Here is a 287384-nt window from a genome sequence, read left to right on the forward strand (position 1 = left end):
TTAATTGTTCTGGTATCACACAGAAGGCCTTGACCCTGTTACACAGACAACTGTTTCAACTGGGCACTGCCTCCCTGCACCTGTAAGATAATCAGGAGCATCCAGCACTGTAGGATCCAACTGCATTCCCTGCAGAAGGCCAGAGCTGCAGAGAATTCTCATGAATGCTGTCCTGAGCAAAGTGGCTCTAGCCCTGCTCTGCCAGTGATGTCAAACCAACCATCCCAGCACCACCACCCTGCTCCCAAGCTCATGTCCACTCCTGTTCCAAGAGAATAAGAAATGTGTCTGCCTCGTGCTGCAGCAACACAAAGCACCTGCCACAGCAGTTTAGTCAGCAAGAACTGCACTTCAAATACGCAGGGTATCCATCATGGTTAGTGCATCCTAAATTGGGCACCAAAAATGGGCAAGTGAATTACAGCTTGGATTCTGCCTCTGAGCCCTCATCTACAGCCTGAGGCTCTTTAGTCACCCTTCAGGTTAACACTGACATTGACTAGAAATCCAATACAGCAAAAGCCAGAGAATATCCCAGAGGGAAATGAAACACATACATGTACCACTGGATTTGTGTGATATGGACCAAATCCCACTGTCTGTGCAACTGCACATACAGCCCTTCTTTTTGAGTAAACACCAGCTGTGTGCATCAAATGAAACAAGACTCCCATGGGAAAAATCCAGCACTTGGACAGGCAATGATACACAGGGGAGAAAGGAAGAAGATAATTTTACATTAGCCACTTCCTAATTGTTGAGAATCTACCTTTGCAATCTTGGTGTTTCATTATTAAAAATGGTGGTTTAGTATTACCTGGTAAAATGACTGCAGAACACCTTTTTTTCCCTCTTTCTTTTCTCCTTTTCTTTCTTCCATGTACAATAAGATTAAGCTGCTTTAGTATTTGTTGGTTTCTTGTTTTTTGCAAGAGGGAGGATTTCCGAGCCAGGTAACCAATGTTGGAAAAGATGGAATATGGGCTGCACACAAAGAAATTACTAAGAGGTTACACTGTGTGAGAAAGCTGTAAAAAACAGTGTTAAGGAAAAAGACTGATTTTAACTGTACTGACCTTTTTTTTTGTATTATATCAATATGTACTGCCAGCACAGAAACTGGGTGTTATATAGTTTATTGCAATGACTGCATTTCCTGCTTTTCTTAGCTGTACTCTCCAATTTAATGCACTGGAAGTTCCTCTCCACCTGAAGAACTCTGCTTGCTGCAAGCATCCATACACATCAACCAACAAAGGTTTTCATTCAAGTCTTTTATTATAGCTTGAATTTTTTCACTGCATTTAAAAATCTAAAAAAAATAAATATTTGTTTCACAGCTGCAAGTCACATATGCATTAACACCACAAAATCTGGAATTTAACCAGAGAAGGAAAAGTCAAATCCGAAAGTGTCCAGCTAAGCACAATCGTCTCAGGGCAATTATACTAAAAATAAAATCTTAAGAAAAAAGGGAGAGGGGTGTTAAAGGTTATTTCAAATGCATTTATCTGGAAAAAAGTGAAAATTCTATTAGAAACCATAAACTACGCTCTCAGCATTTAAAAATAAACGTTTAACCTCTTGACAGCAACAATTGGCTGGTGCACCTTTTTCTTTTCAGCTGTATTCTCGACACATGACTGCAGAGGTTTCAAATCATAAATTAACCTCTTGTATAACTGTGTCCACTTAATTACAGAATCAGTCCTTCAAAAGAAAACAGTGTCTTAAGTCAGCTTGTCCATCCAGATATTAAAAATGCCATTGGATGTGGTTTTGTACCGGCACTAAGTGACTGCTTCATGGATTGTACGTTGTGAAGATGAATGTCTCTTGAACAATCACTTTCATTATTTAGGTTCTTAAAACAAACCAGAAAAATAGATATCTTCAGAAATCAGAGGAATCACTTTTTTTTTTTTTTTTTGTTAAAAGCCATAAAATAAGCTCATATTCAATTACAAGCAATAGAAACCATACTGGTATTGGAACAGAACTATTTTATCACAAAAAATTTTTATTTACAAAATGAAAAGTTACCAAGTGAATTTATCAGGGAAGAAGTTAAATGTTCTTACTAAGTGATTTGAAAAACTGAAGCAAGTCTCTCATGCACTCACACGCCAAATTGTCTGCATAAGGTGAAATGTTAATTCTTGTTAGTGAAACTTGACTCCCATTCACAATACTCTCATTTTTATTGTAAGATGGCAAAATCCACATGGCTCTGTACAGGAAGGTATGTATTAAGACAGCTCCTCAGTTTTGGAAATGATTTTTTTGGCTCTCATGAATATCCATACCACTGAACATTTTTTGCAAATAATCAGTTATATTATTAACTGCATCACTTAATCCACTGAATTTACCACCACAAGAAAGACACGAAAACTCAATGATCCCACGGGACACGGAACTTTCATTTCTCAAGTTATACTAAACTGAAACCTTCATAGTGGTCTATGGCCTGGATCAACTTAGATTTCAGGGTTTCTTTATCAGTGTATTTTGGAAGATCAAGAAGATTAAAGCAAGTGTGAGCTACGGGCAGGTAATCTTCTCCCCCTCCTGTTGGCTGGATGACCAGTTTCAGACACTTCATCCCAAGGATTGGAATCCGATCACTGCCTGTCAAAAACACTGCCAAGAAAAAACAAAGGCTTGTAACTGTAACTAGCTGAAGATTAACACTGTCTGTGTCACATTGCTGCTCTAATCACTGCTCTAACCATGCCAGCAATGGCCAGCTTTTCACACCAAAGTTCTGTGAACTCTGGAAAACGGGGAATAGTGACTTCACCCAGTCTCTACCTGCTACATCTGAGCTCATATGTAATACAACAAGTGATCCATAAAGGAAAGTATTTCATTTTAGCACATGAAACCAAACAGCCCTTAAAATACTCTGAAGTTTTTCATGCAACAGAACCTTTTAACTTATAAGCCACTGGCTGTATCTTTACTGAGCATTTCCAAGAATCTTGTAAGCACAGAATTAGTTTATTCAGTAAGTAATTTATCTGAATTGGAAACTAATCAGTGCTTTATTCCAAGCAAATCCTCACTCACAGCAAGCTTTGATTACTTTACCATCTGAACATTACCAGTTACATCAGTACCTTGACAGATTTAAAATCAGCTACTACTCCAAATTTCCATCTCTGTGCAGTGAAAAACCTGGAGGATGTGGACTATATGTCAAAGCACACGAAAAGATATCCTAGTCACCAAATAAATGTCACCAGCAGATGAGATTGTTGGTGTTTTGGGGGGTTGGCTTTTCTTTTTTTAATGCTGCTCTGAGCTACTGTGATCTGTAACTACCCATCACCCAGAATGACTCAGGACCACCCCAAGAAAATCAGAGACCAGCTCACAGCTTTTTCTATCAGGCCTTTTTTTTCCCAAATAGTTAATCACATCATTACAGACAAACACTTACACCTGCCCTCTTCTAGCAAGACCCTGAAATCCCAGTGAAACTGTTCAGTTAGAAACTTCTGTGCAGCAATTTCAAATACTTACACAAAAACTGTTTCTTCTTCTCCAAAGACAACTCGTGAAAAACCTCCCAGAATATTTTAATTGTAGGATGGTCTGCCCAGTATTCTCCTTTGTATTCTGTATTCTAAAATGAGCAAGAAAGGGGGTTATTGCTTGCTCACAGAACAGCTGGATAAGCTGACACTGCAGCAGAATGAGTGCAGTTTGTGCACAGGCACACAGCAAGTGACACACTACTACCACTTTCCTCATTCCATTTATTTCAGGTGTTCAGTCTGAATTCAGTACAGGGACAGATGCCTGTACTGCAAAGCATTTTCAATCCCAACACAGACCAAGTCTCACTGAGCTCTGACAACTGAGAATATTTACTTTTAATAACTGTGTGTAATCACTTTGCTTTCTCATGTTTAATATGAAAGATTGTATAGCTGCCTCAGGGTTCTGTGGATTTTTCTGCCTCTCCTCTAAGTCTGATTTCCTTCAGAAATTAGATGGAAAAAGTTTAAGCAGGAAGGTGAATAATATTTTAGGATCTCTACTGACTGATGTTTGAAGGTGTCAATAAATAACAGGAATCACATGCATTAAAACAGAGCTCAAGAGGACTAGCTACTAGCTGCTTTTGCACCCTGAAATTAGAATTACACAAAAGAAAAACCTAACTAAGGTTCTTACCTTCTCCAGCTCCTTCCAGTCATAATTTGTGTTCCCAATCACCATTGCCTGCAGCTCGCTGGGCTGGAAGAGCTGAAGAACTTTACCTCCACAGACTTTGTGGAAGCCTTCATGGAATGCACTGTATAAGGAAGCCACAGATCTATTGAAGATGTAATCCACATATGCATCTACAAAATCTTGCCTGTGGAAAGAGAAAGAATGAATTATATTAAGGAAATAAAGAGGAGGTAATACAGGCCATCCTCCTACCAATGAACCAGTGGCCATTTCTGTAGAGACAGTGAAGCAACAAGGAGCCTGATGCACTGTACTGTCTGCTCTATCTTACAAGCACAGTGAAGATAAAATGGCACATGAATGTATTTCCTCAGCACACCCCTGAGGGCAGTCTGCAGCAGAAAAGCAGGAACATTTAATGTTACATACTTCAGGCACTACAAACATCTCCCTTATCTGTGTGCATTGCAGTGAACTGGACTCACTGGCAACAGGCTGAAAGGCCTGAACTGCAGGGAGTGTGCTGAAAGCTACTAATCAAACCCACTGCTCTATTTTTTAAATTTAAAAGATTACCATATTTGCACTAAAAATGCAAATCAACTTCAAAAGGACATTTGAGTCTTGCACAGTAAAAGAACCAGTGCTAAGGAGCTGGATACTGAGAAACAGATGGCCTGTTATCTGTGCTTGGTACAAGGAGTTCTCAGATCCTGCTGGAAACATCTCCAGCAGCACTTAAGGAAGATCTAAAACTTCTTGAAGTGATACAGCATTTATGATAATTTTTGAAATCAATGCCAGTGCTCACTGTTGAGTTTCTGCACTGGCAGTGACCCCAGCTGTTCATTACAGCTATCCCACCAACACATGTTCACCGTGCAAAGAGGGAAAGCATTTCAACACCACCCCCAGCCCTGGAGTAACATCACCAGCAGTTTACAGAATCACAGAAACACATTTAGATGATTTGTTTATTGAAGCTGCTGCACTGAAAATGCTGGGGATGACCAAAGTGGTAATCCTCCTCTTTTCATCCTGTATTCTATGTAATTTTCCTTGTAATTTTAAGTTAATAAAGTTTTTTTTTCTCTCAATCTTAAATTAAAACCTACTCTGCTCTGTCTCTGATCACATCTCACAGTAAATACCAAAAAAAAAAGTATTCTCATGAAAACAATAGCATTACACCAAACTCAAACAATAACAAGCACTCCATGAGATCTCTTTCTTATCTGTGAAGGGCAGGTACCTCGTGTAACACTAACAGTGCTGCTAAGGCTGCTCCAGGGAAAGTCACAGTGATAAAGTAATTTATATTATAAAACTAATTGGAGCATCATGAAATATTTAGAGCTTGGGAAAGAGGAATTTCTTCATTACTGCAAGACAATGTGTGGTAACAATGCAGCAGGCATTCCACAGGCACCTGTGGAACTTTTCCCATAATCCAACTCCAATTTTACAGTCACTTAGTGACAGAACATCAAACCTACACCAGAGAACTGCAAAGCTCCAGTGTTTTCCATGTGCATTCAGGTCTCATGGAGCGTGCTCTTTCCATTCAATTCTCCCTTTACCCTGGGAGAAGTACAAGCACAGAGAATTCATAAAGATTAAAGAACAGACTGGAAAATTCTGCAAAAAGGGGACAAAAGCACCACCAGGTATGTTCTGCCTATCCTCCAGGAGCAGAAAGGGAACAAAGGGCAGAAAAGGCTGTTTCTATAAATAAAAGTTACAGAATCCTTGACTGAGGAAAAAACCCCTTCTGTCACTCCTCTTCTGACAACAGCACTGGATTAACTTATTTAATGTTATCTACTCTACAAAGGGAAGACTTCACTGAAATCATATTTCAGCATGAATGAGGAGTTGTAATAATGGCCCTTAAGTCAGAGTTCTCATCATTACTCACTGAATTTCAGTGATATGCAGCTTCCTGCAGTGATGCCTTAGGACTTCAGCTTTTATTTTTTCACATCCTTCACTGCATTAGTGCACAACTCTAAACTCCACACAAAGTGTTAGTGAAATCCCTTCACATTTATTTAGACAAAACAATCCCTCTGGGCCTGTAACCCAGAGACAGCCTCAGGCCCCAAAAAGTATCAACAACAGTGAACTGGGGGAACTTGACTTCATTACCTGAGGCTGTAATTGGAGGATTGACCCCTGATGTGCAGACCAAATTCATATCTGTCTGAAAAACTGGTGGCCAATGTCCAGCTTGGGTGTAGCCTCTGGAAGGCTCCTGGCTGCCCATGCCTTTAATCAATAGCCACAGAATTCTCCTAGCTTTGTCTAGCCTCTGTCCTAGGCAGGCACTCCAAGGCATCAGCAGCACCTCAAACATCTTTAATCTCATTAAATGCTTTTTGGGGTTGAAGGGGATCTCTGAAGATCTAGCCCAACCTCCTGCCATGGGCAGGGACATCTTCAAGCAGACCAGGTTGGTCCCATCCCTGTCCAGCCCAGCCCTGAGCCCTCCCAGGGATGGGGCAGCCACAGCTTGTCTGTGTCAGTAGAGGACAGCAGCTCTTTCAGCAGCACAGGAGAGAAGGGCTTGGGAAAACAGCCAAAGCAGTTTTGCCTCCCACAGCAGGGGCAGAGCTCAGCCCAGGGAATTTAGAGCAGCCCAACCCTCCCAAGGCAGCCAGCAACACTGCAACCCACAGAACTCACCTATTTTGTTTGACTACAGGAATGTCAGCACCTTTAGGAACAAGCTCTTTAATTTCTGTCGTACCAAAATTTTCCACAGTGATCTATTTGAAACAAACAAAAATAGTGCAAATCTCATTTACTGCATAGATACTTCTGCCCACCACTTAGTTAACAGCAACATGAATGGCAGACACAGGAGCTAAACCTCATGGAATCAGCTGCTGATGCTTTTGTTCAAACTCTCCACCAGAGACAATTAAAATAGATGGTGTGAGCTTGGCAAGACATACTTCAAACACTACATAAAACTTACAGTAAAATTAAGACAAAATGCTTCTTCTATGTCATCCTCTGGATAGTCCAGTAGCTGTTGCATTCCCCTGCAAAATAAGTTACAAAATACTTGCACCAGGGGAAAGAAAAATGAATTTATTTTGCTGAAGTGTTCTTTATGCTTTGAACATTCACATTTAAGAAGTATCTTTCTACTGTTATTTCATTCATTATCTTATTGACTTGCACCTCGGGTAGCGCTGGGAAATTCCAAGCAATCATTTCCTTTTGGTCATCCCATGGGGTGAAGAGAGAACATTCCTGTCTTAAGACTTCAGCTAAGGGGTTCCCAAAGCAGAGGCAGTTGGTACTTAAAAAGCACTGACTGGCTCTTCCATTAACACCTTTGAATTCTCCTTGAATCTATGAAATGCTAAAAAGCATCCTTTCCTGTTCATTTGAGCCTCCTGCTAGTCAGTGCTATTCAAATCCCCAGTCAAAAGGAAATATTTAGCATGTATTTGTGCCTGAAATAAGCAAAAAAATTTTCTTGATGGATTTAATTTAGAACTGAAACTACGCTCACACTCAGGCTTATAAAATTAGTGGCTAAAGCTCAAGGGGTTTGAATTTCAAGGTTATTTTTTCCCCCCTAATATTCCGTAGGATCATAAAACAGAAGAGACAATCACTAACACCAAGCACTGAGACACAGAAGTGTCACATGCACCAAATGACACAGTGGCTGCAATTTCCTGTGAGCTGTTTACCCAGTGACCATGGAAAGGAAATGTAATGTTCTCAGAGGAAAATGTTGATTTCAAAATTAATTTCAACCAACACCCATTTTTCTTTCTTGCTTACCTGCCAACATCTGGCATCAATTCTTTTAAGTCATCCAGGGATGGTTTCTTATTCAATAGCTTTTTGTACAAAGCCAGAGGAAAATGAAGGTCTACAATAGTAAAATTATATATTGCTAGCCCACAGACAACACCAATCAAATGAAACAAGTCACTGTCTTCAAAGGTCTAAGAACAGAAAACAGACAAAATGGTTTAAAATAAAGAAGTTATTTTAACCTTGCAGAGTGCAGGAAGAAGTGTACAGTACAGTATAATCTGAGTGAGTTTAATTCAAATTTTCTTTAAATATGTATGTATCTGTAAGTACCAAGGAAAACAGAATAAAGTTTAACCAGCTGAGACTGAAACCCAAGGGAACAGAATCCTTTCTGCCTAAAATTAGAAAGGCTGAGCTGCAACATATCCTGTGCTCCAGGGGACCCACACTGCACTAAGGTTCTGGTTTTGCCAGTGACCTCCTACTGCATTACTCAGTGATTTAAGATGTCAATTTTTAAAAAAATTATTCTGGGGAGCAAGAGGGAAGAGTTCGCTATTGAAGCCCTCAGAATTAATTCCCAAGGCTTTAAACACACCTGTGGGAATGTAAAAATTCAGGTATTTGGGATCCAACCACCTCAGCCAGTGTACTTTGAAAGATGACTCAAAGGTCAGGGATCAAACCTTCCAATAAAGCACAACTCCATGAGCACCTATCAGCCATAAATACAGCTGCACACAGGAAGCCCTGTTCAACCCTCCAGAATTTGTCTCTGGCCACCTCCAGAATTTGTCTCTGCACCTTGACTTCCTGATTCTGCCCTTGGACACAGTTTGTTCTGGCTACTTCTTTCTAAAAACCTGGCAGGCTTGGGGACAACCAGTATGGAGTAAACAAGGAATGGGAGAAGTTTTGCTCTAACAATGGCCAAAAAAATAGAACTTTTTTTGAGAATACTTTCTTCAGCTCCCACTCTTGAAATAAAACCACCACAAACTGCAATGTTCATGTATTATTACCATAAATCCTGTAAGTTAAAATGACTGAATATAGACCACAGCCTACCTTATCAGAGAACCAGATCAGCCTGGACTCCTCGTAGTACCTGAACATTCCATATTTGGGATCCAGCAACTCCCTCATGATCAGCAAAAAAAATTCCTTGCGAACGCCTCCAGCGTCGACAGCTTCCTCCCCTACAAAAATCACCTGAAACACAAACTCAGTGAGCACTGAACTGCAAAGAGGCTGAGAGGCAAGGTTTGTGCAAAAGCACCTCCAGCACTCTGAGCAGTGTCCTGTGATACCTTGAGGGGCTTCTTGTAGTCCACGTTCTTTGTTTTCCTGAGCACCTCCACAGCATCCCCCACAATGTTGTCCCTCCTCACCATCACTATCAGGCAGGGATTGACAGACTCAAACACTGGCAGGAAGAGAGAAGACAGATTCTGCCTGTGGGCCTGATCAACAGCCATCTGCAGAAAAACAAAGGGAAAACTCCTGTCAGTATCACCTGTCCACAGGCTTGCCTGCAGAAGTGCAGATGGAATAACCAGTACAAGAGCTACTGGATTTGCCCCGGATTTCTTTGCATTCCTTTCATCTCAGGACGTATTTGATTTCAGGAAATATTTTTCCTTCACCCATTGCTCTCAGGGAAGTATAAGAACTCAGGTTTTAACATTCCAGTCAAAATACCTTGGACAACAAAAGGAAGCAAAAAGATCCTGCATTTCATCTAATGAAGAGGAAGCTGTTTAATATAAATCTGGCATGAAACCAAACATACATTAAAAACTAATTCCCAGCACGAAAAGCAATTTAACTTGCATGGTAATTTCTGCATTAAAATTGTTTGAAAAAGAAAATGCTGTTGCAAATGTTCTAAATATGACAGAGAACTCTTGAGAGTTTGTGAGTTTTAATACTATTTAATATTGTTAATAGAAACATTTAATGTGAACATTTCCCTGAACCCATCCAATGTTGGTTACTGACTGTGTATATCCATTTTTAAGGCACATAAAGGCCATTTTTTATTAATTAAGAGCAAGGTAGTATTTTTCCACATGAGCCCCTTACTTGAACATGACTTACATCATCTGGTTATTTTCAGACTCAGATCAATGACCCAGGTAATATTCCAAGTCTGCTCATATGGGAGGTGAGGGTGTTCTTTGGTTGTGGGAGGTGCTTGGGGTTTTATGTTTGTTTGTTTGGGTTGTGGGTTTGGGGTTTTTCATTGCTGTTTGGGGGTTTTGTACCTATGGGTTGATAACACATTAAAAAACCATCTCACTAGTGAAAGGAAAAGAAGTCCTGTGAAAATGTATGGCAAGTACAAAACAGTCTAATTTCCATGTGATCCCAAACCCACCACCCTCTACTGTGTGCATACCCTGAGATTAAAACTAGACCCTTGATTTTTATGAGGGAGAAATTACATAGAGTTAAAAAAACAAAAAACCCACCACAAAAAGCCAACAACCAAAAACACAAACAAAAACCAACAAAACCCCACAAACAAACAAAAACCCAACCAAACAATAAACAACAACAAAAAAAAAAAAAAGCCCCAAAACAACACCACCAACCAGGCAAACAAAAAAAAAACCAACAGGAACCCCCAAGGTCCCCAACTCAGGGAAAAAATAATGAATCCCTACCATTAAAAATGGAGCCTCCTACCTGCATCTGTATGATTGCATCTGTTTGCAAGAGAGTTGTCTTTGCCTGGGCATCAAATACAAATGGGTATGTGCAAATTATAACAGGAATTTCTGTTAACTGCAATGAGAAGAACCATGTCATAGCTCAGCTTGTTCAAAAGCCACAATTGTGGTTAAAAAAACCTTTACAGCAGCACTCATTTAACAGATCTATTTTACTGCAAAGAGAACTCAACCTTGACTTATTATCAATGCAGAGCCAAAGCATCATTCAGTAGATTTTTAATTGTTTACTACTTCAGCCAAAAACAAACCAAAAAAAACCCCAACAAAACTCAATCAAGCCAAACCAAATCAAGCCAGGCACAAACTCTCACTTAGCACATTTTAATTTCAGAACTGTTATTGCAGCTAGTGGGTAGAGAAGTAGCCCTTTTGTCCAACTGCTGCTCCAATTTTCAATACAGATAATTACATATTTTTGCACCACAAACATTTTTTTCAGATTACAGCCATGGCTAATTTGAAGCTTTACTCCCAACAGAACACAGCAGAAAATCCTTAACATTTCTGATTTCCTTACATTCTTCAAAAGAAATCAGATTGCATCCAATCTTACCTCAGTTAATCCATGGTTGACATCCTATGACAGCATTTGCACAAAGGTAGCAACAATTAAGATGAAAAAGCAGCATTAGTGTCTGCATTAATTACTCATCTCTGATGTAGAATTTAAAAAATATTTATTTACTGCTTCCCCCCAAGAGAAGGTTTACTGAGAAATAAACATTAACCACAAACATTCTAATTCGTTTATTAAACACAAGCTTGTCTTTCAACACCCTGTTTATCAGTCTTTAAAAACAGGGCTGTTAAAGTATCATGCTTGCGTGGATGCACAAAATTACACTTAAAATGTTTACTTCCACACATTAATTAATACCATCTGCTGGTACTGCTGCAAAATAATAAAATATGGGTGGCTAGAGAAAACTTTCTTAATTACTTACAATATTCTTTCAAAGCTAAAGTCAAGGAACTGTGGCAAAAACCTATCCAACTCACTAATTCTCTGCACAGTCATTAATTTGTTCCCACTTATCACTCTTCTGTTTAGAGATGCAGGACTTAATTATCTCAGTTGTAGCTGCTAAACTCAAAGGAGAAAATTCCATCAGTTATCTGCCCCTGTAGCTGCTGCTGCACTCATTATCCAAGACAGCTGCAGCTTGCTCACTGACTGGACCTGGCTAATATGGCAATCCAGATTATTCTGGATGTTTTCCTCCTGTGGATTATTATATTCCTAACGTTTTTGACACAGGAAATCTTCAGTGACAGCATTCTGAATCACTTTTTAACTGACAGCTTCAAATGCTGAGCAGTGTCAGTCCTAAGAATGACACCCTGGAAAAAAACACCTTCTTAACAATTCCTCTTTAGCCAGTACCTGACATGAGTCTGCTCAGCACTGCTCATCTCTGAAGGTATTTTGATGAAAAAAGTTATCAGGCTCAGACAATCTATGGATTTCTTTAAAGGGATAAAACAAACACAAAACATGGGAGGAAAACACCCACAAAAACCCAAATAAAAATCAACACAACTTACCATTCCCAATACCTGCTGCTGGAACCAGTTGGCATAGTCATTTCTGATATCTATCAAATCTTGGATCTCATGAATGTAAAATCTGTCATACTGTATAACTTGTCCTCTTTCATTTACCTAAGGAAGTGCAATTTTTTTTTTATTAGCTTTCAAAGGGATATTTTTCCATGTTTTTCAAGCATTTCATACGTCAGCCACAGATACCCAGCCACCAAAAAAATTCTAGAATAACAACAGTGCCTACAAGAAAGCAAAAAACAATGTTAAAAACATGGATACATGGACTATTCAAAATCCCATCAAAGAGTGAAGGAAAACACAATTAACTGCACTACAGTATTGCAGAACAGGGCTGCCACTTGGAAACATCATGTGGCCTCAGAGGAACAGTAATAACTCACACATTCATGTGCACAAGGGAATAAATACCTGTTCCTGTATTCACACAGGTTTAAGAGCTATAATTCAATAACTCTAGGCTTAGTTATAGTATGAACACTATTAGCTGTGAGGAAAAGAACAATTTCCATTTAAAATCAATAGGCTTTAAAAAAAGATAGAGGTGGGAAAAGTAACTTGATACAGAGGCTTGTCTCTAGAGTACAGTTTTAATCCAGAAGCATCCACACTTTCCTAATACACAATTCTTTTCCCAGGGACTGCTAACTGGCAAAGCAGCAAGACAGTAATAAAGATCCTGCCTTTATAACCAGATAATCTAAGCCTACTTTTCACAAATACCTCCCACATGCCCCTCCAAACCACCAGATACTCAATCTGCAGAACATCCCAGAGCTGCCACCCCTTTTTCCCCCCCTCTCCCTTGAATCCAGACCCTCACAGAAGCAAATGACTGGGTAACTCTGTGTTCCCAAAAACCAGTTAATTCCATCATCATGTCAGACTGGAACCCAGAATCCCAATGATTCATAGGTCCAGATGGAACAACTACAGATATTTCTGTAGATGCAATTCTGATCTTTCACACTGATCAGTAACTCAGCTTCTACCAACTGCCCAGCACAGAGGTGCTGACAAAGCCAAGCAGCCAAGGAACTGCTCAGAAAAGCCCCAAACGTACTCTGTGCAGGATTTCCAGAACTCTGAAGGCTGTGTGGAGGAAATTGGTGAGCACTCTTCTGTCAGAAGGTGGAAGGCCCATCTTGCACAGCTTCAGAAGGTGCACTACGACATCCTTGTAGAGTTCCACGATCTTCAGGAACAAGGGAGGTTCAAGCACAGACCACCAATTTTCTGTCAACATATGGTAAATTCAGTGCTTGCCACTGCCACACTGTGGTATGTTATCCTCTTAACTAAGAAATATGTTTGGCTAGAAAGCATAAGCATCAGTTACTATAGACTCTGAAAAAAAAAAGTTGCAGCACAACAAATGTGCTGCTGTTACACATCAAATCTAAGTCCCCTGAAGTCTGCTCATCCAGACAGTGTCACAATGTAACATCTGATAAGAAAAGATGGCTCAAAACCTGAAATCATAAGCAAACAGTAGTGAGAGCAATAGAAAATGATGGAAAAGGATCTAGAGCTCAAAAACCTGTCAGTTTGCTTTTCTTTACTCTCACCAAAAACTACTGCAAAAACCAAAGTGAGATTACAAGGCAAAGCATAATTGAGGAAAATGAAAGAACCCTCTCAAAAAGAAATCAATTAACAGTAAAATATTCCAAAAACAATTCTTTAGGCTGAATTTCTTTAAGCTGAGTCACAACAAGAAAATGTAAAGAAGCAGAGTTAAAAAACCAGAGCTATTCTCAGCTGTGTATTTGAAGACCACATCTTGGCACCAGCAAGAAAAGATCAACTGCCTCAGAAGCTCAGAACAGGTGCTGCAGTCACAACCAAGACAATTTAACATCTGCTCTGCAACACTTCTGTAAATTGCTTAGAGCTTGTTAGCTGTCTGACCACATAATTTTCACTTTAAAGAGCAAAGACACATATCAATTACACTGAACTACACAGTTTAATTCTTCCCAAATGGCATCAGTCCAAAAGCTACAATAGCAGATGAATTCACAGGGATGGCCTGTTAACTCACCCTGAAGCAACAGCATAAGTGTTTTCTTACACCAAGCAATGTTAACCTGAACTTTCTCACTGGGGAATTGTAGGGAACTGTAAATACACAGCAGGTGCTGCCAAGGCCAGGTCTTCACTGATGGAATTTCTGCACATTTTCATCTGCAGATCCCTAGTGTTAAGAGTAAAAATTCAGTTTCTTACCAAGAACTTTCAGAGGAGCTTTTTCTAGGTTCAGAATAGCTGCTCCAAAAGGAATAGCTAACGTTGTGAAATTGTTTTCATCACTCATCAGTGGGCACTCTGGTAGAGTGAGATACAGCCTCAAAGCTTCAACATCTGGTAAGGAGCTGGTCAATTTGGGAATAAGGTTCTTTTCCAAACTAGCTGCCACCTACAGCACATCAGAAAATTCTGTTACTTTAATACAATTGAGATTTTAAACAAATGCCCATGTATATGAAAACTAATCTAGAAAACAATAATTAAGAGCTTCAGGGAAAACTATTACACATTTAGATAATGACAGTAAATATTAAAATAGAATATTCTGATGTGTCTCCTAATTGTCACAACAAAGCATGGTTTCACACATTTGCAGTCAATATATTATTGACTAATAAATCTATTTACAGGGTTGGACCAAGCATAACAGTAGTATTTCTGGAGAGCTGTAACCCAGAAAGGTAATCCCAAATGTAAAGAAAATACACAGCACAAACCTGTTGTGATATTTGAGCGTGCTCAGGCTGTATGAGTTTGTGAAAGAGTAGTCTAGCAGCATTCATGTCAACCCCTGAGAATCTAGAGCTGGTTTTGTAATGATCATCATTGCTGCAACAAGGGAAAAAACCAGAAAGACTCAATCCTGTGTTCTCAGCAACTCAAGACTTTAACCCCTTGACTTTTAGACCTACTGACTAAGGATTTAAAATACATCAGACTTCCATGTTTTATATGACCTTAGAAACAATTGGAAAAAATCTCCTCTAATCACAAGAAAATCACACAAAAAGAGCTGGCTGTGAACCAGCCCACGCAAGGAACTGCCCTGGAATTACCAACAACCCAGGCTGACAAATGGGATGAGCTCTGCTGGCTTACATGGCAGCAGCCAAGACAGGCTGGAGCCATTCTCACTGGGGCAGCTGACAAAACACAGGGCAGGAAAGAAGCAGGATTTTCCACAGAGGGTATCAGAGCACCAATGAGACAGGAAAGCCTGGGAAGGTGTCCCAGGGACACAAGGGACAGCAGGAAGGCAGCCACCACTAATGCTGTCCACAGGAACACCTGTTAAAAACCCACCCACTTACCTCAATGCCAAAAAGCTCCCATTCAGGCACCCAGCAGAGGAGAACGTTCCATCAATTTCACTGAAATTGGTCACATGAAATGTTACTTTTGGTTTTCCTTTTAAAAATTAGCATTTGCTTTAAAAAAAACCCTGTATTTAATCCCTAATGAATTAGATTGTGCAAAGGATGGGATCTGACTCAAATGTGACTAAACAATACTAGATTAAACTTCCATTCAAGATTCAACACTTAAGACAGCTCAAATCACAGCCAGTCTTGCAATTCAATTGCTTTGCATACTCTTTTATTAAAATAGAAGCAATAATCTTTCAGTTGTTTTCATATTCCTTTACATGTATTGCTATTTTTCAATGTGCAACTAGATACTTAATTTCATCTTGTATAATCTGAAGTGGAGCAGAGATGACACAGTCTCAAGGACCTGAATGAAAACACTGCAAGGGATCTGCACATCCTAAAATCAGTAATTACAAACAGCTCTGCTCTGTATGCCCAAAGGCCCAATGATCAATTCAGAAGCAGAAACACCCAAGACTACTTCTTTCCCTCACATCACTTACTTGGCTATCTCCAAAGGAAGTCTTCCAGACGGGAAACTCAGCAATTTTTGAATAAACGTTTCGTTCACAGTCCAGATCTGCTTCAAAAGGTCAGGATTCCTAAAATCATCTGGTGGCACCATGTTCTAAATAAATTTTAAAGAAAGCATAAAGAATCAGGCACACAAAACTGATTTCCAGAAAAATCAGCCACGGCTGAGCTGTCTTGGCTGACAATTCACCTACCCAGACTATTGCAGTGAAATACTCTAACAGTTCTGCACTCCCTGTGAAAGCAGAGCACGCACTAAAACCATCTTGATTAGGTGTTAATTCACACACCTTGCTAAATGGCAACTCCCTACAACACTGCTTGTCTCAATGAGGAACACTAATTGAGCTTTAGATGTGAGCAGCAAGCATCTCCCCTCCAGCCACCAGGAGCCACTTAGCTCCCTGCCAAGCTGTGAGCACACAGGAAAGGAGCCATTCCATTTTTCAGACAGATGTTCTTCCACCCCACTTCCATCAGGCTCCTCTGAGAATGATCATGCTTCTGTGAACATGCCCTGCCTCATCAGAGGAGCTGCATTTGCCAGTGCTGCTCATATAAAATGAATTCCACTAAGAGCTGTAATGGTAAAGAGGAGGAGAAGCAAGACCATTGTTTTCAGCAGGAGCACTGGTGCAAAAAGAGATGGCAAATAGCAGCAAACACAAGATAAAACTATCAAGAGAAAACATTCCTCCTGAGGATGCCATCTGACAGCACTGAGCTGACTCAGTGTGACAATGACTATCTGCTGCCAAAAATCAGCACTTCTGATCCCATCCCACAGCATCAGGTTCAGGAACACTTTTGCCATTTCCCTTCTGTCCAGCCAAAGAAAACAACTCAGGGAACTGAGCAGCCCAAAAATTGACTTGAGAAAATGGATTTTGGCTGGGCCCCCTTAACTGGCAGGGACACACAACCCCCAGGGGTACAGTACACACAGAACTTTGGAAGAATTCACCCAAATTACCAAACCAAAGACTACTAAAAGGGATACTTCTGCAGCATCAAAGTTCATCTATTGCTAATATCTTCTGTACAGAACAAGCCACAATAACTGCATTCATACAGTCTCCAGTTCACCTCAATTAGTCAGCCAGAAACTACTCCAGTAATTATGAAAATTACACATAAAGTTATTAAGGAAGCTTTAATAGAACAAGTTTTGTGTCTCTATTGTAGGCAATTTTCCACTTTACACCAGCTAAGTTTCTCTCAAATACAGCAATGCTTAAAATCTATCAGAATTCAGACAAAGAATCCAGCAAGTCAATCCTAGAAAAACTGCTGATTCTGTGCAACCAGAACAGGCTGTGAGCACAAAACACTGCTGCAAGTCTGACCTGTACTCAGTTTTTCTTCATAAACATGCTTCCCCACTAAAATCCATTCTCCCTTATGTCCAAATTAGTTTTCACCCTACATCCTCAACTCTTGATGCTTCATTACTGGAAACAGTCCCATGAATCTGCACCTTGTTTTTATTTTATCTCCCAACTCACTCTCCAATAGCATTTTCCTTCCATCACACTTCCACATTGCCACTTTTACTGTAAAGTCCTTCTAGACTCTTTTACATACTAGAATTTAAACAGATCAATTCTTGTTACTTTAAAATGTAAGCTTTAAGACTATGATAAAACTGACATAACAAACTATGTCACCAGCAGTATTTTTTAGCAAAAAGCTCCATTTGTTTCCTTCCCACTGTGGTACTTTAAAATGGCTACAGAGCAGAGGACACCAAAGCTGCTGCTGTGGAGGAGGTGTGAGGAGGACTGGGCAAGGAGCAAAGAGCTCAAATATTCAATCAATTCTCCCCTTATGACATGAAAAGAAGTGCATTCATCCACCAAGAAAAAAGCTTATGCCAAAAAAGTCAAGAGCTTCCTGACAGCTAACACACACTAACAGGATCCAAGTCCTCCAGCTGCTACCATGACTTAGTGCCTTGTGCTTCCACACTGCTCCAACAAACTTTACAATACAGTCACATGCACCTTCAACACTGAAATAGTTTAAAATGCATCCAAAAAACTAAAATCCAACTTTCACAAGCTTTGGAACCAAATTACACTTAATTTGTTACCTGTGGATAAAAGTAGTGTGCAAAACTTTGGTCCCCACCAGAGAAAATTCTCTTTACACAGTAGCACTCCTCACTGTCTGCAACAGGAATAAAAAACAGGCCACGGTGAAAATGTGAAATTGAAAATGATTAAGATACTGCAATCAACACTGGGTTACAGAAAGGTTCCCTTGTGGTAGAACCTTGATACAATACACTGAAACACTAGTTAATGATACAATGGTAAAGACCATCTATCTTTCCCTGAGGTTAGTTCTAGGTTTAGTCCTACCAGAGGCCCTCACCCACCAGCCACAGGCATGTAATTCCTACAGCAGGAACACAGAGCACAGTGCAATCAAACTGTTTGGGAAAAATGATTCCAGCCCACAATCAGTTTAAATCTCAAGAATTTTAAGGCACTACAAAGGAACAGGCAATCAAGCAGTAAATGCATCAGCTGGTGCTTACCTGTGCTCATTGGGCACTGAGTACTGAAGGGAATCCAGCTTCCTTTCACTGTGAAGGGACTTTTCCTGTTACTGGTGGTCCCTGTACCCAGCTGCCCATTGCCTCCCAGTCCAAAAGAGTAAATTCTTCCAGAAGAAGGGACAAATGCAGTGGTGTGCTGCCTAGGGCAAAGAGAATTCAGTAACACAAACCTAAGCACTGGAACAAGCTGTGTGCAGGCCTGGCCAGGACTTGTGCTAAGCAGTGTGTGAAAGGTCCTGTCCTACCCAACACACCACACTGCTCTCCTGCAATGCCCTGCCACTGGCAATATTCCACTCACACTCCAACAGGCAATCCTCCTTTTTTATGGAAAGGTTCCCAGAATGGAGCTGCCAGTGCTTAGCCCCTGTCTGACCTTTAGGGCATATCAGAAATGAATGTCTGGAGAGTGCCTACACCTCCTATTCCTTCCCATCCTGCTCAACTCTAGATTCCCCTCTCCTCTCACATGCCTGTAAAGAACCAGCTGGGAATTTGTGTGAACTATTTTGTACTTCCCCAAACACACTTGTTCTTCTGCAGGAAATGAAGTGATAGCAACAAACTCTCACACCTCACACTATTGTTCACACTGCCAGTTTAGAAAATCACAGCCTCTCAAATACACAACTTCCTTTAGCTCTTCTATGAATGCTTCTAGAATCCCCAAACATCACTAAATATCTTTTGTTAGGGGTCATTTTGTCTTCCCTGACCACAAAGGATAAGAAAACCCCCAGTTCATATTGCAATAGATATAAAGTTTTATACAAAACAAGTTATGTGTAAGAGTCACAAGGTTAGCAGAGAATAGACCTTACCTGCCACAGGTGATTTGTGTGACAACACTTCCCATAAGCTCAAAAACTTTCCTTGGATTTATCTCATGGCTGGTAGAGTTATGACCCAACTGACCATAGCCTCCAGCTCCAAATGTAAAAACCCCACCTTCCTAAAGAAATAAATTTTTTACATTAAGATGATCATATATCCCAGAACAAGAAACTTCACAGAAACAGAGGTTTAATAAGTCTTTTCTGGTGATTTTGGCATTGCAGGGAAAGGACAGATAATATACGGGGCACAACAGGGTCCTGAGACACAGAAGAATTGCAACTGCAATGGCACAGCTATGAAATATTACTTCACTTGTGTTAAACCAGACTCATCTAATTTCCTTATTATCATACAACAGTTCTGCCATTAACTTGTGGCATTTATAGATCCTAATCCTCATTTTCCCTCTTTTCCAGCCTTCTTGATGAACTTCACCCGTGTACAAACTCCCACTGTTAAAAAGTACACTCCAGCTTGGAAACTCAGAGTACAAATGTTGAAGTGATTAGCAAAGAGGAAGCTGCCCTGCTCAGCAGATGATACACAGCATGGCTGGAACAGCCTCATTCTTTGAAAGCATAAGAAACCAGACATTTCAACATTGTTGTAAGGCAAGTAATTTTTTAAGAGTTTTTGATTAAGCAAGATATTAACCAACACTTTCAATGTTTAAACCAAAACCATTTTCAGAAGCTATACACCTTACCCCACAACAACTTTGAAACTTGCCATTTTCTTTGAAATTGTGACTCAGTTTCTTTCAACTCTACTCTGCATCAGGCAGGCCCTCAGCTGGAAACCATCAGCAGAATTGCAGCATCCACTGAGAAAACCCAACAGCCTCAGCCACTGAGTCAGGACAGCAAACAGTGCCAGGTTCTTCTGCACTTCAGAAGGACTTGGAGAAAGCTCATACACACACACACACTACTGCTACAAAGGGTGTGTCAGCCCCTGGCTCTGCAGGGGACAGTGGAGCCACACACAGGGGTGGCAATCTCTACAAACATTCACAGTGTATTCAGTATCTCAACCCAGCCCATCAGCTTTAAAGTAAGTTTGGAGTTAACTTCTATGCATGAAAAAGGAGAGCAAGCATTTAGAAGGCAAGATTTCTTGTATTTGATAATTTTTTTTCAAATATTTAACCATTCTTCCAATCTTTCCTCAACTTGATCCGATAAATTTAGAAGAAATTTTATTTAGAATTTAGTTTATTTTTCCCTGTTCAGGTAGCATCTTCTCCTGGAAATATTAAACAAACTGGAGCATAAACATATCTTTAAGTTCTGTACCTTTGTAAGGGCAGCAGTGTGATCTTCTCCACAACATATATGAACAACCTTCTGACTTCTCAGGGACTTCAGCAGTGTAGGAACATACCTGTCTGAAAGGTTTAACAGAGAAAGGTCACTTATTTTGACAATAAAAATAAAAAACCAAACAGTTTTGCTCTGATTTGGTTCTAGTCAAGCAAGCAGTTTAAATTTGTTAGCATAACACAATCACCACGACTGAGTTTTGGAGATGGAAGTGTCACTACAGAATAAAAGAAGGACTAAGACACTGAAAAAGCTTGTAGCCCATGCTCTCATTTTCATTAGCACAGGATCACATGTCAATACACAGACAACTAAATATGGAACATTACATTAGACCTGGCACTGGCCATGAGAAAAGAAAATAAATGATCATTGTTTCTGCGTTTTAAATGAACTGTTTATGCGTTTCATGTTTTTAAAATGGTCCTGCAAGTTGGCATTGATACCTTTTCCTTGATCCTAAAACCTGAGAGCCAGACACAGCTAAGGGGTAAGGGGTTTTTACCTCAGTGTTTCATGAGGATCCCTACTGGTGCTCCACTTGGCCAAGGTGGAATGTGCTGCAATGCACACACACAACAGACCCCCTATGCCATTTGCAGCCCTTACAAATTAGCATGTCTAACAAGGATGCCCCAGTGGGAGGCCTGGATGAACGGTGTGATATTCCCCCATCTGTGGAATCCTACCCTGGATGGGCCAAATCTCTGTTTCACAGGGTGTGTTCCAGAGGGGACCTTGGTTTCCCAAGGTAGCAGGAGGCCAGAAAACCCTACACTACAAGGCCATCTTTAGGACATTTGGTCCCCTGGCCTGACACAATACCAGCACTCTGCCAAGTTATCAGGCTTAAGGAATGCTAAGAACACTGAGGATACAAAAAAAGGTATATAAAAGAAAAGGCAAAAAAAATCATCTTGGCATCAGTGTCAGTTGGGCTTCTCTGGAAAGCAGATTTATCCACAGTTTAATGTGACTGACTGCATGACAGAATGGAGCTCTGAACAAACAGGAAGCAAACATAACCTCCCTCCATCACTAGGACAAGTCAACTTTGCACAATGGTAATTCGTTAAAATATCAGTGCTCATGTCTTAAAACCTGTCAGGCATGCCAACATGTCTGCAAGAAAACCTGTGAAGACATTTTAAAGGGATTTTACTGAGAAGTGATGCTACACAAAAACCTAGGGTTATACATGTTCCAAAGAACAGGTAGGAGCAACTGAAGTCTCCCATGATTTCTGAAAAATGATTGTAATTTTCTTATTACATGAATGTGACAATTTTTAAGGCATTCAGATGAGTATTTTATTTACAACCCATTTTCCCCATTTTAAATGGTATGGGCAACAATGAACCAGTAAGAAAATGTGAACTCATGAAACCATCTACAGATTATCCACTACAAAACTGTGTATTACAGGACCCTGACAGCAAACACTGCCATCCTGGAGCCCTGTGAGCACATACTGTGCATGTAACACAATACAACCAAAAAAGAAAGAATTTTTTGTCTAATCTAAAAATCATTGAGGGTCATCCACCTAGCAGAGGAAATTTTGGAAATGGTTAGCCAAAAACTGTGAATTATTATCAAAAGTAGCCTGAGAAAGGAATTGAAAAGTAATGAATGTGATTACTAAGGACAACCAATTAGTTTTGACAGATTACTGCTTTTGCCAAGCAATTTCATCCACATAAAATCCAGTTCAAAATGTAACTGCTGCACAGTTTCAGCTCAATCCCACTACATCACAGGAAGATGTCAAACAGGGAAAGAATACAAGTGAAGCAGGCAAGAGCTTCAACATAACACTGTCAGCATTCCCACCAGACAGCAGCAGAGGAAAACACCTCTGTGCCCTCTCCGTGGCATTGGCACCCTCCAGCAGCACTGCACAAGGTTTGTTGTGTCTGCTCCTTTCCCAGGAACACTGCTCTCCTCAGATGCACACCCCAAACCCTCTGAAGCAAGGCTTACTCACCATTATCATCATTAACACCCAGCTGCCCAAATTTGTTGCGTCCCCATCCGAAGATGGCTCCAGAAAGAGTCAGTACAAAACTATGAGCTCCTCCTGCTGCAATCTGTGCAAAAGGGATTCCCAGCAGAGATTTAATCATTTGTGGGGAGGTTTGTTTTTTATACTCGTAACCTAAGCCCAGCTGGCCATATTTGTTTTGTCCCCAGGAAAACACTTCACTTCCTGTTTGAAGGAAAAAATAAACAACCAAGAAATACAATTAATATAGTTTAATAATACAATGTTTATCCACTGTAAGAAAAGCTAAAAGTTAGACTGTCACTCTTCAAAAACTTTTGAGTTTGAAAATGCATACAAACTACTGACTTCTGAAGCTAAGCATTCTTGAGTAATTTGAAGGCATTCAACTCAAGCACTTAATCAGACTGGAAGTATTTAAATCGCATTCAAATCCCTCCAAACTGCTCTCAACATTCCTGGTTCAACAGTGCTAGATCTACTGAGCTTGGTTATTACAAAACAAGGGACTGCTCCATGGGAAGTTCCACTACTGCACAGATGTTTCTGCAAGCATCTGCTGAAGCTGCACCCTGGACATGGAAAATTTTCTTACTTCCAATCAAAAGCCTCATTTAAGGTTTTCTAAGGTAAGATGCTTAAATTTTGACAGACAGTTGAAGAGATGTATATTTTTAAATACTGTCTCCATTACATGATCACTGAAGCACAAGGTTTATAATGTCATTTGGTAATTTACAAAGAAAAAAAACATTTTAAAGAATGACAATCAAAGACCTATTGATGTTAAGACTGCTTCTAAAATAGAATATTCTCTTGAACAACCATTGTTTTGCCAAGGTATTTACTATTCTAAAGATCAACACTCAAACACAAAATAATTTCGTTTTGCTGATGTGACATGTTTTCAAGAGCAATGTTACCTTCAAAATGTTTCCTACATCTCTCCCATCTCCACCTTTCCCGTAACACTTTTATCAAGATGGGGAAACAATGAAACCCATCCCCTGGAGTACAGGTCTCAGATTTTATTTATTGATATTTACAACTAAACCCAAAATGTCCTAGAGCGCACATCAAGAACAGAAACAGAGCTGCAAATCCATGACCTGGCAATAAAACAGTGATGCTGTACTCGAAGCCTGTAACTATTTAAAACACTGAGTGAATTTCAAATCACAAATTCCTGTGACATTCTTGCACCTCTGACCAACAGAACACTTGACAACACAACTCTGCTGCAGATCTTAACTCAGGCAAAGGGTTACTTCTAAAGCTCTGCCTGCCCTGAAACAAAGGCATTCCCTTGGGTTATTATGATAGTTACACCTCAGAATACATAATGGCACAGGAAATGCTCAACAGGAGCCCATGGAAAGTCACACACAGAACCCAGGCACATTTAATCAATATAAACTACGGGATTTACAGAAAAAAAAAATAAAATCATTCAGTGTACAATGAACACCTGCCTCCCCACGGTTACTTGGTTCACATGTTAAACACACATTGTTAAGAAACACTGACAAACTACAAACTTTCTGGAATTTTGTCCTGAGTTGGGAAGTTCCCATTAACCCTTTTCAGCAGCCACTTCTTCAAAGTGGAAGTTTTGGCCACAACTCTCCTCTCTCGTGATGAGACAAGCAACAAGCAAATTGAAATTCATTTTTGTTTCTGGAGAGCTGCACTAACCAGACAGACAGTACAAGTGAGGCCAACTAAGCACGTGCTCACAGCCCCAGCAGGAATTTGAAGACAGGTATTTAAACTTCCAGAAGGTGGCTTCTATGGGACATGGCATTTTAACTATGGAAGCACCAAAAACCAGAGGCTTTGCCATGATGAAGCACACAAGGAAGTGACTCCTGCCAGCCTCAGCAACTTGAGGTTACAGGTTAAAACCGACCAGTGTGAAAGATTTGGGACCAAGAAAAAGAAACAAAATAAAAAGGATGTCACATGAAAGCCAGATGATGAGAAAAAACCAACACACACATACCCTGAAGAAATAAAAGCACAACTCAACATCCATTTGTACATTTGTTTTTCAAATTCAAGCTTCCATTATTAAATTACACAGCCCCTACCAACCTGAAATCCCATCTGTGCTAAGTGGTAGCATGTTTAACAAAAAAAAAGATAAAATATATCTTGAAAACTTTCGAACTCCCTGGTACAAAACTACAAAAAACTTCAGGAGGATTTGGCTTACCTTTTGAGAGTGCTAGTGAGTGATAATAACCACAAGCAACTTGGACAATCTGGATCTCTGATAAGCTTTTAATATTTCTATTGGAGTCAGAAAACAGAGAAAGAGTTAAGCTATCAGATCATGGTATAAAATAAAAGGTAATATACAAAACGTGAATCCTTTTTACTGAAGTGTACTAAACATCCCAACTTTTTTTAGATGCTATTTAGCAAAATCTGAAGACAAAACTGCATTTTTCTAAACCTTCTAAGGTCAGGTTCTGCCTTATGTTCAAACAGATCAAGTCTGTAAAAGTCCATAATGAAGAATTAGGGAGGTTCATCTGCTGGGAAGGTGATCTCACACAGCTGAATAGAGGAATGAATACAGAATACAAGAAAAAACTCATTCTTACTTTCCAGTTTCCAAAACTTCAGTTTATAGACCTAATACATATTGCACAACATTATAAAGAAGTTGCAAATACATGCACATGTGCACTAAAAGTAATAATGCTTTCAACTTGGGATGAGAAAAAAGTTTCTGAAGGGCCTGTGGGCTTTTAAATTGGATGCAGATAGAACATTTTTAATATTATGGTCATGAATTACTAAGGTTCCAAGGAATTGTTACTTTTGTGTGTGGACTTCAGGTACCTGGAATGCTTATGGCATTCTGAAAACAATGCTGGCCAACATGAATTTTTTTAAGTAGAAGGTGTATTATCCAATCACAGCTGAAAGGCTTTGGGGTGAAAACTGAGCTACAAAGATAGGACAGCAAATGTACCTTCTTCAAATTGAAAGTTTAACACTCTATCTCTCTTTAACTTCTCTTAAATGGCATTCATACTCTTAAAATACCCATCCTACTTTTCCACTGTAAGTCTCATCGTTAGGGGAGGACTATTAAAAAAAACAACAAACACAACACCCCAAAAAGCACCAAACCAAACCAAGCACCCCTGTAACACATTTCTCACAGGACTTTCTGAGAAAGGAAACTGTCTACATACAGCATTCAAGTGTCACAACTAATATACAATTTCTATATTTATATGACTTTACCTGTAACAACAGAATAGCTTAACCATTGTGATTTCAGCACATTATTTTTAAAAAAGGCAACTTATTATGGACTATTTTTAACCTGGGCACTCTGACGCACTCCTCTGTTCCTGGCAAGCCAAGCTGTCCATCAGTAGCCAGACCCCAAGCATATACCTGACCTTTGTCATTTAATGCAAGAGTGTGGGCTTCTCCACATGACACAGCTACAATATTTTGGGCATCCAGTGCACCAACATGCTCTAAAAAAAGGAATAAATAAAATTAGTTGTTTTTAAAAAAAAGCTACTAACAAGTTAGGCTTGTTTCAAACAGTTTACACAGTACTAAGACATCAACTAAGCCCATAAGTTCTGCTGAAACACCCTTTATTTAAAATGATAAACATGCAGTTCTAGGAGAAATGAGTAGAATTTGACACCCTGAAGTAACCAAGGGATGACTGTTTCTGGAGCAGTACACAGCAGGGCACAACACCTGCACCTCGATCCTAACGGATCCTTCTAATCTTGCCATCTGAAAATGAGTGCAGAAACTCAATTAACAGTAAGGTCAAATAGATTATTGTCAAATGACTACACGTGTAGACATTATGTAACAGTAAAACATTCCACCACAGCAAATTAAATTCACCTACTCATTATTAAGAAAGAGCCTGCAAAACAAGGCAGGGCAAATTACAGACTAAAGCTACTGATTTTGCAATGAGCTACACAATGTCTTCTTTATAATGCAAAACACTGTAGAAACAGATCCTAAAGAGTAATTTTTCTAGACATACAGTGACACCTCCGAAAAGCACACACTAAAATCTCTCTGATTTGTTTCCAGTAGCCTGCACCAATGCATTTGGAAACACTCAAAGCTTGGTTTTGGGCTTATGATTTGTGATCAGAGTAACATTTCAATTCCAGCAATAAGTAAAGCAGAGAAATATCATCAGGGCCTGTCATTAAGGCTGGAATTTTCAATAGTTCCCTTAAATTAGGGACTGCTTGGACATTTTACTCCCAGTTTTCAAGCACAAATTCTATTCCAGCCTAAGAATGGCACAGCACTGAAAAAGCCTGTGTATTGTCAATGTTATGGGCACTCTAAACACAGCCCAGCCCAAGTCAGCTTCACAATAGTAGCTCACATTATCAGCAGCATGACAGGCACTCAGCTTCCAAAATAAACTAACACAGGCAGCAGATATAAGTTCTTTTTATTACATCCAGCTGGTCTGACTAAAGAGGCTGCCACCCCAATTCACCCATTAGAGCCTCCCACAGCTCTGCCAGTGGGAGAGGTCATGGAAGCACTCTCCAGCTCTGGCACCAGCACACAGATTAGCTCAGGCAATCTCCCCCAGCTGCTGAACCAGCCAGCCTGACTGCCTAAAATGGATTAAGGAACAGCCATGCAGTGCTCATGGCAAGCAGAGCTCTAGAAGGAGGAAAGAAGAAAGGCAGTGGGAAACAAGGAGGTAGCAAAGACACACAGTCAGCAACAAAATTATCTTCAGTTAGCAGAAACACATTTAAAAGAGAGCATCCACCCATCTATAAAGATACCAAGCCTCTCTGGGCTGTGCAACTGAAGTTATCCCAATGCTCTGACTTCATACAACACTCAGCAGTAATATCAGTAACCTCTGGGTGAAAGGAAGATTAGGGAGGACATCCTCATGTGTCTGAGCATGTTAAAAAAAATAAATTAGAGTAGGTCCACTACATATGAAAGGCTATGCAAATTAAATGTCAGATATTTTCATTGTAACCTTCAGACTAAAAGACAATTCACCAAAATTTGCAAAGTGGGCAACAAGCAGAGTAAGTTTGACATGCTGAGTTTCTCTTCATGTTCGTGAAGGAGATGTTTAAACAGGACTAAAGTTTATCAGTTTTAATATCCACATACTGTTTCCCAACAAAAGTCCACATTAGTTAAAAAAAAAAAAAAAATCAAGAAAATCTTTAACTGGCACCAAAACTGAAACTTTGTGTAAAGGAGAACTACTAAAATACCCCATGACACCTCATTTCCATTTGAAAAATTTGTGGCAAGTATTGAGCCAAGCCAGTTGTGAAAGTGCTCTAGGAGTGATTAGAACCAAGTCTCAGTGAGCCTTCCCAGTTTGCTGTGCTGTGAGCAGTGAGCAGCACTGTTCCCTGGCTCCCAGCACCAGCTATGACTCACATCCAAGCTCTGAAGGGAGCCCATGTGCACACTCCTCTGCAGTCCCTGCAAGATGTTTACCCAGTTCTGCTCCAGAACTGCACTAGGAGGGAGCAGAAACACACACCAAACACAGGTGGGAAGAAAAAAAGCCCAAAGAAGTGTTACACAGCATCCTTTAGGCTTTTCCAAACCCTCTCCCCGTAGCGCTGCTTATCCTGATAAGTCTTTTGATAAAAGTTTTATTTTTAGTTCTTACAAAAAGAGAACATTGCTTCAAATCAGACCTGCTGCACATCACGTATCAGACAACTAAAACCTGCATGTTTCCCTGCAGTGATATGCCAAATACTCACTTCCACCATATTCCAACAGCCAAACCCACACATGAAGTACAATACCAACCCATGGATTGCAGCAGGTCAGCTCCCCTTGAGAGCAGAAACAGGCACTGAGTCTCCCACAGCCATGCTTGAAATAAAAACTACTGGCACTGTCCACCTGTACAGCATGCAAAAATATGGGGCGACTGCCACGTTTCATGGCTGTTTGTTCCCAGCAGAGCAATGCTTTTCCAGTCAAAAAGATGTCCATTCTTGGAAGAACAGCTGAGCATGAATTTGCCCCATGCAGACACTGGCGATCTTGGCTTTGATGAAGCACAGTAAAACGAAAGCCACACCCACCACCCCACAGAATCCCCACAATTCATCACTTCTAAACTTACCGGGTCTTTTCCTGGCTTTTTCATGCCCCAGTTGTCCCAGATCATTGCATCCACATGTATAAACTGTCCCATCATCCAGGACAAAAACAGTGTGTCTCAGTCCACATCCTACATCTCTGACCCTTTTATTTAGGAAAAAGTCACTTTTTCTGGGTTCTAAAACAATCTCTTCATCAATTCCACCCAATCCAAGCTGTCCAAAAGATGCATTGCCCCAGCACAACATGTTTACACTTCTTTTTATCAGAGATCTTACAAATTCACTTTTCTAGAATACTCCTTCTGCGTAGCTGTTGAGAAAAAAGGAAAATGTACATTTTTCAGTATTGTCCCCAACATTTACATTACTTTCTATACAGCATGTAATTCATGAGCTCACTTTCTCTACACCAATGTATTCAAACCCTGAACAATTTTTAAGAGTGTGATTTGCTTTCTTGGCCAGGATTTGCATTAACTCTGCAGTGAAATGCTTTCTTTCCCATTTCAGATACAACTTTTAAGATGTGCAGGTCACTGGTTTTGCATAACTTTGTTTCAAAAATTTAAAATGTCATTCTTCATAAAACGTCTTTAATCCCTAATCCAAATTTATACAAATTTGCAGTTGCAGCCAATTCCAGCCAGTGGAAATTACTTCAAACATCTTCCAAGGGGACAGTACAGGCTACTTTCTTTACTTGAGGAGTTGCATGACTGTGTATGGCCTCAAGATCATCACCAAAAACAACACTTGACTCATAGCTTGGAAAAAAATGGTCAGCTCTGATCAATCCAGTTATGCAATACAAAGTACAATATGCTGTGTCAGTCATTGCATTTAAACAACTAGGAGTCAACAGAACTCACAATTCAAAAGAAAATAAATAGCTGAAACTCAAGTCCCCAGTCTTGCACTGCAGTCAACACCAGCTACAGCTTCAGTTACTCTGCAGTAGCAGGAGGCCACATACACCAACTCCCCCAAGCAAGTCCACACCCCTAATCTCTAAATTACAATTATCAGAATTTGTGCTGACAGACTCTGTACCTTTTTGGAAAGGATTCAGAGCCGCCCTTCTCTTTCATTTGCAGTAGTGCATACAACAAAAAATCAGTGACAACATTTTCACTACTACTTATACCACATTTCCATGACAGCAAGTTTCCCTGCATTTTCAGAGCAATTTAAAAGTCAATGTAATCTAATGAGAAATTACTATAAATTTTCATCTGTGACCATTATTTAGAAGACATTCTGCAGGGTCATAACATGTATAAACTACCTAAATCCCAAACTGCTCAGAGAAGCAAGCCAACACTTAACATCTAAGTGTTACGTACAGCAAATGGCAGAATTCTTGCCAGCACAACAGGATAAACTATTTTACTCCACAAAAGACAAATTGCAATAAACAGGACACTTATTTTTGTGACCACATAAAAATCCCCAAAAGCAACACCGAACCAAAACAGCCAAACAGCTTAAAATATATTGCATTCTGTTTACCTATCTCAGGAGGTGAGGCATGATCAAATATTTCCCTAGCTATATCCTACCACATTCAGAAGGGGACATCGAAACGAAGACGTCTTCAGTTAGGACATGGCTACGCAAGAGCACACGTCACACATCTGTAGCAGCGACTTGCTTCAACCTGCAACACAAGAAATCAGAAAAGATGTATCACTACAGTTCTCCGAGGTTTCTATAGTCAAGATTTATCTCCATCTCCAGCAGGGAAAAAAAAAGGAAAAGTTCTCCTTTCTCTTGAACTATATATGTATTTCCACGGAAGGCGGGGTTGTTTTGTTTTGCATCATTTAAGAGCCAGCAGCCAAAGTTCTGTACTTTGATCTCAAATCACGGCACTCTTTCACCCCCGTGCGTGCCCATCAGAGCCACCTCGCGCCGTCAGCCGCCGGGAACCCCCGCTTGTGCCGGCGGCCGGCCCGGCCCGGGGCAGCCCCGCACTCGCCCCGAGCCGCGGGCGGGCGGCCCGGCCGGGAAGCGCCCGGAGGCTTCGCGCGGGCTGAGGCCGTGCCCCGTGAGGGGGCCCCGCCCGCCCCGGCGCTCGCCGCGGCCCCGCGTTCCCTCGGCGGGGCTCGGCTCCCCGGGCCCGCCGCGCTGAGCGGCGGAGGGAGCGGCGGGCGCGGCCCGGCGGCGGAGAGGGGCGGCGGCCGGACCCCTCCGTGCCCCGCGGCCGCTCGGCGGCGCCGCCCGGCCTGGTCCCAACCGCCCCGGGCCGCACCTGCCCCGCGGCACCCCCGCCCCGCTCCCGCGGCCGCGTCCCGCCGTGGGGCCCCGCGGCCCCGGCCACTTTCCCGTCCGCCCCGCGGGGCCCGAGGGCGGCAGCGCCCGGCTCCGCTAAGGTCCTCTGCGGGACTCACCGGTGGAAGCGAAGCGCTCCGCTGCCCTCCGCAGCCCGCCCACCGCAGCCGCTCGCCGGCCACGGCCGGGGCGTGAGCAGCGTGAGCAGCCCCGGGCGCGGTGACAGGGCCCGGCCACCGCTGCCGCGCAGGCGCCAGCTCGGCGGGCGGGACCGCAGCGCCCGCTCCACCGCCCGCCTCCCGCCGGCCCGGCCTCGTGGTCGGGGGCGGGGACGCGGCGCGGAGCCGTCACCCGGGGCTCGGCGGAGCTGCAGGGGACGTTGCGCTCGGAGGCACCGCGTGGTTCGGTTCCCGCCGTTGGGCTGTGAGGAGGCGGGGCGAGGAGCTGCCAGCAGAAATTAGGCGAGGGAGCGGCCCGGGAGGCGCGGAGCCCCGGAGGGAGGCTCTCCTTCTGCCCGTGAGCTCGGGGAGCGCAGGGCCGGGCGCCGACCTCGGCCGTTCCCTCCGGCGGTGACCGAAGCTGTGCCCGTTCTCGGCATGGGAACACATGTGAGCGCGAAAATACAGAGCCGTCGTTGTGTTACATCGCAGGTTTTAAACTGAGAATTTAAAAACTGGAGTGGGTTCTAGGGCAGATAGCTCTCTGAGGAGAGGTCTTCGTGTGGCGTTTCGTCTGCCTTGCAGAGTTCTCCAGACACCTGGGCGCGTGTTGCTGTTCCTTATTCCCGATCCGCGGAGATCTGCGGAAGCCTCTGCTTGATCTCTGAGGGCACGAAAAGAATGAGATCAGTCAGTGGGAAGGAACTGGATCCGCTGGGGGGGATGCAGGAACAAACTGTTCTCCATACTCCAATTACGCGTCGTTAACTTGTGGCAGCACGTAGCGGTTCCCGCGGGTGAGCGGTGCCCTGAGCAGCGCCGTGAGCGCCGGCCCTGCTCGGCCTTCCTGCTCCGGGGAACGGCCTTTGGGGTCTGCCCTGCCCCTCCCGGCCTTCCTGCTCCAGGGAACGGCCTGCCTTTGGGGCTCTGCCCTGCCCCTCCCGGCCTTCCTGCTCCAGGGAACGGCCTGCCTTTGGGGCTCTGCCCTGCCCCTCCCGGCCTTCCTGCTCCAGGGAACGGCCTGCCTTTGGGGCTCTGCCCTGCCCCTCCCGCGGAAAGAAACGCAGCTTTCGGAATTTGCCAGTGTGGTTACAGGCTTCTCTCAGTGTCTATGCCCAAGATGGGCACAGTAAAACGGTTTTTCTCGGTGAACACGTATCTCTAGTGGAGCCACTAAAGGAGAATTTACACGCCAGACACACGTCTTAACTTTTTTTTTTCTCCCCCGGTGTTATGCTTGGTACTCGGAGGAAAATCCATCGCAATTTTTGTAATTGGACCGGGTTGGTAATCCAAATGAGATTTCCTTATTTAGCAGTCTCTTTACGGAAGGATCCACCTTTATGTAGGTCGGGAATTGAAAAAAGGCCAGGACCAGGTATACGTCACAGCAAGTGATTTTGCAAACTGTGCGTGAGGAAAGTTCTGTGTTTGGTGTCCTTCTGCCCTTTTGTAGAACAGAAATCATTTCACAAAATCCCAATCAAAGGGATGTCTTGGTCCAGCTGTTAAACACTCTTGTATATGTAAATAGGTAAGATTCTACAGGACTTCTCAGGATTTGTGGTTGTAGATTTATCAGGAAAGATCCAAAGCAGAAATATGAAATTCATACCTAGGGAAAATGAGATTGCTGCACAGCTGACACAAGCAAAATGATGCAGCACTTTTCAGGGCAACAAATGCACGGTTTTGCTATTTAAAGGAGAAATGTGAGTGATTTGCCTTTTGCCATTCTGCATCTGAAACTGAAAGGTTAGCAGGAGCTGTGACACAGAGCAAACGGAGGAAAACATTTCGTTTGTTATCTTCTAAACTTCTTTTTTCCTTTATTTGTGAGCCCAACGGAGTAGTAACTGAATAGCTACACTGTGAAATGGATTTTAAATATTGGCATTCATTGTGCAATGTGTCCTCTGACCAGCATGTGGGGATATGCCCAAGTATTTGAAGAGAACATTATATGCCCACTACAATTTTATACAAGGAAAAGTCACTTGGTATAACTGGCTTAAAAAATATAGAAAGCATGAAACAACATACAGTGTTGCACAAATCTCAACTTCCTTCTGCAATAGGCATAGCTATTTCATTTTAAAGAATTATATTAATCCTAACATCAGATTACTGTAAATAGAGTAATTCAGGTGTGTCTTCAAATAAAGTACAAGCCATATTTTTATTCCACTTATCATTTATCTTAGGAAATTTGCTTTTTAGTGCCAGAGAAGCCATATCTTCCCTACCATGCCCTAGTACCTTAGGGGATCCCCTTCCTGGGGCTGAAGGCACACAGCAGTGGGGGGAAGAGAATGTGTGCTGTGCTGCCAGAGCCCTGCCTGGGCTCCCTGGCACTGGTACAACCCATCCTGCACCCAGCAGCACTGAACCTGCCACAATGGGCAGGGTCTGCACTTGCAGTGCTCAGGGAGCTGTGGGGTGCTTGCACCTCAGAATTCCCATTGTCCCTTCTAGTACTGCAAAAAAAACTCCGAGATGCAAAGTCCAGTGGAAACAAGAAATGTAAATCTGCTTAACTTCAGGGAAGGAATTTATTTCCTTGTAAGTGCCTTAGCCCTGAGGGTTTCCTGTTACCATTGCACAGTCTTCTTATTGATGGTCAAAACAAACAGGAAACTATTTTCAGTTCCCCTGCCATTATTAAAATAGCAATGCTTGGCTACTGCCTGGTGATAGCTGTCAGCACAATTGTGGTTTTTAAATTGTACCCCAGTTAATCCCCTGCTGAGATAACACAAAAATGGGAAAATAATCGTGTCTAGGGTTAACTAATATGTCCTTTATGCTCAATTACTAGAAAACATCTTTCACTTAATATACATGTTTTTGAAGGCTGCAGTATTATGGCATAAAACTTTTTGTATAGTTAGTAACAGAGACACTGCTCTCTGCCTCCATTTTCTCTTGGCAACAGCCAGGACATACTTTTATAAACTTCAATTCCACATTTCAAACCCCTTTGCTTTATACTTTGATGTGTCATAGACTACAGAAAATAGAAATGGGTGTTCAGAACAGCTGATCACATGAAATTCGAGATGTCAGCATTTTGCTGTGAGAAATTACCCACCTTTGTGTGAAGCCTTTGTGTAGAATATTCTTGATTAAGACAAAGAAAAGGCTTTAAAATGCAAATAGGCTTACAAACAAGGGATGGTCAGACCCTTTTATGCCATTTCAGTTTTACATTTCATCCTTAGATGCGTCACAGTATCCACGTAGGGAGCTCACATACACTGAGTATGAGTTTTATATGCTCTGCCACTTCAGAGCTCAGAGTGTTTTGTAGTTCTCTCTCTGCCCACCCTGCTCACAAACAGTTCTGGTTAGCTCAAATGCAAATGTGCTTACCAGTAAGACCAGTCATTTATTAATTGATGTCAACATGCTGAAAAAAACTGAACAGTTTTATACCTGTTTGTGAACATATGTTACAATAAAAATACTAAACTGATGACATTGTAAGTTCTGTGGTTAACTCAAGGCATCTGATAAAGGGAGCTGCTTAAGGGAAAACTGAGGAGACACCTTCAAATTAAGATAAGCAAAACGAAAAACCTGCAACCCTCCCACTTCCCTCATCCTCTCAGGCCACAAACTATAGCTGAAATAGCCAAAGGAAAGCTGTTCATGGGATGATGAATGCAAAGAAAATGAAAAAGCAGCGAAGGGTGAGGATGAGCCCTGGACATGAAGTCTGTAATGAAGGAAACAAGCTGACCTTTGTGTTAGGGATGAAGCTCTTGCATTCACAAACCCTTGTGTGGATCCAGTGTCCCCAGGCCCACACCAGCTGGCACTGACTCCCCTGTGCCCTGGCAGTATGGCAGCAGCCACACAAGTGCTGAAGCACCTGCAGGTTGGGGCTGAAGATGCTGAACATTTTTGAGCATCCTACACAGAGTGTTGGGAGTGCAGCCCCTTCCCACATGTGGCATATTTTCTGCCTATTGAAGTGATGTTCCACACTATTACATGTATTTTTCTGTTATAAATAGATCAGCAGGCCAGGTGCTAACCGAGCATGAAAATTCCCACGTAATCTTTTGGGTTTTTTTGGTTTAAGAGATGGAGAGACACCAGTTGACAGAGACATCAGAGACAATGAGACAGCAGTTCCCATGTCATTAAACTGGGCTTTTGGTCAGGCCAAAAGTGACCTTTGATTTTTAAGATGCAATCCTTCAGGAACACAATATCAATAATTGAGCGGGCGGTGCCCTGCAGGGACCGATTTGGTAACACGCTGAACCTCAGCTTATAAAATAGCTGCAAGTGGTGCCACATGCTGCTGGTTCTGACATGACACTGTGTCTTTGCAAGGCAGCATGATGAAGCACCCTAAAATTAGCCTTCTTACTATTTCGTAAAGAGCAGGCAGAAAGGTAGCAGCCTGCACTGAGGAGAACAAAGAGCACAGGGGAGGACCAGAACTGAGGCTCGCATACAGCCTGGTCACAACACTTCGTGGTGAGCACTCTTGGCTTCTTTGCAAATTTCCATGTGGGATTGTTCAGGGTAATGCCTTATCCCAAGCACAGGCTGACCTGATTACGAAGAAAGGTGCTCGTGTAAACAGAGGTGGGGAGGAGGGACCTGTTTTGTCAGGGGGATTGGGATTCGGCAGAAGGGAAAACTATCTGTGAAAATTACGTGGATGGTCTCTTTGAGGAGTGTGGTTGGACCTGGCACTAAATCCACAAAACTAAGTTTGTTGTTACTGGAATATAACTGGGAGTGGAAGAAAAAAATGGGCTGCTATGAAAATCAGAAACAGCCTGATAAAGACCCTTTCTATTGAGCCGGACTGATTTTGTCCTGATATTTCATTTTATCTCTACCCCACTTACTGCATGTTAAAGTCCTTCGCTTTACAGGGAGTAAGATTTGAGAGCAAAACAAAAAATCCACCTTCCAGGCAGTGGGAAGATAGGGGTGTGGATGTGTCAGTGTTTGGGACCAGAAACAGTGGAGGAAAAGATCCCAGGCCAGAGTAACGCTTCCGACGGGGAGAGAAAAGAAAGGGTGAGGAAACATTTGAATATCAGAGGGCACAAGCAGCATGCCATGACAGGGATGTGAGTGCTGGCTGCTGGGAGGGAAGGGGGCACAGCACAGTCTCTGGGAAGCAGAGGACCCCCCCAGCAGCTGGGTGGGCCAGCCTGTGGCCCCGTGCCTCAACAATTGTCAGTACATGCTGTTTTCTCTATTCCTGTGGTAGCACTCTGCAAAGAATAGCTGGGAAGGAAATAACACTGGGGTATAAACTGTGCCTGGTACATTCAAACTACATACAGCTGTTTCTGCTATTAGTTATCACTCAGAAATGTGGGACTGTTTTTGCAACACAGGTATTTTTGTTCAGTAAAGATGGTTGGACAGCACTCTGCAGCTTTTAGAATTTAACTTGGGACAGTATTTATGATTTCACATGTATTACAAAAACCCAGAGAGGCATGATTCTATAAGATCTCTTTTGTGCTGTTAGCAACCAACAGATATTTGTTGAAGCAAGGACTGAAATGTGTCAAATTGGGAGTGAATCTATGACATTTGTATCAACTGCAGTACAGGACTTCTCTGTTCATAAAGGGCATTAAATATTCACAGTTGTCAAAGAGTCTTGGACAGATTGAAAACTAAGTTTCTCTTGCAGATGTTCTTAAGGAGTTCCACAGATATTGTATGTGAGCAATCAGAGCTTGGAGTCCTTGAAGGACTGTAACTCTTAATTTCCTATAATGTAAGTCTCAACCTTGGCATTAGAATAAAAAAAAATTGGAGATAGAAGGTGAGCTGTATGAGCTGAGCAATCAAATCCTCATAACTGTCTGAAAAATGGAATCCCTGCTGCTCCCTACACACAATTCCAATGTAGATAAACCCAGTGACTCCCCATGTTCCCAGAGGTCTCCTAAGTCAATATTTACTTTATTTAGGAAAGAAAAATTGCCACAAATTAGTAATCTTTTGTTTCTGCTTACTGACACTGGAGTGGTGCAGGGTCATGCCAATTTTATTGTTGATTTTTTAGTATAAGTAATTTGGATGCTCTTATTTCACTGCAGAAGACTTTGGGTCAATGTTTTTGGGATAATGTTTCTTTGTTTATTTGGTCTACCAGCACAGAACAAACTGCCTCCATTTAGAACTTAAGGCTTGAAAGGGGAAGCCAAAGCAGCTGAATATCTTTTAGAAGCAGAAACAGTAGAGCAGCCACTTGTGCCAAGCCTCCATTGCATTTAGCTGTGCCTTTTCCTTGGACAGGGAAGGAGTAGCAGTGATTCATCACCTGTGCCTGCCTGATGAAGGCTTTCTTGTCATTTGTGTCAGCAAGTCACCAGCACACCACTAATTATGATCACTGGTCCCAGTCAGAAATTATCCTTTCAGGGACGCTGGATACTCCCCACTTTACACATACATACTTACTTTCATAGAAAATAGTACAGAGATCTTTTCAGCTCCTGGTCAAGGTTCTAGAGCAGCAAAATTACTCCCAGAATAGAAGGAATTTGAGAGGAGTCCTAGAGCTCAGGACCCTGGAGATTTAAGTGAGATTGTTCCTGAGACTGTCTCAGGAAAAGACAGAGCATTTCAAGAGTATCCAACTGGCACAGCAGCTTCTGTTCACCCCATGGCCCAGTGGAGACATCCAAAACCAGACAAATTCAGGGGAGCCAGCTTGAAACACCAATCTCCTCAGAAAACAGCTACACATCATATTTTAGCCAACAGACTTGTCCAAAACTATTGTGTCCAGATGTGATATAACTTCTGCAAATACAAACAATTCTGTACAAACACTATCAGGTGCTTCTAGCTTGTAGCAAACTCAGCCAGGCAAACTGGCTTTTTAACAGACAGTATCAATATCACAAATTAAATTCTTTTGATTATAGCTTCTTTTCTTTTTTTTTTTTTTTTTAATAAAATGAAGGAAAGGAATGCTTATTTGTCTCATGAACAAGTGGTTGCTTTATAGCAAGCAGCAATAGGATTAAAAATCACTTTTCTGAGAGGCAAATGTTGTGGTCTTTATCATTGTCCCTGACCTCTTGTTCAAGTTTGAGTTTCTAAATAGTTCATCACCATTATAAACCTGTTTGTGTTGTCTTCTGTGTTTACAATAACCACAAGCATTAAAATAGTCTGTTCATAACTATAATAATCCTGCAGAATTATAATAGGCAAGAACCTAGAAATGTTCCATTTATAGCCATTACAAACACTTGTAATTTCCAGTGTGGGGTATCAGCAATGACCCCTCCAGAATCCAGTGTTTGGGATTAAAGTGTCTGGACATTTTCAAATCAAATTTATGAACACTGTTATCTTTTGGCAAAAGATAATAATCTAGGATAGTTAATAACAACACATACAGTTTTAAAATCTTCATTTTTGAAACTTCCCACACCAGTAGTTTCACACTAATTTTAACTGGATACACAACAATTTGCCAAAGTAACAACAAAACAGATACTGTTATTATAATGCTTTCTGATGTTTTCCTAAAAACCCACAGGGAGTTAAAAGAAATACCATTTGACAAGTGGAATTAAATGGATGTTTAAATATAATTTAAGCGTACATATTTTGAAGTGAAATTTAAAAGCTCAAGGATTATCAAATAAATTTATGTTTATAGCTATATTTCAAGACACTTAATTTTTTTAAAATTAATTTTTGATAAATTAAAGATTCAAATAGCATGCTTGACTCTGCTATACCTCCTCTGGACATATATTGATCAACATAAAGAGAATAAAACTAGAGACTAGTAATATATTCCTCATCAAATATTTTCTGCTGTAAACCTTTGGCTTCCTCAAATCCTGCATCTTAGGATCTAGACCAGAGAGATCTTCAGGTCTCTGTGAAAGATCCAAAGGTTTTCTCTTGTGCCTCAGAAATAGACCCCAAGTATTTCAGGATCAGGAAGCACTCAGTATGTGTGGAGTTTCTTTCCTGACTTTTCCAAGCCTAGGAAACAATCCTGTTTGGAGCCCTGTTATCCCTCCTTGGTACTTCCAGTGACAGAACTGCAAGGAGCCTGTGGGAGCACACAGAAAGTCACTCCAGCTGCAAGAGACTGCTCTCAGAGTGCTCTTTTTGGGAGTCAGATTGTCCACTGGCTCTTGGACTTTCAACTTTATTATCTTGATTGCAGCTGGGAAAACTCTGAAAGTTCTCCCTGCTGAGTCCTTTCTCTTCCCCTGCCCCAGCCACTCAAAGCCATCATTTTATTTTCCCTGCTTCCCTTTCCTCTAAGTCAAACCCTGACACAGGTTTGTTATTTCTCTGTGGAAGTCAATGGTTAAACCAGGTGAGTCTGGGTGCTTTGATATCCCAGCTGGGTGTGGCAGTAGGAAACCCCACGTTCATCCTCCTTGCATTGCACAGGAGCTCTGTGCAGCACTGCAGGAGAGCAGCAGTTCTGCTCCCTTCCAGCCCCACCTACACTTCCCTATTCCCTCCAACACTTTAAATCTTATTCAGCAGCAAAATGCACAACAAATCCACTCCACACAGGAGGAATAGCTTTCATACCCACAGGTTATAAACATTGTGATTGAGATTTCTGTACTCCGTGCCTTCAAAATGTGTACTGTCATTTTGAAAAAATGGTGAGTAAAGATGTAGGTGACTGTCTCCAGTCATTTTAACATAAACTCTTGGCCAATATGAAGGTGAACACCTCAAATGGGAATTTACAAGTAGATCCACACAGGCAAGTCCTTAGATTTTCAACAAAAATGTAATAAAAATTAAAGCTTATCTTTTTAACTCGTTAATGAAAATACAGTCTTGGTCTTCATATCCTTTGACTTTCCAAACTAGTCAATATTTCTTCATAAAATAGATGTTTTCTTGACGTCCCATGTTGTCCTGATTCAACATTAAGAGCATTACATCTAAAATTTAGTTCAAATGTTGAATTTCCACAGCTCCACATCACCAATTAAGCATGGCAGAAAGGTTTTGTTGTGCTTTAAAAGGCATTTGCTAATCAGATTAAATGAAAAGCACTTACCATATTTGCATTTTCTTTCTAAGTATCCCACTTTGAAGTCTTCCAATATTCTTCCTTTTCTAAAGCAAAAGAAATAAGTGAGACATTTAAAAAAGGATTTCCAAAGGCACCCTAGCCAGAAAGAAAATTCCTTTCTATAACTGGTGGCATAGCACAAGGCATTAATATATATCACAGATGTACCAGTTGATCTAAACTTGGCTTGTTATATGCATGGTTTATCAGATCACAATGTATTTTAGATCCTGTGATAGATCTTTTGACTCCTGTTGAGTAAATAATGTTTTGACTGGTACGAAATTAGATGGTTCTGGAAACTGCCAACTGAATAAGCAGAACCACTGGCCTGGGAAAGTATTCAGTGATATTTCTGATTGCAAAGTGACTTATTTGAAATAAATTAGAGGTCTTATTTAAGGTCCTGAAAGAAATGGCATAGCCTCCTTTCTTTTACTTATCCCCACTCTTTCTCTGTGTTAGACACTTGTGAAAAAGTCACCTTTGGCACAGCCAGCCATCTGCTTGGCTAGCTGGAATGGCCAGTACCTCACACTGATGTTGCTCTGAGGGAATTTTCTGGGTCCTGATCATGTAAGAGAGCTTACCTTACCTGAATGCCATTTGTTCTTCAGCTAAACGGAATGATTCTGATCCTGATGGTGTTTCATAAGCTGGTACTAAGAATTTCCTTTAATTCTCCTCTCTGTCACCTCTGAAAGCTTGCTGGTGTTTTGACATGAGAGATCTTTTTTTTTAAATTAAATCGATCAAACCTGTCAGTAGAGTTGTATCCCCAAACCCCCCTGGTGTTCTGAAGCTTCCTCAGTGTCTCTAGATAACATTTCGCAGCACACCGTCATACACATTTTTACAGTTGACGTTCCGATGCGAGTCAGTTTAGGGTTACCGTGCGACATTTAAAGCGGGAAGGTGACTCAGTGGCCCGAGAGAAGCGTTCCAGACAGATGAGGCAGCGCAAGGGACAGAGCCAGAGTCACCAGAGTCCCAGGGAGGGGCCGGCAGCCGATCTCAGGGAGCGCGGAAAGGTGACACGGGCTGCGAACCCCACAACTGCAGGCACCCGATGGGAACACTTTGGGATCACAGCAAGGTGACACGGGCTGCGAACCCCGCAACTGCAGGCACCCGATGGGAACACTTTGGGATCACAGCCCGGCTGCGTCTGCAAATCGAAACGAGCCCGTTTTCATTCGAAACAGGAACACTCCGAAAGCCCCAGGAGTGGCGCCGAGGGCTTTTCTGATGCATTGTTCACAGGGGTCTTAGGATGAGGGAAGAGATGAGAAATCTGACTCCATGTTCAGGAGGCTGATTTATTATTTTATGATATATATTATATTAAAACTATACTAAAAGAATAGAAGAAAGGATTTCATCAGAAGGCTAAGCTAAGAACAGAAAAGGAATGAATAACAAAGGCTTGTGTCTGACCAAGACACTCTGTACAGCTGGACTGGGATTGGCCATTAATTAGAAACAGCCAGATGAGACCAATCCCAGACCCATCTGCGGCATCCCACAGCAGCAGATAAGAATTGTTTACAGTTTGTTCCTGAGGCCTCTCAGCTTCTCAGGAGGGAAAAATCCTAAGGAAAGGATTTTTCATAGAACATGTGGGTGCCGCTTTCCCCGTGCCAGCGCGGCGAGAGCCGGCAGTGGCTGCGCTCTGGCTCCAGCCCCGGTTCCCCAGCACCGCGGGCCATTCCTGGCTCCCAGGCTGGCAGAGTGACTGCCACGCTTTCCTGCTGCCCCCGTGTGTCCAGGAGAGCTCCCCCGGAGCTGTGCCCACAGCCCGGCTTGCCCAGCTCTGTCCCCTTAGCTCAGCTCATCCTGCAGCACCGCACACAGGCTCTCCTGTGTCACATTTTAGCAAACTGGGGTCGCACCATGCTCTGGTGAAAAACGCCAATCACTTGGTTCTAAAATATCAAAGGTTTATTAGTAATAAAATAGTTCTAAAAATAGTGATACATTAGAGTAATAATAATTTAGACAATTTGAATTAAGACAATATGAGACAATAAAAACAAAGAGTTATGGACGTCAGGGTACCTCTTTCTGGGCAGCACAAGCCCGAAAAAGGACACCTGTTAACAAAGGATTAACCCTTAAAAACAACAGCCTGTTGCATATTCATACACTTCATACATGATGCATCAATTCCATTCAAACACAGGATTGGTCCTGGTCATCGTCAGCTTCTTCCTCCTAATCCTAACAGCGCCTTCCAGGCAGGAAGAAGTTCGTTTCTCCTGATAATGGAGCAATAAATTCTCCTCTCTGAAAGATTCAGGTGTCCTATGGCTGCTATCTCGCTGCAAGTCCTTTCTTCAGAAAAAGTATTCTACACAGCATAGTTTCTATTTTAACATTTTTTATAACCTAAAACTATTTTTAATACACTACTAAAGAGAATTAATACAGCATCACTTTCTAACACAACACATATAATATTCATGTAAATATTTGCGAAAAGCCAATCACAAAATATGCATTTTTCACACTCTCCTGCCACCTAAGCCACACATTTCTATGCAATCTATCTAACCAAGCTCTTATCTCCAGCCAGCTCTCCTGGCCACCTCACTGAACAATCACGATGCTGCTCTCCACACTGTTTATCTGGGGTCTGCCTAGCTGAGGTGATCCCATGAGTGCAGGTTCAGAGAGGAGCCACTACTGATAAACACTGAAACTCTCATCTGAATGTGCCTGGAAAGAAAGAGGTCTCAAAAAATTATTTCTAAAATGTAGACTGCCCGTGAATGCTCTCTCCTTGTTTTCAGCTACCATCAATCTTTAAGACATTCTAAATAGGGGTGTATCTTGTGAAGTACAGTTTTGACAACTGAGATATTGAAGGTTTTGTCCTATTAAACATCTGATGGAGCTGGTATTTTGTACAGTTTTGCTTGTCCAGAATAGGTTCAAAACACCAGCCATTCTCATTCTGGGTTTGGGTTCTCCAAATTCCTAAGGGTCCTGATCTACAGTGCCACACTCTGAGCAGCCTCAGCCTCCTGCCACCTGCCTGGCCCTCTGGGGTTGATTTGCTGTGGGCCTCAGGGCCTCTAACACAGACCAAACAGCATGGAAAGACACTACCCCTAGCAGAAAAAAGATACTGAAGATACCTGTATTTTATATATAGGGTTCTTAGTTCAGACAGAAGTCAAGATTCTTTGAGCTTATTTTCCTCATTACCAAGCAACTCACGCTAATCAGGTTTCCACAAATAATTGTCACACTTTGTTTTGTTCTTTTATGTTAAAACCACTTGCAAATAGACTCTCAGTAGTCTCTCTGTTCTTTCAGGGTTTGGGAATTTCTTTGCAAGGAGCCTGAGTTGAATTCTGCTCTCTTTTCTAGATGTATGAAGCCATTTAAGTGATAAGAATAGAGAGTGAACTGTAAATCTCTGTTTGAAAAATGTGTAATTGGAAATAGAGACTGTGGTTACAAAATATGCCTCCCTGGACTGACTCTTAATCCACTTTTAAAAATACAATTCACAACATGCTGTTGTGTTAATCTCAAGCCCAAGTCAAAAGCATTCATGCTTCTGTCTCTGCACAACAGTAAGTGGTTAACAAAGGCAGACACTGCAGATATCATAGCTACTTAATATCAACTTAATATCAACTACAGAAATAGCTACCAGGAGAAAAAAAAAATCAAAGTTTTCTACAAGTAACAGAAGAAGAAGTCCAAATAATCAAAGTACAAATCTATAATATGGCTTTCACTGTAGCACTATTGCTGTATTTCCTTTTCCTTTAGTACAGCAGGTACTGCCACTCTTTGTACCAGCCACTCTGCCAACGTGTTCAGTTGGTATTCATTATGGATAGGAATTTATTATTATTACGTGTTTTGGAGATGTATGTTCTAAAGAAGGGGAAAACAAATAGAAATGGATGGACCTGTGTTTGGCTTAGTGCCCTCTCTTACACTGAATCCCAGGGAAATCCCAAGTCCATTGGAGTGTCAGCTCAGTGAGGTGCTCACACCTCAGGCTGAGGCAGGGCCAGCCAGGGCTGGCTCAGTTGGAGACCTGAAACCACAGAGAAAATGAGCCTTGTCTGCTACACCAGGGTCCATCAAAAACAAGGGAAGGACAGACATGCAAGACAAGAAATAAAGGGATGAAGTAAAAGAAGATATGGAAGGAGAGGGGTCGTAGAAGGAAGGTGAATCTCACATATCACAAAGTGTCCCAAATTAGGTGAAGACACCAGAACTGGTACTCTCAGATCCCTTCCCTGGTCTCATTGGTCTAATCATGCCCTGTGATAGGGACAGTGAAATCCCGTAGTGTCAAAGTGGATCCACAGTCTCTGGTGATGCTGGGAGCAGTAGCCCTGACTGTAAATCTCACACTTCAGTCAGGCTGGTTGTTTGGCACCAGTGTCAAACCAAGCTTCCTCCTGCTTCACTTGCCCAAAGAAAGTCATGAATGGAAAAGCACATACCCAGTAACCAAACCCAGCTTCTGAGTTATTAGTTTGAATCATTGCTCTCTGATCTTGTGTTTCTCTCAATTACCAGACACACAGTCTCCAAGACATTGAATGGTATAGACAGGAGTCCTCATTAGTTTTATCTCAATTTCTAAATTCTTTTTAAAACCAATCTGATATAAGAGGTTGCATCCAACTTTTGCTTTTTGGGCAACTGCCAGTCTCTGTGTGTTGGTATTTGCTGTGTGCTCTATGAATCCTTGAGGAGGAAGGCTGGTGTGAGTCCAGCTCTGCAGCCAGGCATGGGGCAGTGCCACTGCCAGGAGACCCTGAGCCCCTCCAGGGACAGAGCATGCATGTTCTATTTGAACCATAAGGGGAAACTATCCACTTTAATATCGGAATGCTAGCAGCTTGTAAAATGTTGGGTACATTACCAACATTAAAACAAAAGTAACTTTCCTTAGAAAAGGAAGAATGTAGGAGGAGCTAAAGAAATATTAACTGTACAGGAACAGGGAAATGCCTGTGAGCATTTTTTGCTAACTCTTTAGTACCACAGGCATTTTTGAAAGGCTGATATTTATAAGATAACATTTTACAATGGCTAATAACAGACAAGAAAACATATCACAATTTAAAATAAGGACATGGCATTCTCCAAGTTTTTAGACAGAGAATCTGCCTTAAGAACCTGATGCTCTTACAGTTGAGTAGAAGTTTTTTACAAGAAAAGGGATTTTACAAATCACCTTTTACAATTGCCACCCCTAACATCAATTACTTCATGTTCTGGAGATTATCTATCTTTATAACATTTTCCAGCTGTACCTTATCTACTGCAACAAAGCAAGCTACTGGTATATTTTAACCTACTGAATAATTTTGAAAAGCAAATAGATGGAAGATTGGGGTACAAGAGATTGTGGTTCTGTGTGGATGACTGGAAGATTGCTTTCATTCCTGTAGTTATAACTTTCAGGAAAAGTCTGACTCCTCTCCTATTGATGACAGAACAAACTCTGATTTCATTGGAAACAGCATCAGGCCCCATAAATCACAAGTACATTTCATCTAAATAATGAATGAGACTGGAAAATTCTCTGGTAACACTTGGGCAATCCTCAGATGAGGTGAGGATTGAAGCTGCCCTGTGCAATGATAAAGTCTGGTTTGGGCTGGGTGCAAAAGAAACAAGGAATGTTTTAACATCATTATTTGTACTTTCTGTAGAAAAGAGGTACCATTTCTATCATCCTTCTGATATGTCTCCACTTCTAAAATTAGAATCCAAATTAGGATTACACAATACCTGGCAGACTTATGGTAAGAGATGTGGTGCATAGTGATATGAATAGAAAATACCCAACTCGTCTTACACAAGGTTTGTAAATCACTTGAAATAGCTTTTCCAGGAACATCCAGAAATTTGCCATTAACACTTTTCTTACCAAAGGAACAATGGCCTCACGATAATTTATTAAAGTCTATAAAAGAGAAATAGGGCTTGCCCCTGCTGTTCTAATTACCCAGCCTCTAATTGAAGTTATTAAAGCAGCAACAGTCACTGGTGCTTCAAGAAGAGCCATGGCTGCTCTTGCCCAAAGCTGCACAGGGAGGGAGCAATTCACTGCCCCTGGAGCAACCTCTTCCAGCAAAAGGCAAAGTGAACATTGCTACTTGCCATGCCAGCAGAATGGCCACAGCCTGAGCCTCTCTCCAGCCCATTAGAACAAAGTATTAATTTCATCCTAATATCTAGAAAACCAAGAATTTTCCATTCATGATAAATCCGTAGGTTGACAAATACAGTTGGATAATCCTGCTGAGGAATACCAGCCAACCAGCCATGTACAAAGTTCCCTTTGAAACTCACTTCTTTTGAGTCTTCTTGGAACTAGTGAAGGTACTTTGGGCTTTGACAGCCAAGATCTGGAGAGAAATAGTGCTCATGTAATTTATTCTAGAACACTATGCCTCATTCTTCTGCCAGCCAGCAAAGACAAAGGGACATAAAGCTGGAGGCCATCATACTTTGAAGTGCTTTTTTTAGTGCTCAGTAGGCAAAAGCCTGATTTTTTTTTTTCTATAAAGGCAGGCAGAAGAGCCACAGTATTTTCAGGGGCTTTAGACTGTTACTTACAAACTAGTGAATCTGAAATTCTCTGGTGTTGCTCTATCAAAATGCCAGCTCTGCAAGACCTGGCACATTCACTGTGTAGGCTCCAACTTTTGTGGTTCCTGGAACTTTTGGCCCTGTACCATCTGCTATTACAATGGTCTGTCTGCCACAGTAAAGGCTCATAACTTTTTGTGGTTTCTCAATGCTGTACTTTCTACAGAACCCTAAGCTTATTTACTGCTCAGATTATTCAATGATTTTGCAGTTCTAGCATCTTAAACTCTGTCTTGAAGTGGTATTTTTTGCTTTTTTTTTTTTTTATCAGCTTGAATAATTTCGCTTATCATGCACAAACAGCATTTCACAAACAGCACACCAACAGCAAGACTCCATGGTAAATAATTGCATCCCAGCAGAACTCCCCACAGATTAACAATTATTACCAGACACATCAGACTTCATTTTCAGGCTGCAGACTTTGTGTCCTAAACATCTACAGACACTGTCCAAACCACAGCAGCACAGGGAACAGTATCAACAGGCAGTTCCTGTAGCACTGCATGGGTCACATCTACTGCTACTATAGATATATTCTTTATAGATACTATAAAGAATATCTTAGATCTCTAGTCCAAATATAAAGTTCCATCATGCACCACCCAACCCATAAAATGCCTCACCTGTGCCCAAAAGCAGGGCTGGCTCCACTCCACAACCTTTCCCTAACTCCACCAAAAGCTCTTGCTCTGAGGTATTCTGACAGTGGAATTTGTGCTGCTTTTTGCTGAGTAGAGTTCAGGTTTTTTCCACAGTAGCTGTGCTGTGGATCTGTGCTGGAAGCAGTGTTGGTAGCACAGGGATGCTTTGGGCATTGCTGAGCAGAGCTCACAGAGCCAAGGCTTCCTCTGGCCCTCACCCAACCCCACCAGGGAGGGGCTGGGAGGGGACAGAGCCAGGACAGCTGAGCCCGAGTGATCCAAGGCAGATCCAAGCCCATGTGGGGCCGTGCTCAGCACAGAGCTGGGGCAGGAGAAGGAGGAAGGAGGACATTCAGGGTGATGGAGTTTGTCCTCCCCTGTCACTGTCACACGTGATGGAGCCCTGCTCTCCTGGGGATGGATGAACACCTGCCCAGCCATGGGAAGTGGGGAACGAAATAGGAATAGGCAGATCCATGGGTCTGAGCTTGGTCTCAGTGGAAAAACTTGGGAGTTTTTGACCATGGGAAGATCTACTCAACAGCTGCTCTACTCTGCCACCTGACTGGGTGCACCAAGCAGAGTGGAAAAGGTGCTCTAGCACAGGAGCTGGTGGGCTCACTGACAGAGCTTTCAGCCAGCTTGGAAGAGGCACAGGGACATAACCAGGCGGTGCCAAAAGTGGAGGAAGTGAGCACTTACAGATCCCTCAATCTGCTTCACAAGGTGTTGGCTACACAAAAGTACCACACCTAAAATGTTTCTACACTAAAGCACCCAGTACCAGGAGCAAACAGGAGCAGCTCCAGGCTTTGGCCCAGTCCCAGAGCTTGACATCATTGTCTGAGTGAAACCTGGTGTGATGAGTCTTGTGCCTGGAATTCCCTGTTGGATGGTTACAGGCTCTTCAGGTGGGAGAGGCAGGGCAGAAGAGGCACTGTATGGAATAGAAGGGTTGGAATGCATGGAGCTCACAGCTGGCAAGGGCACAGCTGAGAGGCTCTGGATAAAATTGAGAGGCAAACGAGGAACACAGATCATCGTGGGAGTCTCCTATAGACCTTCTAGGAAGGACAATGACAATGACAAACTTTCCTTTGAGCATCTAAGGGATGCTTCCAAATCAACTGCATGTGTCCTTATGGGGGACTTCTACTTGCCAGAAATTAACTGGTACTTCCTGGGCCAGAAAATTCCTAAAAAATCCCAGATGACAACTTTATGGAACAGGTCCTAAGGGAGCTGACTTGGAAAGATCCCCTCGTTGACCTGCTGCTTGTCAACAGAGAGGATCTTGTGAGCAAAGTGGGGATTGGGGCCGTCTTGGCCACAGTGACCATGAAGAGATTGAGCTTAAAATCTCTGTTGACAGGAGGAAAAGTGCCAGCAGAACTCCAACCTTAGGCATGAGGAGAGCAGACTTCAGGCTGTTCAGGGAGTTAGTAAGCAAGGTCCCCTGGGAATGTATTTTTGCAGGTGCTGGGGTCGATCAGTGTTGATTTTAAACATCACCTCCAAAGTGCACAGGAGCAGCAGCTCCCAAATGCTGGAAGCTGGGCTGGTGAGGCAGAAGGCCAGCGTGGCTGAACAGGAATCACCTCTCAGAAATAAGGCAAAAAAGGAAAGTGTATGCCCAGTGCAAGCAAGGCCAAGAGACATGGGAAGAATACAAATATGTTGCTTGCAACTGCAGGGACAAAATTCATGAAGCCAAAGCTCAGCTGGAGTTGAAGCTGACAGATATCTAGAGGACAATAAAAAGGAGTTTTTTCCAACACAATAATGGCAGGAGGCAGTGTAGAAATAACACCAGCCATTCCAGGATGAGGATGGTCACCTCCCAGTCAGGGACACGGGCAAGGCAGAGCTGTTTAATGCATTTGTTGCCTCTCTCTTGGATGATGGACCAAGGGGGTCTCAGTGCCTTGAGCTGGAGGACCAGGACTGAGACAATGATCAGTTCCCAGCTGATCCTGAAACTGTGCAGGATCTGCTGCTCCAGTTGGATCCCTACAAAGCCATGGGACCTGATGGGCCCCATCCAGGAATCCACAAAGAACTGATGATGTCATCTCAAAGCCTCTCTCTATGATTTATGAGCTGTGTTGGGAATCCCAGGTACCTGGAAGCTGGAAAATGCTGTCCCAGTTTTCAAGAAGGGCAAGAAAGAGGACCCTGGAAATGAAACCTGTCAGTGTCACTTCAGTGCCTGGCAGTGTTATGGAGAAGATTATTCTGGGAGGCATTGAAAACACCTGAAAGAATGCAGCCATTGGTCACAGCCAGCACAGCTTCATGAGAGACAAGTCCTGCTCATCAAATCTGATTTCCTTTTAGGACAAGGTAGCTCACCAAGTCGATCAGGGGAAGCCTGTTGATGTAATCTTTCTGGATTTCAATAAATCTGAAATTTTGCTGCTGTCTCTTCCAGGATCCTTCTGGACAAATGGTCCATCCCACAAGCACATTATGGGATGGGTGAACAACTGGCTCACGGGTCTGGTGCAAAGGGTGACAGTGAATGGGGTGGACATCAGACTGGTGACCTGCCACTAGTGGGGTTCCACAGGGCTCCATCCTCGGCCCTGTGTTCTTCAACATCTTCATAAATGACTTGGACACAGGACTGGAAGGGACACTGAGCAAGTTTACAGGGGATACAAAGCTGGGAGAGGCTGCTGACTCTGTTGAAGGCAGGGAGACCTTGCAGAGAGAGAGAGGACTGGGCAATCACCAACCACATGAAGTTCAACACAGGGGAAAGTGCTGGATCCTGCCCCTGGGACAGGGCAACCATCTTTCTTCTGTGGTGACAGTGACAGACCTGGGTGAATAGCCTGAAGCTGTGCCAGGGGAGGTTTAGGTTGGATTTTAGATAAAGGTTCTTGTCCCAGAGGGTGGCTGGGCACTGAAACAGGATCCCCAGAGAAATGGTCAGAGCCCCAAGCCTGACAGACCTCAAGAAGAATTTGGACAATGCTATCAGGCACACGACTCTTGGGGATGCTCCTGAGCAGGTTCAGGAGTTGGACTTGATGATCTTTTTGGATCCCTTCCAGCTCAGCTTGCTCTGTGATTCTATGGGAAATCCTTGCTTTTATTTGCTTGTGTGCACAACTTTGGTTTCATTTATTAGACTGCCTTTATCTGAGTCCATAAATTCCCCCACTTTAACTCTTCCAATCCTCTCCCCTCCTGCCAGGGCTTGGGGGTGAGCAGCTGTGTGGGCCTTTGTTACCACCTGGGGTTAAACCACGACAATGCTTTACAAAAAGAGAGGGAAATAGGAAAAAACTTCCTCTGCAATGCATGAGGAAGTTTTACATGAAAGAATTGCCTTTCCTTCTGACTTTCCATACTGTTACAACTCATAAAATAACTTTCTGAAGAACTGCATTCCACAGATGAACTCCTTTTGTAGCACAGGTTCTTGCTTGATAATGTTTTGAGAGGTCTGGGAGAAGGTCAGGAAGCCGGTTCTTACATCATTAGCTATGAAAAGTCTTATATATATCAAATCCCCATCATAAATGCATAATATTTTAGTAATCTTTTAAAATCAGAATTGTGAGAAGCATTTTTAATAAAATATCAACAATTGAGCAGCATGATGAACTGTTTAAAATTACAGACCACTTTTTGTTGCTCGTGCATGGGAAGAGTAGAAATGAAAATCTCCTCTCTGTGTTTCACAGATGTGGTAGGTTTTGGCCAAGTCAAGGTTTTAGTGAAGGTTTTAAGCAATGAAATTCTATATAGTAACAGGGTTTCTCTGTGCACTGGTTCAAGTGTGTTGAAGTTATCCCACCCATGTTTCTTTCTCAGTTATATTAAAAGCTTAGTTTCGATTGCCTCCTTTAATTGCTTTCCCTCCAACATCTCATTTCTGTGCATTCAACAGCAGATGCAGAAGTTCTAGTCTTTTGAGGATCTGTAGTTACAGGTCATCCTGAAGGATTTCTGCACTGTTCACTGTGTTCATTAAACTGAACACTCCATAGAAGTCAGGAATATTTTACTATTTAAACAACACATTTGCTAAGTTTGCCTTTGGAGCTGCAAAACTTTGATGTTGTTACCAGCTGATGGGTTTCCCTGGGACTGAAACCTTGGAGTTCTGATGGAAAAGTAAGGGAAGAGCGAGAACGAGTCATTTGAAAAGGCTGGAGCGTAAAGCAGCTGCCGAGAGTGACCCAATGCCACTCCAGAGGTTCTTGGATGAATCAGCAAAACCCCCCTCTGCATCCATAGGGGCTGTTGCATGAGCAAGGAGAAGGCACTGGGTGCCCAAGGTGCCGTGGGAGCAGTGGATTCCCTGTCCAATGAGGTGGAATGCTCCGCGGGCACATGGTTCACGCCGCTCAAAATAACTTGGGACCTGCAAGCTGACAAATGCTGCTGCTCCCGTGGTGACAGGTTGTCCAGCTCCTCACAGCCATCCCCACAATTACCAAGGTTAACTTCCCTCACTGGATGGACTCCTAGCTCTTTCTGTTCCTGAGGACTCGAAGAATCCCCTCGCTTCCTTAACTTTAACCTCCCACTTCTGGATAACTCTCAGCGCTCCTCACTGCCACGCTGGGCAGCAACATCTGGAGGAATTAAAAAAGGTAATCCCTCAATTTCAGATTGGTCTATCTTTTGATTTTGCAGAGTGTAGCAGAAGGGTTTGATAAGCATGTATATTTGAATGCTAATTATAGCTGGTCAGGCATTTACAGGGAACAAATACGTTTTTGAGCCAACTTAGATTGTGCTGAGGTATGTGCATTGCAGGGAAAGAGAAACTGAGTTCTGCAGCGTTATAAAGGACCTGAATAGCACTGGTGGGGTTCTCAAACCCCCTCGGAGCCAGTCTGACTCCTCTGGAGAGTCAACAAGATTCTAATGACCTGAAAAGTTCCTTACTGGGACTCTTTCCTCTTGCTGCTCCTCTTCCCTTCATGAAATAATGGAGCAGTGAAATATGTGCATTCTTGTATTCAGCCTCAAACGAAGATGCCATCATTTGGAAGTCCTTCTTAAGCAAAATCCAGCCTAATTTAATGTGCCCCCCCTAGTTAAATGCTTTCTATTTATTTAATTATTTATTCTGTCATGTAAAATGACCCCCGTGGCTATATTTAGTGCAGGGAGATCTGCTCTCTGGATTAATGTACACAACAGCTGCAGAAACAGTCCTGCTAGAAGGGCACAGCTCTCACCCTTGAGCTCACTATCTCCTCTGCTCTCTTTCTCTCCCTCTCAGAAAAGTATTTGACTGTCAGTAGCAAATGTTTGGCCCAATATATTGCAACATTAAGCAGTAATCAGAAGCCCATGTTAAGTTACCAAATAATACATTGACAATTGACAAGAGAACAGAGTAGCTCCTGAGCATATGTTACCAGAACATATAGAAATCATGCTAAAGACACTGATCACCTCATCAGCAGTTTTGTTTCAGTCATGAGGTTTACATTTGTGAAGATGCTCTAGAGTTTAAGAGTGAGAACAAAATCAGCAAGTGCTAATGGAACAATTTCATAAACTTCAGCTCTGCTCTTCTGCCTCTCCTACACCTCCTGAAGGTTCCTAAGGTCAGGATATTTCTTTGGTTTTGTCTGTCTTTAATTTTATTTTACTGTCAAACAGAAACAGGTAACAAAATTAAACAGCAGTAGCATGGTAGTTCCTGTAGCTGAGCAGAATAATATTTACATATCAAAGAATATTTATAGTCAATTCAGGAGATAGGTCCTGTACATGGCAGAGTACCAAGCACAAAGGGGAACTGTGTGATATATGCTGGTTTTTATTCCTTTAGAGATTTTACAGCAAGCCTTGCTGTGGCACTGAAGGAATCTTTTTCTAGCCACAGCTGATGACAATTAGTAGTCTAGGCATATTTGCACATAAACACAACATTAAGATAATTTGTCAAACATGTACACAGTACCATAAGGGTAATTGGGCAATGCAGCCTCAATTGTAATCTAAACCACAGGATGAGGGGGGAAAGAAAAAAAAATCAGTTTTCTTTTCTGTTTAAAACTTAACTGGATAAGTTCTCGTTTTGATCAACAGGAATGGGCAAATTATTCCTGTAGAACATAAGCCTCATTTAAACTTTGCAGTGTGAAAATGTGATTAAAATATGAAGGCTTTTATGTTACAATGTTCTTAGGGAAGACTGTTGAAAAAACATTTAAAAAACAGTGGGCAGAAAGAAATATAGTGAGACTGTGAGAAAAGAAAGGCACAACTGAAAAACCTGAGGAGAAAAACACAATCCAGACACTTAAGTTCCCTTTTCCACCAGGAACCTGTATTTGTAGGAAAACTGAATCTCATTTTAAAACCAACCAGCCCATGGATGTGAAATTTGCAGCCCAAGAGAAGTGCAAATGCCAGGTGGTTTGCACAGGGTGCTTTTCCAGGGTGCAGTGGCTGGCTCTGGCTGCAGTCAGCAGCACTCGTGTGTGAGTCCCTGACACTGGTGTCACTCACACACAGGGGGACAACAGGGACTTCTGCTCAGCACTTTGGGCTGTGCAAACTCCATGGCAGTGCCAGGGCAGTGCTGTGGTCTGTCAGCCCAGGCTGAGCCTGTGCAGTGCCTGTGAACACTGAGAGCTAAGCTGGGCTCTCAGTCCCAAGCTGAAATCCTCAGCCACCTGCATCTGTGGGTTTCTGCCCTGCTCCCCCACACTGCCAGCAGGAGCCACAGGCATGGCTCAGTTTAGATCCTTGGGCTCACAATCCATGGAAATGGATTTGCAGCCTGGCAGAGTGGGGGGTGTGTGGGTTTGAACCAGGAAAAATGAATATTGTTGCCTGCTAGTCATATCTTCATTGAGGACTTCCACAGGTACATTCAAATTGTGAATCTCTGCTGCAACTCTTTTGGCCTTTCCTACAAACTTTTCCTAATATGGGCAATCCTTGAAGGAGAGAGGACTATACACATTTCTTGAATCAATAAAAACTTGCCCTACATTGAGAGCACTTGAAGTTCCCTCAGAACTTGTCCTGATATCTGCACAGGAGAGGAGGATGGAGAACCATCCCAGGCAGGACTCAAAGACAGCCATCACCTGTCTTCCTTGTGAACTTTTAATTTAAAAATCAGCTGAAAATGCACTTGTTTCCATGAGCTGTTGTTTCTTCAAGATATTGTTTGCCTTGCAGTTCAAGGAGATTCACTGAAGAGGAAAAAGGAACTTGAGACATGGGATAAAGGGTCTCAGTTCTAATTTTGAGAACTGCTTAGGAACAATATTAATTATGAAATAAGGAAGATCTTTTGTGATCAGAGTGAAAAATGAAAGGTCTTGTCATTATATGAGAGTCCAAAGGACATGCTGAAAAAGTAGAGAGCTCTTTCTGTGCCTTTCCCTTGAAGCAGAGCTGAGTATTTCCTGCTGCTCAGGGTGTCCAATACTGTAACAGTGAGGTCATGGGCCAGGGCATGACTCCAAGTGCTCACAGGGCTCCTGCACTGCCTGCTGCAGAGTAACTTGGAGAGAGGATTTATCCCATCCCATTTCTCAGGGGTTTTGTTTCCATGAGAAGTTGTTACACTCCTGAGCCTGGAGATTCTCCATTTTCCATATTTAATTCCATTCTTGAAACTGGGAGTTTGGTTATCTGACTCACTACAGGGAGTGGAAACCAAAGCCACTGGAGTGTCTAAAACAGAGAAGTAAAGCACCCCCTTGCCCACAGCTTTCTAAACACCTTTTTAAAATATCTCCCACTCTCTGTGTCTGGAGCCTCAGCCTGTCTTGCAGCAGCACAGCTTGTCAACAGGCAGTACCAGAAAGGGTGGCAATGGCAACTGCTAAGTGAGAATTCCTGTGACTGTGATCCTCCAAGGTCTGCAGAGCACAGCACTTGTGTCAGCTCTTACCTTGTCACAGCTGCAGCACCCCCAGAAATGTTAAGCTCTCTAGGGGTAAATGCAATTTATGTGCAATTAAATTAATCATGGAGTAGATAGAGCCTCTAATATTTGCTAACTTTTCCTCTTTCCACACTGAGGTGCTGTGTAAAGGGCACAAAGGTGCCTCTCTGCAGAGCAGGAGCAGAAGGAGAAGCAGCAGTTTGTGTGCTTGCTGCTCTGCTGCTGGGCTTTCACACAAAAGCACTCCCAACAGAAGGAATGGGAGCTTGGAAAGCCCAGACAGGAACAGCATGTACCAACTGGAATTTCTCCTTTTAACTTTTGGAAGCCACAGAAGATGTTCTAATGCTTTTTGCATTAAATCTGCTAATTAATAACCTGTTTATTCTGATAGAGAGAAGGAGAGTTTGAAAAATTATCTTGAGGGCATCAAGCATTAGAAGCTGCTCTCACCAAATGAAATGGAGATGTATCAGATATATCTGGGATTCCCTTAAGCTTGCTGAGATTTCACTAGTGCTATTTCTGTAGGAAAAACCCAGATTCTTTCAGTGGTGACTCAGGATGGAGTCCAAGAAAACTCAAACAAGAAGAAATGAAAGTGGTTGGTGTCACAAGAGCCCTGGGGTACACATTTCCTCCCTTCCATGGGAGGATTTTCAGGTCAAGCCACTGCCAAAGCAAACTGTGGAAACTTATTCTACCTTTGTGAATATTTAATCCTAAAGATCCCTTGGCTGAGAAGAGAGCACTGCCATAAGCAGAGGCTCCTGGAAACTCAAAGCTTGTTCAATTAGCTGCCTCATGGAAACTGAATTAGCAGAGAGAAGAAACTCATAGACTCAGTTTTGTTCATGGCATCCTCTGGTACCTTTCAGGACAGCAGGAGCCCAAGGTCACTGCAGTTGGTGTCCCAGGGAAGCCAGAGATGCCCTCGTGCTGTGGTTTGGTGCTGGAGCTGAGAACTGCAGGCTGCTGGGGGCAGCCCCCCCATTTCCCCCTAAATCAGTTTAGAGACATTACTTGTAACCAGCAGTGCAATTCCTGCCCTTGATGCAGGTTCATTGTGGCACTTTTCCAGTCAGCAAAGCCATTGGTGCTTTCATTGCCACCACAGATTGCTGCCCACTGTGGTTTTGCTGGTTTGTCCTTCTTCCTGCTCAACACAGTTATCTGCACTTATCTGCTCAGCAGAGACATCTGCAATCACAGCACAGTTAGCACAGTTCTTTGGAAAAAAAACACAACAAACTGGACATCTCTCAAGGCATAAGCAAGGCAGGATTAATGGCCATAATGGGATTGCCCAGTTACCTCACAGCAACACTCGCTGAAACTTAACATCTCCCATTAATTACAAAATATAAAATAATTCCAAATATTTTAAAACTTCACTGGACCAGCACTGCCTCAAAGTGCAACATTTGACTAGAACCCAACGGCTTCATTACTAAAAATAGAATAAAAAGTCATCTTCTACACAAGCTGAAAATAGAGGAGAGTTAGATATAAAATTCTGACCCTGGGGGAGCTCTAAAGAAAAGTGGGGGCCCTCTAAGTATTAAGAATTCATTTTCATGAATATCTTGCTTCCCAACTCTAGGAGAACTCTGCTCCCTTCTACCTCTTCTGCTACAATGAGCAGAAGGAAGGAAGTTGTTGCAGGTCCTTTGCTGGGGAATTGTTTGTTTTCCTCCCTTTGCTATCAGACAGGGGCTTCCTCACTGGGGTTTTTCAAGCTAGAATTATAAAATTATTTTTCTAAATACATCTAAACACATCTTTGAGAGTGGCTCCTTATGTTGCAGTAATAGTCCTTAAGCGAATTAGCAGAAATTATTTCTTTCATGTTTCAATGCTTTTGACTCATCAAAAGATGAACAGAAGACATGCAAGAGCAAAGTGTCAAATACACCCAGAATGAAGCCTCAAATAACCACACAGTTGCTTTACTCTGGTTTCCTGCAGAAAAGCCACACTTGTGATTAACAACCTCTGCTGAAGCAGACACAGCACTATGAAACAGCACTTCTGTCTGTGCAGCAGAGGCAAATGAAACCCTGAATACTCTCAGTCAGACAATTTTCATGTACTCTTTAGACAAAACCATTAAAGGAGTGCTTCAAGTTCATTTGACTTCAGGTTTTGATCACACTCTTCCTTCCCTACTTGGAGCATCCAGTGTCCTCTAAAGATCTGCACCATCCTTTTTCAGCTCTGATGACCTTTACAGACACTGAGATGAAGATGTGCCATTCTGAAATGCTGCAGAAAGAGTGGCCAAGAAATGCAGCAAGCTAAATTTTGCCACCTTGTAAAATACACACTTCTCCAGCCACGCAAAACACAGCCTCCCACTGGCTCCTGTAAAGCTGCAAAGAGCTGGATGCTCTAATTCAGCCAGAGCCAGGCTTGCAGGGGTTCTAGGCTGCAGCTCATTCATGGGACAGGGCTGTCCTGCAGGCTGTAAACTCCCTGAGTGAGAATGCATTGATTTAAATCTTGGGAGCTGAAACTGTAGCTTTATAGCAGTGACCTTTGCAGCACATAGTCAGTGATCAGCACATAAACAAGCAGAGAGAGCCCCTGAAACACGTTCAGCTGCACTAAGGGGGCACAGCTGCCCAAGAAGTGAAAGCTGAGCAAGCAAAAGCAGTTTCCACTGAGCAGGAACTTTAAGCCTCATGGAGAACTCTTTGTACTCTTAAGAGGTTAAATTATAAACTCTGTCCAGTCATGAACCAGCTCATGATGTTATCTCGTGTGGGCTTCCCAAATCAATGTTCTCTGTGTGCCACAGCTCCCTGAAACACTGCACCAGAGGATTGAATGCCAAGTGTTCAATGGGTGCCACAGAGCTGGCTCAGTGCAGGGACTCCATGGTGTGCTTAAAAGCCTGCAATTTATTGGCATTTTAGCTCTTGTTCATTGTACAGGCACAAACTTAGCAGTATTTTGATTGGGTGTCTCTGTGGTCTTAGTGATTTTCTTTGTTCAATATTATGAAAATAAAGCAAAATCATAAATATAAAATGCCCAATATTTACAGAAGGAAGAGGATTTCAGTATTAAGAAACCTGCCTCAATCAGAGGGATTAAGGTCTCAAAATGCACACCAGATTATGGTGGCTGTATGTTCATTCATTGAAGAAGAATGGACACTGTTTAGATGGAAACCTTCCCTTTTGTAAATAAGGAATAAGGCCTGGCACTCACATCCCAGGAAGAAATACTGCAGCAGTGTGAGACATTACCACCTCATTTGTCCTTAAGCATCCCTTCTCCAGGGCCAGCTGTCCCACTAGAAAAGCCCAAAGCCTTTCCCAGCAGAAACACCTTTTTAACTTTTCCTTCCCTGATAACTTCAGCTGTCACACAAGGCTGTGAAAGGAGATGGCCAGTGCTGGGGCATGGATGACAACAAGAGCAGAACCTCCTGCAGGGTGACAAACCAGACACCTTGGGGTAGGAACACCTGAAACCACTGCAGCAAGATTTACCCCACCAGGAATTAAGCAGGAGGGAGGTCATGAGCACTGCAGAGTCTGAGACAGATCCAGGGAACAGTCCTGCACTTGTTTCAGCACCTGGGAGGAATCAGCTCTCTGAGTGGGGTAGAGAGCACTCATTTGTCCTCCCCTTTAGGGCACCAGAAGAAGAGGGTGTTATCAGGGTGTCTGAATCCCTCTGCACTCATCCTGGCTCCCATGTAAACACAAGGCAGAACCCCACACTTGTTCAAAAAGGGAAGCTTCAGCTTTGCTTATCAGGCATGCAGGTGAAGTATGGGCTCCCTGATGCTCTCAGCTCACGTGGTAGAGTTTTTCAGAATCAGGATGACCTAAGAACATGATTCTGAAAGCCCTGTAGTACAAATTATGTTTGCATCAAATAATGACACAGTTCTCTACTTACTTTCAATCAATAATGACATAGTTCTCTACTTCCTTTAAATAGCTTATTAGAAATAAGGCTGGACTTAAGAAGCTGTGGAACATTTAGCACCATTATAGCTTCCTATAATGCATGAAAAATTGTCATTATAGAATATTTTAGTTCTTTTTCCTTCCTCCTCACATCCCTCTTATGATTTTGAGGGTTCATTTACTTACTACTTCAGTGCTTTTCAAGCTAAATTTACTTCACTTTAGAGTACTGTTATTCTCAACAACTTTCAGTCCCTGAAATATCCAACACTTACTCGAATCTGGTGAGATTGTTCCTTAGCTGAGGACCACACGTCAGCAGTGATGGGGATTTGACATTGAAACTCAGTTAATAGCTCTGTAGTTGAAGTTTTGCCTCAAACAGAGCAGAAAACACCACACTCTCAGTTACTTTATGAGAGGCCACAGACAGCAGAAAGGGATGGAAGATGAACTTTAGTGGCTGAAGGCAGCAGTGTCTGGCAGGATGTGCAGAAGCAAGCCTTTAACACAAGGCCATCCTTATGCTTCAGTACTACAAGGACTTCCAAGCATTCAGCCCACAGATGCAGTTTGAAAATGTTGTGTTCTGCTTTTCAGAAGCCTGTCATTGTGTTCAATCAAAAGAATTGCTATTGATAAGGCATGGTCCTGTTTGTGCTTTTTGTTGGCAGCATGCAAGACGACAGTTTAGAAACCTCAACTTCAATATCTCAGCTCCTGAGAGAGAGTTATTTAGCAGAAACTAAGCACCAAGGGAGGAGTGAAAGAAGCAGATCAGAGCCAGTTTCTCATAATTTCCACTATGGCAATGCTTCTGGTGATTCAGATGAGGTAGCTGCCCAAGATGACCTCCCAGATCTGTCTGCCTTTTTGAGCCAAGAAGAGCTCAATGAGAGTGTAAACCTGGCAAGACAAGCTATTGATCAGAACCCACTGGAAACCAAACTGGATGAGCTTCAGGCACATTCACAGCATCCCCCAGAGCAGCTGAACAACACAGGAAAACACAAACCAATGGCCCAGTCCACAGCTCTGAAAGCAGCAGACAATGGCCTGCACTCCAACTTTTGTCAGGAGCACGTCAGAAATGCGAAGGGGTCCAAAGGGAGCTCTCAAGATCTAAAGAAACACCACCTCCCTTCTGAATCAGAATCCAAAAAGGAATTCCTGAACAAGGCAGCAGATTTCATTGAGGAGCTCTCATCACTTTTCAAAGCCCACAACTCTGAAAGAATACGGCCCCGGACGTGCAAGAACTACAAGAGCAAAATTGATTCCAAGAACAAGTCTGCTCCAAAAGGTAGCTCCAACCTGTCTCTCACATCAGAAAACAGAGAAAGGCTTTCCATTCCAACACCTCCAGACTTGGAAAACAAAGCAGAGAAAACTTTTGAACGAACAGATGATCAACAGGCAGCAAACCTGGGATCTATCAGTCAGTTAACAAGTGCAGAGCTGAAAACAGAGTCAGAATCTGCATCTGTGTATTCTGATGAGCCCCTTGGACAGCCACCACGCTTTACCCAAAAACTGAAGAGCAGGGAAGTTCCTGAAGGATCCAAAGTGCAATTGGACTGCATTGTGGTAGGAATCCCAGCACCTGAAGTCAGGTAAACACATTCTGCACTTGTCATTTTGTATTTCTGTAATGGTAGGTGTGTGCAAGTGGGAAATGCCTTGTTTGGGAAGAATATTATTTCTGCTGTGTTTCAGTCTAAACTCACTGCTCTGATTAACAGTTTTGAGGCATTCCCTTGGAGGAGCCATTGCAAATGTTGCATTGTGTTCAGGCCATAAACTCACAGAAATGTCTGACTAAAAGAGAAAACAGTGCCAGAAATTAAAGGGTTTTTTAACAGAAAACAAACAGGAAATATCATCATCCCCTAGATATTAGCAACACTCTCTGCTTATAAAGCAAGATTCTGAACACTTCTTTTGCTTATTTCTCTTGCCTTGATAAATCATTTTGATAATAAAAATGTCAGTAGGATCCCTGGAAGTCAGAAATTATTCTTCCCCCTTTTATCATTCATAGCTTATAATGCAAAGACAACAAGTGAAATCATCTTCTCTCATGGATCTGAAGCTGTGCACAAACTCAGCCTGGCTTTCTTGCTCCTCAGACCAGGAGAACACTGAATTGCTGGTTCCCAGGCTGTACTCCAGCACACAATGTTCAATTCAGGTGCTTCTCCAGAAGGCCACAACACTGTCCTTGTACAGCAGTCATGTCTGTGCTGCTGGCACACATAAAAGTGACAAGGTGCTCGTGTCATCCAAGTTTAGGTGTTTAACAACCACCAGAATTAGAAGATGACACTCTGAAGGCACTGAAGGCTCACAAGGGCAGATTGGAGAACCCAGGAGTGATGGCTCATCCTACAGATATCCAGGGCTGAGCAGAATGCCTGCACACCCAGTTCAGGAACCACTGATCCCACAGAAATGCACGATGGATATCTTTGCAACTTGGGTCCATTTGTGCCCCAACAAAACTGAAGCTTTTTAGCTGAAATTTCTATTTCAACATTTGATTTTGTTAATTTTGATTAATTAAATAAGCTACTTCTGTGAATGCCATTCAGTCCAGGAGCTACTACACCTCTGTAGAATAAGCATCCATCAGATAGAGGAAATTAGGGACAGGGAGAAAGAAGTCCCTTAGGGAAAGTTAGTCCCAAGCAGTTACAGCTCAAGAAAAAGATGAGGTTCAGCTTTCAGTTTCACAATTTTAACTACAAAACCAAAAGATAACTCACAAGGGGGGGCACTCTGAACTCTCCCTGCCTTGTGTTTGTGTGTGTATGCACGTGCTGCATTAAGGAGAAAGCTGGGAATGTTAGCTCCTTGAAGAGTTTCCTGATCATAATTATTTCTCAACAAAACTTTGTCATGTCCATCCAAGACTCTTTCACCTCCACCACTGTGCAGAAGTAACACTAAGAGAGAGTGCAAAAATTGTCACTTGACAGAGTGATAAATATTCCCATGCTTCCATGTATGGTGGCCTTGTGAGTCACTGCTCCAGCACAAGGAAACCAGAAACCAGAATGTACTTTGGGGTTTGCGTACCATTAATCATGGGGACCAGAAGAATGCAGCATTTTCCCCCTAAAAACAGTGCTTCTCTTTGATCTGCTGTGCAGAACTTCTGCAAGAGTGAAGGAGGTTTCTTGTTGGCCATAGTTAGGAGCAGAGCTGTGCTCAGAATTGCCAAATGTCTTGCTTGGAGGGTAAGAGTTTTCCAAGGTTTATGGTGAGTCAGTTCAGTGTCTGTGGAGTTGGGCAAGGACAGAAGGATTCTCTAATAGACACGTAAAAGAAATTAAAAAATCAGCAGTCCCAGGGAAGGACCAACCAGCAAGGTAGCAACTGATGAAAGAAATCTTAATGACCTTTGACTTGAAATGGACTTCTTAACCACAGAAAGGGATCCCAAGTGCCTTAAAATGCATCTGTTAGATACAATTACAAAGTGGAAATCATCCTGTGGGAACCCAGAGCACTGTGAAACAAGAACAGGATTCAGCAAGCTCTGCAATGCAGTTAATCAGTCAACACTGGGAGCAGTCTGATGGTTGGACTGATGTAATGGGGATTACAAGGGAGAAATTAGAGACAGGATATTCAGAAAGAAGCTGATCACAGGGATAGAAAGGACTGGAAAATATGAAGGGCAGATACCAAGTTTGAAAGCAAGATAGTACTAGACCAAATTGATGTAAAAGATGTAAATGACATTTGTGATGGATCAGGGTCAAAATACCATTGTGGTTATTTATCAAACTACCAAACCATGGCAATGACAAAGCATTACAGGTGTGGTACATAACCATCCAGCACAAGGGCTCACTGAGGGAAAGAAAACTGGATGGTGGAGCAGGGGAAGAAATGGGGAACTGATCTGAACCACCAGGACATGGAAAGCTAAGTCCTCTGGGCTGAATTCAGAAAGACCTGCCCAGGTTTTTAAAGGCAACTCAGCCTTAATGTAACAAGCCCACAGTTCAGAGGAAGCTCATTTGGCCAACCTATCTAGAAAGTTCTGTGAGAAGTGACTCATTTTCAGTGCCATCAGCTGAAGACTGATCCCACAGGATGTGTGCCTCCAGCTAGCTCAAAGCTTAGCTGGCAATTCAAGGGCACTGCTGCAATTCCTGCAGACTGCTTTGCTCTGGCTGCACTGGGGACTAGAAAAAGCCATGAGAGAAATGCAGGGTGTCTTTCCAAAGTGTTTGCTGAGGTCCTTCTCATGCTCCCTTCTACAGCTCTGCTGCTCCATGAGTAATGGTAGGTGTGACATTTACTCCCCTCTGAGAGGAGAGCACTCCTTTTCCCCCCAAGTTCAGAGGTGCCTACATTTTTCCAAACTGTTTGGCACATCACTCTTAGGTTAATTTTACTGATGAATCACATTGCATGGTTTGGCATACACAGCTATGCTGGAAGTGTCATGAGGATTTAATGTTCTAAAAACAGGCTGTATGTCATGAGGTTTCCATGAAAACATTCTTTAACATAGGCATACAAAGCCTAAAACTGCATTTTATGCTGCTTTGTTTGAGGAGACCTTACCTGCAACTAACCACAGGTCTTAGAAACTGTGAAACCCTGCAAGGTTAATTAAGATTTTTCTTCCTGGCTGCCAAATGAAAGCATTTCTCTGTTCCAGTGCTCAGTCCACAGCCAAACTTCTCTCACATTCAGCTCCAGCCGAGTCAATGGATTAAGATCTAGGATGAACTTGGCACAGGGGATGACAGTGCCTGTGCTGAATGTGAGCCTCCCTTGCAGGAGGAAGCTCTCTCTGCAATCCATGGCAGGAATGAAATGTCAGTGGCAGATCTCTGTGCTTCAGCCATGGCACGTACCTCCGTGGCAGAGCTGACATTTCATTGCTGCCACGTCCTCACGGTGAGTATGAAACCAAATGTGAACAAGGAAGGAGTAGATTCACCACACCAAAGGCTTCCATGAAGCTGAACTTCACAGGAGACCCCTGGTTTTGATTTATAAGCATAACAATCACACAACATGCTCCTTTTTCCAACCTAATCTCAAAATACTTGAACATTGTGCTGAAAAGAGTCACTACAGAACATCCCGCACAGAGAACTAAACACAGGTTTGAAACAGGAGTTTATTCCTGAAGTTTTAAATTACTGATGCTGCAAATCTGGGACTAACCCAAGTTAAAAATAACTGCAAAAAAACACAATTAACTCAGTCCTGCTTCATTGTCTGAGTCTGTAATACTTGTATACTAATAAAAGAAGTGTAAAAATTAGCTTGTGTTTTAAAATGTGCTTATAGGAAAATTCAGTTGTGCCTCACAAAAGTATGATACAGACTTAATTCTGCACAAACACAACAGGTTAATTGGAAAAGCTGATCAGTGACACAGTGAGTTCTACCTTAATGGCAATTATATCACAGCATTTTGTGTGATGTGTTTTGCCCAGTGTGCCACTTCAGTAAGGAAACATTTAAATGGACACAAAAATATAATGTCACTACACCACTGTAGTGTGCAAGTTATTTTAATGTTCTGAAAAGATGCTGCTGGAAATGAAATCAAATTCTAGAGCATGGGTATTCTCCTGAGTGTTTATTGGCATCTGCCAAGGCTCACACACTCAAACTAGGCTACAATATAAGGAAGAGGCATGGGGTAGGAATATAAAAAGACATGAGTAAGGGCCATGACTCATGTCCCAAAGTACACAGTTGCCTACATGAATTACACACCTAAAAGGCAACTTGTGCATTCATATACCAAATTTGTGCCTGTAGCCACACAGCTGCAGGAACCTTCTCTCCTGATAACGTGACCATTTTCAGTGATCACCAATTGCAGCTCTTGAGAACAACAGCAGAATAAACCATGATGTAAACAGAATTTTAAATAATTCTTCCTTCAGTATCACAGGAATCCTATGTAATTCCCAAGTCTGCAACTTGAAAAGGCACTAATAATTGTCACAGGATATTTTCAATCAACTCTCTAATGCACATTATCATAGCTCTCCCTTGGGGCTGTAAACATTTCCTCTGCTTGCTCCTGGGAGAGTTGCTCATCTACCCCAGGCAGGGGAGCTTTGTGTTCTGGATGCCAGCTCAGAGCTCTGGTGTCTGCACCTGCACTGTGTGAGGACAGCACTGAACAGAAAAGAAATGTGATACTCACTTCTGAGGAACCAGTCAAAAAAACCCTCTTTGTATCCAAGTATTAGTGGAAAAAATTCCAGATTTGGGCAAGCCATTATGGGCAAAGTTTAAAATAGATGTAGCTGTTCCTTCTGTTTGAAGAGTTTTGCTTTAGAGGATCTGACAGGGCTGTGACAGAGTACGACCACTAAAAGTTGATCAGAAGGTAGAAAGAGAATTATTTTTAAAGGAAATGTATTTTGAATGGAAACGCAAACCAATGGTTTCAAAATAAAGATAGCATAATTAAAAATTAGTATTTTCAAAATAAATGTTAGCAAGGAACCACACAGTTTAATCTATTGGAAAATAAAGATAATGGTACTGTGACCATGAAATCCTTAAAGGGAGAGGGAGTTCATAAATTGTGATTTTAAGACCAGTAATTTCACATTTTTAGAACTATTTTTAAGTGCTGCTTTCCACCCTGGGGAAGAAGTGAAAGAGACTGGTTACACACTCCAGGGCAATGTATGAATGAGTGAATGTACACATTTGTATAGAGTATACACACATGTACAGAATATACACACGTGTACAGAGTGCACACACACATGTACAGAACGTACACACATGTACAGAATACACACACATGTACAGAGTGTACACACATGTACAGAACACACACACATGTACAGAACATACACACATGTACAGATCATACACACACATGTACAGAATATACACATGTGTATAGAATATACACACGTGTACAGAGTATACACACACATGTATAGAATATACCCACATGTACAGAATATACACACATGTATAGAATATACACACATGTACAGAGTATACACTCATGTATAGAATGTACACACATGTACAGAACATACACACACCTGTACAGAACATACACACATGTACAGATTGTACACACCTGTACAGAGTACACACACCTGTACAGAACACACACACATGTACAGAATATACACACTTGTAGAGAGTATACACACATGTACAGAACATACACACATGTACAGAGTACACACATGTACAGAATACACACACATGTACAGATTGTACACACATGTACAGAACACACACACATGTACAGAGTACACACACACGTACAGAGTACACACACATGTACAGAGTACACACACATGTACAGATTGTACACACATGTACAGAACACACACACATGTACAGAGTACACACACATGTACAGAACACACACACATGTACAGAGTACACACACATGTAGAGAACATACACACCTGTACAGAACACACACACATGTACAGAACACACACACCTGTACAGAGTACACACACATGTACAGAATACACACCCATGTACAGAACATACACACATGTAGAGTTCATGTAGCCCTTGCACCCCCCCTCAGTGTCACTCTGGGCCACTGTCAGGAGCACTTGCTGGGTTTGGTGGATCTGCAATCTGAGCCACAACACCCAAGGGCTTCTTCCTCCTCCTTCCAGATGTGCCAGCTCAGCTGGCATCCTTGGACTTGTGCTGCTGTTCCTGCTCCCTCCTGTGGGAGCCCAGCTGGCTCTGCAGCCTGCAGAGGTGCTCCATGGTTTGCTTGGTGGCCAGACCCCTGTCTGCAGCCCCACAAGCTGCACTGGGGCTTGGGGAACAGCATGAATGGCTGCTGAAAGCTGCCTGGAGGGAAGTGCAGTCCTGAGCTGCCATGGACAGAAGGCAGCTCAGGGCAGCTCTGGTGTGAATGAAATGCAGGAATTCCCTGTGTGCTGTGAGAAAGCCCTGTTGGATGGCTCAGAGTCATGGGCACAAACAGAGCCTGCTCTTCTGCTCAGCTGCAGAATCAGCATTTAAGTGCCAGATCTGTGTTCCTTCATAATTCAGAGAGCCCTTGAGGCTCCTTCCTCAATTCTGTGTTATACTTCTGTTATATTCTGGGTTTCTGCTGGTATGGACTGCTTAGAGAATGTTTTCAATATATTAATTTGGAGTTTTCTTCATGATAATTTCTACCACAAACTTGTTTAAAAGTTCTACAACCGAGTGATCAAAAAAATTTATTTATTCACTTTTTCCTAAACTATCTGAGATGGAAATATATTGATGTACCTCATAGTGTAAGACAGGAGATATTAATTACTACAACTTCTTCCTTAAAAACCTTTCCTTATCCTTTCCACAGAAATCTTATTTTCTGCAGTACCAGTCAAATGTTGACAGGTTCTTTTACAAAGTTACCAGAAAAGATGGATGAAATGATTACTAATTTTTTTTAAGTCAATTGAATAAAAAATACTGCCACTATGACAGCTCCCACCCTCACATGCAAAGATGCAGTAGCTAATCACATATAATGAAGGAAGTCACAGTAAGAAAATACAAATACTTTAGTGGCATTTTATATCTATCTATCCATCCATCTATCAATCTTCATGAGAAAAGTTACACTGAAGATGGATGCACTTCAGTTTGGCTTCTCAATTTTAGCTAGTTATCTATAATTACAGGTATTTCTGGGTATTATCTCAAGCACTGAACTCTGGATCTTGATACACAGCACTACATCTTCTTTATAAAGCCTGGATTTAATTTGAATCTGTTTCTGCAGACCCACCTGCTTTGTGTGCTTCCCAAACCAGCACCCATCAGTCCTGCCCTCCCTCCTGCCAGCTCAGGGGGAGCTGCTGGTTCCTGCCAGTGACACGTCCTAGAGAGCTCTCTTTGGTGTGGATTCCTGCATTTCCCACTGAAACCACCCTTCAGAGCACTGAGGGACTTAGGAATGCCTGAGATGAGAGTGTGAAAGCTCTGGAGGGCCCAGCAGATTCTGGGATATGTAGCAGTGTTTAAAGAGGAGCACAGCACCATCGTGCAGGAAAGCACTCCAGGTGCAGCTGTCTCCCTGGCTGTTTCTGTGTGGAAGTAGCTCTCTTGTAATAGATCACCTCTCTTACCTTGTGATACACTTCTGCCATCTTTTACAAAAAGCAGATTGTGTTAAATGTGTGGCAAAACAAAGACAAATTTCAGTCACATTCTGAATTAACATGAACTTGAGAAGCACAAGTTTGAGGGGTATTTGTTAATTTAGACTTGGGTGATTTTTGCTGCACATTGAGCCACCACACAGATCTGATTGCACCTCAAGAGAAATTCAGAGCTGGATTGACAGTGTTCCAAATTCAGAGCTCTTTTACTCTTTATTGAATATTATGAAAACCATCCACATTTTATTCCCATGACTGTTGATTCAATATTTACCTGCAGTACTCTGTCAGAATCTTCTGGCTAAACCTACCAATTTTATCATCAGAACGACTTCAAACATTATCACCCCAGCTTGTTTGCATGGAAAAACAATTTCTTTTTGCCTTGCAGGTGGTACTGTGAAGGGAAGGAGCTTGAAAACTCACCAGACATCCAAATTATCCAGACAGGTGACCGACACTCCCTGATCATTGTGGAGGCTTTTGAGGAGGACACGGGGCGTTACTCGTGCTTTGCTTCCAACATCTATGGAACAGACTCCACCTCTGCAGAGATTTACATAGAAGGTAATCCTACAGGAGTTGCAGAAACTGATGGTTGAAACTGGTCACAGGATTAAGATACAATTATGTATCTTGTTTGCTAACTGTGATAGCTTTGTCATTAAAAAACAGCAGGAGTCAACACTTTCCATCGTTACTAAAATCATAATTATTTTCCTGTAAAACACTCTTCAGACAAGGGACCAGCCCTTACATTTTATTGTGTTACTTCCCAGAGGTTTTATATATCTCACTCCAAGATCCAAGTCTAAAAATACTCAGATTCTGAAACTACCTTGTATTTTTTGTCTGTGGAACTCTACAGAAGTGTAAGAAACGAAACTTGGTGTCTAATTCTTATTAATCCCTTTTCCCTACAGTCATTATTGCAAACTGAATGTAGGACAGCTTCCTCTTAACTCTTTCTTGGGACCTTGTAACCAAAATAAATATGCCATCAATTTTATATTCTCCTTGCCCAGTAGATGCTGTAAATCAAACAGAATATATATTTGCAGATTTAGGTGTCCTTTCTTTCTCCTTGTGCTTTTGACTGTACCTACTAGGCCTAAGAGTGGTCTATTTATTGTATTTCTTTTTTACACTTCCTTGGGTAAGATTTGAGATTGACTCCATTACTGTGCTAGCATGACTATAAACTCAAAATAAACACATGGGATTTTTTTCTTTTCCTCTCAGAGAAGCAAGCTCTGGGCAGCATCACTGAGCTCAGTGGGGCCAATCATAAATTAAAGCAGTGCCAAAAGATGAATTTCATTCTGCTGTTATTCTCCTTCCACAACTCTCACTTGACAGTGAAAGGACAAATCCTTTTTCAGCATCTGCACTGCCCCTGACATCAAAGGGAGATGTCTGTGCTTGGCAGGGATTTACAAGCTCTCAAGGCAGGGACCAAGATCTGCTTTTCCCCAGCTCAGTGGGTGCTGGATGGGAGCCATGGCTGATGGAGATGCTCGCTGGCAGGAACTGCAGAGAAAATGCAAATTCCAACACAGTGAGGGCAGAATCACAAGTGCAAAATGTCCCAGTGACTGACAGCAGTCAGTAAACAGAGCAGGTATCTCCTTCACATCGTGGTACAAGGCACCAGCTGGAGAATCACAATTCCAGATCTCTCTTTTTCCTTTCAATCCAATAGCATCAGGTGCCTGAGAGAAGAAAGCTCCTACTCAATTCACAACAAATGTGGACTAAATCATAGTGGCATTTGAAAAAGAGCCCAAGGAACACCCAGGTATTCATTCCCTCTTGGATATTCCTCTCCTTACTTCAGCTGCACCTCCTCCCCAGTTTGCCTCATGCCAACAGCAGTTCTGCACCTTGCACAGGGTGGAACGTGTTCACTTCTCCTGCAGTGGGACCTTTTGTCTGGCCCACCTTTATAGTACAGACCCATGGAGTGCTCTGCAGGAAAGCTGAATGGAGCTTTGTATCATTCCGAGAGAAACCCAAAACCCCTCTGCTCAAGGGTTTTTTTTTTTATTTTTTCACAGGCATCTCTTCTTCTGACTCCGAAGGTGAAATCATCAAGGACGAAATGGATCAGTAAGTTTAAAATCAATTACACCTCCCATATTTCTTACAGTTAAAAGCCCCACAAGTGCAGACGTTTCAGCTTGCAGCTTCCAAGACATTATCATTCTGTTTAGAATTAATTTGGATTGGTTGGGTTGGGTTTTGTTTGTGCACTTGTTTGCTTTACAAATAGTATGGAACAAACATTTGTTTGTTTTTGTGTCCTCAACTTTGGATTAAGAATTGAAATTTTAGTATTATATATTAATATAAAAGGAAAGGTGTTACAATAAATATTGAAATTCTAAAAATAATTTACTAAAAAAATTAATTTATTTTAAAAAGCCATTTCACTAGATCCAGCTTAAATGTTGATTTAAGTGTCTGACTTGGACAAAGAATGCAGTACAATTTCTCACATGAAAATATGCAAGGTTTTTGGCAGAATATAGGTAGATTGATGATTTAGATTTAAGATGAATAAATTAATAGACATGCACTAGAGTGAACTGAAATGAAGTTATAAAAGACTCCCTAATTATAAAAAGAAAATATGTCAGATGTAATCTAAAATCTGGGAAATGTTTATTTATTCATTTCTTTATTTTTCCTAAATGAAATCCATCCCCTGAGGATTTAAAACCTGATCCAATGCTGTTACAAATATTTCAGAACCTAAGTCCTTCTCTTAACTAGAAAGGGAGTCAGACTGGTTGAAAACTAAAATAAGCAGTCTTTTATTCTGAACTCCTCTGTATGCACAGATTCAACATCAAAAGCAACCAGTCCTTGATAAAAGAGGCCCTAATCAGACAGATTTATGCCCCCACTTGGTTTGTTCCATCACTAAGGGGAATTACACTCATTACACATGCCAGTTTTTAAAATGCAAAGAGAAGACATTTGCAGTGTGTTTGACTGAAGACCTCAGGCTGACAGCAAATCCTGTTGGATGCAATTTAAACTCCAAGGTCATGAAGCACTCCAGATGGAATTGCTTCATGGACTTTGATAAATGTTAGGGGTTTTATAAAACTTAAGGTTAAGAAAGTCTCAGACTTGGGATGTACTGCTAATCAGTTTGGGATGAATTGTGAAGTTTTCCGTTCCAGCTCAGCCTTGTCCAAATGTCACAGGCTTTTTTTTTATTTTCACATTCATCTCATTAGGTGTCAGAGTAGGGTTGACCATGATCCTGATCACTTGATGGCATCTCTAAATCAAATTGTGAGGTAATTTTGTTCTCAGAATGCTGCTGTGACATCATAGGATGTCCTCAAATGATCACATTATGGAAGACCGGGTTTGGGTGTAATGTCTTCATTTCTGCTCAGCTTCCAGCTGTCATCACACCAATCTGAACACCTCTAAGGGAGTTAATATGAGAAGAAGGGCTAAAAAAAGTCCAAAAGAGAAATCAGTGATCACAACATTTGTACCTTCACACTGAGTAAAGCATTGTCTGTTTTGAAGGCTAGCTTTCCTGGGGGGACCTCAAAGTGAATAAAAACACCAGCTGTTCACTGTCTGCATTATTTCACCCAGCAATAAAATTTAAAAGGCTCAACTCTTGTATTTCCACATATAAACAAGCAGAAAGTGAAGAGGTGTCAATCTGCACACTAGCAAAACTGATGACATATTGGTCAGAAAGCAGGTCTCTTTTTTATTTTTCAGCAATTAATTATTGCTGAAATTAACTCACCAAATGCAGCTTCACAGAGCACAGATCAGCTTGGACCAAGAGGAATTCAGTCCCAGCACTGACGCTGGGGCTGACATGTAACTGAGACAGATGTGACTTAGGGACACACACAGCTCCAGCCTCAAGTGAGAGAGCTTGTTCTTGGTTAATATTTCACAGCAAACCAAAGCCAGCCAGCACCTCTGTGAACGCAGCATCTCCTGCTGTCAGAACTGCAACCAAGCATCAAGAACCCTCCAAGGCACCATCAGCTGAGCTCCAGACTGTGCCAACACCAGCTAACCAGGTAGGGGGACAGCACGCTGCATTTCAAGGACTAAAAGTCAGCCCTTAATAAAGTGTTTCTTCCACAGTTTGTCACTGAGAAACCCAAATTTTCTAGCATTTGCCTTGCTGTAGAACTCCAGCTTTGAGCCTGGCAGCCATCCAGGCCACAAGGAGAGGCCCTGCCTCCAAGGGAACCGGGCCGAGGGCAGCAGGAGCAGGAGCAGGAGCAGGAGGAGCAGGAGGAGCAGGAGGAGCAGGAGGAGCAGGAGGAGCAGGAGGCTCGGCCAGCACCGGGAATCTGGGTCACACAGCTCCGGGGCTGCACAGGATCCAGGGGCATTCCATGGGATCCTGGTGCATTCCATGGGATCCAGGTGCATTCTCTTGGGCTGCACGGGATCCAGGTGCATTCCATGGGGCTGCACGGGATCCAGAGGTATTCCAAAGGGCTGCACAGAATCCAGGTGCATTCCCTTGAGCTGCACAGGATCCAGGTGCATTCCATGGGGCAGCACAGGATCCAGGGGCATTCCATGGGATCCAGGTGTATTCCATGGGGCTGCATGGGATCCAGGGGCATTCCATGGGGCTGCACAGGATCCAGGTGCATTCCATGGGATCCAGGTGTATTCCATGGGGCTGCATGGGATCCGGGGGCATTCCATGGGGCTGCACAGGTTCCAGGTGCATTCCCTTGAGCTGCACAGAATCCAGGGGCATTCCATGGGGCTGCACGGGATCCAGCTGCATTCCCTTGGGATCCAGCTGCACTCCATGGGGCTGCATTGGATCCAGGGGCATTCTATGGGATACAGGTGCATTCCCTTGAGCTGCACAGGATCCAGGTGCATTCCATGGGGCAGCACAGGATCCAGGGGCATTCCCACAGCTCCGAGGCTGGAAGGGCACCTGGCTGTGCGAGTCACCCTCTCCCATCCCAGCCTGCCTCACCCACTGTCCAGCCCAGCAGGTTTTCCTCTCCCTCGATGCAGAGCTCACCTGAAATCTTTTCCTTTCAATGAGATTTACTTCCAGCGGGATCGTCTCACTGCTGTGTTTACTTTGTATGTAAATAAGCTGCTTTGCCACACAACATTTTACTTTCCACATCAAAGGAAAATAACATTACCATGTTCTAACTGACATTACCATGTTCTAATTGACATTGCCATGTCCTAATTGACATTACCATGTTCTAATTGACATTACCATGTTCTAATTGACATTACCATGTCCTAATTGACATTGCCATGTCCTAATTGACATTACCATGTTCTAATTGACATTACCATGTTCTAACTGACATTGCCATGTTCTAATTGACATTACCATGTCCTAATTGACATTGCCATGTTCTAATTGACATTACCATGTCCTAATTGACATTACCATGTCCTAATTGACATTACCATGTCCTAATTGACATTGCCATGTCCTAATTGACATTACCATGTCCTAATTGACATTGCCATGTCCTAATTGACATTGCCGTGCACTGGGAGTCCTGTTTGTGGCACACTGACAGCACATTCCCAGCTGTGAATTCTTTCCTGGTAGGGAGGAGGAGCCATACTTGCTTAAAATTGAAAAGTTCACGAGTTTCTCACTTCACAGAGCCTTTTCAAAGCTCACAGCCCAGGATTAGGTGGTAAGCCATGAACAGATACTGAGCAGGTGAACTGATGCACGTTTACTGTTGATTACAATGAGACAAGAACTAATAGAACTAAGTTGCCATTTATGAAAGAAGATGCTTAAGGGTAATAGTTACTTCAAAAATCACAACTTTTAAATTTTGTTGGCTGATAAGGCACCATCTGTGTGTAAATGTGGCCATTTCCTGAGATACTGAATCATTAATTCTGCTGCCCTGAGACAACTCCTACTGCACTAAAATAAAAAACCATATTAAATACTCAACCTATGTAACAAAGTTTCCCAGGAGGAGAAAAATTCCATTCTGTTTTACTGAGCAGGATCAACAGGTGGATATCCCACCTCTGTAAAAGGTTTGGGTTTGGCAAAAGAGAAGAATTATAGTAGCAGTCACACTCCTGACTTGACTTAACATTTCCTTATTAACTTCAATAACTATTTTGTAGGTTAAGGATTTTTAAAAGAAGACTACAACCAAGCAGACAACACAGATTTGCCTTATTGAAGTATGAAGAAAAGATGTTACAATGCACTGTGCTAAAGCTTTTCTTACCATGATTAACTGAGCAAGGCAATAAAGTAATAACATTTTTGCTGTTATCCCATCCAGGAAGATCACCAGCAGCTGCCCACAACAGAATTTCTGTTCATTGCATTAGGTATTTTGCTTTGGACTTCATCCACCAAAATCTCTTTGATGTCATTCCAAAAGCACGTTTCCTTTGTATATGAAAAAATAATGTCTGCTCACCTAAACATCATCTTGTGCTGTTTTGCAACCTACAGGCTCAAAGCCCCACTAACTATTTGCAAGGACTGGATGGAAGACCCATAATTGCTGCTCCTGTATTTACAAAGGTAATTTCTTCTATGACATATTTGAAAAGTAGAGGTCAGATAACTGTAAAGAGAGATGACTAAAAATGAGCTCTCTCTCAAAAAAAAAAAAAAAAAAAAAGAAAATAAAAAGAAAAAGAAAAAAAAACGCTTTTCCTAAGCCATTCAAGGGTTTATTAAATCTTACTGAAATCAGTGTTACATCCAGACCATGAAGACATTTACTGACTGTCTATTCATTTTCTCTAATAGATGTTACAGGATATTTCAGCTTCTGAGGGGCAGCTTGTTGTTTTTGAATGTCGGGTGAAAGGAGCTCCTTCCCCAAAGGTTGAATGGTATAGAGAAGGAACACTGATAGAAGACTCTCCAGATTTTAGGATATTACAGAAAAGTATGTTTCTTGTGTGAAAATATTGTGTCTAATAAAATACAGGCAAGCAACAAAATTGCTAACTTAGCAACACTGTGAATTTCTTATTGCAACTGTAATTTTAATTTTCAAATGCAGTCAGAACATCTGCCATTTTCTCTAAGTCTAAATGTTAAAATTGTGAAAATTCAACAGAAATTCCTTAAATACCACACTAAACTAAACCTAAGTGAAACAATGGTTCATCATGATTTCATGTGGGTCAGAGTTTCAGAAATTGTCTTCAAGACAAAATAAAATTGTGCCAATACTGAAAAAAACCTCAGCCAGCTACTTGGAGAATTTATTTGCTATTCCCAAGTTCCCAACAGTGTTCATAAGTGTTCACATTGTTCAATTGTGCCTTTGACATACCATTGAGTAAAAGGCCTGGCTGTCTTTACCTCCCCTTAAACAGAAAATTGGATCAAAAAGTGTATTCCATCTTATTTAGAAGGTCAAACTTTATATTAAGTGCTTGAGGAAAAAGAAATGTTGGCAAAAATAACTCTATTCAATCTAATAATTCTGCTCTTCTTCCCTTTAGAACCACGATCCATGGCTGAACCAGGTGAGGATCATCAAAGGTTCATAATTTTTCATTACATAGGTGTGGTGGTTTAACCTCATAAAATATTAAATATTAAAACTTCATTATTTAATGAACATAATTTCTTCTTTTCCTCATGTTCTGTAGCCACTAGTGGCACACATTTCCCTGTAGACTGTCCCACAAACATATAACTTGAATTAATTCAGTCTCTTTTGCAGGAAATGTTTCCCCTTTGCTTAGGCCCAGTTTTACATCAGGATTTAAATGAGCCTAAGATTAATGAAATTAATGTCTGAGGGTCCCCTGTACATCTGAGGTCCTGAGGTAGAGGAGATGAGGTAGAGCTGAGCTATTTTTATCCAGTTACCAGTTAGGGACCATTGCATCAGACGTTCAGCCATGCCAGCCATTCCCTGGGCTCCCCACCAGCGTAATGTGAGAGAGCACATCAGGTGTTCCACCCCTGCTCTCAGCAAATCCTATAAATGTGCCTGGAGCTGCTGATACCAAGGATCAGGGCAGAATGGGGAGTACCCCACAGGCTTGGAGCAGAGGAGCCCTACAGCTTTGGTTGTCCCATCACTCTCCTCATTATGCCTTTAAAAATATGAAGCCACTCCTGTCAAGATGGAAAATTATCAAAGGAGCATTAACTCTTATGGAATGTAAACTTCTGTATTCTCCTTGCCCTGTTTGAAAGGTTTTTACCCCAAAAAGAGTCTTGAAAGAAGCTGCCTCTGTCTGAGAGTGAGGAACATAAACTGGAGCTTCTGGCAGCAGGTACTGCCACTGTTCTGTTGCTGTCCATGGCATCACTGCTGAGTAATGTGCAGCAGTTTTTAGGGGATAATCAGTTGGGTGCAGTTGTCACAGCCTCATCACCTGCTGCTCATTCAGAAGGAATCTGGATTTCCATGCATGCAGTGGTTGGCAGATCCCAGCATGACAAACCAGATACTATAATACCTTAAACTAGTTCTGTTATCATACTACTATAATAAACTCTCATTCTCCTATAGCTGATAGGAAACAATCTCTTTGTTGCTATTGGGTTTTCCTTGGTGATGACATGAAACAATCAAGTTTAAGAGTGCAAAAGTACCCATGGAACATTTATCCTGTAGGGTTTTAGGAAAGTCTATTGCAAAATTGTAGAAAACTAGTCACTGAGTAGGTGAAGAAATTTTATCAGCCCACATTTAAAATCACCTTAGGTATTGCTGTCCCTCCTCTTCCCAGCTACTCAGCCAAACCAAAAGACTTCAAATCCCATCATGACAGGTATTTATTAGCTGGCACTGCTGCCCAGACTGGTCAGACAGGAATGCCATAAACCCAGACTGACTTTTCTAGATGGAATAGAGTTTTTCCCAGTACAATTTTGCTAGCATACTTCTGGTGCCCTTTAGTCATCTTCACAAAGAAGTCAAAAGACAACTTTGTGTCAACACAGTTGGCACAATCCCCTCTATCTGCAAATCTGCACTGTACTTTTGGAAACAACAGTCTGTATGTATATGGTTTATATTAATCCCCTTTAGAGAGTGACTCCACTTGAATTGTTCCCAGTCAATTATAATGAATCTTTCAATCATCAGAGATAAAAAATACCTATATTTTAGTGAGCTGAGAGTGTGGAGAACACTCTATATTGTTCCAAATTAAATTTTAAGTCCTTTTAAGTCTGTATTTCAAGTGTTAGGAAAACATTTTCTAATGTATTCCACACACTGCTGACACCTGTTCTTTGCTTTCATTGGGCATGCTGGAGCACAGAGGGTACCAGCTGCTGCAGACAATGCTGATAACAGCTGCTGCACACACAAAGGCTGCCAAAACTGATAATACTGATGGAACTGGGAACAAACTGAGCAAGGTGGAAGTCCTTAAGGAAAGCTCCCCAAAGGTAGTCAGGGTTCTGTGTGTTCTCTTCGAGGGCTAACCCTGCTCTGATGCTTTGCAGAGGAGATTTGTACTCTCGTCATTGCTGAAGTATTTTCAGAAGATTCTGGCAGTTTCACCTGTACTGCAAGCAATAAATATGGCACAGTGTCCAGTATAGCTCGTCTGACTGTCAAAGGTAAGAGCCAGGGGAGTCCTTTGCTCCTGCTGAAAACAGCAGAGCAGGCTGTGAGTGGTGCTGTGTGCTCTTGCCTCCAATGCAGCCCAAGGTCTGGCAATGTTCTTCATAACTAAAAGTGTGAGAATTCTCTGGGATAAAACCAATGTTTGTATTTCAAAGGTGTAGGGGATTAATTCACTGGGGACCTGGCTGAAGACCACTGATTGATTTCCCAAACTGGAGCAGTGTCCCTTTCCCCTCTACCTTTACAATATTCCTTTTACAAGGGAATTTGTTCTTAAACAAACAAGGTCAAACAAGTGAAGGACCCCAGAGTGAGTTTTTTGAGCTGTAACTTTTGTGCTTTCATTTCACTGTGATTTCTGGCATTTCCATATCCCAAAGGTTTGACCTTTCCTCTTCCAGCACCCGAGGACAGCAGTAACACTGCTGCCCTTCACACAACGAGCTCCATCGATTTTGTGGCTACTGAGCACCAGGCTCCCCCCCAGCCTCCTTCCAGCCACCAAAGCCAAGCCCCCAGACCCAAACTGGAAGGAGTTCTTGTGAACCACAACGAGCCCAGGTCCAGCTCCAAGGCAGGGCTCCGTGTCCACTTCAAGCTGCCCGAAGATGAGAAAGGAAGTGAATCATCCTCAGAGGATGGACCTGGCACCACAAACCAAAGCAGACCCAACCACTTCCCAGAGAAGATAAATGGACAGCCAGTGAAAATACCAGAGCCAACATCACCCTCCAAGGAGCCTCCCCCAGTACTGGCTAAACCAAAGCTGTAAGTAAACAGAAGTCTAATTCTCAGGAGCATCACTGATATTCTGATGCATTGTTCACAGGGGTCTTAGGATGAGGGAAGAGATGAGAAAGTTGACTCTCTGTTTCAGAAGGCTTGGTTTATTATTTTATGATATATATTATACTAAAAGTATACTAAAGGAATAGAAGAAAGGATTTCATCAGAAAGCTTAGCTAAGAATAGAAAATGAATGAATAACCAAGGCTTGTCTCTGCCTGAGACAGTCTGGGCAGCTGGACTGGGATTGGCCATTAATTAGAAACAACCAGATGAGACCAATCCCAGACCCACCTGCTGCATTCCACAGCAGCAGATAAGAATTGTTTACAGTTTGTTCCTGAGGCCTCTCAGCTTCTCAGGAGGGAAAAATCCTAAGGAAAGGATTTTTCATAGAACATGTTGGTGACAATATTATTTAGTATTCATTGACCACAACACTACTGCACTAGAGTGAAAACTCAAATGCAGAATAAAAAGATTACATTGTATTGGCCTAACTAACCATAATCTTAGACAACTAATTCTCCAGCACAAGATTATTTTTTCTGCATATCCCTGTCAGGAAAAGGGACCTCCAATTTAAAAAGGAAGATATTTCCCCTTTGAAGTGTTATTAATTTCACAGTGTTTTCTGCTGCAATCAAGAGGTGAAGAACACTGAATTTCTTTAGGCAAAATAAAAGTAGGTTCTTCAGACATATCTCACTCAATTCTGGGTATGAAATATTGCCCAAAGCAGATAAATTCAGGCTTACACACAGTCCAGACTGGCAAGCAGCTGTCATGCCAAAGGCCATGCCTCATGACTTGTATGTCCCACAAATGTCATCTCCCCCCAAAGCTGATAAAATACTTGGAAATGCTAGATAATGTGAAACCACTTCAGCTACAAAGTGATTGGTGCACTGGGAGCTCAGGGGGAAATTTGAAGAAGTAATGCAGTTTTCTTAGAGGACAATTTATGGAATTCACACTGCAGTTTATTATGAAAAGTATTTTCAGCACTTTTTTTCAACCTCCCTCATGTAACTTAACAACAAGCACGCAAACATCTTCCTTTAATTTCTTAAATAGGCAGAGGCTTTTCCTAAGGGCTCAGGAAGGACTCCATAAAGTAATTCCCTGCTACTCCCAAGCCAGGATGTAATTTCACAGCATGAACATTGCAAGGAGAAGACAGCACTTACATTCCTTGTAGCAGAGGAAGAGCTCAGAGCTCAGGGTTTGAATTTGTGAAGCCCACATTCACAGCCCTACACACTTTCTGAGTTTTGGGGGGGGCAGAAGAAGTATTTAAGTACCCAATACTTGCATAAAGCAGAATTTCTCTCAGCTTCCCCTCCCAAAATAGCTGTGTTACAAAGAATTGCTTTATTATGCATTTGTTTACATGAAGGGCACAAAATCAGGCCCACAGAACTACCAACTCTACCATTCTGCTTCATGAAAACTTGAAATTGCTGTCTTTATCTGCCTGTAATGTGATTTTTGTTTGGTACATTGTATAAATGAACTCTTTTAACTAAAACCAGTTATGTTGAGTATGTATTTGCTTTGTCAGGAGCAGTTGTGCTTGGTCTCTACATCCACATTTTCCACTTTTTCTCAGTAGATATTTAATACCCCACAGTTTATTACACAATCATTTTCCAGATCTTCTATGTCTTTTCTGGTTTTGGAAGGGAAAAAGCTCTCCTGTTTCCATGTGCTGTATTTCCATATACATAATAACTAAATAAACCTCTTGACAAAGCAAAATTATTTTCCTTCACTGCAAAGTAAGAAAGCCCTGAAAAACTATCTAGTGGATAGCATCTAGAAAAATAACAACTGCCTGGAATGCAGGTTCTCTCTGAATTATCCACTCCTACCTGTCAGTGAAACGCCACCTGAACTCCATTGGTAGCAAATCCTGTGGTGGATTATTACAAAGCTTTACCAGTCAAAGTGCTGGTTTCAGAAACCACTTCAGCAGGAGGTAAATAATGCAAATCATACAAACACTCATTTAAATTATGATACACCAAATCTCACTCGTAGTTACACAAGCAAAGAGGTACTAAGGTGACTTTGGCAATGATATCCCTTAAATATCTTTGAGTAAGATTTATATTTATATTTCACATACTAAAATGTAAAAATTCTCTTCAGTCAAATAATTTGTGGACAAAAAGCTTTGGTGCCTCTGGCAAAGAAGGGAACATGAAGGAAAAGGTTATTTTAGTAGAAAACTAATATTATACTCCTCTCATAATGTTAGAGAATATGCCATGCAGCAGTCTCCTGTCTCTTACTGTATCACAGGACATAGAATTTTTCTCTCTGAATTCATGCACAGAAATGCAGCCAGCTGCCTCTCTGGGGCCTCCTAACCAATTCTGTTCATCTCTATTTTCTGTGCAGCGATCAGAGCCAGTTAAAACAGCTCCACAACCAGGTCCTGCTTGAGCAACAGCAGGTGCACCAGGCATCTCTGAGAGAGCTGTCACTCAACACCACTCTGGTGAATTCTGCTACTTCCCTCTACCAGCAGTCCAGCTCAGTCCTGTACAAGCAGAGCTCAGCCTGTGCCCCTCCAGCCTTCGCCTACGGCCGCCCCAAGCAGCTCCTGGGCCCACAAACGCCGCCAGCCAGCCCCTCTGCCAGCTCCTCAGGCACCTTCAGCTGCATCCCCCCGGCAGCCCAGAGGACAAACCACATGGAGAACTTGACAGGAAACCCACCCAGGTCCTCAGGAGGCCAGCAGAGTGTCCCCAGCCCCAAGGAGGTGGCGGTGCCCCCGCTGACGCTCCCTGCGTGCGGAGCGAAGCAGTTCCAGCCCCAGAGCGTGGCTCCCGCTCCCCTCTCCCCCACGGCCCGCATCCAGAACCCCGTGGCTTTCCTCAGTGCTGTGCTTCCTTCCCTGCCTGCTGCACCCTCCACCAACGCCATGGGACTGCCCAGGAGTACCCCAGCCACGTAAGTAGCACAAGCCACACGCACAGAAGCAGGGACAAATACTCAAAGGAATCTAGGACGTGTTTCTGTCCAGGTGTTCGGTGGGGGAGTGTCCTGGTTCAGGGCAAACTTTGGAGAGAACTCACAGAACGAGACAACTGGGGATAAAAGCATCATCTAGTCAACCCAGGACAGGGAGCCACTGAAATGCAAGTCTTCTGTGAAATGGAAAAGTGAGTTATTTAGATATTCTGGTTATTTAATCCAACCTTTACATCCAGTAAAGAAAAAAAGGGATAATACCTGTCACAATATGACACAAAATGAATGACACACGCTGAGATGTCCAAGGCAAAAATGGCTAGTTTGTTTCTGGACCTAGATATTTATAGGATTCCAAAAGTGACCATGGATTGGAGGATGAAACTGCCACCTCTCCAACCACATTGGTCAAACCAACAGTCCATCAATTCTCTCCTCCTCCAGAAAGGAATGCAAAACAATCATTATTGACACAAAAAGTGCCTGAGAAACTCCATTACAAAAATGTAAACCTCAGAAGGCTCAGAAGAACTTTAGAAGAACAGGGTGACAAATACTTTCTGTAGAAAGCCAGAACTGAAGATAGAGAGATGTGAGTGTACAAACAGATATACAAGAATGTGAGGGCTCAGAGGTTCATAAGACTGTACTAGCATGAGAAAAGAGGTTTCATGGGCTTGCAGGATAAGTCACTCCAAGACTCTTTGCTTACACCATGTATAAAATCATTCATACCTATTGTAAATAAGAAGTAAAGTTTTAAAGTACTTTACACTGCAAGAGTTTTTCTAGTCCAGGTGAATCTTGGAAATAACTTCTGTAAAGGTATTTTTCTGGTTGCAGCACTTTCAACATTTGAAGTCCCCCAGAAAATCTCAGGAGAGTTAATGGTTTGCACATAAATACTTTTATAAAGAGCCAGCATGATTTCTATGACAAAGCAGCTACCATGATACAAGCAAATAAGGATGATGATGCACTGGCAAGGTGGGGGCATTAAGAGTCTCTACTGGTGGAGTTGAAGTGAATTTCCCTTTTGTGGAGGATGTGAACTCTGTGTTAGCATGGCTAGCACCTGTACATTGGTACAACTATTTACCCACAGAACTCCAAATCCTGCACAAAGTGAGGAATATTTTCCCCTTTTATCAATGGTACAGCTCAAGGTAGTGGTAGCCATCAGCAAGCCACAAGCTCCTGACTATCCTGCTGATACTAGATCAGCCAATCTGTTATTACAGGAGAAAGATGTGTCCCTGTGTCTATAGCATTCACCACTCTGTGTGCCAAGAATCCTGCCTTCAGACCTGTACTCAACCTCCCAGCAGCCCAGCACAGCCACATAATTGCCATCACCCCATGGCAAGTGCCTGGAGCCCTTCCCAGCCCTGGCATCCTGATCAGGCACACAGCATAAAGCTCTAAGGTCACAGTGCAGGTTTTCACTTGGGCCAGCTCGAGCCTTTGCTCTGCTTCCACGATGCTGCAAGAGCAAGCCCAAGTCAGCTGCAGCTGCCAGCAGTGCCCTTGCAGCTCTTCAGAGCTGGGCACAACACTCAGGGGCTGCTCTCTGCATCAATGGCACCTCACCTGTGCCACATGCTTTCCTCCTTCACTGCTGCACAGGCATGGCCACACGAGGCAGCACAATGTGCCTGTTAAATATCTTTTCTTCCTTTCAGCTCCCCTGGGTGCCAGCCCAGAGCTGAACTCCCACACAGCTAGGGCTCCTTTGGCTGAGATTTAAACTTGACCTCTGCATGGGACAGTCTTAGCAGGGCACAGTGGTAAGGAATGAACCTGAACAGGACCTGGGATAATCTGTAAATAGCTATGGAAGCTTCAGCTTCCCTGTTTGGCATTACCAACGACAGTAATTCTGGCTGCACGAGGACTGAGAGCTCAGAGTCTGCACAACACCACAGGGATGATGCCTTGCAAAGCAATCACCACTTCTGCCTTTACCTAGAGCCTCTTATCAAGATCCCAACACCTCTTCTAGTAAAGTACCAGAATATTGCACAATTCCCAGCAGTGTCCTGCTGCTGAGCTCCAGCACGGCACTCTCACAGCCTCCTGCACTCTCACAGTCTCCTAAATTCTTATTTAAGGATTGAACTACTTTCAAACCTTACTAAAATCAACCACACCACATCTAGAAAATAAAAACAAAAAATAATTGTTGATATTGGGTGTCATAAAAGGGTGAGAGAAATTAAAGAAGTTCATGGAAAGAGTAAATTGTCAATGAAAATGTGAGATAAAGATCAATGAGAAATTGTATTAACTTTTAAATTATTGCCTGACAGCAGTTAAATGTACACATTGTACACCTAAGGGAACACCTACACTCATTTCTTTAGCATTTACTGTCACATCATTATTGCATAAATATAAATGGAACTTAGATGTTTATTGCAGCATTACTTACTTTCTTTAAGATGTGTGTTTTTAATTTCTACTGCATGGGAATGGGATGCCCCATTAAGATAGTACCAAAAAAAAAAAATCATATCCTGAATTGTGCTTTGGCTCCTATGTAAATAAATAATAGGTTCCACCATAGCATATTATAGCATGCAGGTGACCAAAAATTATATATATATATATATATATATATATATATATATATAGTGATTTCTGCATGTTAGTATCAGAATTTTCTTTTTATAGCCCAACCCAGGGATTAAAGAAAAACCTGAAGCCTCTGCCATTGGCAACAGAAGATTCCATTCGGGAAAACAAAGTTGCACTTGTAAAGGACCTGGAAAGAAAACTGCATTTCAGAGAGGATGCTAACCAACCAAGTGGTCAGCAGGTAAGAAAATCAAGTGTTATTAAAGTAAATGTCACTCATGAACAAGACATATATGATGATGTGGAGAAAAAGGTGTTTGTGTGGGTGAGCTGCTGCACAGCTTTGCAGGGGGAGCTTCCATGTGAGTACTGGTTTGGAATAGCAAACTGGAACTTTAAACAGAAATCATGAGGGATGTAGCTGGAGAAAATTCACTTTGTTACTGAGCAGCACTTTTCATTTCTGATCAGCTCAAAGGCTGCTATGAATGTAAAACTTCTTTATTTTCATGGAAGCTTCTGGACATTGGCTTTTACTTTTTGGCTTCACAAGTTGCTCAATTCATTGCACACACACACATTCATACACTCTGTTTTAAATCAAAGAGAAATGTAATCACAAGTGTTGCAATTTGTACTTGCTCTGCTACTAAGACAAATTATTTAGAGAGCTCCTGTGAGATACCAGTCAGGCTCTGGAGTGAACTGCATGGTGACCCCTTAGAAACAATCATCACTACCTGTCAAAGTTATCTGCTGGCACCAAAAGGTATTTATGCACTTATTTGCTATTCTATAGGAGACCAAACCTAAATCTTGATTCTCAAATTCCTCAAACACTGGAAAAGTTCAAAGGTGGCACTTCTCTAATTGTTACAGTAATTAGAATGCCAATGGCAATGAACCAAAATTAATAAAGGTTTCATTTTCCTCTCAATTCCCAACTTTAATGCCTTCTGATTTTACTCTTCTCATCTGAGAAAAGCCTACTCCAGCAAACTCAAGCCTGAGTTTTCTCCCCAGTGAAGGCAGTGACTATTTCAACAGATGCCAGGATGAAGAGTATTTCCCAAAATTCCTATTGCTTTACACGATACAGAACAATCAACATCATGAGATTAATATGCTGGAGGGCTGCATTCACACCCATATATTTTGTCCTGTTTTTTTCCTTTCACACTTAACACAGAATTTAAAAAGGAGACATTTTCATTCCACACACAGAATATCTGTATGAAATCAATTATTGTAATGGTAGGGCAGGGCTGTCTCTGTCAGAAACACAAATGCAAGTCTCATCTGAGAGATCACTGCATCATGGAGTAGAGCATCCAGTAAGAATCTCAAATGTTGGTTTCCATAGTATTTTTAAAATTCCTTCTCAGAAAATGTGTCCTCTGGTGTATTTTTATTTAGAGCATTGTACTGGGACCCCACATTTCAATAGCAGAGTTCATTCCCATTTACAATACCTGCAGGGCATGCAGGGATCATCCAGAACAAATGCTGCAGATGACAAGCCTGTGCCCTGAAGTCCTGGTACTGTCTTGTATTGCCACATAAAGGGCAGTAATGAACAGGAGGGATTTGCATTCTGGTGCTCTATTTATTATCTAAAATTGACTCCCATATGAAAAATGTTCAGCTCACAAGATGAGATTTTCCTAAGTGTCAGCATTATGCACTCAGCATGATATCTGCTAATCCAGATGTACTCCTTCTGTTTCATCCAGTACATCATTCATCACCAGCAATAAAGAAATCCAGCATCAGAACAGAGCTGGGAATTTTGCTGATGCTGCATGAGACAGAACAGATTAGGCTCTGGGCTTCCACAGCCATCATGACCAGGAGGTGCTGACAGAAATACAAATATGACTTTGCCAAGATTCTAACTGCAACTTTGATCAAGTCCATGCAACCACAGGCTGTCATTTTTACCAGAAAAAATGGTCATGCCCCTCTTTTCTGCAGATGGTGGCAAGTTCTAGTGCCAGGTGAAATTTCATCACAACCAGGAGGGCTGAAAAAAAGGTGATCCAGTTACACCCAAACATCTTCAGTGGGATTTGCTCAGTTCTTTCAAACAAAAGGGGCACTGATGGCTTTATGCAATCCCAGGAAGGTGTTAGGACAAATCCCAGGACAGAGACCCGACTCAGTGTCTCCCTTGGCCCGAAGACAATTGAATTCCTGACTCTGCACTCCCCTAAGGACAGGCTTCACTCCTTGCCAGTGGGTATGTGCCCTGTTGGTGCTGAACCAGGTTGCTCAAATAATTCAGCATTCTTTAACAGCAGCAGAAAAGCTGGAAATTCCACCTTTCAGAACAGCTTCTGTAACAAGGGGAACTGGGCTAGAAAAGCTAGAAAGATAGCTAGGTGGCAGAAAACCACCTTCTCCAGCTCCAAGAATAAAACTTCAGACTTCAGGCAGCAAGAACAGGCCCTCAGTTAGCAGGACACTTCAAAGAGCATTTCAGCTCAATGATTAGGGTGCTCTGAGGAAGCTGTTAGAATTTTTTCTTCCAGATTGTGATGGAGAAAAGGAACAGAGACAGACTGAGACAGAGAAATCAAAAGAGAATTACTCTACTGCCCAGAAGCTAGGACAAAAATCTCCTGCATTCTTGTCCTTGCTGTAGTGGATGTTTCAGGATTTCTGCAAAGTGAAAGAGGACAAGAAGGACACAGATCCCCATCCACTCCTCTCCACTCCCAGAAGGTTTTACTGGCACAAAGCTGGGAGTTTTCTCTTGGAGACTGACACTCAAATGCTGGGAGACCAAGCATCCAAGGCGCATAACCTCAGGGAGGGTCAGGTAACTGCAGCACTTGATGAAAGGAGAGCACAGGCAGCTTTATCTCCACTTCCCAAAATCTGCCTCTCCAGTCCACTGGGCCTTTCATCTGCCCTACAAATAAAATATCTCAGTAATTGCAGTTAGAATGAGTCGTGTACAAACAAAAACATGTGTGGGGAGAAAAGGAAAGAAGGAGACTTTGGGGAGATTTTGGCAAATGGAAAAATATAAATGTGTAATGGAAAAAAAATTCTTTCCCCCTGGTATTTGAAAGCATTCACAGGCTTCACCAATATAAATAAATCTATAAATATTTCCTCTGTTAACAGAGGAAATTCAGCTTTACAGGCAAAACTTGGAAATTAATGCCATTATCTCCTCAACATATTGTTATACAAATAATATAAAATAGGAAAATGATGTCATTAAACCTAAAAATCCTGTACAGTAATAAAACTAAATGAATTACCCATGGAAACTTCTCTCTCTGTACTAGAAATGAAAAGAGATTTGAGACCAAGACAAGTTTAAATTAATATGAAGAGACTGTGAAGTTAAGGAGTGTTACAGCTTGGGAACAGATGCTGAGATGCAATATATGCCACTTTCTTGGATAAACTGTTACATGGATTTAGAGTCCTCCTGCCAAAAAGGCAATCTAGTAAAAGTTACAAAACTGGGATTAAATTGGGAGATTTGTCTGGTGTTGGCATTAAGCTGGCAACAGAATTGTTTTTATGTAGTATATGATAAACAACATTTGAGTAGAGCTCCCCTAGCCTTCCTGTTTGTGGTGATTTCCATGAGTTACTATCCTAACATCAGATTATTTTGACTCTACAAGCTTCTACTAACTGTCAGTGTGTCTATTCACTGAATACACATGCTAAATGTATGTATATTCACTGAATCCTGCTAAAGAGAAATCTGAACTACAACAGATGCAGGATTTTAGAACTCATAGTCATATAGAAAGGTGCTTAGAATCTAATGGGAATTTCTACACTCTATACAATTCCCCTTTTTTGCCAAAAATGTTCCCAGGTAGCAGAAAGGCCCAGGAGTTAAATTACTTGATAAGATCTAGGAGACCATGATCCAGCTCTGCTCTGTCCCAGATTTTTGTGTTACCTGAACAGGTCCCTCAGCTCCTTTAGGTCTCAGTTTGCCACAGGGCAAATGCAGGTAACAGCCCTGCCCTGCAGAGTGCTGTGCTCTCAGACTGTCAGAAATGATGGTGATGGGCCCAAACAGATCCAGCACAGGGACAAAATGCTGTGAGCCTGCACCTTCAGCAAGGCTGGCATGGAGAGGAGATGTTGTTTGTTGTGCAGGACAAAGTGCAGCCACCCAGCAGCAATACTGCCAAGGCAGAGCAAAGGCAAGCAGGAGGAAAGCTGCATTTCACTTCTCCATCTGCCACAGAGTTCCACCAGAATGGTACAAACCCACTCAGACACATACTCAGCACATTTCCTGGCTCTGCTTTGGCCAGATTTAAGTCTTTTACCTTTCAATCTATACAGTGACAATATTAATACAGGCACCACTGCCTACTCCCCTTTTGCACACCATGCACACCAAACAATGTGCATTAAATGCAGGAGAAATAGCCAGGTTTCCAATCTCCTCACCCTACAGAAATATATACTATAAGAGATGCATTATATACATTATACTTTATACAGAGCATTACACCACTGAAGAGGAGCTTGAATTTTTAGCTGGTGGAGACAATAATTTTAAATATCTGGCTACTGTACTGAACAAGTGTGTGAATTACTGCCTGTAAAAGTTTCATGTTCTAGGAAAGCTGCCAAAAAAGGAGCTGCAATGCTACACTTTTGACTCCAGCCCAGGGCCTGAACCTTTGTACTCTTTCCCTCAGTCTCCTCAGTGAGCTGAACTGCAGCCTAGTTTTAACAGTGTACCCCGTGGCTCCATGGGCTTCTTCTTTGTGTGACACTTTATGAAATACTGGTCTGAACCACAACAACAACACTTTGCCCTACACCACTGTTGTAATCACATTCAGAAATAGGTTTATGGTTTCTGTGATCAACACAGTTCTTCAGAAAGCCACATTAGCAACTCCTTTCTGTTCTTGCTAATCCTTAAAGAAAACTACCCAACAAGCAAAAAGCTCCAAGGTTATACTCTGCACACAGGGGTGCATTCTCACTTCTGTCAGAGATTTCTGTTCTTTAGGAGAGGTTTGGTGTAACACCTTCAGCCTCTGAATGTTGGTGATCAAATTTTCACAGCAAAGTTAACTTGGTGCTGTTGGTTTGGTTGTTAATTGATAAAAGCATAAATAAGCACACAGAACAGGTTTACAAAAGCAAAGACTGAAGTGTGAGGGCAACACACAGGAAACAGGGGCTGTGGAACCCTGACTTCCATGTTTGCTAATTGCAAATGTATTTTTGAATGTAACTCCTTCAAATGAGCAGCCAAGCTCCTGCAGCCAGGCTGCACAGCTCCCTGCCAGAGACTTGCATTTGTGCAAGGACACTCAGGGCTGCCATGGGCAGGGCAGCAGCTGCCAGCAATGACAGCCCAGTGCTGATGGCGCAGCAAAATGCTTCTGCTTTCACCAAGTGCTACTCTTGTGCCTCTTTCTACATATCCAGGGTCATATGCAAAGAAATGTGGGAGAAAACCTGTCCATGATTAACTTCAAAGGGTCCCAGGAATTGCATTCCTTCCTCTGTTGTATTTTCTTCTGCAAGCAGGCATTTGAAAGGGAGGAAGTGCCCATCTTTCTTAATGAAGTAGTCTGTAAGAAGTTAATATCCTCAGCACATCAGCCAGGGAAAAAATCATACACTGCATTCACAGAAAACTTTTTAGGATCTAAAGCAGACACAAGGTTAATTTGGTTACCTACAAAGTGAAAATGATTGCTCTAAGTTTTATTTATGTTAGTTGGTTAGATCACTTCAGACAGATCTGCACTTTTGGAGTAGAGGGGAAAAAAGATGTAGTTGTCTCTCTCAGCATTATTTGATTTCATCTGTAGGCCATCATGGCTACAGCAACCATAAACTATTAATTTCCTATAACATACCACGAGTTCTTTTGGACAGCAATGATTCTAGAAAAAGAAATCCATATGAAAATCTGCTGACTAAACTCAGCTGTCTATAAACAGTACTGGACTGTGCCATCAGCTTGCAATATTTCAAATTTTAACCCTGTTCTGCAGCATTTTGTTCTGCACATTAATGTGATGTCTTCAAAGTGCAATGGCAATGCCCTCCTAGACCCATTTCTTCCCTCTGCTGCAGCTGCCACTCCCTGATTCTTACATGGTTCTGCCTTCCTAAAAAGACACAGGGCAAGGGTAAAACACCAATGGCTTAACTTTCCCTTGGAACACTAGAACCAGTTCTTGCCAACAGCATGGGAAAATGATCCATTTGGTTGGTGAGAAATCAGAGAAACTCCAGTTTTACACAGGCTTTAAAGAGAATTTGATCTCTAAAGCAATTTGCTGAGACCTGCTGCATGAGAGCAGAAAAGCTGAGGAGATGAAACTCTATCAGGCTGTTTGGTGCTCCAGCTGCTGGGCAGCCCCTGAGGAGGGGCTGGTACCAGGCTGTGCCTGGCTCCCAGCCCCTGGCACGGCTCACAGGGGCACAGAGCAGTCAGCTCAGAGCTCTGCTTGGCACAGCTGGGCTCCCAGGGCAGGCAGAGAGCAGAGTGGCAGAGTGGGGCAAGGTGCTCAAGGCAGGGAGGTATGACATTTAATACTTGTGTGGGGTCGGGGGCTGTGCCACCAGGGACAGCACACACACACATGAGACAAACAGCCTGGAGTTTACTCCTCCAGCTCCTCCTGCAGGAGCTCCAACTACTCCTGTGGTTGCTTGTTCTCACCCCATGCAGCTCCCTGGGCAATGACACAGCTGCATTTAGAGCTGCCTGGTAGTGCCTGAGTCCCTGTGCAGACTGAATCCAACCTACCCCAGGGACTCCAGTGCCACAAGGAAGGGATCCTGGAGCATCCTCAGCTCCCTTGCAACTCTCCTCACTGCTCAGAAGCTGTGTGCAATGAGCAGCCCTGCAGCAGCAGACAAGGGACCAGAGCAGGGAGGAGCAGCTTCACCAGTTCCTTTCCTGCCTACTCCAAGCTGGCTGCCTTTTCCTACCATAGCTAACCACACAACATCTAACACTGCAGTCCCAAAATCAGACAAAACCAGGGTATTTATTCCACCACAGCAATTTCCAACTTTTTCTACTTTGTGGCTGCCACATTTTCACCCCCAAGCCTTACAAACTCCTGTCTCCTCAAAACTCCAGTGTAATGTCTGAACTTTTGGCCACTTCTGTCTCCTTGGTCTCCTGAAGAAAGCAGAAGAGTTTGTCAGCTAAAATTTTTTGCTGCCTCCATCTTTTCTCCCTGCTATCTGGGAACTGCTGGTCAAGAGCATAACCAGCAGTAAGATGGAATGGCTAAATGATCAGGGGGTTGGGATAATTGCTGGTTCTTTAAGTAACTTTCTGTAAGATCTCAGACAAGATGCATTTTCTGAACCTTGTTTTTTCAGCAAATTGAATACACTAAGGATTGGCTACATCCTTATTTACTTCTTGTTGGGTTTCTAAAATTCAGTTTTCAATAGAAGCAGGAAAACTCTGGGCTTAAAACCTGCACAAATCCAGGTCTGAGCAAACTGATTTGTCTTCTACAGGTAATACAAAAATCTTTTCCCCAAAAAGGCAGTTTGCAATGGCTTGAGCAAGGAGCTCCTGCAGGTGTGTGAGGCAGTGCAGAGTGTGCTACCTGAGAAGTGCATCCAGGTACAGCTGCAGTGCTCCGTGGCCAGGACAAACACCGGTTTGGAGGCACAGACTGAAGCTGCCTCTTGCTCTGAGGCTTCACAAGTCACAGCAAGAGAAATTTGGTCAAATGCCTCCTGGTCTAGACAGGAGATTTCCTCATGCAAAACAGCTAAGTGATAAGACATTTCTAATTGAATTCAGGGGATCAGGAGAAAGTTCATCATCACATCAAATTATCTGGAAATGTTCATTTATGTAGGAATATGCTGGGTTTATTGCATAATCTGTTTAATGTTCTAAGAATTTTAATGCAATATATTTTGCATTTTCAGTTACACCAGCTAGAAATCTGTCCAGGTTTAATCTGATGTTAATTACTCTGAAAATACTTCCCTTTCTTCCTTATTTTCTCTTTTAGTATAGTTTTCCTTATTTAATTATGAACTAATATATACAGCATTCATTTCTGTAATTAGCAGGTGACTAATATTTGAATGCAAAATCCTCCAAAAATTGGTATGTTTTAATGATTTCTTTTGATCAACAGTGTGCAAGAGTATAATTTTTTTTTTGACAGGGACTTAGAGGAATGACATGTTTGATCTCTTTTGCTACCTGTGAAAAAACTCAGTGTCATTCCCTTTGCAGACTCACACTGCAGTATGTGTGCCTGCAAACCAAATTCACTTTCATGATGTCCTAGCTTTACTTGGGCTGTTTTATTTTCACTTGTAGAATTAGTCTAAAAGTGTCAATGGCTGCAAGTACCCCAGTGTACAATATTTTTTCTTGACCTAAAGATGGGGCAACTGAGAGGCGTTTTAAAGACTTTTGTTTTATTTTCAGTTTCATGAGAAGGGTGAGACAATAGAGATGTTGTAATTCATGACCAGAGGCCAGCTGCTTCCTAATTAAATATATATATACGTATATTATATACATATATACATTATATATAATACATATGTATTATATTTATATGTATTATATTTATATACATATACATAATTACATGTATTTATTTATATGTATTAGATATGTATTTGTATTATATTTATATGTATATACATATATATACATTTATGTGTGTGTGTATATATATATATATATACACACACACACATACACATATATATCACCGACATGTTTTATGAAAAATCCTTTCCTTAGGATTTTCCCTCCTGAGAAGCTGAGAGGCCTCAGGAACAAAATACAAACAATGATTCTCTGCTGCTGTGGAATGCAGCAGGTGGATCTAGGATTGGTCTTTGTGGTTGTTTCTAATTCATGGCCAATCCCAGTCCAGCTGTCCAGACTGTCTCGGTCACAGACAAACCTTGGTTATTCATTCCTTTTCTGTTCTTAGCTAAGTCTTCTGATGAAATCCTTTCTTCTATTCTTTTAGTATAGTTTTAATATCATATATATCATAAAATAATAAATCAAGCCTTCTGAAACACAGAGTCAACTTTCTCATCTCTTCCCTCATCCTGGGACCCCTGTGAACACCGTCACACATATAAATATAATACTAATTACATCATAACTGTTTTTTGGCCTATCAGCTTTAGTCACACCATGCTGTAGATACCTTAAAAGCAATCATCTAAAACTGCCCCTCGTGGGTGCTACTACAATGCATCTTTCCCAGTTCTATTGCTCCAAAGTACCCAGTCATATTTGTAAAGCCATCTTTTGGAACTTGTTTCTAGCTCCACTCCTCTCTCAACCATCCCTCTCCTATTCCATAACGTTTCTAAATTAGCATTTTTACCTCAAAGCCTGCACACTGTGTGAGCCTTCTGCCAGGCCCTGAGGTCTCTGCAGGTGCATTTGCAGGGCCAGGCCGTGGCAGTGGGGCTCAGCTGTGCCCCTGTCCCTGCAGGAATACCGCATCTCCAGCTTCGAGCAGAGGCTGATGAACGAGATCGAATTCCGCCTGGAGCGGACGCCAGTGGATGAGTCAGATGATGAAGTCCAGCATGAGGAAATCCCCACGGGCAAATACATTGCTCCCATCTTTGATAAGAGACTCAAGCATTTTCGGGTAATGGAAGGATTCCCTATTACATTCACCTGCAAAATAGTTGGAATTCCTATTCCCAAGGTACGTCATTCTCACTGGAACTGCTAAGGAACAAACCCCACTCCTCTCCAGTTTCTGTTCATCCCTCCTAGGCACATGGCTCTGTGGAGAGAGCTCCCAAATGAATCATTTCCCCAACTTTTCTAAAATCACAGTACCTGCTCCTGAGCATGCATCAGGCCTTGAGGTCCAACCACCTGACTCCAGGAGTCCCAGAACTGCTCAACCCCCAGAACTTCCCAGAGAGATGAGAGCTGATCTAAGCAGTAACCTGCCTAGAGCCAAGGAAAGAGCACCTGACAGGCCCAGCTGTGATGTGCAGCTTCCTGAGCTCGACCTGGAATCATTCTGTTTCACATTCTAGCTGACCTGCAAAGTTTATAACATTCTAAAATTGTATTAGCTATCCCCCAACTTCTGTTATTTTTCTAGTTACTGTTAAGTCACAGGGCTGTGTCTGATCACTACAGGTCTACTGGTTCAAGGATGGCAAGCAGATTTCAAAGAAAAACACACATTTCAAAATGAACAGAGAAGAAGATGGAACGTGTTCTTTACATATTGAAGCTGCTACTAATGATGATGATGGCAACTATACAATTATGGCTGCAAACCCACAAGTAAGGTGTTTTATTTTCTTTTACAAAAAAGCTTGTTGCCTCTTTTTCTAATATACATAAATAGGAACACAAATTAGGCCTCATGCTTTGACATCAAGTGGTGACTGTATCACAAATCAGGTGCTTCAGAGCATAGGAGAGGAAACCATGCAAAGATGACTGATGAAACTATTCCCCTTTTACACAGACAGCCAAAAGCACTAAGGACTTTTTCTCATGTTAGTTATTCCTGCCCTGTCTCCTTCCACTCTCTGTTGCTGATAGGTACCTTTTGAGATATGCTGACAAGACTGACATGATGTTTCAGGCAGAAAGAACAGAGCAGGAACAAACAAATAGTTAAATCAAATTTGGAGCTGTTACTAAACAATTCTATTCTTTATTCAGGATGCAAAGATGACACCATTCTCCTCGACCCCATTTAGAAGTACATTCATCAGGCAACTTTTTCCAGTTTAAATGCAGTTTAAACTTTTCTCTTTTTTGAAATTATTTTTCTGTTCAGTTTCCATATGGCTGCATTTTAAAGTGGGCCAGTACAAGGGTACCAGCAGACAGCACCTGTGGCATGAATAAATAAGCAGGGACAGGCACCACTGCTAAATGCATTGCCACAGCCTGGAAGAGTTTGGGAAACCTCTGCCTCAACTGCAGGCCAACAGCATTTGCTTTGGGGAAGTGGTGTTCTCACTATAGTTCAGCTGCTTTATAAAAATAAATCCTTTAAGGTTCAATATTTATACTTTGAAATTAAATAAGCCATTAACCAACTATTAATTGTGTTTCCATTGTGAATTGCAGGGGAGGATCAGTTGTTCAGGACACCTGATGGTTCAGAGTGTCCCTTTTCGGGGACGAATATCCACAACTCAGCCTCACAGGTGAAAGAAAAAAGTCCTGCAGACCTTCTTAATGCTTTTTACTGAAGGCATCCAAAATAACCACTGCATTCACTGAACTTCAGTTCTCAATCACAAAATGGAAATAACAGCAGAAGTTCCCTCCCAACAGGTCACTTCTATGTTTTTGAAGGGCATCCTCAAATAAAGGGAAGTTTAAGTACGATTTCATTTACTCGTTGTAGTGGAGCTAAAGGCAATGGATGGATTAGCAAAATGAAATTCAGCCCAAAAAAAGCAAAAAGAAGTAAAGGCTGGCTTGGGAGTCCAAGGCTACTACATGATATAGCTAACTGGATAATCTTTCTAAAGGGAAAATATGCAAGAATTAAATTACAATCAGTCTATTTCTTTCTGCCCTTTTATGTAACTCAAGCTACCTCTCCATCTTTTTCCTCAATTTCCTAATTTTTTTAAGCATTAGGGAAAAAAATCCCATTGACTTCCAAGCACACACATGTGATTTTTGCACTGCAGAACACGCCCCCGGGTGCCAGAGGGAGACAAAGAGGCGGTCCAAGAACGCTTTTTCAGGCCATACTTCCTGCAGGCTCCAGGGGACATGGTGGCACATGAAGGGCGACTCTGCAGGTTGGATTGTAAGGTATCAACTGCTTCTTCTGGTCACTCTCACTTTCCCTACCTCTGTACAGGTTTTCGTGTTCTTTCATGCATGCACGAACATTTTAATGCTTCTTTTTCCAAACTCTTTCTTAATGCCATTGTCTCTGAGCTGATTCCAGGGATTTCTTTTGAACAAATATTCTATGGGATGAAGAACACAGAAAACACAACCCAGAAACAGAAGGCTTACTTACAAGGCTGTTCAAATTACTAGATTTGTTCACTGTGTCCTTTACCAGAACGAACTCCTGAAGTTCTGCTCCATTCCCAGACTCTTGAACATAATCCAGAATAGCACAAAACCATGAGAAAAAGAGGATGCAGCACATTGCTTTGTGTCCAAACAAATGTTGTCCATTGTACTGGACTGAATTACTGAAGATTAATGCTCCCTGAAAAGAGGGAACTGAGCCTAGTTCATTTTATGCTTCCCCAGCATGCACAGAGGCAGAAACATCCCAATTTACTGATTGAAATCCTGGCATGAAAGAGTTGTCAGAGATTAGAGTACAGAGAGTGAATATTGAACAACTTTAGGGGAATCATCTGCTCCAACCTATTCTGGAACCCCTCTATGTCCCTGCAGTGCAGCAGAGGTGGCAGTGCTGACACTGACCCTGAAGAGGGGAGAAGCTCTGAGGCAAAAGTTAATGCCCTGAAGATGAGCAAGACTCATTACTACTTAATTTATGATGTAAAGTTTACAAGGAGCATGCCAAAGAATTTGGTTATTCCTAGCTCTGCTATCCTGGCAGAGCTTGTGAAGCCTTAAAGCATGTCTGGCATTGCACAGACCTGGGGGAGAGCAGTCCTCACTCAGACAAGTTCCACTCCCCTCTTCCTCTGCTTTGTAAAATGTTGTTTGGAAAGCAGTAATTTAGACATGAGTAAGTACTGCTCCCTATTGAAAAGGTTTTTAATATTACAATACAGTCTAATCTTTCAAAAAATACTTAATTTGTACTGTTCTAAAGCATGCAAGTTCAACAGCTATGAAGTATTATATCATTCTTCATTAAATTTTACAAAATACAAAGTAATTTGTAAATAACTTTTTTCATCTCTGTTAAACTCTGTAGTATTTCACATCAAGGAATTTGATTTCTATTCAGAACCAAAAAAGGGAAACTAGGAGATTATTAAGAGTCTTTTGTGAATCTCATATTCTAATTTCATATTTCAAACTTTCTTCCTTTTTGACTAAGAAAAACATAGATATCTGTGGTATTCACATGCCCTCTGAACAGAGAGAAACTGTGAGACAAGCAGAGAAGAAGGAAAACACAATTCTTATCTCTTGCTGTGCCTGTGTTGTGAACTCTGCCCAAATCCAGGGTCTTGGTTCTCCAGTCCAGGCCACAGCCCTACGTTGGGCACCACTTATTGTAAACCAACAGTGACTCCAACGTTGGTGAGGGGAGAGAGAATGATGCTTCTGACTCCATCGACAGAAGGCTAATGAATTCCTTTATTGTACTATGTACCTTGTATCTAAACTGAATCTGCCAGGCACTCACTCCTGCTCACAACTGCACAGAACTGCAAAACATCTTCACTTTGGGTAAACAATCTCCACATTGCATTCTACTTTAGCACAACACAGGCACAGCAAGCGAGATAAGAATTGTGTTTTCCTTCTTCTCTGCTTGTCTTACAGTTTTTCTCTGTTTAGAGGGCATGTGAACACCACAGATATTTCATGTATTTTTAAATCTATTTACTCCTTTGTTTTCTGGGTTTCTCCCTTTCGGAAGCAGTCAGCAGAGAAACAAAACCAGAAACAATTAAAAAAAAAAAATCTTTCTGGTCTAGATTGTGACATGATTCAGCTGTCATTTGTAAAAAAGCCTGGCTCTGAATTTCCTAACCTGTCTGTGCCAGCTGGACACTTGTGTGAAGCTGTTTTCCTGTCTCCCAGGTGAGTGGGCTGCCAACTCCAGAGCTGACGTGGCTCCTGAACGGCAAAGCCGTGCTCCCGGACGGCAGGCACAAGATGCTGGTCAGGGAGACTGGGGTGCACTCCCTGCTCATCGACCCTCTCTCCCAGAGTGATGCTGGAACTTACACCTGCCTTGCCACTAACAAAACAGGGCAGAATTCGTTCAGTCTGGAGCTCACTGTTGTTGGTAAGAAGCACTGGAAAACTCACCTCAGTGATGAAGTTATCTGCATGCATTTCTTCAAACTAACCTTATGTGGTTTCCCTACAGACAATCATAGTTAATAAATAGTTAATGCCCTGAGAGTAGGAAAATCCCACAGCTGTAGATACAGACATGTAATTTTTATACATATATTTCCCTCCCCAGCTGATGGAGGGAAATGTACCTGGTGCTCAGATGAGTGCACCCCTGTTACTAAGAGAATGTCATAAGAGCTCTGCCTCATTATCACCCATCCTCACTTTCTCCCCAGAAAATCCTTAGGGTTTGAATTCATAATATATATGTTGAGGTATTCCAGATTTCAGCCCAAATTTTATTGGTTTAAAAATGTTTTTAAATAAATCTGAATATTGCTCTTTAATAAAGCCTTAAAACATGTGAGATATTGAAATTTATAGATCTGGCATTAATTTTCTGCAATGGTAGTATGCTTAGACCCATTAGACATGCATATATTCTTTTATGAACTTCAGTTTTGCCTATTATTTACTTTATGTTCCCTTACAGAGGCTATATCATGGCATTTCACTTCCCTTCCAACATCTCACCAAAAATTCCCAACCTGTTTTGGTATCACAAGAATAATGTTAAACCATGTTCTCCCATACTATTCAAAGAGAAACAAGGAATAAAAATCTGTTGTTCAATAATTCTTTTTCCAGCAAAGGAAGTCAAAAGAGCCCCCATGTTTCTGGAGAAGCTTCAGAACTGTGGTGTTCCAGAAGGCTACCCTGTCAGATTAGAGTGCAGAGTTGTGGGAATGCCACCCCCCATATTCTACTGGAAGAAGGACAATGAGACCATCCCATCAAACAGGGAGAGGATGAGGTACTGAAACACCCATACCTGAATTTCCTATGCCTGGACCAAATGCAGTCAAATGCAGCACTGTTTGTTAATTTTTGCAAAAGAAGAGCTGATGAAATAATGTGCCTGGCTGTAATTAATGATAAATCAAGTGCTTTCCTTTTTTAAAAGATTTATACTTCAGCACATATCTGATTTTTAGTATCTCATTTCACTTGGTTCCAAGTAACAACTTGATGCAGTCACTGGATCTTTGAGATCAGCTTCAAGGAGTGCCCCCCTTCCCACACACAGCTGCAGGCTCTGAGTGCAGCAAGCTGGCTCTGCAGCACACCTGTTAGGGATGGGCAGCAAGCACAAGGAAAGCTCTTCCACAACTCTTTTAGTGGTCACCCTGCCCCTCTCCAAAAACCCCACCTAACCCTGACCTTCTGCAGCCTACAGTCTGTATGGTTTGGGCCCAGTCCTGTTAACTATCTTTGTAGATAAGATAATCTGGAGGAGGGGATTGAGTCTGCCATGAGCAAATTCATGGATTACACCATACAGGTGTTTCCATTTCATAGGGATTGTGGTTCTACACACACAAACACACACGTTGTAGTTACTGGAAAATCAACAACTCTCCTAAAATGCCACATTTCCAGTTGTTTCACAAGAGGTTAGAAGACAAATTTTGCTTCAGCTCAGCAGAGGAATGGCTAAGGGAAACCTCCCACACCCCACAGTGCCAGGAGCAAGCATAAAGGTTGTGACAGCTCTGCTATTGCAGCCAGCTGAGACCAGAAACCCCAAAGGCTTCCAGTGGCTCTGCACAGACCCACAGTCCCTCTCAGCTCACTGATCCCTGCCTGAAGCCAAGAGAGGGTTTTGTAGCACAATAAGGACACACACCAGCTCCTACACTTCTGCACCCCAGCCATAAGCAAATGGTGTAGTGCAGGGAACAAAGGGTGAAATGTTCCCTTTTTTATTAGGGCACAAAATGTCCTCTTGTCCTGCAAGTCCGTGGTTTGTTTCCAGCTCATACAGAAACAAAAGCTCAAATTTCAAAACATCCTGGAACTTCAAGGGTTCTGAAGTGCTCATCTCACTCTTCCTTTATAATGAGAGAAACACTTGGCTTGATAAAAAGGACCAGCCTCAGCCTAGAGAGCAGAGGAGTCTCAGTTCTGTTATATCCTGCTGAAAATTTTTCCTGGAAATTGCAGCCACAAAGTTTTAGATCACTGGAGAGCAAAGGAAGTGGAGGGAACAATGAAGCAGGTTTCTTTCAGAGTGTCAGCCAAACAAATCTTTCTGATTTTCCCACTTGGTCATTTTCTCATGGAAAAGGGTGCCCCAAGAAAGTTTCTGAGTGGCTCTGGTTGCTGTTGTGAAAAATATCACAACTTTGTGCAAGTATCACAACTTTGTGCAAGTGCTCTTGGTATTTTATGTTCTTGTTCCAGCTTCTGAACTAGTAAAAATACAGTATGATTGTGCAGCAGCTTTGCACAGCTTTAGCTCATTCGTATTCAATAAATAATGCTAATATTAACATATACAGAGTAACAACTCAGCTCCCACAGTCACACCATGGCTGTGCACAACTGAGAGGAGCCAGAACAGATCTGAGATTCCCTGATCATTGTTTGAGGCCATACTGAAAGCAAATCCATTGCCTATAGACTGCTGCCTCTTTGTGAGTACAGATGACAATGCATCTGTTTCATATTTAATAGACATATTTTAAAATCTGAAAGCTCTTGAGAAATTCTCATTCCCAAACACTTGTTTTCCAGCATGCATCAAGATACAACCGGCTATGTCTGCCTCCTGATCCAGCCTGCCAAGAAAGCAGATGCTGGCTGGTACACCTTGTCTGCAAAGAACGAGGCTGGCATTGTCTCCTGCACTGCTCGACTTGACATCTATGGTAGGTGTGGGCTGGGAAGGAAACCAGGGCCCAGCTGGCTCTTAGTCTGGCTTTGCCTGGGTAGAAATCAGTGTCACAGCTTGGCCACAGCTTCATCAGGCCCCAGAAAGGATCTACTGATACAGCTGAATGGCCAAACCAGCCCTGCTGCACTGGTGTAAAGGAGGGTAAGGACAAAAAGCCAAAGCAGGGGATTTGCACAATGTTCTCTGCTCCCATTTTCCACCTCCCAGAATCCCTAGACACAGAAGTACATATTTTCAAGTTGAACCTCAACTCTATTGCCTCTAACAAGTCTGTGCTACAGCCCTGACCTAGCAGAGCAATGAACTGCACCCAAGAAAGCAGATCCCTTCTTCCACAGAGCATGGGGGTGCAAACCCAGCCAAGCCCAACTGATGGGGGCTTCTTTACATCCAATACATTTGTCTAGGACTCAGAAGGCCTCAGCCCACCTCAAGAACTACAGCACATCATTAATCTATTATCACTGCAAGATGGAAGAGAAAAAGCAGAGTATTTTTGATCACTTAAGCAACATAATGCAACAGAAAGCATGTTCCACAAACTGGATTTTTTATATATATATATATATATATACACACACATATATATACACATATATATATACACATATATATATACATCTACACACATCTACACATATATATATATTTCTATCTACACATCTATCTATCTACACACACACACACACATATATTCCACAAACTGGTTGCATTAGAACAGACCCTTAAAAAAAACCACACAAAAAAAAAAAAAAAAAAAAAAAAAAAAAAAAAAAAAAAAAAAAACACCCAAAAAAAAAAAAACGAAGAGCCCATGTTTTCAAACTCATATTTCCATGCTGGTTTTTAAACCCCACCTAATTATCAAAGGGAGTCACCAGTGCATCTCTGTCAGCCTCCTGCCACCTTGTGGTGGTATGGGCATAGTAATGGAAGGCTCAAGAGAGGGCTCTCTAGAGGGAGGCTGATTGAAGAAAGGTGAAACAAAATTTAAAATTTCCTTAGGTATCTAAATGCTGAAAGACATAAATTTGCAAATGAAGGGTTCAAAGCCCAAACAGGAAAAATACAGAAATCAAGAAATGCTTCCCAATTCCAACCACATTTTCTGAGATATGCAACTCACACCCCAAAGTGAGTGGTGGAAGACATTTTTCTTTGTGCTGTTTTGAATGGGTGGGGTCGAGAGATGGAAGGTGTGGTCTGATTTGCAATTTTGCACACAAAGAAAAACAATAATGAGTAAATAATGAGTTCAAGTAGAAACAAATTTGGTGCTGCAAGAAAAAAGGAGGCTTGTTTGAAGATATTTCCAGATAGGGTTAAAATTCAGCATGGAAAGACATTTCCTATCAATGCTTATCATGCAGATTGTTGTCTCCCACACTAAAAACTTCAGAGCATTGGAGCCTGAACTTGGCTTCCATTTTCACACCCTTTCATTTTAACTGCTGACAGATATGTCTCTCTAATTTGGGTGCAGACCCATATGGATAAACACTGGCAAGGATAATATAATTTTCCCTTGTCTGAAGTGTTTTAGGGATAGCAACTACTAGGTATTATGTAATATAATATTTTTACAAAATTTTAGCAGTATTTGTTCATATGGGAGCATGTGGAATGGTACTTTTAAATTACTGAATGTGTGTCTTTGGAATACATTTCTTTCAGTATTAAAAATAAAATTCTAGAAAACATGTTAGTAGTTGCAACTACTACATGGCAATAAAAATTGCAATCACTTCCTTGAAGAAAAGCCATCCAGAGGATGAAGCAGAACAGAATCAGAGCCCTGGCCACTTTGTTCATTTCTTTTCATGCTATGTAAGGTTTTAGTTCTGATCAATCATTAAATTTAGGACTTTGTGAAATCAGTGCAGACATTGCCATTGAATTGAACAGGGATGAAATTTTATCTGTAGACTTCAACAGAATTGCTGACCATACAAACAATACCAAAGATAACATTTGAGAGAGCAGAGCCTAACCCAGAGAGCCCAATGCTGTGCTCCCTTCAGGGATGCTGGGAGCAACTTCCCAGCTGTGAAAAATGCCAATCACTTGTTTTTTTTTAATTTTATAAGAGTTTAATAGTAATTAAATGGTTATAAAAATAATAATATAATTAGAGTAAGAATAATTTGGACAATTTGAATTAGGACAATATGAGACAATAGAAACAAAGTGTTAAGAACAGTCCTGGTACCTTTTTCTGTGCAGCACAAGCCCAATGGCCCCATGTTAACAGAGGATGAACTCTTAAAAGCAACAGCCTGTTGCATATTCATACAGCTCATCCATGATGCATCAATTCCATTCAAACACAGGATTCTCTCTGGGCAGTGTCAGCTTTTTCTTCTGAATCCTTCCATCCTTAGCCAGGCAGGAAGAAGTCAGTTTCTTCTGATAACAGAACAGTAAATTCTCTTTCTCTGAAAGATTTAGGTATCCTGTGGCTGCTGTCTGGTGTGAGCACCTCATTCCTTTCTTTAAAAAAAAAAAAATATCCCACTTACACAGTTCCTATTTTAACTACAAAAGTTCCCTTTTAACTACAAAGCTACATTTACCATGCTATTAAAATGTTAATACAGCAATCGATACAACAGAATACATACAGTAAATATCTGTGCAGAGCCATAGAATGTGCACTTCTCCCAGGGCTGCGTGGGTTGATTCCCAGGGTTGCTTTGTAGCCAGGCTAGGGGTTTTCGAGCCTGGTGTGTTTGTGTTGCTGCAGCTCAGTGGCACCGGCAGATCCCACAAGCACTGAAGCTGCGGCCCGGGGGCAGCCGCTACAGCAACCTCAGCAGCCAAGGACTCGACATCTTCTCTGCCTTCCCCGCTGCCGAGAGCCCCGTGCTGTTCTCATCCCCGAGCCAAAAGCTGGTGGAGAGCGAAGAACTTTGAAAAGCAAACACTTGTTCCGGTTGCACCTGCAGAGAGAGACTTGGGACTGTGAAAAACTAAATAATAAAAACAAGAGAGGTACGACTCACCCTGCTCCAGGTTTACAAGCAGCTCGTTGGTAATGAAGTGTTCTGCTGCTGCAAATGCTGCAAGTAACATATGGTACCAGACTTTTTGCATATGATTTTAATGCAGGATAATTGTGGTATGGAGTGTCGTGCAATACATTCAGTACTGTGTAGTTTGCTAAGAATTACATAGTCAACATAGTTTTCAGCACCTAAAAGCCAATACCACTTTTACTTCTTGATTTAGAGCTACTGCACTGTAGCTGCCATGGTAAGGGTTGATGATGATTAGCTGGAATACTGCCAGTGAAAACACTGACATTACAGTAGCACCAATCCTGAATGAGGGAAAACAACAAGACTTTGAATGTAACTTAAAAAAACATGCCAAATAATCACAAAGCACAAGTCAAATGGAAAAGATGTAACTCATTTTTATATATGATTATTATGCCGGCCTATTCTAGAATTTTTGAACTCCAGACTAGGTAAATATAGCATTTCGTGTAGGTACAGCTCTATACCATAAATATTTATATCTGTGTGTGTGTGTACTCTATGAACTGTGTATTCTTGGTGTAAGGGTTCATAAAATAAGGTACAGGGCATGTGCATAAGGCACAGAGGAAATGGAAACTCCTCCTGTCTGAAGCATGTTCTCTTGAGCCCGTAGCTGAAACTATTTCCCAGATGTGCTTCATACTCTTTTCTTTACCATGTCAGTGATCCTCTGACTTCAACATGGATGATACCAAACTTGTCACTTCATGGCTTTTCAATATCAGTCTCTTTTTCCTAATTTTTAATGTGCATCTACCATCTAGCTCATTTTATAGCTAAAAGGAAAGGAATTGTGACCTGGTAAATTTTCACCACCCTTTAGGAAACGATCACAAGTGTGGTGTCTAACAGGAAGACAGAAAATTCTGTTAATATACCAAAGTCAAGCAACAGTTATATGCAAAAAGCTAAAAAATCTTCAACAGCAGTAATAAATAAGGGAAATGATTGAAAGCTCAACAGAAGGTGTTAAGTGACAACACTTAATGATTGATTTAAGTATATTTGCCATCTATACAATTACTTCAGTACCCCCAGCTGTTAGAATCTGTAAATATTTAAGATGTTTTCCTGCATCTTTAAATTACTGCTAACCCTCTCTCTAGACACTGGTTTCAAGCACGTCTTGCTGCTTTCAACGTGGCTGCAGAATGCCACAAAGTCATGATCGAAGTCACAGAGATGGAAACAAATTTTAACACTTTCATTTTAGACTATTTTGGGGGATTATTCAAATTGAAAATTTTAACTTTAGAAAACTCCATATGCAAAGAAAACAATGAAGAGTTATGTTAAGAGCAAAAGTATATTTGATATAGCCAGAGACTGAGAATGTCTTTCACTGAGCCTCCCACAAATAGAGCTTCTGTTGTTCCTAACTGTTGATTCCCTCAGGATTTAGAGGAAGTGAATTCCTTGTGTTGTTTTACTTCCCACCTGAGTGAACACCATAAATCATTATATCTCTTGCACTTTTGTTAGGAATCTCAGGCAACTCAACCCAGACTGGACAATCCAGAAAGCTAAACCCCAGTCTTATCCTGAGTTAAAACAAGGTACAGGTGTTCCCAAGGGAAAGCAGATGTTGCCCACACTGTACCTCTTCCCTGGCAAACAAAATAAAACTCATGGCTATTGACAGTCATGCATTGAGTTAAGTGACGTCAGTAATGAGATACAGAACTTAAGACACTCTGTGGGTCTGATCTTGTAGGATAGAGAATCTACTGCTCCTGTTATCTTCACTTGGTTCTTAGAGTGGCTTCAGGATTCCAAAACTACACCCAAAATTTCAAGTTTCCCACATTAGTTGCTACTCTTGGAAAAATAATCCAAGAAAAGTTATTGGATTTTGCTGGCTTAATTCAGTGCTGTTGGGAAATGGAAAGGTAGGAAATTAAGACACAAAAGATCAAACTCACATCTACAGTCCTGGTCTTCCCATCATTTCACAAAGCAGAGAGCAGGTTTTGAACTCAACTATTCCAGGCTGTATATTGGCCATCAGGCTTTATCCCTCAGCACAAGCTTAGCCAAGAGGTTGCCTGCTTGGAAGTCCCCTGTGGCTCCTTTTCCTGACTGACAGTGAGGGGTTGGACCAGATGACCTCCTGAGCTTTTTTCAGACCTAAATCACTCTACACTTCCTAAATTTTGGGTTTTTTTCCAATGTCTGTCTAGATATCCTACCTGGATTAATTTATCTGTCAGCTGAGTAGAAACTAAAAATTCAAGCCAGCACAAACTTTTCCTTTTTGCTGGACTGTAACCCTTTGTGCAAACCCAGCTACAAGTGCTCTTCACAGAGTGCAGAAGAAAGGAATGTGGTACTCACCACTGGAAGTAGCTGGGTCCCAGTGCTGGAATCATTCTGATCAGTATTACTGACAGCAGCAGTGGTTCTCTCAGACATCACACCCAAACACTCAATGCAAATTGAAATACAAAGTGCACAGTGCAAACATGCAAACCATCTCTCTTCACCTTTTCTCTGCAATACCAGAGGAGTGTTCCCAAACTCACATCATTATAACCTGAACTGACATGCTGGCCATCATGTGGTAAAATGTTTCTTAAAATGTCCATTCAGTTCTTTGGAAGTTGGAGGACAAGAAGCTGAAAGACTTTTCCCAAAGATCTGTGTAAGAAGGATTAAACCCCCTCTTAGGCATTCAAGAGAAATCTCAAGTGAGAGTCAGGCTACAGAAGGTAGATCACCAAAAATGCATTAGCTGAACTATAATATTCCCTCCTGAACAGTATTTCCTTGCAAAAAGATCAAAACCCTTCACATTTTCCTTCAAAATTCAGAAGTCAGCAATTTCAATTCCTTTCAGTAGCTCAGATGAAAACCAACTCATACCCTGGTCCCAAATGGTTGTAGGTGTTACATTTTCTTCCCTAAATAAATGCTACAGGACATTTCCCCTGTGTGTGTGCTGAGCCCATGCAGAGAACCTGCCAAGGCAGCAGGTGGGGATGGATGTCAGTGCTGTCTGACAAGTGCTATTGATGTGCTCATCACAAGGAAGAGCTTGCAAGAAAACTACACCAAAATTGTGTTTGTGTTGCTAAGCGGTGGAAAAGACAAGGGGAGAAGGCCCTTTCCTTCTTGTGGAAGGGAAGGACAGCAGGGCACTCCTGTGTTGCCACAGGACGTGCTGGAGCCACTCTGCTCCCTCCTGAACAACCTGGCTGCTCCTTGCTGCTCTTCACTGAACAACCAGCTCCACACCAACACAGCTTTTCATCCTCTTATTCAGGGCAGGCTACTGCAGCAACAAAACTTCATGTTACACCTTCCCCTGAAGTCACTGTTAGTGCTTAACTTCCAAAATCCATGAAACCAGCCCAATGTGGAGCATAATGCTGTGCAAGTGTGATACAGAAATGCTCATGTTTGGAACCTCTCAAGTGTTCACTGATTCCCAACCTTGTGGTTGATTTGGTTTCCCATTTCCTGCTAGTCCTGGTTTGGTGCACAACCAATCAGAGGCACAGTTTATTGCACACTACAGCAGAAATTACATCTTTGGCGTTGCAATTCTAGGTTTTAAAAAGTTTTCTTCCTGCTTTAAACTTTTTGGTTCAGACTGATGCAAAGCCAGCCTAGAGCAGCATTACAGCTGGGGCTGCATTGATAGCATTGGACCTCCTGCCTTAAAACCACTGGACTGAGTTCCTGGCTTCCACATGGAAGGGGGAGCAACCCTCCTGAATGCCTCACATCTGCTGACATGAGGAGATGAGAGCACACACTGCAAAAAGGAAAGTCTGCAGTTTGCATCTCAATGTGTAAACAACTGCCAGTCCCAATTGTTTACAGCAATTGCAGCTACTTCAACCAATAAATCTGGAATACAGATTCATTTAAGAACTGTGTTCTTAATGCCACCAGGTTTAAAAGCACTAGTTTCTGGAAAATGTCTTTACAAAACCTAATGAAATATTTATACTGTTAATACTGGAGAAGTGATTCATTGAAAATTGCCTCATTATTTCCAATACAAAAACGTTCACTTTGAGCCTTAACATTCTAGTTAATATTTCTTCTTGATTAAAGTTGATATTTTAATTTTTTTTTTTCCAAAGTCATTCTCACTGGCAAGAAAAATGCTCACTTCAGTTTTATAGTATCTTCTCACTGCACATGAAAGGAAAAAAACCCACCTGATTGTTCAGTATTGTATTTCCCTTCATCTCACCTGAACTTATAGAAATGCTTCAGAGTTGCATACAAGACTGTGTCCTTCACATGTTCAAATAATTGTGAAAATGTGCAACAATACCAGAAGTTTTCTCAGAACTTTGCTGTGACAGCTGATTCATGAAATCAGACTACATTATTTAGAAGAAAACCATAAATATTGTCAAGTTATATACTAGCCATGCTTCTTAGCAGGTAGCTGTGAAATAAAGTTGCTTTTTTAAACAATTCTTGGTATCAGTTCCCATCAGTTCTAAAACATACCTCTGCCTGCACTCTGCCATAGCTGAACTCCTAGGATTTAATCAGAGTGTGCCTGTCCCTGTGTCACTGGCCCCTTCTGCCCTGGAATCCCTGCTTGCTGCCCCAGAACAGCCCTGTGCAGCACCTCTGCAAGCCCTGGCTGTGCACCCAGCACTGCAACAGGAAAAACCTCCACGAGGGCAAAGCAAACACACCAAGCACACTGAAGTTCACTGTTCCCTCTGCACGCCTGCAACACTAAGAACTGAGCAGCTGCTTTGTGCAAGGGCCCTTCAGGACATTTTGGAATGGGTTTTGAATAAGCTGCAGCTGCAAACCAAACCTTGGAGGGAGCTGGATCTTATAGCTCAGCTGCAGAAGAGAACAGGACCAAAAAAAGGAGGAGTCCTGCCACTTTTGCTCTCCCATGTAACCATGTTTCTCCATTCCCACCTGATTTCCATGTACTTCTCTGCCTGCCAGGTCAAAGGAAATGTTCTTAAAACCATTTTAGCTCAGCTACAGCTCTGTGAGCTGAAGTGGCTCCTTCACATTTTATCATTTCCTCTGAGCAGCAAAAGTTGCTTCTATTAATGCCTTTATTCATCCTCTCTCTCTATATATATATATATAGTCCACTATAAGGAGCCATTTATTGCATAATCAAAAGAAATCTTGGGCCATATGTGTGTGAATTTAAGGGGAGTTCTCCATTGATACCAGTGGGAATCCAGTTCAGGAACTGCCCATCCTTTATGATCACACAGTCTGTTAGTAACAGGAACCACAGTTTTGTAAAGAAAGAACACTGAAGACAATTTCAAATGTTAGAAAAAAATGTATTACTATGCATCCCAAGCTGCAGGAAGCCAGTCAAAAATGAACTTCTCATTCCTTGGAGTTACACATGCAGACACTTCCAGCAAATTTTGTAAGGTATCTTTTGCACGCTAATTTCTGTACAAATGAAAACTGAACTCCAAATTAGAAAAAAAAATTAGCAGACAATATGAAAATGTACTCTTTAGTAGAAGAGACATTTAAATATTATACATGGGGGTGGTTAGGGGTTTTGAAGCCAGCTTTGCTTGACATGTAATTAAAGTTTAAAATATAGAGAATTTTTAGGAAGTCCACAAGTATCAGGTGAAATCAATGGGTTTTTAAGATATCTGTGTAGAGGAAACACCGGATTGCTTCTTCCATGAATAAACATGTCTTCATCCTCAGTGCACTTGGTTTTTTCCTCTGGATATTTTGTAAAAATAGAAGAGTTGAACATATTTAAAGCAAAAAGCAGCTCTTCTGTGAATTATTTTAAAAATCTGGATAAATTTCACTCCTAAACTACAAAGAACCACCTCCATATTGCTTAGCTGAAAGAGCTGGAATCCCAAGAGTAAGGGTACCTATGTTAAGGCAAAAGCTTCCTTTGGCAAATCAATTCTTCTAGCCTGGAAATAGAACTTGCTAAAAATTTGTTCCAAGTGAATCTCATCACAGGAGGGACTTCCACAAAGATTTCACAAGGAAAGTTTTACTTCACAATAGAGAGGGAGTGAGCTAAATATTGAACTACCCAATGATACTGGAGGAGGAAGCTGCACTGGCCTTGACTTGACAAATGTAGAGCTGAGGTCAGGGACATTTTACTTTGAGAAATGGGTACTGCAGCACCATTTCAGAATTCCAGTCAAGAACTGAGACTTGCCCTGGGTGTATGCATAGTACAAGATGGACTGTGCACCAAACACCTCATAAAGGGAGAGATGGAAGGCAAAAGCCTAAAAATTTGGGATGAATGGAAGCTGAAAGACATGCTGATGGTGAGGAAGAAAGCACTGAGGTTTTATTACTAACACACATTTTGGGAATGTGCTACCCTAATTCTGCTTTTAGCCACTGCTAAGTCACAGCAGGGTAAAATGCCACTCTTAATCCAAGCTCAAAAATAACTCTGGGCATGTCAAAACAGGGTGATATGACTGAAGAACCAGAGAAGCATAGTACCTGTAGCTTCAAATAGAAAACCCTGCAGCAAGTTCTTCCAGAAAAATAGAGGGTGATTTCCCACAAATAGTTCATGAGAACTTCACACTGAGTTTCAACAGTGAAACACATATCTACAATATCAAATGAAGCAAGCATTTGTCATCCCCAAAGCTCCCCCAGTAATGTGGTTCTACAATTACAGTGATAACTGGGCAGATGGACCTGATGCAGTACTGATACTACAAACAAAAGTATTTCAAAACAAAACTGCACTGTTCAGTGGGACAAAGATTGATGGGCAGACAAAACTCAGCCTCTAAGAATACACCAAGCTCTGAGCATCTAAGCTTTGGCTTATTTGGTAGGCCTAATAGAAGCCATAATTATTTAAGGGGAGGGGGCATGGACTGCCCATAGCAGCAAAGTCCAGCACAGAGGGTGGCTCAGAGCCATTACCTGGCCAGCATCAAAAAGTCAGTAGGGAACAAATATTTGGGAGCAATAATCAAACCCTAGTCAAACTGTCAAGTTTACATTTCACAAATGGCACTGAAGTACTTGTAAAGGAAAGCTATTAAAAGTAATCAATGAGTCGCTGAATAGTTGTTGTGTTTGAGAAGTCCCAACCAACAGGGATATTATCTGCTTTTCAAACTGCACTCAGACAGAATTTTAAATGATCAAACTTTCCCATCACCTCAACTCACTCCCCAAAAGGCTTTGACAGATAATCAATAGACAGCTGTCTGTGCACTACACAGAATTTACTCTGCTGCCTTCATTACTACACTAAAGTGAAAATCCCAACTTCAGCACTGCACCCTCCCAAGAAACAAAACCAGCACAGCATTAGATAAAACTTTCCCAGCAGCAACATTACTAATTATAAATGAAGCTATCACCAAACATTCATGTGTCATTAGCACAACAAAATCTAAGAGAATAGGGATTACAGGGGATTACTACTGGTCAGAAGCAGAGATTGATACCATGACCTGATTTGTAAGTGCTCACTACCTGCATACTGCCCTGAAGTGCTTTGCAGGACTTCAGTTTCAATTCTTAATAACTTTTGGTAACATGAGCCCAGATATTTTATGGTTTGTGTTGATTTGTTCCTCTTTATGAGAGTTTATTACCATTTAATCATTCCCTGCATACTAATCCATTACTTTTTTAACTATATCATCATATGCAGCAGAAAATAAAAGTACAATGCTGCACAGAAGAAACAAAATTGGAAGAGAAATGGCTGTTAAGTACTTTTACCTGAATGACTGCAATGTCATGTCCCACAAAAACAAATCATCTGTCAGTAGCACAGGAGCATCAGTTGTGTTCTTGTACCCTATTCTGGCATTTATCCTTTTGTACTGTATTCCCCTTCCCACCTCAGCTTTAGGCAATCTTTCACTAATCCAAGCTTTCTGTGGCATATAATCACATGACTGATTTGCATCCAATTCCTGTTTCAGTATGGAAACCCACTGCTGTTAGCAGGGCAGGTGTGACTTTCTGCCTGAAGTTTACAGCTAATACATTAGTGTGAGATAGCACATCATTTAATTAAGAGTTGTATTCATTGTTATTATATACATAAACTTGCCACTTAATGTGATATTCACACAGCATTAACTTGACTATATGATGGACAACAATTAATTCTACTGCCTGAATAACTTGACTTCATATCTCTGAGGCTGAATCCACTTTCAGCTTGCTAATAAAGATCTAATGTAATATTCACACGAAGCAAAGCCCATATTTTAACAATTAACACTATTCATTACCTTTAAAGAGGCTAAATACACATTAGCAAGCCCATTCCTGAGTGCCAGGGTTTAAAGGAGAGACTTGCTCAGAACGCACAGTGTGTTTAAGGCAGCCCGAAAGCCATCCTGCAGGGCAGAGAGCATCCAGCTGGCAGGGCAGGAAAGGCTGGAGCCTGGGAGGGACAGGCACAGGTAGAGCAGGACTCTGCCCTGCTCCTGCAGCACAGCTCCTCTCCCCCAAACACGGCTTAGTTCCTATTCATGCCTTTGTTCTTCTCTGAAAGCTGCTTAATTGTGGAAACTAACTCCTATCAAAGCTGTTCTTTTGTCATTTGAAAGAATCCTCAAATATAAGACATGGCAGCAGCCAGCAGGGAACCCGCCAGCCTTCCCTGCTGGAAATCCACCACCAGCTGCTGTGAGGCAGCAGCTCCTTCTCCCTTCCCTCTCCGGGCTAACCCCAGGGAGGGCTTTTCTCTGCAATCTCCCCTCAGCAGCAGCATCCTTCAGCTCCACAGTCTGCTGCCACCACACCAGGCACCCAGAGCTGAGCCTCTGCACCCTGCTACAAACACGTCTGCTTCCCCAGCCATCCTCTCTCTCTTTGTTTCTTCATCTTCCCAACCTCCTTTCCTCTTCTGCCTGTTCTCCCCAGACCCCTCTATCCCCCAGCAAGTAACCAAAAGGCCATTCAGCACATCACCAGGGCTGAAATGAACTCAACAGCTCTACAAAAATGCTCCATAATTTCTTCCCCAAATTCGTACCTAAAATACACTCCTCCTTACTGTAACTGGGAAGAAAATATCATTTGCTGGTTGTTTCTTCAGCACACTAAACTGCCAGGATTGTGACAGAAGTAGTGAAACATTTCAGGTAGAAAATCCATTAGTAAGTACTTCCTAGGGTAGGAATTTCAGATATTTGGTGAGGACATTGTATATAAAATGCTTTATTTAATATTTACAAAATCTGTTATTGTTTCCAGATAACATAAGATTAAAAAATAAAATCCCATCATTTAAAGCCTACAAAAATCTAGAAGCTTAGATTATTTTCACACAAGTATTCTCATTTATGGTATACAATCACACGTGTTTTTACAACCATTGAAAATAAAACATTCCTTCCATGACTTGAAACCAGCTCTTTTTCGAGCATACAAGAGACACCATAAATTGGATTAAAGCAAACCTACACAACTTTGGAACCCATATGTCAAACTTACAAAGTTTAAGAAAGTTAGTTCTCTGAGGACTAGAACTCCAATACATTATAAAACTTTTTCCATGTGAACTATTTATGCGAAAAGACACTAAAGAACAACTTTAAAGCTGACATTAAAAGAAAAACATGGAATGAGATCCATTTCTGGTGCTATTCCATTCAGTTACACCACGGGTCAACTTGTCCCATGATATGTAGAAATACTGCCATGATTCATCACAGTAAAAAAAGACACCAAAAACTTTAATTAAAGCATTAAATACACTAGATAAACCAGGAAACAACTGCCAGCAATACTTCAAATTAAAAGTATAATTTCCACCAGCATTAAATAAATTCATTCATCTTAAACACCTTTTGGCTTTACATTCTGCGAGCAAATTTATTTTGTCAAATGACTGTAAGATGCAAACAAGAATGAGCTATAATAACGCCAGTATTACCTTAGTCAAGCAGATTAACTCTTGCTAATTATTAAGTGACACATCAGGCCTGCTGCACACCCTTAGGTGGCAAGAAGCTCTAGTTAGCTATCTGGAAGTGCTCGGGGTGGTAGCTGAGCGCCCTGTGCGCGTAAGGCTCGCCGTCGGCAGCGGCTTTCTGGGCCGGGTAGCGGTGGTAGCTGTCGCCGTGGAAGTGCTCACAGTGCAGGCTGAGCCACTCTCGCTCGGCGCTGAACCTCTCTGCTTCGGCAAGGATCCTGGTCAGAGCCATGATGTAGCTCAGAGCCATCTGCAAGGTCTCGTACTTGGAGAGTTTCTTATCCTGCCCCCACTGCGGCACCACCTTCCTCAGGCGGTCGAAGGCCGTGTTGAGGCCCTGCATGCGCCTCCTCTCGCGGGCGTTGGCGGCCAGCCTCCTCTTGGCAGCGTTCTCCAGCCTCTCCGAGCTGCACTTCACCACGCAGCCCGCTCCTGGCTCCACCACCGGCTCCAGGGAACTGGCTTTGCAGCTCTTCATGGCTGATGCACCTTCGCTTTCACACGCACAAAGATCACCGAGCAAAAATTCGCTCTCTAAAATCTGGTGAGGAAAGCACTCATGGAGTAACCCTCACACTGCTTCAATCTGTTTCCTGATAGAAATAACGGAGTATTTTTCTCGCCTTCTAAAAAAATAAATATAATACAATAGAAGTTTCTTCTGGAAAAGCCTGAAAATTGTTTCTTATCGTTGAAAGAAAGAATGAAGCATTTTTTATGTCTTATACTTTCATTGTTTTAATTTCTTTAATCTCAAAGAGAGAGAGAAAACAATGAAATCTCCATTCTCAAAATGTATGTTTCAAAGAAAACGGCCCATTGGATCCAAGTAGGATCTTACTGGATTAAAGGCACAACAACTCCCAAAGGCAGTTTCAAGTGAGAGCAGTCCTGACTCAGCTGAGGAGGGGATGTTGAGATAGTGAAGGGCTGTGCTCTGAAGCCGTAATCCCTAAGAGATCTCTCTCTTTGCTCGGCTCTGCCGGCTGGCAGGGATGGTGTGGAGCGCACAAGACGAGACTTTATAGGAGCACAAGAGCTGAACAGGTGGTGGCAGGTGGGTGGGCGGCACGCTGCTGCCATCCCAGCACCTTCCCACCCTGGGAACTACAGGGGGAAAAAGGCAAACAGTGAAATCCCAACATTACAGCCTTCATCTGGTGAGAAGTCCTCCGAAGCCATTCTGTCCAGCCCTAACAACTTGCCATCTGGAGTAGTGTCTGGCTGGCCCCACAAGACTCTGGGCAGTTAAGCAAAAGACCCTTTCAATGGATAATCTGTTGCAACTCAGGGGAAAAAAAAAATCTCTGTGCATTGTAGTATTTGTACATTAAAACACGTGTAAATTCTGGCTAAGTGTTGAGGATAGAAGAATTACTGCATGAATCAACAGGAGAAAGAGCTAAAAGATACATGGCCAAGAATACCATTGTTTTGCACATATGGTACCAAAATAAGTAAACTCAAATTATCAGAAACCCTCCAGCATTCACAATTTTAATGCTGTATAAAGTATACAACATTGCAACCAGAGAAGTAGCTTAAGAAAAAAGGGGATTATATGTTTGCCTGCCAGCAAACTCAAAGTCATTAAAATACTTTAAATATATTTAAACAGTTAAAATGTAGCAATAGATTTATCTAATAATTGCAAAGATATTTAGATGGGCTAGGATAGTTATACACAAAAACATGTAAGTATACTCATCACCTAGAAACTGTCCTTTTTAATACACCCTATTTAAGTAGATATGTGCATTTGACATGAATTAAAGGTGTATCTTTAGTACTGTATTCCTAAATAAGTGACAAGAATAAAAGAGGACATGAAAAACAAATCTGCTTGCTGGCAGCAAGGGATCAATTCTGCTACAACTGTAATGCCAGAGGAGCCACAATATACACACACCCATGCCCCATAATTACAACATCTTTCTTTTACTGTACTTGTATTGTACTGAAATCACAACTACATAAACTTACAAGGAAACATCACATGATCTTTTTATGATGTACACAAAAGGAAAAAAAAAAACCCTGCCACACAATGATTTATTATCTGTATTGATTTCAAACTTAATTAAATTGTTACCAGCTTTCATAAATTAGTAACTTTTTTCATTAGAGACTGAATACTGTATATTTATTTAGAACTATAGCTCAATTGTTTTCATTATGACTCCAAAATTTGATGTAGCTGTAAACAGCTGATTAATCCCTAGCAAAAGCAATGCCAATGAAATGAGGGTGAATAATCCAAAAACAATAGGATGCAATTGAACACTAATGGACTCCAGCACGACAGATGTTGGACGTCGGCTGTTCCGCCCAGTTGCTCTGCTCTTAATATTCTGCATCCTAATGATCATGAGCAGAGATGAGAGTTGGGGTAGGGAGCCTCCATTATCCCATTATCAGAATGTATGCCACTTCTTCAATTTTTAAAGAAGTGCAACTTGGTCACGTTTCATTAGAAATGTTGGCCTTGGCTAGCTGTGGGCGCTGACCTATTCTCCAAACATAAAGAGCTGCTAGTGCCACTTTCTGATTGTCTGTGTGAGAACAGCTCCCTGCCAAAACCCACAGAAACATATGTCTCCCCTAAAGGATCAGCAATTAGAACTTGTGAGATTGCTGTTTCTGAAGATGTTCCATGGGAAGTACAGCATGTGCAGGAAAGAAGATCCACATCTGACCTTCACGCTATTGCTAAAGCAGATTTTAGTGCTCCTGCAGCCTTCTGGCCCTAATAAGTTTGTTAGTTAAACCCTATGTCTCTTGAAGTGAATGTCAAATGATTTTTCCAGAGAATTAAGGTGTTCTGTAAGTTAATAAATACTGTGAGTTCTCATGAAATAGCTGCTACTCAATTCAGGCAGTTAATTGCTCTTCATCTTAAGAGTGCTGCTAACACCATGCCATAAATACAAAAAGCTCCCCTTTAAAACAGAGTACTGTATTTTTTCACTTGGCAGCAGTTTGCTTTTTTTTAATTTATTATGTCCTGCCAGTATAAATTACAGTGAAGACTCCAAATATACTGAAAATCACAGTGCTTCAGAAACTTTGTATTTTCCTTCACAAATGCACAGTAACTCAGTACACAGCAGTGCTGTTAATTCTCCCTTCCTAATTGATTCACCACCACCATCATGCTTTAACTAACATGCTGCTGGAATCTCAGGAGAGAAGCTGTGATTTATCTCTCCTACTGAACATGCTGTAATTTCAGCTTAAATGATTTACTATCAAATCACAGGACAAGAGCCCAGACCCATTTAGACTAACTAATAACATTTTTATAGCTCACAGGCTAAGCTAAAAAATGCTGGCTGATCAAAATACCTCCTTTTCATCACTTAAAATTTTGTAAATCTCCTGCTCTGTGAAAGCAAAATACAAAACCCATCAAGGTCTGATTCACATAATCTAGTTCATTTGCCCAGCCCCATTGCTTTGCCTTACAATAATGTTACCTCAAACTAAAATATAACCTCCTTTATTGCTCAGTGAATAAGAGAAAGGGTATCAGTTGGAATTTTCACAGGTTTTCTTCACTCAGTTTGATTTCCTCTATATTTCAGCTTGCCTCAGTTAGTGCTTATGTAACTGTATTCTCTCCTCCCTTTACTTTTAACAATTCCTCACATATATTACTATTTGAAATATTTTTTAAATTACTATCAATATTTTTATTATATATTTTTTAAGCTGTTACTATATCCTGATGCGATAAACTGCTGTGGTGCTAAAACCTTTTCTTAAATCCTAACTTGTATTGGTTTTGTACATCAACCATTTCTCAAAAAATTCCCTTTTACTTTTTTTCTCTCCTCATAAAATAATCTCAAGCCAGAAAAACACCAGATTCACCAGAAGGAAGTTCTATGTCTACCCAGTTGCTCAAAATTCAATCTTTGATTCTCTAACTATGCAGATCCCAATTTAGTGCTACTCCACAATCCTCACAGCATTATTCCTGAGTCATATTTTAATTCTAAACCAGTATAATTAACCAAAACATTGCTTCCCTCAGAGAAAAACAAGAGACAGATAAGAATGCTATTTCAGTCATAAACCAGATTACTTTAGCAACTTCAAGTCACTGCCAGCATTAGGAAAATAAAGGAGAGGTTCAATTCATTAAAGAAATTAGATAGTTTCAGGATTTATGACTACATACATAAAGCCATTCAAAATTGTCAGCTAGGCATCCAAGTTAAAAACTGAGATGCAATTAGTGCATCCCCCACTCAGAGATTAATGTCTTTCACCTGTACTGCTATGGAAAACAATCTAATTATTTTCATTACTTTTACTGGGGATTGATTGGGACCAGATACTAAATTTAAAATGAAATGAAAGCAATATTTCTGGTTAAAGTCTAATTCCTCCCTACTTTCTCTACCTGTATTTATAAAAACACATACAAGGAATGTATCAAAAGAAGAATCTTACCTCTCCCTTCTAGCCAGAACTATTTCCTCTCAGGTAGATCCTTTCTAAAAGCCTCAAGACTCGTCCCCACTGCTGTTTACCCTGAGCAAAGCAGAAGGAATGGCAAGCTGTAAGCTGCCTAATTAAGAGCAGGTGGGTAACTACCAAAATATGGCCATCCTTGAGGGCCCAATTTCTTGTAACATTTGACTCAGCTCACAAGACAGGCTAGAAATCCACGGTGTGCAGAATCACTTCTTTTCCTGCCTTGATTATTTGTGTTGTTTTCCCTGCCACAGCTCCAGAAGTATCCAAAACCAATAATTCACCAGGGACTGCTGTATCCTGCAGGGACACTTAGTAACTAGTACTGGAAATGGAATAACAATCTACAGGAGGAGTTTGCAGTCATTTCACCCGGGGCTTCCCACCCTGGCACTGGACACCTTTTCCTACAAAGAACAGTTCACTTTCCTCTTCAGTCTCTCTGGGCTGAGCTCTTCTCTCTAGCAGCCAAAACCTGTCCCAGCTGCACTTCAGGCTCTGCCTGCCACACCACCCTCCAGTTACCACTGAAATTCACCCATTTCTCTTCTGTTCCACATTATCCTTCTCACCTCCCTCCTCTCAGGTGAGGCTCAAAAAGCAAAGCTTTCCCCAGTGATCCTGCACACAACACCCCTTCAACATAACTTTGTTTGAAAGCATACTTTTAAGGAGGTCAGTTTTGGTTAAAAAACCAAAAAGGAGAAAGGAGTCTTTTACCACATTACCAGAGGAACATGTATTGAACGTTTAACTGCTTCTCACATACATTATCTGTTAAATTTGGTTATATTTGCATTTGATTACACACACAATAGATCATGAAAGAAGTTTCCACCTTGAATGATATGGTAACCCACTGCACCACCAGAGCAGCAAAAAAGCTCTGTATGACAAAGCTAGTGTATGACAAAGCTTGTGAATTTTCCAAGTATCATATACTTGGCATGTGCTTAAAAATACAGTTATCTCTCAAGGTCAACGGCACCAGCAGTGCTCGGCAATTTGCAAAAGCTATCCTGATGTTTTTCACCAGGGAACCCACAGACAAAACACACCAGAGCACACATGGTGACCTGGCACAATGCTGGTCACTGCTCCAGCAGAGCAGCAAGCTTGGCTGCTGCAGTTCCACAGCTGAGCCAACCAGTCTGGGTAAACACTGACTCTCTGCTCATCTTTCAGCTGTGAATTAACTTGATCAGCACTATCTCCACTGCCACAGGGCAATACAAATTTAAAAAACTGTTAAATATATTTGTTAAGCACTACTTGTTAACATTACATAGGCATTCTGACATAGGCAAGAGAAGAAACCATTTATTTAAGATGTAATTCAGTTTCTTTAAGGACCTTTTATTTTCCTGTATACTCAGTTTCAATGAGGCAAGAGTCTTCCAGGGAAGACCTTCCATTACTATATAGCTTGAGAATTATTAAAAGCATTAAACATGCTCTGCACCATGAACCAGATGAGAAAAGGAATCTACTTTATCCTCCTGATTCCAAACAGGAATTACTGTGATCTCTGACAGATGTTTTCCTAACCTGTTCTATAAAACCTCTAACAGGGTAATCAGCAGCAGAAGTGGTAATTCATTGTTATTATTATTATTACTATTACTATCTTTGCATAGATCAGATACCTCAGGACTAGAAAGATGAAATAGATGGTCAGGACATACTTCACCAGCTGATTTGACCACATTTCCTCCCAGCAGAAGGAATTATAAACTCAGGACTCCTGGGTTCAGCACCAAAGTCTGGAGAGAGCAATTCTCCAGAGGTTGGTCACCTCTTAGTTCTGAGGCTCTTACCTTAGTGCTCCTCTCCCTTGTGGCCCCCTCCCCTTTTTTAAAACTTTTTCAGGTGTCTCTGATCCAATGATCATCCTGCCCATTCCTCCCACCTGTGCATCACAGTCACCTCTGTAAAATACAAGGGGATCTTTGAGATTCCAGGGATGGGAACTTCCATGTTTACCCCCTGTGCCCACTGCCCTCCAAACAGAAACTCCAGTTGGTCCTTTCAGCCTCAAACCAGAGATGTTTGCTCCAAACTGTTCTGCAGAGATGGCAGCAGCCAAAGCCCAACTATTTATCAATCTGCCTGTGTGAACTAGGATGTGTGCACTTGTTTCTAGAACTTTCTAAATGCAGCTGAATTTAACGGGCTGTTTGACACTGCAGCAACACCACTGCTACAAATGAAACAAAACCAAAGATCCCAAGCTTGCTGCAAAGAATGGATGAACCAAAACCAGCTGATTTAATAGGAAATCAGCTGTGTTCTTCCTTGAACAACAGACATGGTCAGACAGCCTGAAGCAGAAGGAATGACTTGTTATGACATTTTTCCGGCTGACAGGTCAGCCTTTGGCTGGATCAGGTGGTGCTATGGCTTTCCTGTCCCTAGGAGCTGCTGAGCTGCTTCCTCCCAAACACCAGCATGAGAGGCAACAGAGCAGTCATAGATTGAGCCAGTTCCCCATGCCAACCTTGTGAAAAAACAATCTCTTTTACACTGCAGTAAGTTACTCTTAAATTACCTATTTGCTATGACATCAGAAGCACAAGAAATACATAAACATTATTGCAATCACTGCTTAAAAAAAACCCTTAATTTCATTTGCTCTACATAACAAAAAAAAACCTACCAAGACCATTCACAAGTTAGCCTTTAATTTTTTTTCTTTGGAATCGAGCAGAAAGCCTACAAAAAGTCCTAAAAATAGAAACTGAATGGGTAACTATGCTGAGAGACAGTATGGAAATTCATCATGGAACAAAATTAATTCCCCAGGAGACTCTCCCCTGTTGAAGATCATCAAATATCATGGTGTAAAAAAGCAACCCCTTTTTATTTTCTGATAATCCTTTTGCTCTTAATCTCTGGGGATTGTATTCCTGATACACAGGGAACTAAACCTGTTCATACAGCATCTACAGACCTTAGTATTGGCAATGAACTGACTTAATCTCAGAGAGCTGTTACAGGAATGGAGCTCTCTGTTTACTCTTGAGGGGAAAAAGAGGAGCAGAGAAAGGGAGATATAAAAAGTGTGTCATGGTATCAAAGGGGAGGAGTGTAAGAACATCCTCCCACTGAGTTTCCCAAAAAATCCTATTTACAATCAAGCAAACAAAAAAACTGCTTGCACATGCAGATTTTGGTCAAACAAGGAGTTTGGTGTACTTCAAAAGCAGGATAAAAAATTGCAGCATTTTATTACTCAATTACATCCTATTTTATTAAAACTTCTGCATAATTTGTAACTGTGAAAAAAATGTGAGAGCACCATTCCTCTCCCCAGACAGGAACAGTTAGTCCATCTCACTTCAGGTGAAGTTTTTTTCCCTCACATGCCAACTGTCCAGGGGACAGGACCAATGACAGCCACTCTGAATATTCAGCTTTTTATTCCTTCCACCAAAACCATTGATTTTCACCCAAGGAGATGTGGAACTGAGTGCTGCAATCCAGTCGTGGGACACCATAACTTGTGATTTGAAACCTGCAACCTGCTTCACTCCAGCCACAGAAATCATGAATGGGCAGAACAATCCAAGGCAGTTTAAGGATGAAAATGAGCATTGACATTGTTTGAAACAGAAATACTTCTGACAAGTAGACAAAAACCAAAAGCCAATGGAGAATTGTCTCCTTTTTGAGAAGCAGAAAAGAACACAAGGAAGAAGCTCTGTGTAGGATAAAATATACTGTCTAATGCCATGAACCTCTAAAGACCTGAGTATATTTAATATTCAGCCCCAAGTAATCTCACTGAATTTAATGGCAGTCTGCTTACAATATTAGACAGCAGCACCAGGAATTTCAGGGAAAAGAGAAAAGTGATAAAAGGCAATGGGGAAAAACAAGGGCCACAAGATGAGATATAAGCAGAGATACAGGCAGGAATAGAAAGTGACAATAATAAAACATGGAAAGGTTTCAAGTGAACTGAGCTGCAACAGTTTGCAGCAGCAGGAACACACAGTCCCTAAGATTAGGAACTGTCTTTGTTTTATTTCTTCTCCAGCCCTCTGGCTGATTGTTGTAACATGGAGAAGAGAATGTAATGTACCTTGGAAATTAATTACAGTTATACAGCTGGTTCCTAGCCAATTAGGAAGAAGACTCTCAAAACTCCTCCTCTCCCAAAAACATAATTAATGCTACAGTTAATGTTGCTTGCTCAAAACAAAACTGTGTATAGATTGTGCCATAGTTTAATGACTAATAAAAATACAAGAAGGAACAATGGAGAGAGTGATGCCAAAGGATGCTTTTTATAAAATCATTTTTCACTTCAGAAGGAGTTATTTTCATGTGTAAACAGGCATAAAATCACTGCCCAGTGCCCTGCTTCTCATTGATTTCTACTTGGCACAGTTTGCCAGATGCTGTTTGGTCTGAGTGTCGCCTTGACCTGCCCTGGTGACGCTGGCCCCTTTCTGTTTGTGGCAATATTTTCCCAGCGGGGAGGTCCCACCCCTCTCATAGTTCAGTTGCAACTTTTGCTAAAGGCTCAGAGGTTACCCATATGTTGGAGTGGAGGGGCCAGCCTGGCTGGAATTAACTCAGGAGTGGCGTCCAGCTTTGTGGCTGGAGCTGGCCCAGAGGAGATTATAAATGCCCCAAAACTAATTAAATATTTTGTCTCCTGCTGGTAAACAAAAGCGAATGAGGGCAAAAATACGAAATGCCTGATTTAACTAGGATCTGTAAGTAGCTTGACAACAGCAACCCTGAAGTCAGTGATGCATGATTTAAAAGCCCCTAATGGGTCAAAGCTGTTACACAAATGAGACTTTTGTCGATTATCCTTCACTTCATATATTTGCAAAACTGTTACATAAATGTACTTCCTATGAGTTTCCAGAGGAGCCTTCCTGGGGTAAGAGCCATGCAGTCTACATATTTCTTTGGAAGCTTTCTTAGCTTTCACTTTTGCACTGAAGAAAAACAGAAAGTAAATATAACCACCAAGGAAATAGGTACAAATAAGAAGTGACAGCATTTTCAGTAACATTTTCAAGGATCTGAACTGTCAAGTGTCACTTCATAAAAACGAGAGAGAAGAATTCTCTCAGTTAATAACAGATCAATTAAAATGTTTTCAATTCTATTTTCTCAGCTAAGTGCCTTCTTCTGGGCACTTCCATTTAAATATGTATCTCTAAAATACATATAGAACATATAGAATCAGTTAAATTATTTAAATGCAGAATAATATATCTCTAACCAGTTAAATTATTTAATTAATGGATCAAATGCTTTTGATGTATATAATTCAGATTTCATGCATTCAGTTATGTAAATCAAAAAACCCACTCTCATGGTATTTTAAACATTGTATGTCCATAAGGGTAGACTATATTTTAAAATGCACTGCTGCAGACTCAGTTTCTTTTCTTTTAGAAATATGTAAGAATTGTCACATAAATATTCCACGACAATGTTTTAGAAGGCTAAGTGAAGAAAAGTCTCACAAAAATCCCATTATGAAAGAAAATGAGAATTCTAATTTGATGTTCTGCATACGAATTTCCCATTCATGCTTAACTTCCCGTGTTTCTGCAATCCTTCTGTAGCTAATGGGACTAATCCAGGATCCAAAGGCAAAAATAGCCATAAGGTTTGGCTGTCCAGGACCACAGTGCATAATGCTGTGAACTACAAAGTGACTTGTTCAGGAAAGCAGAGCATTCCCCTCATCTGGGAGGACATGTGGTCAATCTTTATATTTTCCATAAACCCAGTTTTACTTGCTTTTTTAAAAAAACCTTTACACTAAGGTTATCTTATCTGCTGAAATTTGAAACTTACTCAAAAATGACAAGGATCAAGTATATGAATGGGAAAGTAAATTATTAGTCTCAGTGGTCTTAAATTAAGGTCTTAGTGGACCTTAATTATTATCACAGTGGAAATTTTAAATTAAGAGTTCTAATAATTTTTACAGAAATATTGTCAGCCCCTGCTGTTATACAAGTTTCCTTTTTTCTATACAAAATAAATTACACAATCATTCTTATTTAATTGCATACATCATGGTTTATGTCATCAACTACTCATGGATTTTAATTCCTTCAAAAAATGCAGTAAGGCAGCTCTATTCTGTTGCAGCTAGCCTTTTTCACATATAACTGAGAAGCAAAAAGATATGTATTCCTTTTTTTTTCTTTACAATTTAGGAAAAAAAAAGTCTGAGCACAGTAATAATTATACTTGTGCAATTCAGACTCACTGAAACATGTGCCTCTGATGAAAGTGCTATCAGCTTGAAGAATCAGGGATGCTTTCAAAGTCAAACACTAGGTTGAGGAATATGGGTGACAAAACAGGAACATGTATGTATGACTGGACAGGGGACACCAGCTTGTCTCTACTTTTTTCAGCAAGGCTGTTTTCCAGACAGGGTGTTAATGTTTTCTCCTCCAAAGCAAAAAAATGTCAATAAAATGCACAAGGCCTTTGCACAGGCCGAGTTAGAACCACGTAAGAGAATTTCTCCTAGTTAAGAAAAGGTGCCATAATCGATGTCAGCTCTCACTAAAAGAACAAGATGCCTGAAAACAACTGAGGAGAGGAAAGAAACACACAGAACTCAAGATATCTCCTGCTTTTCCTTGGCTGGCAGGAAAGCCTAACAGAAGCAATGAATTCATATTCTACTGTTTAAAGGATCAAGATCCCACTTTGGTTTTGCCCATCTCAAAATTCTAGGGCACAGCACAACTTAATCCACACTCCCAATTAATCAGCCAGGAATGCAGCAAAGACCACCTCCTAAAGCACAGCTCCCTTTGGAGCTCTTCCTGGAACTGCACTGTTCTTCACTCAGTGCTAGTGCTTGATAAGACACTCAAATCCTTTGTTAACAACTTCCAAAATGAAACAGAAATACCAATTAACTGGTATTCTGTCTGGAACTAATTTAATTCAAAGGTGTCTTCTAGTACCTTGGGACATGGTGTGTTCTGCTCTGGAGAGAATCAATCGGTGAGAGATTGATGAAGGGGTGCTGAGGTCAGGTTTGCAAATACAGAACCATCTGCAGAGTCTCCTGGGTTGGTACCTGCAGCACAGTAATTTACAGGAGCAGGTGTTTCCTTTTAATCTACATTTATTTTCTGCTGAAATTGTAACTTTATTAAAAAGTGCCTGCAGTTGATTGTTAAGACGGTACTTTGTTCATTTTTTGCTATTAACTGACTGCTGAAAGGTTTCTGAAAGTTTTAATGCCCATAATCCTTAAAAATACAGTTAAGAAAAGAGGCTGTGATGTTAAGTATGGAAGTCAACCAGACACATCTTTAGAAACTGCTACATGTAAACACAATAAAGCCCAAAAGTCTGTTCTGAAAACAGAATTATATTGTTCAGGAATGAGCCATTTCTTCCCAAATAAAGGTGAATGAAATTATTCTAGTCATGAAGATTCTAATTTATTTTCGTTTACAGCCATAACTAATTATGCAGAAAGGAGGCTTTCTGAAACAGAAAAAAATTCAAGAATTCCAGCTGGAATTTCCAACCTTGGTAGGATGGGCACTCTGGTCAGTCCCCTTTGGTTTGGCTCCAAAGCACAGCAAAGGTCAGTAAAGAATATTTGAAGTCAAACTCAGGTTCCTGGCTTTGCTGCACCTCCCACCCTGCTCCAGCTCTACTATAACCCACATTATCCCTTCTCAGCCCTAGCACCTCCCAGCCTGACTCCCACATCATCCAAACTGGCTTTGCAGGGGTTTGAAAGGTGCTCACACTGCACAGTCTCCACTGAGGCATTACACCCCTCCTTCAGCTCCTTCCTTCCACCCTCTGCCTCTTCACAATCCTACAAAGGGTCTGCAGAATTTTCCTTGGCTTTGCCTAATGTACTTTACCCACCTGTAACTCTTCCCAGGACAAAAATGACACCCAGGAAAGCAGTTTCCTGCTTTGGGTGTACCACCAAAAAAGTCACAGAACACTGCAATGTGAATAAACCTTGGCCTTAAATGAATCACAGCATTAAAACCCAAGGAATATCCTTCTTTCCCCATCAGTGAGGCAAAACCCAAGTCAAAAAACACAAAGAAACCACCAGAGTTAGAAATAGTTAATTTTTTTTCTTATTCTGCTTTATGTCTTAGTCTAAAACCAACTTCTTAGGGAAAAAAACCCATCCACACCATTGACTATCTGGTCATATCCCGGGTTTTGTTCTTCCACTTTTCTATTCTTTGGAAATTTTTATTTATGGTTTGCAGTAAACTTCAGGAAATAAAAGAACAGTGACTCAGCAATTGAGAAAAATCCCTAGTTCTGTGGTTTTGTATAAGACTCTTAATTAATTTCAAGACAGATTTACTCCTTGGGGGGAAAAAATAGATGTGAGAATAAAACATGCTTAATTGGCAGATTTTTCAGGTTTTAATTGAACTAATTTAATTTTTACCTGACCAAGCATCACTCTTTATTTTAATTTAGGTTTGGGTTTGTTTTTTGTTTTTTTTTACTTCTGGGAAGGTTCCCTCTGTGCCCTGCATGTTTCCCTGTCACTCTGATGAATACTGAGACAAAGAAATCTTTCCTTTCCCAGAAATAACTGCCTCATCTGTTGCTAATTTCTCTTCCCATCCCTTATGGAACACATGGCTCCTTTCTTTGACCTCTTGCTGTGTGCACATTCATGAAGTCTTTATAATTTCCTCCTCTTGTAGAACTTTCCAAATTTAGTAACAACTTTTAATGAATGTTTTCTGTCTAGTCTCATCTAAATAATGCAAAAGAAATGCAAAGTATTTTCATGACTCCTTTAAGCAAATCTGTTAATGGCTTATTGAGTTATTCCTATTTTCTTTACATCCCTTTTAGCTCTACATTCATTTCCAGAGCAATACATTTGGATGGCTTCTCTTGCTCACTAAAGTTTCCTGCTTTGCCTCCTTCCTCCTGGCCCCTACATGAGCTGTGCCTCTGCAGAGGCACACACCAAAGAAGCAAAATAAGCAAAAGGGCATTTAAATGTTCATGGCTGGGCTGCTGGATCTAGCCATGGATTTAACTCCAGCCTTACAGTGGCCTGAAGCTTCTGTTGGACACTCACAATAAATAACACTCAAGTGCACAGGAATTTTTGGAATTGTATTTCCCCTCATATAATTTGCTCTTGGTTCAACACATCTCTATGCCACCAGTCTTAATTAAAAGAGCAGCACAAAACAGTTCTGCAGATCCTCTGCACCATAAACACTTAATAAATCCTTTGCAAAAAGATGTAAAACAAGGCCACACAAGTTCTAAATAATATTACTTTAAGTTTGCACAGCCTAATTTTTTATATAGGAAAACAGAATTTGTCACAACTGATTTCCTTTACTGCTAACTGTAATGTGCAATACATTAAAATAAATCTTAGTGAATAATCAGGATCACCAGGTCAGCTACACAATATTTCATGAGAATAAAGTTGCTCCTCAGAAAATAAGTGCTCTTTTTCTTGCCACCCTCAGCAGCCTTACTTGTTTTGCATATGGTTGCATGTTTAATTAGCAATCTTTCTGTAAATGTCTGCAATTAGACAATGATGATTAATAAAATAACTCCTTTAAAGCTCCATTTAGGCAGCAGAACTGCACAATCAGGTATAATTAATTCATCATTAATAAATCATGGCTGATTAACTAATATGTTGATTACAAACACATTACTGCATAGCCTCCCACCTGAGCTCTGGTGATTTTTCTATCCTGAAAAGAAGCAGAGACAAAGTAGTAGTAAACTATAAAAAAAATGCTTTAAGCAGCAAAGATATCAGTTTGGTCAGGAAATTTAGATAACATTGAAATGTATGGGCCTTGTTCATTATTAGTCCTCTTGAGTAAAAGAAATGATTGTACTGTCTATTTGTTAAATGTGGGTGGGTGAACAAGAGCTGGTTCTTTAGCTCACTTTTACTCCTAAGGAAGGCTTTTTTCCACAAGCCTCTCTGATTATGGGCCAGATTCAGTCCTTGCCTAAGCCAGCAGGAAGAATGAAAGCAGCACTCCTGCTTCAGAAGGTGCACAGCCCCTGCAGCCAGGAACAACCCAGAGAACATTCCGAGCTGTGGGGACAGGAGGCCAGGGCCAAAGCTGCCACCACAGCTGTGACCTGCACCTGATCACAAGCCCATGTGCATAAATCATCCTGCAGCTCCACCAACTCCAGCAAGACTGACTGCAGGAGAACATGCATTTCCATTTGGAGACTCCTTTTGCTTGCCACCTAGCTCCTGAGCAGAGTAGTGCATTTAAATCACATTTTTGGTATGTTCTTTGTAGCTTCAGGAGACAGAATTTTCTATTTAAACTAAGATTCTCACACTGTTACTTGTACAGCTACTTGGACTTAAGTAAGATGCAACTAGCAAGTTCTGATAAAATTCAAAATAAATGGAAAAACAGGAACTTGGCACAATTAAGTTCCTGATGATTTATATCAGGATGACATCCAACTGTTCCCACAGTATTAGAATGTCTTCTGAATTCAAAACACATCACCCTAAAATATTGCAAAGAACTAAAGCAAAGCTTAAGACAGAGGTGACTTGAAAGGGAATAGTTTTAGCTAGAGTCACTGAAAGTTCCATATCTCTAATAAATCCAGTGAAAGACCACACCATGATGACAAAATCTGAAGCAGTACACTTCATGAAGACTATAGAAGAAGCTTTCAGTTTAGGAGCAAATCTTCAGGTTTTGAAAAATAACTGACATTACTGTAACCAATAAAGTTTCCCCTCAGGTTTTAATCAGCTTTAGGTGCATCACAAGGTCAATCTGTTAAATCTACTAAACCTTTAATTAAAAGTATTGATCAAGCAGCAGTGCTATGATCAAAGGCCATACCATTTGACTTTGAAAAAAACTGTTCATAAAAGAGAACCACAAGGCACATTTCTAAACCATTTCTATTTTTTCATATTTTAATTCAAGTAAGTTAGTGAACATGGCTGCCATTTCAATATATATATATATTTTTAAAAAATTAATTCAGATTTCATGAAAAATTATCTACATGAGAAAAGTTTGATTATCAAACAGATGCTTATAGTTTAATCCAAGAAGCAGTATGGGATTTCGGCATGGAATTTGAAAATAAAGATAAGAATTATTTAAAAGCAGAAAAACAAGAGAGCTGTACTCAAACATTTTCATTGGTCAGTGCACATAGGAAGTGGCAAGATGGAAGTGAAGAATACCAAGGATTTTGAAGATGAGAAGTGAGTACTTTCAAGCCATTTTTAAAAATGGCCAATGAATAATCAAAGATTTTGAGAACAGTAGTAATTCACTGCCTAGAGCTGAGATAAAATCAGCATAATCACAGTAACATGAAGTGAGATTGGAGAGAGATGGGTGGCAGTTCTTTCAGAAAGTCAGGTTTCCTTTTAACACAACAGCAGTTTGCCCAGCAATGTCAACCCTGCCGTCACCGCGCACGGAAATCTTCAGCTCTCCTCCACGGCGGGAACACTGAAACGCTAAAGAGAAACAAGAACCCAGAGTTAAAAACTACTGTGTCTCCCAAATTATTTAGAAACCCATCAAAACTCAGGGAAAGGAGGCTTCTGGCTCCAGAAAGCAAGCAGCACCAGGGAGAGCCTGGATGAATTGCCTTTATGGATGAAGGTCAGCTGAGGGTGTATTTCCAAGCAGACCTTGCTTATTAAGCCTGACAAACCTGCTACTTCCTACAAGCAGTGAAGGGCAGGTTGCTTCGTTGCAGCAAATTTATTTTCTTCCATGTATCTAAGAAGTCTTGAATTCTCCCTTCATGGGATACAGTTTTGGAGGGAAGAAGGAAGAACACCAAGTGTTATCTGCATGAGAATGAATGACCATTTTACTGGCACTGAACACCAAAAGTTGATACTGCATTCAAAGAATATGCCTGGCTAAACGGTGATAAGCTCACAAAGGCAGTGGGAAAAGTCTACAAAGAAACACAGATGCTGCTTCAGCTGTTAGAAACTGACACCAAATTCTCACACAGGATGTAACAGATAATGATTTATAGAAACTGGATAAATCTGAATTGAAACAGCCTTCTGCTTTAATTGCTTAGAGAATTCAGCTTTTGTCTGAACTGCTGAGCCATACACAGGTCTTCACCTAGCACGTGGAGTCTCTAACTCGTTTCAGCAGTCTCATTTTAGTTGCATGATTTGAAAAGGGTCTGGTTCAGATGGCATTTAGAAAAGTTTTGAGCAATGCTGTGTCACCGACATGTTTTATGAAAAATCCTTTCCTTAGGATTTTCCCTCCTGAGAAGCTGAAAGGCCTCAGGAACAAACTGTAAACAATTCTTATCTGCTGCTGTGGAATGCAGCAGGTGGATCTGGGATTGGTCTCATCTGGTTGTTTCTAATTAATGGCCAATCCCAGTCCAGCTGTCCAGACTGTCTCAGTCAGAGACAAACCTTTGTTATATATTCCTTTCCTATTCTTGATTTCTGATGAAATATTTTCTTCTATTCTTTTAGTATAGTTTTAATATAATATATATCACAAAATTATAAATCAAGCCTTCTGATACATGGAGTCAACTTTCTCATCTCTTCCCTCATCCTGGGACCCCTGTGAACACGGTCACAGTGTTGCTTTTGGGAAAGGCTCTATATGGATGAAGAGGCAATAATGTTCAGTCCCCTTACTCAATAAACTTCCAACTGCTCCAGAAGTTGTCCAAAGCTAAGGAGCACGTTTTTCCTCTCAAACCCACAATTTATAAATTAGGTAGAGATTGTATTCAGATCCCAACAGAGCACAGGCTCTCTCATGTCATACATGCTGTATGCTTTTAAACTATTTCTCAGGCACTGCTGCTAAGAAAGCTCTTCTTTGATCAGATTAGACTCTCAGACAAAGCAAGCACTCTGAAAGAGTGGAAACAGGAGTTATTTAGAGATTGAGATTGATACTTTCTGTTCTTTTCCATTTATAGAACTGTGGGTTGTTTCTAACTTGTCAGAACACCATCTATGAATGGAGTAATGCTTCAAGTTGTAATTGAAGTGAATATTTTAGACTCTTAAAAGACCCAGGCCAGCTAAAATTGATCAATTATTATTGCCAGATGTGGAGACACACTGAGGTCTTCCACAATAACAGACTGAAATTAAAGAGATTAATTGTTTCAATTCTTCAAAGGTTGGTTTGGTTTTTTCTTCTTTAAATGTCTGAACTCTAGCTCTTTCCTGTCAGGATTACTGAGATTGTTTTGATACTGGTCCATTTTATTTTACTTTACTATTCTGGAAGAAACTTCCAAAGTAGAAAAAAACCAAAAATTAACTTACAAAAGAAATTTTTAGACAAGCTTATATGAAAATAACACTTGACCTATTCCTTCTCTCACACAAAAGCACTGGTATTTCATGCTATGTCCAAGACTAAACAGGCCTGCATGGAACATTTCAATATCTAGAGGATTTCATTTAACAGCAGTGCCTCTGGAGGCATTCAGGCATCTCTGAAGTGCACTCACCTTTTAGATCAAAAAGCCGTGGCATGTCCATTCCACACCTGTATTTACCAGGAGTACTTCACACTGTACATAGATTTTATACACATCTGCCATGAAAACAAGTATGTACAACTGTACAAACAGCATCTAACAGCTGAACTCACCGTGCCCTGGGCTCCTCTGTGGTTACCCTGACACAAGGCCAGTGATACCACAGTATCACACCCCCTGCACTCACACATCAGCTGGTGACCTTGTACAAACATTATCCTCTTGTTCTGGACCTTCTTACCAGCCTAGATGGAGCCCAAGGACCCCTGCTTAACCAATTAAAGGAATAATGGATTTTCTTCATAATGGCATCAGAATGGCATCAGCCCAGGAAGAAGTGACACTCTTGTAATAAAACTTAAGAAAACACTAGTATTTTGTTTGAATTTCTAAACCCTAGAGAGGAATGCTGAAAGAAGCACTTGTTCCTTAACCCAAGTGAAGATCTCCAAGACTTTTTTTTATCCTAAGAAAAAAGGTGGACAAATCTGGTGATTGATGGAGGTAAACACCTCTCCTTTGAAGAAATGTAACACTTGTGCATAAATCTGATGTTGTCAACCTGTGTGTTGAGATTACTTGTAAAAGACGAAAACTGCAAAGAAAACTCTTGACTTCATGAGAATTCAAATTAGCAAAAACTTAAATACAGGTAGATTCATTGTACCTTAACAAAGCAACTCCTTCTGTCTTTTTATGTGTTTTGTTGTTGTTGGTAACGTTGGTGGTAATTTTTGTTTTGTTTCTGCCCCCCAGAAAACAACCCTTAAATGCCATAAACCTGTTCTGTACCGGAAGGAATCAGAGAAGTTAAAGGCAGTAAAAAAAACAAATTTCCCCACAAATAAATACAGTTGTCCCAAGTAAACTAGCATAGCAAGATTCCCCTAGCTTAAACTGAGATAAAAACTGTCCTGGGTAAGCCCTTGTCATCACAATAATTTGGGAAGTGCTTTCTAATTTGTTTGGTTGTATGGAATTCCTTATGCAGGTTTATAAATGAAATGACAACAGAAATATGACAACAGTGTGAAGGGCTGGATACACAGACAGTTGTTGCACACTGCATTCACTAGCAACTGTGGAAGTCTATACATCTGAGAGATTATAATTTCTATACATTGCAGAGACTCCTCAAATGCAAGAAAGGCAAGGACTGGTACCAAATCCTGACTGAACAAGCAGCTTAAATTCAAGGACATGGAGCCAGCTTCAAGAAAAGATCACAAAGTATTTCACCTTGTAAATGTACTGGAAAATTCTCTTTGTAGTTAGTGGGAGTGGTTGCTGTTTGAGAATTTATTCTAAAAAAGTAGGAAGAGAACCCAAACACAGGAAATTAAGTCTGATGCTTCAGCAGAGCTGCAGATGACCTCCTCTTAAAGTCCTCAATAGCCAGAGAGATCTGACAATAGATTTCATGTTCACATTTTTAAATTAGTTTATGTGTAATCTATTTGGGAACTAACAGAACCTTCATTCTATGGAAGGAAATCTTCCTTTATTCTTGCGACAAAAAGTATCAGATATTACAGAAGATACCACTAAAAAGTCCAAAGATGCTCTTATTTATTAACAATTGCTGATATGGAATGTCCTAGAATGCCAGCTATCTTTTCCAAATAATCTCATTAGTAGAAGAATTTCCCAATACTACCTGATACCTCTGAGACAGACACATGTAAGGAAAAGTTATTTCTCATAAACACGCATCAAATTAACTTGTCCTGTTTAAAACAGTTTTGTGTGATTTCTACCACAGAAGAAGTTTGAGGACATATATGCATGAAATATGACTAAAAAAAACCACCCAAACAACACAAACCTATCTTGTGGACAGATAGGACTTTTTAGTGCTAAACACATTAGAGAAGGTGATTACAGTATCAGTTGCCTTGGCTGCTTGAGCTAGTTTCTCTAAAAACAGAACAGGCACAGTACATACAAAATACATGAAAATGCAAAACAGGTAGAAAGTGTCAATTGTAAGTACAGACAGAATTCCAGCCTATTTGAGTACTTAAAGAATCAGTGTCTATAGTTGCCATGGGGAGTTTCAGTCCCACATTAACATCCAAAAATGTCTAAATCTTCTGAGAAACAGCCAGTCCATAAGGACACATTACCAAAGACAGTTTTTCATCTTCAGAAAATATGTTGAGATTTCCCCTACACCTCTCCCCAACATTACTTAAGCTATCACAGATATTGTGTGGTGTAAATGCAAATAAAAGATCTTTGGGACAGAATGTTAAATCTCTCCTTTGGTCCATGATGGGGAAGGTCCTGTTCATGGTGGAGCCTTTAAAGACTTACCATCCTAAAGAAAACCCATTCTGAAATGCATTTGACACAATACAGAAAGGCTTATATCCAGGCTAGCTGTTTGTTTGGAAAAGTGCTTGCTTTTACGGACAAAGAACTTTATTAGATCAAGTATCCAACCTCTGCTCTAAACTAAATGTGACCAAAGGCTTGTGTGCAGAATTGCCCTCATTCCCTCTTGGGGAATGAGGTAGGGAATTTTGTATAATTTTTGTAATACCAGGAGGGTATTTTGTATTGCTTTTCTTGCTCTTCTGTTCTCTGGCAAAGCACCAGAAACAGGAGAAGCAAGGAGTCACCCAACACCTCCTCATTTAGCACTGGCATATGGTAACAGCTTCTCTTGGTTTCTTTCCACCACGTTCTTAAGTTTCTTGCTTAGTAACAAAGGTGTGATCTAGTAAGCAAATCTCATTGATTGAACCAAACACATAAACATCCCCTGAGGCTCCCCAAGCTTCAGGTAGGATGAAAGGTCATGAGAACTAAAGCCAAGATCAAAAACTGACAGCAGAGTTATGATCCAGAAACCAACACTTCAAACTCCCTGGGGTGTGATGTGTCATGGTAGGGGATAGGAAAGAAAGCAATTTCTCAAAGACTACCTCACACACAAAATACTACTTAATATTCTTTTCATCTTGAAGAAATGGATAGGGAGTTATTGCTACAGTTTGGATTGCAGTAGTAATACAACCTTTTCTTTTCTAGTGAATAGATTTACACAAATGGACAGCTTTGCAATTACACAGTTTCTCTTACCAAGCATTTCTTTCTTCCCCAACTGCTCTGACCAGTAGCTGCTTAAAACAGCATGAGCAGATCCTTAAAAGAAATTGGAAAACAAAGTACAGAATTAAATTATAATTACTACTTTACAGAGTAAGCATAGTCAAAATGTAAATATCATAAATCAAGTGCCACGTGTGTTTAGAGTAAAAAAACCTAAGTTCTGTCTGCTGTGCAGACTCTTAAGGCTTTATAATTTCCATTTATGGTAAAGCAGCATTACTTCCACATCCTCTAGCTTCAAAGCAAATCTTGCTAGGTGAGGGCATCATCATTAGCTACAATTCTCAGCTGACTAATAATTCAATGGTACCTAAGCAAAGAACACCACCCTGCAGCAATCCAACGTCAGAAGAACAGGCAGGAACACACCCTGCTGCCCTAAGCTGTGAGCTGAGCTCTCACAGGCCTGAGAACAGCAGCAGTGTCATGAAACTAGGGAAGATCTCAGCTGAAATGTGCATTGGGAAAGAATCCAAACAAAAATCCAAAGCACCACAAAAAAAGAACAGCAACAGATAAATTTCCACTGCAACACTCATCCAGAAATGAACTAGTCTCTCATTTTTATCTAATTGTAACACTTGAGAGAAAAGACCTGAAAAAGACAAGAATATCTGGCCTAATGACAGTAAGAAACTAATTTGATTTTTTCTGAATGAGTTGGCCTCAGTCATAAAAGTTTTTAGCTTAATGAGCCCTCCTGCTATCCATATAAACCAGTAATTTATAAGAGACTCCAAAGTACAAAACCAGATTAACAAATCCGAATAAGAACCTTTTAATTGAACTGAAACAAAAGGTATGACCTGCTTATCATACAAACACATACCTGTAACAGGGTCTTCCAGAATTCCAACCCAAGGTGCAAAATATCTGGAGTAAAAATCATGGCCTTTTCCACTGGAATTTCCCTTAACAGTGAGTATGAGTCCTTTCAATTTTCCTGTCTTTTCAGCTGACAAAAAGTGTTGTGCATTCACTTTCAAGTTTTCCAACACAGACCTTGAATATAATTTTGAAAATTTAATAGCCCATAATTCATTTTACATGAAAAGAAAAAATAAAGCTATAGAATCATCTTCTCTACAATTCAAAACCAGCCCTAAAATATTAGAGCAGACAAGATCCCTAGCATTGTCCTCACAATGGGATTTGACAGAAAAATCACCTTGAACCTCATGCACTCTGAATGAGCAGAGAAAAAACATCAAGCCATGCATTTCCTATTTATCTCTAAAAACAGAGCATCCTGAAATATTAGCCACAAAAAAAAAAAAAATCGCCTTGTTTCAACATTTTAATCATTGAAAGAATTATTGCCTCACTGCAGAATGTACCAAGTGCTCCACCCCATTCAGAGCAGGCAAATAACTAACATTCAGGTCTTCATGGCATTCTAAAAGCAGTCTACAACTGGCTGATACCTCCCTACAAAAGAGTCTGAAAGAATGAAATAGTAAGTACCCAGCTGAAATATATTTCTTTTTCCTTGGTACCCCAACTTTAACCATTAGTTAGGCCAAACTTCAATTTTGTAAGAATAGTAATTTGGCCTAATTAAAGAAGGTATGTTTCAGCAGTATATACCTAAATCATACTTGAAGTAACAATGAAATTCAGATGAGATTAACAAATGCTTTGGAATCATTTGAATTGGAATTTTCTCTCTAAAGCTACTTATGGTACTGTTAAGCATGTGTAAGCAGATTACAGTCCAATGGAAGAAAGAATCCCTGGCATTCTGCCAATGTGCCCTGAACTGAAGCAGGACTCCCAACTTCCCATCAGGTCACTGGATCATCTTTAGACTCAGATGAGACAAACACACCAGCATTAGAACTGCTTCCTACACCTCCTTCCCTTGAAGACAGATTTCAGAATGATCTCACTCAGCTTTGCACCTTCTGCATTCTTGATTAAAAATTAAATAAAATTAAAAATACCAATTAAAAGAGTGCAATATACCTGTCATAAGTATCACTGAGGCGGACCAGGAGCTTCCTTGTGTCAGGAGAATAACGGACATCTTGAACAATCATGTCACCAACAGCTGCCTGGTGGGCAAGGCAGAGACAGAAAAAACCCATCAGCAAATATTACTCCCTTAGCATTTCTGTAAAGCACATTCCCTGCTGGAAGAGGGCTTATGCAAGGTCTTCAAATGCACCAAGTGTTTGAATGGGTATGGGGGAGTTACAGGTCCCATATATGTCAATTTGGGAAGAAATCCAGGACCTAGAGGAGGGCAAGGACACAGACTGTCCTCTTATGCACACAAAAGGCTGAAAACGCCATTGAAATAAATATTGACACTTTGGTCAATGGAAATGGGAGACAGAGGTTCAGCTGCAGCCCTTTGGAGAATTCCACACCCTGACCCACTGACCCATTACTGAGAGCTCTGAAGTTTGATGTTTCCAAAGTATTGAGCAGTGCCTTGTCACCATTTTTTAGCCATTTTAATACATAAAAATAAGCAAAGCTATTATAAATGTTTTTCTAAGACAACTGATGGATTCTTCTTTTACCTTTATTAATTCTTCTACTTCCTTAAGTTCCTGAAGAAAAAAAAAAACCACACACACTGTGAAAAATGCAATATATATGTATGGATCTATGCAACTACAGACAGACACATATACTGACATACACATACAAACACAGACTTTCCTTGAAAGTCTATCCTGAATAAAATTTTGACTAACCTGGGGGTAGGCTGTGTAAAGTGGCAAGTCCAGGACAATATGATCTTTCACTTGTCTGGCCTTTAATTCCCCACTCAGCGTCACAAACGTGAGAACTGAGTTTGTATTTTCTAGAGAGAGAACATTGCAACATTATCAAACATTAGAATTTTAATCTAAATTGTCATAGCCCTGAGAGTAGCTCAGTATACTCAGAAAAAGTTAGTTATGCAGCTCAAATATATCTAGAGCTACACTGTATTCTGGGCAAAATTCCCAACTAACCCAATAAATCTGCTGAGGCTAATAAACACAGCAATTGTCAGGGAATCATTCCTGCATTTGTCTAGAATGAATGGGAATGCCCTTTTAACAGAAAGAGCAATATTCCCTATTCATCAAATCCTGCTATACCTCTCCCAGATGACATCTGCATATTTAGCACTTTCCATAAACCAGAGGAATAGCAGGGTATGGGAATCAGAGGGAAGGCATCAGACTACAGCCTGTTAAATACAGAGCAGAAGTAAAAGGCAATACCCACAAAGGGTATCGCCATTTGTGTTCCACAGGTGTTCTGAATGTTTAATTGCCTTTGTCTTAAAAAACAGAGATGTTAATTAGAAGTAAAAGCTCTAAAAATCTATAGAAATAGATAGGTTGTAAACCTACTTTGTATGTGAAATAACACAGCAGCTGATGCAATAGTAGCATGACCACAAAGAGGAACTTCACTGGCTGGGGTGAACCATCTGAGCCCAAAGCAGGAACCTTGGAAATATAAAGTTTATTTAGTGCTATTAAGTGGAAGAAGTCCATATCTTAATTTTACCTCAATATATATATAGAGTGATGATGTTTCAGTTAATCAAAATGCATGTTACAATCAGTTTTGGTCCTAAACACACTTCTAGGTACCCATTTTGCACTGATTTTTCAGAATAGCTATCCCTTTTGAATCAGGTCAACAACCTTTGCATGCTGCACAGATTTTCCTTTGTCCTGAACAGGTCTTATTTAGAAGATAAAGCCTCCATGTCCATGTGTATTATGAAATCCTACAGAGGCAGAGTCATGATCTGTATCACCTGCAGGCCAGGTTACCATTTAGAGGCCATGGATGGTTTTGTTGGTATAACAGAACCTGTACTGGAGTTAGCTCAGTTATGAATTATTTTGCTTAAACCACCAGTTAAGTCTGGCAAAAGCCTCCAATGTCTACTAACCCTTCATTTCACTAGAAATCATATTTCTATTTGCTGTTTCAAAACCAAGTATCACACGTATGATACTTGGTTTCCTATAAGTTTTGCACATGCATTTCAAGTGAATTATTACCATACAAACACATCAAGAAGTGAAAAAGGATTTTGTTTTAATCCAAACCAGACTTGTCATTGCAACTATGGAAAGTTCATACACTAAAGTCAGTCCCCTCTAATAAAAACAAAGAGAACCCAAATAAAAGCCTGTGGTGGAAGCTAATGGCCCCAGCAGTGAAGTGCTGTGGGGGCTGGCCCAGCCCAGCCCTGAGCCTGCTCTCTGCTGCTCCTGCACTGCTCCAAGTGGGAGCTGTGCCTGGGAGCAGGACCTGCAGGATTCATGCACGTGCCTGAGAGGAGACAAACGTGACCCAGAACAGCTGCCTGGACACTCCAGACACACAGCCAGACTCAGACTGAGAGGACATTAAGCACTCCCGTAAGTTCACTTATCCCTAAAATAACAGAGTTGATGGGTTTGGTTTTGTTTTTAATTAACATTAAATTGAACATACTGACCATGAAGGCCTGCAGGAACACACACTGTGTCCAGCAGCCCTCACTAGACCAATTCATGCTCCAGAAGCAGATGACAAAAGACATTCTCATGTTCTTGGCTCACTCCCAGCACCCCTCAGCACACACAGTCTCAGGTGTAGCTGAGTGCCCAAATTCCTATGAAAGAGCTGTGCACCCCTTGGGCAGTTCTGTGGGTCTGAGGCCACAAACAGCCCATTAGTGCCAAAAGCACAATAATGATAAAGAAGCTGGCATTCTGTATGCTGCTACAGATGGAGGACTGAAAATAAGCATGGTAAACATACTGGCAAAGTGCTAACATGAAAAATGAAAAGTACTGTAACTTCTTGCTCCAAGCAATTAGTCTAACCCTAAAATAAATTCCAATTTATTAACAGGAGCAAGCAATTACAGTAACTACTATCCTTAATATTTTTAATTACAGAGACTGTACAAAATCCTACTCCCTGGACAATCCATCAAACAACAAAGATGATAAACATGACTCCTTAATCTGGAATCTAAGGCCAGACCAGTGGAGGAGCCCCTTGGCTCAGGCCAACACAAAACTGCCAAGTGAGCAGATTCAACAAACTGATTCAGCTGGAAATTATTCCACAGAGTGAGTCTGAATGAATTCTGCATTTGTCTGATGTTTTCCTGCAAGCAGAACCACTAACTTTTGGTAAAGTCATCTCCAGGTTTCAGTTTTCTGATGAAAGCTGTTTCTGAAAGGTTCATTTCTGTCGCAATTTTTTGGTGCAAATCTTCATCCAGGTCCTAGGGATGACATAACAAATCCAGTCAAGAACAGGCCAAAAAATGCAGAATCAAACTTTCTGTCAAATCCAGACACTTAATTTTCTATTATAATAAAACACAGATTCACTTTTAATTCAAAATAATCTCTGAGAGTAAAAAAAACTTTACTCCCTAGGTAGGAGCTGAGAAGAGACAAACTGGAAAAAAAATAAATGAAACTGCTGGAGCTCACACAGTGCCTGTGATTTAAGCCAGTGGACATTGATCCCAAAATACCCAAGCCCCAGGGATTGTATAACACTCTCCTTGGCCCATGTTCCACCCCTCTTTCCCCACAGTTATGCTGACTGGCCAGGTTTGAGAATCTAACCTTTAAAATACTGAAACTCAAAATACTGAAACTCAAATACAAAGTACTGAAGGGAGCTGGTCAGGTTCAGCCTCTGAGAGATAAAAATGTGGCCTTTAAACTTGAATTACTTCCTCCAATAACTAACCCTTTTCAGCCAAAATCCCACACTACAGCTACAAACCAGTAACTGATGAGTCCACTAGAACTGCACTTGCAGGCTGAATTCTGTACAGTTAACATTCTAGACCAGAACAAAGACCAGCAAAAATGTTATTAAAACAACCCTTCTTTTTAATGACATGGAACTTTATTGAAACACTGCCATCCTGTGGCACCTCTGACACACAGAGAGGACTGCTTTTGCCATTCTTGCATTTATTTCTCCTGATTTTTTCTGTAAAGCTCTGCTGAGACTCTGGAGGGAGCAGAGAAGAGTTGTTTTGCATGGCAGCATCACACATCCTTCAATCTTAGAATAAAATGCTGAATTAGGATCTCAGCTTTAGCTGTCACACTAAAGCCTTTACTTCCAGGAACTGCAGAAAAATTTAACCATCTGCATCCCAAAGCCATGCAAGTAAGGTAGCTTCACGATATCTTGATGTAATAAAGTAAAATTAATCTAAAAATTAAATTAGAAGCTCATAATTTTAATACAGAGATCATGTTGAGAGTATTTAGATTTTATGGGGCCAAAAATATCTCTGAAGAGAGATGTTCCCAGTCATACCTTTGGCTGACCTGGTAAGTAGGTGATGTTATATGAGATTTAGTAGACTTAACTCTAGAAAGGATTCATGTTGGCATTACAAGATGTTGCCACTGGCTACTCTACATGTATTTTCATATTTACAATTTTTATCAGGAGTTACTACGCAAACAATACAAGGCCTTTAAATTTCTAATCCATCTTAATAATTATTTTTGTTAGAAATGTGTACCAATGAGTACCAACTGTTCACAACACCCTGATGAGGAGCATGACTATTGTCAACTGTACCAAAACTACTGTGCAGCATTGAAGCCATAAAAACTGGTTGTTTAAACTTGGCCAAAGCTGAACCCAACACACTAATGGTGAAAGGCTCACATCGAGGTCAGTACCTGTTTTTTTTTCTTTCCAGAGAAAGAGGAAAAATTCAAGGAAAAAAGGGAGAATACCCACACCAAAACCAAATCCCCTTCTACTGAGCATTAATTCTGTTTTACAGTGTTACTTTTCAGATTTCACTCTGAATCCTTCTGTATTCTTCAGAACTTTTATTCTGAATTATTCTTGAAAAAAATTAAGCCATTTCTCTTAACTCAAAATCAATCCAGTCTGTTCCTTAACAAAATATTTTTAACAGCCCACAAAAAATTCAAATGTTGTCTTTTACGACATCGTTTTAATGGGGGGGGGGGGGGGAAGAGCACCCCGGGCTAATTTGTGTGTATTCTTGTGCCACAGCAAACAAGTCTGGAAAACAGAAGTCTCGAGTAAAGAAAGCAAAGTTTAATGCAGTGCTGAGTGCTCAGGCCAAGTACAGAATGGCAAATGTCATTGCGCTACCTCAAAAAACAGCTGGGGTTTTTTTAACTTACATTTTCAAGCAGACAAACTGCCGCAGGATTTCCAGAAAATGGCCGGTGTGTAAATGCATCAACCGTAAAAACTGGAATCTGCATTGCCGTGCGCACCGGTTGAGCCGCAGGCTGCGCCGGGCCAGGCGCTCTCTAACCTGTTTTACCCGGACCGCCGGCACAACTCCGAGCCAAGGCTTTCCTGACGGCAGGCGGAGCCAGCGGCCCCATCCCGTCACTTCCTAGCGCCGGCACGGATTGAGACTCCTTCCTACGCCCCGCACTGATTTATTACATTCAAACGCACATTTCAACCTGCCTCGCCACCAGCCCCTGAGCGCCTCAGCGCGCCCTGTCCCCACAGCGCCCGGCCCGGCGCGCCCCGCGCTGAGGGAGGCGGGATCCTGCCCGGCTCGGCAGCTCTGCGGAGGAGACGTGAGCAGCAGCCACGGCGTGCGCCCACAGCGGGCAACCTTCCTCATGCTCACTCCCTCCCAAAGCTGCGCTGAAGGAGAGGGACGCGCTGAGCCAGACACAAGCTCCAGAGCATGACCGGCCGCAGCCGCCGCCATCACCGCGGGCGCGAGGCGATGGCGGCGCCGCGAGGCCATGCCCGGGCACGCGCGCTCCGCCCCCACTCCTGGCCGCGCGCGCTCCCGCTTGGCGCCAAAACGAGCGGCGGCCGCCGCGTGACTGAGGGTGGAGTGCGCACGCGCCCGGGCGGCCCCTCAGCAGAGGAGGCGCCGAAAGGCGAAGCGGAACGCCCCCTCCCCTACCCCGCATGCGCGGTGGCTCCCTTCCACCACCGCCTCCCCCCACCCTCACTCTCCCTCCGTGAGTGGCGCGTGCGCGGGAGCCGCCCAGGCGGGTGTGAGGCGGCGCGCGGCACGGGTATCGCGATAGTCGCGCGGCCCGGACGCTCTGCTGCCCGTGGGCGCTGCGCAGGTGTGGGCCCGCCGGACGGCTCGGCAGTGAGCGAGGAGGCGCGTCTTGCCCGGCGCGAGCGGCTGCCGGGGCACGGCCAGGGGTGCGCGAGAGGCTCGCGGTGAGCGGAGAGGGGGAGCGGGCCGGGCGAGCGGCGGCGGGGCCCGCCCGGGGGGCTCGGCGGACGGAGGGTGCCGAGGGCGGGGGCTCAGGGCTCGGCTGGCGCCGGGTCGGGCCCGGCGCGCGCCCGTGGGCGGGGGAGGGGGAGGCGGTGCGGAGCCTCGTTCCCGAGCGCGGCCGCCATTTTGAGCGGTGGAGCCGAGGGCGGCGGCGGCCCCGGGAGAGAGGCGGGCGGGGGTTCCTGCGGCGGTGAGGGGACACGGGCTGGGCAGTGCAGCGCAGCACCTCCGAGGCTAGAGGTGGGCAGCGGGACGCGGCGGGGGGCGCGGCGGGAGCGGGGCCGGCGAGTGGCGAGCGCCCCGGGGAGGCGCGGTAAATGGCGGCGGGGAGCAGGCGGGGGGTCAGGGCCGCGGTCTCGAGAGGACGGCGGGAGGCGGGATCGCGATGGCTCCGCGCCTGCCGAGGCGGCGATGGCGGCACCCTTTGTGGGACGGCGGCGGTGCCCTCCTCCACACGCCCCAGTCACGCACACGCCCCCGCCGCCCCCGACTGAGGGCAGACAAAGAAAGGCCTTGTGGCTCCAGCCCCTTCCTCAACTGTTGCGCTTCAAGGGAAAAAACGGCCGAAAAAAGCAAAACCAAGGAGGCTTTACGGAGCGGATGTGCAGTGTACTCGGAGTAAATGCCGAGCTTTCTGTGCCGTGCCTGCCCACGTGCTGCCCGCCGTCCACGCTGTGCTCCCAGCAGTAGCCCCGGTGGGGGGAGTTCATTCCCCGCGGTGGCGGGTTTAGATCCCGCTGGCATGTGTTTAGATGGCCGGGTTCAAATCCAGAACTGAAATAAAGCCCGTGATCCATTATGTTTTCTAAATAAACGAAATCTAAACAGATTTCTTTTTTAGGGCGGGATTTAAGCACAGATGGAAACTCAGGTTTTTTTTAATTTCTGTTTTGATGGGGTTTTTTTGGGTTTTTTTTTTTTTAGGATTCAAATTAAATAAAAGATGGACTGGAGTGGAAAACACAATGGGCCCAATGATACAACCAATGACGGAACAGTGGTACGACTCCGAGGCCTCCCATTTGGTTGCAGTAAAGAAGAGATTGTTCAGTTTTTCCAAGGTACCTCCAGTATAGTCGAAGTGTAGTGGGTTTCTATAGAGTTTTTGTATGTTTTACGCAGTGCTTTGTATATGTTTAATAGCTGTTAATGGGGTGGATGGGGAGGGATTGTGTTAAATCAGTTTATCTTAATTAAGATTTATGCCCTGTAAATGAAGCAGAGATAAACGTAGATAATAGTAGAACACAAAATGTACCTGATTTTGCCGAGGTGGGAAACGTACCTTTCACAGGGGGGTAACCTGAATGTTAGCATTTGGATCAGTTTAATTGCTTGATGGGCAGCTATATTTTCTTCATGTAACATAGGTGGTTGCATTTTTGTATAGTCTAAACAGAAAAGAAGTACGGATAAATCCATAAATGTTTAATGAAAAGATCCAGGGCTTGTATTGTTGGGTGATGGGGGAAACGAGGTGGTTTTCTTTTTCGTTGTTGTTGTTTAGATATGCTTTAAGTATTTGCTACAGATGGGAATGTTTCAGCCTTTAACACTGTTCCCCTTGACGGGGTTATTTGTCCTTGGGTTAAAGGGTTGGAAATCGTGCCAAATGGGATAACATTGACGCTGGACTACCAGGGGAGAAGCACAGGGGAGGCCTTCGTGCAGTTTGCTTCAAAGGAGATAGCAGAAAATGCTCTGGGGAAACACAAGGAAAGAATAGGGCACAGGTGGGGATGGAGAGTTTGGGATGGTGTTAAATCTTTCTTTTTTGGGGGTTGTGGGTCAGTAATGCTTTTGGGGGGTTGGGGACCATTGGGGAATTGGCTGTTTTTAAGAATTTTTATAACTGATCCTAAGTTAACTTGGGAAATACAGTAGATTTGGGGGGTGGGGGAGACAGTATTGCACTGGGTAGTTTGCTAAACTCAGAAAACTGTTTCAATCATGCTCGTGTAGGGTAATTCGTGATAAATGCTGCTATAGCCATTGTTTTTCAACAGTATGTTTCTCATACTGGAAAGACACGTTTTAAGCTTAATTCGTACAGCTAGAATTCTCACATAGTAATTTTTGCCACTCTAAAGTGGGTTTTTTTAAATACACTTAAGATTCTTACGGTTTTGAGGAGAAACTTAAGTTGTATGGTATTTCTAGTCACTGCTGTTGGCTTGTATGTTTGGCTCTAGAAAATGTAGTATGGCCTTTTGTAAAATTCAGACTGCTTCTGCCTGTGTTCTTACTGGTACCTTGAAAATCCTCTTTTATTAGATACATTGAAATCTTCAAAAGTAGTAAGAGCGAAATCAGAGGATTCTCTGACATGCCAAGAAGAATGATGGGACAACAGCGACCTGGACCATATGATAGACCATTAGGAGGAAGAGGGGGTTATTATGGAGCTGGGCGTGGAAGTATGTATGACAGAATGCGTCGAGGAGGTGGTGGATATGACGGTGGTATGTTCATCTAATGAACACAGGTTCTCTTGGCAGTTTCATGTTTCTGACATGCTTGTCAAGAAATGAGAAATGGCAGTACTGTAATGCCCATTAGGTTGGATGGATTTATCTGGAAAAAGCTTGTAATACATCAGAACATGTGGCTGAGTATTTACAATGAATGTTAATTAATAAGGGAGCTACTTTTACTACAATCGGATCTTTCCATTTGCATGTTTCAGTCTGTGTTACACAAAAAGAAATGTACTTCTGCACCATGTTCAGAAATCCAGGTTTGACAGTCTGCAGAGGCTGTTTGCAAGGTGCTGGCTGCCCAGAGACTGCAGGATTGAGTGTTGTGTGTGCATTGCTCTGTGGCTTTTGAGCAGTGATGTAATCGCTCCTCTCCTTCTCTCCACTGCACAGGATATGGTGGCTTTGATGATTATGGTGGCTATAATAACTATGGCTACGGAAACGACGGCTATGACGACAGGATGAGGGATGGGAGAGGTAAAAGAAATTCATAGTTTGTCTGAAAAGGTTTTCCTGTTACTTGAGTTGCAAGACACATTATTTCCAAGACAGAGAATAGTTTCACTTTGCCATTTGGTAAAGAAAGGGGAGGGGACTGGGGAGTTGTAAGAAAAGGTAAATAGATGGCTTAGCAGGGCTTCTGGTTAAGGTTTGGGCTGATACATGGGAAGTGTAAACACCATGCATTCACTGGTATAATTTAGTGCTTTCAGAAAAAGAGTAGCGATGACTTTTGGCTTTTCATGATCTTAGAGGTGTGTGGGTTTTTTTGGTTTGGGTTTTCCAATAGGCATGGGAGGACATGGCTATGGAGCTGGAGATGCAGGGTCGGGGTTCCATGGTGGCGGTCATTTTGTTCACATGAGAGGGCTGCCTTTCCGAGCCACGGAAAACGATATTGCTAACGTAAGTACCATGGGGGAAAGGGCTTCCTCATGCCAGCAGTGTGCATGTCCCTGTCTGTCCCAGCCCAAACTCGGGAGCCTTCTCAAACGAGTCACTGCTACATCTGCACAAAGTTAACGAGCTTTTATAAAGCTACTGTCTGAGGTGGGATTACCAGAGAAGTCAGCAAAGCTATATTTAACATTAATCGCTGCACTCTCTGCTCTTTCCTTTCCATAAAAGATGGATTGCAGAGACAACAGTTGCTGTAACCAGTATCCTCGTTTTAAGGCCTTTAGGATTTTTTTAAGCTTATCTGATTTTGTGAAAATGACAGAAGGTGTGAAGCTTAAATTGCTTAGTTTGCATATTTGTTGTCCCCCTGAGACTTTATTTCAGGAGGGGCAGTGTGGGCAGGCTGTGTTGGCTTGGAGAGGACTGTATTCCTCTCATAAGAGATCAGGATGGCAGGTAGAGGTGCATCTGCAGGATCTTGGGAATGCATTCTTTTGTCAGTGCAGATGTGTTGTTGTCAGGGAAAAGGTTTTCTTGGGATACAAGGCCTGGTTTAAACATAGCACATCTTTAGAGAGAGGCTGTCTTGCTAGTGGCACCTATGTGTTATATATGCAGAGCTCCATTCTTAAGCTTTTGCTTGTTTGCTTTTGTGGGTGGGTTGGTTTACTTAAATGGAGGTGGATTTTCCTGTGCCAGTTTGATTGTTCCATTTAGAGTAAAGAGTATGTGACAGCAAGAGCCAAAAGTCAGGCTTAGATCTGGGGCAGTGAGGAAGAGCAGTGCTATTGGCAGGCAGCTTCTCTTGGATTCCATGAATGCGTCCTTGCTTTGAGAAATCTGGAAGAGCAGAGCCAAATGAAAACCAACTGATGATTTTCTTGTTCGGGATGCCATCACATTTAACGGTGTTGCTCAGAGCAGTGCGTGTGGGCAGGAGTTGTTTGTATCTGTGCATTCAAAGAAAGTTCCTCGGTCTCTGTAGCTGCAGCTCTCCAAGCTGTGTAGTAACAATGGTTTGTAAACGTAGGTTGACCTTTGTTGAGTGTCCCACAACCACCAAGTACTACTTGAGAAGAGAGTAGTTAAATCTGTGTGGTAGGATGACATTGAATTAAAGCAGTGCACCACTAACCATGGAAATGGAAAAAAGTACCTGGCTTGGATTCTGCATTAACAGGATTGGTTTTCTAATCTGTTTTTTCCCTAGTTTTTCTCACCATTGAACCCTATAAGAGTTCACATTGATATTGGAGCAGATGGAAGAGCTACAGGAGAGGCAGATGTGGAGTTTGTAACACATGAGGATGCAGTAGCTGCCATGTCCAAGGATAAGAATCACATGCGTGAGTGTCCTGTTCCCTGGCTGCCGCTTGGCTCTGGCAGGGCTGGGAGCAGCAGATCTGTCCTGAGGTTTTCCCAGTTTTCCATATCGCAAACTCGCTTGTTTGTGGCCTGCTGCCTGTAAAGGGGGTGGGGGGCTGCTTTGTACCTCTGCTCCCGGTCTGGAAAACAAAATACAAACTGAGGCTTTTTTGCTTCTTGCAGAGCATCGATATATTGAGCTGTTCCTGAATTCCACTGCTGGAGGTGGCTCTGGAATGGGAGGCTATGGCAGAGATGGAATGGGTATGCATCAATTGCACATTCAGCTGATGCTTTGCCAAGTCTAATGAGTTGTAAGTGTGTAACGTTGCACGTTTGGCTTTGCAGATCAAGGTTACGGCTCTGTTGGCAGAATGGGCATGGGTAGCAATTACAGCGGTGGATACGGAACCCCTGATGGCTTGGGTGGATATAGTAAGTACAAGTTCTAAATGTCCTGGGGAGTGTGTGAATGACTGGGGGGACAGGGGTGCTGGGCTTTGGCCTGGGAGAAGGGAAAGAGGGGCAGTGGTTTTCTGAAACTGTCTCTGGGGGCTTTGCACATCGTGCTACAGACACTGGTTAAGAGCAGTAGTGCTGGAGTACAGTTGGTGCAAGTTGTTCTCTATCACCCATCCCGTTTTTTCTTCCTTTAAGGTATGTATGCATGACCTTGTGTCAATTGTTTGCAGGTCGTGGCAGTGGAAATAGTGGAGGATACTATGGGCAAGGCAGCATGGGTGGAGGAGGATGGCGTGGGATGTATTGAAGGATAGCCTTGCTTCTGCAGAACATCTTGGAAGAAACAGTCTCTGGTCTACTAGACTTTCTTACAAAATTTAATTTCTTTTGTATTTTAAGAACTTTATAATGACTGAAGGAATGTGTTTTCACAATATTATTTGGTAAGCAACAGATTGTGATGGGAAAATCTGTTTTCTGTAGGTTTTATTTGTTGCATACTCTGACTTTAAATAAATTTTTATATTCAAACCACTGATGTTGATACTTTTTATACTAGTTACTCCTAAGGATGTATTACATATTCAAGACTACAGTCGGTTTAAAATGTTGTACTTTGGTTCCATAAAGGTGGTTGTACTGTAACTCCTATGAACACTGATTTCAGTTCTATGTAATCTTGGTCTAGTGAACAAATTTAAACATTCACTTGTTTAAGGGGAGAAGGGTAGATGAATAGGTTAGTTTATTTGGTAATTCCTTTCCTAAACCCTTTTGGTAAGTTGTATGTAATAACCGCAGCACAGCAGAAAGCTGTGGAGGCTCAGTCACTTCCTCCTGCTGCCAGTGCCCCCAGCAAATGCACAGCTGTAAAGGAGCAGCAGCCCCTTTCTGCCTCCACACCAGCCAGCAGCCATGGTGCTTTCCACCTTGCTGTAGTGTGTAGAGCCTGCATTTCACACCTGTAACCTGCCAGTCTAACTGAAACACAGCACGGCTTGTAGCTAACGTGACATAGGTCAAATACTGGTTCATTTGATGCTTTTTATTTAGTATTTTTTTCACAAACATGGTTTTAGGAAGACTGGGGGATTTGGAAGTAAGTTACTTCTTTCTTGAATTTATTGTATTTAAACATGGTTCAGCATTTTTTTTCACTGCACAGAGCTGATTTGTCTGTATTTGTTCAAAGTTTGCCAAGCCATTCTACATAGGAGCTCATTCAAAGCCAAGATCTCTAAAATACCTGTAGGCCCAATACCTTTTCAGTAACACACAACCAAAACACGTTGATAAAACTTTTTGTGCATTTGTGACATGTAAGATATGTAAGAAACTTATTGTTTGAAGACACTTAACATACCTGATGTGTAATGGAAAAAGGTATTTATTCTTCTGAGCCAGTGTGATCTCCCAAATTAACTGCTTTGTCCTCAATGCCTCCCTTAAAATGTCAAATGTGATCTTGGGTATTGCAAGTCTGTCACCTGTTTTGCTAGTACTGTGTTATATCTGTAATAAATGTCTTCTTGTGGGAGAGAGGAGAATGGAGTTTATTTCACCAGAGCCTGTGTCTGGGTGCCAGAGGGAGTGGAAGAGCTGCAAAGGGTAACTGGCACAGGAAGCTTTCCAAGCACTGGAGCAGCATTGGCTAGGAAGGGGAGGGAAAATGAGTTCTTAACCACTTGAACATGGTTGCTCTGCAGCATTAGGGGGCTCTTGGTCTGTTTCCAGCAAAGCTGAGGTGTTTCCCAAGTGCCAGCGATGGCAGCAGAGTTAATTCAATTGCAAAGTACCTTAAAATGAAGTGGAGGAAAGGTGCATTTGTAGGAGTGCGTTAGCAGAGAGCGAAATCCCGAGGCGCTGGGAACGGCTGGGGCTCCATCTTGGGCTGAGGAGCTGACACCTGCCCGGCCTGCCCTTTGGAGAGGGGCTGGGCTGTGCTTGGGGCAGGGTGCGCTCACTGCAGCCCCGGGCCGAGCACCTGCCCGGGCGGGACACGAGGCACTCGTGCCTGCCCTGTCCCTCCACCGCAACCGGAGCAGCGCTCGGCCCGACCCTCGGCTCCCAGCAGCAGGGCTGAGCGGCAGAGGAGACGTGAGCAGAGCCGTGAGCAGAGCCGTGCCCGCTCCCAGGGGCCGGGGCAGCACCGAGCACGGCAGGGCTGCCGGGAGGGGCCGGGGCTCCCGTGGCCCCCGGGCAGGCAGAGCACACACGGGCACTGAACCTGCCGGAGCCCTGCACAGGGAGGAGCACGAGGAACAGGGATTGACTAACGCCTCTAGAACAGCACGGCAGAAGTGGCTTCATTTCCCAGAAGGAAGAAAATGCTGCTCTAATCCTGATAGTTCCAGGTTCTTGTGGGTACCCCACAGCTCTTCCTGTGCTCTTCTCTGTGTGAGAAGGATTTAGAATCAAGAGCAGGGTTTTATAGAAAGACAGAAATGCAGCATTAGTCACAGCAGTGTCCAAAAACCTTAAAAGCAGGCCAGGTATGTAGTTTGATGCCAAGGGAAATGAAACCACATGGAACATCCAGCATTCATTTTGTTCAAGGCAGAAGTCTTACCTCCAGTCAGTAACAGCAATCTGAATATTACACATTTTCCTATGCAAACAGGACAGCACAGAGAGGAGGAGAAGATGGCAGTTAAGTAATGAATTAATTCATTGCACATTATGGAAATGTACTATATTCTTGTTTTAAAAGATTGCCTATTTTAAATTATTTCTCTTTAGTTGCATCCCTTATCACAAGTTATTTATTAAAGCAGTACAGTTTATCCTACCATCTCTATCCTGCATCAAACCCGGCTGCCTCCCTGCCTGCCCCACGAAAGCCCACCTGGAAACACTCTCAGGAAGCACATGAGCACACCTGATTGTGTCTTGGGCAGGGTACCCCACTCCCCAGCACAGGCAAGGCCTTTCTAAGCAACTTGAACTTAATAAAGTAAAATACTCTGAATTACAAATTTAAATTAAGTGACATTAATCTCAGATAACTTAAATTTATTTTTTTCCAAAAGTTATTTACAGATTTACAAGTATTTGTGTGGTATTTTACAAAAAGTTACATCAGGTCTTTTTAAAAACATTTTTCTTTACAAAAGCTACATAAGCAACTACATTGAGGTGTTAAAAAGAATAGCTATGTTAGCTTTTAGGATATTCACTAAATCCCTATTCTCAGAGACAAAGCCAAGCTGAACAAAGTGCAAGGACAGCTAAAAGATCTGTGTGCAGCCTCCCTTTTGTGCCAGCAGTGCTACTCCAAGCCCAGGGCTGAAGGAACTACAGGGCTGGTGGAGGATCCAGGGCTGGAGCCCAGGCCAGGAGTGGCTAAAGGGAGGAGGGTGCAGTGCAGTGAGTTGGAAGGGAGGGCAGTTTATCAAAGGATATTATTTCTATTTGCCTATGGAAAGAACAAGGATCTTACATTCCAACAAATGTTACCATCAGTGACAAGAGTGGATAGACTCAGGCTCAAGAGTGCTCTGTAAAAAAAATGCAGTTTAGGAACCAGCTCTGAAGGTTTGAGAAACATGGTGACAAAATAAGGAAGAACCTCCCTGTGCAGCACAGAAAGGATGTGATTCCCAGCATTTAATCCCAGCCTTTCTAGGTGGTTTCTAGAGCTATGCAGTGACTACACATACAAACTGGAGAGCATGACTTGCATGAAAACGATGCAGAGACTTGTTCAAGGTTACAGACAATGTCAGAGAAGAGGTCTGTGCTGAACAGCTCTCTCTCAGTGGAAACACAAATATATCAAATTAATAGCTCATGTGAACAAATCACTCAGCAAAACACACCTTCCTTCAGGAAGTGCCCCGAGCACTGTTTGTTCCCTGGCTGAGCACAGCTCCCCTCACCCTGGGACTGCACAGAACAGCTGCAGTGCAATGTTCTGGGATGTTCTGAAATGTTCTGGGACATACCAACTCCTGCTCATGCAGAGAGGTGAACAAACAAAAGGTATTTGGCAGCAGCTTCTCAGACCACTGCATTAATTGCCATGCTTTTTTCCAGTAGAATTTAAAACCAGCTCCTGCAGGGTTTTGCTTCCCAACAGCCTATCACAGGCTTAGGTTGGATTTGTGGCTCATCAGCCTGTAAGAGTATCACCTTCCTCCAGATCATCTTAACAACTGAAATATTCATCCAATACACATTAACACTGAGTCTCCTGTATAAACTGCCCTGCTTCCTCCCAAAAAAGCTGCTGAGCCATTTGGCAGACCAACACACCCTTCTGGGTTTTTCTTCTTTTTAGATGTGCATTTTCTACATTTGGGTCCCATTGTCTCCATTTGTTTCAAGAGGAAGCAGAGAAGTAACTCATCCACAGTACCTTGAAACTGCAACTCCACACTGCTTACCTCAGAGTCTGGAAATCCTGTTGTACATTCTTTAGTTGGTGTGGTGGTTTTTACAGGATGAGCTAAAAGCAGAATGAATAAATCTCTTATGGCACGTTAGAAGAGCATCTCTGTATCAGAATGGCATGGCAGGAGTCACAGACCCGGACAGGCTTTGGTGAGGAGGGCAGAGGCAGCTCATTGTCAGAACAGGCATTGCAGAAGATCTCCCCACAGTTCCTGCAGTGATGCTAAATCACAGGCAGAAGAGTAAAAATTTAAATTTACAATGGAAATGGTAATTGGATACCAGCAAACAACACACACAGCACAATCCAAAAATGTAATTCCTGACTCCTTCTTGGAGTCAGGCTGCAAAAGAAAATGGATCTACATCCCAAATGCAATCCTACACAAATGATGTTTGCCTAGGACTGCACCATAGACAGACCCATGGTCTTTCTAGAATTTAATATATAGATAGATAGATATAGATATATGTGCTGAAGATTTCATTCAAGCTCTGGATTAAGGATGTATTCTGCTATAGAAAAATACAGCTTGAGCAATGATATCTGAAACAGTGGATGCCTCTGGCAGGTAGCTAATTGAGATTTAACATAAAAAGGTAAAGGAAACTTCCTGCACACATTAATAAGGCTTGGAAATTATTGTCACATTTGACTTGAAAATTACAAACTCGTATTTTCTTATTCTAGTATACAAAATTGCCATAAAAAGACTTCTACACATGTCAAATTCTAGCAGTGCCAGAGCTGATAAGAGTTTGAGATAATTCCACATAGTTAAATAATTTTTAATTAAGATGCTCTGTGGAACTACACTATGACACTGTTTCTTTTGAAATTAGGGCCCAGCTGCATTATACGTACCAAAGAACTAGAAAAATATCTCAAAAATAACTCTGCTTTTACCTGATCATTTACATTTCATGCCACACCTCAAAGATAATTATTATTTACATCATACTTGTAATAATAATTACATAATACTTGTAAACTCGTTGGGAGAAATCTTGTTAAAATTTTACCTTCCTTTTGGAAAGTGAAAATTCCTTTTCACACAGCTTGCAATGAGTGGCTTCTTTGTCCTTCAACCAAACCTGGCCCTGGAGAAAAAAATTATCATAATTATATTTATCTGATGAAGTTAAACTTTGGGCTCCAGGGGAGAAGACAAATCAAGAGCAGAACATTCACTGCCTGAATGCTCAGTGCCCTGGGACCAGTGTAATGTCACAAAGACACTCTAGAGCAGCACAGGACTGCTCCAAAACACTGCAAAAAAGACAGAGCAGAGTGCAGAGGGAACATGCTTGAGGGGCTAAAGCTGGGCAGTGGCTCAGCTGGGAGAGCAGAAAGGCATCCCAGCCTCCAAGTGAAGCCAATGTCCCTGCTCAGCACATGGGAACAGTCCTCAAGATGCAGGGAACCAAAAAACAAAACCCAGGACAGTGTCAAGAAAAGCTTATTTTCTCAAAAATGCTACTGACCTGCAATGCCTTGTTAGCTTCTTTTATATCTTCTATTTTCAGCTTTGATCTAAGGAATAAGATAATGCTACTTCAAACTTCATGGTCAGTTATGCTCTAACAACTTCAAAAGCTAGTTTAGGTACTTAAATTTTAAGCCAAATCCTCTGAACAAGAGTACAGAGCTACAATATGCCATTTTGGAGGAAGCAGCCTCCCCACAACCACCCAGTGCCAACCCACTGAGAACTGGGTCACAGGAGACACACACTAAGTTATTCTACAGGGCACCAAAGGCCACAGAAATCACAGCAGACTGTTGAGAAGACAGAGATCATTAAATGAAGCTTCAACACCACAGAACAGTCAGGAGGGTGCTGCTTTTCCAGGTGTGCCCTTCCCTGCCCTGGGCAGCTGGGCTGGTTCTGCCTGGGCTGGGCTTCATCTCCCTCCCAGGGGCTGCAGGGGTCTGGGTTTGTGCTGAGCACAGGTTGATAACACAGGGGTGTTGCTGTTGTGGCTGAGCAGGGCTCACACAGAGCCAAGGCCTTTCCTGCTCCCCCAGGGCCAGGCTGGAGGAGCCTGGGGGTGATGGGAAGTGAGGGGACACAGGCAGGACAGAGGATAAAAGGGATATCCAAAGGGATATTCCAGACCAATGGCATCATGCTCAGTGTATAAAGGGGGGGGAAAGAAGGAAGGAGGGCATTTGGAGTGATGGAGTTTTGCCTTCCCAAGGCACCATTCCATGTGATGGGCCCTGCTCTCCTGGGGGTGGTTGAACACCTGCCCAACCACGGAAAGCTGTGAATGAATTCCTTGATTTGCTTTGCTTGCACGTGTGGCTTTTCCTTTCTCTAGTAAACTGCCTTTATCTGAACTCTCACTGAGTTTTCCAGCTTCTGCTTTTCCAGTTCTCTCCCTGATCCCAGTGGTGGGGAAGTGAGTGGGCAGCTGTGTGGGGCTGGGTGTCAGGCTGGGGCTCAAGAAGAGCAGCCCTGCCCTGCTGCAGCCAGAGCTGTAACCTACTCCTTGGGGCTCCTCTGGAAATGCCACAGCTGGCAAACCAGGCAACTGCTCTCCTGCAGAACAAAGCCTATTGCCCTTGGAACTGTGTTTGTTCAAACTGTTTTGGTTTGGATTTTCTGTTCACAGCACTGTCGTTACCCAGGAGCTCACAGCCACCCCACCAGCCACAAGTAAAAATTACCAGGCCTGACCTAACTAGACATATTGACTTCTCCCAGCTGGTTAGTTATCAAAATAATAACAATATTGTCACATACTGTCTAATATGCATTACCACTGTCCCACTATTTTTCTTAATTCAAGTGGATATGATAAAAATAATACGTGTAAGTGATAATGAATAATAAAATTACTCGCTCAGCTTGGATGCCAGTTCTTGGAGAGCAGCTTCTTGGTCTTCACATGTGCTTTTCAGCTGCTTGTTCTTCTCCTGAAGTTTAAGGAACTCCTTAAAACAAAACAAAACAAAACAATATAATGAAGCCAAATTATTCTCAAATTGTGTTTGCCCTACTGCCTAGGAAGCTGCTCCTACTGAAGCTGACCTTGCTGCGAAAGCCAAGTGCATGAGTGATCCCTCACACTCCCTCCAAACCCAGCCTGAACAGCAACTGCTCAGGAGAAAACTCTCAGACCCCAAGAGATAAAGAAACATTTTTGCTTCTGTAGCCCACAGAAAAAAATAAACCTGAGTGACTGGAGATAAAACCTGGAAAATAAACCTGAGTGACTGGAGAGGCCAGGAGCACAGAGAGCCACAGGTCCAGCCTGCAGTGAGGACAGAGCCCCCGACACAACTGAGAAGGGAAACAAGGACTTCATTTCTCCTTATCCAAAGTATTGAGCTCTGATCTGAGGACTAAATGGGCAGTAAAAAGCCCTTTTTTTTCCTCATTCTATTTGTGAGAACACATTAGTGTAATCTTTCTCATATATTTGCAGAAATTCTTTTAAATATCATGTCTAAGTCCATAAATAACATTGCAGTAAATTTCTAAATTTTTAGTCAAAATTTGCTGCAGAATTTACTTTCTTAAGGGTAACTATTTCTTGGGTCTCTGTTCTCAGATGAGACACAATTTCCTTTTCCTTCTGAAGATCATCCTCCAGGGTTTGCCGCCACTCTTTTTCTATCTTCAAGTCTGTTTCCAGCTGAAGACTAGAACAGGGAAAACAAAACAAAAATCACTGTGCACAACAGTATCACTTTTGAAAACAAAACTGAGTTTATTTTTTGGTGCAACAGACTCTTACCATAACAAACTATTAACTTACATGTTTTCTAAACCAGAAATAATGTGTCAATATAATGATATTTTAGGTATCAGTGTAATAAACAAAGTACTGTCATTTAGAAAATGCTTTTCAAAGTAAGTTTATTTAAAGGACCAGGAGTATGGCATAATTTTGAAGAGCTGTCCTTTGAAATAAATGAGTAAGAGAAGACTAACCACAAAATTCTGAAGTATTTTTAAAACAAGCATAAGGCAAAGCCCCTTAACTTTGTACAGCTTGTTTCTAAAATAAACCAAAGCAACCAGCCACAGTGTCATTGGTGATGCAGACAATCATTGCAGGTATCTCTGATACCATAAAAGTTATTTAATTTTACACCCTTAGATATGAATCTTCTATTTTAGAGTAAGGTTTATGGCATTTTGAACAGAACTGAAAATACAGGACTTTAAACTACTATTTTTATTGAGCTTTCTGCAGAGCTGAGGTTCAGCATAAACAGGGATACAGATTCTATTGGCTTAACTGAACTTCAGCTCAAGGAGTTAGGGCTGCTCTGACAGAAGAGCCATTCTAGCTGGAATTTTACTTTTGGTTTCATGGAAGACTTGGTGTTTAATGTCATGGGGGTGGAAGCACACTGTTCAGCCTTCTAGATTTAAACTGTGACAACACAGGAAAAGAGGAGAAAAAATCTGAGAGTATTCGTGCAAGGTCTTTTGATGGGAAACCTACATCCACATTAATTTCCCTGTTTTAAAACCAAACCCACTTTTAAAGGAAAGACTTACATTTTTGGACACTACCTCAGCATCTGGCTGGAAAAGAAGTGAACATGACCTGGAAGTTTCAGAATTGCAGAATTCTAAGGCTGGGGTCTGAACTGTTCTTTTGCCCAAATCTGCAGAGGTGACTGTGGTAAAGTGAACATTTGTCATGACAGTTGAACAAGTGGATTGAAATTCAGAGTTCTGAGAGAGGCAGGGGAGGGCTAATAACTGGATTGGAAATCACTAATTTTTAAGCCCCAATCTTTGTGCCAAAGATTTACTTCAATAACTAATGTTTTATCTTCCCAAAGAGAGAAGGCACCTGTCCTTACAGGGAGCTTCTAACATTATGCACTGATTTAAATTAGCACTGAAGGATGTAACAGGAGAAAGACAGAGGGCTGGCTTTTAAATCAGCTTTTAACTTTTATGACTACACTGGATTTTCACTTTTTATTTCCTGTGCAGTGGTAGTTAAACCACTTCTACCTCATCCTTAAGCTGGATCAGTTTAACTTTAACTATTGTTGTGCCATTTCAGTTTAAGCTCACACTACTCCATACTTGTGGCCTTTGTTCAAAGTGTTTTACCACTACAGATTTTCCCCCACTTAGGATAATTTCCTCCTGAATTAAGTTAGCACTTTTAGCCAAGAAATAATGCTGTTTTCCCCTTCCTTTCAAGCTGTATGTCATTTTAGAGGCACCCAAAGCCAGCTTGGCTTCCTTGGAATGACATATTTTCTTCTGCCTTGCCAGTACCTGACACAAAGATCTTTAGTATTTGCATTCTGTTCAAAACCATTTAACAACAAGCAGCCTGTACTAGGACAGAGGACATATTGCAAATGTAGAATGTTTACTGCCATGCATTTTTCCAAACAGGGAAGAAATACTCACAGCTGTTTCTCCTTCTGGGAGAATTCGTTCTGCAGGCTTTCAGATTTATTCACATATTCCTGTTTAAGTTTCTCATCCTCAGCCTCAGCCTCCATTTGAGCCTTCTCTGCTTGCTGCAATCTGGTGTAATTCAAATCAACTTTGGGTAAAACTGAAGCTAGAACTAGGGTGTAGAGGGTGAAGAAGACAAATAAAAGAAAAATGGGGAAATAGAAACATTTCTAAATAAAAACAAAGTTTGGGGGAAACTCACAAACTCAAACGAGAAATCCATACAATGCCTAGAGAACTTAGCTCCTGGGTTTGCATACAGTAAGAGAGTAATCACTGTAAGTAATAATTGTTTTATTTTATGCTCATGAATAACAGGTGCCAAAGCATGATACATATTCTAGAATTGAAGCTTTTCTTTTTCCTTTAACAGAGGTCCATGTGTTATTTCTGAAGCTTTTTTCCCCCAAGTAAGTTCTGTAAGAGTACCTGGCTTGCACTAATCACCCATGAAGACAGGGCAGAGCATGTGTTGTGCAAAAGCAGCTCAAAACAATTGAGGCATAAGGTTGCATACAGAGCACTGCAATCAGACAGCAAAAGACTTGACTAGGCTAACACAACAAAACACACCCTGACAGGTCCCACTACATTTACAGAACTACCTCAGCTACATCATAATTAATTTAAATAGTCTGTATTAAAAATAATGCATTCTTACACTGGTGAAAATAGCTCCATACTATAGACAAATCAAAATGATTAATCAAGAAATGAGGGATTGTTTTTGATTTATTTATTTTCTTTCTGAATTCCAGGTTTGTTCTGCTGACACTCCCCTTGGAATGCACTGGTTCACTGTGGTTCCTCTCTGGTGAGTAAATCGTAACAAAAGTAAATGTACTAAAAGGGGATTTGTGCTATATCATGGTTATACCTGTCTGGAGAATACAGGAGCCTGTAAAATCCCAGTGAATGTCCCCACCTGATGCTCTGTGCTCTGCAGAACTGCCTCAAGGGCCTCTCAGGTAAGTGAGAAACCAGTGAGATGGTTGACTTGTCACCTCCCAGCAGCTCCCTGAGCACTGAGTGACTCCCAGCTCCCAGTGTCAGCTAAAAAGAAGATGTGTCAGCAGTATGTCTGCATTTGTGCTTCTGCTGATGAAGTTGCACCAGAGGGAGTTTCCAAAAGCTGCTGGTAAACAAGTGAAAAAGGCTGGAATTAAACCACCTTATCAAGGGTGCATTATCTCACTCAACTGCCCCAGGGGCCTGAAGAATGCTCCCAGTCACAACTGCAATGGCAGTGCACAGAGGCCAAGCCCTGGGAAGGACAATACAAGGAAAGAGCAGGTCCCTCCCCAGTGCAGAAGCTGACTGAAGCTACACAAGACATCAGCACCAAAAGCACGTTAAACCCTTCCCTAAATCACAAAATCATCTGCAGAGCTGTTTCCACAAGCAAGGCAGAAAGGGAGCTTGCTACCCTAAAGCTGCAGCATCATCCCCAGCCCAGCACCAGGGCTGGCTGCACTGCTGAGATTCAGGCAGATGCTGAGCTGGCTGCAGCTTGCAGCTGGATTTGGCATGCAGATGATTCTGTGGCAGACACTTGTTTGCATAGATAACATTGAGGTGGATAAGGTTCCCATTTCTGTCATGGTCTTCCTGTTGTTCAATGCAGTGTTTCTGGTTTGGGTTTTCTTTGAAAATAGTTAGAAGATAGTTATTTTTTAGTAGCCAACTCATGTTAAAGGCTGTTTCTGCTTCCAAAACAAGGAATAAGCTAGTACATAACCATGCAGTAGAAACCCTTTTCTGTATTACAGCATCCTGTCCCCTCTTTTACAAACACATCCCCTTCTGCTGCAAAACTCTAAGATCATTTTCTCAGTCGACATCCACTGCAGCCTTCAGAGCAAACATCAGGGAGTGTATTTAGGGCAGTAAGCAGCCTAAGCTCTTCTTCCTGCAGGCAAGCAGCAGCTCACAGCAGGAACAGGAGCTGTAAAGGCTGCCTAATGATGGGTGGAGGGAGGGAAAAGGCTTTGGGCACAAGCACAGGTGCTGATCTCAGTGCAGAGATCCTCAGCTGACAGACAGGTTAGGCAGGTTCAGGACCTGGGCCCTGACTGTAAATCCTCCTCACTGCTCCACCTCCCAGGGCAGCTGGGCTAGGCAGGAGTCACAGCTACAGAATTTGCTGGAGCACCCTGTGTCTGCCTGGAGCCCCTCAGGAATCAGGCTCCAAGCACATTGTGACTCCACAAGAATGTTCTACCCCAGCACATCAGGGAGGTGGAACTTTAGCTGTTGGCTGCCCAGAGAGACTGGCATCCCTTCACTGCACACACACTACACAGATGTTGGCACCACCCTCCTTTCTTACCCCCATCCTTCTGAGGGAGCTCAGCTCCAACCCCTGCCACTCTGCTCAAGAAAACACTGCTAGTTACAGCCACAGGACCCAACAGAGAGCATGCTTTTGGGGTAAATACAGCCTAAAAGTGAAAGGAATAAGCAGGGGTGGAGGGAAGTCTTAGCCAGAAGGGCTACTTTGTACATCTCTTAGTACCAAAGAACCGGAAAAATCACTAATTAGAAAGAAGTGTCATAAAAATGTACAGTCAAATAAAGATATCTAACCTCTCAAAATAAAATCTGACAAAGAAGTGATTCAGTAGCATTAGAAAAGTAGCTTACATTTGCTTAATAATAGTGCAGTAATTTACTTTTTTTTTTTTTTTTTTCTTTTTTTTTCTTTTTTTTTTTTTTTGTTTGTTTTTTTAAGGAGGGGTAAAGTGAGATCGGAGGTGATGTTCTTTCAGAAAACAAACCAGAACCCAGCTACGATCAGTTACAGTGCAGGATTTCTAATACCACTTTCAAGTTTGAACTGGGAAATTCTGAAGTCCTATTTTATCAATTCTTTCAACCCAAGAGGTCTGGAGGAGCTCTCAGAATGATATATCCTTGACAAGTTTATACTGGTGCTGAGCCTCATTGCTGGCACATTTGACGAATGACATTGCAATAGTCCTAGTTTGAGTTAACAGATCTTTGTCACTTCATGAATGCAGTGGACAAAAATCAAAGACAGATGAAGGCAGCAAAAGAGTAAAAACAAAAATTGGGATAAAAGGATAAAAAGAAAAAGAAAAAAGAGGAAAAAAGGATGTCAATAAAAGAATATTCATGTCACTAATTTTTTTAATACATAAGCATGTTTTTCATAATCAGATTTAAATGAAAAAAAAGACATGTCAAACACCAACATGACAGGGCTTATGGATATGTTATATTTTACAATTAGAAAGATCAATGTTGCATATAAGGCCACTAAATTAAAACATGTGAATCACATCTTAGTATTATGCAGTACATGCAGTCTAACCATAATGTAAATTTATATTCTGGAATTTTAGTCTTTCACTTTTCAGCCTTTCAGTGTGAAAACTCATTAAGTCATTGAAAATAATGACACTTCCAAAGCAATGGACAACAATTATAACAGCTTCAGCAAACAACCAGTGATCCTTGAAGGCATTAATGTTTATATTAAGCACATGCTTAAGTATAAGCAATATTAATGCTTCAGTTTCTATTGCATTTCATTCAGGGGGGAAGAAAAAAGTAGGCAATAAGGAATCAGAATTTTGAAACAAATGAAAGAATGACTTTTGATATCAGCATAAAAACCTAGGACCAGAAGGACAGTGGTAGAGGAAGAAAATGGAAAGAATAATTTTGTATTTAAAGTGAGTGTGTTTGTCAAACAGAAAAAAAAAAAAAAGTCCAACAGCAAAGCACTAATTAGAAGTTTCAGGAAGGTTTGGTTTAAATATTCTGGTTGAAAATTGCATCTCAATGGCAACTGTGGGAATGCAGTAAGATGTAAGGGAGTGGAGTTGTGAATAAAGAGAAACAAAGATGGGGCTGTACCTTTGTTCTAGTTGTTTCATAGTTGCATTAATTTGATTGGTCTTATCCTCTAATCGACTAATTATTTCATTCTTTTCTTTCATAGCATCTTCAGAAACCTGTGTTACAAAAGAGGTTAAAGCTAAAATTGGTGTAATTGCACCATTACCTTGTGGGGGCTTCTTTTTTCAGTAGCTAAAGGGGCACAGGGTAAAAATCAAGTTTTGATTCTCTTTAAGGACTGCCTTCCAAAAACCCTTGAGGACAGTATGTAAAATCTCATGCCTAGAAAATTTGTAGTTTCATAGTCTGCAAGTGCAGATGCTATTTCATATTTAATAAGTAAAAATGTTTCCTTTTGATTTCCTTCCTCAGTTAATCCTTTTAGAAGTCAAAGTTAAATTCACTGACCAAGCAGCCCATTAGAACCTTACCAGTGAAGAGCAAAGAGCTTAGTCCAGAAAATCACCAAGATTTTCCTGCAAATCAACTCCCCAGATCCTAACACTGGAGAACATTGTCTTCTTTTTCTCTCCAGTTCTATTTATTTTTCTCATCCTCCAATCCAGTTTCCTCACATTTGCAGATGGAAAGTAGAATCCTCTGTCCATCACTTCAATTATCCCTCTGCAGCATCTTAATTTTTTCCCCTCATTCTGCCACAGATTTGACTGGGTTCTTGTGCTGGTTTTCAGAATTTATTCCCTAAATCAAATTCATGTTTTAAATAAGTAATTCACTAGTATTTAGTAATTTGTTAACTGCATTTGGGGTCCCTGAGATCCATATTCTCCCAAAAAAAGGCATTTAATTGTTAAGAGATTTTCTTAATTTGTTAACAGATTTAAAAATAAACCCAAAACTGTAATTAGCTTTTTTCCATTTAACATATTCTTTCTTTCTTTCCCTACTTTGGAAGGTCAGGGCTTGTCTTCAACTCCTCATTATGTGCCTACATTCTTCTGTGGTTTTTTATACAACACAGGCCAAAAAAAGGTCTTTGTTACAGTACATTATTACTCTCTCTACTTCACAGAGGATATTATTTGGCCATGATCTTATCCTTATGCTCTTTTCTTCCCTAAACCCAGTAAGTGACTGCCTTAAGAACCTCTTTGTATGAAACCATGTTTACATAGGTAACGTTCCAAAATGTCAAGCTGACCTAAGAAGCACAAGGAAACCAAAACTCCAGGGAACAGCAGCATCCAACTGCCCAGAATGGTAATAATGCATTTCTGTCTCTGTGATCCTTTCAGCAGTTTAACAGCAGATTGTCCCTTTACCTGCAGCTTTTGGTACATTTCCACATTAATTGCCTTAACTTCCTCAAGCTGCTGCCGCAGGCCGATGAGGGTGTCCTGCTTCTCATGGATATCCTTCTCCAGCAGCTTCATGGCAAGCTCTATCTCATGTTTCATGCTAACTTGAACCACTAGCTCATTCTCCATATCCTGTTAAACACAACACAATGTAACACAAAGGATTTAAATAATTATGGAGTTATTTATTTCTAGTTTGAAACTCTAACAGTGCTGCAGCACCACCTATTTTACCACTTCAGAAATTCTCTCCCTCTTTACCTTTGCAAATTATCCATAAATGGAGCACTCATATACTAACGGGCCAATGGGGTTTTTTAAGTTTGGGAGAAGACAACTCACACTATAAGAAATTACCCTGCCTAAGTATTAAATACAAAAATAGAACTGAAGTATTTGTATTTTCTCATTAAAGATTTAGCGTAGATAGAGAGCATAAAGCACTGCTAAAAGCTTACCTAAAAATTTATCCAATAAAAATGTGGTTGTTTTTTTACAACATTACTCCAGAAATATTGATGCTCTGTGAAAACTTCCTTTTTACTATAGGCTGAAGCAAGTGCAAGGCAGCAGCTAAAGCCAAGAGAAGTGGGAGGGCTGTGCAGGGGGCAGTGGCAGGAGCACCCACCTGGCGCAGCTGTGCCTCCTCGCGGAGCTGCCTGCGCGCCTCGGTGTACATCTCATCCAAGCCCTGCCTCGAGTGCTTGTACGTCTGCAGCTCTGCCTCCACGTCCACCTTGGCTGCCTGCAAGGACACACAGGTTCTGTCCTCCTCCATCAATTCTGCAGCTCGGTGGCATGAATTTAATGTAGGCACATGGTGGTAATTGGGAATGGGGCTGCAGCAGAGTCCCATCCCCAGTGGGTGCAGCTGTGAAAAGCAGGTGAGCAGCCCTGACAGCAGGGAGCCATGGAGGGCTCAGGGGTACTGAGCAGCCAGGAAAGGGAACAGAGGGCACACAGGTGCAGTGCATGAATGATGAGGGTATAAGAGATTAGGCTACAGAACAAGAGGGCAGACACTTGCAGCCTTCTGAAACTGTGATACTCTGTGTGTTGTTTCTGTCTCAACCACAGCAATTCGACACTCGTGGGGAATATGAAGAAAAACTTACAAGCACATCCTCCAGCACAGGACAAACATGGAAAGAGCTGTTTCTGCTCTTTGGCCATTGGCTTGATAATGAGAACTGAGTAAAAGCAGCAAAACATCTATACTGCAGTACTGTCCTCCTTTGGTGTCACTTGAACACACTACCCATGCACATGGTTGCAAAACAATCTCATGTCCTAGAATTCTAATTTACTTATGCCATTTAGAAAGCTCCACAGATTTAATAAGCCCTTTCCCTTATAAAAGCTGTTTCAGATTTGGACAAGTTAAGCTTACTTGAAGTTGAGATGTACAAGCTTTTGAACAAAAACTAAACATGTTAAAATATTAAAAGTGGTAAAACTAACATACCTCTAGATGATGCTGTGTTTTCATTAAAATCAGAGTATTTTCACTCCTTAATTGATGGTTTTCTTCCTGAAGTTTAATTATATTGTTTTTTGCTATTGCTAACTGAAAAGAAACAAATAAAAAAAAGTACTGTGACCACTTTTGTGAGTCGAAATAAAGGAAAAAATGTTCTGATTAATGCAAGACCAAGACATTCTCTGCTCTATTCTCCCTGCCTGCCAAACAGAGGATTAGCTGTTTTTATAGAAAGCATGAAGCTCCTGGTTTTAATAATGAGTCACTTTCCCTACACAGCAGCAGTGTGTCATGTCTGGTGAAGAACATGCTTTCATTTCATTGCTCCATCATGACTTCAAGACCCTCAATTCTCTTTCCTCGTCCTCAACTTCTGCTTTCCACTTGGCTTCAAGTTCATCCAGTTCTCATTTTCTTTTTTGGGCATCTTAATGTGTCATATGGAGCAACTTACATAAGAAAGCCTCCCCCATATGAACAACAAACATATTTACAAAAGATGACATTTCATAACTGGGCCCTACAGTATACAGCCTAATGTCAGAATTATAAGCCAAAGGATCAAAAGAGGTGGACAGTTGGGCTGAAAGCTTATAAAGGAACCAGAATACTCTGAGAATTAACACAGAAAAGATGCTCTCACTCTGTCTGGATACATTACTCCCAGAGTGAGCTAGCTGTCCCTTCAGCAGCTGAATTCAGAATTCTCAATTTTCCCCTTCATTAACTAAAAAAGGTGTGCTCTCTCTTATAAAGCTAAAAATATTGGAATCAAGCTTTAAAGACAACCAGAAATTTAGGCTATAAACACAAACCCAGAACCAGACAAGTCTGGAAGCTGTGTATAAACATCCAGTAAACAAGCAAGAAGCAATCCTTTGGCTAAAGCTGAGGACTGGAACAGAAATTGCTTGGTGAACTACTTTCTGTCTCTTTGTAGCAACTGGTGTCATCCCATTCTAGACTAGTCATCTGCACAAATCAGACTGACAGCTGGCACTGAGAAAGGATTCTCTTCTCATTCTGTCCAAAGTTAGAAACTGCAATGTTCTACAGAATTGATGTACTGATGCTAGAGGCTACCTGGCCAGCTGACTTCAAGTCCCTGCAGCTGCTGCCCCTCTCCTGGAGGTCAAAATAAAGGTAGCTGAATACATTATACAGAGCTTCCATAGCTGAAAATAATGTAAGTATATTTAGAAAAACTGCCTTTCAAAGAAAACAATATGCTACACATTACTAAAATAAAAAAGTACCTCTTCAATCAGTTTAGTGTTTGATTTCTCTAGTGAGTCAACTCTTGCATGTAGACTGCTAACTGTGCTACTGAAAGGGAAAAAGAAACAATGGTATTTAAGATTACATCAAAACTCATTCAACCAAGCTCAAAAGCTTTAATGCAAGGTACAGTGATTAATGGTTAAGAGCTGTGAGGTCTGTTCCATTACTGGAACTTTTCCTAAATATAAGACAATTACTCTCCTTTCTTGAACTGAACATGCTGCTTTCCAATTCCCAATGTCACCCCTGCCGCTTAAACTCCTGCTTGGCCAGAACTTCCCATGCACTCTCCCTTTCCTTTATCCTCACAACCATAGAACAAAACCATTCTCCAGATTCTCCTCCCCCAAAACACATTTCTTTTATGAAATCATTTGTTTCTCTGCATTTTTTGAGATTTGTCCTCACGCTATCTCTTTCTTGATGCTTCTTGACTTCATGTAGGAGTGTCACCAGAGTTTCATTGCCTTTTATTAGTCTGTTGCTTTTTATAGTATCAAACTACATCCAGGCCTTTTCCATAACCTGATTGCCTATTTCTGCAGGAAGCACCTTTTTTTTTACGTTGCACTTCACACACAGGGAAACAGAACACCTATTTTGTACCACCATTTACTTTTTCACATATTTCTCTGTGGTGTCCTCTGTTGCCAGTTCATTTGGAACAGCAGGGCAGAGAGATTAATGCATTTTAGGATGTCTAAACACAAACAGCTGAACTGAAATAAAATAGGAGATTTGCTGAATCACTGATCTGACAGGAAATCTGTGCAGAAACCAGAGTACAAGAGCACACAGAAGCTCACCTGGATAATGACATCACACAAACATCACTGCTCTTAATTGTGACAGCTCCTTTCTCCTCCTTGACTTTCATTTTGTTCATAGTTGATGTGCTCAGCTTTTCTGTGCTGTTGAAGGTTTCTGCTCAGTGACACCATTTCAAAGCAGAATATCCTTACTTCAACAGGAGCTTTAAGTAATCAATGATCCAGATTACCAGCATTAAAAATTTAAAAAGATTATAACATTTCAAAAAGGATCTAGATCAGCTGTGCTAGAGATTCTACAGAAGTTCTTTCTGGCTTTGTTGTTTGCTTTTGGTTTGTTGGGTTTTTTTAGCTTTTTAGCCCCTCAGACTTTAATTTGGTACAATACTCCTCAGAGAATTTAAATCACTGTTCTTCTATTTGCACAGTAACAAGCACAGTGGTGGACTAGGTTTGTTCCATCCAGCAAACTAAGAGGAAAATGCTGCTTTCCTGAAAATTGTTCCAACAGGAACCTCAACCTACCACATTTAAGTAGCTCCTAGCAAGCAGTGAGTTTAATCAGGTTCAGTCCTAGGCATTAAAGCCACAAACTAAAATATTCTGCAAGGTAAAGAAATAAAATCATATGGATTCACCAGAACACTCAAAATCACTTCCAGCAAACTTTTAAATGGAACAGAGTTAGAATCCAGACCAAGCTTTTTATTCCTGTGATGTTTTGAATCATGAGGACCTTCACAGCTCTGGCTTGTTGGTTCTGTGTTTCTTTGAAGAAGAAAGTTTTGACTGTCCAAAAGCATGAAAACTGACACTGAGCTCTCCAGGAGAGAGTCTTTTCCTACTTCACTAAATCTTCAGTCTAAACACAGAATATTTGCAGCTCTTTCTCTAAAGTGCTCTCACAAAGCTGTGGTACAAAAGGGATTTACCTGTAAGCCTGGCCTGACACCCATACTTCAAAGTAATACTTACTTCAGTTGCCTGTTTAGTTCCTCAACATAATTCTTTTGGTCCAATATTGCAGCAATCTGTACATTTCTAAAGCAAGAACAAAATAAAATAAACAAAATTATGTACTGAACCACAGACTGAAAAGATTCATGTTTACCATGTGCAAATGTCCATCCCAACTGTGTTTTTAAAAAGAAAGGAAGCAACTTCATCTCATACTCCTGAAGGTAATAACACACACGTTGTATCCGTGAGACACAAAAAAATCTAATGCTTTAACTGCAAACAATATCTCTACATGAAACATAACAGTCTGAGAAGCATAAGGATGTTTATTTACTCTGCCATAACTCTGGTTCTTTGGAAGTCTGACTAAATCCCAAGGTGAGGCCCTAAAATTCTGCAGGTTCCTTTTCACTGCCACCTGGCAAGCCTCCCCTGCTTGGAGGCAGGAGGTGATGCTGCTGGGGTTTGTCTCAGACTGCAAATATTCCTCCAGCTAACTAAGAACACAGAACAACACACTGGGGCATTCTTCTCAAGATCAGAACATTTCATTTTTAGGGAACCTGACTTATTTCTAAAAGAACAGGTCCCAGCCAAGAAATCATTTGTTTACCTAGAGAATAGGAGGTATTTTGTGAGGACATACCTTTCTTTGCCCCCAATGTCATCATCACTCTTCAAATACACAGAGAAATCGATCACCCCAACCTAGGGGAGAGCAAAGGCACAGTTCCATATCATACAAATAAGTGCTGCTGATATTTACAGCCTTGTATTTATGCAATTGATAAAACCTCAGTTACAGCATTTTTAAGGTCCATCCAGTTTCAGCCAGAAGCTGAAAAACCTGAAATATAACAGTTAAAACAAGATTTTACTAAGTTTAATATTTACTTGGTTCATACAGTGCTCTCCTGTCAGGATCCTGTTTGTTCTTTTCATGCCTTTTCTAAAAAGTCCCTTCACAAAAAACTTTCTGAAAACATGTTTTTCTGATTAAAGCAAAATACCCTCTCTAATAAATAAGTTAAAATGTTCTATCTATAAAAGTTACTTTATTTCAATTCACTAGGGCTGCATGAACACATTTCACCACTAAGTAGCATTTTTTCAACCTGTCAAAACTATGCTCCTGGCTGTGACTTCCATCAAGGTTCAGAAGTTTACCTTTCTGCTCAGTAAAACCTGCTGCTTCTGGTTTCTCTGAGAAGGTGCTTTCTTTTCACTGCTCTACACAAATTATTCTGGACATGTTACAAATGTCAAATTGGGACACACTGCAATCAGAATCCCATCTGCCACTACTACCTCCTCAAACTGAGTTTTCTCTCATGAAGCAAGGCCACCCAGTGATAACAGAGCTGTAGCTAGCAACAGATTTTGTGGTCTATAATACACATATTTAATTCTCAACACTAAGAGCAAGTTGGTAAGTTTTCTGTAATTACAGGCCTGTCAATGTTGTATCTTTTACACAAGATCAGTGCCTGAAACTAACATTACACAGTAACTAGAACAAACAACTGAGGACAAGTTAACCACGGGATTCCAAAGCACACACACACGCAATTAGCTGTAACTTCTCTTTCCCAGAGGAGCTGTTTTTCCATCAAATATATGAACATAGTAATAACCACTTAAGCTACCATGATTTTTTCCCACAAAGCTGAAAAATCTGTTAATATTTTCTTGGGAAAGATCAGGGTTAAAAGTCAAAGTCCATTCAAAGCAGGAAGAATTCCAAGTCTTGCTCTGCAGAATCAAATAGTCACCCTCTTAAGAGGTCATAAGAGAGTGTTTGTTTCAGTCCCTGTATCATTCCTATGATGTTCCAGAACAGCAATAAATGAACCAAGCAGGGTAAATTGATCATGGAACTATACTTGTGCCACAGAAGAAAAGGATGGGTTACACAAGTCAGATGGAAGGAACTCTGCCTTGCTACAGCTGCTCCCATTTGAGGACAAAGCACAAAATTTCACCCTTGCACTCTGACCATTATCTGCATTCAAAGGTCTGATCCTGCTGATAGTGAGGTTAAGGCAACAGCCCCACAGACCCTGGAGCTGGATCATCACACCCTGTGCAGTCTCAGGTAGGATTTCTAACAAGTCACCACTCCAAAGTAACAAGATCCACAAATGAAAGTACAGAAAACTCTCATGGACTGCATGCACATTCCTTTACCTGGATGGACTTACTTGTGAATCCAGGTCTTCTCCCTTCACACACAGGTTGGCATCGATCACGTTCAGCCCAACTAACAGCCCAACAATCACTGCTCCTTCCTCTTCCATCATCAGTGCATGATACTCATAAAACTCACTGTGTGAAGGAGAAAATTGCTTCTTACTGGTAGATTCATTCTATGTACATCCAGTAAATTAATCAAAAGTGACATACAGATCTAAATTTTCTCTTATTGTAGCCTTACTACAGCATCCATAAAGATGAACTGGCCCTGCCCATACTTTCACCTCATAAATATTTAAAAAGTCAAAGTACATGGTTTGTCTCAGAGGCTATTAAAAACAAGGATACTGCCTTAGGCTCCAGATGGCTGGGACATTGTGGGAAGGGTGACAAGATTTACTTTGACTTTAAAAGAAAACAAACAAAAAAAAAAAACCCAAGAGAAAAAGCTCTTCCCTACACCTTCTATTAGCCAGTGTTGAAGAGGATCCTGCAAGAAATGAAGTGTTTGGCCACACTGAGTCAGACAACTCTTAAGTTGTTAAAAAGCACTGCAAGCAATGCAAAGGAAGAATGGCAAAAGAATTAACCTTTGTGGGGAAAAAAAAAAGCCTGGAATTTAGTGAATACATGCTTGAAATTCAAGGACCCAAGGAAGAGATTAAATGAAAAAAGAGAAACTTAAAGGGCTGTAATGCTAAAAAGGTTTTTAAAATATTGTCATCGTTTTTCACCAAAAGCACTACAAATATAAATACTTCAGTGAACACGAGAATATCAGCACTTTTTTCTCCTTGTACTTTTAAAATAAAATTTTAGATTCTATGTAAAAAACTTCACCAGTCTTTTAACTGGAGAAGTCCATAGCTGCTGAACACCAATGACATCCTGACATACCAGTGTTATCTAGGCAAAGTCAGTCTTAAATATATGTATAGCTCATAAAACTGAAATGAAGAAGCATCATTCTCCATTGTGCTTGAATGACTCCATCAGACAGAAGAAGCTACACCAGAAGAGAGCAATGCCAGTGTTAGAACTGTGAAAGCAAAGCTCAGAGCAAGAGCCCTCCTTCCAATGGCAGCTCAGTGGAAACCACACACATGGTAGGGATGAAGTCACCTCCTCCCCAGTGCACAGGAGGGGAGCGCAGGATTATTTCTTAGGAGCCTAAACCTCTGAAAATAAATTGCACACCAGCTCTAGTGAGTTGTTTACCTGAGGAGGTCTCTCTGGATGATCAAACAGCGAAGATAATCAGCCATTTTCTTCTGCATCAGAGCCAACCGCAGCCAGGCCCGGGCACGGCCCAGCGGCGTCCTGAAACAAAGGCCACAAGGACAAACAGCCCCAAATTAACAACATATGGATTAAATCGTGCTCTTTAACACCTTATCAGTCTACTGGTGGAGCAACTGGTGTTTCTGAAGGGGTATTTTAAGCTATTAGTTGAGCATCACCATGTGGAAAGCCATAATGTTTAGGCTTTGACTCCAAGCTTTGGGATAACAGAAAGATTTTCAACCACTCAGCTGAGCTTGGGAGCAGACCCAGGAAAAACAGGAGTACAGACTGCACCAGAGCCTGATAAGCTTGAAAGTGCTATTTTCTGCTGAAGTAAAATGCTTGCAACAGCTGAGACTCCTTTCTGCAATTTGTTTGTTAAGAGTTGAGGGGAATTGCAAGAAAATGAACCAAATGGCCATCACCAGCCACCACAGCAGCTTCCCTTCCCAATCCTGGTCTCTGGCTCTACCCAGCCCTTGCTCAATCCTACCTTTAATTGTGTGCAACTTCAGTGCTATCTTGGGAAGACAATGCCAAAAAAGATGAAAAGATGAAAAGTTACCTATGTAACTGGCAAACACTAACACCCAGCAAATTACACCTGGACCTGTAGAACTTCCTCTTCTAGTGCTTGCCTACTTACAAGTGGTAAGCACAGCAATGAAAAAGAAAAACCCCTCACAGGTTGTGTTAGGATAGGAAGAGAGTAACACACTTGGCAAAGGTTATTACTTCCTCTGGCCTGCTTCAAGAGTAAATAATAATTTACATGCCTGTGTGCTTTAGATAAGGTCTAAAGCTATAAATTAGAATCCTTGTGCTGCCACACACCAGTCAGTGCAACCAAACCCTTTTGGAATTTCGTGGATGGCCTATTAAAATGCCAAATACAAAAGCAGAGTGCACTGGAATGGAGAGAGAATAAATTTACAACTGAGTAGGACTGTGCAGGCAAGACTCTCAAAAGCTGCCTAATTCTTTCCCCTTTGCTATGTCACCTTGTGGTTTGATCCAGCCTTTGCTGACTGCACTCACCAATGTTTGCTGCAGTTCCAAACTGCAGAACAACTGACACACAACCTGCTCCTTTTTGCACCCTTATCCACCTCCCATTCACCTGTGCTCCCCCCAACATGAGGTGCTAGCTGTTCAAAGGCTTGATTAATGCCAAATGAAATCATGAGACACCTGCAGATTCTCAGTCAGGTTCTTTATTTTCCTGCTGCATTTTAACAATAGTACTTACTTAAGGCCAGGCAAATCTCTGACACTTGCTGCTATTTCCTCAGCTTCTGGATATAATTTCTCCACAAGTTCCAGAGGACCCCAGATGGTTTTATTGTAACTGAGAAAGGATTTTCTTACTATGAAAAGAAAAATCAAGTAACTGAATTAATTTTAATTACTGCAGTAGCTTCCTTCATAATATCTGGTGTGTGCAAGGGTTAATTGCTGAGTCCAGAGTTCCAGATAACTCTTAACTGAGACACTGGTCAGCTCACCAGTATCCAAAGTACTGAGACACTGGTCAGCTCACCAGTATCCAAAGGCAACTTTCAAACTACTTTGCTGTGAATATAAAATTGATATGCTAGAAAAAAATAATACAAAAAGGATGTCCAGCTGAAAATATACACTACATACATATATGCAGTTGATAAACCCTGGACCACTTACAACAAATGCTGCAAAAAATGACAAGTTGGTAAATGTGGAAATATATGCAGTGAAGAATTAATAATTACACTATTCATTATAAAAGGTGACCATTTCATTATTTTTTTCAATTCTTTATGCAACATTAAACTTTTTAAATCTATTTCCAGAAAGAAAGGAAGAAAAATGGCATGTTTGGGATGAAAAATATGCAGCTAGACCAACTTCCACACCTTTCAGGCCATGCTTCAGGCAGTGCTCCATGACAACAAAGAACTGCTGCAAAGGTGGGTAGTCAGAATCCAGAGTGCGCCCAAAGCTCAAGGCTGATTCAATGAGTCCTTTGATACTCAGTTTAGCCATGTTTAATAAATTTGCTCTTTCTACAGCTGTAGGGTCCTTTACAGCTAAGACAACAGAGAAAAAAAATGTTATGGTTCAAGTTTTAGGAGTGACACAAAGAAATAAAGTTTGTTGTTAAAAGCAAACCTTACCTTCAGCTAATAAGCTTAACAGGACAAATTCAGCAGGGGCTATAAACCACCATGCCATAGAGAAGCATCCAATCCAGAGCACATTCTCAGTGTTTCAATGGGTTTAATGGGGAAAGGCCAGGCTGGGAATGTCAGATCTTAGGCACCATGTTGTCCCAGCAGGTCTCAGAAGCAGCCAAGTCACTGCAATTAACACAGCACCTCTGCTGCATGGCTGCAACCAGTGCCCCTCCCACGGTATCAAAGCAGCCTTCCTGTTAATTAATGGATTTATCTGGTGTATCACACCCTACCTACAGAAGCGCTCATCATACTTCTTCTATAGAATCCCTTTCCACTGTAGCTTTAATTGCACAGTGACACAGACACATGCCTTCCTTCTCAGGCTGTTCAGAGTCACTGCCACTAAGCCAGGAGCGTTTTCTGGAAAATACTACACACTGAAAATTCAGTTTCTCACCTAGCCACAAAGTATTTTCTACACAGAAAATCTTAAGAATTAAAGGTTTTGCTTTAACTTTAAGTTTTTGGTAAACATTACAAAGTGCATACTGCAAAAATACATATGAGGATTAAATCTTATCAGTAAATATCCATAGCTTTTTACAATCATCTCAGTCTGACAGAATGGACAAGGTTCCTCTTCTTAGAAATCCTGCTACTGAGAACAGAGTGCTCAGGAAATTCTTAAGCTTATTTTCATTTATAATGAAGCAATTCAAACATTCAGGCCAGACCCTATTTTCTCAGACACAAAACAAGCCTCTGTTTATTTATTCATCAAAGTAACCTGGAAAGAAACAAAAGAGTTTGATGATTTACCGCTTAATTAAATCCAACAAGTAAAGTAAAAAACCAAACTTTTTAAAAGACATTGAGACACAGATGTCAAAATATCTAGAAAGGCTTGTGACTGAGAAAAAAAAGTAAGCCTGTTCCTTTGCAAATCTGAGTATTGGTATCTGACACAGACTGTATCTGTCTGCACGTCAGAAAGCACAAAGAACCCAAATCATCATAACAGATGGGCATTTTCTCAGCTCCTCAACAGCAGTGAAATGACTTGTCTCATTTCCTGCAAACTTCAGGTATTTAGGGATTGGATATTAGAAACCCTGAAAACTACTTTCTAATATTCTGTTTCCCTAGCTGCCTGCCAAATACCCAACTACCCCAAAACATAACCTATCTCTGCTCTCTAGGAAAAACAATGACTGAGATTGTGTACATGCGACAGCCTTACAAACCGATTTTATAGTTCCCCAGAACTCCAACAGCAAACCCCAGGAGACACGAGAAGCAATAAGATAATGAAAGACAAGGCTCTGGCAAAACTGTACCCAGTCAGCAGCTGCAGCTCAGGGCTTTGTCTGTTCCTTCCTTCCTGCTCAGCTGCTAGGACCTGAGCAGCTCTACCAGAGCAGCACCAGCACAGCATCCCCGAACAGGTGGGGGCTGTAACAGCAGCAGCCTTTCTGCTGGCAGAGCACACATCCTGTTTTATTAGCTTTGCTACTGACAGCATCAAATAAAGTGTTAGAGGAGGAAACGCCTTGCTCAATGCAGACTTCAGGTGGGTAGCTCTCCCTGTCTACTTCCCCAAAGGCATAATGAAAATTCCTTTGTCAGGTGACCTCATTCTGACTTCTGGAGCCGATCCTCCTCAGACAGACTTCTATGTCTGCTGTCCTTTTAATTATCAGCCCTCGCCTTTTTTCTGAGGCGAAATGCATCATAGATCTGTTTTAAAGTGCGATCTACCCGCATGTTTTTCTTCACCTGCTTCTTAAAAATACAAATGGCGAACATTTTTTTTTTTTTAATTTTAAATCAAGATTTAGAATTTAACAGCGCGAGTGAAACCCTAAATCCCAGCTGCCGCCCGGGTACCGTCTGGGCTATTACAGAGAGCAGAGCAAGCTCTGCAGGGCTCTGCCCCCCGGAGCAGCAGCAGCCCCCGGCAGGGCTGTTCGCAGCTACCACCAGGGAATAGCCCGGCCAGCATCGCCGGCTCCGAGCGGCGAGCCTCGGCCCCGTCAGGCGGCACGGCTCCGCGGCCGCTCGGGCCGGGGGCTGCGGGCGCCGTCCCCGCGGCAGCGCCGGCCTCTCCGCACTGCCGCACCCGGGGCACCGCCCGCACTGTGGGCCCCACACGGCCCCGCTTCCCCCCGGACCGCTCCCTGCCCGCAGCCCCTCGGCCCCCGCCCAGCCCGGCCAGGCCCCGCTCCCGGCGCCGCAGCCCCGCTCACCCATGGCTGGAGAGGAGGAGGAGCCGCCGCCGCCGCTCCCTCAGGGCCCGCGGCTCCTCCCGCCCTCAGCCCGCGCCGCGCGGCGCCCCCGGCGGCGGGAGGACCCGCCCCTATCGCGACAGCCCCGCCGCCCCGGCCACCGCCCCGCCCCTATCGCGACAGCCCCCCCCGCCCCCGGGCACCGCCGCATCGCCCCCGGCCCTATCGCCCTGTCGCGATAGCCCCTCCGCCCCAGCTGCCCGCCCGGAGAGCGGCATCAGCTCAGGGATGGGCAAGAGCGCCAGGGCAGGTTTGGGCACAGGAAGCCTCGGGCAGGAGCTGAGCACGATCAGGCAGCACGGACTGGAGGCTTCTCTACCCGTGTGTTGTGACATGAAGCTCTAGTCCCTAGCATTTATTTATTCCAGATAATAATTCTGTAGCATTGGATAGCATGTATCAGAATAAATAATATTATCCTAGAAAAATCTGTGTTTAGTACCTTCAAAGGTGATGTGCTGGGGAACCAAAACCAGTATTTAAAAAAAAACATGTAAGTTTTAGGGGTTTAATTTTAAAAAGCCCAGGAATATGAATCTGGCTGGAAAAGAGCTAAAACTCAGAGCTGTTTATCACCACCAAGCACATTTGTCGCATCCAGATGGGATCTCAGCTGATGCTTACTACACCCTAAGCACTACAATATGCTTTGTTTAATATTTATTCTTTCCTCTCACCTTTTTGGGCAAGGCTAACCAGCAACCTGTAAGATAAAAAGGGGTTCTTTGCCTTGCCCAGCTTTAGAGACAGCACAAAAGAGTACAGAGGGTGTCACTGCCTGAGCCTGCAAGGAAGGACCAAAGGACAAGGGCAACACAGGGACAGACCACAGCCCGTGGTGACAGGGACACTTCTTATAGCCACGCTTTCCACCTCTCAAGGAAAAAGGAACCTATACATTTAAACATCAAACAATTCTGAAATAGTCACACTCTGATCCTGCTAGCCTGGCATAAAACAGCTTCCTTTTTTTTTTCTCATTTCTGGGAATCCACGCAACATCTGCATGTCTTCCAGCAGCACCAAGGGCTGCTTCTGCATGAGGAAGCTGTTTCAAAGGCAGCACACAGAAAAAGGGATCCTTTACTGTTAGAAGATGCTCAAATGCTATGCATATTCATTGAAACACAGAGTGCTTTAGAGAACCACATCTCAATTTTCTTTGAGACTACCACAGAAAAACAGGGTTTCATCTGTAGGCTCAGGAGTTGCTGCTCAGTTTAATTTTTACCACATGACAAGGAAGGATGCATTTTGTAAGTGGATTCTTCTGTTTGTTTCTCATGCATGATGGGATGGTAATACCCTTAATTTATTTTCATCATGATGGGATGGCAATACCCTTAATTTATTTATTAAGTTTTTAATAGCATGCAAACCATTTCCTGGATAAGCATTGCTTGGTGTAAGAAAACAGATTAATGAAATCTTAAGAGCTTTCTACACACAGATCCTAAACACAGAAAGAAAATCTCTACTAAAAAAGCACTCTGATGTCACTACTATAATAAAGAGCATATTTTACCCTATTTTTCCATCTTTTGAAAGACCCAGAGCACAGACACAGTTGATGAAGCATGTATTTTCACCTGAAAAAGGAGGAGATCCTGTCAACTTCTCAAATTATCGTTGTACTGTTCTAAATATTTGCCTTGTATAAAGTGAAGTGTTAACAAAGTATAAACAACTTGAATGAAACCAACAGCAAACTTTTATTAGTTCAAACATTACAAAATGTTAGGGAGCAGTTTAAAAGAGTGAAAATGCCCACATTTAACAAGTTTGTCTGCAACTGTATACACACAGCTACTTGACATTGATCCATGAGAAAACAAATGTTAATGATTCTGAAGAATCAAAAAAATTGATGTTTCCACCAGCAGCCTTGGAAAGAAACTTCTCAGCCTCTTTGGTGTAGAATATGAGGTAGCATAAAGAAACTAACAGAGATCTCTCAAGTAAAAGGTGTTTTCTGTTGTTTATATGCCATCATCTTTAAAAAAATACAACCTGAGCATGTAAGCTTCTCAGTCAGCGAGCTGCATCTCTAGCTTTGTTTCATTTTTGTTTTGAAGGCTACAGATCAGATGAACTGAAAACAAGAGTTCTACTATGAAGCATTTCACTTCAGATTGATCTGCTGAACACATAAGTTAATAACAGGGGATTAAGTGAATCAGCATCACATTTCTCCCTAAGGTATGCAAAATCAGGAGATTAGAAATGTCATCAAGGGATCTTCACAGGAGAGATTAATTACATTATGCATATAAATATAAAAGACTTCAGCATTTTTAAAAGCAGGAGTAGACTTGAAAGGACAATGTGAGGTTTTAAAGAAGAGGAAGAAGATTTTTCTATTTTTTTTTTCCAAACAGCACAACACGGCACCCTAATTAGGAATTCTAACAAATGGAATTATTGTATGTAAACTACATTTTCAAGTTTTTAAAAACAAATTGAACCCAGAAAACTGACTCACTACAACACTGGTTTACACTCCCTTCCTCTTCAAGTGCTTCCCCAGTCACTTCTGCAGGTAACTGTTCATCAGGGCAAAAGAGAATATAGCAATATCCAGCAGTGGAAGGAACAGAGTGCTTCAAATTTCTGGTTTGCCACAAGTAAGCTGGGTGGTTTAGTTCTGTAACCATCAGCTTTTTCAAGCAATGTCTGTTATTCTGCTGAAAGGAAACTTCCAAAGAATTGAATGCTTCCTGGTTTGGCTGCCTCCAGGCTGAAGAGCGCACATCAGCACTGAAACTCCAATTATCAGCTATTTACATTCAACAGCAGCAGAAGAGAAGATACAAAGTCCTGTAAAACTTTCCATCTTCCCACTCATAAGATGTTACACTTGTGGATACTTTCATGAGCCCCGGCTGGAAGATTCAAGATGTAGCAAGTTAAGGAAGCATTTTAACAACACTTGGCTTTCACAAAACCTGTTTGAATATGCATGAGTGTTTGCAAAGAAAGCGGCTAACAAGGTTCTTTTCTGTTTAAATAGGAGATGGAAACAGCAATAGCTAAAGCTTATTCAGTACAATGCAGAGAGAAAGAAAAAATTACCAAATCATCTGAAAGTGACACTGTTTTCCTTTCCACCAAAATTATTCATGAAGCAGATATGTTGAGTGGAAGAAAGCAATCACACTGATGTTAAGATGCCAAGAAACTCATAATGATGATCACAGGAAAAAATGCAAAAGCACTAAAAATTAAAAATTCAGGCTTCGAAATAAAAAAACTATGTCCAGTTATGCAAGTCAGCATTGACTTTTTCTGTTGAAGACAGAAAAGGTTCTAAACCCATCCACTAGCTTGATCTCAAGTACACTTCTGGCAAATGTGATCAGCACATTTTGTGCTGTGCTGCCAATCACTGTTAAAAGTATAACCTAAATCATCAAAGATCTTCCCATTCTCACCTCAAATCTCAGTGAGTCAATCCCAGCTTTCCCCTTTCCCAAAGCAGCATGGAGAAAAAGGATATCATTGCCTGGGACTGCAAATGGCAGAGGAGCTTCTCCAGGGGAGGATAGCAGCACAGGGAGGGAACACAGCCCACCATGACCAGCTTGTGCTTGGCTCTGGTGATAGCAACATTCAGGCGGCGCCAGTCCTTCAGCAGGCTGCCAAGCTGGAAAAGAAACGGCACTTGCTTTTATTTTTCCTACTTCACGGACATAAACCACTCATCTTCAAAATGCATCTAAACTACTGAAACTGACTGGAACAAAGTTAAAATGACCAGCTTACATTTTCATCAGTACTGTTCCTAACAAAAGACACGATTATGATACTTTTGTCTCTTCCTTGGTATTTGTCAACTGTGTTTACTTCCACTCTGCTCTCCTTCCATTTTGCCATCAAGTCAGTGATTGTTTTTAACTGATGTCTGTAGGGTGATATGATGCCAATGTCTGAGGGCTTACAGCCAGCCTGAATGAAGAAGAAAGCAGAGAAAAAAAATCTGTCACTGCAGTTGGCTTGGCAAACTCAGTACGGTCAGAAAGATTTTTCTAATTAATATTTTATATACAGTGCTGCAAGATATTGTATCTAAACTAATGGAACTGTAGGTGTAACAAATATTAACTAAAGGAGATAGAAAACACCAGTTACTGCAAGCTCCCAAGCTTTGTCTTCACTTGGCACAAAGACAGATATCCTTGAAATCCTCATTTTTCTTTCTTCTTTAGACTGTGTTTTTCTGGATGAAAGAAGGAACAAAGGCAAATCCTCTCCCCTCCATCCCACTTTTGGGGTTTTTTAGCATCTCAGACCCAGGCAGGCAAGGACAGGGAAGGGAATGCAGACTCAGGCTCCCCACTACACTGACATGAAGCCAATCTCCCATTTATCCTTAAGATTATCCCCCAACACATACAGTCACCACAACTAAAGCAATGTAAAAAAAATTAAAGGTCTCCCTCCAAAGCAGGTAATAAAGTAAAAGATACCTTAATAAATAAGGATGTGAGGAAAAGCACTATTTTAGCTTCTGTCACATTGCTTATGCCACCTTTTTCTGCATGTTCTGGTGCTGGGACCTTTGAAAATACAAACAGAAAACAATGACTTTTGCTGTCTGTAATGGGGTCCCTAACTCACTGAGTCATATGTGGATTTATACTGATTAATTAATTAAAGAAATAAAGTTAAATGCTAAATTTTACTAAACAGAAGAGCCTGTACTGTGAATTAACTTCAGAATACTGCATTTGCAAAACAAATTGGAACAATCCCCAAAATGAGTTTCTAGCACTAGCTTGTCACCTTAAGAAACTGCCAAACTTAATCCTCTGACTTTACAGTTCAACATTATACATCACAAATCAAAATGGACATTTTCCTCCTGATAAGGTAAGAGAGCAAATTATATTTTACATGGGACTTCTGCTTTAACACTCTCCATACAGCATTATTTACAGTGAATTTTCTTCATTCCATGGCAGAAAGGATAATTTTTTACAACGTTTGAAAGCCTACATTTCAAGCTACAGCAGGAACTATCCAAAATGGTAATATTAAATTGTACTATAAATTCCCAACCTTTAAATAAAGTATTCACTGGATTTACCATTTCTTAACCTATTACTTCCTATTCTCTATATCATGTATGAATGAGACCAACAAGCTCAGGATGGAAACTCTTGTCACTGCAGTGTCACAGTTTGGTCATTTTTTCTCTTTGCTTGACTCATGTCTTCTCTGAAGTTGAAGTAGCACCAATAGCAATCAAAGTGTGTTTGGAAGCCTCCAAACCCCATGTCTCCCAAAGCAGGAAAGCACTGTTTAACTGCACAGTTGATTTCTGACCACACTGGCAGCGTGTAGCTAAAAACTACACAAAAATAATTTCAGGACAGAAGTTCTAAAAGCTGTGTCATGCTTATGGTAACACATGATTACATTTATATTTCTCCTGTTGCCATAGGACACCAGCAGAACCACCAACAAAACCAACTTCGGCCTAGAAATTCTTAGGAGACTTGCCCTAAATCAAGGATGTCATTTTTCAAACCACCAGCCCCAAGCTGTCAGGGAAGTGCAGACTGACACAGGGGTTGGCAGAAAAGAAAATAGATTTCCAATTGCTGTCACAAACTTGTTGCATTGTTAAGCAGAAAACAATAGAGGCTTTTTCTTCTTTATTTTAAAAGCCAGCATAATAAATGTAAGCTTCCTGGTGGTGTCATGATGTTTTTTCCTCTTCCTTCTGTTCATATCCCTCCCCCCCAAATCTACTTCTTCATAAGCATTTCTTGGTTACACTATTAACAATACAGGGGGGGGAAAAACCTACTATGAAGTCAAAGGAAATAAAAGCTGGTTTTGTTTGCTGTCATGTTCAGTGGGGCTTTTTTCATTTCTCCCTCCATGCCTGCCACAATACATGGAATTCTGTCAGGAAGTCGAAAAGGAGAAATTACATCATAGCCTCATGTCTCAACAAATCTATAATATTTTGGAAATAAAAACTTTCCTCCTGGCTCTCAGAAGAAGATAGCTGTCTTACACTTGAGATGGGCTTTGTAGGGAAAAAAAAATGGAAGAGAAACTTTACTTTTTCATTAGCAATTTTGCTATGATTACTAGATAAACAGTGGTTCAGCCAGATTCCTATTAACAGCCTCTTCCCTAGGACCAACTGTCTGCCTTGCTGGGAAAGGAACTGCAGCTGTCAAGGCATTCTCGGAAAATGGCTCTGTTTAGTTTAGACAATTTTAGAAATTTCTCTAAGCCATCAAAGTAAACACTGCTTGTTTTTAGGTCATTGAAGAGATTCTATCCAACTGTTGGAAAAAAACATGAATCCTGTACAATGTCAAAAGAGCATGGAAACACTGGTGAGTTCTGACCAGGGTCAGCATAAAAGTTGATAATTATATCAAATTTAGATTATATTATTGGCAAAACACAGTATTAATAGGAAGAAGAAAGACTCAAATCATAATCCAATCACCAACTACAGTGACAAGTACTGGAGACCACAAACAGGTACTAATTTATTCATCTTTTTCCTCATGCATTTAAACTCTTCCTTATTTTTCCTGCAAGTCAGTTTCTTTGCAGAATTTTTATCTGCACTAGAATTTTACTTTCCCAGCAAAATTTTGGGTCTCCATGAAAGGACACACCTAAAGCAATTTATTCATCTCTTACATTTCAATGTATAGAATATCTGCAAAACTCCATGGAGAATTGCAGTTCTTGCTGCCACTGGCACACAGCTTTGCCACCACTGACCCTCAGGCAATGGAAACAAGGCCATTCCCTGCTTGCAAGGACATCCAGCATGGCTGCACACTTCGAATAGAAAGAAGTTTAAAGTCCATTCAGTATTTTCTGAAATCGTATCTAAACTCAAGTTTTCAGCTGTTCTCAGATGTGAAGTTTCCAGCAGCAGCTGTACCACCCTGCTCAGCTCTGCCAACAATGGCAAGGATGTTTTTGTGTGCTGCACACTTCACATGATGCTGGAAAAACACTTTCTGAAGTTCCTCGTTTTACCCTACCTAAGCTGAATGAAGTTTTACATGATGAAAGAGCACAATGAACTTTACCTTCTCTGTGTTCAGAAAACACACAGGTGTGTCTGGATCAAGGACTTCTTTCAGCCACGTCTTTGAAGCATCCCCAAGGTCCAGTTTCAATTTCTTTAAGTTGGGCAAGTTAACAGTGGCATTTGACACCTTCTCTGAGCCACACTCCAGTTTGCCTTCATATACCAGCATATTACTCAATGACATAATCTTACTAAAGATTTAAAAAAGAAGAAAAGGCATAAAAATCTCACCATTTCAATCCCACATCTAGAACACATTTTAATAAATAAATGTTGAAAGTACCTATTCATCCTGTATTGCACAGTTAATTGGACAACAGCATTTTGGTTTTGTTCCAGCCTTTTAAATAAGCTTTCACTCATGCCAAGATCTCTGTTACAACACAAAGACAAAAATCAAAATGTGTCAATCAGAACACTGCAAGAGCCTTCCCAGAATCTGTGACTGGGAATTGTCCAGCAGCATTTCACCTTACCTTGCTTCTGTATTCAGCACAAGTGGAGGCAGCTGCTGATGATCCCCCACCAGCACAAACCTTTTGGAGCAGAACAGTGGGCCCAGGCAGACGAGCTGGCTGATTTGGGAAGCTTCATCAACAATACAGAAGTCAAATTGCTTCTGAGCAAAGATGGGGTGATTTACTCCCATGCAAGATGTTGCTACCACTGGCTGAAAATTGAGACACACTTCAAGGATAAGGTACATTTTATATCCTCTAGCACTATATTCTCCATATTAAAAGAAAAAATATTTCCCATTAAACTGAACTAAACTGTAAAATCAGAGAAATCCAATTATTTATCCCTGAAATCAGATCAGCATCACTTAGATATATATTGGACTGACATATTCTTGTATCAATTGCAAGTGACAAACAAAACCAGCTTTAGAGCAGACTGTAGCAAACAACTTGTTCCTGTCATGTGTTCAGAGTGATGCCAGGTTCTATTCATGGACAATTCTTGGAGTGTGCTGAAATGACTACAGTGAAAAATCAGGTGGTTTGGGGTTTTATTTCAATACTGAAGAAAAGATAAAACAACAACAGCAGCACAGTTCTCCCCACTGCTGTGCTTCCACTGCAATCCAAAATGACCAAAATAAGAAATGCCAAGTCATTCCCCTTATGACCTCAGTCATTCCCTGTAACACTTATCCATAAAAATAAATGGCAGCTTTTGTGAAGTTGGCATTTACTCCAACTCCCATCAAACTTTATTCTTTCAGTGAATTTAATTTAAAGCTGCCACTGACTCATATGACCCAGCTCCCATTATGGTTTGCATTAACATTCACACAGACAGCACCAATCTTTCAATCAGAAATAAGGGTTTGGCCCGGTCAGTTCCACAGCATTCTACTTCCTCTCCCCATCTGCTGATGGTACTAATGGCACAAGGAGCACCAGTGGGAGAGAGAAGGCACAAACAGAATGTAAATAATGCTAAAGGAGGCTGCAGCAGCCCATTCACAAAATCTCAGATAAAAGCACTGGAATCTTTGGGGCTTATTACTTACAATGATGAGTTACTTTGTGTGGACATAAACAAAGCTTCTCAACTTGCAGACTTAATGTAGGTCATTACTGGCTATAAAGAAATTGAAACAATGCAGAGGTTGAGTATCTCTTTCAGCCCAGATTTCTTACAGCAGTACACACCCTTGGGATGGGTTCCTTCTCTGCAGCATCCAAACAAAATACTAATGTAATTAATTAACTTTAATCATTTGAAGAGCTAGCAAAAAAACATTTTTCTCACCTGACTATTATAGACGTCTTCCAAATCTGTTACAGACTTAATTGATCTGGACCTGCAGATTTCTTCTTCTGTATGTTTCTGAATATCTGGGTGAACCTTCTGAGCTCGCCCCAAGCGCAAGAAACCAACTTTGAATTTGGCCAACTTCAGCAGGACATTGTCCACAGCTGTGTGTGTAAAACTGGTCAGAAGGACACTGAAGCCACAAGCAGAAAGAATTCTCACCTAATGAGTGGCAAAGGGAAAGAAAAGGAGAAGCTGTTAAGGAGAAGCAGAAAAGGATTCATCTGCAAGAATCAACAATCTCAAGTTTGCTAAGGTGAAAAACACAAGGGGTTTTGGAGGGAGCCAGAAATAAACATGACCTGGTCTGCATCTGTCTCCCTGGCCAGATGTGTCAGCTGGCCACTGACAATGAGGGTAACAGCCCTGAGGGCTCCCATGGCGAGCAGGCTCACAAGGCTGCTCACACAGAGCCAAGAACCTGCACTCTGAAACCCCTACTGTAAGAAGCCATGCAGCCTGTTCCCACAGCACTGCTGTCCATGGCAATTCAGCCACTGGAGGTTCAGGGCAATGATTTGAAGACAGCAGCAGCTCTCCAGCCTCCTCCTTCCACGAGCTGATGACAAATGGAAGCAGGGTAACACTGCTCTTTCATGAAATCCTCACTCAGCCCACAGCCTGGATGCAGTATCCTCCTACAGTTCTTCCCTGGGGAAAAGAGAACCACCAGCCAGAGGAGATGGCAGCACACTGCACATGGATGCAGCCCCACAGGTTCATACAATTCAGTGGACAAGTTACTGGCTGCTCCTGCTCAAGGGTTCCTCTTTTTTGCTATAACTCAGGATTTGAAGACTTGCTGAGATCTGGAGCCAAAGAATTTTAACACTAAAGCATCACAGAAGTGATTAAATATCACACTTCCATCTCCTCCCTCCCACATACATTCCTACACAAGCAATTGACCATCCCACTCCACAAAATCCAATTTTAGTTCTACCAAATATAGGTTAAGCAAAAAGAAGTGTGTTTTCTTCCTTGAAATTATACAGATACTGTCAGATGAAGTCATGACACTACACAGCTGGTTTAATTCTATCCTCTAAATCTCACCAAAAAAATTAAACTCCAAGGTACATGATCTTACTAGAGCACATATTGTAGTCGTTTTTCCTGTTCCAGGCATACCCACAATAAGTGTGTAGTCTTTTGAAAGCAGCACTTGTTTCATTGCCTGTTTCTGAGGCTTATTTAGACCTTTCAGAAGAAAGCAAAATTAAATTAATACACTTCATCAAAATTGTAATGATTACTAAAGTCACAGCAAAATTGTAATTTACTCCTTTACTAAAGCCCTTAACAGAGGCAAGAACTGAGCAAAGTCTGTAGGTTTTAATGAAGATATGACATTAAACATAATACACAAGATAAGTAGTAAAAGGTCTGCACTATGGTCCTAGAAATAAGTCACTGAAGACACTTTTATTTTTAGACCTTTTGTGATTTTTTTTCTAATATCTTAATTGACCACCTCCATATATTGTGTCTGGGCATTTGTGTTTGATCATGCCACTTTCACATCCAAACACACAGCTCACAGCAAGGGCTGCTGAGCTGCACATACAGCAGCATGTTGTTTAGAACAAACATTACAGCAGAGCTGGTTTGCCCCAGCCTGATGCAAACAAGCAGCACATTTCAGCTATTTGGACTAAGCAAAGCAAGACTTCAAACTGAGTTTTTATAAAAAATTCAGTTTACTCTAAGACAACTCAGTTAAATTTATGTTTTCACAGACAAACCTGTCAGACAATAAGGAAATACTTCCACCAAATACAATATGCTGCCTCATACCTAAACAACATTTGTTTTTAAATAAATGCCACAAAGCATGACACTATGTTGACACTTGTCAACAAGTCAGCAAGAGTGATTGATTACACAAATGAATGTTTCACCAAAGCCCATCTCCTTCCTCTCCCTGAAGATTAGCTTCCTCCATCCCAAGAGCTGTCTCTGTCCCTTCCTCCTGTAAAGATTTCAGAGAGAATCACATGGCCCTCTGTCTGCAACTGCACACTGCAGCCTCTAGTAACAGTAAAATAAAGTTGTGAACAAGGATCTGATCAGGTCTTCCTGTGATTAAATGAGTCTTCAGCTACTTGGAAGACAGGCAAGGTAAGAACTTGGCTTTAATTTTAAAGCTGAGAACTATCACAGGAAAGTGGAAAAACTCCTTATATTCATAGCATGATAAATACTTTGGCTGTAGAGACATATGACTAATTATAGTATTTTGGGAAAAGTCACTTTGTACCCTTTAAAATATTTGCAACAGTTTCCTTTGCTTCAGGAGGAAGGACAGAGCTCAAGTGCTGAATAAAAAGTGGTTTCTGGAAGTCAATGATCAAGTTGCGGAGCCTTTCACTGTGGATAAAAACAAGACAAAACTGAGTTCAAATAAGACTTTCCAGTTGAGAAACTTCATCTCAAAATATTAAAAGCGTGAAATTAAGTTGATTTTTCATACCTGACTGGGCAATCTTTCATCAATTTAGAAAGATTTTTAAAAGGGACTCCTGTACCAACATCTCCTTCATCATGATCCAACCTAAATACAGTGTTCTTGGGGAAGTTTGACAAATTCCTGAAGGATGACAAGAACATGGATGAAATAATTTTGTTTACCAGCTGTATGTTGATTAAAGACTTATTACTACATGTTAAATGCTATCTTCTAGAGCTACCAGAGTGAATTGAAATATAATTGAAATATATCCCAGCTAATATATCATATATGTCCCAGCTAATTGAAATATACTATTAACTGACCTAAAGAAAGCATGATTCCAATGAGGGATAATAAAACATAAGCCAAATTTAAAGACAATATAGACTGAACAATGAAAGTTACTATTAACTCAGTAATTACTGAATCCATATAGATTCATGCTAGAGATGTAAGCAAACAGAGTTATAATGTGCCTTTATTCAAACAACCTGGTTAAATAGACAGGCATATATATCAGGTACTGACAGTTTCAGTCAAGACAAGAGCATTTCTGAAGGGTACTACTCCAAAGCCAGTGATGCCTTGAGAAGGCTGGCCTAGAACAGAGATAAGATGGAGCTAAAGAATAAAGCAGGGATTTATTAAAAGGATCTCCTCAATGGATGCACCTTGGGCAGCACAAGAGCCCAGCCAGGGCTGCATCCAAGATGAACCAAAATGGTCCCAAAATGCACAACCAGTCACAGGGTCTTTCATAAGTTCTGCTCCATTTGCATATTGGAGTTAATTGTCCAATTCCAGCTCCAGCCCATGAAGCCCCATCCTTGTTTTTCTCTCTCCAGCCCATGTTGTTTGTGCTCTTGGGCTGAGATTTGGATCATTTGTCCTTGGTGCCAGCTAGAGAAGGAATTGTTTTGTCTCTCTGCCCTGTGCAGAGAGCTCACCATCCCCTCATATGAAGCCCAGACTTACACACTAAAGCAGCACAGAATCTAAAAAATAGAAAAGCTAAACCCTGAGGCATCACCAGTAGGAAGAGCCAGGACATGTCACAGCTTTCTGGACACCTAGCAGCACCCTTCCTCAAGCCAGTGCCAGAGTGTTTGCAAACAGATACTTTTCTTTTTATCCTATTACCTGCCCAACAAACAGGAGACTTTGGTTGCACTGACTTCTCTAACATAGCCAGTAGCCAAACCAAGCAAACCCTTTTCCTCTCCACTCACAACCACTCGATCACCAACCAACAGGTTTGTCCCAGGTATGGCACCATTTCTACGCTGGAAACAATGGAGATACTGTCCCTCAGAAACTTCATGGACTTCACCAACTCTGATCACGTTTCCAACACAATCTCCAGCCTTCTCTCTGAAGGTATTAAAAAAATAAGTATTTTAATATTAAGACCCTCTCTGTAAGAGAACTATTAAGAATAAAACCCCACAAGTTAAAAAATCATACCACCCACAACCAACCATCAAAATCAAACCACAAAACAAACAAAAGGAAGGAAGGAAGCATCATTGGCATGAGTTTAGAAATTATACTTTGCCTTTCCAAAGAAGGTGTCATCCATATATTTTTATATCCCTTTTTATGCTCTCCACTTTGCAGCTCCAAGGTTAACATCAGATACCAGAGGCTGAAATACTCCAAGTGGGAGGGTTTCAGGTGCTGGGTCTCTCTGTCAATGACAGGCACCAAAGCAGGAGGAAATGCCACACTGGCCATCTTCTGCTCCACAGCTCTAGGGAAAGAACCAGCCACAGAAAGGCTCAGCCTGCATCCTTTTTCACCTGCAAGTCCATATGTACACAACAACAATCCAAATACCTACTGTAACATACCAGACAGATTAATTTATCATTACTTGAATAAAGTACAATCTGTATCCTTTATTCAGATGTATAATCTTGTATGAGTAACTTCACATCATCTCTATCATTTTGAAGGGCAGTAAGTTCATCAAAGACCAAATAAAGGCATTTCAAAGATAGTAACATACATTTACAGAGTTTACCTTTTGCTCCTTTTATTGTAACATACTATTTTGATATTTTGCTAAGCAATGGGGATTTAATAGCTAATACACAAGCAAACCCCAAGTAAATTTTTTTCAAAACTAAATATCAATAGACATTATATCAAATCATACATTCAAAGCATAACCAGAGAGAGAAAAGCTTCTTCAGAAGTAAACAGCTCTCAAGCTATATCCTGCTGCTGCAACAACTGAGCATTAGAAGCAGGATTTCACAGAAACATATCAGGTATCCCCACAAAGCTCCCTTCACATACACTTTGACCCCTCTAATTTTAAAGACAATCAGGCATTCTATTTCCACAAGTCCACCCCCAAGGCTCTCCTTTTCTAACTAACCTCATTTGATCTTCCACATGCAATTCTGGTTGGGTTTTGTGCAGCATAGAGACTAAAACTTGTAACAGTTGTTAAAAGAATTCAATAACTTTGTGTGAAATTTTATGGAATATTTGCTCACTACGTCTGTTGACCAGGAGATGCAATAACACTTCAGCAGAGCAGTATCAATGTATGACTTGTGCCAGACCCTACAGGGAAACAATCTTCTACAGAGTGAACCTGAAAAAGTGGTTCTCCAGCCAGAACTCAGGCCCAGAGATTGCCTCCTGCAGAGAGTTGCAAGAATACAGCTTTTTAAACAGATCTGTTATTGTCATCAAGTATTTTGTTGAGACTTATCTCAGATTTCGTCTTGCAAAAAGTGTACCTGAGCAAACAAGTTAAGTCTCTGCGAGATCAGGAGCTGAATTAAAACAGTTGTAGAGAAATCTGTGGAAGATTCTTTTGGGGTGGAAAAGTCTCCAGCATATACAAAACTGTCAACCACAAAAATGAAATTATTATATTAAAAGATACAATTATTCCATCTCATTTAAAAACATTAGTCAGACTTTTTTCTTTTACCTGCTGTATAGAAAGCAGTTGTGCATTTGGGAACAATATTTACATGTTTGACTGTCATCAATCACAGGAGGCAAAGCAGCAAGCTGGGAATTCTGTCTTCCCACATCAGATTTATAGGTACTGTGTGTTAAGTAGAAGGCCACATGATTTCTCAACTTCATTAATTCTGTCAAGAAAAGGATAAACTAAGCTGATGGTTTTGCTTGTAACAATTTCTACCACAAAAGTAATTAGCTATCAACTTTTTAGTCAACTAAGAACTAATTATTCACAAGGTCCTTGCACCATATTAATAAAACAACTGAATTTTTAACATAAGCTTAGTAACGAGTGAAGTATCCCCAAGTACAGCTATTTTCATAAGAGTAAACTTTACACTTATAAAGAAAGATTTTAGTAATATTTAAGAGAATTATGGTTTCCAGAGAAGGGGGAACAACTTTACCTCTCCGGTCCATGCGAGCTCCGGCAACAGGATACATTGTACCAGTTTTTAGATAAAGAAGAAATCCAGCTTCAGGATCCACTCTCCGCTCTAAACTCATCAATGTGTACAGAATAACCTGCAAATATTATACATAAATACATAAATACATACTGTAATACATATTATTCCAGGATAGTTGCTGTGGTTTAACCCCAAGCACCAACCAAGTACCACACAGCTGCTCACTCACCTCCCCACCCTTACTGAAGATTGAGATAAAGGCAGTTTACTAGAGAAAGGAAAAGCCACACGTGCAAGGAAAGCAAATCAAGGAATTCATTCACAGCTTCCCGTGGTTGGGCAGGTGTTCAACCACCCCCAGGAGAGCAGGGCCCATCACATGGAATGGTGCCTTGGGAAGGCAAAACTCCATCACTCCAAATGCCCTCCTTCCTTCTTTCCCCCCCCTTTTATACACTGAGCATGATGCCATTGGTCTGGAATATCCCTTTGGATATCCCTTTTATCCTCTGTCCTGCCTGTGTCCCCTCACTCCCCATCACCCCCAGGCTCCTCCAGCCTGGCCCTGGGGGAGCAGGAAAGGCCTTGGCTCTGTGTGAGCCCTGCTCAGCCACAACAGCAACACCCCTGTGTTATCAACCTGTGCTCAGCACAAACCCAAAACACAGCCCACACTTATCTCCTGGGAGGGAAATCACTGCTAACCCAGTCAAAACCAGCACAGCATTGGAACCAAAACACATTCTGAACTGTACTCAGTTCTCCCACAATTGATATGGCTGAACACCCATTATTATCACAAGTCTTCTAGAAGCTGCAAGCAGTAAGAACTTCACCAAGGATTTAAATTAAAAGGCATCTTTAAAACCTTACATCAAGGCTATCACCTCTCTAAATCAGGACAGCTATATGGAAATATGTATAACACTAGTTCCTGAAACAGTCTGCTTCAACCTCATATTTGAATGTAGCAAGAAGAGACTGAAGAACAGACATTTCAAGATAAAAAACCCCCAAGTGTGCTTGAAGGTGGTAAATGTATATGCTTCTTACTACTAAGTTCACTTTAATTTTATACCAGCAGCTTTGGGCACACCAGGATGAGCCATCCATGAATTTAGATTATTCCACATACAAAGTGGAATAATCATAAGACAAAATAGGTCTTATGATTATTCCACTCATACTCAAATCATACTCATAAGACAAAATAGGTCACCTAACAAAAAAGTGTACTAACAAAAAAGTACACAGAGCACTGACAGTGAAATGAGACATTTGGTGCTTGTACCTGACTTCTGTGCTCTATGGAGTTGGATTCCTTCCCAGACTTGAGCTCTAAAGGCATCACCCGAGACTGTACTCCAGACTGGCAATGGATTTTCACCCTGGCTGTAACATCAATCTTGCCCTTCAACCCAAACCTGGGAGACCAGATATTCTCTTCAATGTCCAAGATATCTACAACCTCTATCTTAGAAGATACATCTTCTGTTTTTCCACCATTTGACCTAGGAAGAAAATTAAGCCAAAGTTAACAATTTCCCGTAATTATTAATATTTAAATATTAAAATGTGTTGCAACTCAATATATAATATTTCTGCCTTACAAGTGCCCTTTTAATTTGAGAAATAATATGCATCAAGTCTCAAACTAATCTTCCCATTAACAGAGGAAGCAACATATCAGAAACTAATTTCAGTTAGTTTTGCTCTTCACCTAAATTTCAAAGTTAAAATAAGACTTTAAACTCTTTTTAATAGTTTTGGGTCTTTTCTTAATAACCACACTCTGTCATACACTTGAGAGTAGTGTACAGGTTTTACTCAGATCTGCCATTTCACTGAAACTTTAACACTCTATGGATAAAATTAACAACAAGAAGCCACAGACAAGAAGAACTCAGCAGCATTTGAGTAAAATCACATTTCACAGAAGAAATCTTTTATTAGTCAAGAACTCCATTTCATTAATAATTTCACATTCTGATTTGTAGTCTTGCTCACACCTACAGTAACTCCTACTGTAGTCAGCAGCTCAAATATCCTTGCTCTTCTGCTTACTAAAAGCTCTGGTTTGTACAATGCTGTTCACAAGGGTTTAGGGATTTTGCAGTCAGTTTCCACTCAGGTTTCATGTCCTGTCCAGTACTCACAATGGCAGCTAAACATGCAGCACAAGGGCAGCTCTACCATCAGGGAGTTCATGAACTAGCTCCAAATCACCCAACAGATGTGTATAAGGAGTTCTAAACATTTCAAGTGAACTAAACAAGTCATGCAACATAGAATGGTATACACATTTAATTCTGGCCTCTTACAGTTTTAGTTGCATTTTGTTTTGGTTTGCTGGATTGTGCATGAAGTCTTCTGCCCACTTAAAAAATGATGGCAAATATTCTTCTATTTCTTGCATTATTTGTGCTTGTTTCAGATTTAAGAGATACCTAAAAAAAAAAAAAAAGACATGCATATTAAGGAAACAAAATATAAAATCTGCTGTTGGTACTGAAGATATTTGCCTCAAGAAACAACAAGATCATTGGAAGTAACTGTCAAGCTCTTATAAATATCTATAAACTGTAGATAACAAGAGTTTCACAGAGGTTCAACTCAATTCATAAAGCTATTAACTGAATATCTATTACAAGAGATATACTATACCAGCAGGTCCATTTCTGATGTAACTTTTGAAACAACAGGTAGAGCACAGTGAGAGCATCAGCGTGGCAGATGTGATGAAACAAAATCAACAGTCTGACTGCAGGAAAGGAGCACCAGACTCATGCATTTAAAAATGGCTATTCCTACAATTCATGCAACATTGAATAAAACATTAAAAGACCATTTGCTTTTAGTCTGGATATCCTCATCTGCTCCTTACATGCATTTTGACAGAACATGTCACAGAATCTAATTGTGTGGCATTAGATAATTCAGTGCTGGCAACCACTGGAAAAAATGTCATTATTCTACAGCAACAGAGTGGATTTTGCACAAAAGGGTTCACAGCAGTGCAAATGACCACAGGCAGCAGACTTATGCAACTTATTTTTCAATCCAAATAAACAGTAGCCTACATATGCAAAAAAGAATTGCAAATTAAGTTTCATGGAGGCCCAGAGGGACATAAAAACTTTTCAGCAGCCACAATTCAAAATATTGTCTTCATGAAAGAACTAAGAGTAATAAATCTCACCACTACAACTTTAACTTCGTACTCATCTGGGGTCAACAGATACTGATATTGCCCAACATACAATTTAAAACAGTCTACATATAATTATTTATAATTTACATGAGTAGAATTGTATTCTAATCAAGCCTGCAGTAAAATGTTATAACTAAGAGCCATTCACCTTCCCACTTCCTAAGGGAAATACTAAGCATTGCCTAGCATTTCTATTAGCTCTGCTGAGAAAATAAGTTAAATATCTCCTAACAACTGAGATAACCTGATAAAGATATGAAATTAAGAGAAATTCAATTCTTGGTCAGTCACAAGGTTCCAGGTTCATTGCTGAGGATCATAATTAACTATTTGTCCCATTCAAATCAGCTCTGAGAGATGCCTGGAAATCTAATGTGACAGACACAAACACTGCAACCTGCTTGGCCTAAAAGTAAAACAAAACCCTGCCACATAGAGTTACTCCAAAAGACTAGTTCAGATATATAGTAGCAGCTCAGCAGGGAAGGCAAATAAAATTAAGTTATCAAATGGAAAATTAGCTTACTAGAAGATCCCCAATATTCATTAAGCAAAGATATTTGGCAGGACACTCTCCTGATACCAGTGCTACATTTTTTAAAGTACAACTGAAATTGCTAGCTCAAAGTGTTCTTGCCCTGTCTTCCACACATAAAAGGCAGCTGTAATGCTACTTACATTTCTTTGAGGTACTTTTGTCCATACACAATTTTATTTGCTAGTTCTTGCACCTTTTCTTGTGTCAAGTCATTGGTGACTGCTTGCTGGAAGATGTCATGAAGAATTGTCCCAATGAGCATTTGGGGTGAGCCCAACTCAGAGTCCTGCAACAGAAGGGATGTCACCATACCTGAAGATTTGTGCTCATTTCATGCCAACTCCTCTGCCAAATTTCTGGATTTTATTTGCTGCACATCACAGCCTGCACTTATTTAGCTACAAGATCACAACAGCTTTCACCTCACTAGTGATTATCTGGTCAAACCTGCCTGTGAGAGCAGCTGAATTGAAGTGGGTCTCACCTATTGCTCTATCTCAACCCTGACCATGTCAGGATACAATCTCCATGTGATTGGCAGGCAAAGGCACAGATTCAAATAAAACTTTGAGAAAGTTCTGCCTGCAGGCATTTCCTAGTGCAAATACATCCCTTTACAATCTTACACAGATTTCTTGCATGAAGCAGTTTCCTGTCTGTTACCAGCTCACAGCAAAATCATCCCATGTGTCACCAAGATGGCTCAGAACCCCATCAGCAGGGCTGGGCTCTAGAGACTCTCAAGAACTGAAAGTGGTAGTAAAGGACCTTGGCAGGAGTCACTACCAAACAGCTGGGAACCTCAACACTGTGGTGTTATGGATCTCTCACAGAGCAGAGGATTGCACTCACAACAGGGGGGTGGTGCTATCCCAGTCAGGACCCTGTGCATTGTCCCGCAAGTATTTTATTCCCCTTACTCCTCTAATAAAGGGTTGAAAATCATTTCATGGTCTTCATCTCCTGTACTTAATTTTCTTGTTCCAGTCACAGGCTCCCAGCCACGCTGTTTACCACTCCATTAAAATTTCCTTATTAACTTGGATTTCTATTCCTATCATGTCTGGAAGTTTTAATCAGCTGAGACTGGCAGCTGTTGCTTCTCTATTTATCAGCATATCTCTCATGCATCAGCAAGGATACTACCACAAGAAACTTCTCCTCTTTCCAAGACTGAGCAGCTGGATTCAGACTCCAGGGTCAGCCCACACCAATTATTAACTGAATTAGCCACATTTTTCAGAAGCCCTTAACTTGGCCAAGTGTGGTTATATTTTCATATGGATGGAGGGAGGCATATCCCTCACAAAGGATTCATATCCACACAAGGTGCAGCAAGATATTATAAAAAAAATTATCAGAATTATAAGTGGAAAGACCATTTCTTTAGCCCAGTAGCTATTTTAAGAGTACTGCATCGTTTCAGGTGCAATTCTCAAAAAAACAAGAGAAGCTGAACCAGAGACAGTTTCCACCCCGAATTATTCTGTGTTGTAAAGATGACAAATTGCTAATAATGCCATTTCCAACAGCCAGATTTAACACTGAGCTAAGGCAGTAGTGCCAGTGGAACAGGAGCTCACAGCGAGTGTGGAATGAGCACTCACCCTGAAGCGTTCACTCAGCACTGCCCTCCTCATGCAGCGAATGCTGCTGGAGATGGTGGTGCCCGAGAGCAGCAGGTCTGGGTACAGCACCAGGTATCCACTCTGGGCACTGATCACCCACGTGCCAGAGCTGCGCTCCCCTTCCAAATGAACAATGTCCCCTGGAACCACGGGGACGGACTCCCTGCAAGGGAATACACCCACACAATCAATGCCTGCAAATGACAGACACAATGTGTCAGAAATAACACACTAACAGAGCGGATTCAACCTTCTTTGAAATGCTGGGTTGGGTTCTTTTAAGGAGTTGACCTAAAGAAACCCTGAGAGTGAATAAAGGCATTTTTACAATGAAAAAACTGCAAGGTAGCAGTGCCCACTCAACACACATTACCTGAGATCAGGTCTCTCAAGATGATATCCATTATGCTAGCACACTGACAATATTAAATAAAGATTCCTTCAGGACCCCCTATCACTTTTAAGGCCGTAAAACTCAACTCATGGGCAACACAAACAAAACTGAGTTAATAATCCAGTATTTCATTCTCTTTTCAAACATCTATGTGGATTACCAGCCATTCCTAAGGATGCACAGTTCTGTATCTTCCAGTGAGGGGGAGGCTGTAATTGTCAAGTGTTTCTCAGGGTCACTTCCATTCCTCTGTCTCACGCTGACCTCCAGCACACGGTATCTGTTGTTCAGCCCATTCTTCAGGATCACATCAGGGGAGTCAGCCACTTTCTTCTGAAAACTGAAGGAACTAATTACAGCTAATTACAGAGAATACTGCACTGTTTGAAAACAGCCGACCTACATGCAAAAAGAGGGAAAGCTTCAAATAGAAACCAAATTTTACTGCCCTTCAATTTTTATAACTATTTTGTTTGTTTTTTTTTTTTTAAGTTCTGTATGAGTAGAGAGTAGAAAATCTCTATAAATATAAGCAACTTGCTATTTATTAAGTTAGTGCTCCATTTTTGTATCCACACATCCATAAGCACTAGTAAACTAACTGTAATGTATTGCAAACCCTGTGCTTGGGAGAAAGCTTGTATCTCCCTGCAGGCTCGAACTCCCACAGCCACACAAACACCTCGAGCACGGAGCAGTACATTTTTACCCTTTACCTGAAGATGTTTAGAAAACTGGTATTCAAGGTTCAGTTCCCAAGAGCCAAACCATGAGGCAGAGCGGCCGAGCCTGCCGCTTTCCTGTGCCCGAGCGATGCCCGGGGGAGCTGCAGGGCGGCCGGGGCAGAGCCCTCACAGCGCGCCGTGCCCAGCGCCAACACCCTCAGCAGCGGCGGCTTCCCCTCACCGGCTACCCCCGGCAGCCCCGAGCGCTCCCCAGACCGAGGAAGGCCAGTGCCGCCCCGCCAACCCTCAGAACCCCATCCCGGAGCCGGGAGCGGTTCGGGAGTTCAAATCCCCCGCGCTCCCGGCCGTCTCCGCCCAGCTGCGGCTCCCCGCGCTCGGCGCTACCTCTCGGCCATGGGCAGCTCCCGTGCGGCGCTCGGCTCGGCTCGGTTCGGTTCGGCTCGGCTCGGCTCGGCTCGGCTCGGCCCGGCCCGGCCCGGCCCGGCCCGGCTCGCGCACAGCCCGCGCACAGCCCGCGCACAGCCCGCCCAGCGGTGCTCCCTGAGCCCCGCGCCCCGCGCGCCCCGGCAGAGCTGCCGCGCGCTCTGCTGGCTCCGCCCAGCGCGCCCCGCTCGACCAATGGGAGGCGGCGGAGGAGGCAGTTCCCGCGCGCGCGGGCTAGAGGCGCGAAGCGGCGCGCGGCTCCTCGCGCCGCAGCCCGGGGAGGGGCGGGGCCCGCGCTGTGAGGGAGCGCGAGGGGCGCTGAGGGCCGCTGAGGGCCGGGGGCCACAGCCGCCGCTCTCGCTGGTAATTTCCACTTTGTCAAGGGCTGTCCCGCACCCGGCCTCACCTCCGTCGCTGCCGCGGTGGTACAGGGTAATACCACACGTGCCTTCCGCTGCCAGTTCGCCTAGGGGCCAGTCTGAGCCCGAGAGTCCAACCGCTCTCCTCAGAAGGATGCGTGGCCGCTGGCTTTCTGAGATGGTACTGAAGTTTCAGATACGCAGATCTCACTCCACTGCAGAAAGGACAGCTTTGGCCCATGGTTAGACATCCCAACAGGAGGATCAAGTTCAAATTGATGAATTTTAAAAGGTGAGAACATTCTTAGGTTAGGCATTTCAGTTTTATTTGGGATGGTCTCGAAATAAATGCAGTAAACTACATTAATGCTGCTTCCCATTGCAACATTATTCTCCAAGAGAAGCTTAATCATGATTTTATAGTTGCTTGTTGATATGATTAAATGCAGTCATAATGTGGTGTGATATTGAGATTACATAAGTGCTTTGAACACTTGCTAAACCTTTGTGCTGTAGCCTCTTCCATGCTGTCTACATACACCAGAAAATAAATATTTCAACAGAATAGGTTTATGAAGTACAAAATATGCTTTAAATATCTTTTTGAAGTTATCTAAAATCCAGCCAGTCTGGGGAATCTCTAGGGAGAAAGTTGGACACAAGTGTTCTGAAATTGAAGATTGTGAAAAATGTTTGCAATTTTAAGATCTATCAGCATTCTCTAAGTAGAACTGTGTAAATTCAGGAATCAATATTAAAACACTTCCATACACTGTTACATTTTATTTTGAAAAACTAATTCTGAAAATACAGCACAGTTCCATCAAGTAGGTATGGTGTTTCACATTTAGTACCAGACTCAAGAATTTAGGAAACACTTTTTGATGTTCTCTTCCTCTCAGGCATGAACATGGCAGGTTCTGCTTTATTCTGCCTTACAACTGCTTAACTTACCATGACACTCCTCAAATACACCCCTGGTAGTAGAATTAAGATGTCAAACTTAAGAATCCCTAATCTTTTTCACATGAAAAAGAACTGGCTTATTTGCTCACACAGCAAAACAACAAACAAGAGAGAAAAGAAAGGCACTTTAGTTTTCTAATGCAGTGGATTTATGTCTACTGCAAGAACTTTAAAATGTAAAAGTTCACTGTGATATTGGCTAGCTTTTCTTTATGGGAAACTAAAGATCAGATGAAAAAGCATATTTGCTGTCACTTAATTAAGAATGACAGTGTTGTGCATATTTACTTATTAGGGCAAACAGATCATTCCAGAAATATGTATTCCTCCTGGTTGCAACACACACAGATCACACAAAGACATTGGTTCAAAAATTTTAATAAAATATATCCAGATACATTTCATTCTGTGTCCATTGCTACACTGTAAATTTCAAAGAAATACATATTTTTAAGAAACTGGAGGGGAAATTGGGCCACGGAAGTTGGTATTGAATATATAACTGAAAATCCAATTTGTTAAATTTGTCAAAACTAAGCAAATCAGTCTTACCATCCAGCACTTAACATCACCATTTGCCAACTCTTAGAAGACACTAAAATATTTACAATAAATAAATAACTTACACAAAGTAAAGGCTTTACAGTTTCCTGAATCGAGTGAGTAAAATCAAGAGTACCAATGCAAATCATGTACAAAATAATTCCTTCCAGAAAAGGAACCACAGGAGGAGGCCAGCATGCAATAGTCTATTGCATACCATGGCTTCAGGAACAGTACATACACACACCTACAGAGGCCAACACACTCTTCATTCTCTTTTCTGTGTGAGGTTGCACGTGGTCCATAAGCCAAAATAAGTAAATGCAGCAGCATGCAGTTGTCTTTGGCACCATGGTTTAAGGGAGGGAAAAACCTGTTTACACCAGCTAGTGCTGGGAGAGTACAGACTCATAACATACTCAGCCTTGAACAAACCAAATCAAGGACACACAGCTCCACAGAAAAGCTTTCTAAGATTAGGCCCCCACCACCTGCCACAAGATTTGTTCTAGCACTCATCCCTGTAAGTCTCCCCCCACTTTTATTTGTGTAGTACAGCATTTCTTAGAATACAATGCACACCAAGGAACTTGTTTCCAAACTGCAAGCTGTCTAATACTGCTGAATACATCTTGCTGGTTCTAGCTGAAATAGCTGAAGATACCTTCCTGGGTAGCAATTTCTGTTCTTGCATACAGAAAACTTGGACAAAACAAGAATAAAAGGCTGCTTGAAGTGTGCTCTGCCAAGCTGAGCTTCTACAGACCTGGCAAGGATCTAAATGCCAAAATCATTGCATTGTGTTCAAATCAGTTTACTCCATTTAATTTTTAAAGAACAACAGATGCCTAATTACTAGCTTCAAAAGCAGCATGATCAGCAGCATGTAACTCCTGGAATGGTGATAAAGCTAAATAACTAACAGCTTGGAACCCGTGTAAAACATGGGTGTCATCTCCAAAACTGTGTCATTCCTAAAATTAATTGAATGAAGCCTAAAAGATCAAGTGCAAAAAAAGTGTTTAGAGCTAGCTAATGTTTATTTGGATGTGTCACCTGGTTCTGACTCCAGGAATTTAACCACATTTTGGCAAATAAAGATGTCAGACAACAGCAGGTCCACAGTAACAGAAAGCTTTTGTTGTTAAAATTCAAGTCATTTATTCATCAATATTATTTGAGGACTGATAGTGTAGTTTTACAGAAAAATCTTCTAAAACAAAGAATCAGTTGAGGTGCAGGAATTGTTTCATAAGTTCATACGTGGTGAAAGCCACGGCCTGGGAAGGAATACAGCGAATGTAATTCAAGGACAGACCACGGTACAGCCCCCTTCGTACTCCGTGCTCTTGGTACACGTATTTCAGTGTCTGCACCATGGTACTGGGAAAGAAATCATCAGTGGAGACACATATTCAGTATCAAAATCATTTTTTTAAAATACAAGATACTTTTTACTTGGGTTTTATGAGATCTATGGAGAAAAAGCCATGGCATTCCACACAGCAAAGCCACATATGACTAAAAAGCCACCCTGCACTTCCACAAGAAATTTAAGCCCAAGGCCTGGGAATTGGAAAGAGGATGGTGCAGTCCCAGCTAAACAAGTGTTTCAGCTGGGACTGCACCATCCTCTTTCCAATTCCCAGGCCTTGAGAATGTGTTTAGCTCCACACATTGTGTTGCCTAACTGGCATGAAAGAGCAGAGAAGCATCAATTCCTTTTACAAATAATAAGCTGAGAATATTTTGCCTTATTAAAAGCAGAAATTGCACTGTATGTGCAAAGAGAACTTTCTTCACATACTTGTATTGAAACTAAGCAGACATGAAATGGAAAGCACTTCAATAGCATGAAAATACCAAGTACTTTAGGACAGGGCTCTTGGAGAGCATCTTCCATATGTTCCAAAGCTTCAAAACTTCCTGCCTGCTTTCTCCTCTCATCCTCTCAAGACAGACCTGTGTCTCTCCTTCAAAGCACAGCTCTCTATACAGTCACAACAAAATTAATAAATGGGGAAGCCTCAGGTCTGTAAAAGGAGTCCTCACAAATGCAAAAAGTAAAACCCCGAGAATAATGAGCACATTTTTATTTTAAAATCATCAGGAGTGGAAAATAACCAAGTTAAAAAAAAAGGCTGGTAAAGAAAACAGAACAGAACCTTCACAGTTAAATAACATCTAGGTTGTTTGTGAAAGGTCACTCAGGCTGCTCTTGGTAGGATCCAACCTTCCACACAGGAGGTTCACAGTGAATTGCACTGGATTCAGACATACACAATTTCACAAGATTGAAACTAACCAAGAGAAAACTGTCCCAGAATATTGAATTAGACTGAGACAATTTGAAATTCAGAAAGTTTCTCAAGATGAGAGCTGATTTAAATAGCATTATGATTTTTAAGTTTTTATGGTACTTCCACTTCTGCTGGAGGAACCTCAACAATGTATGGCGTGTAGGAGGTTACTGCAAGTGCAAAAAAGCTCAAATAAAATATTATTTTGCAAAATCATCTTATGGAACAGATTCTGCACCATTAAAATACACTCTGAAACTACTTCATTTCAGCAGAAGCATTTGGTGTCACTTTCAGAGAGCTTGCTGATATTAAAGGCAGCACAAGTAGCGTTAAAATACAAAGACCAGTAGAGATCCAGGATTACTAACAAGTGTGCCATTGTTATTTCAGGTGGTTTTTAACCTCAGATTGATAGTGGTAGCTTTTCTCTGCAGGGAAACTTCTTTATTAAAAGAATGAAGAAATCAACAGCATCCTAGTTCAGGGGCTGGGGGTGGCTGTCTTTTTATGGTAGCTGCTTTCTTTTAAAGTTTAAAATTAAGAGCTGAACTTTGCTCGGACATCAAGAACTCAGTACAGATGAGCAGGAAATACTCACAGGCACTTTTCAGAGTCTGGCAGAACCGCTCCTAACTGCATTCGCCTGCGAGTTACATCCAGGGGATAGCTACAGAGGAGACACGGAAAGCAGATGAGTCACAGCTGTTGGAATGGTGTTTAAACAAGAACACAAAGAAGTCCACAAGCAACCTCCCAGCTCTCTTTTCACTGAGTCAAGAATCCAGCTTAGATTCTCAACACAGCTGAAAGCTCTCCAAAAAGGGAGACTCCCCTTACACAACCAAAACCAGCAAACCAGAGCTCTTAATATATTCCATTTGGCACTAGTAAGGAAGATACATGAAGATCAGATGAGAGTATAAAAGGGTCTGTAAAATGCTGAAGGGAGAAGACACCTGTATTGAAAATAAAATTAACAGTTTAAAGACTAATAGGCAGTGATAATTACAATGCAGTGATTTAGTGAAAAATCCATGCTGTGTAAGTCCATTAAATTAACTTATTTTACAGACAAAATAAAATAGAAAAAGGACAGGGTGAGAAAGGAAAAAGCAAGCAAAGTAATAAAAATGCCAAATACAATATCTAAGACTTGTTTGGTTTTGGTCTTTTTTTTTTAATCCTATGGTTTCACAGGTTACATAGGTTTGAAAGTAAATTATGTTCAGGGTCAAACTCTTTTAGCTTTCCAAACAAGTTAAGAAGCAAGATTGTTACCAAAAAAGGTTCCAGCGGGTTTTAGGAGATTTGCCTGGATTGGCTTAATTGACTCACTGGATAACTCTTAAAAGACCCTGAAGATTAAACAGATATTTAGTAAGTGAAACAATAGGAAATACCTGCATTTCAGTATTTGATTAATTTAAAAACCTTACTAATAATTAGACTTGGATAAAATTGTGTCAGAGAAACGTTTCTTTAGAATGAACAGCTCCAGAGATGAAACCAGCCCCATACCCCAACTTACGATATGGTCTGAGCTATTGCTCCAGCTATGCCACCACACAGCAGGTTTACATGAGTTTTCAAAACTAACACATCGGGGTTATCTAATGAAGGCCGTCCAAGCAAGTTAGGTGCTTGAGCAAGTCCAATGCTCTTTAAGGTACCAAAGGTAAAAAATGAAAAACCTAAAAGGAAATTTAATTTTATGTACTTTCATAAAAAAGCAAACTATTTGTTGATGTATCATTATAAACAGAAAGCTGCATTTACAAAATGAAACTGCTTTCCAGTTCTTTTGGAAGTTTTTTCTTATGCAGAAAAACTGAGAAACAATATTTTGGACTTCTACAGAAGCTTCTGTCCAAATGGATTTGTGTTTATACATAATGCTGCAAAAACACTTTAAATAAGCTAGACTGTGAGTTTTAAGTTACTGGATTGCTGTCAAGCATCTTTCCGTGCTGCTAAGAATGGCTCCTGAGATTTTCCAAGAGAGGGTCATGTCTCAGCCTTTACAAACGAGGGTAGTTGAGCCGTGCTCCTCTGCTCCGCATCACCGCTGCTTTACGGGCGGGAGTGTTTACGGAAAAGCCACCAGGAGATGGAGCCAACGGAGGCTCTGAGGCCGCATTTACAGAGCCCCAGCTCCCAAGGATCTGCCTGCTGGAAAGAAACAGCCTCCTTGTTTCCTTGGGGTGAAACTGGGAAGTACAAGACAACCACTAGTTTACCTTCCTCACTCTCAGCTCCAAATTGCAGAAAAGCTAGGCTTTGACTATTGAAGACACTTTTTAAGGAGCATCATTGAAGGTGATTTGGACAGAAGCTAATTAACTAGATGTGCAAATATATTAAACAAACTTAGTAGTGCACAGAACTGCTGAAGGACTGGCACGTTCTGGTTTTAACTTACCCGCATAGGGTGCCATTCCCACCACAGTTGGCATCAGCCCTCTGTAGAATCCACTAAAACCACCCTCCTTTGAAAGAAAAACACAGCAGCATTTGTAGCAAGAAAGACAAGTGTCTTGAGTTACCCCACTGCTCATCCAGACTCCCACGACAGCAATCTGACTAGCACCATCTACCACCAGGGAGCTTGTGCCACGTTCTGCTTCCTGTGCCTGAAGAACTGAAGGGACAACTGCCTGGCTCCAGAGGAAATAAATAAGTGAAAACCAAGGCAAAAAATCTACACCCAACATTATAACTGGAAACATTTATGCATTATACATAGCCCTCCTCCCCAAATCTTTTTGTTAGCATCACTACTTTTCTTGAAAAGCAGCTTCTCTGCTGTTTCTGACCTCCCACCTACTTGAGCCTTAGCTATAGCTCAGCAGCCTGAGGCAAAAGCAGCATCCAAAGAACATTTTACATTGAAAAATTCAAAGTACACGCAATGAAGTCATGTTATTTCACACTAAGCCATTATGTTCAATGCAGTGCACCATTATTTAAGAGCATACTTTGCTTTTTCAGAACTGAAGATTAAAAGAAAAAATACCTTTGTGTAAATCATCTTGAATGCATGGATAATTCCCATGTACTTGTGTTCCCCTTTTACTTGGAACGCCAGGCGAACTCTAACCATATCAAGAGGGTAAGTACAAATCACTGCTGTAATACCTTTATTAAAAACAAAAACAAAACAAGCAAACAAAACTCACCTACACCTTATCTGATTCTAGGATTATTTTGAAAAGTAGAATTTCCTTTTCTGGCAGTGAATACAATGGCATATACAAACTTATGTTACAGAAACACTTAAAGTCACTTACAATCAGTAAACAGGAACACTAACTCCAGCAACACACAAAGGATCTGTTTGTACTTGGTGTTCACTGAAGCAGCACACCTAGGCCTAGATTTTCCAAGATTTATGGGCCTGACTGTACTCACCTGAGCTTTGAAATTCTTAGCTCCAAAGACTCAGGCTAGTTAAGTACATCAGCTTTACTGGATTGCAGCCATGAAACCTAATCCTACCATACTAAAAAAAAAAAATCACTGAATTTACATGTTCTATTCCAAACAGTTTCTGTCAGAACTGGGTGTCATTACTGAGCATAGATACATGTATCTATCTACTGCATCTGAAAATATGAAACATATTCTAATGACACACTAAATATATTCTAATTACATCTAAAATAGAGCCAGGCTCATACTGATGAGAAGTACTTAACTGTGTTGCATTACTGCATTTTAATAGCTCATGTTACATCAGCACTTCTATTTTAAAACTGAGCAGAAAAGGTTTCTGGACTTAAGATGCAAAATAAAAGGAAAAAAACCCCAAATCTTAGAACTAATCCAGTTAGGAGCTGCTTCAAAACAGCTTAAATGCTGACCAACTTGCAGTTTTGGAAGCACAACTCCAGCACAGAAAACAACAATTCTAACACTTGCCTGAGTAACAAATTCTTTCCAGCTGCTAGATATTGAGGTAAACCACTCAATGGCTGACAGAGTCTTTGGAAGGAATAGTTAAAACTGTTGACTAACAACAGTGGTCATTTTTTGATGGTACACTACAGTCACCAAAAAAACCAAAAAACCCCACCAAAGAACCAAAACTCAGACAAAAAAAAAAAAAAAAATCTGGGGAAAGGCAGAAAAGAAAGTAAAAACCTTTGTCATTGGCACTGTTTTCTAGAAACTGCTCTGATTTAGCCAAATGTAGCTTTGTAAAATTGATAAATACACAAAAGATACAAAAGATAAGTACACTTTTGGTGGAAAGAAAATTGTCACTTATTTTTGTCAGGAAAATGTCACTTCCTTTTAAGTTTTAATAGTTTCTTAATGACACCTCTTTTTGTAGGTGTATCACCTCCCCTCCCTTCCACAAGGCCAAAACAAATCCATAACAGGGGGAACAAAAAAAGGCAATCACAAACCAACAACAAAATCCAAATGCAACACAACCCCTGCAGACAAGCTCTGCATAACTTTTACATCTGGAGTTAAAAAAAAAAAAAAAAAGAAAGAAAAAAAAAGAAAAAAAAAAAAAACCAAAAAACCCACTGTTCTGATAAGATGAATGATCTGAAAGTTATCAGGATTAGATGGTGAGATAAAAAAACACTGTAAGTGAGCTATCCAAAAATCTGACACTCAACTCTCAATTGGGACCCAAGTTTGTGGGATTCTGGATTATTCCATCAGTAATTCATTTTAGAAGACAAAAACACCTCTTTTGGAGATTTTGGAAAAGTCCTCTGAACAAAAAGCAGATATCTGCTGTTTATTTCTGGGGCTGTCTCACCCACAGGATTCAAAAGCTGGAAGCTGCAAAACACTAAAGCAACTTCAAGACTGTTTCCACTGACTTACATGAAATGCAAATCCTCAGTCTAGAGCCTTTCCCTAATGGGTTCCCTGAGATGTCCAGAAATATCATCAAATAGATCAATTCAAGCAGTTTAGAAAAAAATTAAGGGAGGGGTAAAGCACTTTTACAGAGCACAGGAAAGCCATCCCACTTCAGCAAACAGACTTTACCTACTTCTTCTCTTTCCAGTCATGCACTGAAATCTATCCAGGCACTTCCTCTGAACAAAGGCTAGCAACAGCCCAAGCAAGAGCTTGGTGAATGCACTCTTTAGTGAACACACTCTGAAAACAGCACAATTTAAGAAAAACAGCACAGGTGAAACTGAAAGAAACAGTATGTAGAGAAAGGATTTAAATAGAAACTTCCTAATTTTTTTTCTTAGTCTTCTAGCTATGACTTTTTGAAAAAAAATCGAAGTAGTAAAAAGGGGATTTGGGACATCAGCCACAATATATGCTGTCTTGTAGCAACCAGGAAGAGGCATGTTACTGCTTTACTGTTCATCTAAGGAAAATCTACACACAAGGGATCAAGATTTCTTTTGGGGCTCAAGAAAGACCCTATCCTTTCCAAGAGGAATAGCAGCCAGCTGTGGGACACAAAGCCATTGTGGTGAAGTCTACAAAATTACTCATCTCTGCTCCCTAAATACTACATTATGAGAAGTCAGACCACAGCACCTTAAGGCTCAGTCCCAAGCTTGAAAAAGCAAAGTCTATCCCCACTAATGATAGCTAAGCCAAAAATCTCTGATGGGGTATATTAAACAGGACAGATTCAAAAGTGCATCAGCAGTTCAGAGATACATACAGCATTTGCCACTGATCTGAAATAATCTTAATAGGGGAATGTAGCTACCCCCTTCAAAGAGCCACTTCCTCAAAAGCAGCAGACATTCTCACTGCCAATGCTGACTCAGAAGCCAGGGAAAGACCCTTCTTCACTTCCCACATTGTCCTCAAGCACCTTTGACCACTCTTGGGGACAAGATACTGGGTCACACAGTGACAGTGAAGCACATTAGACTGTCCTTGATTCCCTTCCCAGGCTTTGGCAGTTAACAATGATCTTAGCTCCACAGGGATTCATCTGTCTCCCAGTTTCTCTACTACCTCTGTTCTTAGTAATTTTCTTTCTGTGGAAATAAAAAAAAAAAAAACCTATCTGGAGCAAGAAAAAGCCACAAGTGAAATACATTTATGTTGCAAACACAGCTGGTATGCAAGTTTTTATTATCTCTGTATCATGCTCTTTGTACTATATCAGGAGCTCCAGAGATCAAATTAAGCACTGCCAGGAGATTCAGAGGAATAAAGTTCAAAAAGTGATAAGAACAAGACACAGCCTTGAACTGCAGATTTGCTCCTTAGCTAATATAAAGATGAAATTATCCAAGTAGCATCTTCTGAACAAAACAAAGCTTCAGAAACTACATACACAGAAATTGCTGATGATAAATATTAATCAGGTTGAAGAACTCCTAATTTATCACTCCTAATATTTCTTTATGTCCAATAATTAATAATTCTTTTTCTTTCCACAGCACATCTGAAGAACTAGACCAGATTTTTTTAAATGCTGACTGAAGTAGGCAACTGTTAATTACATAGTATTTAAAACGGAGACAGCCAATATCCTCCTAGATACTGCTAGGTCAGTGCTATTTTCAATCACTTTTAGTAAAAGTAAAAAGCTAAAAGCAAAAACATACTTTCTGTATTAGTTTAATGGGACTTGAGTTTATTCTAGATAACATCTAGTCTTTTCTGGCTTTGTTATTTTGAAGTTAATCAAGTGCAAAAGAGGAAATATACATTTCTATGTTTTGATTTGGATTTTTAAATTAGAAATCTTAAAAAAAATTGGTAAAATCTTCCTGTGATGTTTTATTTAATGTTACTTGTTAATTTTTGTTGTTATTTGATAATTTTCTATTCTAAACCCCACCAACCTCTGATTTCTCTTCTGCCTAGCTCTGTCTTTCCTTAAAAGAAGGTATACCCTACTGATCTCTTAATGAAGTGTTACAGCTGAAATTTGAATCACACAAGACTCAGGAAATTCAGAGTTAGAGTTTCCACAGAAACTTTAACTGGGTCTCCCTAAATATATGCATTACAATAGGCTTTTCTTTTCTCTCCCTCCACTACCCCATCCTCACTGCCCTGTTTTTCCCTGTGCATATGCTTTTGATCCTGTTTATCACTTACAGGAGACACTTGAATGTTTCCTACCACTCGGAGCTGATTCAGGCCTGTTGACCACTAGTCTCGTTTGAAACACTGACATAAGCAAGATTTAAGTTCACTGGGGACAGAGAAGTGAAAGCAGAAAGCTGCCTGGCTAGATGCTGGAGAAGAGACAAAAAGCTCAGAGAAATAGAGGTTATGTAGTCTCAATCCTGCACCCCATGAAACTGTGAAGGTCCCTGTGCACCACCACTGGGGTTTGTGCAGCACATCATCTCCTTTAGAGTGTGGAAGAAACAGAAAATTATCCTTTATTGGAGCCAGCACAGGAGGGAAAGCAAGAAATATTACTAACTGCTTTCAAGTATTTTCTTTTTTGTTTGCAAACCTAGAAAACTTCTGTACCACATTTCAAACTCTCTGCTCTTCTTAGTGCCTCCTTCTTCCCCTCTATCTCCTTGATGTACTTAAGATAAACCCTCTGCCTAAGGGTTTATCTAAAGAATATCCCAAGAAGCAGTTAATGCCACCTAGTAAACAAATAGAGAGACACTCACATGTGACACTATATAAATATTTGACTGCTGTGTTCATCTCACCCCCAAGTCAGGCTCAGTTCCTCACTTTTTGGGTTCTAAAAATGAAACTACTGAGTATATGGTACTTAAAACCACAACATAAAGCAGATTGTGCTTGCCAGAGAGCTCTGCCCACCAATTTATTTCTGTTATTCTAACCACACAAACCAGATTTAACCAGTAAGGTGCTTACAACAATGCCAGATGCTATTAATTTATTTATGGGAAGAATTCCACTCCATCCAACACTGACAGATTAAGCTGATTATTCAGTGTTTTCACAGTGCCTCCCAGTCTCTGACAAAGCTCCTGGAAAAGCTGCTAATAATAATAATCTTTGGGGGGGGGGGGGGGGAGTATATTGTAAAATGTTCCTTAGACCAGTTAAAGCCAGGGGAAAGGAGAAAAAGGAAGAAAAACCATCTATGTATCTAGGGTTGGTTTTGACTTTTCAGATAGAAAGCCAGCCAAGTTCTGGAACATATCTTAGCAAACAGGCTTTGTTCATTTTTAGAACTCTTCTCACTGTTTAATTTCATTCTCTTTCCTCTGATGCCACACAAAGTCTAATATTTTAATGAGATCTTCCTAGTTTAACTGAAGATAGTATTAAAAAATCCCAGTTTTTTTTTTTTTTCCAAGAGAAGCTAAATATGAATACCTGTGACTATGTAAGGACTGTCACTAGCCAGTACTTAGCCTATTTTACAAAGGAAAAGCACATGAAGAATCACTTCAATTAAACCTCAGTCCACTATTACTTACCTTCCCCTGTGTTTTTCTTAGCTACTTTTGACTCAATGACTAGTAAGAAGAAAACAAATAAATAATCATACTATACCCTGGCAGTTTACTGATAGGTTTTTCTGCTGCTATTGCACTAAATAATAAATGAGAGATTTTAACATTCACAAATATGATCTAAAGAGCATCATGACAATCCTGCACTGGACATGGAAAAGTACAGACATTTCTGGCAAATCCAAAGAAACTACTCATTAGAGAAGCCACAGTTCTCTCTATTTCTGTGGGCTTATATTCAACCTAGCAGCAGTGCAGAGGGACTGATGAGCTAATTCAACTAGAACCTGCAGCTTTATACTTCATATTGATCACACTGGTTTTTACACTTTTAAAATGCCATAATAAAAGACTTTTAAAAAACTGTGCTTCACAACATAGCACAGAATTCACTGCTTGCACAAGTATTTTTTAAAGAATACTCTTAGACAAACAGATTTCAATTAGGCAACCACATTAAATTAACCATTTACTAGTATATTTGCTTAACACAAATTTGCAGGAGTTTGACCCAACACCACATCAAATCATCTTCTGAAGGAATATTAACTTCTGAGCAAAAGGCATGTCTGAAATCCAAGTACAAAACCATACCTGCCATGGATCCAGCCATTAATCGATGCACATGCCCAGAAATCCCAAGCTGTTTCTTTATTACCTACACAAGGTGGAACATTGTCAATAGTCAGATAGCAGAAAAGGCAGGGAAATACAGCACAAAGCTTATTAGCACATTAGTGCAAACTCTGCAGCAGTTTCAAGACGTTTACAATGCTACAAATTCAATCCAGAACATTTAATTACTGTTAGAATTTTTTAACACTGTTTCCAATATTAAACACTGTTTCCACTGCTGCTGTATCCAATTTCTTATTAAAAACATCAAAGTACTAAAATTCTACTAACAAAGCAAAACAGTAAGTTGAAAGTATTTGTATTGTTCACTTCAGAAGCTAGATTAATTGTTGATTTAGTTATCATTAATGTGTGTTAAACAAGGCACACCGAGTATATAGAGAGCAAAGGACACTGAACAAAATTGAAAAGTAAGAAGAGTCAATTTTTCTTACATGCACATCATGTGAAATACTCCCATAAAGATTTTAACTGGATTAAAAGAAAAAGGAAAGAAAAAAAAGGAGAAATAAAAAGGAAGAGAAAAAGGACAACATTTCAGAGTAAGTTAATTACAGCCTAGAAGGAGTTAGAAATTACCTCCCAGGCTTTTTATCAAATAACTGAGACATTCTGCTATAAAGATCATTAAGTATCTTCCTCCTTTAAGAATTACTTTTCTTTTACACATCCATGCAAAATATTGGGAAGGTTTCTGGTCAATTAATTGATAAAAGAAAGTGCTATGATGCTAACTGGGTTCTTGAAATTGCAGATTCATAAATCATCTCAATGACAAAGCACGGCATGCAATCTTTTATTCCATACAACACAAAATATGTACAGATCAACAGCATTCATGGTTACAGCACAAAGAAAAGAACCTACAAAACCCATTACATAACTTTGTATCAGTCTTCTGAAATTTACTCTTAGGGAAGGGAATCTCAATATCAATCCCATTGTCCTCAGTAAATATTGTACCATTTACTTGGCTGGGTACTAAATCTGACCTTTCAAACATGAAATTTCCTCTTGCTAATAGCAAAATGCTTTTTTGTTTTTTTTTTTTTACTACAAACAGCAAGGTTTAAAATACATTCATGCTAACAACTGACCTTCATGAGATGTTGCAAAGATTTATTATGAAAGAGTAAATTCAGGAAAACAGAAAAGAATCTACAAATCTTGCAGAACACTCAAATGAGCATTTTTATCTTCAAGGTCATTTTTATCTACAGCCTGACATAATAATTTGGCAGGTCAAATGTAACAGCCATATCCAGCAGACTTTCAAGTTTAAGTCCTTTTATCCAGGAAGTACAAGGAATCCAAACATATACACAATAATGTTATTTCATTCTATATTTTTTGATACATTTTTCACAAAGGGCTACATCATAGCAATACAAATAGCAGTAGACTTTAAATTACCTTTTGTTTTCATTTAAAAAAAAGGTATTATTCTCAACAATACAAACATGTAGAAATCAGTGTGAACTTCTTTTTCCTTAAGCAACATTGCAAAAGCTTCCCTGTTATCCTGATATTTTTAATGACTAAATTCTGATAAAATTAAGCCACCTTACAAAAGATGTGCAGCTAGTTAGTAAGACACAGAAGTTTCAGTGTTAGTTTCACTCACTTAACCAATCTGTATTCATTGCAGACAGGAAAAAAAAAAAAGAAAAGAAAAACAATAAATTCAGCTACCTTTTTATATTGGTCAAATGCCATAAACTGAATAGCGCCATAGGGAAAGATCCTGATCATCATCGCCCCATTTCCTTTGTACAGCCCAAGGTAACCTTCCTTTTTGGGGACAGCACACAACGTAGAAAATACTCCTGCAGCAATACAAAAAAAAAGGTATTTAACACTCTGGGGAAGGAAAACAAAAATCTAAGAAATGCTACTGTAAAGAAAGTAAGCATATTAAGCTAAGGCTGCATCATGTTGCTCATGTAAAGTGGAAAATCCACTTTCACTGCCCAAACATTGCCGGAGGGAAGAGCCTTAAGGTGAAGTTTTATCAGTTCTCTCATCTCCCAGACTCAGTGAACCTCTGCACTCAGGCTCCAGCACTTTCCTGGACTGTGAGCAAGGCTCCTGCAGATGCCACTACTCATCCACAGCAGCCTAAGGCCAGCAACACAGGGGGGAACTGGCTGACTGTGCCTTAAAAAGCTAACACCATGGCAAAATGATATTGCTACATGCTAAATTACAGATTGCATGCCATTACTAGGGAAATCAAATAAAATTGTTGAAGACTCTCATTACTTACAACTTAAACATCTCACACTCTTTATCTCAGAGTTGTTGCAACAAGAAGCAATCCTACTTCCTCTTATTCGGTGGGAAATAATGCAACATCACACAAAGTTCAGGCAAAACCTATAGTTTTACTGGAAACATTAGCTATGCACAGTTGCTATCAAATTCACTTTTTAGTTTGATTCTATAAAAGAATTAACTGTGATAATCAAACTGTTTTAATTCATATGCAACTACTAAATAAGAACCGAAAATGAAAATGGTATCTTGCTTTCAGGCAGGAAGAAATGAGTGGCTGACAAACTTTCATTTGAAGTTTAAGCAAAACAAGTATCTATTAGTTTCTGGGATTCTAAGATTATGAACAGATTAGTGCACCTTTTTACTATATCATTGTATATTAAGATATTATTACATATTTAGTAGCAGATTTAAGATGTCATGCTTATTACATGCCTCTGAACTTACTTATGCCAAGACTAGAATTTCTCTCTGTGCTGCAATGATGAGTTACTGTTTCTATTCCCTAGAACACAGGGAGACCCACAAGCTCCACAATGCAAAGGTATAAAAACACACAGGAAGGACTTGGACAAACTGAACCATCGTGTCTCTGCACTTACAGGTACCTCATCCACATAATTCTCCTTTTTTGCTATGTGTAACATGGACACACATTCAAGTCAGACACAGTTCAAATAATCAGCATCATATCTGACTCCCAAAATAGGGAAGAACATAAGATTTTACTTGCCAGCTATGGCACAGTACAAAGGAAATTGAAGATTTAAAATCCCAGTCAAACCAATTATTTCACCCTTCAATTCTTAGACTTGAGTGTATACTTGTGTCTGTGTTACTAAAACACATTGCTTGTGTTTCCCTTTCTGCCACAGTGAATATATATATCCACTGAATTTTATGATTTAGCAATGATTTATTTTCCCAGCTTTTAAAAAACATTCTTTAGTGGCTAAGTTAATAACAAGTTCAGTTACATTAGCCAACTCAAAACATTTTTTTTCCCCCTGAAAATTACAACACTTAAATTTTGGAGCAAAAGTTATGCCATATTTCAGTAACATCTGACATAAATGGCTCAAATACTCTGCACAAGAGGGCACTGTTACAGCCTGCAGAGAACAGTTCTGGACACGTGAGTTTGCTCTCACCATGATGCAACGCAGATGCTGAACACACATCACCTGCACAGAGAGCAGGCACAAACCCTCTGCTCTCTGCAATTTCCACCAGCCATGCCTCTGTCTGAGCTGCAGGGATCCCCACGGCCCCTGGGAACCCCTGCAGCACAGTTTTACTGAAATCATCCAAGCTTTGAAGCTGTGAGTACCAATCTCCTTCTGGCTTCTCTAAACAAAAGATCAAGCCTAGCTCTTACATGCCTTATTGAGGATTATTCTGACATCTCAATCTCTAACACATCAATTGATACCACAACTTACACATGGCTTTGTTTTTCTTCTCAAACAGTAACAAAACATGGCACACAGCCTGACCAGACAGATACAACCTCCTGTCTGATGAGCACCTTTCTTATCAGCCTCATCACTGAGTAAATTAATACACCCAAACCACACACACTGCATTTAAAGCCAAACATTAGCAGCCATCTTACCTAGATGTTTGTAATGGTGGTTATGAGCTTGCAGCAAAATCTTTACTCGATCCAGCGGTGCAGTAGTTGTTTTGGCACAACATCCTGCAACACCTTTCCAAGAGAGAAAGAGAAGAGTGACAGGATGAAAAAAGTTCTTTAGATCAGCAGTTAAATAAGGGATTTTTCTAGTGCAGCTAACTCAGGAACTTGGAAACAGCGCCAATGACAAGTAAACAGCTTCCATTAGATACTACAAAGCCCCTAAAGCCTTAGCGAAACATTTAAGCTACTTGTCCTGTTTACAAAAACCCAGGCCACTGTCTGTCTCAGCTACTAAGGTCATTGCAGAAGGAACTTTCCTGAAAGTTACTCAAGAGTTTTCCATCCTATTTCCTCCTTCCCTTTGAGGGAAACAGCCCTTGCCTATCTTCCCAAGGAGGTAGGCTACATGTCTGCCGTGTACCCTGCGCTACTTCAGAGCGAGATCCAACAGTGAGTGCGGCATGATGGAAAAACTGTAAACAAACACAACCTTCTCCTACCCCAGCAAATCAGTCACCTGAGACAACACCTTACAGGAAGAATAAATAGGCTTTTCCTCTATAAGGTCATTAATGTGGCATTGTGTTTGCCAGGCTGTCTCGCCCCTTCACACCACCTTCATCTTCTGTACAGCAACCTCAGCAGTCTGAGGACAGGGATAATCCGCCCTCCCCAAGGACCCTAACGAGGGTTTGAGCTCCGGGAACATTCCACTGGCGGCTGACCGGGGCTCCTCGCCGGTTCTGACACACGTGCGAGTCACTGGCGGGCACCGCGCCACCCGCGTCAGTCCATTAGGGGAGAAAGGAAAAGCGAGCTCCCCGCTTCCCCGGGTGACGAGAGCCGGCGGCAGTTCCACCGGGGACAGCGACCCCGAGGTGCGCCAGCGCCGCCCCCCGCTCGGGGCACCCACCTCCGGCGATGAAGGAGCGCAGCCAGTAGAAGTCTCGGCGCGCCGCGCCCGGAGGCAGCGCGGCGCCGGGCCCCGCCGCCGCCGGGGAAGCCATGGGGCAGCGCCGGGCCGGGCCGGGCCGTGCCAGCGGCGGCTCCCTCAGGCGGCGAGCGGCGGCGCTCGGGGCAGCGCGGTGCCCCCGCCGCGCCGCAGGGGCGGAGCTCGGGGCGGCCCCGCCGAGCCGCGGCCAGGCCACGCCGCGGCGCCTGCGGATCGCGTCAGCCGGGCCGGGCCGGGCCGGGCCGGGCCGCCCCTCCGCAGCTGAGCCGCGGGAAAGGCCGGGGTAGCCCCGCTGGAGCCGCTTCTCACCCTCTGCGTGCTCCGGGGCACGATGCGGCGTGGAAGCCGTTTGTTAGTGCCCCCGGGGATCGCTTGCTGCTCCTTAAGAATAGTCATCCGCCCATTTCGCTAACAAATACGGATATATAGACCTATGGGCGCACATAACCAAAACCTGAAGAGCTCTAATTAGACTATACTGTAAAATACATCGATTTTTTTAGCCATTTAAATAGCTGCTTAAACTTCGAGCAAGACCATGAATATTTCTTTTGTCTACAATTATGGCTTCATACCCAGAAAAAAATTCAGTATGATTATTTATATGGAAGTTTCAAAATGCATCATAAGGGGAAAATGAAAAAAGAAAAATCAGCAGTTTTAGAATAAGAAAGGTCAAACATGATTCCATAGCTGTCAACAGTTTGGACAATTTTTAAGATTTTCTGCAATGTCTCTGTTGATTACAGTGTATAAAGCTTTCCTTTATAATAATAAATACCAGGAGGTATTTGATTTTTTGTCTTCAGCTCCTGAAGAAAAAACTCAGAAGCGTACCCTCTGAATGCTGGTGCATGGAGCAAGGAAAGAGCGCTCACCTGATGCCTCGTGACAGCTGATGAGACAGCTCATGCTGTCAGCTTTTCCATTATTTTTCTGCAGTTATTCACCTATTCCTTATATACTTTTTGCCCCATACATCTTGACTTTGTATTTCAAGTATTTCACATATCAATATGCCTTTTTAAAAAGTTAGTCTTCTAACACAAAGAAACCAGTCAAACAGATCTCAATGCTTGCACAAGTAAAAGGAATCACTTTCCAAAAAGAATTGCCATACTGCTTTTGCTTCCTGCTTGTGTCAGATTGCCTTCGAGAAAAATTACTCATTTTTTCCTTTAATATATTATATTCCTTAAAATTAAGCATGTGTCAGAATAAAAAAAAAACTTCATTTAACTCTATTTGATCATTGCATCATTTATATATGTGAGAAATGGCTGTTACAATAGTCATTCTTTCCCACAACTAAAAAAAGGATAGATTTCTTCTACAAACCATTAAATAAGTCCTTTAGAGCAGAAAACCCTCAAGCCTTTTTACCTTTTGTAATATACCTGCAAAATTCATTTTTTATTGAAGTCACTCTTTATAAGTCTCTAATAGAAAGGCAACTGTTCAGTGAGTTACTGAAGCAGGTTTTTTAAGTCAATGCTGATGCCATGTTCTCCACCCAATTTGTATTCTTTTGGGTTTCTGCTCAGGAAAAGCCACCTCCCACCACAGCAACCATACTGTGTTAACAGCTCCAGCTCTAGGAGCCTAATTTACTGATTTCACACAGAAAAGCATTGCAACTGCACTAACAGCTGAAAGTCATCAAGTTTCTAGAGTTTTACCACAGACTAGAAAAATCAATAATCACAAAGATGGGCTGTCACTTCTCTTAGCTATGGGCAGGATATTTCAAGGAGATTACTTTGTCAGCCCTCACAATTTAGGGAAGGCTACATACTGTTTAGTGAAGCAGTAAAAAATTTGTATTGCTAAACAGACCATCTTGCATAGATATACCAACACACAAAGGAATTCAGCAATGAGCTTTATGTGCCTAGCTTTGTTGGTTTTTTTAAAATACTTACTGGTATAAAGTGTTTTCAAGGTCTGTTTTCTTTATTAGAGACCGTAGTAGTTCGTTTGCACCTTTAAATATTAACGTTCTCCCAGCTGTCATTTAATCTTTTTACCTCAAAATGTTATCACCTTTTACAGAATTTCTCTGGTGGCATCTCTTTTATGATGCATTCTTAAAAGTCATCAGAAATTTTAATGTCATTTGGGTTACACTCAGGTGTGACACTATGGCATCCTCCCCCAGTAAATCAACAATCAGCAAGGGAAGACATTAAAATTACAATACTCAGGAGCAGAGCTACAAATTTAAAAAAAAAAAATCAAGCAGGAAGGTAGTTTTATCAATTGTAATTTGTTCCTGATTTTTTCTGTTGCTAAAGATGCTTGGTTTTCTAAACACATTTTAAATACACGTCAATTAAAATAGAATATGAAGGTTCTAGTTAGGTAAGCTGTCCTCATAGTAGTGGCTGCCAAAAAGATTATTTTCAGTGCTCTTAAAATGCTGGTGTACACCAAGCCCTGTTTTGGGATAACTGTACAAGTTACCATCAGGTGTCATACCTCTGTAAGCTTTTTAAGTCTTTAGGCTTGCTTCTGGTCTTTACCAATTAGTGATCTGATGGAATAACTACCTAGCTGCCTGTTCACTTGCCCCAAACCATACCTACAGACATCAGGAGTACATAACTTTCCCCCCGTGGTAATCATTCTTCTTCTGCCACAAAAATCACAGCTTGCAGATTACAAGCCTAGCAAACCCCAGTTCCTCAGGACTGTGCTGTCCTGAACTCTCTTTACCTCTGTCAGCAAGTAGCTAGAAGTGCTTCTTCCTGAGGTGAGGTGAGCAGGAACCAAACAGGGGCAGAGCTCAGGAGGTACCTCCATGGACAGGGCACAGTCCTGCAGCAGGACAGGCAGAGCTGGGGGCTGGGAACAGCCACAGGGACAGCACAGAGCACAGCAACAGAAGATAAGGCCCAAAGCTACGCTAGAGGCAAGCCTGAGAGTCACCTAGAAACCAAATCCAGACAACAAACAAGCCCAGAACCAACACACAAAACAAACACACCTACACCAGAGCTTAGACAGGAAGCAATTACTGGGCCAGGCCTGAGCTTAAATGGAGTTCAGGGCCCACGAATCAGGTGTGTGGCTGGTCAGGGCCATGAAGCCTTGTTGACACCCTCAGGACCCTGACAAGCCCGGTCAGTGAAGTCTTTAACCAACAGAAATATCTGACTGATCAGTTACTGAGTCTGCAAATACAATGGGTGCCAAATTTCTCTGGCTGAGCAGGTCCCTTCCTTTCTTTCAGGAGCCAGGAAGAGGTGTGCTCTATGTGAGCCCTGTATCACATAGCTTACTGCAAAAGTGCAGCACACTTGAAGCATCCAAAACTCTTGGGTCTGTGCATGCACAATTAACCATGTCTTGCCAGATGTGTTTACCAGCAAGGTACTGCACAATCATTGTGATTGTCATGCTTTTTATTACTCATGCACTAGCATGCACTCAAGTAAGGGTCGAGATTTCCAATGAAAATAGAAACTGGCAGCAAACTGCTGTCCACGGCAGGTCAGGAACATCTGTTGGGAAATATTTAGAATAAATGCAGTGGGCCTGTATCATGCGTATCAGAAGATGAAATCATGGTCCCTTCTGGCCTTATTTCACATAAAATGGTGTTAACTCTTAAAGTATCTGTGTTCAGTGCTCAGCCTACAAATGTTAACCTGTTTTCAGTGCCAATCAGGCTGGGAGATACTATCTATAGAACCAGGGCCAAGAAAGACTAAATGAGGAAGTGGTTGTCAAAACCACAATTAGAATTCAAGTTTCTGCATTAAACTCATGTTCTTCAAGACTTTACTCTTTCAGACAGTGCCAACTAACAATGCTGTGGGTGCTTTATCTGATCATCTGTATTACAAATCCAAAGGCATTGACAGTGTTTGCCCTGTGTTCATCTGCATTCACAGGCACAGCACCCCACACCAGTGTGGCACACAGGTGGTCACATCTGGGCTGTGAGCAGGCTGGTCACTTTGTCATGCTGGAGTCCAAGCTAATAAAGGTAAGGCAGGCTTTGATAGAAAGTGGAAGCTGTAATCTGTGTTTTGTAATCTCACAAGCAAACAACCCTAATGTTTCAGTATCAAACCTGTCCCTTAAAAAGCAGTTTAGGTATCTTTGCAGAGTAATTCTCAGAGCTTTTGGTTTGTGAAGGGCTAAAGTTCAGCATCAATCTAACCTCTCTTAGCTTGGAACTGATGCTGTGCCTGTTGGAGAGGTCTGATGCAGATGACACTGCAGGACTAATTCAGGCATACCTGAATAGTTCTGCTTCCAGGGTCAAGGCCCTGAGGGCACTAATAGGTCTTATTGGACCTGACCAGCTGCATCTGGAGTCTCCACCCATATCCTTTGCCCATGGGCCCAGGAGCTCTATTTAAGCTCTACCCTGGCTAAGGAATTAGTTTTGTTTATTTATAGCCTTAGTTTGGGCTTGACCTCTTTTAGTCTGTATGGACTCTGTTCAGTATTCCCTTGGGTTGTGTGTATTTTTCCTTACTCTATGGGAAAAATGGGTCTCTATGGGTCTCCAGACCTGCAGCTTGAGTTCTTAGTCAAACTTCAGACCTGCCTCATCTTCTGGAAGCTGTTTTATTACCTGGCCTTGTGCCTGAATGCAGATGGTGTCCCTGGGCCTGTTCTGTTTACCCTGTGTGTGTACAATGGGGCTGGCTGGTGAGGTCCTTGTCCTGCTGGCTGTTGTGTGGGGCTCCCTGTCTCTCAGTGAGCAGCTGTTCCTCACAGCTTCCTCATGTTTACCACAGACTTGAATTTTGCCAGAGCTGCCTGCAATGCAGAGCTACTTACAGGTTTGTGCACTTTATTGCCTCACACCACGCTGTTCAGTTTTATTCATGCTATAGGTGGGTGTTAACTTGTATTTTATTCTGGAGAATAGCATAGGGATAGGAGCACTGTGTCTGACCAAAGGTCCACCAGCTTAAAACCTTACCCAGAAAAACAGCCAGTAGCATGTACACAGGGAAGGAGGCTTGGGCAGCATGCAGAGCCCTCAGTGCACTCTGTCAGCTTCAAGTAACATTTAGTAAAAACAGCACTTCTGTGTTGTGTGGTTTTGGTTAAACTTTCTTCCATTATTTTTGCTTCAAAGAAAGAAACTCCCTAAACTGTTTTGCCTCTTCAATGTGCTGTAGTAAGGAGTTTTGTAGTTTGAAAACACATTGTATGTTTGATCTATTGCTTTGATATCCTCTACTTTGGAGAAAGAGTTCATTGCTTCTCTAAACACACACTGAGTGAATGAGTATCTCTCTCTGATACTACTTTCCATGCTGGTTTTGTTTTTTAGTATATTGGTTGGAATTTCAGCCAGATTGCTGCCTTTCTAGGGTGGATATAGTGGTGCATTTAGGTGCTCCATGTGCTTTTAGGTACAATTGCTATGTTCTTATGTGTCTTTCAAGTTTCCCTTTGTACCTTTTAAGCCAACCAGAACTGCACATTATATTTGAGATGTGAGGGCACAAGAGATCTGGCCTAAATAATGATGGTGTAGGGGTGTTTCCTGTTCACTTCTCCCCTTCTTAATGATCCCTGACACTCCACTTGAGCACACAGAACAGCTTCACAGCAGCACCTGTCACACTACCAGGGTCTCTGTTTTGAATGGTAGGAGTTAAGTCAGAAGCTGTGATTTCTATGTGCCTCACATTGCATTTTAGTGAAAGGAATTCATCTGCTGTTTTATTGCCCAGACAGTCATTACTGTGGGATCTTTTTTCCCAGCATCTAAACTCAGCTTGTCTTGCTAGGCTGAGTATCTTACTGGTGCCAGAAAAGATTTTGATCTGGTGCTACTTGCTTCCCAGGATGGAAGACCTCAGAACATGAGCACATAGGTCTGTAGGTGTGAAAATGAACAATTATTAGTTCTTTGTTTCCTAGCCTTTAGCATGTTTTTAATGGAGCTGTGATTGTGTATGTTGATGCTTGGGTGCTCCTGTTAACCTGTTTATTCTAGATAAACTTTAGCCCTCATTGTTTGTTGCTTTCCCTCAAGTTACTAATTTTTTACTCTGTATTTTATTCAAGCACAAATCTCTAACTTATTGCCATCTCCCCAAGAAACATATTCTGATTATGTGAGGTTTTATCATCGAGTTTCAGTTCCTTCAACTTCTGCTGTACAGCAGTTTTAAGAGCAATAGTTAATTTACCTCTCAAATCACCTGTGATTTTATCTTACAAAAATAGCTTGTGCTTCCTTGTATTTTAGCAGGGCAATTCTTTGGAATGATATAAGTCTGATATCCAGCCCTGAGGAAAAGATGGAATGGTTACACCCAGCAAAGAGAACTTGTGCATTGCTAAAATTCCCTGCCACTGAGGGCAACTGTTCAGAATTCAGGTGTCCATGGTGAAGGTTTCACCTTGTTTCAACTGAAGTGTCTGTGAGCTTAGCTAAGATTCCCAGACTGTATTTCTCTCTTGATGCAGGGAGGTGTAGGGCAGGTAGAAGGGGAGGGAGGTGCAAATTGGTGATAGGCTACATACCCACTATCACTGAAGAGCAGCCCTGACAAGGAGCTGTGCAGATCTGTGCTTCTTCTTTATCACATGGCACTTTAGCCAGCAAAATGTTGGCACTTAAAGCATCTCTAGGAATGGATGGATGTGGAGAGTGCTGCTCACTTGTATGCAGCAGAAAAGCCTCTCTGCAGGCTTACGTCTGACTGGGCTGGCTCACACTGGAAGTGCTTTATATTGCAACAGCTACAGACTTAATAATAATGAAGCCTTTCTAAAAAAGTACTGCTTGGGTATATTGTTTCACAGATCCTATTTCCAACATCTGTTTTTCAGTCTGAAGAGATGTTAGATTTGGTGGCCTGCTTTTCACAAAAGGCTGTGGTGATAATGAGGGGTGGAAGAAGTCGGTCAGTGGACTGACTGTTCCTCTTACCATAACATTTTACTCACCAGTTTCCCTCTGGGAAGGAGCAGCAAATATCGTCAGTGGCTCCTAATGAATGAGGTGGGGGATGGGGAAAGAGCAAGGCTCATTATGTTTTACCTCCTTGCGGGAGGGAGAGGGCGGCTCAGCAGATCTTCCTTCTCAGCCAGCATCTTCCCCATGCTTCTGGGAGTGTTTTTTCCACGCGTGGGATGGCCGGGCCCTGCTGGACGCTGGTGTTCGAGGGTCCTCCTGGATGGCACATGTAAGGGGAAGAGGGTTTGTCCCCCGGGGAGCCCTTCGCCTGTCACTGCTGACCCGGCTTTTCCACTCCCAGGCTAAAGAGAAAAGGGTGATTTTATGGGGTGGCCACCACCGCGGCTGACCGGGCGGTATGCGGCGTCAAAGCACAGCCTCCACAAGTAACGGGATAATTTACCTTTTCTCTTGTTGCTGTCATTTAATGTTGTTGTTAAATAACCCCCGGCGTTACCAGCCTGGCACGCCGTCGGTGGCTCTCGTGGGCAGCCGTGGGGGCACCGCCGCCCCTCTCTCTGTCTCCGGGGCCGCGCCGGGTCACCCCGGAGCGCGGGGGCGTGGGTGGGGTGTGGGGGGCGGCGAATCCCGCTCCGGCCGCGGGGATCCAGGGCGCGTTTTGCCGCCTGCCGGGAGGGCTCGGTGCGGCGAGCGCCCCGCCGAGCCGCCCCCTCCCCGCTCCCTCCCGGAGGGTCCGGCCAGGGGCGACGCCGCCGGAGCACGGAGCACGTTTCGCGGCCCGGGGCTCCTCTCCGCGCCTGGGCTCGTCGCGCCATGGGAGCCGCCCGCCCGCGGGGGCCCGGGCCGTGACCCGCGCCCCGCTCCGAGCCATGCCAGCATCGCCCCTTCCTGAGAGCTGCGGGCTGGCCGCGCCGCAGCCCTGGTACGTGTGCGGGACGGCTCCCGGGGCTGCCGCGGGCGGGAGGGGGAACGGCGGGGACCTCTGCTCTCGGAACCCTACCTTTTTTCTTTCCTTTTTCTGGATCCCTCTGCTTTTCCACTCCCCTCTCTCTTATCCCCTTGGCTAGTTGCAAAGTTGAGCTTCGGTAGAGTGGGGAGGGGGAGGTAAAGGCACTGCCGCGGCCAGGCTCGGAGCCCCGCGGCTCGGGCCGTTCCGAGCCGAGGAGGAAGGCAGGCTGGGGGTTATTCAAATGCAAAACGGAGTTTGTTGGCCGAAAAACCGAAGAAGTCCGGTCTCCCTGGCTGTGCTGGAGCGTGTCGGAGCTGCAGCAGCCAGAGCCTGCCTGGAAAAACCCGCCAGGCAAGAGAAACTGCCTGCAGCCTGCGTGGAGGACAGGGAACAATTAAAAGGGACCCTGCCTGGCCGTAGGGGCCCCAAGCCAGCCGGAAAAACCCCGCAGCCCATCCCGCCGCCCCATAAAACCGCGAGGGCTGTGCAGCATCACCCAGTGGAGGTGCCGCTGGTGCGTGGGGCTGGGGGAGCGTCCCCGCGGGTGCCTCCTCGCCTGTGCCGCGGGAGAAGCCGGGCGCGTCCGGATGGGCCCTGGGGGTCCCCAGAGCCGCCGCTTGGGTCAGCCCCATTGTCTGCAGCCCCGGGGAGGGCTCCCGGCGTTGGGGAGGCACGGCCAGCGGCGGGGCCGGGCCACGAGGAGCCGCCGCCTCCCCCCCAGGAGGGCCGTGTCTGCTCCTTCCTCCCTTGGGTTCCGCCTGCCCGCGGCAGAGGAACCGGATCGCTGCAGGGCTGTAGCCCCCGGGGCGCTCCTGGGCGCTGAGTGCTTGTCCAGCTGCTCTTGGAGCTGGGGGACAGGAGGTGCTGCTCTTATGGCAACTGGAGGCTTGGTGCTGGCGGGAATGCTCCCTGCCGTGCCCGTGAAAGAACCAGGGGGAGAAGGATGAGGTTCGCCGAGTGGGTGAGGAGAAAGGAGCCGGCGGCCTGCTGGGAGGCAGGAGCAGCTAACCTTCCAAAGGTATGGCTGCTGGGCCCAGCAGGGAACAGCCTGCGCTTGTCCGCGACCAGGCGCAGCGGCAGTCAAAGGAGACGCGCCAATTGTGTGCCCAGCCTGTCCTGCACTCCGCCAGCCTATCCTGCTGCACCCCAAAGATATTTAAAGGGCAACGCAGTCCGCATCGCTTGTATCTCGGCCTAGGCAGCAGCTAGCCAGCGTAGTGAGATTGCTACTCCTTTAAGGAGGAGAGGGGAATGTGGAGCAGGGCGTGAGCGCACCAATGTCAGTGGAGTGAGGCGGTGGGAGTCGGCTCCTGTAAACAAGCTGGCCGAGATGCCTGCACCAGCGTGCGCCTGGCTAAAGAGCTCTTCTGCTAGAAATTATAGTGCAATAATGGCAAAATGGGCAAAGATCGCAGCATTATGTATTTAAACATGGCTGAGTGGATTTCTAAGGCAGAGGTGTCTCTACATTTTCCAGACAATGGAAAAACCTGTGAAAAAAAAATAACAATAATAATAGTAATATTCCAAATAATAATAGTTCTCCCCACCCGTGCTCAGTGATTTTTGAGGTACTATTCTGGAAAGGCAGAAAGCTATTCTGTGGTGTAATTACCCTGTTTTCATTATGTCAGTCAACACGAATTAGGAAAACAGATTGAATTGAGAAAATTTAGCATTTTCTCTTAGTCTGGGCAGGTAGACTGGTCAACCCTAACTGTAAAGGAGGAGAAAGCTGGTTTATGCTTTTCTGAGGTAGCACAAGGGGTGGTGGTGGTTGCTCTTGGGATGAGGGTCAGTCCCTCAAGATAAGAGTTTGTTGTGCTTGGAGGAGACAAGGGCAGACTGGGTTGTGCAAAGCAGGTAACTGGGGAAGAGCTCAAGTGAGATGTACCAAGGAACTTTGATATTCACAGTTTCTGTAAGACCTAATTCACTGTGTACTAATTTAAAATCTTCACTAATGGTGTTTTATTATGACTGGTGTGATACCCGTGGTTGTTGAAGCTGGCCTAAGCACTTCCATCCTGCTTTCTGTCTTCAGATAGTTAAAATTTCAAAACACCTTTCAGGCTGAAATTTTCCAGGCTTAATCTTTGCCTGAAGGTTCTTCCCTCCACCTCCCCCTTCTTTTAGCTGAGTTTGAGATAAGGTGATTCAGTTAATGGTGGAGGGGATTTTTTGTGGTTTTTCTGCCTTTTCTTGTTTTTAAGAAAAGGCAAACCCCTGAAGAATGTAGTCATATTATCAAAAAGAAATGAAGTGCTTTAAACAGCATAAATGCAGAATTGGAGAGGCATGTGATGAGCTAGGGTGTTTTGTTTGGTTTGCTTGCTTTTTTGTATTTAGATGTGTCTGGAGTGTTCTGGTGGATAGGGTTTTTCTTTGATGAGCGTTCAGAAATTACTTGGTATATTTTGACTTTTTAGCCTTGCCCCTGTGAAGGTCAGTGCTTGGCTGCACTGCACATAGGTTAAAGGAAGCCACTGTTCCTGCCTGGCTGAAGGGAGGATGCTTGCACATGTGGTGTGAGTGCTCACAGTTGATTTTTGGTTCAAGTTGTTTGAGGCTTTGTCTGCTTTGTGGTTTAGGCATGTGTGGTTCCTTGCCACAGTTCTATTTTTTTTTTTTTTGTTTTTTTCCCCCTAATTGTTCTAATAAAGCTTTCTCCAAATTTGGAGGAGGTTTTTTTGTAGTATCTTTTTATCTGTGTGACTCACTGTGTAGGCTCCAAGGTCCATGAAGTCATTGCACAATGCTGACCATGGCGATCTCCTGCTGGATTCATGGAGTGTGCCTATTTCACAGCAGCTTGCAGCTCCTCATGCAGTGGGGTGGCACCTCTGTCTCATCCTCCAAACACAGAGGTGGCCTTCTGGGGCCAGCCAGGACAAAAATTTAGGATGAAGGCCTTGGTGCTTGGTCTGCTCAGCACCATCCTGTGTTGCTGATGAGTGAGTAAAGGACTGTGCTTTATGTGCCTTTGTCTGTGAGACTGAGGTGGCATCCTGCGGTGCCTGTCCCACATTCATATGCTACTGGAAAGTGTTACCTTAAGCCAAAGTTTAATATATGTGGCTGAAATATGTCCAGTTGCTTAAGAATGGCATAGTCTTGTAACATAGAGCAGAAAGCCTCTGTGGAGGAGAATGGAGTGGGGAGGCCTCTGTGTGTGAAGTTACTCTTGGTACTGAGATGGCAGATGAGAAGTGTGGGTTTTATTTCTTACCCAAAGCCAAATGTGTATTCAAGGATTAAAAAAGGGGGAAAGGGAAAATTAAAGCTGATTCTCCCCTCCTAACCCATTTCTCTTCTTTTCATATACAAAGTGTTCTGCAGAGCAATGAGTAGATGCAGGGAACTAGGCCAAACTGGAAAGCAGGTTGGCTTTGGTACAGCTGGAAGAATATACAGATGACATGACATGCTTCTGCACCTGAGGGTCAGATTTTTTATCATCTGTCTTCTCTGGTGTCTCTTGCATCTTTCTCTAGAGCGTTTGCTGCCAGAAGATGAGGTGTTTTTGACTTCTAAAGGTGCATCTGAGCTTGTGTGACAGCTTAGTCACATTGTGGCCCTTATTGCTTGGGACCTGCGTATTATTGAGTGGCTCTTAGGAAAACCTCCTAAGGGCAAATCTCAAGGGACTTATTAAAAGATACCTAAATACTGAAACAAAATGTTCTTAAGTACATCTGACTGTAGTGAAACCAGGTGACTAGTGAAACTAGTGACTGCTAGCTGTGTCTTTTTTCCCTGTACTGCTCTGTTTGTTCAGGGGTCACTTGCTATTTTTCACAACACCATAAAAAAACTGCCATCATTTTTTATGAGGACACATCTTCTAATATCTTCTTTTTCCCCTGCCATCTTCCAACAAGAATCAAGTTATGGAACAGAATTTTGATTGACACAGTCTCCAGAATGAAAATTTGCTTTATCTTTTTTTTAACCTACTTGTGTAAAGTGAAACATTGTGGGTGGGTTTGGGTTTTTTTTTGTTGGTTGGGGGGGTTGTTGGTTTTGGTTTTGTTTTTTTTCTGGATGCATTCTGACAGTATAGGGTTAAATTTCTTAATTACTTTGTAGATAGAATTCTCATTATAATTGTTTGGAATTTTGAGAGGAGACAGGACTAAAAGATTTAGCCTTTGATTAGCTTTTCTAGCAGTATTTGTTGAGGATTATAGCAGTCAGTAGAATTGTTCCAGATTTATTACAATGAATGAGCAAAACTTAACCAACTGGCCTTAAACCCAGCTTTCAGCTTTGCACATGGATTAGGAGAGATAAGTTGCCTCAAGAAACAGGCAGCTTCAGGATGCACTGATATTATCTAGGGCAGTTCCCTTCAAAACCTCCTGTCACCTATTGCCCCTTTTACATCCTAGGGACGCCTGTGCTCCCCTGCCCGAGAAGGCATGGCTGGTCTCACCTGGTTTGGCTTTCAGAAGAAAGCACTGAAGTAAGTTTGTTTCTCTCCAGGATGATAGAAAACTGTCAAGTTATTATATTGCCCTGTGAGGTTTATGTTTTATAATCCTGTTGAATGTTTTGGAAGTATAATTAATTGCTTGTTGTGAATAATTGTGAAATATGACCGATGTGTAAAGCCATTTGTTGTCCTTTAGAAGCAGCATGAGATGATTTGCAACTGCTGCAGATATCAGCAGTCCTTGCCAGTGCTTTAAATGGAAAAGGGAAGGTAAAATATTTCCAAGTGTTAAAGGAAACAAAACTTGAAAACCAACCTTACAGCTACCTAATACTCTGGTGCTAGCTGTGGAAGAGGACACCAAAAAATAGTCATGAACCTTATAGGACAGGTTATTTTAAAATGTCAGGACAGTTTTTAGCTAGCAGTAAAAGGTGGTTTTGGCAGACTAGCATTCAAGACTGGGGTTTTTAAAGGGAAGCAGAGATCTCTTTTTGACAACCATTTTGCCTGAGACTGTAAGACCACCTTGTAGGTTGGGCAATCAAAGTCCCAGACAAATATAACTCAAGTGAGGCATCCACCCCTACCCCCCCAAAAAATTTCCTTTGAGGCTCTATTCAGATCACTTCTGAGAAACCTAAAGTCACTCCAGTGACAAAATTGAAAGAAAATGGACTAAAGTGTTGCTGATCTTGTGACCCTGTACTGTCATCTCTGAGTCAGACAAAGCCTTTGCCATCTTTTATAATGCAGCATTTAAAGCCACGCAATTTCCTACGAATATCAGCATTCTTTTTTTAGCCAAAAAAAGGGAAGTCTTGAGCCACTCTGTTCATAGCCTATATAATTTTGGCCCTGAAGAGAAGCAGTGCTTTGGCATTGGTAGTTTTCTACATTCTTGCCTGACAGGAATGTTTCTCTGTATTATTTTTTTTTTTTTTAATGACAAAGCCAACCAAAGAGTTCCAAGATGATCTTGTCTCTTCAGTCCTGAAGCAACTATTTTACAGTTTTCAAATCATGCAGTTGCAGAATGGTTTGAGTGGGAAGGGACCTTAATGCCCATCTCATTCCAGTCCTCTGTCATGGGCAGGGACACTTCCACTAGCCCAGGTTGCTGCAAGCCCCATCCAACCTGGCCTTGGACACCTCCAGGGGTGGGGCAGCCACAGCTCCTCTGGGCACCCTGTACCAGGGCCTCACCTCCCTCACAGGGAACAACTTCTTTCTAGTATCTGATGTGAACTTGCCCTCCTTCACCTTGAAGCTGTTCCCCCGTGTCCTATCCCTGTCCAAATGCACATAAAGACATTATAATATGGTTGTAGTAATGATTTTAAAAGTTACCAAATTGTTAGAAATTAAGTGTCTGATTGATAATTTTGACAGTTATGCTTCCTGAAGCATGTAACAGCTACTTGTGTAAGCAAACAATATGAGCAAAGCATCATTCACATGCAGTATTCTCAAAAATCCACTCACTGTTTCCACTGCAGACCTCCTGTATTCTCTGGTCATTCTGCTTCTGTTTTAGGGCTGATAAAGAGAAAAGACTTTATCACTTCAGTCCCCCTCCTGATTCACACATTGCTGTGTTGCCTGGCCTTTGTTGATGGCTTGCTTTCTTCCTTGGTCTTCTGATTATAAGTTCTGAAAGTAGCTCACATTTCTTCTCCTGCCACTGTTATGCAGCTCCTCTGCTATGGCTGCAGATGTGCCTGCTGCTTGCTTCCAGCTGGTTTTGCAGCTCTCCAGGCCATCCTTTGGAATGAGGATCCCAGTCTCTGTCACAACCCCAAGAAACCGGGGAGGCTTTTTGCAGGCTGCCAACAACTATTTCATGGGCCTGCTGGTGTGATGCCCTTTTTGATTCATGGATTGATTCCTAATGGCCATGTCCCCCTTCCCCCATGTGCCTCCAGAGAAGGGTAGGGGGAGGAGAGCACTCGGGTTACCTTCCTTTCAGTGTTGTATTTGTTTTACTATTTCACTGTCTGACCCAGCTTTTATAGAGAGCTTCTGTGGGAGCTGTTCAGGTCTCTTGTGTGACCTTTGAAGCTTCACCCAGGATTATAAACAGCTGCACGTGTCTGTTTAGTCCCTCCAGGTTGGAAGTGTTGCTGTGGAGGAGGGATGCTGTTGATTCAGCTTGTTCATTGTGTGTTTGGTGGGCACTGTTTTCTGTGCTGACCTGAGAAGTGTGTTTAGCCCTATCTTGTGCAGCACTGCTGGCTCTAAGTGCTACTGGTGTGTGGGAAGAAGCCTGCTGTCTCAGTAATCCTGTTCATCTGATATGCAATATGAAGATGTGATACAAGATAATCCCATCGTGTTTAGATAAAATACTTGGTCTGTATGTGTAGTACAGAGGATCAGTTGGCTTGCTCCAGCTGAATAAAGAAGAGACAGGCTTCAAAATGCTTTAAATAAGCTACTTAGAAAGAGTTTGGGGAGTTGCTGTTAGCTTTGGTGGGTGCTGTGGCCACTGGGCAGCCTGGCCAGGGCTGTGACAAAGAGCTGGCCAGAAGCAGGCTGGCTGCCAGTGTGCTGCATGGGGAGCAGTGAGCTGGTGGCCCCACACAGGCCGTGTGAGTTGGCTGTGCTGGGGGCAGTGCTCTTTGGGCTGCATTAGCAAAACTCTCCCCACCTTCAGCAGAGCTCAGAGCAGGCTGGGAGGAAGGGCAGCCCCCCTGAGATCACCCTGTTGGCTTCAAGGTGAGGATTGAGGTCACAGCAGGGAGTGGTGATGTCAGGAACCTGGTTGCTCTCTTCTTTCCTTTTCTATTTCCTTTAGAAGCCAAATGCTCTTTCTTTTACTTCCATTTGAGGTCAGGATTTTAGACATCATCCCCATACTTCTTGTTCTTCCTTTTCTTGGCCTCTTCCTATCCATGAGAGGTGCAGAAGGTCTGGAGGAGGCATAAGGAATGATGATGAAGGGAAGGTACTTTCCTGCTGGAGACTGTAGAGCCTCTGGCTCTGCCTGTTCCCATTTTAAGGGCTCTTGTCTTACCCGTGTGATCTATAGAGCAAAATAAAGCTTTTAAAGCCTTCTATAGGTACTTAAATAGCACTATGTGCTTAAAAAGATGTACTTGTGAGAATTTCTTTACTTTAAAAAAACCCACCTTGAAGGAAATTGATTTGGAGCATGAGAAATTGGTTGTATCTTTTGAGATGATTCAGTTTGTTTGGGGAGGTGGGGGACCTGTGCATTGCAGTTGTGACTGGGGACAAAAGCTTGGGACAGATGTGTGGTGGTTTTTTGAAGGTAAATTAAGTCTTAGTGATGAAGCAGAGACATCTGCCTTGCATAAAACATGAATAGGCACAGTATGGAATTAAGGGCTGGAATGTAACACATTGTGCTGTGAAGGTATTCTGGAAGATAACACTGGGAAAGACCATTCTTCCCTAGTCCAGTTCCCCTGTAAAAATCAGAGATTGATCTCTTTGGGGAGCTAGTTGCTTATCCCATTTTATATGGAAATTTACCACGGTGGGCTACCAGTGGGTTGTGAAAGAATGATAGATGCCCTGTGATGATATATTGAGAATGCACAAGAAATAAACTCAGCTTGGTTCTTTTGTTCTTGAATGTCCTTACACTGATAAATATTAGCTTCTCCTTACTCAGGGGAAGTGGTTAATTAACTGTTAATAAAATTGAGAAAACTCGAACTTTTAATACTGACATAAAATAGTAAATATGTGATGTTGCCTAGTCATTTGAGTTCCGTTTGCTTTTTTGTTTGTGTTACAGGCCTTTAGGCAAGCTTTTTATTTTGTAGTAGACTAATATTTTGAAAGCATTTGTGCTAGTTGAACATAACACCCAGTACAGCTATTTCTGATTCTACCTCTATTTTTAAATATTAAAAAAGGTCAGCTGAATATATGTGCACCTTTTCAAATTAGAAGTACATTAATGCTGTTTTGTATCTTTTTCTATTTCAGAGTTGACATTGTATGAGCACAGAAGGCAGCAATGGGAGTGTGCCATTTTCTACTGAAGAGGTCTCTCAAGAGCTCATGATATTTTTCCATCTCTCCTCTTAACATTGCTCCTGCTCCGCAGACATGGCTCACCATGCGAGGCCTTCCAGATCAGCCAAAAAAGAAGAGTTAGGCAAAAGGAAAACTAACCAGAGCAAAAAGAAATCTAGCCAAGTGAGAAAGAAAACCACAAAGGCTTCCACAAAAGCTGTTAGTTCTGGAAAAGGTAAAAAGCCAGTGCAAGAAAAAGATGTTAAGAAAAAACAGCAAGAAAAGAAACCAATCATGAGCTCTTCAGGTAGACTTCTTAGGAGCAATGTAACCTTGTCTGGAGCATCTTGGGTGAGTTTGGAGAAAGCTGACAATATCCTCTTCCACAACCAGGATTCTTTCAGCATCAACGGCTTCACAATGGCTCTCCGGAACCGATCCTTCTCCAGAAGATTGTCCCAAACTTCAGTAATTGCAAAGCCCAGGAAAGCTGCAGAACAAAAAAGGCTAGAAACAAAGGAAGAACATGAACAAGAAGCCCTGGCAGTAGGAGAAGAGAAAAAGGATGAACCAGGTGAAATAGCTTTGGAACAAGATGTAGCTCCAAGTGAGTTTGCTGCTCTGCCTGTAGAAGGCTGGCTGTGCGGTGCAGGTGAAGAGCCTGTTATCCCAATATCTGAAACAGATGACTCCATTCCAAACAGTCAGGTAACTGATGATGGTACAGAAGCTTCAGAGGTGAAATCTAAGCATGAAGACCTGCCTTGTGAGCAGATACTCAGTGATCTTGATCCAGGTAGTTTGGCTGAAGCATTTGTTGAAGATGCTGCGCTGGTGCTTCCATCTTTTCCTTCTGACTCTGGAATTGCCTCTGAATCAAACTCGAAGGTGCATGCAGAGGCTCCCTTCAATGTGGTGCCTAACAGTACAGAACCTGACTCCAGCTCTGTTGATACCTCAGGCCTCAGCTCAGCAGTACTGATAGAGTCAGTCACACTTGCCAAATTCCACATTGGAGCAGGGCTGGACATGGTGCTACCTAGGGAAGAACAAGCTCTGGATTCTGCATCTCTAGTTACCTCTGAGTTTAACTCACAAGAACATTTATTAGAAGATGCAAGGTCACTGGCAGATTCCTACTTGAAGGCAGGCTGGGGTTTGGAATCTGAGAATAAAGACATTGGTTCAAATTCCAGTTCTGTAGCTGCCTCTGAATCAAATTTGATTTTGCATTTTGAAGGTGCAAGCTCACTCGCAGAATACCCCATGAAACTGGTTGTGGATTTTGTACCCATTCACAGAGAACTTGATTCAAATTCAGATTTGAGCTTTACAAAAGAGAATTCAGAATTTGACTCAAAGAACATATTTAGAGTATGTGAACCAGTCTCCAATACCTCTTTAAACAATATTGAAGTAGAGGACATTGAACAGCTTGTTAAATGTATTGATGCAGAAACATTGATTTTGAATTCAGGGTATGTCCCCGCTTTATCTTCAGATTTAGGAAAAAGCACAGTTGATAAAATCTCTTCTGAAAGCTCTGGACAATACTCTGCAGGTTTTGTTTCAGAGTTGCCTTCAAGCATGGAAATCTCTGCTCTTGCCTCAGAAAAAGCCATAAATGCAGATTTGCCAGCTGACTCAAGACTGCAGCATAATGATTATTCATCACAGCTGGGAAGTGTCGGAGTAAGCTTGAATTTGGTTCAGGACAACCTGAGCAACAGCACTGAAGCAGTTGAGGCCTCAGGGCCGTACTCTCTTAAAAATCCAGCTGGTGATTACCCTCTTCCATATTCATCTCTGCTCCCTATGCTGGAGAAAAAGAAACGAAGGCGGTGTGGAGTGTGTGAGCCCTGTCTGCGGAAAACAAACTGTGAGGAGTGCAGCTGCTGCAGGAAGCGCAAAACCAGTCACCGGATATGTAAAAAGAGAAAATGTGAAGAACTGAAAAAGCCACCGCCACCAATCACGCTACCTTTTGAGGTAAGACAGAGAAGTTGCAAATTAAGTCACTCTTTTGAGGCTTGAGGTGTGTCTTAAAATTCTGCAAAGGGAAGTGCTGGCCACATTACAGCTTGAGAGAGTTCAGGGTTACTGTTGGTGCTAACAGGTTGTACACTAACTTCCTCTTGTCATCTACACAACTGTAGGTTAGAGTGAGCTGGAGTTAGTCTTGTTCCTGTTCTATAAATGTGTCAAATCAAAGGTAAATAGGGCTTTAACTCTGTGTCCCAGATGTTGGTATGTTGGCCAAAAGAATGGATTAATTGGAGTGCATAAGAAATGGGAAAGATTTAGGCACAGAACGTGGGGAGGAGGGAGATTGAGGGTAATTCACAGGAGACTGTGAATTACAAGGTGTTGGTATTTTAAAATACTGAAGGCTAAAAACTAAGGAAGGCATGTTTTCTGCTCTTTGGTTGAGTTAAAGTAATTTGCTTGTGATGACAGATTTGGTGAAAATCGATTTATAAACTTCAGGACCCAAGTTGTAGCTGCATTTTTCCCTTTCGCATCTCTCTGCCTTTCTAATTGTCTATTCTTCTGTTTCTCTCATTTCACTTCTCTTTCCTCTCTCCCTTTGTCTTTTACCACATTCCCCATACATGCTTTCTTTTTCTGTGTTTCTTGCTCATTTTTCTGACCCATCAGCCTTTTATAACCCAGGTCATAACTTTTGGAACAAAGAGGAGGGGAAAAGACAGTCTATATGCCCATGTGATAACAACACTGACCTTCTGAGGGATTTCAGTTTCAAGATCAGGCTTTAAATCAGGTAAGTAGGGAGTTGAAGGTAGATTTCCCACATCCCAACTGAATTCCCTGACCTCTGAGCCGCAGTGAGACTCTGCAGTGCTGGGTCCTGCTGGGAGTGCTCTCTTCATAGGATCCAATAGTACCTGAACCACAGAGGGGGAGAGGCTGTCTTGGTAGTTAAATCACATTTGCCTTGGGATGTGGGAAACTGAGGTTCAAGTCTCTGCACAGCAGCATGTGCTCTGAGAGGAGCAGTTCACACTGGGGAAAATGCACCTGCAAAACCTTTCTCCAGAGCAGTTTCATGAAAATGGTGTGTTCATACAGCAGGTAGGAATTCCTGTCAGCTGCAGAGGTCTCAGGAGAGCTCCTGCTTGCTCTGCTCTGTCCTGTGCTTACCAGGCTTGGCAGAGAAGTCCATTCTGGTTTTCAGGTAGGCAAGCAGAAAGCAGAGTCCTGGAGCAGTGAGGGGATATGGTGTATTCCCCTTTGTGGGGAGAGTATATTTTAAGGTATGATGTTTAGGGAAGTGGGCTTAAACAGTTTGGCTCAGAATTCATTCAGGAACCGCTTTCTGTTTCAGCTGCTTCTTAGTGCTCTTACAAAACAAGTGAGGAGAGGGACAGCTGTAATGTGACTTAAGATAGATATTAAAACAACAAAGGTGGCAGAGACTTATCCTGATCTTTTACAGCAAAAGAGTAGTGACATTGTCCTTTTTGTATATTTAGTCCGTGGGATTGCAGAGAAGTTGGGAGAAGGAGTTGAGGTAGGAAGTGATCTAAAGGCCGTGTTTTAGAAAGGGTTTTGGCAGGGTCAGTGAAAGGAAGCACTCCAGCTTTTCTGTCAACCTTTGTTTTCCAGTCTAAACATACTATTCTTGTTGCTCAGCCTGACCCTACTCCTTGCAGATTAGCTTTGCCTCTTCACCTTTGTCCTTTCTGGGCACTCCTTTTACTTTCTTTTTGAGGGATTCCTTGTTTTTATTCTTTTCCTTGGCAGCTTTTATTTTGGTGTGCTTTTATTTCATTAGAGTGGCCACATTCTGTATGATACATTCAGAGCTGCACCAGAAGCCTCCTTCATTTCTTGTTCAATTTTGTATGAAATGTCAGGGTGCTGCATGGGGGAAATGAAGTATTCCTGACATTTAAGAACATGTCAGGTATTTTGTTATAAAATAACTTTTCAGATATTCCTAGAAAGAGGCCTTGCTTCATTTTCAGTCTCTAGAAACTGTGCTCTGAGGAAATGAGAAAGTATTTTACTGGCTCTTTCAAGGTGTTGAGATGGGGAAGGTGTTGGGGGATGGGGCATCCTATCACTCAGTTTAGCAGCTATCCTTTAGATAAGATTGCAGGGAATTCCATTGTTTTCCCAGACTGGTAGTACTGGGACTTCTGTGGCAGTAATGTGTTCCAAATACAGAGCAGCTGAGGAAAACCCAAAACCCGTGGTCTCTGTCCATGGTATGGAAAGTGAACTTAAATAATTAAAAGAAATGAGATTGGCTTAAGTGTGTTCCTAGTTCAGAAGACTCATGCTTCTTTCTCTCATGTTGGTGGAATGTAAGCATTTTTTGGAGGTGATTCACTGGGAGGAGGGTGTAGGGGGATAGAGCCAGGAGCATCTTTAAATGTTGGTGTTTTGCCTTAAAGGAATTTGCTCTCCCCATGCTAACTAAAAAATGCACAAGTCCCAGTGAAGTCGGTTAGAGCTGTGTGCATTAAATAGCTCTATAGCCACTGTGGGGGTTGGCAGTCCATACCTGCTGCTTAGGAAAGAAAAAGTGGTGGTTTTCTTTAAGAAATCCACTTTAGGTGGATTTGCAGTTGCAGGGAGTAAGGCCTGGCTGGTGGAAGCCGTGAATGTAAACTGAAGTGCATATTCCAGCACCCTTGCCCATGTGTGCACAAGCACTCAGCCCTTGGAGAATATCAGTTGCATGTTTGGAACTGGCAACAGTTAGGTTACTGTTATTTCCATTAATTCACACATAATCCAGATAAAGATTTGAAAACTATATTGGACTTGAAAAATACCATTTAAACATTAAGTGATATTGTACCTTCCTGAACGTAATGGGTTTTGCAGGGATGTGACATCATCAAAGTCTGGATATATGGCATTGTGGGCTCTGGTTCCCAGCCCCTGTGTGGAGCAATATTGTTGCATATGATGCCCCTCTTCCTGAGGAATTCACATTGTGCCTGTTTAGTTTGGAGCTGGTAAACAAGAATCCTACAAATTTATAAGGGAAAACATTTTCTTGCTTATTGAATTTTTTGAAAAGGCAGCTCAGTAAATAAAATATAAGGAAGCTTTCATAAGAGGAAAAAGGCTTTATCTTGGGTTACTGTCCCTCAGAATGAATAATGCAGGAATACTTCACAGTGAAAGAGTTTGAGATGCTTACCCACACAGGATTATGATGCTGCCACATTTTTGTCTTGTCTTTAAAGACTGCTGTCTTCTAAAACAGTATTGCAGTTACTGAGGGCTATTTTACAGCTGTTTTGTCCCAAAAAGCAGATTTAATTCCAAGAAGTGGTCTGCTTTGCTGCCGTTGCACTGCACGCTGTCACGGCTGTCTTTGAGGATTTTGTAGGCTTCAAAAGTAGCATGTGGTCAGGAAAGGTGGCTCATGGTTTATTTTCTTTTCTCCATGGCCAAGGATTCCTGTTTTGGAGGGCAGGTGCTGCAGACAGAGCCTGGAGCCGTGGCTGGTGCCGGCTCTATTGGGCTCTAGCCCTGCCGGGGCTGATCGGCCCCAGCTCGCCGGGTCTCTCCTCGGGGAGCTGCTGCCCTGACCATGCTGCCCTGGCCACGGCTGGGAGCTCCAGTTCTGGGCTGGACTTGTAGGGGTTTGTGACCCACAGCTCCCAAAGGGCCGTGAACCTACAGGGCTGCTGCTGAGCTGGCAGTGTGGGGAGCCCTCATCTCCAGGGCTGCTTTCTTGATGCCTGGTGAAGACTGACCTAGAGCAGAGACTAGATGGAGCTAAAGAATAAAGTAGGGGTTTATGAAGAGGCCTCAAATAGTTCCACCTTGGGCAGCACAACCCAAATGGCCACAAAATGGACAGCAGGTCACGGGGTTTCACACTTGTGTAAGTTCTGCTCCATTTGCATCTTGGAGTTCATTGTCCAATTACAGTCTTACCCCATGCAGTCCCATCCTTGTTTTTCTCTCTTCAGCCCACATTGTTTATGCTCTTGGGCCTGAGATCTGAATCTGTTGTCCTTGGTCCCCAGCTAGAGAAGGAATTGTTTTGTTTACCTACTCTGTGAAGGGAGCTTAACTATCCCCTAATATGAAGCCCAGAATGACACTAAAGCAGTACAGAATCTGAAAAATATAAAAGCTAAAACCTGAGGCATCATTTTGCAGGGCTTGTCAAGGCAAGGTGCCCAAATTTAGTGTCCTGCCTGGGCAGGGAGCCCTCTTGGGTTGAAACCATCTGCTGGGGAGAGCTTTAATTCCTGTTAGAACTAAATAGCTAGATTTAGGGGCACCTGTAGTCAACAAACTGGCCAAAAAAATTACATCACTGAGTGTTAGTTCACTTGGGTTGCCCAAGGTGTCTTGAGACATCTTATTTAATTACTGTAACCCGAGTAACATGAAATATTAAATAACAATAAGGGCCTGCTTGTCTGTGGGTTTTTAACACACTGCTGAAAAACCCAGACATATTGAAAAAGGATGCTGCAATTCAAGTTGGTTGGGAGCTTTCCAGTAAGCCATTCCTTGAATGGAAAATGCTGAATGGACAGGAACTTTTCACAGCTACTATCTGTCTTAATGCAACTGGTTTTGGGGGAAGCTTCTCCAGGCTTGAAATGAATTTTCTGTTTAAAACTTTAAAAGGGGATGAGAATTATTAGAACATGTTGGCAGTAAGGGATTTTTGCCTGATGCAGACCAGGGGCTTGAACTTTAGTCTCCCACATCCCATCTGTCTCCTCCTGAATTCTGGAAGTTTTGCTCTGCTTTGGAACAAAATCAAGTACTGAAATCTGGAAAAAAAAAAATGCAAAATGGAATTCTTGTGTTCTAGCCAGGCCCAGCTATAATCAAGAAATTTAGACTTTGTGGTATTTATTTTACAATAGACTCCAGCAATATTTAAGCCAGCTGAATTTTAAAGTGAGTGCACATAAAACCACTCCTGAGTAAGATACTTGAGAGTTTTGTAAGGGGATAGCACACAGCTAGAGGAGTTTGGGAATGTGTGTGATGAACAGAGCTGCATGCAGCCTTCCCTACCCCACGGATGCAGGGCAGGGAGTTGGAGTTGTGCAGTTTTCTTGTATTTTTCACAGACACTCATACTCTGTGGGAGTGTAAAATAATTACAGCTCACAGCACTTTGCCATTTCTGTGTTCCTGGGTGTGGACCATAATGCAGGCTAAATTACAGTGAGGTGGATTAGTTTGTGCTCTAGTTATTTTCAGAGGCTGTATTTAACAAGTTGCTTCTTCACTGCTCCTTATTTTCTCTGTAGGTTCTGAAAGCTTTTATGGGGAAATTATTCGAAGAGGTTTCTTTTCCTTCCTTGTGTCTGAGGACCTCTAACATGAGGTTATAAGGAAACCTGAAACTGCTGTCCAGTGCATGCACCAGTCTGGGGACTAAATCACAATATGGGGTCTTAGGTTTCTAAGCAAACAAAATAGTTCCTTTTTTCTCCCTGTACTGAAAAGCATCTAAGTAGCCAAAACTACCAAGAAGAATCAGATCACTAAGTCTGTGTGATTTCCACTCTCATTCTTAATGTGCAAAAACAACCCTTGCAGACATGGGGTATTTGGGGGAAAGAATACAAATCAGTATTTTGATTTTGCCTTATCCTAAATCCTATTCAATACACCATTCTGATGCAGCAAATGAAGAGCTTAGATACAAAGTAGCATCAGACAACAAAAAATGAGTGACAGCTTTGATTGAATTGCTGCACTGGGGAACGAGTTTTGTGTCCACATCTGAGCATTTCTGCTGTTTAACTGATTTGGACCAATAAGTGGACAGTAATTACATTTCTGTGTAGCATTAGGTAAGAAAACAGAATGCAGTTTGTAGCTGATGAGAAGGTGTTCTTACTGGCTTTTATCTTTAAATAAATCCACGGGCAACGTTCTGGTTTAGCTGCGAGTTGGTTCGGGGCATGCCTGGGTCCGTTGTGCTTGGTTTGTTGTCCCTGGTTAGGGAATGTCTGTGTGACCCGTGCGGGCTCGCTGTGACCCCTCCGTCCTCCTTTCATCCGGAGCAGGTGGAGTTGCGGGAAAACAATGGCGCTTGATGTTTATATGGTGGCCAGTTCCCATGGCAGTCTGTTGGCAGTAGTTCGTTCTGTTGGGTGCAGCAGGAGTGGGTGAAGCCAGAGGAGTCTCTTGGACCAGGGCCGCGGGCTGCTGAGTGCGGTGGGCGCTGGGCTCCTAGCTCCGGGCTGGGATTTGGGGGGCTGCTGCAGCCGCGGCCCCTCGGCCGGGGAGAGCAGGTGAAGGCAGGCCCTGTGGCTGCGGCCTCCCCCGGGGAGCGGCGATTTCCACTCTTTGCAGGACGATCCGGGCGCGGAGCCCCGTCGGTGCCGGCGATGCCCGCCCAGCCCCGCTCAGGAGAGGGTCGGGGCTGCGCGGCCCGGTGCGCGGCGGTGTGCGCACGCGTGCGGGTGCGCGGGGCCCGTGTCCTCGCCTGACCCCGTTGTCATCGCGGCCCCAGCCGAGCCCATCGACCCCGGCCCCGGTGGCGGTGACGGGCGGCCCGCACCGCCCGGGCCGTGCCCGGGGCTCGGGGCGGCGCCGGTTCGGCGGGCGCGGCGGGTCCGTGCCGGCCCTTGCTGGCGGCCGCGCGGAGCCCCTTTGTTCGGGCGGGCGGCCGCCGGGGGGCGCTGCGCGGCGCTGCGCGCTCCCGCGGGGCCGCACGCGGCGCGCGGCCGCCGCTGCGGCAGGAAGCAAAGATGGCGGGGCAGGGGCGCCGCCGCCGTGAGGGGGAACGCGGGGCGCCCGCGATGTGAGGGGCGCCGCGGGGGCGGCGGACGGGCCGCCGGGAGCCGCCGCCGGCCCGTGGAAGGGCCGCGTGTAAAGCACTCGGGGTATTGCAGAAATATCGCTGTTCCATAATAAAAATCGGAGGTGTCTGCCTGCCTTTGTGACCACAACTTATATTCTGCAATTTGATGTTTTTTTAGGTCCTAACAGAAAACAAAAGGCCTCAGAGGAGGAAGCAAAGAGTTTTAAAGGTAACCGATGATTGCTTTGATATTTATCCCCTCCCGTTTTGAGCAGCATTTTCTTGTCATACGGCCCAGGAAGGCAAAGGGTTAAACGCTGGGTAGCGGCGCTTTCCAGCTATTAAGCAGATTAGCTAATTTTAAAAGCACAGAACATGTCCTTTCTTTCCTCTTTCTCTCCAGCGTGTTGAAGACATATTTGAACCTCCCTGCACAAGTCTGCAGACCAAAAGTTTGCTTTCCCTTGCATTGAACGTTCCCTTTAATTTCTTCTGTTCCTAGTTTCATACTTTCAAACGTAACACTTAAATGTTTTTAGCATACAGGTTTTATGGCATCTGAAATTTCATGGGGGAAGTCAACGTTAAACTGCGAGCCAAGTTAACAAAAGTGGAATTTTTATACTTACTTTACTGAAGTTTTGATATCCTCTCTTTCTTTAAACTTTAGAATACCTCAGCTGAAACTGAAAATCCTGTAAACTTAGAACAGCCTTCAGTTTCAGTGGTAACATATTCCTTCCCTACTTTTAAAATGGCTATCTTTCATGATCACAAAAGATTGGTCTTTAAAATGCAAATATCTTCGTTTTTATACCAAAATACAGACTTGCTGCACTCACGGCTAATGTTTTGGGTTGTTTGGGATTTTTTAAAGTAACAGATAGTATATTGATATTGCTTCTCTCAGTTAATCTTTAGAATGTTTTGAATAGAAATAAGTCATTAATTCTGTTGTTCACAAGTTGGAGGATGAATGGGGCAAGTAAGATGGATGGTATGGGTAAGATGAAGCTAGTGAGAATGCAAACAAAAAGTATGTTGTTAAACTTACTTTGTTGAACTATTCTAGCTAAATATAATAAGATATTTTAGTATTGTTTCAGAAGTTATTTGATATAGTATTTATAAATGCTGACTGGTCTGTACTGTCATTTTACTTGAAAACATCCCAATTTCTTAACAGTTGTGTTGTCATTGTTACAGTTACAGAAACTTTGGTAAGACAAACCAAAGTTAAGTTTAAGGAAGGAGCAGATAACCTGTCCAACCTGAGGGGTGTCTGTCTTTTCATGCGGAGTGGTTGTGCAAACTAATTGTGGTTTTACAACACTGGCAACTGCTAGTGTGCTTTTTCTGCATTAAAATAAGCCATTGAAATATTTGTATTTTTGTTGTTCTGGGTATGATTTTCATTACTTATTTTAATACTGCTGCTCTTTGTAATATACCACATGGGTGTAGCTAAAACTTGAAGTGTTTGCTCATTCTGTCTTTTGTGCTGTTGACAGTAGCATGCAAAATAAGGAGTGTTTGTAAAGGAGTCAGTTTATAATGTGTAATTGGTGTGATGCCTGTTCTGGCAAGGAGTGGAAAATGTGGTTTTTTGGTCACAGACAGATGGATGTCTGTCTGCAGTCATGGCTCATGGTTGGTCTTGAGATTTTCCTCTTGAGTGCATTTTGCCACTGTTTGTGATTTGATGGCCCAGCAGGTTGCTATGTAATAGGAGCCTGTCATTCCTGTCCTTTCCAAAAAGCCTTCTGAAGAGGTTTTTTCCACCCTTGACTCCTGAATGGAAAGGCTTGTCTGGTTCTGTGTGTGTGTGTCAGTCGTTGGACCTGGGTTGATTTTATGGTTTGACTTTTTCTTTGCTGAACTGATTCCTCTTTGGTTTTAGGTACTGGTTTTGTGTTTTCTAGTATTTGTATTTGTTTTGTAGTGCTGGAGTCTGTTTCCTAAGAGTTTGTCTCATTGCATCCACCAAAGAAGGCACAGTACCTCTGGAAGCAGCTTATGGAATGCTGCATTGGGGTTGGTGGGGTTGGCCTTTGGTTTTGGATGGGAGAAGGGAGGCTGGGCATCTGACTTACACTGCAGCTCTGTCAGCTGCAGTAAACTTCAAAAAAAGCTGCATACTTTGCAGACTTCTTTGCTAGGGCATTTTTTAGAAATGTGGCATTGTGTTACATGGCTCTGACCTGGTTTCTGCTGTTGGTGGAACACCATGTAAAGTGGTGTTGTTCTGTCTGTTGAATTATGACTTCAGTGTTTGATTTTATGATTGGTGGTGGCTGAGGACATTTGACCAGTGACATTTTCAAAATTCAAACAGGATATGTCCTTTTTAATTTGTATTTTCTTCAAGTAGTATTTTTAGGCTCCTTAAAGGAGGATTTGTAGTACTTTCTTCCATAATACATGGAGCTTTGGATTTTTTCCTAACTCTCCTAAGTTTTGATAGATCCACATTTATTTACTTAGAGGGCCTGTGCTGCTGAGGACCAAGCCATTCACAAATTCTGGTCAGGGGAAAATAAGCAGTGCTTTCCAGTTGCAAATGGGCTGGACAGATACAAACCAGACTAAAAGTGATGCACACTATTACACTGTACCTTTTGTGTTCTATTTACAGTTTTCTATACTCATATCTTAATGCTCCTTTCTGCTTATTGGGAGACTCATTTAGGAAATTCATCGGTGCCATAAATACTGCATTAGGTTCTCCATGTTTATTTTGAAAGAGCATCTGAAATATTCATCACTTCTAGCAGGCAAGTGCTCATTAAAGAAAGAAAGCTTTGTAAGCTCACAGTAATGGATACAAGGGAAGGAATATACTTATTTTTCCTTAGGGTTTATATTGTGTTCTTTTCCCAGTTAAGCAGACACTTCTTTAATTTTATTCCTGGTAATGGAAAATCTATATAGAAGGGATTCATACTTAAAAATTAATTTGCCTGCATTTCTAAAGTCACATTATACACCCTGCTTCACTTAACATCATCCTTTTTAGCCACTTACTGGTGTAGTGGCTGAATTTGGGCAGTGCAGTGAAATGCTTGCAGTCACTTCCAAGGTCATTATCACCACAGAGCTTAGAGGAATGGGGCAGTTGCACATGGAATGGGGCAGTTGCTCATGGCCTGGTGCTGTCAGGGAAATCTCCACTGAGCACGTGCAGGCAGAAGTGAGGAAACCTCCCCAGGATCAGGAGGCAGTGGTGAGGCACAATCCATAGGCTTTCCTGGGAGTTCTGGGGAGCCAGGGCTGCCTTTGGGATGGCTGCAGCAACAAAACAAAAAGGAAGGAGAAGGAAAGGGAGGGGAAGAATAGGGAAGAGCCTGGGAGAAATCCCAAGTGACGTGTGCAGTGCTGAGTGATTTGGTGGCTGTCTGTGCTCTGTGTTGTGTCTGTGCATAAACTGCAGCGGTGATCAGCAAAGCACCCACAGTGCCTGCTCACCCTCTGTAACATCCCCTCAGCTGAAGGCAAGCCAAAAGCCAGAGATGACTCAGTATCTACAACTTTGGGGGTGTTTACAACCATCAAACTAGGAACATGAAAGTTTTATTTCCATCAAGGCTGCAAATAGCTGATTGAGCACCCTCTTAATTTTTCTTTTCCAGATATACAAAGCATAGTCTTGTAAAAAACCAACTTTAAAACATAAAGTTGGCTTGGCAGACCTGCTGTTGACCTTTTTATGATGCAGTTTTAGTTTTGCAGCTTAAAGAAACTAAAAATACACTTTTTTGATCAAGGTCATACACGTGTTAGGAAGGTTTAGGAAAACAAGTGCTAAATTTCATGAAGATGCTTGGAGTGAGGAAGGCTTGGACTGATTTGGAACATTTATTCTAAATTATGGTGTATATTTTTAGTTCAGAATATCTGCCAAAATACTTAGCTGGATGAAATTAAATTTTATTACTTTTTTCCCCTTTAAACTGAGATATGAGCAAGTCAGTGGATGGAATTGCACTGTAGTGGAATTTTATGGGGGAAGAAGGAAGAATGGTACAATACAAGTTGGAAAGGATGCTGTCCAGAAAGGACTTACCATATTTATTGGTTGTTTTTTTTTTTTTTAAACAGACATTATCACCTTGCAGCATATTCCTTCAGTAAATACCAATTAAAATTGCTTTGAGTACTGGTTGAAAGTTTCTGCTTGCTTTTTACTCCCTGTCTTTTTGCTCCTGTTTTTTTGCTAGGTAGACCTTACTTTTGGTATTAGAGCATCCCACACAAACCAGTGTACTTGTATTTTTTTCAACATTTTTTGAAAGAAATGTTCTCTTTTTCACCTTTTTCAAGCTGAATGTGTATCTGTCTGAATGGGATTAAATCTTTAATTTTTTTTTGCTTTTGTTAGACTCATGCAACCACTTGATGTGAGCAGGCATGATTGTGGCTGTGATTTAGACCAGGGCATTTGCCCCTGCAGCTTTCCCAGCACTTCCACATGAATGCACTCGTGAACATATGAAGCACTTGCATGTTGTTTGTACAGTTCAGCCAGGACTACTCATGTATGTAGATGGTTTTGAATAGAGCTCTAACCAAGAAAGCCTTTGTAGGTGATCTGTAAATTATTAATCTTATCTATTTTCTAATCCTTAATTTTCCCAGTTTCTGGTGGAGTGGAAGCCTGTCCCTTGTGAATTCTTTCCTGAGGTGTGCAGAGATGCTGTGCTGCCCTTGCCCCTGTTCCTGGAGGGCTCCCTTACTCTGTGCAGCTCCATCTCCCTCTCTGTGCTGCTCTTTGCCCCACAGCTCCCCAAAACCTTGAGGGAAGAAAGGCACTCTGCCCTGGAGAGGGGACAGGGAGGAGCAGGGTTTCTGTTTTAACTCCTTCATTGCTGTAGCAGAGCAGTTGTGAGGGTAGTGCCCCTCCTCAGGGTGGGGGTGGGGGCTGGGAAGTGTTGAGTGAGGCCAGGCTGAACCTCATGATCACAGTGGTTTTGTGGGGGGGGTTTGCATGTGTTGAATTGTGATTTATTTGTAGATCTTGACTCATGGTCTCTTAGTGTAGGACCTTCCATTCATTGTGTTTAGAAGTGGAGCTTTGGAAAACTAGAAAATGTGTTTGTGATCAAAAATGTCATAAAATATCCAGTAAAAGTAGCATAGCTTTTGGAAAGGGAGGAAAATGTGCATGTGGAGGTGAAGGTCAGTTGTGTAGGTATAATGATTGATATGTTGTTTAGGTGTTTTTAATGAAGTATCACAAAATAAACACAGGTTTCTCTTCCAGGTATGTTGCTTTGTTGATATTGTTTGCATTCAGTGCTGCATAATGAGCTTTATTCCTGTGTGTGATGCAGGCATTGAATTAACTGAGATGGCTCTGCCAGTTCCAGTCTTTGGTTCTCAGTGTGCTGCTGGCCATACATTTATTGCCAGTAACACCTAAAAAATCCTTTGAAAGTGGGTGCTCCCTGTTTAGGATCTGATACCACATTGCTAAGCAATTTATTTATTGCTTTTAGCAATTGATGTGGGAGAAACCATTGAGAGACCCTAAACTTACCTGAGTGGCAGCAGACTCAACATTTGTGGGTTTTTTTTTTCTTTCTGCCATGTTATACCAAGAGTTTTGTTTGCTGTTATTGATTATGGGAAAGTTAATTTAACTGATACTATGACAGCAAACTTTCCCACTGGCATTAGTAGGAGCCTTGCTTTTCTAGAGACCAAGAGATCTGATTTGTACTAAAATAAATTCTTCATTATATGATTTCATTGGGGAGGTAAGAAGAATTCATGCTTTCTTTTTAAATGCTAAATGTCTGAAACTTAAATGATATAAAGAAAAAGGAAGACAGTATTTAATCAACTAACAATAATCCCTTTTCATTCATTTATGTAAAATTAATTTATAGCCTACAGACAACAAGGCTGTCCTTGTTGTCCTAACAACTTTAATATTAAGCCTTCTAGAATATTAGGATGTTTTGAAGCTGACTTACAATTGAGTGGTTTGTGTCTTACTGGATTCCTTTCTCAGTGTTTTGTTGATGCTGTCTGTATTACATTATAGTTTAATCAGTGCCCTCTAGTAAAATGGGGCTCTACATTTAATTTTCCTAAAAGAAGGGGTTTGCTGGGCTTGTGAATAAGAGGAGAAGCTGCTGTGTGTTTATAACTGCAGAGCATTCCCTTTTGTGACAGATGATCACTGCCTGAGCTCTGCAGTGCAAACACCACTGTTGCATTGCTGTTATTCCAGCCTGGGAGTGAAAGCTGCTGCTCCTCTAAAGAGCAAGTGGAAGTTACAGTGCAAATTCTGCCTTGAGCTTTACTTAAACCATAGGTGTGCAAGCTCTCAGGCAGAAAAGGAAACACAATTTGCCATTTTTAGGCTTTCTTTCCTCATGAGAATAAGCAAAACATAGATGAAATATCCTGAGTAGTTCTGCCTCGTAGCCCAGTGCCTTGAGAGATCAGCATGACTACTTATTTTTTCTTTAATCTGAGTTAAGCTGCTCCTGTCACTGAGTTTTCTATTGCTAAAGAGTATTAGTTACTCCTTTTTATCTTGTGGGCCCTCATCAGTTTTAAAACCAGGCTAGGATGTTGTGTGTCCTTAGCAGTTCTGATCTGAGAGCTGCTACTAACACGTAGTAATTGTAAATAATATAACTGGTTGTACAACAGGTGGTGGGGCACAGACTGTGGTCCTAAACTAAGGAGCTGAATATCTTCTTGGTTAGATTACAGGAACTGTGGAAAATTATGTTGTTAGTTCAACAGTCTGGATCTTTACTGCACTGAACCTGAAGAGAAATTGTCTCTGTTTGGTTCACACGTGGCAAACCCAGGAAAGACCATTATGAACTGCTGTTTTTATGCTGGGAGGATGTAAGACTGTATCCTTTTCTTTGGCTTAAACATAATTTTTTTAAAAGATAGCTGAAAGAACTTGATTTTGAAACTGCCCGTGGATGAAAAGTGCATCCAAACATCTAACAAGATGCTTAAAAATTTTTTTTGCTCTCTCTGTCTTGTTGCAAAAAAGTGCACCGTAGTTCAAGGCCAGACTTCTCCAGCCTTAACTTAAAGTCGTTGAGTCTTGTTAAACTTTTGTATACTAGAACAAGGAGCCCTCTGTTATCAGCATTCTTTTCCACATAGACTGAGCAGAAGTTTGTGGCTTTTCAATTTTCTTTCTCTTTGGTAAATTACAGAGAGTGAGTGGAGAGTGAACTTGAGACTTTCACTTCAAGATGTTTCAATCCTTTGTCATTCTTGTGCTCCTCGGGGCCCTCTCCAGCATATCAATGTCTTGCCTGAATTGGGGATGCCAGAACAGGATGCTTTATTCTGCCAGCAGGTGCAAAAGTGCCAAGTGCAGGATTGAAAGTAGCCACTCTTTCCCTAATTATATTGTTATTTATGCACCCAAGAATCAAACTAACCTTTTCATCCATAAAGCTGCACCAGGAGTTTCTATAGTTACTGTGCAGTGGATGATTGACCATGTTAATGTTCTTCTGGAAGGCTTTCCAAGGTAGAAACCTGCCTTTTGTAAATGCAGTCCCATGCCTCTTGCTAAACACAGAGTGTCTCTCAAGCTGTAATGAAATGGCTGCCCTGCCAGCTTAGTTTATGAAGCATCATGTCTTTGAATTATTTGTTATTTTTTATAGGTATTAATTGGCTGCTCTTTCAGATCGTTGCTAAGGAGGTTGCACATGGCTGTGATTTGCTCCCTGAACCCCTCTTATGAGCACAGTGATGATTCTCCATTTCCAGGGAAGGGCCAGAACACTTCCTTAACATTGTGCTGATGGTTTCATAAATGAGTGAACCACAAGAGACATTAGCTAGGGTGGGTAAATTCAGAGATTGATTTCTTTCATCTCTGCTTTTGAGCTAAAGCACACTGGGGGAAAGTTCTCTTAGGGAATACATATTGTTGCAGATTGTATCATTTTTCTTTTCTGGCTTAATTGAGTGCTATATTTTCCAGAGCTGCCAGAGTCTCTTTGAGTGCTTGGTTTCAATGTCGATGACAAATGATTGGGTAATTCAAAACACCAATAAAAAACAAACCAAACCCAAAACCCAGAGAAAACAAAAATGACCAGGCAAGATGCTTGTTTATATTTGCTTCTGTGGCAGAAAAAGTGCTGTAATGTTTGGGGTTATTTCTTTCTTAACTAATCTACTTCTTGGATGTCTGTGTAGGAGAATGGGGTGTCCTGCACCCTGTTTTTTCTTGCTCCTGTTTGTAGCTTTTGCAAGATAGACATAGGAGTTGATGGAAACAACAATTTGAGTTTGTGGCTGAGGGAGCTCATTTCCAAGTAGTCATCCAGTAAATACATTTCTATGGGAGCCACCATTTGAAGCCTTTACAGTCAGAATTAGTATCCTGCAGTTTTTAATTCTGTGGTAAGTGTATCCTTTTGGGTCTGATACTGTAGATCTAAGCAGTCTCACTGAAGCTGTTGCACAAGGTAGGTGGGAGGGCTCTGCTCTGGTAGTGGTGTAGGAGAGAAAAGGAAGAGAGCAAAGGTATAAAGACTTTGGGGCCATAATGTGCTAATTCCTCCTGGAAAGAGTCAGTAATGAGCTTTTCTGGTGGGGAGGTTGGCTGGTACTTGAGGAACATGGCAAGGAGGATATAAATGAAGATTAAATGGGGATAAAACTGAGAGCTAAGCTGCAGCTTGGAGAATATTCTTTGCTGTTGTGGCTACAAATATGTAAATAAAAACAACAGCAGCTAGAGCAGACTTTTCAGCTGTAGTAGGATCCAGTGTGAAATGCTACCTTGCTGTGATGCTCCAGTTGGTTAGTGGGTGCTTTGATACTCAGGGAAGTTGGAAGTGAGTGGGATACCTCCAGGAAAGCCTGAATGTCATGCCCCAGATCAGGTTCCTTTCTCCAGATTTGCAGAACCTCTTGTTCCTCTGAGTTTCTGTATAAACCGGCTTCTGTGGTAAAACTTGTCTACATAATTTTGCCAAGTCCTGTGCTGTCCCTCGGTGCCATCTGTGAATGGTGCTCTCTTGCAGAACAAAGCCCCTTGTACATTCAGGCTGTGTTGCATTAACAAAGGTCCCCAGTCTGTTTCTGTGCATTAAGACTTAGAGAAAATGTGCCTTAGCTGAGCCACTGTAGGAGTGTGGTACTCTGAGAAACCCCTTCATATCCAGAGTTCTGCAGTGTGCTGGTACCAGCTTTATTCCTGTGGTGAGATTGATGGGGAGTATTCCCCAGGTTGCAGCTTGGCTCTGCTGTTCTATGTTCTGGGAGCCTGCTTGGGCACCAACATATAGCATGTTGCTGCTGTCTGCATTATTGCAGTAGTCAGGCATGTCATGTGGTCAGAAATAGAAGTTTAGTCTTAGTTGTACTGCTGTATCTGTTTAATTAAAAAAAAAAAACAAACAAGAAGAAAATGTAGCTGTATTCAGGAGGTGACCTATAGCTCCCACAGCATCTCCCCTTATGTCTGTCTCTGTTCTAACCAGTGCATGGTTTCCTACAGAGCACTTGGCAGAAGCAACTGCTTCTCCACACTTGTGCTCTGTCTCCCTGTTGCCTGTCCTATCCATGTCTTATCTCCTTATCCCTGTGTGTTGGTTCTATCCAGTGCAAGTCCTCGATTCTGCTGAATTCTACATGTACCAGAGTAGATCAGCTGGTTGGTGCTTTCTTGCCTCTTGGTGAGGCAGTGATACTTGTCTTTTGGACCATGAGCCAAACACCTTGTTTGAATGTTAGATTAAATACATTTGGGGTCTTTTCCAAACAGTTTTTCTGAAACAGCACTTATGTTGTGGGTTTGGATCTCTGAGGAGCTGTCAGCTCTGTCCTAGCTTGGAGGGACACATGGGGCTGGCTGTGTGGCTGCAGACACTGCAGGAGGATCCAGGCTTACCTATGGCACTGCAGCTTGCAGGTGCTTCTCACCCACACATCCTTTTGTGCTGAGCAGTGTTGGAACCCTGGAAGAGCTGTCTTTTTTGGCACAAGCAGAGGGTGCAAGTATTGTTTGGTCTGTTGGGCACTGGGTTCACATGGGACCTGAGCAGAATCTTACAGGGGGGGCTGGTTGGGGGGTTTGGCACTAGTTGTTGTGTTACCCATCAAGACTTGCTTGTAGAGCCATTTTATCAGCAGTTGGACAGGGCATCATCTGTTACTTCTTGTTTGTGAGAGTAATTGATCATGGTGGTATCCTTTAGTAGAGTGTGTGTTGTTACCACCTGTAGAGCTCTGAAATGAGACACACAAATCTATGGCCTGCTTGCTGCTCAGACATGGAAGTGTCTTTAGGGTAGCCTTAGCATTACATTTTGATGGGGAGTTGGTGAATTCTGCCTTATCTCAGGGGCATCATGTGTTAAAGAAGTTTAAATAGTCTGACTTCAGAATGTCAAATGATTTGCTGTTGGCTGATGGTGTGTGCTGGAAGCATTCACTTCCAGAGGAATTCTTGTGTGTATGTATATGAGATGGTATTTGGTTCAAGTTGAAGTAGTACAGCCGTGGCCACAGCAGGCTCTGTGGTTCTTGTCCTAATGGCACAAACTAGCTCAGAGCCTCAGCTTGAGCATGATTTGTTAGTGGCTCGTGTCTCCTGGCAGAGTAGAGCTCTCCTTAATGAGAGGTGAAATTACTGCTATTGATCTGCTTTATTCTGCAGCTTTTCATTGCATTTGTGTAAAAGCCTCAGAAACAGATCAGGCTTCTGTGCTTACCTCCTGTGAATGTTATCACTGTTGCTTGGCGTTGTGATGTCCTTGTCTGTACTTTTCACTGGGTTTTCCACATGCAGGTTCAGGACTTTGGAGATTGATTGTTCCTAGGTAGAGGGGAAGAATCAAATGGGCTCTGTCCCTGGTAGTGTCTGCACTTCTCTTTGTGGTGGGAAAGATTAACTTCACATGCTAACAGACTATCCAGTGGCCTTTTCTGTTTGTGAGGGAAAAGAAATGTATCTTTTACTATCCACTGCAGTGTAATAGGAGATAAAGCAACACACTCCTGGAAAGGCAGGGTTTGATTAAAACAATAACATCTGATTTAATGACAATATTTTGTCTTCATGTGGAAAAGTAGAATATGAAATAACTAACTCATGCCAGTGATATGATTCATCTGGGTTTTTCTTCTTCCTTATTGCATGTGGGTAGCTTCTAGTAATGTTAGTGGAAAATATGAAATAAGAAGAATTTTTTTGAAGCAATTCTACCTTTGCTGCTGGGATCACTGGAGTTCTGTAACGACACAGTGCTGTACCTGTGCAGCACTAGCAGATCATGGAATATCCTGAGTATTTTTGAGCATAGCAGTGCTTTTTGATCAGATAAAGTATTTTATTGAGGAGCAGTCTAGTTGGGAGGACTGTGGTGACACTTTTGTACTGAGTGCTGTCAGTGGATTCTGTATCAGATCTTCTCATCTCTGCTAATTGTGAAAGAAGCCTCTTCCTTCCCTATGCCTTTTGTTATTCCCCAGTTACCAGACTTAAGTTATAGTTTCTTCAATGTAGTGAACAATCCCTATAATGATGAATGGAATGCAAAATGTGGTGTTGTGTTGAAAGTGTGCTCTTGATGGGGAATTAGTTTTCATCTATTTGGTTTTATGTCTGCAGCCTCCTCGTTGTCTGATTTAATAACTTTTAATAAAAATTTTACATGCTTGGGAATCTTCTGGATTGGTAGAGATGTTACTTTTGCTTAAGAAAGAAAAACAATTCTACTTCTTTCTGAAGTTAAGGCAATTGAAATTCAGCTTTTCTGCAGGTGTAGAATTGTGGGGTTTTACTCTTTTATGGTGGACCCTTAAAGTATTTTCTGGTACAGAGACCTGTGTGATGCATTTACCCCTGCTAGCAATAGAATGGTGGAACCTGTTCAGCTTTTGTGGATCCCTTAGAAAGTGCTCAGGGGCCCCCTGGGTCTGGGAATCATTCACAGAAAATCACCAGGATCCAGAGGAGCTCCAGCTCACTGACCTCACAGTCAGGATCTGTGGGTAGTGAAAAGACATTAAATAAAGAATCTTTTTGTATATAATATTGGCTTAGCTGCACAGGTGCTGGATGTGTTTTTACACAACATTTCTGTGAGAAGTTATGATGCCTCTCAGAACATCTAGGATGTGCTATGGATTCCTGGGGTTGTGTTTTATCAGTAGCAAGGTGACCACTGAGCTCCAGATGGGGCTGCCTTGTTTTGTCTGGGGGTTTGTGGCAATTCCATTTCAATGGTTATAATTAATCATAAATCTATTTTGCATTATTTTCCCGAGTTTTGTCAGAAGTCCATGCCCTTTGTTGGTATGAGCACAGAACCATCTCTGAGTTAACTGAATGGCTCATACTGGTGGGATTTTCTGGGCATTGCTGGGAGGTACTGTGCCCACATAGGATTAATTAGTCCCTCATGTTGCTGATAATTGATTTGAAAAGCAGTCCTGGTTTCTTTTAAGTGTAGCTTAAGGTTACAGGGGATTGAAGAACTCTTAAATGTTGCAATCAGATAAAGGAACAGCACTATCTACTCTGATTTAAAATTATTTTTAAAGGAAATTTAATAGAAATAAAATCTGAATAGCATAAGAAAAATTGGATTCCTGCCTTAATTACCGTTCTGCATAAGCTTCTTCCTTAGTTAGTTTTCTTTTTACTTAGTATTATGGAAAAGAAGCAAGGAGTTATACAATCTTAGAGCAAATATATATATATATATATATATATTTATATATATATATATGCTCTAAGATTGTATAACTCCTTACTTTTATTTTTATATATATATATATATATTCTGACTCTGTCTAGATTTTGACGTTGCTTCAACCACATGAACTGTATAATATCAGTGAAGATGAAGAACATATTTAACAAAACACTAAAATGTAGCATTTACTAAAATACAGTTTTGAATAGCTTACATAAGAGACTGTGGAGAAACCTGGAATTTTCCATCCAAATACAAAAGCTAAACAACTGTTTAAAGAGTAACTTCCAAGTGAGCTGATGTAAATTGGCTTTCTATCATTTCTGCTTAATGAAATTAAGGCTTGTAATTATTTAAGGACTTGAAGCAAGAATGGTTGGTTTTCAGGGTTAGCTAGAGTATCCAACCAAGTGGTATTGGTTAAGCCAGTTTATTGATCTAGCCAAATGAATGTAATTATGCCAAATCACTGCTGAACTTTGTGATATAATCCCTTGGATTTCAGTCTTACTTTTAACTTTTTTTTTTAACCTTTTTTTAATCTGCTCATGCAAATGAATTCAAAATTGGATCCTTACATCTCATTCTAAATGCTAACATCCTTTATCTGGCTATTAATTTCATTAGTCTCCCACCACCACACTTAGCCAGTTTTCTCCTCTGTCACTCAGCAGTGGGGAAAAGCAGCTATAAATATGGATAGGGTCTTTAGCCTTCAGGTTACTTTATAACTTCCTGTTTTGTTTATTTTCCAGTGTCTGTGCCTAATTAGGATATTCCTCCTATCTGTCCAAGTAGAGTTTAATTGCTGTAAATATGAAGCTTCTTATTTTTCATGTGCTTTGAACAGCTGTTACAACAAGGGTTTTTTATTGTTGTTTTATAGGCAAATTTAGAAAACAAAGCAGTAAATGGCCGCAGACCAGAACTCATGGAATGCAGTATATGTGGTCATGGTGAAAAATACAGGGTGAAGACAAACCAAGCAGTACCCATTGAAAATGTGCAGTCTAAGGAGAAAGAGAGCATGACTGGCTTGGAAGCAGGGAAGTGGGCACATGCTGAGAAGCCATCCTTTGGTGTCCACGTCAACGGCGACCTCCACGGAGCTGTGACGGGCACCCAACACTTGAAACACGCTGAGCACAGCCACAGGGCAGCCTCTCCCAGTCACTTCCCTGAGCCAAAAAAATCCTTGGTGCACACCGTCAAAAATGGCATAAACACCCTGCATTATTCACCACCAGAAGCAGCTGCTTCCCTGAACAATGTGTCTGCAGAGGAAAGGACAGACTTGACAAGCAACTCCCACATGCAATGGCCGATGTGTGGCAATCTGAATAATGTAGTAAGCACTCTGACAAGTGGCACTGGCTGTGTTCACCCCGAAAACCAAGGGAATGTTTTAATGAAAGAGGAAAACTGCACCTGCAGCATCTCTGAGTATTCTGATCAGTCAGTTTTGCAGACAGGTTCCAGCTTGGATGTGCAAGAAAGCTTGTGTTGTCCTCCACTGCCTGAAGGGGAGCTGCAGGCAGGGAAGGATGGCTTTACAGTACCAAGTGTGGAGACACAGCCTGAGAATACTGCACTCCAGCCCACTTTCTTGTCCCTGATTAAAACCAGAAATTTAACTCTGGAGCAGGTTGTAGCTATTGAAGCTTTAACACAGTTGTCTGAAGCTCCTTTAGAAACAACTTCACCAGCTAAAAGTACTGAACACACAGGAGAAACAACTTCCAACTTGCTCCACAGTTTTAAAAGGGATATCTCATCCTCCTTTACATCCTCTGCATTACAAGAAATCAAGGACACTTACTTACAGAATGAGCAACAGCTCTTGGCTCACTGCACTCCCTCGCAGAAGCAGCTCCCTAATAAGGCAGTGTTATACAATGGCCAAAGTTCAGTGTCTGAGTTGTGTGATAAACCTGCCAATCCAGCTGGGGAGATGTATAAATTACAGTTACCCTCAAGAGATACCAAAACTTTATCTGACCTAACATCTAATGCAGCATCGTTTTCAGGCTACGATTCCAACAAAAGTTGTGCTCGTGATCCAGTCACCCTAGCAGGGTACTGCAGTGCTTCATGTGATGTCCAGCATGCAGGGAACAACTTGGAAGCTCCTGGCCAGTTAGAGCAAAAGCCATCGTGTAGTGATTTGAAATTGGAAGGTGGTTCTTTGATTAAAGAAGGAGGAATGCACAGCCAGGATGAAGAGGATGTAGCGGCACAGCTAACTCAACTGGCAGCCCTGATTGAATCAAACCAGACGAATCCAGAGCAGAAGAACAACATAAAGGCATCACTGCTTAATCTAATATCACATGAGAGGCAGCCAAAATATAGCCAAGAAGTGTTGCAGAAAAAAGAATCTGTATTTTTTAGGCGTAATTATAGTTCCTTACTGTTAAAGCAAAAGCAAGCAACAAATAAGAAAGGAAATGCTGTGCCATGGAAACCAAGACACAAAAAGAAGCCTCAAGAAGCACGCTATCAACAAAATAATCAAAACCAGCTAGAGCTGTTGTCATGCCAGCATAGTGAATTGCAGGACATTTGGATATCATCAAAACTGCATAAGCTTGGTCAAACCATGCCACAGGACTCCAGGGTAGCTCCATCTGAAAAAAAATCTCCAAGAACCAAAGTACAGAGAGTGCTCAGTCAAAATACTATAGCATCACAAGAAAAAACTAGATTATTTCTTCCACAAGCACAGATAAAATTCCACAGGTGTTTACCTGAGGCACCACAGGAGAAAAAAAAAGACAGGTTGTTTGGCTGTGAAGTGGTGAATGAGCAAATGAAAACTGTGGGCTCCAGTGACCCACTAGGTGCTGATCCAATGAAAAATGAAGTTGTTGCATGTAGCCAACACAGCGACCTGTCTTCCCGTAATCCTCTGACTGGTTCTCAGCTGAAAACAGCATCCTTGTTGAAAAAGCCAACTGAAAACCTACAGATGTTTACAGAAAAATGTAATTCTCAGGTAGAGCAAACAGCAAATGTCAGTCAGGCGCATCCTTTGCCACCAACTTTTAACCGGTCTAACCTGAGAGCTAACGAAATGTGTAGTGAGAACAAAGCCCATGCTCAGCTGGTCAAACAGCAGGTAGATCCGAAGTCCCAGGTGCTGCCTGTTCCCTGTGCTGGGGCCCAGGTGCCAGGTTCTGCTGAAGCTCTCAGGAATATGGAGTGTGTGGGTGAGGTGACCGTTCTGACATCAACCAGATTGGGTACTGACCACGCCCAGAGCACAGGCGACTCAGGGTGTTCCCCAGCAAAAAACACGCTCAGCAGTTTCCTTGAATCACCTATGAAGTTTCTTGATACCCCTACAAAAAATTTAATAGACACACCTACCAAAAAAGGACAATCTGAATTGCCAACTTGTGACTGTGTTGGTAAGTGGTTTTGCTAACTTTTGCCTGTACGTTTCAAACGGAGGTGTGCTCACGTTGCTACCTCTAATGTGAGGAAGTGTATGTGACAGCTGTTGCACAAGAATCAGTGTTTCACCATTAGAAGACAGGAGGAAATTCTTTCCCCTCTTTGCAGCTGTTGCTTGGTGTTCTTTGGGCCTGCAGAGCACAGCAGAATTGAGTAGTTTTGTACAGCAGCTGGCAGGTTTAAATCCTCCCCTTAAATGTAAACCTGGAGGAAGGGGAGTTTTTCTGTTCCTTGCTCTGCCTTTGCTGACTTGTGCTTTCTGTGCACTTACCTGCATTGTTTCAGGTCATGAATTTGATGGTCTAGAGCTGGTTTGTGCCTGAGTGGGCTGGGCAGCAGTGTCCCAGTGTATTGTTCTTGTTGCTCAAATCTGTTTGACAAGCAGGAGAGCGTAGCTGGGGATGGCCTTGCTCCTGTCACTGTTAGTCCTGATGGCTTGGAAGAGTCCAGGCCCAGGTCTCCTGACACCTGTGGCCACATGGGGAGAGCTCAGAGGGAACTGAGGTGGGGCCACTTGCAGAGTGACTCTGTTGCAGCAGGAGATGTCAGAGCAAGCTCTGCATGGAGGGCTGTGCAGACACAGCTTGGCTGAGGGTATCAGACACTCTGTGCTGTCATGAAGGCACCCAGATGGAGGGACAGATCAGAACATCACAGCAAATGGTCTGCAGGCAGATTTTCACCTTGGCTTCCATGTTCTGAATCAACAGAGGGCTTGTTTAGAGGTCTGGGTTGTGGTTTCTGTTCTGTAGGATATGACTATCAGTTAGTTTATTTTACTGCCCTCGATTCCTCTTTGTCTAAAATGAATTAATAATGTTCCTACCAACAAGGATACTGGGAATTTTACATAGTCACTACATGCTAGCTCCTCTAATGAAAGTTTTGAAGAATGCAAAATATTGTTGTAATTAGGGTTTTACTTTATAACATTAAAAAATGCTAACAGAATCATCAGAGCAGAAAATAATGTCAAAGTGTCTGAAGAGAAAAGCCTGTCATACTCTTTATTCAGTCTCAAACTTTGTGTTCTAATTTAATTTGGGAGGCATTTCTGTAAACTGTTTTTCTAAGTTTACTTTTAATGGGCTAAGTAAATTTTTGGATGTGCCAACAGTTTTCTTTACCTGTTTACAGAGCAAATTATAGAAAAAGATGAAGGCCCCTATTACACACACCTCGGGACAGGACCAAGTGTTGCTGCTGTGAGAGAAATTATGGAGAACAGGTGAGGAAAATTCAGCTTTTAATGCATTGGATTTTTGTCTGTCTGAACAGGGAAGAGGTAGAGCTCTGAGAAAGGAAGTGCTGTGTTTAGCTTTGTTTTATTGAACTTTTGTCAGTACTCATTTGTAAAGTGTTTTTTGTTCAGATGTGCATGAGGTGAGCATGAGCACTGCAGGTCCAAACTCGTGTGTCTTTTCTGAGCCCAGGGCTGGAGTTCAAGTGCAGTGTGTTCTGAGGTGCCCTTGAAGTCAATAGGAAGGACAGAGATCAGCAGCTGGCAGAGTAAGGTTTTCTGGTGTCCTACCTGTAAAGAAGCTGTGGCAAACTGGAACAAAAAGGTCATAATAGTGACTGATTGTACTAGGATTTCTATGCAGATAACATTTCCATAGTGGCAGAAGTTTATCAGAAGAGAAATGTCAAAAACTACTCTTGCAAGTAGGGTTTTAAATTAAAAGGATGCTTTTTTTTTTTGCTTTAAAAATACTTTGTTTTTCTTCTGTTCTAAGTAAAAATAAATTCTTTAATCTTTTATTGAAAATGTTTTCATCTTTTGAAATTGCCTGTAGTAGTTTGTTGTAGTCATGAACTTTTTTTAATGCAGGTATGGAGCAAAAGGAAGTGCTGTGAGAATTGAGGTGGTGGTTTATACAGGAAAGGAAGGAAAAAGCTCTCAGGGGTGTCCAATTGCCAAGTGGGTAAGTTTTTATATTAAATCAATAAAGTGGTTTTGTGTGGCTTCAAATGATGTGTAGTCCTTGACCTCAAATCTAATCTGCTCTTTAATGAAAATCTGATTTCTAATTGATTGAAAAGTCTGCCTGAATGATGAAGGAAAACAATTTTTTCTTGTTTAAATTTAAGGTATGGTGTGTTATGTGTATGTTATGTACTGTGGTTTGAATGAGTGTGAAAGGGAGAGACTTAACAGAGCCAGCAGAGATGAACAAGGGTAGAAATACCCTGACAGTGCCTGACAGTTGGAGTGTTTTGTGAAATATGTCATTGGGAATTGTGAAAGAGAGAAAAGAGTAGGTGGTTGCCTGGGGGAGTTGGAAAACTATCCAGGAATATTTTTAAAAACCCTTCTCAGTTGTGTGACCACTTGAAGAAGAGAGAGTGATGGAAGAATTTCAGTCTCATATGGCAAGGGGTTCATTGCTGTTTTTGAGGAACTGAACTCAGTATTTGAAAATGCGAATGTTATGATGATAGTTTTCACCAAAGTCTTGTCTCACATTGCTTCATAGGAGCCAGGAAATGAGGTAACAGACACAAGCTCCAGGAGAGAGCTTGGAAAGAATTGATTGTCCTTAATCTTTGCTGAAACCACTGAGGGAGGTAAAAAGTAGACTGGAAATCTTGTAAACTGAGTTTTGGAAAATAATGAAAGAGCTTGATTGTTAAAAGAAAAAATTTATTACTGTATTTAGGAATTTCAGACTTGATTGAAAAAACTGTGAAGGTAACTGTACAGTTGGTAGGGTAATGTTTGTAACTGTGTGCCAAAATAAGGTTATTGCATGGTGTATGTGAGGGAATTTGCATGTTAAACATTTACTGCTTGTGCTTGGAACAGTCAAAATGTGGTTTTTATACTCAATACATAAACTGTTTTTTCAGAAGGGAATTACATATGTGCTTGTGCTTCAGTTAATATTTAATACCAAATCCAATATCCAAGAAAAAAAAAAATCAACTAATTTCATAAGCAACTGACCCAAAAAGAATGGAAAGATTTTTCTCCATGTTTCAGCTAAGTAAAACACTTAGTTTTAACAGAGGACAGGAGCTAAAAATTGCACCATAGAAAGGGTTGTGAGCAGCTAAAAGGAAGGAGGTGTTTAAATCTGTTAACCTTGATTTTTCTGTTGCCAGTATCAGCATACTGTGTTTTTGTAAGGCAGAAATGGCAGCATTTATGGTCTCTGGGTATGGCTGGAGGTGTCCCACAGGAGTGTGCAGTGTGACAGCCCTGGAGTGCCTACAGAGAGGGCTGGTTTAAGCTATGGGGACCTGCTCTCCAGTTAGATTTTCACCATTTTTTATGTAAAATGTTTGTGAGAGAGCTTTAATGTTCATTTCCCTGAAATTCTAGGGAGCAGTGACTTCCTTTTGTGTGGGCTCACACCGAAAGGGGAAGAATGTTTTCCAAGTCTGCTGTTGTGTATGACTGTTCAGTACAAGAGAGGGAAGGGAATCCCTGACTTCTGTAGAACTGTTTCATCTTGTGTAAGATGCATATTTTGGGTTGATGTTCTTAATGTGTTGCAATAATTTTTCATAGGCAGTGCTACTTTTAATCCTTTTATGGAGCATTTTTGGGTTTTGGCTGTAACCAAAGAAACTGGCTGGTGAGATTTGTTTCAAAGTGTCTGGAAAAGCTTTGCTGTGCTCTTTGATACCTGCAGTCATGAGCTCTGCAGCTGCTCAGGGACTTTCACTTACTCATTTCCAGTGTCCTTTGGAACAGACTCATTTCTGCTCTTGCCTTTAGGGCTCCCCAGGGACTCTGCTGAGAGCACTGGGATGGAGCTCTGCTGAAGCAGACAGGATAGAGAATGGAACTTACCTGTTGATCACATTAAACTATTTTTTCCCAATTAATTTTCCCTATTTCCACTAAGCTATTTTATGAAAAATCCTTTCCTTAGGATTTTTCCTCCTGAGAAGCTGAGAGGCCTCAAGAACAAACTGTAAACAATTCTTATCTGCTGCTGTGGAATGCAGCAGGTGGATCTGGGATTGGTCTCATCTGGTTGTTTCTAATTAATGGCCAATCCCAGTCCAGCTGCCCAGACTGTCTGGTCACAGACAAACCTTTGTTATTCATTCCTTTTCTGTTCTTAGCTAAGACTTCTGATGAAATCCTGTCTTCTATTCTTTTAGTATAGTTTTAATATCATATATATCATAAAATAATTAATCAGCCTCCTGAACATGGAGTCAACTTTCTCATCTCTTCCCTCATCCTAAGACCCCTGTGAACACCATCACAATTTTATCTTTTTGGTTTATTAGAAACATTTTAAAATTAAAGGAGGCTTTCTGAAATACCCATGTCCATTCTGTTAATGACTGTAATCCATAATACTGATTTTCTCCTAAGTTATTTTCTCTTAAGTGACTCCCAAGATGCACCTGGTGTGTTAAACATCTTCTGGGACAGACTCCTTTCTTAGATTTCAGGTTGCAATAAATTTGCAGAATTATTGCTCTTTCACTCTTAATACTAAGCATCTCTTCTGTATTTTTTTTTAATTTATTATATTTTAAGGTGATACTTTGCCCCTCTGGATATGAACAAGAATGCTCCTATTAGTTAAGCATTTTCAGTAAATGTTGCCTTGTGCCTGTTCTGTGTGTAGGTGTCAGGCTGACACCCACATGAGCTGGGGAGATGAGCTTCTGATTGTTTTCACTGCATGGGGCAGCAACAACACTGCTTGACCTTTGGGGCTTTTTCTTCTCCCTACCAAATTGTGTTGTCTCATTTGTTTGTCAAAACAGAATTAAGAATTTTGCTACAAATTCCTGATGTGTGGATATTTATGTAGGTGAAAATAAAAGAACTTGCCATCAGAAAATAAAATAACTTAGCATCCTGGGACACTTGCTGGGGTAGATGGATGCTTCCTTCTTTTCTGTTTGGATTTCTTTTGCTTTGTCCAACTCATCATACTGTTGTGTAGCATGTTAAAGAAAAGAAAGCTTTGAAGTACTGCAGTCTGCCTGTCACTCTGAGCAGGCTGCTTGTGTATGAAAGGTTTTGTGTTGCTGTGCATCCCTAGAAGCAGCCAGTGGTGCCTGCACTCACTGGTCCTACTGTTTCATCAAGAGCTTCAGCTGGTAGCAAATGTGTTGTGATTTGGTTTTCTGCTGCTCTGGGGAGTGGTAAATTACAGTTGCCTCAATTTATGTGAAAGGGTTGATGAATTTGTGAGTGGTTCATGAGTAGCTCACTGTAGGCATCATCCTGCAGCACTGAAGCCAAGGACACATCATGCTGACCTCAGAGGGGATTGAGATTTGGGTCTTGCTGGTTTTGGATTAAATCCATTTCCTGTGGGTTCCTTCTCCTGATTTCAGTGGATGTTGGTTTGGCTCACCTAGGGTATCATGGCTATCTTTTGCTTTCATTTGAAGTTGCAATGCAATTTCTAAGGCTCCAACTCTGGGGAAAAAAAAAAAGAGGGAGAAGAAATGACAAAACCCCTCCAGGCCAGGCCAAGGTTCTTTTTGCCAATGTTGTGTCTCTGTGGCTGATCAGCAGCACAAAGGTGGAGGAGCAGGGCAGTTGCCTCCCAGAAGACTCATTTGGTTTGCAGTAATTCACAGCTTTGTGCTTCCCTGAGCTGGAGACAGTGGTTTTGTGTTGTTGCCTTACATAAATGTCATCCTTTCCCTTTCCTTCCTGTTCCCTTATGCTGGAAGTTCAAATGCAGGCAGTAATGATTTCAGCCAGTGCTCCACTCCCAGCAATTCCTTGCTTTTTGCTTTTTCACTGTTGCAGTGCAGTGATTTGGCATTTCCATAGCACTTTCCATCCTTATGCCAGAGTCTCATTCCTGCATGGTAATGCCCAACTCAGAGCCCATCTCTCTCCAAAACCAGACCCACAGAAATGCTGAGCTGTGATTTGGGAAGTTTGAGGTGTCCCTGTGCATCAGCATTCCTGAGTGAAGCCTGCCTTGCCCAGGCTGATGTGATCATTTCTTCCAAGGCTTTTTCCTGGGCTGGCTCCTCTTGGGAATCTTCAGGCCCTCTGGTAATCAGGTGTTAAAAATCAAGCCAATGCAGATCACATTTAATACTGCAGTTGTTTCATCTGAACTTTGCAAACTGCTGCTTTTTGGGGGCAGGGAATGGGGGTTTGGGTTTTGTGACTGTTTGTTTTTTATGATTGTCCTCTCACCACTTCTGCCAGGGCTTTAACTTCAGAAAAAAAATCCTGGGTGTCCCCTGTGAAGCTTTTCTGACATAGAAATCTTTCCAAACTCCTTGTTTGTGAACATCTGAGCCTTATCTTCTCTGAATGCTTTTTTTTCCCCTATTTTTTTTTTTTGTTTGATTGGTTTTGGTTTTTGGGTTTTTATTAACAATTGACCTTTTAGATTCTGTTTTACTGGTGGTAGCCCAAATTTCTTTGAAAACACAGTGTTGTGGTGCTTTAATGCCTTTTGGAAGTTGTTTCTTAGACTCTTTCACTCGTGGACTGTTTGCCTTCTTTGAGTTTTTTTATTTATAGCTTGACAGATCCTTATTTTGTTTATGTTGGCTGTTTATTAGTAGGCTGTATTAAAAAAATAGGGGTGGAATAAAAACAGATAAAAATCCTCATTACAGTCCTATACAAAGGCAAACCTGATATTAGCCACTAAAGCTAATGTTTTTTAAGTAATGCTTAGATAGCCCACTGTTATAATTAAGATTTTCTAGATCACTGAACCAGTAGGAATTTGTAACTAAATGCCAGAAACTATCTTTTGTGAAGTGCTGAGTGACACTCAATAGCAATAAACCGTTCTGTAGATGCAGAGAAGATTTTTTTTTTTTTTTCAATCTGGTTTGAGTTGAGAAAGTCAATGGAAGTGGGAATTGAGAAAGTGAGGAGATGGAAAAATTACTCCTGCTTTGGCTTGCTCTCTCTGTTACTGTTAGTATTAATAATATTGTTATTATTATTATTACAGTACTGTTAGTTATTAATTAGTAATCCATTGAAGGAAAATGGCTCTGTGATGGTTATTTCTGTTCCTTGGCAGTTCAGGGGTCAGGAGTTCTGGTGCAGCCCTGCTTGATAGGGGATGGTGAAGCTGTCATGTAATTTGGAATATGATTGGGGGATTTTTAAAATAGATTTGAGAAAGACTTCAGGGTAAATTCTGCTGGACTGACTGTCTCCTAGACACAGGTGTAAGTGGGATGTGCACTTCCATTCTGCCTAAAACAGCCTACTGTGCTTTGTGCTTTTATTTCATTTATTGAACTGTCTTTATGGTTAAGTGATGTACTCCATAGGAGAAGTCTTAAAGGAAATTATTTTTAGCAGATAGAGAGGGTGGTTGGTGGGGTTTTATTAGAGCATCACTTTCTTGCCATAGTGTTGTACCACATTATGATAGTGCCTGCACAGCTACACACACTATTTTCACTGTTGGCTAAATACAGAATTAGAGGAGTTTATTTTGGACAAAAATGTTTGTAACATCATCTGAAGTAAAGTTTTTCTTTAAGTAGAAGTAATAAAGTAAAAATGAAGGAGAAAAGCTATGTTAAGGTAAACAAGGTTAAGTATTGTTAACGAGCAAGAATGTTGATATTATCACAGCTTTATTTAAAGAACAAACATCCCTGCCAAACCATGTGCAGCTTTCCAGGGTGGAGAAGGGGAAGCTTGAGGGAGTGAGGAGGGGAAGGGCCCTGGGAGCTGAGATGTGGGTTTTGTCCTCACTTCTGCAGTGCTGGTGGTGTGATTGCAGAAGAATCACTTAGCCTGTGTGTGCTGCAATCTGCTCAACTGTAAGCACTGCAGCACCAGTGCCAGGAGCAACTGCAAAAGTGTTGCAGAGAGTTGCAGATATTGCACATCAGTGATACTCCTGCAGAAATAACTAAGGAGCTTTACAGGATTGGACTGACAGCAGCTGTTCAGAGCCAACTCCTTTGATGTAGTCTGCTAGCCCTGAGGAGAGAAAATTCAGCAAAGTGGAACTTATTTCCATTTTAATATCTCTTAGACATGCTGAAAATAAAAGGCTGTAACATTTTCCAGTAAGAAAAGACTTTAAATGTGATTTAGTGTGTGTTTAAGGGGCAGTTAGGAAAAAGGAAGGGCAGACTCACTTTTGTGACAAGCTGAGCCATTTGTCCTGCTGTCTGTCAGAGCAGCAGCAGGTTTGGACAGCACCCTGCACTGGTAGAAGGAATTCTATTATTAATTATTAAGGAATTAGTAGGGTCTTGTCCTTTGTTGACGGATCTCCATATACAGACTCTGTACAGAGGCAAAATCTGCAGGTTAGGAAACTTGAAGGCACAGTGCTGTAAATGAGTTTCCTATTTCAGGAAATTACAGGGAACAGTTATGTTCTCACTTTCAAATCAATTATACCCTGCAAAGCAGACATAGTTTATTTTACTGAAGAAATTCAGAATGGGCTGGAGGGAATACTGCAGTGGAACCACATGGAGATGAAAAATACCTAAAAAGGACCTTTTTGTTGGTTCTGTTGTTTTGGGGGAGCTTATCCATTCATTTATAGGAGTGTATTTAACACCGTTAAAATTTTGGGCTCTTTGCTAGTGGTGTCTGGTTTCTATCATGTTATAGTTAACACAGCTCTTCTGGTGATGGTAATTGGAAAGTAATTTCTCATCCATGTGGTAATTCAGCATCTGGTGCACTGAGCTTCTGCAGGCTGACTCTTAGCTGCTTTCACAAGTCGTGTACGTGCTAATTTAGATAGACTGGCTTCTGTCTCAGGACATTTTTATTCACAGTGTTCTTATTCCTTGTTCTAGAGCTCCCGCCAAGGAAGTAGAACTCGAGCATTTGGACAGCTGAAGCAGGTTTTATTGATAGTGTAACTTTACTGATGCTGTTCATTGCAAACCATATAGAAATAGTTTGAAAAAAATGGGAGATAGGCACCAAACTGCTGATGATAAAAAATTGTTTAGGATAGTGAAGAGGAGGGACAGGCATCATGAAGAGCAGGAAGGACTTGCAATCAGAACAAATGGCCATTAAAATAATAGCTAAAACTCAATAAAGTCCCACAAAAAAAGTGTTGTGGTTTCATATACACGGTGATGGAGCAGTGTTCATGCTCAAGATAGTGATTCATTAGACATCAGCTTGTTCAGCTGTGATGGAAACAGCAAAACAAACAGGTGAGAATTATTGGGGAGGAGCAAAGAAATCATGGAACATAGCTCTGCCTCTGTGGGAAAGTGTGTTGCCCCTCAGGCTGGCTGAGTCTGGTCCCCCCTGTCCAGAAAGCACAGCAGGACTGAGAAAGGCAGGTGCAGGCTGGGCAGCCTGGCAGGGCAGGAGGGGCAGAGGAAAGCAGGGCTCTCAAGTCTCCAGTGGCATGGAGAGCTGCACAGCAGGGTCTGACCCAGGCTCATCCTGCATCAAAACTAGAGGGCACTGGCAGGAGTGAGCTATGCAGGAGGAAAAGGCAATGGTTTTTTCTTGCACATAATCTGTATTTAAGCTTTCCTGGTAATTTAGTGGGTGGTAAATTGCTGAAGAGATTTAAAAATGAGTGGAGAAATGCAGAAAAGGCAAATCCTTAAAAAGCTGGGAGGGAGCACATCCCCTGAGCTGCTGGGTGGGTGGCTGGAGGGTGCCTGCCCTCACTGAGAACCACATCCCAGTGCCTATTTTGCTGCTCATCCATAGGCAGCTGATGTTAGTCAGGGTCAGGATAAGGCTGGACAGTCTGCTGCTCTGATCTCCTTCTTGTACTCTGCAATTTTTAGAATCCCTTTCTGTCTCTTGGCTATCCTTTTGTGCAAAGGTGTGAAAAATCTTAACTTCTCTTGTTTATCCCATAACTTGTTGCTAAATTGCTGGAGCAAATTCTGCTGGATAAGGCACCTCTTCAGTAAATATGCTGTAGTTTTTGGCTCATGCTTTCTGGTAAGAAAAGTGGCTAAGCCTAGACCTTTGTGGTTGTAGAAAAAGATGTGGCTGTGGTGTGTTGCCCTAAGAGCTGTTGATTGTGTTTATGTCTCAGTTAGCAGTGGCTCACCTTGAAGGCTTGCTCAGATTCTGTTTGAGACTCTGTGGGCTAGCTGATAAAATGAATTACTTGAGTTGCTGCCTTCCTTTGGATGTACACATCATCAAGGACACCTGGACAGCTGCAGGAATGCAGAACGTGGTAGGGGTGGGTGCACAACTACAGCACCAGAGGGATGGACAAAACTGGGATTAAAAATGGTCAGAATAACTGATCATCCTGACCAAATTAGCAACCTGCAAGGATGCTAAACACTAATGGTTCTGTGTGTCCAGTGTGTGAGTGCTCCAGGGAAGCTCTGTGTCCCATGGCAGTGTTCCCTTTTGTCCCAGCCATGGTTATGCTTACACAGGTGAGGGAGTGGGTGGCCTTGTCACTTCATGCCCTGTTTCTGAGTGCAGAGCAGGCCCAGTGGGCATCAGTTGAACTTTGTGGAGAAGTTTGTTAGGTTTTGTTCTTTCCTGACATTCTGTGTTGCAGCTGAAGCAGATTATTCATTGTTAGTGTGGGAGTCTTGCTGGATACTTAGCACTGATTACTCACTGACATTGAGTGCTTGCTGAAATGAGCTCGGAGTGCTCTGGCCCTGCCAGCTTCCAAGAAGCTGACCATGGCATCACAGAATCATTTAGGCTGGGAAAGCCATCTAGGATCGCTGAGTCCCATCATTAACCCAGCACTGCCAAGTCCACCACTAAACCACATCCCTAAACACATCTCCATGTCTTTAAAATTCCTCTGGGGATGGGGACTCCCCCACTGCCCTGGGCAGCCTGTGCCAAGGCTTGACAGTCCCTTCTGTGGAGAAATTCTTCCTAATAGCCAATCTAAGCCTTCCCTGGGTCAACTCGAGGCTGTTGCTATTGCTTGTTGCATTTCAGTGTTACATAATGCTTCACAAACTTGTTACAAGTCTGTTTTGTTGATTATGTTATTTTTTCAGTGTGAGTCAGACAGTCAGTCATGGTTAGCTTGTGTGGAAAAGCAATTGCAGGAGAAAGGTTTTTATTTTCCCATTCTAAAAACCTAGCTTTTAAGTTCCCCCACTTAACAAATGATTACTTTCTCATGCCTTTTAAATTCATTAGGGACCAAAATTAAACAAACTGAAATATTAAGTTATTTACTTTATCACTGTTGCTAACTACATCACAGAAATCATGAGTAATACCAAAAACCTTTGGACACAAGGTTTGCCAGCTGATTTCTGCTTTGTTCCCAGTCTGAGGAAACACTGCAGGGTTCAGTTGTCCTGCTCAAAACTGCTTTTCTGTACATTGAGTGTGGCATTGCTGCAGATTTATTATTATTACCCAAGAGAGACTCAGTTCAGTACTTCTGTGAGGATGTTAGGGGTAGCATGTGGAGAGAATCCTCAGTTCCCAAGGAAAACAGCTTGGCTCCAGCTCTGGCTGCCCTGGCCCTGGGGCTGCTCTGGGGCAGAGTGGGCTCCTCTTTGCCTATACCAGGTGGGAGAAGTGCCTGATCTCAGGGACAGGAGCGCTGGCTGTGGAGCTGGGTGAGCACATGGTGTAACCTGACCCGCAGGAGTGAAATTCACATCCCTCAGAAATCCCTTCACTGCCTTTGTGGCCTCAAGGATGAGGGACTCTGGAATGTTTTGGGGTCCAATAAGAATACTGGATTCTATGGACATAATTGTTCTTCTTAGGTTGGATGATGTGACACACACCCATGATCAGGGTCTAAGAACAAAGAAGTTTTTTATTCTGCGTGTTCTCCAGCTTATATACTCTTAACAAAGCCTGATCTTAAGTCATTAACTACATCACAATAACTTACCATATTCATTGGTGCAAAGCAATGAACGTCAATATAATTGGCAAAAGTCTTACAGAAATTTAATAAGGCACACATACACATCTACTTATGCACGTAGTCTAGCTTACAAAAATGTTCATGTATCTTTTCTGTTTCCATGCTGAAGGCCTTGTCTTCTTCCTTGCTATTGATACACTCAAAAATCATCAATTATTTCTTCTGCTAACTCAGCTTTGCTTGCTCCATACATAATGAAGGAAATTCCAGCTGTGTTGAACTCCAGAAGAGTGTGGCATTGGTTTAAAGGAAACTATAAATTTTCTTTGTGTTCACTTGTTATTTTTTCTGAGCACTCTTTCTAGTTTAGAGGTATAGGAGAACTTTAAAAGGGCAACCTGATGTTGTACAGTACCACACTGTGCTATTGAAGTTACAGCCTAGAAATATTTTTTTTTTAAAATTAAAAAAATAAAAGCATCATTTCACACTGAGTAATAAAATTAAGTTGTTCTGGCTTGAAGGAGCTGTGCTGCCTCAGCAATGTAAAACTCACATTGACATGAGTAACCTGTATTGTGTATCAGCCATAACAGATTTCTGTAAACCTCACCTAAATGTGAGTGAGTTGGGTTATCTTTCTTTCTTTCTAAAACATACTGAATGGTTGGGGAGTCACAACCAAGACTCCTTTTGAGCAATGGTCTATCAGAGGCATTTACTCATATTCTCATTAATCCTAAGGCTAATTGTAAGAGTATATGATTAACTTTAGAAGGGCCATGCTTTATCTCTTGACACAATCTAAGCTTGTTTCTTCCTGCTCAGCCTGCACAGATGCTCTCTCCAGCTGTTCATCTGTTGCAAACCTTTTCATTTACAGATGAACTGCCAGTGTGCTTTGGTCCCTGCTTTTGATTAGTCCAGATGACTTAGATATTCAGAGGTGATCAGGCTAAGGGGTAACATATGAATGACAGCTGCACATCTGGCAGCAAAGCAAATTTGACATCAGTCCAGTAGGGAATCTGCCTGAATGCTCAGATATTTGGAGGTATTGGAAGAGCAGATGAACTGTTGCCTTCCTGCTTTTCTGGTCCATGCCCAGTGCTGTCTGTTACCTGTAGGAGCTGTGCTGGTGGAGGGGTGCTTGGTGAAGGCCTGGCTGAGCAGCTGCATGCCTGGAGCAGGTGGATTGCAGCAGAGCTGGCACAGAGGCCTGCAGTGCAGGGCTTGGGGTGCACAGAGAGAGCCACATGGGTCCCCAGCCCAAGTGTGACCGGGCTGAGGAGGGTGGAGCCTTTTCTGCTTCCGAGGGGGCCAAGCCTGTGGGCCTCAAAGCTTCACACTGGAAAGTTGACACCTGGAGGCTTTGTGCAGGCTGTGCTGGCTGAAACACATTGGATGAATAAATAAACCTGTTTTCACAGACTATATTCTAGTATTACCTAGCTTTTTTAATGCATTTTTGGTGGTCTTAAGTGCAGCTCTGTTTCAGATTGTGGCAAAAACCTAAATATGTGGGAGTGGGACTATACTTTTTTCCCATTTTTATTCAGTGGTGTACTGTACTGTTCCATAGTGGTTAGTCTGTGTGTGAGGAATAAGGATGTTCTGTGTATCATACAGGTTAGCAAAAGCTTCAGCACTTTTAAGATCTTTAATGTAGGTATTCTAGGGATATGTTCTGAAAAGTCACATTCCTTCCCTCACTAAGAGCACAGTCTGTTTCATCATTTTCTTCTAATTTTTCTTTGCAAGATGGGAACCATCTTAGATACTGATCTGTAACACTGGTGGCTGCCCTAGCACATGCCTGTGTGTGCTTTGGGAGTATATTTTCACATACCTGCCTTCTGGAGTGTTTGGCACTGTTTTGTCATATTTTTAAGGTAATGTTGGGTTCTCAGGGATCTGATGTCCTTCTAGAGGTTATTTGCCCATGCTTAGCAAAGAGTAACCCAAACATTCTTGCAGGTGATCCGGAGAAGCAGTGACGAGGAAAAGCTGCTGTGCTTGGTGCGTCAGCGTGCGGGGCACCACTGCCAGACAGCCGTGATCGTCATCCTGATCCTGGCCTGGGAGGGCATCCCGCACCTGCTGGCCGACACACTCTACAAGGAGCTGACGCAGAGCCTGCGCAAGTATGGCTGTCCCACCAGCCGCCGCTGCGCCCTCAACGAAGAGTGAGTGCTGCCCCACCCCACTGTGCTCCTGAGGGACCAGCAGCTCAGCCGGGACACCTGCAGTCCCAGAGCACTGCTGGCATTGCAGGATCACACCTCGCTCCTGGCCTCTCCTGGGGAAAGGCTCTCAGTGGGAGCTGTGGGTGCCATGCCCAAGGCTCTCAGTGGGAGTTGTGGGTGCCATGCCCAAGGCTCTCAGTGGGAGCTGTGGGTGCCATGCCCAAGGCTCCTAGCCTTTCCTACAGAAAAAGCTCTCAGTGGGAACTGTGGGTGCCATGCCCAAGGCTCTCAGTGGGAGTTGGGGTGTCATGCCCAAGGTGAGCAGTGGGAGTTGTGGGTGCCATGCCCAAGGTGAGCAGTGGGAACTGTGGGTGCCATGCCCAAGGCTCTCAGTGGGAGCTGTGGGTGCCATGCCCAAGGCTCTCAGTGGGAGTTGGGGTGTCATGCCCAAGTGAGCACACAGTGGGAGTTGTGGATGCCATGCCCAAGGTGAGCGGTGGCCAAGAGCTGCTGCTGGCTCTGCCCAAAATCCATCTGTGTGCCCTGTGCTCACAGCACTGCTAACAGCTGCCATGAAGGAGGGTTGTGACTTTGTAATGTAGATGTGAGGTTGAACACTCAATACTAGGATCATCTTCTGTGCCTCTGAGAGGAATTAAAATTGATTAGAGAATATGTTGCAACTGCAGTGCTCCCTGTGTACTGATTCCTGTGTGGCCCACATTTAACAGGCTCTGAGGGCTGTATGGAGACCTGAATCTAATGGGTCTTAAAGGATCTTAGAGGGTCTGCTCAGAAAGTCAAATCAATTTGGAGTTAATGATTTTACTGCACATAACAGAAGAACTGTTGGATTTAGGGTAATGTTAAGTAGCAGGGCTATTTTCTTGGTTGAAGATGTTATCCAAGTGGAGAAGTCAGAATGAATGCATGGGTGTATTTATATAGCTGTTCATATTTCTGTCTCAAATTCTGGTCTTGGGGAAGTTTGAGACTGTCTTTGTGGAGAAAAGTCAGCCCTCTACACAGGAGTATTTTCTTAATGGAAAATACCTGGTTAAGCCATGAATTTCACAGATTCCTTTGTTATGCTCTGTATTATAAAAGAAATAGCAAAATAGCACTGACCTAAAAAACACCCAGACCCAAGAGCTGTGTTGCCAGCTGACCTGCTATGTCTTTATTTCCTTTTGTAGTCGTTCTTGTGCATGTCAAGGACTTGACCCAGAAACTTGTGGAGCATCATTCTCATTTGGCTGTTCATGGAGTATGTATTTCAATGGCTGTAAGTTTGCCAGGAGCAAAAACCCCAGGAAATTTAGGCTTCTCACTGATGACCCTAAACAAGTAAGATACATTTTTTTCTCAAAATGCCTTTTCTAGACATTCTCCACCCCTTTTCTCTCCCACATGTATGTGTAACTTACCACAGACTCACACCCAACAAAGCTTTTGTGACTGTAGTATTTAGAATAAATGACACTGGGATTTCATTCAGTAGAATAATTACTATGTATTTAAATGCCATAAAATTATTCTTAATGCTTTTCTGCTTGCCTCTTTAACTCACTGTGTAACTCTGTGTGAAATTTTAATTCTTTGTAACAGCCTTTTTTAAGGGTCAAGCTTGCAGCTCAGGGTTTCAGGCCTTTTTCCTTGGCACAGAAATTGTTGTACCTTGGGGTTGCACTGCTTTCTCACTGTTGTAGGACCAGCTGACATCTGGGCTCCCCTCTGTCACCAAGAATAAACTGGTTTTTTTTTTCTGTGGACAGTGTGGTTTTTAAAATAGTTTTGAAGGAATTAATACACTAAAATTAAGTGATGTGAGATGATACCATAATTGCTGTTTATGTGTTAGTGATGCCATAAAGGTGAGGCAGCACAGAAAACAGTGATGGATTATGTGAAGTAACAAACCTCTAAAAAAATATCCAACCACATTAGTTACTTTACATTGCAAATATTTTCCTGATGAAGGAATAAAGATATTGTAAACTGATAACTACTGCCTGGTGAACAGAGACTTCTCAGGGTGACTCCAAAGTGCCTTTTGTTCTGACTGTAGGTGTGTGGTAGCCATTTACAGCTGATAAAACTGGGTTTAGTACAAGTTAAAAGTACAGCATCATCTTGTAATGTAACATCCTATTGAAAAAAGCAAAGTCTCCTGGTGTTTATGTATGTTGGTGTTTGCAGTGTGTGGTGATAAGTGGGTTTTTTTAAACAAAAAATTGCACTTTGTTTCATTTTGCCACTATGCTCTGTGAGAAACTGAAGCTGCAGTTGTCTCTCAAAGCTTGGAGGAAAAGAAATTAGGGAGTCTGTCACTGCCCTCTGCTATCCCAGTTGGTCATTTTCCTGGAAAAGCAAAAACTTAGGATAAGAATTTAGGGATTGTTTCTACAAATAAGAGCTTAAATAGGACACTGCTGTAGAAGCCCACCAACTAATTCTGTGTTGATGTGGATTAGCCTAAGGAAGGAATATTATTTCTGAATCTAGTAGTTATTTCCAGTAAGTCCTGATTTTTGCCCCTCCAAAGAACAAAAGAGTTATCAGAAAATGAGAAAAGTACCTTGAGAGGAGACCTAAGAGCTGAAGATAAATGCTATTAGGAGTTACAAGGTGTGTCAGCATAGACTGAGGTCCCATAAGCAAAACCCTAACAGAAGACCTGGGCTTCCATCCCCACTCAGCTTGGGGTATGATTTTTCTCCTCTGGATGTTACTTCTTTAGTTTTTTGTGCAACACACCTCACTCCTTGACTGCATATGGAAAATTATGCAAGAAGTCAGTTCCTGTGTGCTGGGTTGCTTTGACCTAGCAGGTATCCTCTACTGCTCTTTGGCTGATTTCTGTTTGACAGCTTTGATGGTTTAGTGATGCCAAAGCATGCATTTATGGTTAGTGACAAAGGGCAGCAGAACAGAAGGCAGTTTAATGAATATGAGGTAGAAGCTGACCTGTTGGGCATCTCTAAACTGGCTGAGATTCTTTTAAACTGCAGCCCCAAATGTTGCCTTTCCCTGCAGGAGGAACTTCTTGAGAATAATTTGCAAACGCTGGCTACTGATGTGGCTCCGGTTTATAAGAAGCTTGCTCCAGAAGCTTTCCAGAACCAGGTGGGTGTGTGAGATCCAGCTCTGATAAACAGTTTCAATCCAAGGAGCAGCCCCAGAGCGTGTTCTGGGTGGAGCTGCGGCCCTCACTGTGGTGTGTCCCGGTGCATTTGGCAGGTTTCCACACACTGCTCCTCTTTACTTGAGCTGCTTAAGCAGCACCATATTTTTATCTGTGAAAAATGCTTAGACATAATGCTGTAAATAAAATGTTTTTACTCCCCAAGACATTCGATTGTGGCTGACCTGATTATCTCGTTGGCGTCTAGCCACGGATGTTGCATGTTTCATAGGGAAACACGAATCACTGAGTCTGCCTGGCTGCCTTGATTGTGTCCCAGAGCTGTTGGTGGCTGGTGGGGTTGCACACCACGCTCTCAGTCCTGAGTGTCTGCAGTTTGTCATCTCTCCCTCCAGGTGGAAAACGAGCACATGGGCCCCGACTGCCGGCTGGGCTGCAAGGACGGCCGGCCCTTCTCGGGTGTCACGGCGTGCATCGACTTCTGTGCCCACGCCCACAAGGACACCCACAACATGCACAACGGCAGCACCGTGGTAGGTACACTTCACCTCCTCACTGTGCTCTGCACTGGGGTCACTGCAGGCTCCAGAGTGCTCCTTGTGGGCTCCTTTCATTGAAGTTGTTTCAGAATTAACTGCGTGTTGCCATTTGTCCATGCCCAGCTTATTTGCATGTATTTGTTACTGTCTGCAGAGGACATGAGTTCATTTTATTGCATAACAGATCGAAAGGGGGATGGGAGTGATCCTTCCTACAAAATACCTTCATTCTGTAAAGACTCCTGGTCCTTTGGAGAGGCCTGGCCAGAGGGCAGATCAGTTATTCCTGGGAAGGAGCTGATGTTAAAGGCAAATGATTGTCTAACCAAGGAGCTGTACTGACCTCTGTAGAGGAAGAGCTAAAGCAAACTGATTAATTAGTCACTGACCTCCCCCAGGCTCACCAAATTCACTCTTTCTTGCCCTGGGCACTCACCAGGTTCCATGTTAGTGTAGTTAGAGGTCAGGAAGCAGACAGTATGGGTTGTGGTGGAGCCAGGTGACCATTACAGTCTTTAAATCTCAGTATGAAAGGAAAACCCACAGATTGGTGTGGCTGTGGGTTTTACCACATTGCCAGTGAGAAAATTGGTTGGGAATTACTCAATTCAGTGATCTTCTAGAAATTAAGACCATAGTGTTGAAAAAAGATGAGGTCAAAGCAGAAAAGATAAAACTGGCAGTGTTCTTTGAGCAGTTGGAGCATCACAGTGCTCTGCATAGTGAGGGTGACTTCTTGTACAGCAGTGCAGGGAACAAGAATAACTTTTCTATCAAAGAATATGTAGCTGGAAAAAAATCTATCTAAAATCTCTGCTTACTCTAGAATTACTTTTTTTGGAAATACAAACTGAAGTGTTGTGTTGCTGTGATTCAATAAAGTGTTGCATTTACACCTATAGTTAACACTGAGCATTTCTATGTGACAGCAATGAAATGACTGGTACAGTTGTTTTAATGTTAATTTTGTGTTTTAAGAAGAGCAAATGTCCATTCCTTTAAAGTATGGAAACAACTCTGGGAATCCACCAGGAATGACAGTCCTCAACAGACTATTATTTTTGCTTAGTGTTGGAAGTATGCATTACAAAATTACTTCTGAGGCATAGGAATTTGATGCCCTTAAAGATTCTAAACTTGAAAATGAGACTTCCTTGTCAAACTACATTATATGCTTTTTGATGTAATTTAGTTTAGATGTTCTGGAAAGAATAATTGAAGTGCTCCATTACCTCTTAAATTAGAGGCAGAATGGCAGCTGAGTCTTCTACTCATTTTGCTATACTGGATCCCAAAAAAGTCATAAGTTATGGCCAGAAGCACCTGAAGGGAAAATTAAACCTTTTTTTGTGGAATGTATTGGGGAATAGTTCTACAACTGCATTTATCTGTAAGCACCTGATGTCATTTCAGCCTCACGTGATCCTTTCTGGTGTTGATACTTCATGGATTGTATGTGGTGTGTTTGCAAGTAGTTCCACATCCCAGAAGCATGGAACAACTTGTGCAAGGTCACTGTATGCTTATCACTATCCCTTTCTACCAAGTTCTGCCAAATCTTGTCAGTTTTTCAGAACATGACCAAGTGATTATAACTGCTGAAAACTTTGCCTTGCAATCTGGTTTTCATGGGTAGTTAAGTCACAAATAAATACTGCATACCTGTGTTCTCTTCATTTAGATGGATTTCTCCTTATTTTGGTATGCTTGTAGCAAGGGGCTATTTGTAAATAGAAAACAGCTGTAAGTATCAACACTGGAGTTTACTGACTTGAATTGGGACATAAGAAGGTGAATTTGAGTTGGGATTTCCTCGTGGTCTCTGTGCAGCATCCCAGTGAGGAGCTGTGGCTGTTCCTGTCTGTGCACAGTCACAGTCACATGAATTGAAAGCCTAAAGCAAAAAATGTTGGTTTTTGCAAACAGGGTGGCAGGATATGCTGGGCTTGCTTCAGTCCAGGTTTTCATGATAATCAAAATTAGGGTTGTTAGTTTTGGCTTATAACCAAGTCTGGTAATACCATAGGAAATGTGGTGGTAAGGACACAAAAAGAAGTTAGTGCATGTGATACCAGTACCTCCTGCATTGCTGTCTGGTTCCAAAGGTGCTGTGTGACTGCCTACTTAGCTTAAAATACATCCTTCTAAATCACTGATCATGATGGAGGGGATTTTTACATAGCTGTTGACGTATTTTGTCTGTAAAATGTACTGAGTGCAACTACAATTCTGAGGTGACACTTCTCCCAGAGATTGCTTTCTCATCATGTGCTGATGAACAGAATGAGAACAGTTTGCACTGCACTAGAAACCTCCAGCATCCATGACTTCACTATTTTTACCCTTTTTTTAACTGCTTGTCGTGCCTTACATTTTAAAGTCCATACAGAGTGAATTTGTCATCTTGTTGGTGTTGTTAAGATTTCTTCCCTTTCCCCTTAGAGGAGCACACCATCTTGATTTATAAAATCCAAAGTTCTTCTAGGCTAAAAAGGTTAAAATAAATGCCTGTAAGTTGATAATTGCAGATGCTGCTGGCTCTGTTATTGTGACACCTTTTTGTTTTCTCCCTTCATCATTGGTAAATCACTTTTACTGCAAGTACCACAGGAATTCTGCATGGGACACCAAAGAAAAAGAAAACCAGAGTCTATTCAAATTCTTTAAACCAGGCACAGACAGAAGTTCAGCAAAGGACTTAAATTAGGTTAATAATAAGGAATGAGTTACTGTACACTTAAAAGAATATATTTTAAAACATTGTTGCATTTTTCTCAGTATGTGTGTTTGATCAGCTGCACTGTTTGTATGTGACTCTGAAAATTAATCATCCTGTAAAATTTGGCAGAATTATGTTAGCAGTGGGAGTGTCTTGGAAATGCCCTCTGGAGATACAAGAGAGAATAGCAGACCTTAACTTACACAAATTGGGGATTGCCATTATGTGGTAATTACCACTGAAGATTTGAGTTGCTAAACATTGTTCCTGGCCAGCAGAGTCAAGCTCTGAATTTACACTGCTTCTGGTAGAAAGCTAAAAACCAACACTCCCTGCTTGCTCTGGAGTAGAATGACAATTCTACAGAGTTGTCATGTGTTTCTCTGAAAGAAGCAAAAAAAATTTCTGCCTGCAAGTTGAGTTTTTAAAGAACCTTTAAGGTAATAAATATACCATTCATTTTTACTTAGACTCTTTTGTCATCTCTTAACGTTCTCCTAAGGGCCACTGATGTATGTTACAGCTGCAGTGTAGGGTGCATGCTCCTTATGGATATGAAGCTAAAAAAAGCTTTATAGTTATTGATGGAGCCTGTGAAATGTAAGTACTTTTGTTTCTTTATCAGATGAGCTGTGAAGGGTCATGTTCTTCATAGCTGTGGGAATCCATTTAAGGCACTGGCAGTGTTCCTTTTGGGGTTTAAAAGTGACTGGGACAGAAAGGCTGTTGCTGGTTCTGCAGCTTGTGTCTGGCTGTTGCTCATCCAGGGGGGCAGGAGGCCCTTGTTGCTGGGGTGAGGAAGGAGAGAGACCTTCTGCAGTTCTGTCTAATCCCTGCTGCCACACAGTCTGCAGCAGACATTGGAAAGAAGGGGAGGAAGATAAATCTGTGCTTTGAGGGCACCTACAGTATGTAATTCATTACTGGCAGTAGAGCTAAGTGCTGACAATCACCAGTCTGTCAACTCTTTGGGGTTCAGATAAAACCCCCAAACCCTTTGCTTTTGCCACACCTTGCTGTATTTTGGCAGGCACAGCCCATCACACCACTGGCACGGGGCTCCAGGCCTTTGCAGTGGCTGACAGGATGGCTGTGCATGGTTACACCACTTTCTGCACCCCCTGCTCACTTTGGGAGCTGCAGCAGTTCCAGGTGCTTCAATTGCTGCTTCAGCTTGTCACAGGCAGGAGGAAAGATGAATCCCTGGGCCTGTAAAGGAAGAATTTTTTAGGTTTTTATATTGTGCAAATGGAGAAACATGAGAGATTCACTCTGCTACCCTGTGAGCTCCCAGGGAGCAGTTCCTGTGTCACCTGTCTGATGGCACAGCCTGGGGGCATGAAGTGGGCAAAAGGAAGATATGTTTGGGGTTCCCTTCTCTGGTTTTGACCTACATCGACTTGTTCAGGGTAGACCAGGCCAAGAGAACAATGTGGTTTGTCCTGGCTGCAAAGGAAGAGCAAAGATGTTTTATGCATAATGGTGGGCAGGGCTGCAACAGTCCCTGCATGCCCAGGGGCACCCCCTGTGTCTCCAGCTGCACAGGGAGGGGTGTGAAGGAAACCTGATTCCATCTCCCAGGTTTGGAAAGGCTGTTTGACTGCTCTGCTGAAACTTGAATGTAAAACATCTGTTATTACAACACAGTGGAAAAGGCTCCATCATTTCTACATGTGAGGTTCAAGAGGACACAGGCACATCAAAGAGACCCAGAATAACCCATTGGAAGCTGTGTGGCTGCAGATGGATGTCTGGAGGGGATTGCACTGAGTTCCTGGTGCATTTTGAGTTGAAATGAAGGAATAGTAATCAAGTTTCATAAACATGCAACTTTTACCATGACATCACTAAACCCAGAATAAGCAATGAGTTTGATCACCAAGCACATTGGAAACCTAAACAAACCTTTTGGCCAACACTTCTTTGGCCTTTGAGCATCCTGGATGATATAGCTGCCCGTTCTGGAAAAAGCAAAGTAGCAGGATAAGCAGCTTCATGCTGTAAATGGCCTTTAACAGACTCGATGGCTTTCTCATGTTTGTGTTTCAGTTTGGTCAGTTTGCAGCAGTGTCAGCACCAATGGAAAATACTGCTTGTCACTTCTCAGCAGTGGCTCCTAAGTTCTTAACGGAATATTTTGCACAGATTTGAATACTGGAGTATTTTTTAAAGCATATATTTCTCATTTGATGATTTACCACCTTTAGCTGTAAGTGTTTAGCTGATATGTACTGTCTTAATTTATGGCTGGTTTTCTCGTATCATTGTTTTCAGTTATCTGTTTGCCCTAGCACCCTCACTTTTATGTTAAAATATATTAAGAGGGCACTAACTGTGAAAGTGTATATGTATTAAAATGGGTGTTATTGTATTTTAGGCTGTAGATGTACTGGTCTTCAGATCTGGATACAATTTTGGCTATACATTAATTTCCTAATATGCATTTGAAGTCAGTATTTAATATACAGGGCGTGCTGGAGGTGACAGTACTTGCACCACAGTTTTGTCAATATAGTACAGGCCTCATCTTGTTCAGTTCCTCAGAACAGTTCTTCATCTTTCTTGTTCCACGGGGTGTTGGCTTTTGCATAGAAATTTATAATTGTAAATTGGATGAGAGTCTCAATTTTCAAAATAATAAATATTGTGGATTGAATCTTTGAGTCTTCTTTCAGGCTAGTGCCTGGGCCATACACAGGCTGGACCTGGTATTCTAAAAGACCACTGCCCATTTTCTGATGAAAACAAGTGGGAGCCAGGCCCCTCCATAATTTAGAAGGGGAAAGTGCACTGGGCTTTCTAGCACATCACTCCTATATAATCATGCTCTCTGTATGTCCAGCCCTCTCTCACCCTTCCTGAATAATGTGGCATCTGCTGGCCAGTTTCAGGCAGGTGTCAGTGAGCTTGGCAGAAGTGGAATTGCCTTTGGAGATGTGGAAGCTCTTGCAGTGAGCTGTGCAGTGTCACTGCTGAGCGAGCTGGGGGAGCTGCATGCAGGGAGGAGGTGCCCGGGCCTGAGGCAGGCCTGGCTGGTGCCCAGCAAGGTGGGAGGAGGGAGCCCTGCTGGTCCTGGGGCTGTGGGAGCGGGGGTGGCAAAGCCCACAGGCAGCAAGGTTCCAGTCCTGCTCACTGAACAACTTGTTGTTTTTTCTAAATCTGCCTCCTAGTGCAGAGGCTGCCAGAGCAGGTGAGTACCTCAGTGAGTGCTACAAAGCAGCTGCTAACTGCCTTGGAGCCCCTCTGCATCCCTTCCAGCTGCCTCCTGAAAAGCTCTTCCTTCTCTCTACCCCTCAGATTTCCTCCTTTTGCTTCTCTGCAACTGCCAAGCTTTGCATAGAGCTATTGATAAAGCCCAAGCCACCATGGTTTTGGTTCAGGTTTTTTGAGTTTGTGGTTCTGTACTTTTATTTTTCTAGAAATAATTGTGTGATGCCTTTATGCCAAAGCTGTGCTATGAAATAAAAAATGTTTGGGTTTTTTTCATCCCCTAAATAATAACATTCTTCTCCCCTGGAATGTTAGGAATGGTGACAAGATTCTGGGAAATTGGATTGACTGATTATGATAGGTGTCACATTCAGCCTGCAGAATGATGGAATGCTAAGCTTCCATTTAGGGAGTATCAGCTGGTCCTTGGATGGTGCTCCTGTTCCTTTCAGTGTGTAGTTAGTGACTCCTGTGGAACAGCAGCTCCCCTAAGCCATGGTATCCATGTAGGGCTTTCTAGCCATGGTGCAGTCCCTTGGGAATGGAAGTACCAGAGCTGCAGAAGGTGAATGTTTGTACAAGTGCTCAGGCACACTAGAGAAGCTGTTACCATCCCTTGGGAATGATGCCAGGGAATAGTGCCAGTGTCAGTGCTGCTTTCAGGGGGATGGGCTGGTGTTGGTAACAGCTGGAACTCAAGGAGTGCTGGAAATGTTCAGCATTTATAATGACAACAAGAAAACTGTTACAATAAGTTGGAACATTTATTACATTTCTGATGTGAGCTCATCAAACTGGATATAATCAGCACTCTGCTCTGGGCTCCAGGATCTCACAGCTCTGACTAACAGGAAGTAGGGCAGTGGCCTAAGAGAACATTTCTGGGTCCTGTGAGGTACATACAGCGGGACATTGATTTAAGAAAGTGTTGAGAGAGGGAGGGGGTTAAAGCTGAGATTTGCAAAACATGTAGAGTGGTATGAGTGACTGTGCTGGTTTGGGTTTTTTTCATTTACCAGCCAAAACAAAACCCAAAACCAATTCCAAATCATGGAATAAATTCCAGATCATAAACACTTTTTGTTTAATGCAAAACTAATTTTTCATATTTTGTAATCCTTAAAAGTGAATCTGAACATCAATGATGTATTTATGCATTAATTGGAATGCTTAGGAACTTTACAGTATATTTACAGCTGAGATGATTTACCAAGGTTGGCATATATTTGTGGATACTGTAAGCTAAGACCAAACTTCACTTTCTCATCCAAGACATGTGCCTTGATCTTAAAGTGCTAACAGTTGATCTGTGTCATCATAGACCAAATAATTGTGTCAGATGTTTGCATTTGAAAGCCCCGTGGTGCTGAGGCCCTAGAGCAGGAGTCAGCAGTGAAGCCTAGGATGAGTGCCTGAGCCTTTACGTAAGTGCTGCTTTGTGTTGTGGGTTATTTGTGACCCTTGTGCTCCTGGCAGGTGTGTACCTTAACCAAGGAGGACAACAGGAGAGTGGGGGTGATCCCGAGCGACGAGCAGCTGCACGTGCTGCCTCTCTACAAGATCTCCCAGACCGATGAGTTTGGCACCGAGGAGGGCCTGGAGGCCAAGATCAAAGCCGGAGCCATCCAGGTGCTCACAGCGTTCCCCAGGGAGGTGCGGATGTTGGCTGAGCCTCTCAGAGCTACCAAGAAAAAGAAACCAGACACAAGGAGGACCCCAAGTGAAAAGCAGCCATTAATAGATAAAAAATATTCAACACCAGTAAAACTGAAAACTGAAGCCCCAGAAAATCTTGGCAACGCTTTGCATTGTTTAGGTGAGTGATGCTTAGGAAATTCTACTGGTCTGTTCTGATTCCGTGTTCTCTTACACATCTGATGGGAGGGAAAAGCCCCTTTAAAATAAACCACTTGTATAATCTGCATTTTAGGGGTTAATGAACAAGTCACTGTAGCCAGTATTGTCTCATGGGGCAGAAAAACCCAAAAATAGTTTGTTGGTGGTCTGTGAACACCTGTGAAGTATTTCCTAGTTCCCTTATTCTAATAAATAATGACAGTTTGGCCATCTTGGAAGAATGTTGTTGGAATGTTGACCTAAATAAGCAACTTGAATTTGTGTCACTTTGAAGTGCAAGAACTGTGTTCTCCACTTCCTATGGCAGATAATGGCTTTCTCAAAACCTGAGCTGGGACACTTCCCCGTCAATGGCATGAACACTGCTGCACAGCAAGAGATGCGTAAAATGCCCCAGGCTTTGTCAGATGGCAGTGCAGATTGTCCCTTGCAGGGCTGTGGCAGGAGCAGGGCAGTGCAGGCTGGCAGCAGCCAGGGAGGTGCCAGAGAGGCCCTGGTGGCTCCTGTGCCATGAGGTCCGTGGGCAGTGCAGGGCTGTGCCAGGCTGGGCTGTGCCTGGTGTCACATCCTGGCTCAGGCCTCCAGGGGAAGGGCTGCTGGATGGGACTGCCCAGTCCTGAGAAGCAGAAAAGAAGAGGTGAAAGAAGCCATGGACTTAAACTCTCTGATTAGCTGGTGAAAAATAAATAAAATTAAAGCACAGCCTGTGAGGAAGAGAGGAAAACTAGCCAACGTGCTGTAATTTTGAATTTCATTTCACAAGAGACATCCAGACCTGTGTAGCATTTTTAAGGGGAGGAATAACAGGGAAATGGGTTTCAAAGAGCATCTGCATTTTGGGGGATAACGTTTAAAAAACAAATAAATTCCACTTGCTGCACTTCCATAATGGAGCGCTGAGGTTTGTTAGAACTTATTTTCACAGAATACATATCTCTCCTGAGGTGATGGAGAATGCAATGCTCAAATGCTGTGTTTAAAATCTTTAGGGCAGAGGCCTTGCCCTGGGGTGGAGTGTTAAAGTCATTAAATACTTTGTGGTTTATTTCACAGAAAGGTTTTTATAGAGTTGATGTGGCCTCCTCATGTCCCCATGCAGCTTTTGGTTTCTGCATACTAATTATTGTGCCTGTCGTTATCTCACTTTGACTTTTCTGCATTCCTATGGGAGGAATGTTTTTAATTCATCACTGATTTATAAATTACTAGGAGACAGAGTAGAAGAAAGAATTATGCTTCTACGCTGGGTAAAACAATTAACCATTCTGTGTATTTAGGAATAAAGAAGAAGCACTGACAGTCTCCTGTGAGGGTAAGCAGGAGCTCTCTGTGGGGTGCCAGTCTGCCAGCAGAACACACCTAAAGCCATGGCAGAGCATGGTGAAAGCCCAGCAGAGTCAATGGAATTCAGCCCATGGGCTCTGGGCTGAACCTGCCCATGTGAGAGCCAGTTGTGAGAGGAGCCTGTTCCCAGCCCAGCCCAGCAGCAGGCAGCCGTGCCTACAGATTGGTTCAGGGCTGACAGAAACTGAAAGTGACCAAGGATGCCTGCACAGAGATCTGAAATAATGAGGCAGTTAGATGGGAAGATGCAAGACAGCCAAATCACGTGACTCAAAATCTATTTTATAAGGATGGGTTTACCTGAAGCATGGTGCCTGATGCTTTTTTTTAAAAAGGCAATTTCTGAGTCAGTACTGGAATGCATGAATCATTGTAATTCAGTAACTGTTTTTGCTGTGATGGACAAGATCCATAAACATGCTTTTTCCTTTGATCATAAGGTGGGGTTAAGGCAGGTCAGAATTTTGACCGAGTCACAGCTGAATTTCATCAGTTATGTAAAAACTGAAGGCCAGCAGTCAGCTGCTGGGAAGCATTTCTGTAAGCCTAGACTGTGTGAATTGGGAATTAGTGGTTATTTAATTTTTTCTGTTTATTATCTTCATCCCACAGTGAAATACCTTTCCATTTTATATACCTGCAGCCTGACTGGAAAAGGTTAAGGCATTAATTGAGCAAGGTTATTTTTTATATATATATATGTGTGTGTGTATGTGTATATATATATATGTATGATAAATATATGTGTATATTTGTGATATATATATAGAGAGAGATGTGTACAGTGATAGAGATACTCCTAGAAAGCTAAAAATAATAATTTGGAAAAATCTGTAGTCAGTGTGTGTTTTTCCTGTTAGAAAGCAAGTATGCAAATACAAGAGAGATATTTTATTGATTGAGAAGTACTTACACTTTGGTGTGCATTTCTTCTAGGGAACAAAACAGATTCTTTAAAACCTGGAATAAAAATGGAGACTTCCAACCACCTTTATGCCATGAAACATACTTCAAACACTACTAAAAATTGCTCTTTACTGAAGCAGTACACAGCTTCCTCCCCCTTCAAGGTGGATGGTTTACATCCTTACCCATCTCTCGCACACAAGCCTGGCCTAACTGCAGTGACTAATATCCAACAAGATTTTTCAGTTCCCTACGGGTATTTTGAATGCAGTACCAAGCAACCTCACGTGACACCTTATGTTAACTGCAAGAGCTTTGATGTGTCAGTCAAAGATTATACTGGAATTCTGCTGAACGAGAAGGTGAACGGCGTGCCACCCATTCTTCCCGAGGTCACTGCTCCGGGCCCCCCAGCCCACAAAGAGCCCCTGCCCACAATACTTGAACAGCAGCCAGACAAACAGAATTGTCACCTTCAGCTGGACACTTCTGCCTCCTCAGAGATGATCAGCTCCTGTGACTCCTCGCTCCCGCTCAGCTCCTCGGCACAGGATGCCCTGGGACCCGCGGCCGACTGCTCCCAAGGGTGCCCGGTGGAAAAGGGCAGCTCCCATGGGGGACAGAGCTGTGACTTTGACTGTGCTGATGTAAAGCAAACCAGTGCACTGGGACAGGCAGCTGAGTCTGAAGAAAAGGCTGAGGAGTTGTGGTCAGACAGCGAGCACAATTTTTTGGATGATGACATCGGTGGGGTTGCTGTGGCACCTTCTCACGGTTCTATCTTAATCGAATGTGCGAGACGTGAGCTCCATGCTACCACACCGATTAAAAAACCCAACCGCAATCATCCCACGAGAATTTCTTTAGTTTTTTACCAACACAAAAATTTAAATGAGCCAAAACACGGTTTAGCCATGTGGGAAGCAAAGATGGCCGAGAGGGCGAGAGAAAAAGAAAAAGAGGCGGAACGATTAGGAGCGGAGAACCCCGACCTGAACTCTAGCAACAGAAAAGCAAAGCAGCCAGGTGAAAACAGAGATCTTTTTTATGAAGACAACGAGTTCAACCAAATTCCATCCCGCAGAGCATTAACAGTGACCAAGGACAACGTGATCACAGTCTCTTCGTACGCCCTGACACGAGTGGCAGGGCCCTACAACCACTGGGCGTAGCGGCCGCGGTGGGCCCTGGGTGCAGTCACTCGCTGGTGCTCACAGGTGCTGTTAAAGAACAAGTCTCGTGTCGTTTACTATTTGCTCATCTCAACCATTTTAAGGCTGAGGTAAAAAGGGGGGGGATTTCTTCTTAAACTGTGACTTTAACATTTGGTGGTGCTCAAGCACATTTTAAGCAAAAAACAAAAAAAAAAAAGTTGTATAGTTTTAATACATTCTAAAGAAAGATTTTGTTTAGGTTATTAACCTTGATTGAATCATTCAGTTTATTACCTTTAGGAATTTATATTTTGGTGCTTTAAATCGTCTGTTTACTACAAAAATCATTTATAGCTATTTTAACAGGTTCACATTTTATGGTGTTAAATCAAGTTATACAGTTATAGCTCTACACAGCTCTTGGTGCTTAACCACATCAAACAGTTAAAAATAAATAAGCTGAATTATTACTTCATGGTGCCATTGCTTTAACAACTTCCAACCATTGCTATATAGTCCAAATTACAGACAAATCTTTTAGAAAACCAACTAATTTTGTTCTTTAGATTCGTCAGTAGAACGAAGTATTGGTAATGATGGCTGGAAGTTGTTTCTAAGCTGTAAATATATATTTTAAAAGCACTTTCTATTTTTAAAATTAACTTGAAATAGTATAGTATAAGGATCATATTGTCTAAGGTTTGTGCATACTCTACAGAAGAAATGATTTTGTTCTTGCTGTGCAGAGTTCCATGGTATTACAGGTGCAGGATGTGTGCTGATAGCATATGTGGTTGTTTTCAACTTGCCCTTTTTCACTGAAGATTTTATGTTGCATATAAACAAACAGTTATGAATTATAGAACCTTTTTATTCTTTTTCAAGAGAGTGTACAAAGGTGAAAGGAGAGATGTCTGGTCAATCCGTGTGTTGCTATTGGGAGTTATGAACATTACCTGTTTTTTTAAAGGCAGCATTTGTTATGGTTTCTTTGAGCAATAAGTGCATCAGTCTCATTTGTTTGCAGCATTCTGAGTTAACATGGCAACCAAATGTTCCTAATGCCTCAGGGGTAGGATTGTTTTGGGATAAAAAGTTACCCCCTAGAGTTGCCTTATTCTATTCTGATAGAAAAAAATAATTTGGG

General features: G+C 41.9%; 9 protein-coding genes across 24 annotated transcripts in view; 3 read left to right on the forward strand and 6 right to left on the reverse strand.

Annotated features, from left to right (window-relative positions):
- Nucleotides 1-2182: 2182 nt before the first annotated feature.
- On the reverse strand, nt 2183-31614 carry HERC4 (HECT and RLD domain containing E3 ubiquitin protein ligase 4). 3 transcript variants are annotated; one of them, XM_050976450.1, is made up of 26 exons: nt 31450-31614; nt 30619-30716; nt 29080-29369; nt 26275-26434; nt 25147-25223; nt 22914-23135; nt 20900-20991; nt 19589-19719; nt 18747-18907; nt 18297-18373; nt 16174-16298; nt 15611-15670; nt 15017-15128; nt 14499-14688; nt 13333-13505; nt 12252-12368; nt 11260-11283; nt 10660-10758; nt 9279-9446; nt 9037-9180; nt 7990-8156; nt 7166-7232; nt 6871-6953; nt 4186-4369; nt 3529-3631; nt 2183-2643 (listed from the first exon to the last, which is right to left on the reverse strand). In XM_050976450.1, exons 3-26 carry the CDS (start codon nt 29303-29305, stop codon nt 2435-2437), a joined length of 3171 nt encoding a protein of 1056 aa, XP_050832407.1. In that variant the 5' UTR covers nt 29306-29369; nt 30619-30716; nt 31450-31614; the 3' UTR covers nt 2183-2434. The 3 variants fall into 3 exon arrangements, with proteins under 3 accessions (XP_050832407.1, XP_050832406.1, XP_050832408.1); XM_050976449.1 differs by having other exon boundaries at nt 30569-30716; XM_050976451.1 differs by lacking the exon at nt 11260-11283 and having other exon boundaries at nt 30569-30716.
- Nucleotides 31615-35919: 4305 nt separating this feature from the next.
- MYPN (myopalladin) lies at nt 35920-108910 on the forward strand. The gene is made up of 20 exons (XM_009095987.4): nt 35920-35979; nt 60330-61268; nt 69199-69374; nt 70865-70916; nt 72751-72877; nt 75301-75372; nt 75604-75745; nt 76311-76334; nt 78280-78396; nt 78805-79171; nt 81596-82150; nt 84845-84989; nt 94228-94449; nt 94899-95048; nt 95850-95929; nt 96425-96551; nt 98490-98697; nt 99399-99564; nt 101328-101461; nt 104231-108910. Exons 2-20 carry the CDS (start codon nt 60331-60333, stop codon nt 104398-104400), a joined length of 3972 nt encoding a protein of 1323 aa, XP_009094235.1. The 5' UTR covers nt 35920-35979; nt 60330; the 3' UTR covers nt 104401-108910.
- Nucleotides 108911-113753: 4843 nt separating this feature from the next.
- ATOH7 (atonal bHLH transcription factor 7) lies at nt 113754-115184 on the reverse strand. The gene has a single exon (XM_018920689.3). The coding sequence runs from the start codon at nt 114926-114928 to the stop codon at nt 114491-114493; it is 438 nt and encodes a 145-aa protein (XP_018776234.1). The 5' UTR covers nt 114929-115184; the 3' UTR covers nt 113754-114490.
- Nucleotides 115185-129689: 14505 nt separating this feature from the next.
- PBLD (phenazine biosynthesis like protein domain containing) lies at nt 129690-143087 on the reverse strand. 2 transcript variants are annotated; one of them, XM_009095985.4, is made up of 9 exons: nt 142761-143081; nt 140743-140842; nt 138954-139052; nt 138303-138412; nt 138126-138155; nt 137563-137651; nt 136427-136599; nt 135568-135630; nt 129690-130444 (listed from the first exon to the last, which is right to left on the reverse strand). In XM_009095985.4, exons 1-9 carry the CDS (start codon nt 142842-142844, stop codon nt 130332-130334), a joined length of 861 nt encoding a protein of 286 aa, XP_009094233.3. In that variant the 5' UTR covers nt 142845-143081; the 3' UTR covers nt 129690-130331. The 2 variants fall into 2 exon arrangements, with proteins under 2 accessions (XP_009094233.3, XP_030096896.2); XM_030241036.2 differs by lacking the exon at nt 129690-130444 and adding an exon at nt 130462-132536 and having other exon boundaries at nt 142761-143087.
- Nucleotides 143088-143612: 525 nt separating this feature from the next.
- Nucleotides 143613-150588, forward strand: HNRNPH3 (heterogeneous nuclear ribonucleoprotein H3). Of its 5 annotated transcripts, none has more exons than XM_050976003.1 (10): nt 143613-143766; nt 144767-144903; nt 145437-145575; nt 146117-146304; nt 146713-146799; nt 147113-147228; nt 148433-148568; nt 148771-148851; nt 148936-149022; nt 149280-150588. In XM_050976003.1, the coding sequence occupies exons 2-10, from the start codon at nt 144786-144788 to the stop codon at nt 149354-149356; spliced, it is 1029 nt and encodes a 342-aa protein (XP_050831960.1). In that variant the 5' UTR covers nt 143613-143766; nt 144767-144785; the 3' UTR covers nt 149357-150588. The 5 variants fall into 5 exon arrangements, with proteins under 5 accessions (XP_050831960.1, XP_050831958.1, XP_050831962.1 ...); XM_050976001.1 differs by having other exon boundaries at nt 143618-143784; XM_050976005.1 differs by having other exon boundaries at nt 143618-143784; nt 146117-146259.
- Nucleotides 150589-152044: 1456 nt separating this feature from the next.
- On the reverse strand, nt 152045-176519 carry RUFY2 (RUN and FYVE domain containing 2). Of its 7 annotated transcripts, none has more exons than XM_030241039.2 (18): nt 176445-176519; nt 173935-174108; nt 173292-173409; nt 171977-172078; nt 170767-170890; nt 169212-169273; nt 168581-168646; nt 166811-166880; nt 165540-165641; nt 164703-164819; nt 164039-164206; nt 162774-162871; nt 158841-158960; nt 156964-157093; nt 156288-156382; nt 154927-154975; nt 154465-154542; nt 152045-153664 (listed from the first exon to the last, which is right to left on the reverse strand). In XM_030241039.2, exons 1-18 carry the CDS (start codon nt 176446-176448, stop codon nt 153521-153523), a joined length of 1821 nt encoding a protein of 606 aa, XP_030096899.1. In that variant the 5' UTR covers nt 176449-176519; the 3' UTR covers nt 152045-153520. The 7 variants fall into 7 exon arrangements, with proteins under 7 accessions (XP_030096899.1, XP_018776351.2, XP_050831957.1 ...); XM_018920806.3 differs by lacking the exon at nt 176445-176519 and adding an exon at nt 174196-176202 and having other exon boundaries at nt 166811-166877; XM_050976000.1 differs by lacking the exon at nt 176445-176519 and adding an exon at nt 174196-176193.
- A 1657-nt stretch (nt 176520-178176) lies between these two features.
- DNA2 (DNA replication helicase/nuclease 2) lies at nt 178177-198172 on the reverse strand. The gene is made up of 21 exons (XM_050976438.1): nt 198074-198172; nt 197164-197343; nt 196589-196772; nt 195122-195267; nt 193554-193679; nt 192524-192743; nt 191230-191347; nt 190785-190950; nt 189390-189584; nt 188975-189205; nt 187856-187972; nt 187643-187752; nt 186473-186582; nt 185320-185544; nt 184035-184228; nt 183842-183931; nt 183557-183749; nt 180950-181039; nt 180246-180428; nt 179978-180126; nt 178177-179379 (listed from the first exon to the last, which is right to left on the reverse strand). Exons 1-21 carry the CDS (start codon nt 198082-198084, stop codon nt 179325-179327), a joined length of 3093 nt encoding a protein of 1030 aa, XP_050832395.1. The 5' UTR covers nt 198085-198172; the 3' UTR covers nt 178177-179324.
- Nucleotides 198173-199799: 1627 nt separating this feature from the next.
- On the reverse strand, nt 199800-223352 carry SLC25A16 (solute carrier family 25 member 16). Of its 2 annotated transcripts, none has more exons than XM_050976582.1 (9): nt 223226-223352; nt 215226-215318; nt 213026-213159; nt 211292-211355; nt 205297-205418; nt 204703-204769; nt 203812-203974; nt 202882-202950; nt 199800-201363 (listed from the first exon to the last, which is right to left on the reverse strand). In XM_050976582.1, exons 3-9 carry the CDS (start codon nt 213086-213088, stop codon nt 201207-201209), a joined length of 705 nt encoding a protein of 234 aa, XP_050832539.1. In that variant the 5' UTR covers nt 213089-213159; nt 215226-215318; nt 223226-223352; the 3' UTR covers nt 199800-201206. The 2 variants fall into 2 exon arrangements, with proteins under 2 accessions (XP_050832539.1, XP_050832538.1); XM_050976581.1 differs by lacking the exon at nt 223226-223352 and adding an exon at nt 216163-216351.
- Nucleotides 223353-223917: 565 nt separating this feature from the next.
- Nucleotides 223918-287384, forward strand: part of TET1 (tet methylcytosine dioxygenase 1) — a 71656-nt gene continuing 8189 nt past the window's right edge. Inside the window, exons 1-12 of one of the 2 annotated variants that reach the window (XM_050976580.1) lie at nt 223918-224024; nt 232447-234465; nt 241431-241481; nt 254849-257372; nt 258556-258646; nt 259250-259343; nt 271155-271363; nt 272560-272710; nt 274400-274489; nt 274904-275041; nt 282453-282792; nt 285114-287384. The exon at nt 285114-287384 is cut by the window's right edge and continues 8189 nt beyond it. In XM_050976580.1, coding sequence (XP_050832537.1) covers nt 232570-234465; nt 241431-241481; nt 254849-257372; nt 258556-258646; nt 259250-259343; nt 271155-271363; nt 272560-272710; nt 274400-274489; nt 274904-275041; nt 282453-282792; nt 285114-286255 — 6726 coding nt within the window. In that variant the 5' untranslated portion in view covers nt 223918-224024; nt 232447-232569 and the 3' untranslated portion in view covers nt 286256-287384. Of the gene's footprint in view, nt 224025-224827; nt 225070-232446; nt 234466-241430; nt 241482-254848; nt 257373-258555; nt 258647-259249; nt 259344-271154; nt 271364-272559; nt 272711-274399; nt 274490-274903; nt 275042-282452; nt 282793-285113 lie in introns of those variants that run through there. The other variant, XM_050976579.1, reaches the window with a different exon arrangement.

This window comes from Serinus canaria, chromosome 6 (assembly GCF_022539315.1).
Source record: "Serinus canaria isolate serCan28SL12 chromosome 6, serCan2020, whole genome shotgun sequence".
NCBI classification, from domain to species: Eukaryota; Metazoa; Chordata; class Aves; order Passeriformes; family Fringillidae; genus Serinus; species Serinus canaria.

Excerpts from the sequence above, each read along its gene's own strand:
- HERC4 (XM_050976450.1), bottom strand. The coding sequence starts at position 29,305 with ATGTTGTGCTGGGGCAATGCATCTTTTGGACAGCTTGGATTGGGTGGA. Across the intron at positions 18,374-18,746 it reads TCAGTGCCCAATGAGCACAG|ACAGTGAGGAGTGCTACTGT; the intron begins GTAAGCACCAGC and ends TTCCTGTTGCAG. Across the intron at positions 6,954-7,165 it reads CATTTTGTCTTAATTTTACT|ATCACTGTGGAAAATTTTGG; the intron begins GTAAGTTTTATG and ends TGTTTCAAATAG.
- MYPN (XM_009095987.4), top strand. The coding sequence starts at position 60,331 with ATGCAAGACGACAGTTTAGAAACCTCAACTTCAATATCTCAGCTCCTG. Across the intron at positions 72,878-75,300 it reads TGCCAACACCAGCTAACCAG|GCTCAAAGCCCCACTAACTA; the intron begins GTAGGGGGACAG and ends TGCAACCTACAG. Across the intron at positions 94,450-94,898 it reads TTGGAATTCCTATTCCCAAG|GTCTACTGGTTCAAGGATGG; the intron begins GTACGTCATTCT and ends TGATCACTACAG.
- SLC25A16 (XM_050976581.1), bottom strand. The coding sequence starts at position 216,256 with ATGGCTTCCCCGGCGGCGGCGGGGCCCGGCGCCGCGCTGCCTCCGGGC. Across the intron at positions 213,160-215,225 it reads CCACCATTACAAACATCTAG|GAGTATTTTCTACGTTGTGT; the intron begins GTAAGATGGCTG and ends GTATTGCTGCAG. Across the intron at positions 205,419-211,291 it reads AATGGCTGGATCCATGGCAG|GTATTACAGCAGTGATTTGT; the intron begins GTATGGTTTTGT and ends TTTTTAATAAAG.
- ATOH7 (XM_018920689.3), bottom strand. The coding sequence starts at position 114,928 with ATGAAGAGCTGCAAAGCCAGTTCCCTGGAGCCGGTGGTGGAGCCAGGA.
- HNRNPH3 (XM_050976003.1), top strand. The coding sequence starts at position 144,786 with ATGGACTGGAGTGGAAAACACAATGGGCCCAATGATACAACCAATGAC. Across the intron at positions 144,904-145,436 it reads GATTGTTCAGTTTTTCCAAG|GGTTGGAAATCGTGCCAAAT; the intron begins GTACCTCCAGTA and ends CTTGGGTTAAAG. Across the intron at positions 148,852-148,935 it reads CTATGGCAGAGATGGAATGG|ATCAAGGTTACGGCTCTGTT; the intron begins GTATGCATCAAT and ends TTGGCTTTGCAG.
- DNA2 (XM_050976438.1), bottom strand. Across the intron at positions 193,680-195,121 it reads CAAAAGTACCTCAAAGAAAT|GTATCTCTTAAATCTGAAAC; the intron begins GTAAGTAGCATT and ends TTTTTTTTTTAG. Across the intron at positions 185,545-186,472 it reads CGACTACAATATGTGCTCTA|GTGAGAATTCTTTCTGCTTG; the intron begins GTAAGATCATGT and ends GCCACTCATTAG.
- RUFY2 (XM_050976000.1), bottom strand. The coding sequence starts at position 174,253 with ATGGCATGGTGGTTTATAGCCCCTGCTGAATTTGTCCTGTTAAGCTTA. Across the intron at positions 173,410-173,934 it reads CCTGAAGCATGGCCTGAAAG|TAAGAAAATCCTTTCTCAGT; the intron begins GTGTGGAAGTTG and ends TTCTTTTCATAG. Across the intron at positions 154,976-156,287 it reads CTGGCATCCAAGCTGAGCGA|ATCAAAGCTGAAAATAGAAG; the intron begins GTAATTTTATTA and ends CTTATTCCTTAG.
- PBLD (XM_009095985.4), bottom strand. The coding sequence starts at position 142,844 with ATGCAGATTCCAGTTTTTACGGTTGATGCATTTACACACCGGCCATTT. Across the intron at positions 140,843-142,760 it reads CAGTTTGTCTGCTTGAAAAT|GACCTGGATGAAGATTTGCA; the intron begins GTAAGTTAAAAA and ends TGTCATCCCTAG. Across the intron at positions 138,413-138,953 it reads TGTGTTATTTCACATACAAA|AAAATACAAACTCAGTTCTC; the intron begins GTAGGTTTACAA and ends TTCTCTCTCTAG.